Source organism: Cetorhinus maximus, chromosome 15, assembly GCF_964194155.1.
Source record: "Cetorhinus maximus chromosome 15, sCetMax3.hap1.1, whole genome shotgun sequence".
Lineage (NCBI taxonomy): Eukaryota > Metazoa > Chordata > Chondrichthyes > Lamniformes > Cetorhinidae > Cetorhinus > Cetorhinus maximus.
The window spans coordinates 83,653,196-83,901,401 of NC_135893.1; the positions used below are offsets into that span (position 1 = coordinate 83,653,196).

A 248,206-nucleotide genomic window follows, 5' to 3' on the forward strand; every position below is an offset into this window, starting at 1 on the left:
CGGCGAGAGGGAGGGGGAGACCGGTCGCTGCTGTCTGGCCTAATCGCCATTAAAGCCCCGTCAACGGTGGGGGCTTGGCTCACCGGCTTTTTATTTTATGTGTGCATTTATGCATAAAATGGCCGCGAGTGAGCCTGGGTGTTATTTATTTATATCTAATGTCTATTCACCTCTGCCAGGGACGGGCTTGCCGCCGCTGACGATGTTTCTTGCGGCGGACGCTCTCGCCTGCGTAGGTGAACGATTGTCCTCCAGCTGTTGGCGCTCGAGCTGCTTCGGCTCTTTCCGTCACCACATCGGCGGCGTTCGGGTGTTTTCGGCCGACCGGGAGTTGTCTTTTCGGGTGTGTCTGGCTCGCGCACTCCGTGGTGCATCGCGGTGTTGGGTGGGGGTGGGGAGGGAAAAGAAAGGGTTCGGCAAATTCCGGAGCGGGCAGTCCCGAGCCGATCATATGACTTTGGGGTGCGGGTGCTAATGTATGTACGTGGACTGCAACGTTCTTTCGCTTTAAGTCTCCAAAATTGCGGTGACATTCTACATTTTCAAAAATCAGTTTTATCCCACAGCCCTTTTAAAGTACAAAGGCACGGCCCCTTTTTCGTTGCTTATTTTAATGTTATTGCAGTTTAATTTTAGGAATATGATAAATTCCAATGGATTGGGGTCTGGGATAATCCCACCTTGAAATGATTATTTTTTTGCTCTGAAACTCTACTTGTGAGATATACAGCTTTATAGCTGCCCAAGCCAATAATAATCTATAATCTAGTTTTGATAATGGCAGATTTGCATTGCTGTAAGAAAATTAATTGATAGTGAAGTCATTGTCTTTTTAGAGAATCATTTTCAGTTTAGCTTTTTTTCAAATCGGGATTTGCTTGATGCTGCAATGTGGGTTCACGGGTGTAAATTCTCTACAGCAGGAACTGAAATTGGTTTGCCCAAAAACGTAGGAGGGGGCTTTCTGAGCAAGCGCTATTATAATGCCTGTTGACCTGTGTATTTCCACATTTTTTGGTTTTATTTTAGTGTCTTATTGGTTTGGTTCTTGGAGTCATGGACAATCTGCTCACTTGACTTGCTTTAATCTTTCACTATGTTGCAATAATGTAAATTCCATAAATGAGTAAATAACCTTTAAACTGGGTTGGGTTTGCACAGATCTGTAAAACATTCCTGAGAATGCCATGTTCAAATGAGAGCTAATAGAACTGGAGGGGAGGAAACTGGTACGCTTAAGGAGAGTTATAGTTTAATAGTAACTAGCTTTGAACCTGTTATCAGCAGTCTCGCCTCACTTAGGTATTTAGTCAATACTTGTTCGTGTTGCACGTGATCTGTGAATGGCATATATAAATGGCCGTTCAGTACAGAATTTGAATATTGCTAAGAGAGACATGTTGCTGAAGCTTTTCATCTTGCACTCGGGACAAATGCAAAAATGCCAAATTTCAAATGATCAGAACAGTTTATACTACAGGAGAAAAGGAGTGCTGATTGGCTGAGCATTGCCATGGAGAAAGCAATGAGGGGAAACTATAGGCTCTCCATGCTTCTGGGTAATTCAAATAAGGTGCAAGGCTTGAACATCGTTCCTTGCACTTGCAGAGACGGGGTTCCTGTGCTTCCAAGTGTAAATGAGACGCCTTATGAGCTTGACTAATGACATACCTGATCTTTAACCATATCAAAAGTACTTTAGGTGACACACAATAGAATGTTAGTGGTATGGTCCTTATCCTTTATCACTAGTTTTGTCTGTCTTCTCACTGTCAGCCCATCAGTGAAATGGTCCTCGACTTGCTGTTTTATAGCTCTACAATGTGCAGTTTAGAATATTTTGTAAATCTTGCTTTGACCTAGTTTGTTTCATTGTTCATGTGAGATTCTACATACTAATGTATGGTGCTTTTTGAAGTGGGTTTGAAATCTTCAAAGTAACCAGAAGTACAGTGGCTGTAAACATCCAGAAAGTGAAGGTTACGAATGAGCAAATGAATTCTACCTTGTTTGGCACCAAAGTTACTGCCATCTCCTCTTCCACCCCACACACAGAACAGAGGAGGAAAATCCAGATGGACTCACTAACCCAGTAAGTTATCAGGTTGCCTTTCTTTATCTTCCACTTGCTGCTGATGTCTCTCTCTCTCCCTCCTTCCCCCTCACTCACCACAAAAACACATACATGTGGTGACATAGTGGTATTGTCACTGAACTGGTAATCCAGAGACCCTGGGTTCAAATCCCGCTGCAGAGGATGGTGGAATTTTTTTAAAATCTGAAATTAAAGGTCTAATGATGACGACGAAACCATTGAGTGTCATAAAGATCCATCTGGTTCACTAATTGTTTAGGGAAGGAAATCTGTTGTCAGCTGGTCTGGCCTGCATGTGACTCCAGATCTGCAGCAATGTGATTGACTCTTAGATGCCCTCTGAAATGGTATAACAAGCCACTCAGTCAGTATGTCTGGTTTCATACCTTTTTATTGACCTAGGCACTGGAAACAACATTGGCAAACCCAGCCATGTTAATTTCTCCTTGCTAACATCTGGGGGGTGGTGTCAAAATTGGGAGACCTGTCTCAGACTAGTCAAGCAATATCCTGACATTGCCTGTGAGGTATGATTTCATGAGTGACTGTCCCAGACACCACCATTGCCATCCCTGGGTATGCCCTGTCCCACTAGCAGGACAGACCCAGCAGAGGTGGTGGCACAGTGGTATACAGTCAGGAGGGAGTCCTCAACATAGAGCCTGGCCCCAATGAAGTCTCATCGCATCAGGTCAAACGTAGGCAAGGAAACCTCCTGATTACTATGTATCCCCTGCCCTCAGCTGATGAATTGTATTCCATGTTGAACATCACTTGGAGGAAGCACTGAGTGACAAGAGCACAGAATGTACACTGGGTGGGGAACTTCAGTGTCCTTCAAGAGTGGCTCGGTCGCAACGCCACAGACTAAGCGGATGAGTCGTAAATGACATAGCTGTTGGACTGAGTCTGCAGCAGATGGCAAGGGAACCAACCAGAGGGAGAAACATACTTGACCTCATCCTCACCAACCTACCTGCCGCAGATGCATCTGTCCATGACAAGTGATGGCAGGAGTGACCTTGTGGAGATGAAGTCCTGTCTTCACATTAAGGATACCCTCCATTGTGTTTGGCACTACCACTCTGCTAAATGGTGTAGATTTTGAATGGATCTAGCTACAGCAGCAGAATTGTACTCTTAACACAATCTGTAACCTCATGGCCTGGCTCTACCAAACCAGGGGATCAACCCTGGTTCAGTGCAGGAGGGTGTGCCAGGAGCAGCATGCATACCTAAACATGAGGTGTCAACCTGGTGAAGCTACAACACAGGACTACTTGCATGCGAAGCAGCAAGTGATAGAGCTAAGCAATTCCACAACCAACGGATCAGATATAAGCTCTGCAATCCTGCCACATCCAGTTGTAAATGGTGGTGGCGATTAAACAACTCACTGGAGGAGGAGGCACCACAAATATCCCCATCCTCGATGGTGGAGTCCAGCACATCAGCGCAAAAGATAAGGCTGAAGCACTTACAGCAATCTTCAGGCAGAAGTGCCAAGTGGATGATTCACCATGGCCTCTTCGGAAGCCCCCAGCGTCATAGATGCCAATTTGACACTGATATCGAGTAATGGCTGAAGGCACGGGATACTGCAAAGGCTATGGGCCCTGGCAGTAGCACTGAAGACTTGTGCTCCAGAACTTGCAGTGCCCCTAGCCAAGCTGCTGTCAGTACAGCTACAACACTGGCATCTACTTGGCCAATTACCACCCCATCAGTCTAATCTCAATCATCAGTAAAATAATGGGAGGGTCCATCAACAGTGATATCAAGCGGCACTTGCTTAGCAATAACCTGTTCACTGCTCAGTTTGGGTTCTGCCAGGGTCACTTGGCTTCTGACCTCATTACAGCCATGGTTCAAACATGACAAAAGAGCTGAACTCGTGACGTGAGAGTGACGGCTCTTCACATCAAGGCAGCATTTAACAGTGCAGCATCAGGAGCCCTAGCAAAAAGGAATCAATAGGAATCGGGGAAATTCTCTGGTTGGAGCCATACCTAGTACAAAGGAAGGTGGTGGTTTTGGAGGTCAATCATCTCAGTTCCAGGACATCACTGCAGAGTTCCTCAAGGTAGTATCCTAGGCCCAACCATCTTCAGCAGCTTCATCAATGACCTTCCATCATAAGGTCAGAAGTGGGGATGTTTGCTGATTCGTTCACCATTTGCAACCCCTCAAATACTGAAGCAGTCCATGTCCAAATGCAGCAAGACCTGGACAATATCCAGGTTTGGGCTGACAAGTGACAAGTAACATTTGCGCCACAAGTGCCAGGCAATGATCATCTCCAACAAGAGAAACTAACCATTGGTCCCACGACGTTCAATGGCATTACCGTCACTGAATCCCCCACTATCCAACATCCTGGGGGTTCTGCCATTGACCAGAAACCTAACTGGACTAATTCTATAAATACTGTGGCTACAAGGGTAGGTCAGAGGCTAGGAATCCTGCAGCAGCTAACTCGGTTCCTGACTCCCCAAAGCCTGCCCACCATCTAAAAGGCCCAAATCAGAAGCGTGATGGAATACTCCCCACTTGCCTTGATGAGTGCAGCTCCTACAACACACGTCTGACACTGTCCAAGACACAGCATCCTGCTTGACTGGCACCCGTCAACAAACGTTCACTCCCACCACCACTGACGCACAGTGGCAGCAGTATGTACCATCTACAAGATGCACTGTAGAAACTCACCATTGCTCCTGGAGCAAACCATGGCTCCTTCCAAACCCCATGACTGCCCCTATCTAGAAGGACAAGGGCAGCAGACACATGGGAACACCACCTCCAAGCCACTCTCCATCCTAAGTTAGAAATACATTGCCATTCCTTCACTGCCACTGGGTTAAAATCCTGGCGTTCCCTCATAAGCACTAGGTGTATCTACACAAATATTGCAGCATTTCAAGATGGCACCTCGCCACTACCACCTCGAGGCCAATTGGAGATGAGCAATAAATGCTGGCTTGGTTGGCGACACCCACATCCTGTAAATGAACAAAAGTGTGCATGTGCACATGGAAGGAAGTGGAGAAAGGGGGCTTTTCCTTCTGCCCATCAGTTTCTTCTAGTGTTTGATTTTATTCTGAATGTATATTGTTACTATACTGAAATAGGTTGAACAGCCATCTTGAAACTCGTGTTTAGAATGGCACATTGCATTTGATTGAAGTACTTGCTACTGAAATCAATGCTAGCTGCTAGAAACATGTTGGTTCCAGGTAGGGAATAGATCTAATTTTTTCAAATGGAGATCAATGGTCTGTACACTTGATCCAGTCTTAAATAGTTTGTGTAGAAAGGGAGATAGCGGTCCTGAAACAAAGACAGTACTGCAGATTGTGGCAATTCCAAACAAAACCAGCACACTGAAAGAGACTCTTTCTCTTGCTGGCAAGTGAAGGTGTTTGCAAACATAGCATGCACATAAAACAAAGCCTGAATGGTTTAGACAAAAGTTGTCCATTCTGGATACTACCCCTCATGTTTAATGTAACTATACTGAAATATTAACTATCGTCAGCTTGGCCAAGGTCAATGATTCGCCAAATGCTCATTTACCAGATGTTGCAATCTTCGTAGAGACAAATAATTTCTAAAGAAACTCAAGCTTCCATTTAATAGCTGAAAAGGATGACACGTTTGTTAAGTTTTTACTGTAATGAATAACTAAAAACACTTAAACCACCTACAAAAATGGGTTTTGGTTATATTTTAAATGACAGCTATGTACCCCATATACTTATTACACATCACATTCTTCACAATACTCCCAGCTTCCAATGGGTTCACATTTTCCCTGTTTCATTTAGTAATTTTGAATTACGTCCCCCACGCCCTTTGCTCAGTTTTCAGTTTCTGAAATTTTCCACCAGCAGTAAAGCCTATCCCAATGATTCTTCCTCCTGGCCATGCCAAGACAAGTATCCCAGAGGTGCATCCTGCAGCTGTCTTTGACTAGAGACCATCTTCCTCTTGCATCCAGCTGTGGTAGCTCAAAGCTACCTTCTCTGATCATACAAAACTGTCGTCTATGATATTCATTCTTCTGTAGAGAAGTCTAATTTGATCTCAAAAATAGCTTCCTCTGCCCTCTCCCTATGAAACACACCAACCTCAAATCTAGGTAGAAATGCTGATTAGCCATTCTTGACCCCAACTCCCTTTCATCTTCGAAGTAAATAGACAGTTTACAGCAACCTGCAGCACCTTTCTGGGACTTTGGGAGATTCCATGCACATGTTGTAAATGTAGACTGCTGCCATTGTCTCCAAACACAAATACCTTGCAGCTTCTCAGTAAAACTATCTAAACCTTCCTTTGATCTCTGACAATCAAACCATCCAGGCTTACTGTCATGTGACCTGTTCTGCAGGCTCCCTGACCATTTACCCTAAATTTAAAGCTACAGTCCCAAAATGTTTTAAACCTCAATTGTAACACTGACCGTTTGAGTGCGTAGTTCTGTGATGGTTGTCTCCTGACCTTCACAAGGAAAGGTAATGTGTCCCTTGTGACTTTACCCAGTTTAGATAAACTTGCACTGTTGCTCTAAACGTCAGAATCTTGTCATAAGCTGTTTTAGCAGGCTCTATTGGTTGCAAAACTTTTATCTTTAGGTTGTGACTTGTTGAAGCAGGTTGTTTCTTCACTAAATTTGTAAGTGGAAATTTCCACCTACAACAAATTGGCATGATGTGTGCTGGATTATATTGATTGAGTAATCCCAATTGGATAAGAACTGCCTCTGTAATTGCAGTATTTTCACTAATGTCTGGATTTTGCTTATATATTGGATTTTAAGCTTGCTTACTGCAACTTATTCCTGCTCCTTTATCTCTGCTTGAAAGTAGAATTTCTAAACTTGGAAATGAATGCAAGAATCTTCAGCCAATGGCTATTTCTGGTCCTGAACAACCCTGCCTCTTGTGCATCACAGCCCTTCAGCCTTGCCACATCGCTCAATCCTTCCTCCAGGAGAGTACCAGTTTCTTGGGCCCTTTATGCCAATTGTTTTGTTGACTCTCCCTTTCCACTTATAACAATATAGGAATTGAGATGAAAATCACCAGGTCCATCTGGATCACCTTGTAGCACCCTGGTAGTTCCCTTAAAATTAATGAACCAACTGGGTTTATACTGTAATCCACCATCTTTATGGTATTCTTTTTCTAGTACCAGCTCAATTTACCAGATAGCTGTAGTGCTGGATAACAATTACATTATCACGATCCCATATGGAGCCCTTAACATAAGATCCAGGGCGCCTCCAAGGGAGAGCAAAGCACATGTAGTTTTGAAGTGTTTTTTAAATGTGGGAGGGTAGCATGCACAGGGACTTCCAGTGGGCAGGAATGACTGAAAGCTGCCCCAGTGACAGAGAAGCGGAAGGATGGAACATCCAGCAAGCTGGAATGATGACATAGCTGAGTTTGTGAACCACTTGTTTAACGTGCAAGTATAAAGAATAAAATCCTCATCCCATTTGTATTGTTCATTTGTCCTGATGGGCTGAAAAACTGCTTTGAGATTTTTATTTAAGGGGCAAAGGCAGGTAAATAGCATCATGGTGGAATGAACTCAAGGTTGAATGGTCCACTCGCATTTACAGCTTTGTTTGCATTTGCACCCATTTTCCATCTGGCAGTATACCTCTACATTATGATACTAGTCTGTCTATTTTCAAAGCTTTTTGAAAAGAGCTACATTTTCCCCCTGTCTCAAATACAACTGAATTCTGCACATCTCTCTGACTTCAGTACTTCCAATCCTATTTTTGGAGATGAACATTCAGATCAGTAGCAAAGAATATTTCTGAAACAAAGTGGTCTATGCATCTAGGTATTGAAGTTCCAACCGGGGTTTGGGTTGTCAGCTACAGGGCTACAATATCCAGGCTAGTGTGCACTTTAGTGAAAGGTGGATTTTTTAAAGAAGTCACAAGAAGATTGGCTGGAATGTAGTTGTTCAGGGGATTTCCATGATCTTGTTGAACAGCTGAGCCCTATTTGAAGTGCCAGGTAGATAACACCAGCTCCTGTTATGTTCTGGAACACAATGAATGTTATAAACATTTCCTTTTGAGTTTTTTTAAGACTCTTTTTGAATTGAATCTCAACATGACCTGTGTATTACTGTTCTTGAGGATATGGCCTTTCATATGCAATTTTCTTTCTAAGTAAAGATAGATGTGAAATATTTTGATTCCATTCTCCTTTGTATGTTCAACTGTCCTGCTAATTAGACTTCTCAAAGTCCAATCTGGCAAAGGGTTACCCCCAAGGGCATGAATTGTGCTTGATTTCATTCACTGGCTGCCAAATATCTTCTGATCAAAACAGTTCATAATGTTCTGGTCCAATGTACAGGTAGGGTATGTCAGTTTAACTGGCTGTGGAACTGGATTACCAATCCAGTGGTTGAACTCAAATCTCTCCATGGCAGGGTAGGAAATTAAATTCAATGAATCTGGTTGCTTGTGGGCTGGCACCAATAGGAGTGAGCATTAAAGCTACTGGGCTAGTTTAAAAACTAAACTAGTTGACCCCCCTTCAGGGAAAGCAAGCAATTCCATTGCAAATACAATTTGTTCAAGACAGTGGCCCATCCTATCTACCACCTCTGAAGCCACTAGTGGTGGGCAATGAATATAGTGTCACTCACGTGTTGAATGTTTTTCTAAAAACCTTAAATGTCTAGAGGAACATTGCATAGCATAATACCGTGTTAAATCAATGTGGATTTTTTTCTGCTTCCGTTAATAACTATAGAGACCAGGAAAGAGCCAGGCTTTGCTCTGCATTGATGTCTGTTAAATCTGTCCTTTCCACTGAATCAGTGATTGGGGGTAACTAGGATTCATATACTTGATTACTATGTGTTAATGTTCATTCTCTTCACCTTGGGGAAAATGTTAGTTGTCATGCAGTTTTGTTACTTGGGCAGTGTTCCCTCCAGTTGATCCTACTGCCCAAATCTAGTGTGGCCACCCCACCTATTGCCAGCCATAATATCAACATTAATTTCTGTATTGGGAGTGTTCTAATCAAAGCTAAATTCTCCTTTTTTCCTGTGCCCAATGTCTCAGTTATTTCCCCACAAGATTTGAAGGAAGTTTGTTACTTCTAGTGGAATAGAGTTTCACTGGAAACTGGTTGTCCATCTTTCAGCAAGATGCAGATATGTGATTAGTGAGCAATTGTGTAAATTGTTTCATATTGACTTTTTTCAGATTTGAGCTTTGTGTGGTAATGCTTATTTAAGTAGTCTGTGGTTTTGTTAGCACTGGCTAAAGTTTGCATAATCGTTGTATCTTGCTTTATTATGTAATCTTTGCAGGCCAAACGCAATTGTGGTTTCTCATATCGAAAAGCAGATTTTCTTTAATCATACCACAGCCACATGCATAGAATTGCTGAAACGTCACACCCAAAATAAGCTCAATCTGATTACATTGGCCATGGTGTCGCAGGTAAATTTCAGCCATGCAGCTGTTGGGCAGCAATACTCGAGGTTGGGGCTGCTGTTATTGCAGCCAACTAATTTAATAATCTTGGCTACAGTTCAAACATAAACTATTATGGGGCACAGAAGGAGGCCATTCAGCCCATTCTGTCCTGGCTGAGAGCGTTTTCCAGCTTTTGGTCTGTACCTCTGTAGGTTATGGCACCTCCAGTGCATATGCAAGTATTTAAATGCAATGAAGCTTTCTACCTCTACCACGCTTTCCGACATCTCTTTAGTGAGCCAAGTGAAAAATCCATACTTCAATGTTATCTGTTGCCTCTAGATTCTTAGAGAATTTTGGTAAAATATTTAAGAACTCCCAGGAAGTTCCAGTACTCCTGGAATAAAGAATTGTGAATTCCTAGTCTGCAAAAAGGAAAATTGTAATTGTGGGGAATTGGAAACTAGTAGATCGACACCTTAAAGTTCACTGACCTATGTTGGAGGGTTTCTCATTTTTGTGCAGAAGAGATGCAAGACTCGTTAACAGAATCAGATGGTAATTTGGAGTCAGTGACTTGCAGTAGCTGAGTGAGCTGGTAAAATCAGACCCCTATGTCACTGACAGTGCCACCTGTTTTGCTATCCCTTATTGTAGAGCTTAAGGTGTGAGCTGTACACTGACTTGATTTACAGGAGCTGAGGGCTTCACAGGTTGCTCTGCTTCCATTTTCTTGCTGTTCTCTTGACTTTTACCTAGCCGTTTACAGCTAATAAACAGTTTGATCTGTTCAAGGGTATACGTTAGAGCTCTAGATCAATTTGTACATTTGGGAGTTTAAATCAGTATCATGCAGTGTAAAGGATACTATTTCTTGGGAACAAAATAAAAATACCTGGAAAAACTCAGCAGGTCTGACAGCATCTGCGGTGAGAAATACAGTTAATGTTTCGAGTCCGTACGATTCTTCAACAGAACTAAGGAAAAACAGAAGAGGGGTGAAATATAAGCTGGTTCAAGGTGGGGTGGGACAGGTAGAGCTGGATAGAGGGCCAGTGATAGGTGGAGATTGCCAAAAGATGTCATAGACAAAAGGACAAAGAGGTGTTGACGGTGGTGATATTATCTAAGGAATGTGATAATGGTGACATTAAGGGTAGAAAGGACGACAAAGGTACAGATAGCCCTAGTGGGGGTGGGGGGGATGGGATCGAAATAGGCTAAAAGGTAGAGATAAAACAATGGATGGAAATACATTTAAAAATAATGGAAATAGGTGGGAAAAGAAAAATCTATATAAATTATTGGAAAAAAGGAGGATCAGAAAGGGGGTGGGGATGGAGGAGAGAGTTCATGATCTAAAGTTGTTGAGCTCAATATTCAGTCTGGAAGGCTGTAAAGTGCCTAGTCAGAAGATGAGGTGCTGTTCCTCCAGTTTGCGTTGAGCTTCACTGGAACATTGCAGCAGGCCAAGGACAGACATGTGGGCATGAGAGCAGGGTGGTGTGTTGAAATGGCAAGCGACAGGGAGGTCTGGGTCATGCTTGCGGACAGACCGAAGGTGTTCCGCAAAGCGGTCACCCAGTCTGCGTTTGGTCTCCAATGTAGAGGAAACCGCATTGGGAGCAGCAAATGTAGTAGTTTAAATTGAGAGAAGTGCAAGTGAAATGCTGCTTCACTTGAAAGGAGTGTTTGGGCCCTTGGATGGCGGGGGGAAGTAAAGGGGCAGGTGTTGCACCTTCTGCAGTTGCATGGGAAGGTGCCGTGGGAGGGGGTAGAGGTGTAGGGGGTGATGGAGGAGTGGACCAGGGTGTCCATTGGGAGTCAGTTCTGTAAGAGTATAATTATTTGGGTGATTTAGTGTTCTGACTTTCTGATTTCTCTTTTTAGCTCTAGGTGCTGCATATGGTACTGCTAAGAGTGGAACAGGCATTGCTGCTATGTCTGTCATGAGGCCTGAGCTAATCATGAAATCCATCATTCCTGTTGTGATGGCGGGTATCATTGCTATCTATGGACTGGTGGTGGCAGTACTAATTGCCAACTCGCTCACAGAAAAGATAACATTATTCAAGTAAGTCTCTCAACTGGGTGTTTTTGCTTTATGGTCTGATAGCTGTAAATGAGGATGGTTAACTTTTTTTTCCAGTTCATCTATTTAAAATTTTGTCTGAGAAATGTCCTTGAACAAATTAACTGCTAACATAAAGCATAGAATTGCAACCAAAAGACCTGTCGTGTCTGTATCAGTGCTCTGCAAGAGCGACTCATCTAGCCCCACTCCCTTGTCTTTTCCCTGTAACCCTTCAATTATTTCATTTTCAGATAATGATCCAATTCTCTTTTGTAGGCCTCTCTTTTAATCTGTGACTTCACACTCAGTGCCTTCCATGTCCAAACCATTCTCTACATAGAGGCTTTTCCTCCTGTCTAGCTTCTTTTGCCAATCACCTTAAATCACTATCCTCTGGTTCTTGATCCTTCCACTGGTGATAGTTTCTCCCCATCTCCTCTGATCCTATCAAATCTTTGTTCTCCTCTGGTCCCAGCTTCTCCAGTCTATCTGTGTAGCTGACATTTCTCATCCCTGGAACCATCCTCATTAATGCACCCTCTATAATGTCTTCACATTCTTCCTAAAGTGTAATGTCCAGAGCTGGACCAGTGTTCTATACAGGTTTATCGTAACTTCCTTGCTTTTGCCCAGGACCTGGTATGCTTTATTAACTGCTTTCCTCAACCCTGTCCTGCCACCTTCAATTATTTCTGCAGATATACCCACAGATCCCTCTGCTCCTGAACTGCACTCCCATTATAATTGTATCCTTTTTATATTGCCTCTCCTCCTCCCTACCAAAATATATAACTTCACATTTTTCTGCAGTAAATTTGATCATCTACTTGTTTGCCCAAGCCACTAGCCTGTTGAAGGCCTTTTGAAGCCTATCACTATTCTTTCCACAGTTCACGATACAAGTTTTGTCATCTGCAAAGTTGAGTTGTTCCCTGTACACCCAAGTCTAGGTCATTATTAATATAGATCAAGAAAAGAAACAGACTGCTGGGGAACCCCACTATATACACCCATTCCAGTCTGAAAAATGACCATTGTAAGAAATTGGGGGTAAGCAGGCATTTCCTGCATTTTATGGGATTAGCTAAGCAGCATCTTTTCTCTCTGGAAAGAGGATTTCTAAACACTGAGCTCTAAACAGTCTTAGTTCAGGCTGCCATGTTGACATACCTAAACTATTAGGATGGCACCTTGTGTGCTCCCTTGTCTATCAAGTGTTTAGAAAGGACCAAGATCCTTGGTGTGATGTGAACTATATAGCTGACCTTGAGCACTGTGATGCACAAGGTGGGGAGGGAGGGTAACTACCCTGACATTGAGTACCTGTCCTGTGTCCATTAGTCAGATAGTTTGAATGGATGACACTGGGTAAACTACCAGCCCCCAGAAAAAGGGTACGTTAACAAGTATTCAGGCAATAGCCATGTCCTGGTGGGGCTGTATACTGGTGAGGGGTCCTGATGACGTGGCAACGCTCATTGGGAAGCTGCCACCTTCAGATGAAAGATGGACCAGAGAAGGAGGTGGAAGATTGTGAGATCAAGGGAAGAGTTTCCTAACACTCAGACTAGAGAGCAGAATGCTGTTGTCATGAGCTGTTATAGGTTGTATACTTTTGTCTAGTTAGTCAATATCATATCTAAACTGTTTCTTAATAAGTCATCTTAAAATTACTTATGACTAGTCAACTGCCTATTTTGGGTATCTGTGGCCCCTGAATCCCAAAATCTTGCACCATTCATCACTACTCTCTTGCCGCTCAACCAATTTTTTATCCGTGCAGTTTCTGTCCCTTTTATTTCATGGGGGGTCTACTGGGTGATCTGTTTAGCTTGAGTAACATTGTGACATTTGCCAGAGTTATTTTAGTGCATAAGTGTAGTTGATCTGTTTTCACAACAACTACTTGGTATGTACCTAGTACTTGGGCCCTCCCTGACATGTCAAATCAAAATTGAAATTGCTTGTGTTTGGTGAACTCAGTACCGTGTTATATGCTACTCCAGTAAATGGAGGAAAGGTGATCTTGCAACAGATTTAATTTGGGTAATTATAGGCCAGATAGTTATCTGTGGCAAGAAAGTATTGTTAAAAGATGAATTTGCTAAATATTTGAATAAAATAATAAAAGCAAAACACTTTTTTCCCAGAAAAGAAAAATTGTGTTTAACAACCGATCCTTGAGAAGATGGTAGCTGTGTATATGGATTTTGTAGCTTTTGAGGTACCATGCAGGAGACTGAAGATTAAGGGTGTAGAATTGGGGGAAGAGAAGTGAGTCTAATATAAATTCAGATGAGGGTGGTTCTGGGGCTGCTTCTGTTTACCGTGTACAACAATGATTTGAATTGAGGGCTAGAATGAGCAGCATCCAAATGTGATTTTTTTTTTTAAAAAAACAAAAGGCATTGTAAATGGGGATATTGAAATACTGGAATGGCTAAAGTGTGACATTGAATTCAATGTCTTAATGTGAACATTTTTGATTCATAATTTTAAATAAGTTTGGTGGAGATGCTAGGTAATGTAGAGAGCACAGTGATTTGGAGAAGTTTCGGCATCTCAAATTGAGGCTGCAGTCAATAAAATATTGGACTTTATGATAAGTAGTATAGAACATGTCAATATTTAATGCTGAATCTTGTGTGAAATCTTGGTAAGATCTTGCTCCACAATTGGAGCACTGTAGTTTTTGGGATTTGTGCAGTAGAATAAATCTTTATTCTTCAGGGTGCTGCATGAGGAGGTAATGTGCTATGATGAGGTTTGTTCCCATCCCTTCACAACTGCAGTTGATTGACCTAAATCTTATGTTGAATGAGATTTTATTTTAATCTTATACTAAGATGCATTCCTCCTCCTCCTCCTTACTCTTTTCCCCCTGCTCCTCCTGACAAACCACCACCGAAGGAAGGCAATTGCTAACATGGCTGGCTTTGCTGATCAGCCTGCTTCTATAATTATAGGATCAAAATAATGCAGCAAAGGAGTCACTTAGCTTATCAAGCCTGTGCTGAGGTACTGAGCAAAAATTCTGGTTTTAATTTCAATTTTTGCAAGCAAGTGAAATTCTGTTTGCTTTTGTGGAGAGGTTCATTTATCACTTGTGTAACATGTGCAAGTGGTCGAGTTATTTTTTTTCTTGAGTTTGAGATTTTTCTGGCATAAACGTGCAAGGTGTCTGAACCAGTGAAGGAAGCAATGGCCCTGTAAAGGGTCAGTGCAGCCATTGTGTTCCTTATTCAGACTAATTTTGTTATAGTTAAACTTTGCAAAGTATCAGAAGTCAGGTTGTCTTGTGCTTCCAACAGTGCACAGCTTAATAGAAACAAATATACAAATAATAGTTTCTCAAAAGGGCTTGATACAAATGTAACATTGAGATTATGATCTAATATATAAAAATTGCAGCAGTTGTATAATGGTGTAGGAAAGGCCAGCAAAGGGTATAAGTTACAGGATAGGCAGAGCAGATGAAGCTTTTGGAATGTTTTTATAACTAATACTTAATGATTATGGTAAAATTCTTGTTGCTGTGTGCTCTAAATGATTGGGATGAATTAAAATTAGGACAGTTATTCCACGAAGTTCAGTTCCCTCACACTGCCATATCACAAGAGGCAAGAGGAAATGCTGAAGATAACTTGTATGTGTGGATGGGAGTGTGACTTTTTTAGGGTGGAGTATGATTATCATTGTAGCTTTTTGAGCATTGCATTCCAACTCAGTTGCTATGTGTCAAGTGTAAAGGCTAAATTCAAAACCCTAGTTTCCTGTTTGACAAGGATTCTTGCTGGGCGTTTAAGTAAAACAGCCATTATGTCACTGCTGTCACTTCACTTTAGAAACTAAAAGATAATTCATGAGGTGTTGAGTTGGTGCTAGTTAGCCATGTGATGGGTCCTTGTCTTAAAATGCATTGCAGAGATAATGTTATCCACAAAAATGTGATTGTGTTGCTATGAGGTATAGATTAAACTAACAGTTTTAAGTACCTTGTTGCTGTCAACTGCTGAAATATTGCATGGTGCTGTTTCTCCATAAATAGATTTACAGACTGAGGATCATGGTTCAATTAGACAATGTTGCTTTGAAGTTTCAGAGTTGACCTGGATGTGCTTCACACCAACTGTGCAGCTGCAGCAGCATTTTAATTTTTTTTTTTTCTGACCCACAAAAATATGGTTGAATTGCTTTTGTCAGCCATGGTATGCTCTGTGCACATAAATATTTACAAAAATACTGTAGATTAGCATGAAATGAAGTTGGCATGTTGCTCCACAATGCAAATTGGAGAAGGGAAGTGCTCAAATTATCACTGAACATTGCAGAAAGACAGGAATTTCTGCACCTACAAACATTGTCCTTCTAGATGTCAGATCTGAGGGGTTGTATACAGCAGTGTTCTCACTGGCCATTTGTTAGCTAAATACACCAATTATGCTATTGTGGTTTCAGGTTTGATCCAAATTATCCTTGTGTTGGGCAATTGGAAAATTTGAGACACCCTGAGCTTTTTGACTTGATGTTTCTACTGAAGATCTAATATTTTCTCAAACCCCAAGCATGTTGTCCAGGTTCTGATTTTGAAATGACAGAAGATATGGTTGAACTATTTCATAGGTTTTGCAGCCTGAAGTAGCTTTGACTTCTAATCACCTCTACTGTGGCTCTAATTTTACCAGAATTGGCTAAAAATGGAGCAGGGGTGATGCTTGCTGTTTTACAAACTTTTGCCTTGCACTGCCACTGCTTTTTTTGAGCTGTGTGAGTAGATGGGCCTGTTCTGTGTGGAGATTTGATAGAGGTCATGAGGGGTTTGGACAGAGTAGTTGGGGAGAAACCGTTCACATTAATGGAAGGGTTGAACCAGAGGTTCTCACTGGAGGTGAATTGCCAAAATTTTGATGGCAAAATGAGGAGAGAACTTTTTCTATGGCTAAGATTTAGAATGTGCTACCTGAGTATAGTTAGTTTCAATTGTGGCTTTCAAAAGGGGAGTTGAGTTTTTATCTGAAGAGCGTGAAATGTGGGACCACAGGAAAGGCCTGCAGAATGGAACTGGCTGAGTTGCACTTAGAACTGGCACAGACATGGCTGGCTGAATGGCCAGCTATAACAATTCTATGATTCATAAAGCAGACTTCCCCTTGTTCTCCATCTCCTTTACCACCACTGCCTTCAGTACTTCTAACCTTTTCCAGTTCTGACAAAAGGTCATCAACCTGAAACATTAACTGTTTCCCTTCAGATTTTGTCTGATCTGAATGCTTCCAGCATTTTGGTGCTGGAAATAAGTTTTTGCTTTTGTACAATATTATCTGCTGTGATGAAGCTACGTGTATTTCTGCCTTAGTTAAGTTTGAGGAAGGCTTGAACCAGATGGACAAGTGTTGGTATTGGGTAACAAATCCCTTCATTTACAGGCTACTTCCTCCATCCACATGGTATTCAATCCTTTACACGACTGTAGTGCAAGCAGGAATATTTGAACAGGAGCCAAGGCATCAATACTGGCAGGCATCAACACAAGCTAAAGATACTAACCTTTACCTCCTGAGTCAATCAATGCTGTTCATTGGAGCCTAAAGTTTATGTCCAGTATCCAAGGGTTCATCTTGGAGGAATTGTCATTGGCCTAGCTGGAACCCTGTGCATATCAATTCTGCAATATTCCAGATGATCTTCCCTATTAGGGGCTCCATTAAGCCCAAATCATCTTTTGGTGCCTTTTGATCAGTTACTATATTTTTCAAGGTGTGGTTTGTATTCAAGTGTATATTTACCCCAATATATTATTTACCATCTGGATTTGGGACTTAAGTCCCAACACTTTGCCAGGTGTGATCTTCATTCTCATTGTTACGACCGGAATGAAAGGAGCACACAGTTTATCTAGCTCCACTACTCCACGGGTCACACTCTCCACACTCACCAAGATGCCAATTCTTTACTTTCGCTGCCGTTAGACCTAGAATAAAAGAAACTTTCATTGGGCTTCTTTCAATAAACTGATCTATTATAAAACATTTTTAAAACCAGTTGCAAGAACTAGTTAACACAATTGTACTCTGGAAGTATAACTCCCTTTCTCGTTCATGCACACCACATCAATTAGTGATTGCTGTTCAAAACAAAAACAGCTGGCCTTCAAGCATCATTCTGTTCAGGTGATTTCTTGGAAAAGGCATGCTTGCTGACAGTTCAAAGAACTGCTTTTAAAAAAAAAGTCCAGCTCAGCATCCAAATGTCCAAATAATGCAATGCCTTTCCATATTAAAGAAAAATCCAGTTCACGAAGATATGGTTTTCTCAACATGTATAACAGAGTGAAGTTCTCTTTCTGACTCAGTGTGATTAAATATTAAATATTTTACTGTCTGAGCTACAATACAGACTTGGCTCTTTTTGACAAGGAAAAATATTTGATCAGGAAGTCTTGAGGATAGTATTTTCTCTAAATTAGACTGATGTTTATATGTGGAGGTTGGAAGATGATTCTAGAATAGCAATGTAGATATTTGTGAAAAACACTCAAAAGATGCCATGTTATTTTAACATCTAGATGTTTATCCACAGTTGGAGCAGTATAATGTAATTCTGCAACATTCCTTCTAGGATTTTTTGAGGGACGAGGAACTTTATTGGCATGAAAGTGTCTCAACTTGAATATAACTATTTTTTATGTTCATATTACAGGAGCTTCCTTCAGCTGGGCGCTGGTTTGAGCGTGGGTCTGAGTGGTCTTGCTGCCGGCTTTGCTATTGGCATAGTAGGTGATGCTGGTGTACGAGGAACTGCACAGCAGCCAAGGTTATTTGTTGGGATGATCCTGATCCTCATTTTTGCCGAAGTGTTGGGTCTTTATGGCCTGATTGTTGCTCTGATCCTTTCCACAAAATAAATCCTGCAAATACAGCATTTAGCCCTGTCATTCTAATGGTCTTAACTCCAGAATGTGTACAGTTGTATCACTTTGGTAGTCAATCTCTTGTAAATGCGCAATGTATGTTAGTGATTGTCTGTCCTGTGTGTATTTAGATATTGAATTGTATTGGTTTTAAGAGCCGAGTTCAGTGGCTCCTAAACATGTGCAATTTCCAATCCATATTACTGTTGAGGAGCACTCTGATTCAATTAGGATTGTAATGTTTTCATTTCTTTCACTTGATTTTATTTATAAAAGATTTAAAATATTCATACATTGTTATTATGGAGCAAGATTTCTGGAGTCCCCATGATATAGTAGATTATTGCACTGTCAGTAATTGTATTTGCTCAGATCTCCCTGGATGTAATAATTGGTTAAAGATTGGATCTGATCATAGTCCTACTTTTGTGTACTGGTATTGGAGTGAGTTCTACTTGTGTTTTTAACATCCTGAGGCACATGTAAATGTTTCCAGTAGTGAGATGTATGCCTACTCATAAAAGGTGTGCACCCAGTGTTGGGTGTCACATTTCTGATGTTTCCAAATAAAAATTTCCTCAACTAAGTTTTGAACTTGCCTACCATTTTGTCTGAACTTTCCTATGCATTCTTTCAAGACCTTCAATACTAACTTATTGTGCCTGTCTTGGGATATCCATATTACTGATTTTTTTTAAACTAGTGTACATTCATTTACTGACATACAGAAGTACTGAACATTTTGACATGGAGGGGTCCAATGATCAGGGGCTTAATGTTGAAATACTCAGATGACTGGGACATATGTGGCTCGTTATAATCCAGTTGTGGGTTTTTAAATGCTTCATCCTGACCAATCTTGTGTGATTTTGAGATTTTCCACTTGAGTTTTTCAAAAGTTATGCAAAATAATAAACAATTGTATTGCAATTCAGGTTGTTAGAAGTAATGAAATACAAAAGGGGACTATCTAATGGCAGCAAGAAATAATAGCCAAACATCTCGAGCAATTGCCTTGGTAATTCATTACTCATTTGCTAGAATTCACTCCTTAGAACCACAGAAAAGTTACAGTGCAGAAGGAGGCCATTCGGCCCATCTTGTCCATGCCAGCCCAAGGACACCCAGGTGCCATTTCTAATCCCACCTTACGGCACTTAAGGTGCAGATCCAGATACTTTTTGAAAGAGTTGAGTTTCTGCCTCTACCGCTAACTTGGGCAGTGAATTCCAGACACCCACTACCCTCTGCGTTTAAAATTAAAAAAAAATTCTTCCTCTTTTGCCCCCTACACCTTCTGCCACTTATCTTGAATCTATGTCCCCTGGTTCTAGAATCTCCTCCAAGGGAAACAATCTTATCCTGTCCATTATCTATTCCCCTCATTATTTTGAACACCTCAATCAAGTCACCTCTCAGCCACCTTTTTGTTCTAAGGAAAATAACCCCAACCTATCCAATCTCTCCTCGTAGCTACATTTTTCTAACCCTGGCAACATTCTTGTAAACCTCCTCTGCGCACTCTCCAGAGCTATTACGTCCTTCCTGTAATGTGGTGACCAGAACTGCGCGCAATACGCCGGTTATGCCCTCACCAGTGTTTTATACAATTCCAACATTATCTCCTATACCTCTGCCATTGAAGGAGAGCATTCCATATGCTGCCTTTACAACCTTATCTACTTGAACTGCTGCCTTCAGGGACCTGTGTACTTGTATGCCAAGATCTCTCACTTCATCTACCCCTCTTAGTATATTCCCACTTATTGTGTAATCCCTGTAACTGTTTGACCTCCCTAAATGTATGACCTTACACTTCTCTGTGTTAAAATCCATCTGCCCACTCCACCAACCCATCTATATCGCTTTGGAGATTATGGCTATCCTCTACACTATCCACTACTCAGCCAATCTTTGTGTCATTGCAAATTTCCCAATCGTGCCCCCCACGTTCACGTCCAAATCGTTAATATATAACACAAACAGCGAGGGTCCCAACACCGAACCCTGTGGAACACCACTCGAAACAACTTTCCATTCGCAAGGGCATCCATTGACCATTACCCTTTGTTTCCTTTACAAAGCCAACATTTTATCCAGTTTGCCGCATTACCCTGAAGCCCATGGGCTTTTACTTTCCTGACCAATCTGTCATGTGGGACCTTATCAGATGCCTTGCTAAAATCCATGTACACAACATCCACTGCACTACCTTCAACCCTTCTTGTCATTTCCTCAAAGAATTCAATCAAATTTGTGCGGCAAGACCTTCCTTTAACAAATCCATGCTGACCATCCCTGACTAGTCCATGCCTTTCCACATGACAGTTAATCCTATCTCTCAGGATTGATTCTACTAATTTGGTGTGGTGGATGCAATGCTCCAGTTGAGGCCGAACCAGTGTTTTACACAAGTTTAACGTAACCTTGCTTATCTACTCAATGCCCGCATTAATAAAGCCAAGGATACTGTATCTTTATAAACTACTTTCTCAACCTGTCCTGCCACCTTTCATGATTTCTGTACATATACACCCAGGCCCCTCTGCTCATGTACCCTCTTTAGAGTGGTACTCTTTTTATTTTATATTGTTTCCACATTCTTTCCACCAAAGTATATCGCTTTACACCTCTACATTAAATTTCATCTGCCACTTGCCCACCCATTCTGCTGACCTGTCTACGTCCTTTTGAAGTTCCATACTACCCTCCTCAGTTCACAATGCTCCCAAGGGTGTGCAAATTTTGAAATTGGGCCCTGTACACCAAAGTCTAAGTTACTATACATTAGGAAGCGCAGGGGTCCTAATGCTGAACTCTGGGAACTCCATTATAAATCTTCCTCCAGTCTGGAAGAACAAGTGTTCTTCATTACTGTTTCCTGTCACTCAGCCAAATTTGTATCCATGTTGCTACTGTCCCTTTTATTCTGTGACCTATACCTATGCCCACAAGTCTGTTGTTTGGCACTGTATCAACTGCTTTTTGGAAGTCCTATATATCACACAACAGCATTGCCCTCATCAACACCCTGTTACCTCATCAAAACATAGTTAAACACAATTTGCCCTTAACAAATCTGCTGGTTTTCCTTAATTAATCTTCATTTACCCAAGTGACTATTCATTTTGTCCCAAGTTATCATTTCTAGAGACTTCCCTACCACCAAGGTTAAACTGCAGTTGCAGAGCTTACCTTTACACCCTGTTTTGAACAAGGGTGTAATGTTTGCAGTTGTCCAGTCCTCTGGTACCACCCCTTAGTCTAAGGAAGACTGGAAAATTATGAACAGTGCCTCTGCAATTTCTACTTTCTTCCCTCAATATCCTCGGATGCATCTCATTGTGTCCTGGGGCCATATCAACTTCTAAGTACTGACGGCCTACCAAATACCTGTGTCAATTGTAAATCCTTGTGTCAAACACCCTTCTCATCTGGAAAAGGAGAGGATAAAAAAGATTTGAGGTGTTTAATTCATTTAGCACTTTGAATCCCCAAATACATTTGACTCCTGTATAGTACCTATTAGATTGAAACAAATGTTTTCATCCTTTAATTTTTTTTTTGCCAGGAACCTGTTTAGAATTTATATTAAATATATATCCAGTAGTTCTTTGGCCTGACTAACCTTTGAAGTAATATTCCTGGTTTGTCCTTATCCTTTCTAGACAATACTCAATGTCTAGTCCTTCCCCATAACTTTACTCTTAATCATTCTGTTGAATGCACACACCTTTTTTAATGTAACATTCCAATTGCAAGCTCAAAAAAATCAGCTTGTAAGTAACCCCCCTGTTGAAACTCAGTCATGATTCCCACTCCTGGTTGCTGTCCCATTGCTGCCTTTGTGTCATTCCTAAATAACCACTGAATTAGATCCTGTAATTCAGTCTCTGACATGCCTTGGTGAACCCATTGATTAGATTCCAGCTTGTAACACACTCAAACATTTGTTATTCTATATTTAAAACACCTCAACCCCTCCGTTGGTTTTCAAATTATCAGTTTAATCCTAACGTCTCCAATTCTCATGTTTAAATCCTTCCACAGCCTTGTCTCTCCATATCTGTCTAATTTCTTTCACACGCCCCATAACTCTCCATTTCTCTAACTCTGGCTGTTTGTGTATTTCTTCACCCTACCATTGCTGACGATGCCTGACGCTATCATTTTTCTTTCATGGGATGTGTGTGCCACTGGTGAAGCCAGCATTTATTGCCCATTCCTAATTGCCCTGGAACAGGGTGGTGGTGAGCCAACTTCTTGAACTGCTGTAACCCATTTGATGCAGGTACATCCAGTGCTGTTAGGGTGTTCCAGGATTTTGACTTAGTGATAGTAAAGGAATGAGAATAAAGTTCCAAGTCCGAATGGTGAGAGACTTGGGAAATTGCAGGTGGCATTCCCATGCCTGCTGTTCCTGTTCTAGGTGGTGGAGGTCATAGGTTTGGAAGGTGCTGTCGAAGAAGCCTCGGCGAGGTGCTGCAGTGCATCTTCTAGATGGTACACTGCTACCGATGCATTATTATTGGCAGGAGTGAGTGTTTAAAGTGGTGGATGGGGTGCAGATCAAGTGAGCTGTTTTGTTCTATATGGTGTCAAGCTTCTTGAGTGTTGCTGGATCGGCACTCATCCAGGCAAGGAATGTGTTCCATCATATTCCTGACTTGTGCCTTTTAGGTGGTGGACAGGTTTTGGAGAGTCAGGAGGTGAGGTGCTTGCCACAGAATTCCCAGTCTGACCTCCTCTTGTAGCCACATTATTTATATCACTGGTCCGGTTCAGTTTCTGGTCAATGGTTACTGTGCACCCAGCCCCACAACCTGCTGTTGATGGTGAGGGATTCAGCAAAATTAATGCTATTGACCGTCTAAGGGAGGTGATTAGATTATCTCTTGTTGGAGATGGTCATTGCCTGGCACTTGTGTGGAATGAATATTACTTGCCATGTATCAGCCCATGCCTGGATGTTGCCTAGGTCTTGCTGCATCTGGGCACAGCTGCTTCAATACCTGAGGAGCTGTGGTACTAAACAATATGCAATCATCAGTGAACATCCCTGCTTTTGACCTTATGCTTGAGAGAAGGTCATTGATGATGCAGCTGAAGATGGTTGGGCCCAGGACACTACCCTGAGGAACTCTTGCAGCAATGTCCCAGGACTGAGAGATTGACCTACAACAACTACAACTATCTTCCTTTGTGCTAGGTATGACTCCAACCAGTGGAGAGTTTTCCCCCTGATTCCCTTTGACTTCAATTTTGCTGAGACTCCTTGATGCCACACTTGGTCAAACACTACCGTGGGCAGAATTCGACTGTGCTGATCAATTTTGGATCAAGGCTTGAATGAGGTCTGGAGCAGAGCAGAACCCAAACTCAGCATTAGTTAGCGTTTATTGGTAAAGGCTGCTCGACAGCACTGTCAACATCTTCAATTACTTTGCTGATAACAGAGTAGACTGATCGGCAGTAATTAGCCATATTGGGTTTATTCAGCATTTTGTGAAAAGGACATTTTTGGGTGAGTTTCCACATTGTCTGGTAAATGCCAGTGTTTTAGCTGTACTGGAACAGCTTCGTTATGGGAGTAGCTAGTTCTGGAGCACGTCTTCAGTACTACAGCTGGGATGTTGTCAGGATGCATCGCCTTTGCTGTCTTCAGTTCTTTTTTTACCCATTTCTTGATGTCGCATGGAATTAATTAAATTGGCTGAAGACTGCTATCTGCAATGGTGGGGATCTCAGGAAGAGACTGAGACAGATCATCCACTCGGCATTTCTGGCTGAAGATGGTGGCAAATACTTTAGTCTTTTGCACTGACGTGCTAGGGTCTGCCATCATTGAGGGCAGAGATGTTTTTGGAGCCTCCTCTGGCTAATTATTTGATTGTCTGCCATTTACGACTGAATGCAGCAGGATGGCAGAGCTTTGATCTGCTCTGTTGGTTGTGGGATCTCTTAGCTCTGCCTACAGCATTCTGCTTCTGCTGTTTAGGAAGTGTGTAACCCTGTTTTGTAGCTTCACCATGTTGGCACCTTGCCTTTAGGTACAGTACATTTGCTGCTGTTCCTGGCTCCTCTTCTACACTCCTCATTGAAGCAGGGTTGCTCTCCTGTCTTGATGGCCATAGATTCATAATGGCACAGAATAAGGTCATTTGGCCCATCAAGTCCACGCTGGTTCTCTAGAACAATCCAATCAGTCCCATTCCCCCGGTCTATCCCCATAGCCCTGCTAGTTTATTTCCTTCAAGTGCCCATCCATTTTCCTTTTGAAATCATTGATCGCCTCTGCTTCCACCACCTTGTAGATTATTACCACTCTTTATTCTTTTTATTCATTCACGGGATGTAAGCTTTGCTGGCTGGGCCAGCATTTATTGCCCATCCCTAGGTGCCCTTGAGAAGGTGGTGGTGAGCTGCCGCCTTGAACCACTGCAGTCCATGTAGTGTAGGTACACCCAGAGTGCTGTTAGAAAGGGAGTTCCAGGATTTTGACCTAGCAACAATGAAGGAACGGCTAAATATTTCCAAGTCAAGATGGTGAGTTACTTGGAGGAGAACCTCCAGGTGGTGGTATTCCCATCTATCTGCTGCCCTTGTCCTTCTAGTTGCTGCCTGAGTCTTGATAAATTCCTTCAGTGCTTTTTGTAGATGGTGCACACTGCTGTTACTGTGTGTCGGTGGTGGAGGGAATGAATGTTTGTGGATATGGTGCTAATCAAGTGGGCTGCTTTGTCTTGGACGGTGCCAAGCTTCGAGTGTTGTGGGAGCTGCACTCATCCAGGCAAGTGGGGAGTATTCCATCACACTCCTGACTTGTACCTTATAGATCATGGACAGGCTTTGGAGAGTCAGGAGGTGAGTTACTCGTCGCAGGACTCCTAGCCTCTGACCTGCTCTGGTAGACACAGTATTTATATGGTTAGCCCAGTTCAGCTTCTGGTCAATGGTAACCCTTAGGATGTTGATAGTGGGGGATTCAGTGATGGTAATGTCAAGGGAGAATACTTAGATTCTCTCTCGTTGGAGATGGTCATTACCTGACACTTGTGTGGCACGAATAAAAAAGCTCTTCCTCGCATCCCTTTTGCCTTTTTTGATCTAAACCATAAATCTGTGTCCCCCTAGTCCTTGTACCCATCAGAAAAATGGGATCAGCTTATCTTTGGCTACCTTATCTAAACCTGTCATAATCTTGTACACCTCTTATCAATCTCCCCTCAATGTCCTTTATTGCAAAGTGAACAACCCCAGCATCTTCAACCTGATCTTGTGGAGTGTGGGACATCCATGGTTGGGTTGGGGGTAGAGAGAAAGCTGACATGGACAGAAATTCTGAAACAATAGTTTAAAAAAAAGGTTGATGCAATAATTATCTTTTTACACAGTTGATAAGCAACAGTTCAAGCTTTTCAACCAGAATGAACAGTACCTCCCTCGCTCCTGCCCCAACAACTCTTCAATAATGGGTATCAAGAATGGGCTGCCAATTTGGTTGTTTTGCCCATGATTGTAAGTTAATTCACGTTCTTAATGGAAAAGTGCATTAGATGAGTAAACAAATGAGAGGAGGCTGGTGGTGAACTTGGTGTGAGATGGGAGGTGGGAGTGAGCGTGGTTGCCATGTGTACAATGTAGAGTGAGCTAGCTGTCTTGCCCTAGGGAAGGATGTATACAGGAGCACTAAGCAGCACCAAGATTACCAGGTAGATCCACAGTTACCAAGGCTGATGGTGGGTTCTAAGTGAGTTCAGGCTTCTAAATAAGTCAATTAATCCATAAAATAAACAGAAGAACCCTGTGTTTAATGGACTGACTTTTAGAGTCTTGTTCAAGATAAGGGAGTGTTATAAAATATTAAACTCTAATAGCTGGGAGTGAGTCTCTCTGTTTACTGTTAGTTCAGGTGAAATTTGCCACGGGAATGCAAACCAATTGGTAGATTGACATTGTTTTTAAAGGAGGTCAGAGGATTTAGACATTTTAAAGTGGAGTTTCTTTTCACTAATAGTTCAACATCTTTAAACTCAAAGGGAGGCTGTCAAAATGCAAGTTTGCTCATGGCACCATTTTCCCTGAGGCTGGTCTTGAGGCTAGTGTTGAAAGAGCCTTTCCTGGATAGCCCACCCTCTTTATTCCTCCCTTTCTTCCTTTAAAATGTTGTAACCGGGAATATTGAGTTGCCAGCCCTGTCCATATATGTCAGGTCTACAGTGCGTTAATCTGCAGCTCAAATCATATTTAATTTTAATTAAATGTGATTAAAGCTAAGATTAATATTTTTAATCACAGGATTAACAGTGATTAAGTCTCTTTCTCCTCTGATACTCACTATTAATTTCAGATCAGCCTTCTGTTTCTATCCCAACAGCTTTATTACTCCTGCTCTCCCTCAAACCTCTCAATCCTGCTCTACATTAGTTTAAATCCTCCTTGTAACTCTCAATAAGGACTGTGCTCAATTTCAGTCCCTGGTGAAGACCATTCCCTATATAATTGCCTCCCCTATTTCCAGAAATAACTCTGATGCTCCAGGAATGTGAATCCTGCCTGATCTTTTTCCTCAACCTGCCAGCACACGGCATAGGCAGTAGTCTGTTTTCCTAACTGGTGTCTAACTCCTTAAACTCTCTCTGCCAAAACCCTGAACATCCTTCTCACTGCCATTGCTCCTGATCATAACTCAACCAAAAGGCCATTCGTATAGAATCTCTTCCTGTTCCCACTCTTCTATTCTTGCAGCCTATCTATTTCTCAGCATCCTGTCTCCAGAGGGCTGAAATGTTGCTGAGGCTAACTTTCTGACTTATTGTTCACCCGGTCCTTACAGCAGAGTCCACAGATCCATGGAATTTCATACCTCGCACAGAAGCTCACATCTCTTGTTGTCCTTGATTTTAATGTATTCACCAGTAAGGTGAGACAAGCCATTTGTGACACTAGCAATGCAGAGGTAAATCGCAGACCATGATTCGTATCCATTTGCTACTGCCTGGGAGAAGGCTGACAAAGGGATTGAGTAGTGTCACATTTTCCACACTGCTGAGCTACTGCTTGATGTCAGATCTGGTTACTTGAGATGTCACCATTCGCCTGCCTTCTTTAATGAGGCATGATACTGTACACAGGTACTATAGTGTGAAGGTTATGTTACTGGACTAATAATCAATACAACCTTAGTTCAAACCCCACCAGGGCAGCTTGAAAATTTTGATTTTTTAATTTATTCTTTCATGGGTTGTGGGCGTCACAGGCTAGGCCAGTATTTATCACCCATCCATAAATGCCCTCGAGAAGGTGGCGGTGAACTGCCTCCTTGAACTGCTGCCCTTCATGTGATGTGATTACGCCCACAGTGCTGTTGGAAGGGTGTTCAGCCCCTGAGCCTCTTCCGCTATTCAATGAGATTGTGGCTGATCTGCATCTTAGCTCTATCCACCCACCTTTATTCTATATTCCTTAATATCGATCAACTTGATTGATCTTGGATTTAAAATGAGTAAAGGAGTTAACATCTTCTGCATCTTTAAAATTCGCTTATGGTGTGTAAGTGTTGCTAGCAAGTCCCATATGTATTACCCATATCTAATTGCCCTTGAGAAGGTGGTGGTGTCTGGAACTGCTGCAGTCCATGTGGTGTAGGTACCCCCACAGTGCTGTTGAGAGGGTATTCCAGGACTTTGCCTCAGTGATGGGGAAGGGATGGCAATATTGTTCCAAGTCAGGATGGTGAGAGGATTGGAGGGGAATTTGCAGGTGGTGGCGTTCCCACTCAGCTGCTGCCCTTGTCCTCCTAGGTGGTAGAGGTTGTGAGTTTGGAAGCTGCTGTCAAAAGAGCCTTGGTGCATGGCTGCACTGCATCTTGTAGATGGTACACACTGCTGCCACTGTGTCAGTGGTGTAGGGAGTGAATGTTTAAGTTGATGGATGACCTATGACTTGTAGATGGTGGACAGGCTTTAGGGATTCGGGAAGCAAGTTACTCACTGCAGTATTCCTAGCCTCTGACCTGTTCTTGTAGCCACAGTATTTATATGGCTGGTCCAGTTTCTGGTGAATGGTAACCCCCCCCAGGATGTTGATAGTGGGGGATACAGGAATGGTAATGTCATTGAATGTCATGGGGGTGATGGTTAGATTCTCTCTTGTTGGAGATGGTCATTGCCTGGCACTTGCATGGCACAAATGTTACTTGCCACTTATTCGGCTAAGCCTGAATGTTATCCAGGTCTTGCTGCATTTGGACATGGACTGCTTCAGTATCTGAGGAGTCACGAATGTTGCTGACGTGGGGGTGGCAGGGGGTGGGGGGGTTGCGGTGGGGGTGGCAGGGAGGGGTTGTAGGGGGACGGGGGGCAGTGGTTGGCAGTGGGTGGGTGGGGGAAGGTGGGGGGTTGGGTGGGGGGAAGGCGAGGATGTGGGCAGCGGGGGTGGTGGGGAGGGTGGGGGGAGTGGGCAGGGGGGTGCTGTGGTGGGGGGGGATGTTGGGATGTTCTGATCTAGTTTCAGCCACTCAAGAATTGTGACTCCTTGGATAGCACTCTTGCCAGGACTCCTAAGATTGCGCATTCAAGACCCATTCCAGAGACTTGAATACATAATCCAGGCTGACACTCCCAAGTGCAGTACAGAAGGAGCACTATATTGGTGGAGATGCCATCTTTCAGGTGAGATGTTAAGTGAAAGTCCTGTCTGCCCTCAAATGGATATTAAAGATCCTAAGGCACTATTTGAAGAGCAGGGGCATTCAGTACCCTGCCCAACATTTATTCCTCAACCAACATTACTGAAACAGATCCATTTTGTCCTCAGATGGTGTTTGTGGGATCTTGCTATATGCAAATTGCTGCCACATTTCCTGGAATACAACATTAACTACATTCAAAAAGTACTTGATTAGCTGTAAAAGTGGGAAATTCTGAAAGGTGTTATGTAAATGCAACTTCTGACTTTCATTGGTATAACAGCACCTTTAAGCAGAGGATTAGCCTGTATTTACTGAACATTTTCTGTTGTAATGATTACCAAGGCTGGTAAATGATACCATTGAGCTGAATAATGATATTGCCCTTCGCTCTAATCTACTATAAAAACAATATCATATAAAGTGTGGAGGAGTCACCAAATCACTCAAGAACAGCTAGAATTAGTGTTGAGGCCAAGCATATACAATTTGTTAAGCGGCTCCAATGGCCTAATGCCAATCCAGACCAAGTTGTGACTGTAAAATGCAGAAGTTGCCATTGACTGAAGCCAGTGAAGTCCTGCAAATTAGTTTGTTGTCTCTGCAGTCTCCTGCAGCGAGCAAATATTAGAGTGGTTGGTTGGTTTTCCAGGGTTTTAATCCATTTCCCCCACCCAGTCAGTAATGCTGACCAAGAAACTTGCTAAAGGTAGGGTTGCCCAGCTACTGACTGGGCACTGGGGCAATCAGGAGTATCATGTGACTGACTGGCTCCTTCCTATCTGTAGCAATAAAGTAGAAACACTGCCTTTCACAAAATCACAACACCCCAAAACGCTTCATGGCCATTTAATTACTTTGAAGTGCAATCACTGTTGTAGCAAAAGTGGCAGCCAGTTTGTGCACAGTGAGCTCCCACAAACAGTTATATGATTGTGACCAGATAATCTGATTTTTGTGCTGTCGATTAAAGGAGAAATATTGACCAGGACCTGGGTTGAATTAATTTATTCTTCTTTGAAATGGTGGCCTTGAGCTCTTTTTACATCTCCCTGAGAGGGCAGGCAGCACTTGGGTTTGACATCTCATCTGAAAGACTGCACCTCCAGCAGTGCAGGATGCCCTCAGTACAGTACTGGTACATCAACTTGGATTGTTGTGTTCAGGTTAGGTGAGTGGGGCTTGAACACACAACCTACTTAGAGGGGAGAGTGTTACCCAGTGGGCCACGACTGATACCATTGCACATGCCTGTCCCTGTTGTATTATGCTGCTGTTTGCTGCCACTGTATATTGTATTATGGGTTCTTTAGATATCTCAATGAGGAGGTCTTGAGACTTGTATGTTTAAACATAGTCTTTAACTATTCACAGGTCACAGGTTGGTATCATGCATGGTGCTGCTCCATGCAGGTGGGTTGCTTACTTAGAGTGTTGTTCCTACACTGTTCTCTGACTCTATTACCACGTGACTCTACATCATACCATGGGCAGTACTATTCTTCAGTCCCACATTAACCCTTGTTCTACTGAGCACCTTTATATTACAGTGGAATGCAGGCACATCATACAACACCGCCCCCCCACCCCCGTTTTGCCAAAGAAAACTTTCCTCCCTTCTAATGGAGCATAAAAATACAATCTTCACTTGCTATCCCTGCTCCCCCATCAAGTCTCTGACTTTATAAATTCAGACAGTCTTGAGGCTTGACAGTTCTTCCACATCTTGGTCTGACACATTTGGAGGGATAGTAGTAGTATTCTGTGTTTCTGGTATTTGGCTATCTCCATTTGATTCACTTTGAGTTCCTTTTGAGTTGTGTTTTTCTTCATTAACAACTCATCTGCTTTTTTTGGACACTGTGGGTTTGTCCCGTTCCTTCCTAGGGGAATATGCACTCCGTTCATTCCTAGAGTGAGCTTGAATTTTCTTTTTCCGTGGTATCCACCTTGTTCTTGCTGGATGTATATGTTTCACAAATGGAACCTTCATTTCCACTTGTTTAACAATTTCAGCCAAACATTTGTTTGCTGTTTTATTTTAAAATCCTTTTGCAAGCTTATGAATCTTTTCATTCAGTTTAACTTTTTCCTCTTCTAACGCCTTGCACTTCAGTGTCAGATTTACACTTTCCGATCTTATTTCTGTCTTTTCTTTCCCTGGCCACAGTATAACTTTTTCCTTGTCCTTCATTTTGGATTCACTTGTCGGCCTGGTCTGTCTCCAGTGAAGTTTTAACTTGTTTCAGTTCTGTAATTGTGCTACTCGTAGCTTCATTATTTTCTCACAGTTTGGAAAGTTTTACGGCTTTTCCTTTCAATGTCGCCTCTTTTTCACTCAACTGCTTCATCAGCTCTTCAGTCTGTTTCTTGTAGCTTTCAGTGTCCTGGAATATTGAACATTGCTGAGTCTTCTCTGCCAGCTGGTTCCTCAGTTCGTTCAGAGTGATGTTAAATTCATTTTGTCTCTTTGGATTGCTTCAGAGGAATAAACTTTGACCTGAGGGATTCTTGTAGCCTGTGAAGGTTTGTCAACAGGTTTTCCTTTACTTTGCAAAGCTCACTTGCTTCATCTTAAGTTTTCCTGCAATTTAACAGAGTCTCTGAGTTTCTTCTGTTGTGCTTTGATTCTGCTGTTTAAAACAGTCTTCACTTCTTCATGTTGCTGAATGGTTATGCATTCCTTTTGCATTTGGTCCTGAAGGACAAGCAACTGTTGTTTCAACTGTTTATTCTTTTGTTGACCCCTTGCCAACTCACTCTGGGCTTCAGTGAATTGTTTCATTTCCACTGATAGTTCCAACGCAGCTTTTCTGAAGCAATATTCAATGTCCTTTTTAGCACCTCATGTTTTTCCATGGCTACAACCTGATTCTTCAAGGAGTCTTTCAGAGTTGCAACAACTTTGTGTGCCTTTTCTACCCACTGTTTTGCCTGGCTGTACATCTGATTGAGTTTTCCCAACTCTCTTGCTTTGATTTGCCAGTTGTGGAACTGAGGGTCATTATTTTCTTCTGATATCTTTGTGTCATCTCTGAAATTTGTTTGTTCAGATTGTGAACAGCTTGGTTCATTGAAGACTTCAGTTTATTGTGCGTTTTGAAAGGTATATATTCAGCTTGAATCTTGTGCTTTAAATCTTCCAGTTCAGCTCTGATGCAAACATTTTCCTGTAGAACAGCTCCATTTACTTTTTGCACATTTTGCCTCTTTTGAGTTACCTCACACTCTGGGGTCTCTTCTTGTCCTCCCTCTGAAGTCTTTTGTTGCTTTCTCGTTAAGGTTTTTTGTTTTAAATTCTTGAGAACAGTAGAAATTCTTTTATCTCTTTACTGAAAAACGTTCCTTTTCCTGACTGAAAGGGGTTCTCTGTCTCTGTAGGTTTTTTCCTTTTATCTCTGTGCTGCAAGTTTCTATCTTGACTCTGCCAGCTGATTTAAAAGAATATATAACTTCAGTGCAGCATGGTTATCACTGCTGCAATCTGCTGAGACCTGGCACCACCTACTATTCTATAATGTAAGTACAGCTAATTTTTTGTATTTTTGCTCATCATCTCATGCACTGTGTCACTCAGGTTCTTGCAATTTTCTGTAATGGACTTTCACTCTGGTGGATTCCTCATTCCTAAGCCTGCAGTGAAACTTTTTCAAGGTTTTGTCTCAGGTGCATGCCTCTCTAGTTGGGTTTGTTTTCATATCTTGGGATGCTGTTCTGGATTCATGCATTTAGCTGCCACCTTTCATATCACCGCGAATAATGGTACTATCGCTGATGTGATATCTTGTAGAAGTGACCACCACTGCCAACCATGTTGTATTATGGTGCGTGTGGTGTCTTAACAATGAGATCTTGAGACTTTTATATTTAAACATAAACCTTTTATTGCTAGACATTAACTATTCACAGATCCCAGGTTACAGTCATGCATGGTGCATCCATGCAGGTAGGCTGCTTACTTAGTGTTGTTTCTAGGCTGCTTTCTTGGGGCCTATTACCATGTGACTCCATACATCATACCGTGGGCAGTGCTATTCTCCAGTCCCACATTAACTCTTGCGCTGCTGAACACATTTACATTATAGTAGCATGTAGGCACATCATACAACAGTCGCTAAAGGAGAGGGACTCAGCCTCTGCAATCATCAGACAATCAGGAATTACTGCTGGAAACTCCAATTAAGAGGTGGCTCAATCCATTTAGAGCTGAGTTTCCTTCTTATGCCTGAGGTGTTAGTAGCCCAGGAATCTGCAGCCATTCGCCTAGTCCATGTCTTAGGCTGGGAGAGGTGAGGTGAGGGGCATAACTAAACCGTGGGCTTTGCCATCTTTCAAATTCCACTGCCCTCATTTAATCTTTCTCAGGCAACAAAATCACAAACTGTTTGTTGACTGAGAGGGGAAAATTAATTTTAACAATTTTCAGCTAAATCTAAACATAGATGACAAATAATCATCAATGTGAATAATTAGCGTGGACAATTTCAAATATTGTTTCAATATTCTTGTTTTTACTAACCCACAGTCTCTCTGGCCCACACTTGCCCACTTAAGAGCCATGAGAGAGAGACTCAGAGTAGAGGTTCTCTCCCAGTTGTGCACCACAGGAAGAAGTGGTGGCCTGTGTGCCCCCAGGGTTGGTACTGATACTGACCTTGATTTCGCTGTCATTCATTGATCTGAGCGCATTGGAATAGAGAGGAGTGTGATTTATAACACACACAAACTGGATCAATGACAACCAGTGCACAGTACTTGGTGCAGAGAAATTAACAGGAGTGATTCAAACCAAGCTTGCAGCAAGCGCAGCCAACCTGGCAAATAACTCCCTCAAAAAAAGCCACAGATCTGTGGTAGGGATGCAATTGAGGTCAGAATCAGCGAGGACAGAGATTGTTAATGATAGTTTATATAAACTGATCTGTGAGGGTAACAGCAACTTGCATTTATATAGCACCTTTAAAGTAGTAACGTCCTGAGGGGTTTTACACAAGCATTAGAAAATAAAACTTGATACCCAGCCACATGAGGAGATATTAGAACAGATGACCAAGAGTTTGGTCAAAGAGGTAGATTTTAAGGAGCATTGTAAAGGAGGAGAGTTAGAGGCAGGGAGTTTTAGGGAGTTCATATACTTGAGGGTTGCAGGACTGAAGGAGGTTACAGACATAAGACCGCAGCGGGATATCAAAACGAGGAAGAGAATTTTAAAATCAAGGCATTGCTGTAAGTCAGTGAGCACAGGGTGATGGAATGAGTGACACAGTGGGACAGACATCAGCATTTCCATCCTGAAACCTGGTTTCAAATCCAGGTCAGACTGATGGAATAAACATTGTCTGTCCCATGTAACATGGGTTTGGGTTCGTATCCAATGTCAGCAATTCAGAATGAATTCAAACTCAGAAGAATAATATAGGAATTGGAACAATATCACATTGGTCCAATAGGCACTACTCTTTTTATTGAGACTGAGGGGCTGGGTGCAGGGAGTGACACTCTACAATCACACCTACTGTGACCCAGAGAATGCAAGTCCAAACCTCACTGTGGCAGTTTGAGGATTTGAATTCAGTTAAAAAAAATCTGGAATTATAAAGCTGGTATCGGTAAAAGTGAATGTTGTTGAAATGTTGAAAAAACCCAACGACTGACTTGTCCCAAAGGGAAGGATACCTGTTATCCTTCCCAGTCTGAGTTTATATGTGACTCTAATCTCACACCAACATGGGTGACTTTTAAGTTGCTTGGCACGTCATTCAGTTATATCAAAATTGCTAACGTGTAATTAAAGGATGGGCAATAAATTTTATAGGCACCCACATCCCAAGAATGCATTTAAATAAAGGCCATTTTCCACTTTTATAAGTTTTCTCAAAGTGGATCATTTTAGCACCTTATTGATTCAATTTTCACACATGAAGTCTCAGTGCTTTCTCTGCATTTAGGGATAGTCTACAAGAAGCCCTTTTACATAGGATCCCCTCTTGTTAAAGTGGAGAGGAGAAAAGTGTGCAGGTCCCCAGACCCCTAAAAGAGGGGAAAGTACAGTTCACCAAATTATGAAGGTTAAAGGTTGCAGGGTAGGGATTTCCAGCAGGGCCAGGCATGCTGCTGAGTTACCGGATCAGAGTTCAAACTGTAGGGCTTACTTCAGCACCCTCCGGTTAGGGGGCTGCGCGGGTGGAATGAGTGGGGAACTATCCAGGGTATCCATTGGTGATCAGCTGCAAAGCACTCCATGGTTGACAGTCTGGGTGTGGCACTGGAGGGTAGCCAGTGGCTGTGGAACTGCATCCCAGCGAGAAGCAACTTTGGGGTTTGGGAACTGAAGAGAAAAGCCGAGAGGGCACCACAGATGCTTGTCAGGAACCCAGTACATTGCTCTTTGGCCGTCTGCCAGCTCTGCTCCTGCCCTCAGCTTCTAAAACTCATTAATGCAGCATTTAGCACCATGACAAAATTTCCTGCGCCTGGGTGTCTCGTTAATATTTCAACGTTTCACAGCCAGTAGGAACCTACTGATAACTGTTAGGCCAACAGGGGGTTGTTAAAATCCTGCTCTAGAAACTGGAAATGCAAAGACATTCATTGGCCCCTGTACCTTTCCTATGTGCAAAAGATTGAATATTATCGATTCATAATCTTCACATCCTGCATCACAAATTCAGGAGATCCCAGTCTATGCAGAGTTTATTCATCTCTTCCACATAGAAGCTCTCACTTCAATACTTAGCTCAACTTCATGGATTTGTGAGGGTGTGCATATTGGGGGGGTGTGGGGTGGGGGGGGGCTTGTTACCTGTGAAATCAGACCCCAGCGAGGAGAACATTGTAGACTATTTTGTCTAAAAGACTTTGCTGTCACCAATATTCTTAGCAAACAATATCATTCACAGGCTTAGTGTGGGTGCCAAAATATTCTGAAAACACCAAGATCCCTCTTTAAAATTCAGCGATTTCTTTTTAAACCTGAGTGAAACAGCTGCCTAGCATTCTATACCACAGTTCCATAAATAGGTAAATTATTTCCAACACCCATGTACAAAGCAACACCCCTCCGCCTACACACAGCAGCGTCTGAATCCCAACACCTAAAGCAGCCAGCACGTTTTATTCCTGAACAAATTTTACCCCCACCCCCCCGGTATATCTCTCCTTCCCCTCTACCACCCTCAATTCTACTTCTGAGGTTCCTGTCCATACACAACAGCAGAAAAGTGAACCAGGACACATGACTTCTGGTGGAAGGAAACCTGTGCCAATCCTTTACCCTGGCACTGGCTGAAATCATCGGGCCACTGGGTAATTAATTATTTTGCCAGGAAACCAGAGATTTACAGAAAAGAGGGGCAGTGTCTCCTTGCAGGGATCAAGTAAAATAGGATCTAAAAACCTGGGTAATCGACTGAGATCACAAGAAACTGCAGCTCCCTCAGTCTGAGAAAAGTTATCATTTGGAAATATTTTACTTGTAGAATCTTTTATTTCAACATATATTATTTGTGTCAACAGTGTTTGTGATTGGAGAAATTACATGGTACAAAGCACAACATCAAACACAGGCTCAGTGGGGTTGGATTGTTGGATCTTCCTTGACAGTCCTAAGACGCCACACATGCCGACCAGAGGCATTAGGGCCCGTCCCTCAATCTCTAGTGGTTTCCAGTGCTTTGGTCAGAAGCTCATTCAATCTGCTGACCATAGGTCGGGGGTCATCATTCAGCCCCGCAGCGATCATGGCGTTGTCATAAATCTGAAAGAAACAGCACAGGATCACAGTTAGATCAAAGCCCAAACAACCACTCCCCTCAACCACCAGTTTTCAAATGCGATGAGATCGAATGGCCCTGGGGAAAACCATTTGTGGCTGCTGTCCTCTGGAAGGGCTCAACCCAGTCATAGCCGAGCTACACTGAGGTCAGCCCATCACCCGGAGCAATATGAGGGGGGGAGGAACAGACAGGAATGCAAGCTGCAGGGTGACAGGGAACAGAGCAATAAACTAAAAGGCCGTGTAATGAAATAGGAACAACGTGGTGATGATCTGCCGAAGGGCAGGTCCTCTCGCAGTCCCACACTTCCCTTTTCAATTGCTCCCATTTTCAAGTTCATGAGCAATGTGACTGGGGGATAGAAAACATGAGGCGGTATCCCATCATCTTCCTCGTGTGTACTTAAAGGAAACACAAGTCCTCGCCCTGAAGGATCCTCTGCCTGTAAGCAACTGCTGTCCCTCGAGGTTCTAGCTCGTCCGCCATTACCACCGAAAATTGGCTGGTTCTGCTGTTGGCCATGGCTTGTAGCCCTGGTTCTGCTGTTGGCCATGGCTTGTAGCCCTGGTTCTGCTGTTGGCCATGGCTTGTAGCCCTGAGTGTGGGACCCTTATTCGGGACTCTCAAAAGGCAGGGACAACCATCCCGAGATCTCAACTGAGCCTGCTACCCTAATAGGAACAAGGGCATCTAGCCTGACCTACACAATTGTACATCACAATAAACAACCTGCCACCTGACCCAAACCATGCAATCTCCTGGGGTAGGCAAAAAGAGATAAAAACACAGGTCGATTCAGGGAAAATATGTGGGAAATCCCTGTCTAGGTGACTGAAATTAGTTGTTGGCATCTGGAATGCTCACCTGGAAAGCCGGTGGATTCCATAAATAATTTGAAAAGGGAGTTGGACGGGTACTTAGCCATGAGGAACTTACAGGATTTTGGACAAAACGTGGGACTAAACAACTGCTCTTATATACAGCCAGCAAAAGTCTCCTTCTGTGTTGTAAAGTTATGATGATTATAGACCAGGAGATCACTCTGTCCCTTGAATTTCCTGCAGCACCTGCCTTTTGTAAGAGGTGATGTGCTACACTGAAACAATGACATACTTTTAAAAAATTCATTCAAGGATGTGAGTGTCGCTGGCAAGGCTAGCATTTATTGCCCATCCCTAATCGCCCTCGAGAAGGGGGTGAAGAAATGGCAATTGACATTGTTCCAAGACAGGATGGTGTGTGACTTGGAGGGGATCTTGAAGATGGTGGTGTTTACATGCATCTCTGTTGTCCTTGTCCTTCCAGGTGGTAGAGGTTGTGGATTTGGAAGATGCTGCCAAGTGAGGAATACCAGACTTAGCAGCAGGAGTAGGCCATTCAGCCCTTGCGAGGCTGCTCTGCCATTCAATAAGACCATGGCTGATCTGCTTGTGGTCTTGTGTGCTCCACTTTCCTGTCTTTTCCCCATAACCCTTAATTCCCTTACTGATTAAAAATCTGTATCTCCGCCTTGAATATACTTAACGACCCAGCCTCTCCAGCCCTCTGTGGTAAAGAATTCCACAGATTGACTACCCTCAGAGAAGAAATTCCTCCTCAACTCTGTTTTAAATGGGCGCCCCCTTACTCTGAGATTATGCCCTCTGGTCCTAGACTCTCCCACAAGGGGAAACAACCTCTCAGCATCTACCCTGTCAAGCCCTCTAATAATCTTATATGTTTCAATAAGGTCACCTCTCATTCTTCTAAACTCCAATGAGTACAGGCCCAACCTACTCAACCTCTCCTCATAAGAAAATCCCTCTGTACCCAGGATCAACCCAGTGAACCCTCTCTGGACTGCCTCCAATGCCAGTATATCTTTCCTTAGATAAGGGGACCAAAACTGTTCAGTTTTCTAGGTGTTGTCTAACTAGTGCCTTGCATAGTTTTAGCAAGACTTCCCTATTTTTATACTCCATTCCCTTTGAAATAAAGGCCAACATTCCATTTGCCTTCCCTATTACCCGTTGAACTTATATGTTAGCTTTTTGGGATTCATGCACAAGAACTCTCAAATCCTTCTGTGCTGCAGCTTTCTGCAGTCTTTCTCCATTTAAATAATATTCAGCTCCTCTATTCTTCCTGCCAAAGTGCAAAACCTCATATTTTCCCACATTATATTCCATCTGCCGAGTTTTTGCCCACTCACTTAACTTATATCCCTCTGTAGACTCTTTGTGTCACCCTCACCACTCGCCTTCCCACCTATTTTTGTGTCATCTGCAAACTTGGCCATAGTACATTCATTTCCCTCATCCAAGTCATTAATATATATTGTAAATAATTGTGGCCCCAGCATTGATCCCTGTGGCACTTCACTAGTTACATCCCAAAAATGCCCCCCTTATCCCAACTCTGTCTTCTATTAGTTAGCCAGTCCTCTATCTATGCTAATACACTACCCCCAACATCATGGGCTCTTAACTTATTAAGTAGCCTAATGTGCGGTACCTTATCGAATCCCTTTTGGAAATGCAAATATATTACATCTCCTGGTTCCCCTTTATCTATCCTGCTTGTTACCTCCTCAAAGAATTCTAATACATTTGTTAGGCATGAATTCCCCTTCATGAAGCCATGTTGACTCTGATCACATTATGATTTTCTAAGTATCCTGCAATTTTCCTATGACAGATGTTCGGTGAACTGGGCTCTAGTTTCCTGCTTTCTATCTCCCACCTTTCCTGAATAAAGGTGTTTCATTAGTTGTTTTCTAATCCACTGGTACCCTTCCAGAACCTAGGGACTTCTGGAAGATTATAATCAATGCATCTACTATCTCTGCAGCCACTTCTTTTAAAGCCCTAGGACTGTGAGAGTTGCACTGTGATCCTATTATGGAAAACTATTAGGCCTAAAGACTGAGAAGTCCCCAGGAGAAGGTGAAGCCTTTAACCCAAAGCTCCTTGTGCTGCACAGAAAGAACAAATGAAATCCCAAAAATTCCAGCAACTCACTGCCCCTCTCTTCCCACCCAAACAGCATTGTTCTTCTCCTTACAGCTGGGCACCGGTCGGCTTTACTACAGAAACAGCAAGCCTTATTCCTCAAGATAAAAAACATCTGCCAATCAAAATATCTGGTCATTTATTTCCTGAAGCTTTTAGTTACTGCAGTCCCAACCTCTACCAGCAGAGGCACTGCATCACTACTTTCCTCAGCTCACTCACCACCATGTGGCAGGCAGCCAGCACTGCAGCAACTGCAACACCAAGATTTGCACCAAAATGAGACATTTTGTCACTATTCAGGGTGATGACAGTGTCAGGGGCTGCACTAATATATTGTTTTCAAACACTGCAGCAGTGTCACATGCCCCAAGTTCCGTCCTAAATTGAGGGACTTTCCATTGAAGCAAGAGAACAATTTTCTTTTCAAATTTTCAGTTTGAATACAAAGACAGGATGCATTACAGAAAGCTTAAAAGCTTAATGACGGAAGCATTGGCAGCTTAGCCTCCCCATTGCATTGATAGGTCTCCTAGGGAGCAGAGGAAGTCCTGATGCCACCTGTCCTAGGGTGCAACACCAAATTTGCTTCCTCTATTTTCCTTTCTGATCTCAGCCTTGCCACATTCCCCTGAGTCAGGTGGTCATGAGTTTGAGTCCCACTCCATAGGCCTGAGCCCCCGATTCTAGGCAGACACTCTAGTGCTGTACCAAGGGAGTGCTGCCCTGCCGGAGGGCCAGGACCGAGGGAGCGCTGCCCTGCCGGAGGGCCAGGACCGAGGGAGCGCTGTATTGTTGGAGGGCCAGGACCGAGGGAGCGCTGCCCTGCCGGAGGGCCAGGACCGAGGGAGCGCTGCCCTGCCGGAGGGCCAGGACCGAGGGAGCGCTGCCCTGCTGGAGGGCCAGGACCGAGGGAGCGCTGCCCTGCCGGAGGGCCAGGACCGAGGGAGCGCTGTATTGTTGGAGGGCCAGGACCGAGGGAGCGCTGCCCTGCCGGAGGGCCAGGACCGAGGGAGCGCTGCCCTGCTGGAGGGCCAGGACCGAGGGAGCGTTGCCCTGCTGGAGGGCTAGGACCGAGGGAGCGTTGCCCTGCTGGAGGGCCAGGACCGAGGGAGCGCTTCCCCGCCGGAGAGCCAGGACCGAGGGAGCGCTGTATTGCCGGAGGGCCAGGACTGAGGGAGCGCTGCCCCGCTGGAGGGCCAGGACCGAGGGAGCGCTGCCCCGCTGGAGGGCCAGGACCGAGGGAGCGCTGTATTGTTGGAGGGTCAGGACCAAGGGAGCGCTGCCCCGCTGGAGGGCCAGGACCGAGGGAACGCTGCCCTGCCGGAGGGCCAGGACCGAGGGAGCGCTGCCCTGCCGGAGGGCCAGGACCGAGGGAGCGCTGCCTCGCCGGAGGAGTTGACTTTCAGACAACACATTAAGCAAGGCCCAATGCACACACCTGCAAAATCCCCATAGCATACCCTCACTAAACCCCACAGCGTCCTCCTCAAACTCACTAGGTAAGATGTGCAGCTCTAGATCATGCTCATACCCCCTGTTAGATGCCCTTTAGTGCTGCGTGCTGAATACCACCAGCAGCATCACTGGCACAGGGTTGACTTGGTAGCTGAACTCAGACACTTGCTCACCTGGTCAAGCAGCAACTTAGCTAGTTCCGGATTCTTGTCTCGTAATTCATTCAGTTTCTTTATCAGTGAGTGACTGAAACAACACAAGGTATAAGTTAATTAATGAAAGTTATCTCTACAATTCCAAAATGACCATGGTCTGTATGTGCAAAAGTGACAGTGCTGCAGAGAGGGGGAGGTGGGAGGGACACAGAGAAAGAAGGGGCTCTCATGTGCACACGCCCTCTCTCTCCGCATGCTAGAGAGAGCAAGCATGCGAGATGGAGAGAGTGAGAGACAGCGCGAGCGTGCGAGAGCGCACGAGAGCGAGACAGCGCGAGCGCACGAGAGCGAGAGCGAGAGAGCGCGAGCGCACGAGAGCGAGACAGCGCGAGCGCACGAGAGCGCGAGCGGGAGAGCGCGAGCGGGAGAGCGCGAGCGGGAGAGCGCGAGCGGGAGAGCGCGAGCGGGAGAGCGCGAGCGGGAGAGCGCGAGACAGCGAGAGCGAGACAGCGAGAGCGAGACAGCGAGAGCGAGCGGGAGAGCGAGCGGGAGAGCGAGACAGCGAGCGGGAGAGCGAGACAGCGAGCGGGAGAGCGAGACAGCGAGCGGGAGAGCGAGACAGCGAGCGGGAGAGCGAGAGACAGCGAGCGGGAGAGCGAGAGACAGCGAGCGGGAGAGAGAGAGACAGCGAGCGGGAGAGAGAGACAGCGAGCGGGAGAGAGAGACAGCGAGCGGGAGAGAGAGACAGCGAGCGGGAGAGCGAGACGGAGAGCGGGAGAGAGCGAGACGGAGAGCGGGAGAGAGCGAGACGGAGAGCGGGAGAGAGCGAGACGGAGAGCGGGAGAGAGCGAGACGGAGAGCGGGAGAGAGCGAGACGGAGAGCGCGAGAGAGCGAGACGGAGAGCGCGAGAGAGCGAGACGGAGAGCGCGAGAGAGCGAGACGGAGAGCGCGAGAGAGCGAGACGGAGAGCGCGAGAGAGCGAGACGGAGAGCGCGAGAGAGCGAGACGGAGAGCGCGAGAGAGCGAGACGGAGAGCGCGAGAGAGCGAGACGGAGAGCGCGAGAGAGCGAGACGGAGAGCGCGAGAGAGCGAGACGGAGAGCGCGAGAGAGCGAGACGGAGAGCGCGAGAGAGCGAGACGGAGAGCGCGAGAGAGCGAGACGGAGAGCGCGAGAGAGCGAGACGGAGAGCGCGAGAGAGCGAGACGGAGAGCGCGAGAGAGCGAGACGGAGAGCGCGAGAGAGCGAGACGGAGAGCGCGAGAGAGCGAGACGGAGAGCGCGAGAGAGCGAGACGGAGAGCGCGAGAGAGCGAGACGGAGAGCGCGAGAGAGCGAGACGGAGAGCGCGAGAGAGCGAGACGGAGAGCGCGAGAGAGCGAGACGGAGAGCGCGAGAGAGCGAGACGGACAGAGAGCGCGAGAGAGCGAGACGGACAGAGAGCGCGAGAGAGCGAGACGGACAGAGAGCGCGAGACAGACAGAGAGCGCGAGACAGACAGAGAGCGCGAGACAGACAGAGAGCGCGAGACAGACAGAGAGCGCGAGACAGACAGAGAGCGCGAGACAGACAGAGAGCGCGAGACAGACAGAGAGCGCGAGACAGACAGAGAGCGCGAGACAGACAGAGAGCGCGAGACAGACAGAGAGCGCGAGACAGACAGAGAGCGCGAGACAGACAGAGAGCGCGAGACAGACAGAGAGCGCGAGACAGACAGAGAGCGCGAGACAGACAGAGAGCGCGAGACAGACAGAGAGCGCGAGACAGACAGAGAGCGCGAGACAGACAGAGAGCGCGAGACAGACAGAGAGCGCGAGACAGACAGAGAGCGCGAGACAGACAGAGAGCGCGAGACAGACAGAGAGCGCGAGACAGACAGAGAGCGCGAGACAGACAGAGAGCGCGAGACAGACAGAGAGCGCGAGACAGACAGAGAGCGCGAGACAGACAGAGAGCGCGAGACAGACAGAGAGCGCGAGACAGACAGAGAGCGCGAGACAGACAGAGAGCGCGAGACAGACAGAGAGCGCGAGACAGACAGAGAGCGCGAGACAGACAGAGAGCGCGAGACAGACAGAGAGCGCGAGACAGACAGAGAGCGCGAGACAGACAGAGAGCGCGAGACAGACAGAGAGCGCGAGACAGACAGAGAGCGCGAGACAGACAGAGAGCGCGAGACAGACAGAGAGCGCGAGACAGACAGAGAGCGCGAGACAGACAGAGAGCGCGAGACAGACAGAGAGCGCGAGACAGACAGAGAGCGCGAGACAGACAGAGAGCGCGAGACAGACAGAGAGCGCGAGACAGACAGAGAGCGCGAGACAGACAGAGAGCGCGAGACAGACAGAGAGCGCGAGACAGACAGAGAGCGCGAGACAGACAGAGAGCGCGAGACAGACAGAGAGCGCGAGACAGACAGAGAGCGCGAGACAGACAGAGAGCGCGAGACAGACAGAGAGCGCGAGACAGACAGAGAGCGCGAGACAGACAGAGAGCGCGAGACAGACAGAGAGCGCGAGACAGACAGAGAGCGCGAGACAGACAGAGAGCGCGAGACAGACAGAGAGCGCGAGACAGACAGAGAGCGCGAGACAGACAGAGAGCGCGAGACAGACAGAGAGCGCGAGACAGACAGAGAGCGCGAGACAGACAGAGAGCGCGAGACAGACAGAGAGCGCGAGACAGACAGAGAGCGCGAGACAGACAGAGAGCGCGAGACAGACAGAGAGCGCGAGACAGACAGAGCGCGAGACAGACAGAGCGCGAGACAGACAGAGCGCGAGACAGACAGAGCGCGCGAGAGAGACAGAGCGCGCGAGAGAGAGTGCGAGAGATAGAAAGCGCGAGAGAGACAGAGTGCGCGAGAGAGTGAGAGCGCGAGAGAGAGAGTGAGTGAGAGCGCGAGAGTGAGTGAGTGAGAGCACGAGAGTGAGTGAGAGCACGAGAGTGAGTGAGTGAGAGCACGAGAGTGAGTGAGAGTGAGTGAGAGCGCGAGAGAGAGTGAGAGCGCGAGAGAGTTAGTGAGAGCGCGTGAGTGAGTGAGAGCGCATGAGTGTGAGTGAGAGCGCGAGTGAGTGAGTGAGAGCGCGAGTGAGTGAGTGAGAGCGCGAGTGAGTGAGTGAGAGCGCGAGAGTGAGTGAGAGCGCGAGAGAGAGAGTGAGAGCGCGAGAGTGAGTGAGAGCGCGAGAGAGAGTGAGTGAGAGCGCGAGAGAGAGTGAGTGAGAGCGCGAGAGAGAGTTAGTGAGAGCGCGAGAGAGAGTTAGTGAGAGCGCGTGAGTGAGTGAGAGCGCGAGTGAGTGAGAGCGCGAGTGAGTGAGTGAGAGCGCGAGAGAGAGTGAGTGAGAGCGCGAGAGAGAGTGAGTGAGAGCGCGAGAGTGAGAGCACGAGAGAGAGTGAGTTAGAGAGCGCGAGAGAGAGTGAGAGCGCGTGAGAGTGAGTGAGCGCGCGAGACAGTGTGAGTGAGAGCGCGAGACAGAGTGAGTGAGAGTGCGAGAGAGTGAGAGCGCGGAGAGAGCGTGGAGAGAGCGCGAGAGAGAGAGAGAGAGAGAGCGCGCGAGAGAGTGAGAGCGCGCGAGAGAGTGAGAGCGCGCGAGAGAGTGAGAGCGCGCGAGAGAGTGAGAGCGCGCGAGAGAGTGAGAGCGCGCGAGAGAGTGAGAGCGCGCGAGAGAGTGAGAGCGCGCGAGAGAGTGAGAGCGCGCGAGAGAGTGAGAGCGCGCGAGAGAGTGAGAGCGCGCGAGAGAGTGAGAGCGCGCGAGAGAGTGAGAGCGCGCGAGAGAGTGAGAGCGCGCGAGAGAGTGAGAGCGCGCGAGAGAGTGAGAGCGCGCGAGAGAGTGAGAGCGCGAGAGAGTGAGAGCGCGCGAGAGAGTGAGAGCGCGCGAGAGAGTGAGAGCGCGCGAGACAGAGTGAGAGCGCGCGAGACAGAGTGAGAGCGCGAGACAGAGTGAGAGCGCGAGACAGAGTGAGAGCGCGAGACAGAGTGAGAGCGCGAGACAGAGTGAGAGCGCGAGACAGAGTGAGAGCGCGAGACAGAGTGAGAGCGCGAGACAGAGTGAGTGAGAGCGCGAGAGAGTGTGAGAGCGCGAGTGAGTGAGAGCGCGAGAGTGAGTGAGAGCGCGAGAGTGAGTGAGTGAGAACGCGAGACAGAGTGAGTTAGTGAGAGCGCGAGAGAGAGTGAGAGCGCGAGAGTGAGTGAGAGAGAGCGCGAGAGAGAGTGAGTGAGTGAGAGCGCGAGAGTGAGTGAGAGCGTGAGAGAGAGTGAGTGAGCGCGCGTGAGAGTGAGTGAGCGCGCGAGACAGAGTGAGTGAGCGCGCGAGACAGAGTGAGTGAGCGCGCGAGACAGAGTGAGTGAGCGCGCGAGACAGAGTGAGTGAGCGCGCGAGACAGAGTGAGTGAGCGCGCGAGACAGAGTGAGTGAGCGCGCGAGACAGAGTGAGTGAGCGCGCGAGACAGAGTGAGTGAGCGCGCGAGACAGAGTGAGTGAGCGCGCGAGACAGAGTGAGTGAGCGCGCGAGACAGTGAGTGAGCGCGCGAGACAGAGTGAGTGAGCGCGCGAGACAGAGTGAGTGAGCGCGCGAGACAGAGTGAGTGAGCGCGCGAGACAGAGTGAGTGAGCGCGCGAGACAGAGTGAGTGAGCGCGCGAGACAGAGTGAGTGAGCGCGCGAGACAGAGTGAGTGAGAGCGCGAGACAGAGTGAGTGAGAGCGCGAGACAGAGTGAGTGAGAGCGCGAGACAGAGTGAGTGAGAGCGCGAGACAGAGTGAGTGAGAGCGCGAGACAGAGTGAGTGAGAGCGCGAGACAGAGTGAGTGAGAGCGCGAGACAGAGTGAGTGAGAGCGCGAGACAGAGTGAGTGAGAGCGCGAGACAGAGTGAGTGAGAGCGCGAGACAGAGTGAGTGAGAGCGCGAGACAGAGTGAGTGAGAGCGCGAGACAGAGTGAGTGAGAGCGCGAGACAGAGTGAGTGAGAGCGCGAGACAGAGTGAGTGAGAGCGCGAGACAGAGTGAGTGAGAGCGCGAGACAGAGTGAGTGAGAGCGCGAGACAGAGTGAGTGAGAGCGCGAGACAGAGTGAGTGAGAGCGCGAGACAGAGTGAGTGAGAGCGCGAGACAGAGTGAGTGAGAGCGCGAGACAGAGTGAGTGAGAGCGCGAGACAGAGTGAGTGAGAGCGCGAGACAGAGTGAGTGAGAGCGCGAGACAGAGTGAGTGAGAGCGCGAGACAGAGTGAGTGAGAGCGCGAGACAGAGTGAGTGAGAGCGCGAGACAGAGTGAGTGAGAGCGCGAGACAGAGTGAGTGAGAGCGCGAGACAGAGTGAGTGAGAGCGCGAGACAGAGTGAGTGAGAGCGCGAGACAGGGTGAGTGAGAGCGCGAGACAGGGTGAGTGAGAGCGCGAGACAGGGTGAGTGAGAGCGCGAGACAGGGTGAGTGAGAGCGCGAGACAGGGTGAGTGAGAGCGCGAGACAGAGTGAGTGAGAGCGCGAGACAGAGTGAGTGAGAGCGCGAGACAGAGTGAGTGAGAGCGCGAGACAGAGTGAGAGCGCGAGACAGAGTGAGTGAGAGCGCGAGACAGAGTGAGAGCGCGAGACAGAGTGAGTGAGAGCGCGAGACAGAGTGAGAGCGCGAGAGAGAGTGAGAGCGCGCGAGACAGAGTGAGAGCGCGAGACAGAGTGAGAGCGCGAGACAGAGTGAGAGCGCGAGACAGAGTGAGAGCGCGAGACAGAGTGAGAGCGCGAGACAGAATGAGAGCGCGAGACAGAGTGAGAGCGCGAGACAGAGTGAGTGAGAGCGCGAGAGAGTGTGAGAGCGCGAGTGAGTGAGAGCGCGAGAGTGAGTGAGAGCGCGAGAGTGAGTGAGTGAGAACGCGAGACAGAGTGAGTTAGTGAGAGCGCGAGAGAGAGTGAGAGCACGAGAGTGAGTGAGAGAGAGCGCGAGAGAGAGTGAGTGAGTGAGAGCGCGAGAGTGAGTGAGAGCGCGAGACAGAGTGAGTGAGAGCGCGAGACAGGGTGAGTGAGAGCGCGAGACAGGGTGAGTGAGAGCGCGAGACAGGGTGAGTGAGAGCGCGAGACAGGGTGAGTGAGAGCGCGAGACAGAGTGAGTGAGAGCGCGAGACAGAGTGAGTGAGAGCGCGAGACAGAGTGAGAGCGCGAGACAGAGTGAGTGAGAGCGCGAGACAGAGTGAGAGCGCGAGAGAGAGTGAGAGCGCGCGAGAGAGTGAGAGCGCGCGAGACAGAGTGAGAGCGCGAGACAGAGTGAGAGCGCGAGACAGAGTGAGAGCGCGAGACAGAGTGAGAGCGCGAGACAGAGTGAGAGCGCGAGACAGAGTGAGAGCGCGAGACAGAGTGAGAGCGCGAGACAGAGTGAGTGAGAGCGCGAGAGAGTGTGAGAGCGCGAGAGAGTGTGAGAGCGCGAGTGAGTGAGAGCGCGAGAGTGAGTGAGAGCGCGAGAGTGAGTGAGTGAGAACGCGAGACAGAGTGAGTTAGTGAGAGCGCGAGAGAGAGTGAGAGCGCGAGAGTGAGTGAGAGAGAGCGCGAGAGAGAGTGAGTGAGTGAGAGCGCGAGAGTGAGTGAGAGCGTGAGAGAGAGTGAGTGAGCGCGCGTGAGAGTGAGTGAGCGCGCGAGACAGAGTGAGTGAGAGCGCGAGACAGAGTGAGTGAGCGCGCGAGACAGAGTGAGTGAGCGCGCGAGACAGAGTGAGTGAGCGCGCGAGACAGAGTGAGTGAGCGCGCGAGACAGAGTGAGTGAGAGCGCGAGACAGAGTGAGTGAGAGCGCGAGACAGAGTGAGTGAGAGCGCGAGACAGAGTGAGTGAGAGCGCGAGACAGAGTGAGTGAGAGCGCGAGACAGAGTGAGTGAGCGCGCGAGACAGAGTGAGTGAGAGCGCGAGACAGAGTGAGTGAGAGCGCGAGACAGAGTGAGTGAGAGCGCGAGACAGAGTGAGTGAGAGCGCGAGACAGAGTGAGTGAGAGCGCGAGACAGAGTGAGTGAGAGCGCGAGACAGAGTGAGTGAGAGCGCGAGACAGAGTGAGTGAGAGCGCGAGACAGAGTGAGTGAGAGCGCGAGACAGAGTGAGTGAGAGCGCGAGACAGAGTGAGTGAGAGCGCGAGACAGAGTGAGTGAGAGCGCGAGACAGAGTGAGTGAGAGCGCGAGACAGAGTGAGTGAGAGCGCGAGACAGAGTGAGTGAGAGCGCGAGACAGAGTGAGTGAGAGCGCGAGACAGAGTGAGTGAGAGCGCGAGACAGAGTGAGTGAGAGCGCGAGACAGAGTGAGTGAGAGCGCGAGACAGAGTGAGTGAGAGCGCGAGACAGAGTGAGTGAGAGCGCGAGACAGAGTGAGTGAGAGCGCGAGACAGAGTGAGTGAGAGCGCGAGAGAGAGTGAGTGAGAGCGCGAGAGAGAGTGAGTGAGAGCGCGAGAGAGAGTGAGTGAGAGCGCGAGAGAGAGTGAGTGAGAGCGCGAGAGAGAGTGAGTGAGAGCGCGAGAGAGAGTGAGTGAGAGCGCGTGAGAGAGAGTGAGTGCGAGAGTGAGAGCGCGGAGAGAGCGCGAGAGAGAGAGTGGAGAGCGCGCGGAAAGAGCGCGAGAGAGCGCGCGAGAGAGTGAGAGCGCGCGAGAGAGTGAGAGCGCGCGAGAGTGAGAGCGCGCGAGAGTGAGAGCGCGCGAGAGTGAGGGCGCGCGAGAGAGTGAGAGCGCGCGAGAGAGTGAGCGCGCGCGAGAGAGTGAGCGCGCGCGAGAGAGTGAGCGCGCGCGAGAGAGTGAGCGCGCGCGAGAGAGTGAGCGCGCGCGAGAGAGTGAGAGGTGGCGAGAGAGTGAGAGTGCGCGAGAGGGTGAGAGCGCGCGAGAGAGTGAGAGCGCCCGAGAGAGTGAGAGGTGGCGAGAGAGTGAGAGCGCGCGAGAGAGTGAGAGCACGCGAGAGAGTGAGAGCACGCGAGAGAGTGAGAGCGCCCGAGAGAGTGAGCGCGCCCGAGAGAGTGAGCGCACGCGAGAGAGTGAGAGCGCCCGAGAGAGTGAGAGGTGGCGAGAGAGTGAGAGCGCCCGAGAGAGTGAGCGCGCGCGAGAGAGTGAGAGCGCGCGAGAGCACGTGAGACGGAGAGAGAGCGCGCGAGGGAGAGAGTGTGAGAGCGCGGGAGAGTGAGTGAGCGTGAGAACAAGAAAAGGGGCTGTAAAAAAATGAAACACCAGGAAGGATTATGGGGATTGCAAGGGGGTTGGCCAAGGGTCAGAGACACAGGCAATATGGTGCCCTGGCCTACATTGCATGTATACATGGTGATATGGTGCAGTTATAGGCAGTTATCATGAATTACTGCTGTAGCAGCCGATACCACCCTGGCAGCAATGTTTTGGAGGCGTGAGTGGAGCAAGGTTACAGTCACTCAATGGCTTTAAGCAGGATGAAGGGACTGAGGAGGAGAGGAACCTGTCCCCTCACCATCTCTTTTAGAGCAATTGTGTGTGCGGGCAATGAGTGCACTCCTCCTCTTCCCCTCTCTACACCTGTACAACGTGACCTACCTGGCGCAGGCTGCACCTTACCTGGCATTGATTTCCAGTGTTGGCTGCAGGATCTGAGCCCGCTCCTCGCTGGACTTGGCAAGCTGCTGAGTGCGTAGGAAGTGTCGCGCAGCACCCATCTCCAGCACAGTAATCATGGCAGGGTGAGTGTCCAACCGCGGCGTCAACTGGTTAGCAAACGGGTGAGAAAGCAAATTGTTTGATGATGACAATCTAACACGAGAAGCCAAGGCCCTGTCAAAATATTCACACACTCACCACACTAACTGAAGAGCAAACTCTGGTGTCCCAGCCAATATTCCTGTCTTAATCAACATCACTGAAACAGAGGATCTAGTCAATTATCCCATTAGAAATGCATAACAGATTAGGCATCGGCCAATCATTTAGTATTATTCCCTGTGCCATTTTTCCATGGGATCTTACTGGCTGATGTTCACCAATCAAACAGGAACTGTATAAGAGGAGGTGAAAGAAGTGATGTGGTGCTTTACCAGTGTGTTTATGCATTGATGTCAGCTGCGGCTCAGAAGGTTGTGGATTCAAGTCCCACTCCAGAAACTTGGGCACAAGGTCTAGTCTGACACTCCCAGTGCAGTACTAAGAGAATGCTGCACTGTCAGAGGTGCCAATGTTGGATGAGGCGTTAAACTGAGGCCCCAAATGCTACTTGAGACGGATGTTAAAGATTCCATGGTACTATTTCAAAGAAAAGCACGGGAGTCTCACCAGTGTCCTTACTGATATTGCGGTGTTTGGGCATTTGGAGGCTGCCAAGAGTATTTTTAAAAATCCATGTTGAAGACCACAGGGTCGCAATGGCTAGGCAGGCAGCAGAGATGGCTGATGATCATGAGCTGGTCCATAAGAACATTAAAAATAGGAACAGGAGTAGACCATTCGGCCCTTCGAGCCTGCTCCGCCATTCAATAAGATCATGGCTGATCTGCTTGTGTTTTGAATTCCACATTCCCATCTACCCCTGATAACCTTCGATTCCCTTGCCCAACAAGAATCTACCGCTCTCTGCCTTAAAAATATTCAATGACCCCACCTCACCACCTTCTGAGGCAGAGTTCCAAAGTCTCACAACCCTCAGAAAAAAATTTCTCCTCATCTCTGTACTAAAAGGGGGCGCCCCTAATTTTAAAACAGTGCCCCCTAGTTCTGGACTCACCGAAAAGAAGGAAACATCTTTTCTACGTCCACCTTGTCAAGACCGTTCAGGATCTTGTATACTTTAATCAAATCACCCCTCACTCTTCTAAATTCTAGTGGAAACAAGCCCAGTCTGTCCAACCTTCCCTCATAAGACAATCCACTCATTCCATGTATCAATCTAGTAAACCTCCTCTGAACCGACTCCAATGCATTTACAGCCTTCCTTAAAGGAGAACAAAACTTCACATTAAAAGCCAAAGTTTTAGTCAATGGTATTGGCGGGGAGCATATGTCTGTATGTTCGTACTAGGTGCACTTGGAGTGTAACCTAATGTCTGGCAAAGTGACGGCAGGTGTTGTTGAGAAGTTATATGTAGATGTAGTTGATTTACTCCTGGGAAATGATTTAGATGGAGCAAAGGTAGTAGCTTCTCCCATAATTACAGAAAACTCAATTGAGGTTAAAGAGACGGAGCAGTTACAGGCAAAGGTTCCAGGAGTTTCGCCTTCATGTGTGATGACCCAAGCAATGGCTAAACTAAGTCCATCATCAAAGGTCAAAGTGGTACCACAGACAGATATTTGGCTGACTTAAACTTTCTTTAAAGGCTTAGATAATCCAAAAGAGGTGTTTAACAAATCTTCTTTAGTTGAGGCTCAACAAGCTGATCCAGAGTTCAGAAAGATAGCACAATCAAAGGTTACGGGGAGAAGGCGGGAGAATGGGGTTGAGAAACTTATCAGTCATGATTGAATGGCGGAGCAGACTCGATGGGCCGAATGGCCTAATTTCTGCTCCTGTTTTATGGTCTTATCAGCCCAAACTAAAGCTGGGGCTAAGGAAGTTCCAGAATGTTATTATATTGAAAGACGAATTCTAATGAGGAAGTGGAGATCTCCTTACAGACCTGAGGATGAGGAGTGGACACTTGTTCATCAGGTAGTGGTACCACCCAAATATCGTAAAGAGATATTACGGGTAGTGCGTGAAATTCCTATGGCAGGACATGTAGGGATATGGCAAACTCAAACACGGATAAACCTGCTGTTTTACTGGCCAGGTCTTCAAAAGGACATGGTGCAGTTTTGTAAAATAAGCCATAAGTGCCAGATGGCAGGAAAACCACAACATACAATCAAACCGGCACCCTTAATTCCTTCTTCCTTAACCAAGGTTTCCCACCCACGGCAGTTGACAGAGCTCTCAAATGTGTCTGACCCATCTCTCACATCTCTGCCCTCACACCTTCCTCTCCCTCCCAGAACCAGAACTCTTATCCTCACTTTTCACCCCACCAGCCTCCGCATTCAAAGGATCATCCTCCGCCATCTCCAGCATGGTGCCACCACCAAACACATCTTCTCTCTCCCCCCCCACCCCCCGCCCCCTGCCCCGGGACACCCTGGTCCACTCCTCCATCACTCCAAACACCTCAACCCCCTCCCGTGGCACCTTCCCATGCAATCGCAGTATGTGCAACACCTGCCCTTTTACTTCCCCCTCCTCACCATCCAAAGGCTCAAACGCTCCTTTCAAGTGAAGCAGCATTTCACTTGCACTTCCCTCAATTTAGTCTACTGCATTCGCTGCTCCCAATGCGGTCTCCTCTACATTGGAGAGACTAAACAAAGACTGGGTGACCACTTTGCAGAACATCTTTGGTCTGTCCGCAAGCATGACCCAGACCTTCCTGTCGCTTGCCATTTCAACACCCAATCCTGCTCTCATGCCCACATGTCTGTCCTTGGCCTGCTGCAATGTTTCAGTGAAGTTCAACGCAAACTGGAGAAACAGCACCTCAGCTTCCAATTAAGCACTTTACAGCCTTACGGACTTAACATTGAGTTCAACAACTTCAGACCATGAACTCTTTCCTCCATCCCCACTTTCCTATATTAATCTTTATTTATTACCCCTCCACTTATTTTCATTATTAAAAAAAAAATTATTTCCATTTTTATTCATTGTTTTATCCCCAGTTTTTAGCCTTTTTGATCTTTTTTCCCCACCACCGTCCCCCACCGCACTAGGGCCATCTGTCACTTTCCAGAGAGCTTATCCTGGTCCTGCCATTATCACATTCTGCTTTCCAATCTTAATGTCACCATTAGCACTCATTTAGTCAGTGCCACCACTATTAACAACCCTTTGACCTTTTGTTTATGACATCTTTCGCAATCTCTCCTTTGCCTCCACCGATCACTGGCCTTCTATCCAGCTTCACCTGCTCCACCCTCCTTAAACTGTATATATTTCACCACATTTCCACTTCCCTTTAATTTGAAGAAGTCATACGGACTCGAAACGTTAACTCTGTCTTTCTTTCCACAAATGCTGTCAGACCTGCTGAGTTTTTCCAGCATTTTTTGTTTTTGTTTCAGATTTCCAGTATCCACGGTATTTTGCCTTTACTCTTAATTCCCATACTGGTTTTTGAGGAGACATTTAGTCGAGTATTAGTAGACTTGTGAGACCGTTACCAAAAACGAAAGCAGCCACAAGTATATCCTTACTATTATGGATATGACAACTCGATTTCCAGAGGCCATCCCTCTAAGGACAATTACGGCTAAAGTAGTGGCAGAGGAGTTAACCCAATTTGTTACCCGATATGGCTTACCGGTAGAGATCCAGTCGGATCAGGGTTCCAATTTTATGTCTAGAACTTTTCAGAACATAATGAACAGTTTGGGTGTAAAACAGCTTAAGTCCACAGCATATCATCCACAAATGCTGCTTTAGAGAGGCACCATCAAACTCAAAACAATGATCAAAGCACATTGTCATGAATATCCCCATGATTGGGACAAAGGACTGGACTTTTCTTTTATTTGCAACCTGAGATTCATCAAATGAATCGACTGGTTTCAGCCTTTTTGAATTAATTTATGGACATGAGATAAGAGGTCCTCTGAAATTAATCAAAGAAAAGTTTTTAGGAGAGAAGGGCGAATCCTCTATGTTAGATTATGTGTCTGTGTTCCAGGAACAGCTCACGGGAGCCTGCAAAGTGGCTCAGGGACATCTTAAAGTTTCTCAAACAAAGAAGAAAGAATGAGCAGGTAAGCAAGCTGAGACCCAAACATTACAACCAGGGGATGAAATTAGTGTTATTGCCATTAAAGGGGGAACCTCTAAAAGCACGGTTCAGTGGTCCATACAAAGTAATTAAGAGGGTTAGTAAAGTAAATTATTTGATAGATGCCCCAGAACATAGGAAATAGGATAATAGAATCGGCTGCGTCATGTCAATATGTTAAAATGATTCCATTGTAGGTGTGTGTGTGTGTGTGTGTGTATATATGTGTTTGTGTGTGTATGGGGGTGTGGGGGTGGATAGGGAACAGCAGGTATGTCAGGTTGTAAGCATAGTGGAGGATGAAAGAAACAGTGAGAGTGAGCTAGAAGGAGACTTAGATCAGTTCACAAATTGAACCACCTACTATCCAGTTAGCTAACACTGAAATATTAGGATAGTTAGATGCTTATTTCATACCTAGAGGTCAGGCAATGAGAGGATCTAGTGAGGTTACTCAGAATTTAAAGGGATCTGTAGGGATAAACCAGGGTCTATAACTTTAGCCACACATGATGTGGATGTATGGGAATTTTCTAAAGCAACATCCTTATTGTTTAAGTCCAAAGGAACAAACTCAGGTGACAGCAGAAATTCAATATGTGTTAGAAAATCACCTAATTGAGCGGAGTCAAAGCAGTTGGTGTTCTCCAGTAGCGTTAGTGCCTAAACATGATGGGTCAACCAGGTTCTGCATAGAAAGGTTAATGTGGTAATAAAAACGGATTCCTACCCAATCCCTCGTCTAGAAGGTTATATTGAAAGGGGTGGCAGTACTACATTCCTTACTAAGATAGATTTGTTGAAAGGGTACTGGCAAGTACCTTTAACATCGCGAGCTAAGGAAATGTTGGCTTATGTCAGACCAAATGGGCTATTTCAATGCTGAGTAATGCCATTTAGATTAAAAAAATGCTCCAGGTACTTTTCAAAGACTAATGAATCAGGTGATCACTAATGTTCCTAACTGTGTGTGGTTTACTTGGATGATGTATTGGTTTATAGCAACACGTGGAAAGACCATTTAAAACAACTGGAAGCCTCATTTAAACAATTACAGTCGGCAAATCAAGTAATAAATCTTGCAAAAAGTGAGTTCACAAAAGCACAAGTAACTTATTTAGGTCATATGGTAGGGCAGAGACAAGTATTGCCAAGAACAGCAAAGGTACAGACTTTGACAGAATTCCCTGCCCCTAAAACTAAATGGGAAATCATGAGATTTTTTACGGATGTGCGTTGTCTATCATAAATTTGAGTCAAACTTCAGCTCAATAGCGGCTCCACTAATGAATTTATTGCAAAAGGAAGCAAAGGTGGTATGGTCAAGAGAGTGCCAGGCAGCTTTTGAGAAGCTGAAGGTGATTCTAACTAATGAACCTGTATTAGCCGCCCCTAATTTCACTAAATCCTTCAAGCTGGCAACTGATGCTAGTGATTTGGGGGTGGGTTGGGTGCAGTCTTATTGCAAGATGATGAATCGGGCATAGAGAAACCAGTGGGGTACTTTTCTAAAAAATTAAATTGGCATCAAAATAGATGTTCTAGAGTAGAAAAGGAAATCGTGGGATTGTTATTGCCTCTTAAGCGTTTTGAGGTATATATCTGTCATGGCTGTAAAGAAACATTAGTATATACTGACCATAACCCTATGGTCTTTGTGGAAAAATTTAAGACTCAGAATGACAGGCTGATCTGAGGAATTTGCCAATGCGACTGTATAACTTAAAGATTGTTCATATTGCTGGAAAGGGTAATATAATTGCTGATGCATTATCAAGAATGCCAATTTTCTAAAATTATCTGAAAAGCAAGGAACTCAAAACTGTACAAACTCTGTATAAGGAACGAATGATTGAATGAGTACATGTGAATTTTGTTTGTATGTTGTATACACCTTTTTCCTTGCTTTGTGATGAAACACGTTGTTGAAATGGTGTTTCATCTCTTAAGGGCGGAGACATGTCAGAATCATCTCTCTTTAAACTGGATTTTTCTTTTTCAAATATGCAAGGATATTGCATTATTTGGACATTTGGAGGCTGTCGAGTTTTTTTTAAAAAAGGGCCATAAGTTCACCTTGGAGCTGTAAACCAACAGGCCTCTTCCAAGAAATCACCTGAGCTGTATGGCACTTGAGTAGGAGCTGTTTGTTTGTTTTGAACTGCAAAGAACTTTAATTAATGAAGCTGGAAGACAAAAAGGTAATCACATGGCAGAGGCAAATCTCAAGTATGAACCTGTGGTTTTGCTTTCAGTCTTGTTGGGGAAAGGCTAAGAACATAAGGCTACCCCCTCACTAACTCTCTCTCCCTCTCTGCTTTGTGAAACCGTGTGTGGTTCTCGACCTGTAGCCAGATAATCCTCATCTGACTGTAGTTTGTCTGCATAATGTTGGACTTGCCAGCTGAGGCAGGGAGAATTGGTCCAGTTATACTCTCCTCCACCGTTGAAGCGTCATTGGTGAACTTCCCAACATCTACTGGGCCCAGCAGCACGGCTTCACCCGAGGGAACTTCAGACAGACACCATCGAACCTCCGTGAACTTTAATTTTTTTTCTTTCTAAGAAAGTTTTTTCCCCTTTTGCCCGACTCTACAGAGACTACCTGTGTCTCTTGTTTGTCTGTCTATGTGTGTGTGTGTGTGTGTGTGTGTGTGTGTACTGGGGAAGTTTAAAAGGGTTAGTTAGTTACACTTCTGGATTACAATCGTGTGTCAACCAGTTCTTGAAACTTATTTAAAAGGATTTTTGTTTTATAATAAATTAATCATTGAGTTTTTTGAAAGAAGCCCGGTCAGAGTCTCTCTTCTTCTGGATTCTAGAAGTATAGGTAAACAATTGGCCATTTCTGTTTAAATTAATGGTATGGCCTGCGGAGTAGTGGGGCTTGATAATTCGCGCACTCCTCCCATCGCGGTGGTAACACTACATTTCAGCAAGGCTTTTGATCCACATGGAAAACCGGTCAGAAAAGTAAAAGCCCATGGGGTCCAAGGGCAAGAGGTTCGGATCCAAAATTGACTCAATGGCAAGAAGCAAAGGGTTTTGTGATTGGAAGGGCGTTTCTAGTGGGGTCCCAGAAGACTCAGAGCTAGGGCATCTGCTATTTGAGGTATATATCAGTGATTCAGATTTAAATGTGATTCATGATTCAGAAGTTTTCAGATGATACAAAAATTAGCCATGTGGTTGATAGTGAAAAAGAAAGCTGTAGACTGCAGGAAGATTTCAATGGACTGGTCAGGTGAGCAGAAAAGTGGCAAATGAAATTCAATCCAGAGAAGTGTGAAGTAATGCATTTGGGAAAGGCAAACAAAGCTAGAGAATACAGAATAAATGCTAGGAGACTGGAAAGTGTACAGGAACAGAGGAACCTTGGCGTGCAGGTCCACCTGAAGTTAGAAGAAGTAGATAAATGGATTCAAAAGGCATAGGGGATACTTTCCTTTATTAGCCCAGGTACAGAATAGAAGAACAGGGAGGTTATACTAGAACTGTATAAAACACAAGTTGGGGAAGTTAGAATATTGCGTGCAGTTCTGCTCACAACATTACAGGAAGGATGTGATTGCACTAGAGAGGGTGCAGAAAGATTTATAAGGATGTTGCCAAGATGGAGAATTTTAGCAATGAGGAAACATTGGATAGGCTGGGGTTGTTTGAAGGGAGATTTAATAGGTATATAAAATTATGAAGAGCCTAGATAAAGTGGACAGGAAGAATCTAATTCTCTCAGCAGAGGGGTCAATAACCAGAGGAAATAGAGTTAAGTAACTGACAGAAGAATTAGACGGGAGTTGAGAAATTCCATCCCCCCGCTTCTCCAATGGTGATGGGGGCCTGGAACTCACTGTCTTAAAAGGGTGGTAGGGGCAGAAACCCACATCACATTACAAAGATTTTGGATATGCAACTGAATTGCCATAACCTACAGGGCTACAAAACGAAAGCTGGAAAGCAGAGTTAGGCTGAATAACTCTTTACCAGCCAGCATAGCCATAATGGGCCGAATGGTCTCCTCCTTCTGTGATGTAAATTTTCCATGTTTGGGCAGCTTGATAAACTTGCTGTCCAGACTCAGGTGAACATTAGCCACTTGATCAAGATTTCGAATGGTAATATTGCTCAAGAACAATGGCATTTACACTTATACTCGTTCTTAAAATCTGCCTCATGTTTTAGTGTTCAGACCTCGTCCCTGTGCTCAATGTTGAACTAGAGCAGTCTGCATTGATAAACTCGCTTATTAGGCTTCCTTATTGTTCTTTCACCATCACAGGAAGGTATGCTCATTACAGTTAGAGGGATGCAGTTGAACAGGTGGGTAAATGTGTACATTTTGGTGGGTGTCAGAGAATGGGAGCTGCGAAAAACCGTAGAGGAAAGTTACTTATAAGGAATACTGAGAGTATCCAGGATATAGAGAACGAGGTATGATATAAGAACAAGATTTGGACATGAAATGCTTCTACAGAAGATCCAGGAACCACTCTGACGTTTTGAACATAGGAGGTGGCCATTCAGCCCCCAAACCTATTCTGCCATTCAATAAGATTATGGCTGATCTGTATCTTAGCTCCCTCCACCTTTCTTTGCGCCATATTCCTTAATACCACTGTCTAGCAAAACTTGATCGATTTTGGATCTAAAATTAGTAACAGAACTAACATCTACTGCATTTTCTTAATCATTCATGGGATGTGAGCATTGCTAGGAAAGTCAGAATATATTGCCCATCTCTAATTGCCCTTGAGAAAGTAGTGGTGAGCCGCTTTCTGGAACTGCTGCAATCCATATGGTGTAGGTACACCCACAGTGCTGTTGGGAGGGTATCCCAGGACTTTGACCCAATGATGGGGAAGGAATGGCGATATAGTTCTAAGTGAGTGGTGAGTGACTTGGAGGGGAACTTGCAGGTGGTGGTGTTCCCATGTGTCTGCTGCCCTTGTTCTTCTAGTTGCTAGAGGTTGTGGCTTTGGAAAGTGCTGTCGAAGGAGTCTAGGCAAGCTGCTGCAGTGCAACTTGTAGATGGTACGCACTGCTTCCACTGTACGCCTGTGGCGGAGGAAGTGAATATTTAAAGTGGTGTTAATCAAGTGAGCTGCATTGTCCCAGATGGTGTCGAGTTTGTGTGTTGTTGGAACTGCACTCGTGCTGGCAAGTGCTGAGCATTCCTTTAATTTCTGACTTGTGTCTTGTAGATGGTGTTGCTTTGGGGAGTCAGGAGGTGAGTTAATTGTCACAGAATACCCAGCCTCGGACCTGCTCTTGTAGCTACAGTTTTATACGGCTTGTCCAGTTAAGTTTCTATTCAATGTAACCCTCAGAATGTTGATGATGATGCAATCAGCAATGGTAATGCCACTGGAGCTTAACTGGGAGATGATTAGATTCTCTCTTGTTGGAGATGGTCATTAACTAGCACTTGGGTGACATGAATGTTACTTGTCATTTATCAGCCCAAGCCTGAAAATGTTACCCAGGTCTTGCTGCATGTAGGCACGGATTGCTTCAGTATCTGAGGAGTCGCGAATGGTACTGAAAACTTTAATCATCAGTGAACAGCCCCACTTCCGACCTTATGATGGAGGGAAAGTCATTGATGAAGTAGCTGAAGTTGGTTAGACCTAGGACACTACCCTGAGGAACTCCTGCGGCAATGTCACAGGGCTGAGATTATTGACCAACCACCACCAGTGGAGAGTTCCACACATCTAGCACCCTTTGGGTGAAGAATTATTTCCTAACATCTCTGCTGAAAGGCCCCACTCTATTTTAAGGTTACATCTCCTTGTCCAAGACTCCCCTATCGGCAGAGAAAGTTTCCATTTACCCTGTCAATTCCTCTTAAAGTACTAAAAACTTCAATCAAGTTATCCCTTATCCTTCTATATCCCAAAGGACCAAGCCTAGTTTAGGTAATCTGTTTGGGGAAAGTTTGAAAAACAAAGAACTCTAATGCCTTCCATGGCTGTACACACAGAACAGGGCAACCAGAAAGACAAAGGAACCACTAGACAGATAATGTTAGGAGTGACCCATCACAAAGAGAGATTCACAGGGACTGAAACAAACCAACGTAGTTTAGAACAGATTGTGCAGGGAATTCAGTCGGTCCCTTTAATGCCACTGAGCAGACAGACAGGGATTGAGAGGTAGTTTTATTAATACCTTAATATTCGCCACTCGTTCTCCAAGTGCATTCCGCATCCACGCCAGGAGTGCCTCAGACTCTGACTCAGGCAGGCGTTCAGTCACTGTGAAAGGAGAAACAATTCTGATGTCAGTGGAATCACTCACAGTGACGAAGTAAAATGATTAAAGAAACATTCAATATTTTTTGCAGTTTACTGTGTTTTTTTTAAGTCACACCAATTTCTCATTGAGGTAGATTCTGCTGCTTGCTGGCAATGGGTGAGAAAAACAGACACACACAGGTAAATACACACATGTGACAGACACACACATATATACAGCAAATAGGACAGTGTCACACACAGACCCAGAGTGACAGAGACACACATGCCAACAAAATTTTGGTGTGCCCTCCCCTGGCAGTAATCACCACATGGGGGTCTGAGTCAGAGTCAGTCTGAATGTTCCTTCAGGGTACTGCACCTGGCCTGCTGTCCTCATACTTTTCCTCCTTATAATGGTCCACCACAATGTCAGTCTCCACAGAAATCAGCTTCTTCTTGTCAAACTCCCGTAGGTGTAGAAGAGTCAGTTCATCAAACTGGTCATAGCAAAAGAGAACCTACCAGAAGCAAACAGGGAGAGCAGGGGTTAGTTTAAAACCTGTCCACAAACTGTGGCATGTAAGCACAGAGACGAAATATAAAATGAAGCTCGATCCTCTGGCTGGTTCAGTGAATAAAGCCATACAGTGAGCTAATGATCCATATGGATTCCCTGATCACTCCCTGGATTAGGTGGGAGGCTGGGGGGTATCATTGACTTAAACCTATCAAAGGGATTGGAGAGGAGCAGAGGCATGAGTAAAGAAAATCATGCAGGTCCACACTCCTGACTGTTGCGTTGAGAAACCCACTTGTAGCTTAGTTAATGGAGGCACAGTGGGTGAGGATAATGTGTGAGCCTCTGCTCGCGGTGAGCACAGGTTTTCTATTTGATTTATGTTCTATTCTATTGGTGCAGCGGAACAGAATCTCAGCGTTGATGGAAAACTCAATTAGTAAAATTGATAGAAATCCAATAGACACCTGGGTACGCAACATTCCCTCCTTTGGACACAGTAAGGGAGACAGTAAAGGGTAACAATTTGGAAACACGTCCTACTCTTCCTCACCTCCATTTCCTTCTTCTTCATGGCTTCGAAGTACGGTGAATATTCTGCCAGGTGACGGTTTGGGGCACACAGGTAATAAATATTCCGACTGCCTGCTTTCATCCTGCTGCCGTACTCAGCTAGACTGGTCACCTGACCCGCTGGCAGCACAGATGATTCAAATCTCAACAGTTTTCCAATATCCTCCTAAACACACAAGGCAGTCAGTTAAAAGTAGCAGCTCAGCCTCAGTCAGGACAAAAGACATCCTCAAAGGCCTCGTTCATCACTTAGCTCAGCAACTCCAATTGCACAGCCGGACTGCAGGGTGCAGAACTGAATCACACAGGGCAGGGGACTCCAGCTTGAAGTCCTGGTCTGTGTTTTGTTAGCCAACGTGATCTCAAACAGCAGCTTGGGCACTTGAATGGGCCTCTGTACCCTGAACTGAGTTGGGTCCTGCACCTTGCGGCTATGCAGTGTCTGAGTGGGCAGAGGGTCTGGATCTGTAAAACCAGCACAGGAGACTATTCCACCCACCTTGTCTGCAATAGCTCTTTGTTAGAGCAATCCAAAACTAATTGCAACCCCTAACACCCCTCTTTCCCCACTGCACAGTATCTCCCTGCTTCAAATATATATTCAATTTTCCAATAAAATGGTCACTGCCCCAAACACTCCCTGTGGCAAACATTCCATGCTCCAATAATTGTGTAAAGAAATTTCCCCTAATAATAGAAAAGCAGAATATTTTTTAAAATTTGTAAATGTTGATGTTCAGTGGGATCACTAGCATGCTAGTACAGGAAGCAACTGGGAAGGCAAATGGCATGGTGGCCTTTGTTGCAAGGGGATTGGAGTGCAGGAATAAGGAAGTCCTGCTACAACTGTACAGTGCTTTGGTGAGGCCACACCAGGAGTACTGTATGCAGTTTGGTTTCCATATCCAAGGATATACTTGCATTGGAAGCGACGCAGTGAAGGCTCAGAACTGATGGAGAGGCTGAGTACAGTGGGCCATACTGTCTGGAGTTGAGAAGAATGTGAAGTGATCTCATTGAAATATGCAAGATTCCGAAGGGGCTTGACAGGAGGACACTGGGAAGTTGTATTCCCTGGCTGGGGGAATCTAGAACAGGGGTTGGGGGCACAGCCTCAGGATAAGGGATTGATCATTTCGGACTGAGGTGAGGAGAAATTTCTTCACTCAAAGAGTTGTGAATCTTTGGAATTCTCCATCCTAGAGGGTTCTGGATGCTCCATCATTGAATATATTTAAGGCTGGGATAGACAAGTTTTTAGTCTCAGGGAAACAAGAGATATGGGGATTGGGCAGGGAAGAGGAGTTGAGGCAGAAGGTCAGCCATGATTGCTTTAAATGGCAGAGCAGATTCAAGGGGGTGTATGGTCTATTCCTGTATGTTACATTCTTAACCCCTCTCCTCATTTTCTCTGATAAGTATTAATTGTTCACTAACTAGAGGAACCAGCCTTCCCCTGTTCACTCTATCAAAACTCCTCATTTTAAAAATCTCAATTTAATTTTTCCTTCACCATCTCTGTTCCAGTGGAAACAGTTGCAGTATTTCAAGCCTCTTCTCAGAATTACAGTTACCAGTCCTTGGTGTCAACCTGAGTCTATGGTGTACACTTTCCATGGATTTAAAGCCCTTTCTAAAACTGAGCCCAAAATAGCAGTCCTCTAATTGTAACCTCATTAATATTTTGTCCAAATTTATCATTTCATAGAATCTTACAGCACTGACAGTGACTGTGTGGTCCACTGTGCCAGCACACATAGCGCTCTCAATTAGTCCCACTCCCCCCTCTTTTTTCCTCATGGTCTGAAAACATTTCCTTTTCACACATTTATTCAATTCCTTATTGAAAGTTATAAATCTATCACCATTCTTTCAGGCTGTGCATTCCAGATTTTAACTCTCTTTTTACACCTTTAGCACCACACCCCAATTACAAAAACCCAAAACCCCATCGGCCTTCTATTCCCGTTAACTAGCTGCACTTGCACAGTGAATTGGGAATTTAAATCATCAGGTCCCTGTGCTCACCCACATCTTTCAGCATCTTTCCACTGAGTGTCCTTTTTTTTCTCCACGCAGTTAACCACTGTCTGCCCAACCCACGAGCTTGTGTGTCTTCCCTGAAGACTTTTACAGCCCTTCTCGCTGATAAATTCTGTAATTCCATGTAATCAGTGAATTTTGAGATTTCAGTCACTGCATCCAAGTGCAAATCATCCGTACACATGGAGAGTGCACGCTGCTCAGGGAGGGAGGGTTGAAAAATTGCAGAAAATCATACACATCCCTGCCCCATATAGAACCAAATCAGGAATTTCACACGTTTCGTTACTGTCTTTAAATCAAGATCCCAAACCAGCAAACCTTCACATCCTGCTCAGCAGTCGTCACAATCCCCTCACGTATGAACAATCCGTAATCCTCATAAAACTTGATGAACTTCTCCGGCTCTTTTTTCCCTTGGTCCAGGAAGAATTTAATCAGGCGTTGCTGCAGAACATCTCGCAGCTTCCTGCAGGCAGCAACAAAGATCTGTGAGTCACAGGGGAACGTCAGACCAGGAAGGGAAAGGGTTACAGCAGCCCTGGCAGAAGAGTGGCCCAGGATGTTCACTGAACTGTTGCCCCTCCCGGGTAAATGTACCGGCCAGTGTGATACTGAACCATGCAGTGAAGATACGTCTCGAGTCTGACTTCCAGCCTGGGATGATTTAGCTGAACCCAGCAGGGGGCAGCAGTGAGAGTTCTACAATGACATTTGAGTTGTGCCAGCTGATGATTGTGACTGATACTTAATCTTTCCTGCTGGAAAGTGCATGGCAGGATATCCACTGGGAACAGCACACGTAAAAGGCTTAGTTAGCTGTGATGGCCTTCCCTCTCGCATCTCTCCACCAATGGGTCTCAAAACCAGAATTGTAAATTGGGCAGGGGACTGGAAGAACATCGATATCTGCAGAACTGTCAAAATCTTAAACCGAAGATACTGGTGCAAAAGTCAGTCCCATGACTTTTGGCCTAAAAAACCATAGATTAATATCATTTCTTTAGTATTGTTGGTTTTTACTTTATTCCATTGCAACTGTCTTTATTGTTTTTCACTTGGGCTCAAATCAAGCAACCCCTTGAAAAGTTAACCCTTGTAAAAGTCGACCTCATGGCTTTTGGCTTAAACAAAATTGGTCACAAAAATTCTACTTTTACACAAGTGTGTGTGTATAAATGATACTCTGGAGTGAGTAACAGACTGGAATCCACTCAAAGGATTCACAGGTTTATACACAGACAATCAAAACCCTGGAATTAGTCACTTTAGCCTACTTGTTCTGCAGCCTATCTACTTCCTCCACCACAGATGCACAGTGGCAGCAGTGTGTACCATCTACAAGATGCACTGCAGCAACTCACTAAGGCTCCTTTGACAGCACCATCCAAAACCGTGATCACTACCACCTTGATTATCAAGGGCAGCAGACACTTTGGATCACCACTACCTGCAAGTTCCCCTCCAAGCCACACACTGTCCTGACTTGGAACGATATCACCGTTCCTTCACCGTTGCTAAGTTAAAATCCTGGAACTCCCTGCCCAAAAGCACTGTGGGTGTATCTACAACACATGGACTGCTGTGGTTCAAGGAGGAAGCTCACCACCACCTTCTCAAGGGCAATTAGGGATAGGCCTTGCCAGCAACACACACATCCTATGATTGAATAAAAAGTTACAGGCTGGAATCTAATTGAGTTGAGGGTTTTTTAAAAATTCATTTCTGGGATGTGGGAGTCGTTGACTCGTCCAGCATTTATTGCCCATCCCTAATTGCCCTTGAGAAGGTGGTAGTGAGCTGCCTTCTTGAGCCACAGTCCCTGTGATGTAGGTACACCCACAGTGCTGTCAGGGAGAGTTTTCCAGAATTTTGACCCAGTGACAGATATCCTAGAGTGAGTTACAGCCTGAAATTTAATTAAGGGGTTCAGGTGGATTATTATTTGAACAGATACCTGGTAGCAAGTGACAGACTGGAATCTAACTGAGGGATCTGGCTTATATATAGAACAACAGATTCCCAGGAGGCTGTAATCTAACTGAGGGATTTGGGGTTTCAGTCACTTAGCACCTGACTTCAGTCTCACGTTTTAACCCTGCATACCTGATGAGCACACTCTCCTGCAGTAGCTCTCTACTGAGGTTCAATGGGATATCTTCACTGTCAACAACACCTGCAACAAGCACAAAAGCAGAGGAAGTGGTATGAAGGACATATTTAGTATTATTGATCATCAGACAACACTGAATGGAGTCTAAGTTTAATCGCTGCAGTTGGGGCCTGTAGACTGTGCGGTTTACGCTGCTCACAGTCACTGTAAAATGCTCTGGACTTTTCATTTGTTGGTTTTAGGCCACAGGCTGGCACCAGGATTATTAAAAGTGCTAAGCAAGGAGAGTAGGGAAATCTGCTGCGTGGAATTTTCAGAAGGGAGGAAAAATCATCAGTGGCTGTGACACTTCTAAGAGAAAAAAAATTCAATTGGTACTCCGGGCCCCGGGGCTGGGTAAACCACCCCAGTGCGGGCCCTGGGTAAACCACTCCAGTGTGGCCCCCGGGGCTGGGTAAACCACTCCAGTGCGGGCCCCGGGGCTGGGTAAACAACCCCAGTGCGGGCCCCGGGGCTGGGTAAACCACCCCAGTGCGGGCCCCGGGGGCTGGGTAAACCACTCCAGTGTGGCCCCCGGGGCTGGGTAAACCACTCCAGTGCGGGCCCCGGGGCTGGGTAAACAACCCCAGTGCGGGCCCCGGGGCTGGGTAAACCACCCCAGTGCGGGCCCCGGGGCTGGGTAAACCACCCCAGTGCGGGCCCCGGGGGCTGGGTAAACCACTCCAGTGTGGGCCCCGGGGCTGGGTAAACAACCCCAGTGCGGGCCCCGGGGCTGGGTAAACAACCCCAGTGAGGGCCCCGGGGCTGGGTAAACAACCCCAGTGAGGGCCCTAGGATGGACGAAAGCCCCTGGAGGCCCAGAATTTATACACATTTCAGGAATCCATGCTCTGCTGTGATTCTTCTGGTACAATAGCTACCAACACTCGCTCTCCAAGACAGACACATGAAGGCCTGACTTGCAGTACTGGAGGCTTAGCCTTGAGACGATAAAGGTAGAAAACACAATGGTTGCTTAAGGGAGAAAGAGGCAGACAGACCCGAGCAGGTTATACAGTTATCCTGACTGAAATGAACAGCAGTTGAAACACTGACTCCAATAAGGGGCTAACAAGGAGTCAGATATACGATGCTCACCGCGCAGAAATCGGAGCCACTTAGGTAGGATGTCGCTGGCTTTAGTTTGAATCAACACTTTCCGGCTGTACAACGCCACACTGGACCCCATCTCTCTGCTCACATCGAACATACTCGGCTTCTACAGAGCCAAAAGGGAAGAAAAATATCTCAGAGTAAAAGATTCACACAGTGACCCCCGATTCAGCGTGACCCTGACTCGCCCCACCACCCCACCCACTGCTTCCTCCCCTATGCCACCTGACTCCAGACACTGCTCCCCCAGCCACCCCCACTACCTCTCTCTGGGGGCCAGGCAACATCCCCCCCCCACCGCATCCCCCAGACACTGAACATTGGCCCTTCCCGATCTTGGACGCCACTCCCCCTGCCACCGCTGACCATGTGAGGGGCTGGGGACTGGGTAAACCCCCAGTGAGGGGCCTGGGACAGACCCTCCCACACCCCCAACTCCATACAGTGCCCTCAGACCCCTGATCCTGGACACAGCTTACCCCAGAACCTCAACTTCGCACTAAGATAAAAGCAAACTACTGCGGATGCTGGAAATCTGAAACAAGAACAAAAAATGCTGGCAAAATCTCAGCAGGTCTAGCAGCAACTGTGGAGAGTGAAACAGAGTTAATATTTCAAGTCTGTATGATCCTTCTTTAGTGCTCTGAAGAAGGGTCATACAGACTCGAAACGTTAACTCTGTTTCTCTCTCCACAGATGCTGCTAGACCTGCTGAGATTTTCTAGCATTTTCTGTTTTTGCCCCAACTTCGCACACTGCACTCAGCCCCCCTTCCCCCAGACACATCTCCACCCCAACTCCCCCCAACCTTCCACATCCAACCCTGGATACCATTCCCCCACCCCCTGACATAGAACACCACTCCCATGCCCCTGACTCTGAACACCGCCCTCATCTCCAGACACTGGACGCCACACCCCCACCCTGGTCTGACTTCTTCACATCAATTTACTTGGGGTGGTGGAAATCTGCCATGATTATTATTCCATGTTATTTTTTCCATAAATAAGACCATTATCCAGGCTGACACTCCAGTGCAGTACAGAGGGATTGCTGCACTGTCGGAGGTACATAAGATCCCTGGCACAATTGAAAGAGGGGGAGGAATTTTCCCCAGTGTTCTAGGCAATATTTATCCTTAACCACCATCGTTTATTATCTGGTCATCATCACATTGCTGTTTGTGGGAGCTTGCTGTGAGCAAATTGGCTGCTATGTTTTCAACATTACAACAGTGATTACACTTCAGAAACACTGTCACTTCAGAAAGTACTTTATTAGCTGTAAACTACTTTGGAATGTCCTGAGGCTTTGTAAGGCACTACATAAATAGAAGGCTTTCTTTTTTCCCTTCTCCGTTTCCAAGAAACACAAAGGTGCTGTAATAAACAGGAGCCTTTCTTGGCTAACCAGCTCTGTAACAGCAGTGAAGGGTTGCAGACTGCAAGAGGTCTTTGCTACAGGCTAGTGTAGAAGTGAAGTTGTCCTGACTCTGACCAACAACACTCACCATGTCTGGCACATAGAAGATGCTGCGAATGTTGAGTGGGGCATCAGTTCGGTAATGAAGGATGTATCGTGGTTTGTCATAAGCCTTTGCAACATAGCGGTAAAATTCCTCATGTTGCCACTCGCTGATCTCCTTTGGATCCATCATCCACAGAGCCTGAATGAAAAAGCAACTCTCCCTTAAATTAGTCCACCAAGTAAATCTGTCAGTCAGGCTGACCCTCCTGAAATAGATTCCACACACAGCACCCTCCAAATTAACCCCACCAATTACTCACTGATACCAACCCATTAGCCAATCTCACCCATTGACACTGGAACTAATGGTTTCAGCCTCAATGTTACTGCCACCTTTTAACTCAATCCCCAGCATCCAATATCTTCAATAGCACAAGTCTGCTTCAAAAATCCTCACTGTTTGCAGCTGCTCAGTCTCCTTTCTATTCCAATGCGGTAGAGTGTCATTGTCACCTACTCACCTGGAGTGTGTTCAATCGGCGTCCATTCAAGTAGATTGGAAAACTGACAAAGTTGCTGTATTTGTTCACCACCTCTGGAATACAAACCGAGTGCAGAGTTAAACCTGTTCACCAGGTTGAACACGGTTAGGTAGCTGTCATTGTAACATAAGCTGGAACTCATTCACCACTTTCCTGTCCTTGTGATCACAATTCCCTCACGAGTTCCCTGGTTAGTCCATCCAGCCAGATGTTGGCCAGTGACAGGATCACACTCGACTGCAATACCCCCACGAGAGGATACCATAGAAACTTAGAATGCAGGAGGCCATTCTGCCCCTCATGCCTGTGCTGGCTCTTTGAAAGAGTTGTCATGTTCAGTCCCACATCTCTCCTTTTTTTCTGTAACCCTGTAAGTTTGTCATCCTCAAGTGACTTGTCAAATGACTTAAGAAATTGGCTTCCGTCACCTTTTCAAATTGATCGTTCGACATTCTGACAACTCTCGAGGTTCTCCGGCAATGATTTTAAAACTATGACCTCTGGTTATTGACCCACTCACCACAAAACCTCTCATTTTGAAATTCTCTATTAGATCACCTCTTAACCTTGTTATAGCCTAACAAGCTATGTCTAAATTTACTCAAAGAACAGCCATATGTGCAAATTACCCATGCAACGTCCAGGAAGTGCAACAAGGAGAGAGAAATGGTAGCAGAAATTACACCAGGTCTGACTGCAAACAGCAGCTTTGGAGTTCACCACGTTTACCTGCTGAGGTCTTGATTCACTACTCACCTCGAACCCGATCTTCACTTGCAAACTCTTTGCAATCTTCCTTCAAGTGGATGACGATTTTTGTTCCTGACCTCACCCCAGTGGCTTCAGCAATTTCATACATCCCAGAGCTGGAGACACAGAGGTCGGACAGTCAACAACACAGCATCATTACAAACCTCTCAACAAGGCCCCCCTCCTACATTCCCCTTGCAGCTATCCTCCCACAAACTCCTCACGGGGCCCTCCTTTGACACTTGTCTCACTGCCCCAAGTGCAGACCCCTACACACCCTCTGCAACCACCCCCCCGCTCCTCACCACTAGAGACCAACGCTTGGACCCACTTAAGAGATATCCATCACTAATGCTCCCTCGAAGATCAGAATCCAAATCCTGGAACTCCCTCCCTAACAGCGCTGGACTGTGAGTGTACCTACCCCACACTGACTGCAGCAGTTCAAGTTTGTGGCAGCTCACCACAGCCTTCTCAAGGACAATTCAGAAAGGGCAATAAATGCTGATATTGTCAGCAATTCTCGTGCCCTGTGAATGAATGAATGAATTTAATTTGTGCCCCCAATGCACCAGTTTCTTTCCCGACTCTAGATGGCCCCATTGTATAAACTGTGGGAGAGTGCAGTGTTCTCACCCGTCAGAAGTCCATTTATATGCTGTGCTGCTATTCTCTGCAGCCTGTGTATACACCTCCACTTTATCAGCCACCATGAACACAGAGTAGAATCCAACCCCAAACTGCCCGATGATCCCAGTGCCAGCCTCTGTCTGGCTCTGCAATGCCTCCAGGAAAGCCTAGCACCAAGGAAATGAAACAGAATCTTTCATTTAAAAGGCAAAGGAAAAAAATCAAGCAAATACATTCAAAACTTCATACCGAGAATCAAACAGACAAGCATAGCAATAACATTTACAACAGGCATACCTTAAAGAATGAAACAGCACAAAGAGGAGGCCATTTGGCCCATCGTGCTTGCACTGGGTCTTTTAAAGAGCTTAATTAGTCCCACTCCCCTGCTCTTTTCCTGTAGACCTGTTGTTCCATTTCAAGTAAATATCCAATTTTCTCTTGAATGTTATTATAGAATCACTGCCATTTTAGGTAGTGCATGCCAGATCATAACAACATGCTGCATAAACAAAGTGCCCTCAATGCCCTTATCGAATGTATAATACAAAACATGGTACAGAATAAATTCAATTCCAGTGGAAAGAAGCACAAGCTGAGGAACTCATCAGCCTGTCATGAGGTGGTTTACTATATGAAAGTTACAATGTGATGGTCAAAAGCTCAGTCATGACTAGAAAGGCCTCAGGTTCAATTAGTGGGCTCTGCTCATGCAGCTGCTCTTAGTAGCAGGGAGAGGGGCTAAACTGTCTTTTAAGCTCTGGGGCCTGGATAGTTGTTGGGGGGCAGCCTGGATTCCTGTTCCCGGTTACTACCATGTTCAAACACACTTAGGCAATACTTATGAGGCAAGACTAGGGCAGAGAGTAAAATCTCCAAGACTGAATAGCAGACACAGTCTGCCAGGCTTGCGAGTGGCCAACTGGGAATGGTTGCAGAGGTCAGCTGGAGTAATCCCCATCAATACAGAGTAGCATGGAAAGAGGTGGGGGGGGGGGGGCGCGGAAAGAGTACACCGGGGAGGAGGGGGAACAGGAGGAAGGAGATAGGCAATAGTGTGTCAGAGAGAAATGAAAATAAACCAATTCTAGGACCTTAGATCCAGAACGTGCGATGGTTCCCAGATTCAGAACGAGTTCTTCCCTGGTCATCCCTATACCAGTATCCTGTGAGGAAATATATTAACAGCACTGTTAAAACCAGGGGCTTGGGGTCAGAGTTACTTGTTTTAGGATTATTCTGTATTAGGAACTGTGTTATACAGAATCCATTAGCAAAGACTGAGTGCTACAGTCCCAGTCCCCATCACAGAAAATAGTTTCTCCATATCAACACTATCCAATCCTTTTAACAATTTAAACACCTCGATTAGATCGCTCCTCAACCTTCTAAACACAAGGGAATACTAACCAAGTTTATATGACGTGTCCTGATAATTTAGCCCTTTTAGCCCCTGGTATAATTTTGGTGAATCTGCATTGCATGTTCTCCAAGGCCAACATCTCCTTCAATAATAATAGAAAATACTCAACAGGCCTGGCAGCATCTGTGGAGAGAGAAAAACAGAGTTAACATTTCAGGTCAACGACATTTCATTTGAATTAGTCGTCAGAATTAAAAGTCCATTGACCTGAAACATTAACTCTGTTTCTTTCTCTACTGATGTTGCCAAACTTACTGAGCATGTCCAGCATTTTCTGATTTATTTTAGATTCCACAGTATTTTGATTTCCTACTAATACATTTTTCCTAAGGTTGGGTGCCCAGAGCTGAAAGCTGTACTTCAGTTGGGGGTCTCAAACTAAAGCATTATTTTAATTAAGAGAAAGCAGTGAGTGTCCTTACTTGGATCGTTAGGGTTCCCTTCTCCATATCACTCTGCAAGTGAAGTTCCAGTGGCCCCTGGTCCTGAGCGTTGCTTAGCAATTTGTGACGGAGCTTTTCAAGGGCATCACTTCCATTGGATATCAGCTCACGAATAAATACCTAAGAAAAATTAACCATTTATGCTGAGGCAATGCACTGAGACCCACAACAGGCCTGAGACCAGAGACAATCTAAAATTACAGCAATAAAACCAGCCAGGCATAGTTTGTTACTGTTTTTTTTTAAATATAAGTTATGAAACAATGGAAAATTTTAATTTATTACCTCCTTCTCAGAGTACAAAGACCGGGCAACAATATCCAGAAGCTTTTTCGTCTCTGCTTGAAACTCATACTTGGAAAAAGATCCTGCAAAAAAAAAAGACAATACTTATATATAAAAAAAAAATCGGACAACAAACGGATTACAAGTATAAGTGGATTTGTTCTTCTTAAGCAGAGGTTAAAGGGAGATTAATGGAGATGGTCAAAATGATGAGAGATTTTAATGGAGTAAATAAGGAGAAACTGTTGTTACTGTGAGGCAGATTAGTAATGGGAGGACACAGGTTTAAGGTAACTGAAAAAATAACAGGGGCAGGGGAAAACAAAGAGGATTTTAAACATAGTGAATGGTGATCTGGATTGTGCTGCCTGAAAAGGTGATGGAAGCAGATTCAATAGTAACTTTCAAATGGAATTTTCTTTCTCTATCATGGGATTTGGGTGTCACTGGCAAAACCCAGCATTTGTTGCCCATCCCTAATTGCTCCAAAGAAGGTGGTGGTGAGCTGCCTTCTTGAACTGTTGCAATCCATCTGGCGCTGCTGCACCCACAGTGCTGTTAGGGAGTTCCTGGATTTTGACCCAGTGACAGTGAAGGAATGGTGATATAGTTCCAAATCAGGATTGTGTGCGGCATGGAGGGGAACTTGCAGGTGGTGGTGTTCCCATGCAACTGCTGCCCTTCACTTTTTAGGTGGCAGAGGTCATGGGTTTGGAAGGTGCTGTTGAAGGAGCCTTGATGAGTTGCTGCAGTGCAACTTGTATATGGTATACATGGCTGTCACTGTACGTCAGTGGTGGAGGGAGTGAATGTTGAAGGTGGTGAATGGGTTGCCAATCAAGCAGGCTGTTTTGTCCTGGATAGTGCCGAGCTTCTTGAGTGTTGTTACAACTGCGCTCATCGAGGCAAGTAGAGAGTATTTCATCACGTTCTTCACTTGTGCTTTGTAGATGGTGGACAGACTTTGTACAGTCAGGAGGGGAGTTACTTGCCCCAGAATTCCCAGTGTCTGACCTGCTCTTGTAGCCACAGTATTGATATGGCTGGTTCAGTTCAGCTTCTGGTCAATGGTAACCCCCAGGAAGTTGAGAGTGGGCGATTCAGTGATGGTTATGCCATTAAATATCAAGGGGAGATGCTCAGATTCTCTCTTGTTGGAGATGGTCATTGCCTGGCAGTTGTATGGCATGAATCTTACTTGCCACTTATCAGCTCAAACCTGAATATTGTCCAGGTCTTGCTGCATGTTGGCACATACTGCTTCAGTGTCTGAAGAGTTACGAATAATGAACATTGTGCAATCATCAGTGAACATCCCTACTTCTGACCTTATGATGGAAGGAAAGCCATTGATTAAGCAACTGAAGATGGTTGAGCCTAGGACGCTACCCCAAGGAACTCCTGCAGCGGTGTCCTGGGACTGAGATGATTACTTGGGTAAATGCTTGAAAAGTAAAAGTTTACAGGATTATAGAGAGAGAGAGAAGCAGAGTGAGGCTAATTGGATAGCTCAACCTAAGATTCAGTACAAGCACAATGGGCCAAATGGTTACCTCCTCTGCCAAACAACTCTAGAAAATGACTTTATAAGCCACAGAAAGCAAACTGGTATGCTTTGTAACTCCGAGGAGATGTCTGCTCCACCTACCTTCCACATTCTCAGAGTCAGTGATGATGTTATGTAATGACTCTTCCTCCTGACTCTGTGCTGTCTGGGTGCTGTAAGAGCGCCAGGAGAAAGAAGTCGTGGTGGCAACACGGGCCTGGTGGTGATTCAAAAAGACGGAACAACGGAGCCTGGAAGTTTCTCTCTCTATATAAAGATGACCAGGCACAAGGTGTCAGCAAAAAAAAAAAAAATCTTCATTACGTTTCTCTGTTACAGAGGGAACAAATTCTAACTGATTTCTCCTCCCCTCAGTCTGAGCGATCAGCTCAGCTCCTCAATCAAGGCTGCAGCACGCAAGGTTTAAGATTAAGTAATTCTGCCTCATCCAATCTCTTACAGATCTCAGTTCAAATAATTAACGTTATCAATGCCCATTTCTCTCTCTCCCTATTCCTGCACAGCCCTCACCATCCCTCTCATCTTCCCATGTCCTCCACCACCCCCACCTCCCCTCCCCCACCACCACCACACCACCTCACCTCCCCTCACCCACCACCACCCCCACCTCCCCTCCCCCACCACCACCACACCACCTCACCTCCCCTCACCCACCACCCACCACCACCTCACCTCCCCGTGCCCTCTCACCCGGTGCTGCGCTGTTCCCCAGTCCCCGGCTGGAAGCCCAGGACCGGGTCCGGGGTCGAGGCAGCGCCCGGAGGACTGAGAAGCCTCGAACTCTGCCAATCAGCGCCATGACCGTCGCGCCTGTGACTGCAGAGCGGGCGGGGTCCTCCCTGGGCTGGAGGCGCGGCCCTGGCTGCCCCGCTTCCCGCCTGATTGCAAGTGGAAACCAGAGAGAGTAAAACCAAAAATAAACCATCACCCTCATTCTCACGGGAAGGAAAATTTAATTTAATCGGAGCAGAGAGCCCTGTACGCATTTTATAAATTAAATTTTATATTTTCAATATTTTAAATTCCTAAAACATTTCTTCAAGGTTCGACTCACCTAAAGGAAAAAGAAGCTGTGTCTCAGATGAACTGGTTGCTCACAGTAAATCCTAACGGTCACTGAGCTACAAATCCTCTTTTTATATAGTTTTAATGGCGAAACTGTCATTACATTTGAAAGGCGAATTCAGGGTGATTTGAACAAACTACTCAATTATATATATAAAAAAAAGGTAAAGGTTAGAAAAGCAGTAACTGGTATTTTAAGCTTGGTCACAGTCAATTGTTCTTAGACTTTCTTGAACAATTAAAACATTTTTAAAAAATTCCATCTCAAACTTTTCAAATTACATTTTTAAAATTCTTTTTGGAAAGTAGTCATTGAAGACAGACTTGCACGTATATAGCTCCTTTCACAACCTCAGGATTACCCAAAACGTTTTACAGCCAATTAACTACTTTTGAAGTGGAATAAATTCACTGTTTAATCTAGGAAACACAGCAATCAATTTATGCACAGCAAAATCTCACATCACCAATGAGATAATGACCAACATGCATCTCTCTACAAACACAAGTCATATGGAATACTCCCCACTTACCTGGGTGAGTCCAGCTCCAACAATACTCAAGAAGCTCAACACCATAAAGGACAAAGCAGCCTGCTTGATCAGCACCTCATCCCATCCACCACTTTAAACATTCACTTCTTCCACCACCGATTCACTATAGCAGCAGTGTTAATCTACAAGATGCACTACAGCAATTGACCAAGCCTCCTTCGACAGCACCTTCCAAATGTACAAACTCTACCACCTAGAAGGACAAGGCAGCAGACACATGGGAACAACACTACCATCAGCATCCCCCAAGACACACACCATTCTTACTTGGAACCATATTGCCGTTCCTGCACTGTTACTTGGTCAAAATCCTGGAACTCCCTAACAGCACTGTGAGTGTACCTACACCAGATGGACTGCAGCAGTTCAAGGCGGCTCACCACCTTCTCAAGGGCAGTTAGTGATGGGCAATAAATACTGGCTTTAATTGTGATGCTCACCTCATGAATGAATCATAATAATTAAATAATCTGCTCTAACGCTGGATAAGGGATAAATGTTGGTTGGGTCATTGTTTTCTTTTGTATGCAAATGTTTGGGCCATTTTTCCAAAAGTAAGAACCCCCAAACAGCAGTGACATGAATAAATGGGTTATCTATTTTTGTTGATCTTGTTTGAGAGAGGAATGTTGCCTGTGACACGGCTCCATATTTTATTATGGGATAATTAATCGCCTGAGGGTGATGTGGCTTCAGTTTGTCCCATTCGAAAGACAGCATCTCTGACAATGCAACACCCCTGGCTGGCCTCCTAGCTTCAGCCCTCCATAAACCTCAGTTCACTCAAAAATTTAGTGCATACCAAGTCCAGTTGGTATCTCAAACTAGCTTGGGTCCAATTTTTTTGTGAATAAGACTGAGTTTAAAGTTTTAGAGTGCACGTTAACAATTTAGCCTCACCCCAGTCTCTCCTGGATTCTCAGTGATTCCATCATATGGAACGTTCTTGAATCCTGAGACCTGGGATCATTTTCACATCAATCCATTAACAGCTTCATCATCTGAACCAGATGGTTCTGTGATCATTTGCTTCAGAGAATAAACAATTCTCTGGCCCCTTTGCAGACGTGTGCTGGGTTTCTGAATCCACACGTTCAAGATTATGGCTTTTAGACTTGTCAAACCTCCAGGGAGTAAAGAGCAATGCCCCACCATTGCTGTGAGTAACTAATGAGAAAAATCATAGCGGCATTAAAAAGTCTTATTTTCATTTTCTTTGAACACATTGGTTTATTATAAACATGTTGGCATTGGGCTTTTGACTGACAATTAAGATCATCCAATGAGGTGACAAAGAACATGTTCCATTTCCAATTGGTGGGGAAAGGCCAGGCAGGAGGATGTGTCTGTCAGGCAACTGTTGGCATAAATGTGGGGGTGAGAGGTTATGTGATGAAACCACATGAAATATGTCCACAGTTGGCAAAGATTACATACAAAGTAAAGCTCTCCCTAAAAACTGTATGGTTGCGTAACCATTTGAAATGTACCACGCATGCAACAAATAATCTGTGCACAACCAAGGATCCTTTTAAGATGCACATGTCTGTGGCCTCACAGCGATCTTACAGGAAGTGCTTAGTGCAGCAAACAGGCCCACACAACAAAGAAAAATTAGAACATTACACTGTCCCTTCAAACATTCCTCAGGCATGTACAGCATGGGTTAAGTACACAGGAAAGAGTGCTCCACACTGTCCCATCAAATACTCCCAAGGCAGGTAGAGCACAGGTTAGGGATAGAATAAAGCACCCTCTACACTTCCCATCAAACATTCGCAGGGCAAGTACAGCACAGGGTCTATTCTTGGAATAATATAAAGTCCCTCAGTATCTCAGGCGAGCACTCCATGTCTTAAAGACTGGGAAAATCCCTGGTTCAATTCTTGCTTTCTGCTGAGTTGGAATTTAAAAAATTTATTCCCAACATGTGGTTGTCACTTGTAAGGCCAGCATTTACTGTACATTTAAATTATCCTTGCAAAGGTGATGGTACCTTCTTGAACCATTGCAGTCTGTGTGGTGAAGATACTCCCACAAAGCTGTTAGAGAGGGTGTTACAGGATTTTGACCCCAGTGATTATGAAGGAATATGTGACTTGGAGGTGGTAGAGTTCCAATGTGCATGCTGCCCTTGAGCTTGCAGGTTTGGGAGATGCTGTCAAAGGAGCCTTGGCGAATTGCAGCAGTGCATCTTTTGGATTAAAATAAACACTTGCATCTATAGCACCTTTCACAACCACCAGAGTTCTGAAAGCACTTTACAGCCAATGAAGTGCTTCTTAAGTCTAGTTACTATTGTAATGTAGTAAATGCAGCAACAAATTTACACACAGAAAGCTCTCACAACAGCAATGTGAGGTAATAGATTGTGGTGGGAAGAATAGGAGGGTCACTTATTACTTGGAAGCTGCAAGCCTGGGTGGAGTACAGGAACAAAGGGATCTTGGAGTACAAATACCTCAATTACTAAAAGTTGTATGTTCCATAGGTTAGCAAGGCAATTTAAAAAAAACAAACCAAGCACTGGGTTTATTTCTGGAGGGATAGAATTGAAAAGTAGGGAAGTTATGATCCTGTGCAAAACCTTGGTAAAGTACTGCATGCAGTTCTGTTCACCATATTATAAAAAGGATACAGAGGCACTGGGGAGGGTGCAAAGATTTGCAAGGATGATGCCAGAAATATATGGGGGTATGCATATCAGGAAAGGATTGACAGGCTGGGTCTCTTTTCTTGAAAAAAGGCTGAGGGGTGGCCTAATAGAGGTCTTGAGAATTCTGAAAGATTTTGATAGAGAGAAGAGAGAGAGAATGCTTCCTCTTGTGGGGAGGAGTATAACTAGAGACCATCAATATAAGATAGGCATGAAGAAAGTCAATATGGAATTCAGAAGAAACTTCTCCAGAAGAGTGGTAAGAAAGTGGTACTCACTACTATAGGGAGTGGTTGAAGTAAATAAAATGGATACATTTAATGGGAAGCTAGACAAGCATATGAGGAGAGGGGAATGGATGATTACAATGGTAGATTTAGATGAGAATTGTTATGGTGTAGGAGGTGGCCATTCAGCCCATTGTCTCTGCACTGGCTCTCTTGAGCATTTTAACTTAGTGCCAATCTCCTGCCTTTACTTCGTAACCCTGCACATTGTTTCTATTTAAATAATCATCCAATGCCCCTTTGAATGCCTCAATTGAACTTGCCTCCACCACACTGCATTCCAAACCCTAACTACTTGCTGTGTGAAAAATTTTTTCTCACCTTGCATTTGCTTCTTTTGCAAAACTCTTTAAAACTGTGTCCTCTGGTTCTTGATCCATTTACAAGCGAGAGCAGTTTCTCCCTATCTACTCTGTCCAGACCCCTCATGATTTTGAAAACTTTTATCAAGTCTCCTCTTAGCTTTCTCCTCTCCAAGGAAAAAAAGTCCCAACTTCTCCAATCTTTCCTGGTAACTGAAGTGTCTCCTCCCTGCAACCATTCTCGTAAAGCTCTTCTGCACTCTCTCCAATGGGTTCATATCCTTCCTATAGTATGGCACCCAGAACTGTACACAATACTCCAGCTGAGGTCTAACCAGTGTCTTATATAAGTTCATCATAAACTCCCTGCTCTTGTACTCTATGGCCCTATTAATGAAGTATAGAATACTGTATGCTTTAGAAATGGCTCTCTCCACCTCTTCTGCCACCTTTAATGACTCATATACATATACACCCAGATCTCTCTGCTCTTGCACACACTTTAGAATAGTATCATTTATTTTATATTGTCTCTCCCTATTCTTTGTACTAAAGTGCTTCACCTCACACTTCTCCGCATCGAACTTCATCTGCCACCTGTCTGCCCACTCCACTGATGTGTCAATGTCTTCTTAAGGTTCTACACTGTCCTCCTCAGAGTTTACAATTCTCCCAAATTTTGTGTCATCTTCAAACTTTGAAATTGTTCCCTGCACACCAAGATCTCGATCATTTATATGTATCAAGAAAAGCAAAGGTCCCAATGGCGACCCCTGGGGAATACCATTACAAACCTTCCAGCCTGAAAAATACCAATTAACCATTACTCTCTGTTTCCTATCCCTCAAACAATTTTGTATCCACTTGCTACTGTCCCTTCTATTCCATGAGCTATAACTTTCCTCACAAGTCTGTTGTGTGGCACCATATCGAACACCTTTTGGAAGTCCATATACACACATCAATGGCCTTGCCCTCATCAACCATTTCTGTTACCTCTTCAAAAACTCCAACAAGTTAGTTAGACACGATTTTCCTTTAACAAATCCATATTTTTCCATGTAACTATTAATTCTATCCCGAATAATAGTTTTTATAAGTTTCCCCACAACCGAAGTTAAACTGACTGGTCTGTAATTGCAGGGCAGATCTTTGCAACCTTTTTTGAACAAGGGCATAATGTTTGCAATACTCCAGCCCTCCCACACCACCCCGAATCCAGGGAACATTGAAAGATGCAAGGAGGTTGGACTGGTTGGCCAAGTTACCTTTTTTCTGTAATAAAAACAGAAAATGTTGGAAAAACTCAGCAGTTCTGGCAGCATCTGTGGCGAGAGAAACAGAGTTAACGTTTCAAGTCTGTATGGCTCTTCTTCAGAGCCTATGTAATCATACGTGATAATGACCTGATAATCTGTTTTGCAGTCTGGACACCCCTGCTCTTCAAAATAATGCCGTGGGATCTTTCACTTCCACTATAGGGGTGGACAGGACTTTGTTTAACATCTCATCTGAAAGACAGTACATCCAGCAAATGCAGCATTCTCTCAGTTCTGGACTACAGTGTCAGTATTGATTTTTGTGCTCAAACCCTGGAGTGGGAATGAACCTGGAACCTCCTGACTCAAGACATGAACGTGCTTCCAACTGAGCCATAGCTGACACTGTGGTGTACACCGCAGCCACGATGTGCTGGTGCTGGAGGGAATGAATGTTAAGGTGTTATGTGAGGTGCCAATCAAGCAGCTGTTTTGTCCTGGATGGTGTCAAGCTTCTTGAGTGTTGTTAGAGTTGCACTCATCCAGGCAAGTGGAGAGTAATCATTACATAGTAGTGCCTTGCAGATAGTGGATAGGCTTTAGGGCTTTAGGAAGTGAGTCACTTGCCACAGACTTTCCAGTTTCTGACAATCTTTATCCACAATATTTATATGGCTTGTCCAGTTAAGTTTCAGGCCAATAGTGACCACCAGTATGTTGATAGTGGGGTGTTTGACGATGGTAATGCCACTGAATGTCAAGGGAGGTGGTTAAACTTATTCTTGTTGGAGATCGCCATTGCCTGGCACTTGTGTGACATGAATGTTACTAACCACCTGTCAGTCCAAGCCTGAATGTGGGCATGGACTGTTTCAGTATTTGAGGATTACACCGTGATCAGTACCATTTGCAACTCATCAGTGGACATCCTCAATTCTGACCTTATGATGGATGCAAGGCAGTTGATGAAGCAGCTGAAGATGATTGGGCCGAAGATACTACCCTGAGGAACCCCTGCAGCGATATCATTGTGCTGAGATATTTGGCCTCCCATCAACAACCAAATTGTTCTTCGTGCTTTGTAGGAGACCAACCTGTGGATAGATTTCCCCTGACTTCCCATTCACTTCAATTTTGCTAAGGCTCCTTGATGCAACACCTGATCAAATGTTGCCTTGGTGACAAGGTAAGTCACTCTTACACTTCACCTCTAGAATTCAGTTCTTCTGTCCATGTTTGGAACAAAGCTGTAATCAGGTGTGGAGTCAAGTGGTATTGGCAGAATCCAAACTGAGCAATAAGCAGGTAAATGTTGAGTAGGCGCTGTTTGATAGCAGTGTTGATGACACCTTCCATCACTTTGCAGATAATTGAGTAGACTGATGGGATGGTAATTGGCCGGTTTGGATTTGTCCTACTTTTCGTAGGTAGGTCATACCTGTGCAATTTTCCACTTTGTTGGTAGATGCCAGTGTTGTGGCTGTACTGGAACAGCATGGCTAGGGGTGTGGCTACTTCTGGAGCACAGATCTTCAGTACAACAGCCAGGATGTTACCAGGACCCATAGCTTTTGCTATTACCAGTGCATTTAGCTGTTTCTTGTTATCATATGGTGAATTGAATTGTCTGAAGACTAGCATCTATGATCATGGGACCTCAGGAGAGAGGTGGACTATTGGTTGCAAACATTTCAGCCTCGTCTTTGTCACTCACGTCTGGGCTTTACCATTATTTAGGATGGGATGTTCATGCAGCTTCCTCCTCCCATTAGTTAACTGTGCAGCACTATTCACAAATGGTAATGGCAAAACAGCAGAACTTTGATTTGGTCCCTTGGTTTTGCAATTGCTTAGCTCTGTCTATAGCAAAACAGCAGAAGCAGCCTGCATGTCCTCAGTCCTGTATTGTAGCTTCAACAGGTTGGCACCTCTGCCTGGTGCTCCTCTTCTATACTCCTGATTGAACCAGGCTTGAAGGTAATGATGAAGTGAGGAATATATCAGGCCACAAGGTTGCACACATTGCGTTGGAATTCAATTCTGCTGATGATGGCCCACTGCACCTCAAGGATGCCCAGTTTTGAGTTGCTAGATCTTTTCTGAATCTATCCTATTTTTGAGTCAGGAACTCTCGTAACATTTAAGAAGTATTTAGATACTCACTTGCGTTGCCATAGCCTCCAGGGCTATGGGCCAAGCGCTGGAAAACGGGATTAGTGTAGTCAGATCTTTGCTGACCGGTGTGGACATGATGGGCCGAATGGCCTCCTTCTGTGCTGTAGACGTCTATGAGTCTATAGCCTAGTGACAGTGTGACACATAAAGGAACGTATCCTCAGTAAGAAGTTGTGACTTTGTCTCCATAAGAACCGTATGGTGGTCAGTCTTACCAATACAGCCAGTGACAAATGCACCTGTGCCAGGCAGACTGATGAGGATGAAGTCAAGTAGATTTTTTCCGTGTTGGTTTTCTCACCACCTGTTATAGGCCCAGTATTCGGATATGTCCTTCAGGACTCAGCCAATTTGGTTGGTAGTGGTGCTTTTCTTGGCGATGGATATTTAAGTCCCTCACTCAGTAAATTTTGTATCCTTGCTACCCTCAGTGCTTCTTTCAAGCCATGTTCAACATGGAGGAATACTGATTCACCAGCTGAGAGGGGGAAGGAGCTTGTAATCAGGTTTCCTTGCCCCCACTTGACTTGGACAGCTAATTTTAATTAGGCTCCTTTGAAACGTTTTGCCATGTTTTATCGACATTAAAGCACTCTCTGAATGCAAATTGTTACAGATCAGTTACTTTATCTATGACAGTGGGATGGTATGATTCCCCTGTTATAAAGAGATACTATAGAATTAATGGGATGGGACTTTTTGAAGGCCATACAAGGGTTTGCACTTGACATACCTGTACACCCAAGCTGTCTCAGAACACCACAAGGTCTCGGCAGTACCACATGTTTCTCAGCTCAAGTGTGTGAAATTTTGGACCAGTTTTTAAAGTTCCGACTGCATACAAAGATCTGTGACTCATCACACTCTTCCCTGAAGTTGGGATCAGAGCTGAGAATTTTTAGGGATATCGAGGTGATTAAAAATGTCACAAAACAGAGACACTCATAATAATCACACCCCTCCTACCAGGCCATAAAACCCTACATTCCAATATATGAGGGAATCAAATGATTATAAACTAAAAAAATAGAAGACACACCCCGAACTACAGAGTGAAACATTAGATTTATATTTGCTTTCAGATGTTGGTGACACTCGCAACACTATTTAGTGCCCATCCCTTGTTGGTTTGAGGACATTAGATGTCAGCCATGTGTGTAGCATTGAGCTGTCACATGTAGACCATACAGGGATGGCAAGTTCCTGAAGAACTTGCAAATTAGCTGGCTTTTTATCATAATCCAATAGTTTTTATCATTTTTACCAAATTGAATCTCATACCTTGTCATGGTGAGATCTGAACTCACAGTCAGGCTATCTGGTATATGTGCATGGATTATATTGGTCAGTATGCTGTCAGAATGGTGGGAGGGCAGACATCTGCATTACATTTCTCCTCCACACAACCACTGGGATAGATTATATATCTTTATATTATTCCCCAATCCAGAAGGGGAGGTTCATGTGCAAGTGACTGTGTCGATCACTCCACCATTTTTATGCTGTCTTGTGTTTCCATGCAGGGGAAATAACAGTTGCAAAGCCAGGCTGTAGAAAGTCTCAAAATAAGCTTCTAAATCAAGTATATCGTATGTTGAGAAATCTTGGCTACTGTCAGTGCAGAAGGGGTAATGAGAGGACAGATGAGAATTTCAAACATTTGACCTCCCCCATCCTTCTTTTAGTCAATGTTCAATGTCCAGAATCTCTCATAAATAGCCATTTCGGCAAGGCATTTAGAGAGGCCGCACACTCGTACCTCAACATGCAGACCTGTCTTTTGGACCATCTACTGGTTGAAACAGCTTTTACATAGTATTTCCAGCACAGGCAATTCGACCTAACCGGTTCATGTCGGTGTTTGTGCTCCACTTGAGTCTCCTCCCATCCTACTGTCAGCTTTGTCAGAGTAAGCTTATCAAGACAAAGGGTAGTAGTGATGGGAATTTGTTTTTGCTTCCAAGGACATCACAGAAGTGTCCCAACTACTGTCTGAACAACATGCCTTCAACCCAAGTGCTTTTTCCATTGCAGCAGTGTCAGATTGCCATGTTCCACATCAGCCTCCTTGTTCCCTTTCTGATCAGCAATGCCAAATTACACTTTATGTTCAGTTCTGTGCCATGGGTTTCCTGCTGTGCCACATTACAACTGTGGCTACACTCAAAAAGTACTTGTCTGTAAAGCGCTTTGCAATGAGGTCACGAGACACACTGTATAAATGCACATCTTAGGATGTGATTGTGTGGTCATTTTATCTGCTGAAACAGAAGGTTATCCTATCAGTCTGGACTTAATCCATGTCCCAGAAGTGAAGAATAGAGGATTATTACTTAAGGAAAACTGACTTAAATGACAAGTCACATCCTGTGGAACTAGTTTAACATATAGGCCCCTTGAGATCAGGGTGTCAGCTCAACGGAAGACAAAAACTGCAACCACTGGCTTTCAATTCTGGAACCTGTCTCATCACATTCACTTCAAATCGATTTAACATAATTCACAAACATGGAAATCAGTATGTTTGCAGCATCAGGCAGCAGCTTCTGGTGCAACAGGGCACCAGGTCTGCTGCTGGGGCTGCACTTTGTTAGGTTTCAGACATACTTTCCGTAGCGTTCAAATCAATTGAGCACATGCAGTTTTCTTCATGTTAATTCTAAAATAAATATTTGCAGAGAACAGATACACAAGGCACAAAAAAAGAAATTAAAAGCAAAGTGAAACACTGGCAAATTGTTTAAGGTGAAGGAACTGGAATGAGGAACAATGCACATTAAACAGGCACCAATGATCGCAAACCACTTTTCAAAAACCAAAACTGTTACGGTAGTTGAGCTGGACAGCAGGGAGAAGAGGAAGAAACAAATACACAGTTGCTGCAGTATTTTATACATGTTACAATAATGCAGGTTTTATTTTAATTGATCTTAACTGTAGTCTAAATAGGTCAGATGAATGGGATCTTGTAACTTTTTTAAAGAAAAAAGGATCCCACAGAAGGTAGGTACTGTCTACCCCTCCTATGTACACAGTAACATTGCTACATAAAATTAAACAAACAGAAATACAAATTTAAAAGGAAAATAACCAAAAAAAAAACAAACAAACATACACCAACTCTCTGCAGTCTGATGTGCCCAGTGTTAGGGCATGAGGTTTTAACTTTCCACAGTTGAGTACTTAATCGATCTTGTGTAATTCATAAACATATATACACCAACACCTGCATGCAGGCAGCTCAGATTAACCTTCAAAGAATTCAAGAAATTTTCAGCAAATCCAACGAAGGCAGTGAAGGGCTGTCAGCAACTATTATTCTATTCCCTTAGCTGAAGTATACACAAGTTACACAGTTGGTGAGAGTAGATTGAGGCTGCATAGGAATCAAGTTCCCAAAACTTTACACACCAATAAAAACTGCAGCAATTCAGATTTAAATTTTCTGTTTTCTTAAAAAAAACTCCAAAATAAAAACATGACAACTTATTAAAAACTGCACAAAGGGAGAGCACAGTAGCAGGGACTGGCTCTCCCATCATGGATGCAGGTCTCTAGTTGTTACTCTTCCCTTTCCCCTGGATACTCTAACTGACAGGAGGAAGGGAGGCGTCTGTGTGTAAGCGGGCAGGGTGCAGGATGGGAATTAGCGAGGTCAGTGGCTTAAACACAGTTTCAAAGTTTAGTCCTCACTGGTTTCCATTTTAAAACACCTTTTTAACAAGTAAGCTCTTTCAATTCTGGAAAACTGAATTTTGGAGTCCTATAGCTTTAATAGGATTCACCCAGACCTTTAATAAAGGGAAGTTTTTTTTGGGGGGGGGGGGGGGGGGCGGCGGAACCTAAACACGTATTCCCTTTTATTTTTATAAACACCTCTTTAAATACTAAAGAAATACAAACCTGTTTTCTGTTGCACACAGTTTATTTAACAATATGGTATATAAGTAAGAAATGAGTTTTAACCAGTTTATACAGTGATTGAGAGTTTTGTTTCCTTATTTATAGTAATTATATAACTTGCATGATTTACACTATAATTGCTTTCTTCTCATTTCAAGTTTCACAGAGAATAAAGGAGGAAAGGAAAGGATATTTCTTCTATTAAAATCAGCACAATCTATCAGTGATCATCCTAGTTTCACTAAAACCAGTTTATCATGAAACAAAGCAACAATTTCTACATCTGCAAGACAAAGTTTGGCATTTGCCAGTACATGTGTGCAATGGTCTATTCCTATCTATACAAATTTAATACTTGAAACGCCCGCACAGACTTCACTATAGAAAAACCTTCCCAGAACACGTCAGAAAATTATTGGTATACATTATATGTTGCATTTTTAAGGAAATTTTCTTTCCTGGTTTTTAAACACAAAAATGCTGAAAGTCTGAAAAATACAAAATAAAAAATATGAATAATATAACGAACTTGCTCTGTTTCCATTTAAAAAAATTAGGCAATGAGTCATTAGCAACAAAAGCAAACAGGAAACAAAAAAGGGGAAAAAACAAAACACAACCAGAATGTGCAACCAGTCTGAACAAAAAATATATTCTTTGTGTTTTAACAGCAAGTCATCCCTCAATGTCTAAGGAAGTTGCAGTTTCTTCTAGGGATTGATCGTCCCCAGACAGCTGAAATTTTCAGTACAAAAAGTCTCAGGAAAAATTGCTCCCAAATGCTACAAGTTTTCTTCCACAAATTTTTCTAGTGTGTCACATGTAATAGTGGAGCTTGATAGGCTGGAGCTGTCAGCACCCAGTCCTAAGTCGCCAGTGGCGCTATGTATAGCACTAATGCTGGGATTAGTCAGTTGTGGAAGCATCGCACTCTGTTCTGGGGTGCTAAAGTGTCCCTGATCCATGGGGTTAGCCTGGGGTGCTGCTAGTCCTGGGTGTGGGGAGCCGGTCTGGGGAGAGACATGGTGGGGAGAAGGTTGTGGCTGTATCCTTGGTGATGGGCTGGAATGTGGAGGTTGGGACTGGGGTCGTGGTGAGGGTACCGGCTGTGGAGACCGCACCTGGTTGCTGAGGGAAGTGGCAATCTGTTGGCTCTGAAGGTGAGATGACTGCGGCTGTCCTGAGAGCATGTGCTGTTGGGGGCTCATTGGGTTGGGCTGGCCTGGTGAGCCCATTTGCTGCTTCATCTGCTGTTGCTGCAGAATCCGTTGCTGTAGCGTCTGTTGGATGGTTGGAGTCCCGTCAGCTCCCATCCCTGGCTGACTCAGCTGGTTTATCTGTCCCATCTGGGTGATTTGTCCCATAGGCCCACCTTGCATGGACATGTGCTGCTGCATGCGTTGTTGTGGCATGGTTTGTGGATAAGCTGATCCTTGTTGTTGCTGGAACTGGGTGTGCCCTGCCATTCCTCCAGCCATGCCAGTGCCTTGCTGCTGCTGCTGTTGTTGTTGTTGTTGTATGAGCTGGCGCCTGATCAGCAGCTCCCTGTACTGTGGATTAATAGTTGCCAAGTTAGGGTTGTGTCCGGGATTCATCATGTTCATGGTTTGACCCTGGGCATTCATGCTGCTCAAGCCTTGCTGTTGCGGGGATAAGGTAGGCCGCTGGGCACCTGCCTGCATGGGGTTCAGATTCTGCAGTGGATTCTGCATGCCTGCTTGAGTGTGCATGCCCGCTTGCTGCATTCTGGGCTGGGGTTGAGGTTGCATGCCAGGCTGAGGTTGCATGCCAGGTTGATTAGCCTGGTACTTAGCTGTTCGTTGCTTTATGAATGCTGCCATAAGTTGTGGGTTGGACTTCAAAATATTAAGCACCTGCTGCTGCTGCTGAGGGGAACTGGGTGATTTCAGTGTTCGTAAGAGGTCCTGGAGAGCATTTGGGGGTATGTTGCTCCGTGGAGGTTGTTGGGCTCCTGGCATCCTCTGCCCTGATGATGTCTGCGGCGATGTCATCTGCATCCCGCTTCTTGACATGGCAGTCTGCAGAGGCTGTGACTGTGATAGTGTCGTTCCTTGTGGCCACTGCCCTGGCTGCATGCCAGGAATCACCTGACCCATTGGAGGCCGAGCAACTTTCATACCCATGGCTGGCATCTGGTTGACAGGCCCAATCTGCTGCCCAATCATGTTTTGTCGTGCCATCCCTAGACCATTGTTCATGTTTGCCATTTGGTAAAGCTGCTGTTGCTGCTGGGCCTCCAGCTCAATCTGCCTGGCCACTTCCAATGCCGCAGCTGGTGGGGGTTGAGCAGGAGGGGCTTGGGGAAGTGGTGCTACCTGGTTTGTGGGCTTTCCTTGTGAGACAGTGGTGGGGGGTTGAGTCCTCGGTGGATTGGGGAAGCCACTTGGCAAGCTGTTGGATGGCGGGGTCTGAGGCGGGGGTTGAGGCTGCGGTGTCTGAGGGGTGCTGGGCTGCTGTTGTCCAGTGGGTGTAACAGGCGCAGTTGAGGTAGGAGAAGGCAAACTTTGCTGAGGCACATTTCCGCGCTGCATGGTGGCCATCCTTCTGCGAAGCATTTGCGCTTGCTGCAGTCGGTGTTGCAGCTGCTGCTGGCGTAGCTTGTGTTTTATGTTGAGGCAGAATGGCACGGGGCATTTGTTCTCTTGGCAGTGTTTTGCGTGATAACAGCAGAGGGCAATAAGCTGCTTGCAGACAGGGCAGCCTCCGTTGGTTTTGCGTTTGCAGCCCTTGGTGTGCTGGACAACTCGCTTCATCTTCTGGCAGGACGGCAACGAGCAGTTCGCATTGCGGCACTGGCATGCGTGGACCAAAGACTGGATGCAGCGCTGAATGCTGAGGCGGCGAGACTCCTGCGGGCTCTTAGAAAGTGGATCTGGCTGGTTACTGCTCTCATCATCTAGCCCCAAGCCCCATTTAACCATTTTGTGCTCATGACCTTTAATGTTGTGGCAGTTGACACACAGGTCGTAGTCCTGGACAAGAGAAAGAAGAATGAGAAATGAGAACCACTGTATTTTAACGAACAGCTGATAATTTACTAGTAGCCGACAGAAGGGTGCATTTCACAACTATTTATTACGGCACAAATATAAACTATGCATCAATTTAAATTCATAGCATTTATAATTTTGATGTTGAGGAGAAGATTGATATTCAAAACAAATTAGCTTACATGGAAAAGAAAATAATTTAATGAAAAATTTATGTGTGTCAGAAGAGATGGGTTTCGGAGATGGTTTCTGGCATTTAATGTGCCCTTCTTCTCAGCAGGGACTCACTCCTGCTGGGTTATGGGCTCAGGACACTTTTTAGTACCTCAATCCAGTGGGCATTCTCCATACCTGAACTTGGGCAGTAAGCATTAACAGGCTAAATTAACTCAGAGGGCATTATTGCCAAGTTCCCTTCCATCTCCATCCACTCACTGACACACACTTTATACTAAATGGTGATTTTCCCCTCCCATTCCAAGTGGTCCTGCAGGCAAAGGCAGTAATCCTAGTTGTAACGAAAACAGAAAATGCTAGCAAAATGCGGCTGGTCTGGCAGCATCTGTGGAGAGAGAAACAAAGTTAACATTTGGAGTCCAATGTGACTCTTCTTAAAGTTCTGAAGAGTCATATTAGATTCAAAACATTAACTCCACCTCTCTCTCCACAGATGCTGCCGAGTCTGCTGAGTTTCGTCAGCATTTTCTGTTTTTATTTCAGATTTCTAGCATCCACAGTATTTTGCTTTTAGTGATCCTTGTTGTGTTGGGTTAACTGATCTCAGCCCAGCAACTTCAGTGCTTTGAGTTCACCAACTCAAGTTGGTTAATGCTATTATCCTTCTCCAAGAGCTCTTCACAAATAGTTAATTTACAAGGGTCACTCAACTTGAAACACTTAATTAACAGAGGAATGGCAGGAGTTAGCCAATCTTACCTCACAGACTGTGCAATGCCACCGTGTCTCTACATGGTGCTTGCACTCATTGCATGTGTAGACAAATCGATCCTGGCCTTGATTGTGCAACTCCACCAGCATGCACATGGTGGACCATTTTGCACGGCGCAATGACGAAAACTCCAAATGCTTGTCCCTGGCCAGCGTCAGGAAAGCATCACGGCCATCCATCAAATCGCAGCTCAGCAAGGAGTCAGGGTCCACAACGGAAGGCAAAGTGTTCACCACTGGTCCAGCATGGAAGTGGATCACAAAAAATACCTGAGAAAAATAGTTTTATTAGAAAGGAATAGCAAAGGTTGGGGAAATTGAGGCATTTCTTGAACATTAATGTTAACTGGGAAATTCAATTCACTTTCTAAATAAATATAGCTGAACCAGAAACAGGAAAATTTGTCCACAGTTGTTTCACAGGAATGGAAAACTCCACACCTAATATTCTACTTCCTATGCTCCAATAAATCATCTCATCCCATTTGCAATTATAAATTGAGGATAAAGTGAACTTTTCCCCTTAAGAACAAGGCTGGACCTGACTAAGAGCTTTTACAGGGAGTATGGGCCCCTGAGAAAGATCCTGAAGGTCACTATAGGTCTTGGTTTGTCGAGGGCACTCGGAGTGAGGTTATGGGGAACTGGGCGTTAGTTTAATTATGGGTGTCTTGTCTTCCACTGGAGTTCTTCCACTAACTCGTCCTAAATAACAGAGTACAAGGCTCCATTTACAAAACACTTTCAAAATACCAATTAAATTTGTCAAAAGGAGGCAAGAGAGTTTTGATGGTCAAAGCTAGACACAAAATGGTTCCCCTGCTTTAGCTTATCTTAGCATTGCCAGGCTATCCACAAAAAAAGTCTGAATAACAAGTGACTCAGCATCTAACTCTTAACTTAGGTTTCAAACTCATTCTTGAACTGTGAAGCAGTATTCTTCTTTTTTGGCTGCTGTGTGCGCTCTCCTTCCCCGCTCTGCTTTGATCAGGTGGTGGAAATGGTGCAGCCCTACAAAGCTCTCTGGACCATTTTTGGCACAAGGTGGTTAGGCCGGAAGGAAGGGTCTTCTCGCTTCCACCCTGCCAGTTATTTTTTCTCTGTGTCTGTGGCCCTGACTCTCTTTCTCATGCACACACTGGAAAATTTGCAAATATAGCCAGGATACAACACTGAAGAGATTTAAACTGAAACTTAGGACTCCCAATGTTCCAAAACCTTGTTACTTGGCAATGCTACTACTTAACTGCAGCAACAAACAAAACAGCAACAATTTTACAGGTATAAAAGACCAACTAATGCCTCAAGGCATAATATGATTAAGCAGGATTATTCTGGAATCTGAAATCTATTTGTTTTTGTTCTTCCCCTTCTACCTCACTAATTTTTTCCCGATCTTTCCGGTGAATGCTGATTCTTTGCCTGACTACAGTTTTATGGGTGTGCGTTGTATTTTGTTATGCCTTTTGAGGGCATTATTCATGTTTGAGCATTGACCATGAGCATCAGTAGGCTGTTTGGCCCCTGGGGATTGTTTTCACCCCAAGCCCCATCCTGGCCTTAAACAATATTCTCACATGTACATCTGCAGTGAAGTCTGCTGCGTCACAATCAAGACAATGAATTCTCACTGATTTTTCTCCTCCTTCAACCTAAGGGATGCCAGCTTTTTTTTCAAACAAAATCTATCAATAACCATTCAGGAAAAAACAGCATATTGGGGAAAAAAATAAATTGTGCTCAGGTAGGTAGAATTTAAAAACCTTCTGCAGTACCTCTTTATGCTTTTCCATGGTGGCATAGAGCTTCTGTGACAAGTCATTAGCTACATTCGGCATTCCAGGCTTTTTCTTGTTGGCTCGGCTAATGCTGCTTTTATTCTTATTTGTTTTCTTGTTGTTCTTTTTCTTTGCGTTTTTGCTGTCTCCTTTCTTTCCCTGGAAAAGATATAAAAGGGTATTTAAACATCTTAAGATGCCTAATACTGAACAATAATTTACCATGACTGCCCTTCTAAAGGTAACTTTTACAGAACATAATAGACAAAAGTTTTCCTTACAGCTTTATTTCTATCCAATAAATATACATGCTAGGTGTTTGTGCTTGAAGTCTGGTTAACTGCAGACTCTCCTGTCACAGTAAATAGATTTAAGCACATAAGAAATAGGAGGAGTACACCACATAGCCCACTCCCGATATCCCTTGATTCCCTCAAGAGTCTCTCTTAGCCTTGAATACAGTCAATAATGGAGCATACACAATCCTCTGAGGTAGAGAATTCCAAAGATTCACAATGTTCTCAGTGTAGAAATGTCTCATCTCAATCCTAAAATGATCAACACCTTATTCTGAGACTGTGCCCCCTTGTTCTAATGAGCCAGGGAAAACAACTTCTCAGTACCTACCCTGTAAAGTCCCTTTTGAATCTTGTATGTTTCAATGAGATCACCTCTCATTCTTCTAAACTCCAGAAAGTATAATCCCAATTTACTCAGCCTCTCATCTTAAGACAATATAGGACCATCCCAGAAACCAATTTAGTCAACCTTTGCTGTACTGCCTCCAAGGCAAATATATTTTTCTTAATATGGAGACCAAAACTGCACACAGTACTTCAGGTGTGGTCTCACCAAAGCCTTACACAATTGTAGAAATACTTCCTTGACTTGTATTCCAGTCCCCTTTCAATAAAGGCCAGTTCCTAATTGCTTGCTGCACCTGCATGCTAACTTTCTGTGATCCTTGTACAAGTACACCCAAGCCTCTCTGAACATCAACATTTAAAAGCTTCATGCCTTTTAACAAATATTCTGCTTTTCTGTTCCTACTACCAAAGTGAAAAACCTCAGATATCCGGACATTAGTCTCTGTCCCCTTTTTGCCCACTCATTTAACCGGTATATACCTCTTTTCAGTCTTATGTGTCCTCCTCATAGCTTACATTCCCATCTAGTTTTGTATCATCATCAAACTTGGATACTTAACTCTCAACTTCATCTAAGACATTAATATAGATTGTAAATAATCGACGCCCCAACACTGATCCTTAAGGCACTCCACTAGTTACAGCCTGCCAACTTGAAAATGCCTGTTTGTCCCTGTCCATTAATCAACCCTCCTATCCATGCTAGTATGGTATCCTCAACTCCATAAAAAAACAATGCTTATTGTGCCCTAGTGAGAATGCTGCCCTAGTGTAGAACCATTTATGATGTCTTGATGCAGGAAATGAAAGGGCTCATAGAATTATAAAATCATAGAATGGCACAGAATGGTCTCCTTCTGTGCTGTAACCATTCTATGATTCTAGAATTCTATGAGCCCACTGCATCTCCTGCACCAAGACTTCACAAATGGTTGTACACTAAGTCAGCATTCTCACTTGGGCATAATAGGGATTTTCTTTTGTACAAACAAGAACAATACGGCACAGTCTGAGGGTCTCTCACTGGTTCTGGACCTCCGGACCCAGATACTACAACACTTGGCTGAACACTTGTTATTCCCTGATAAGGTAATCTGATCACTAGTGATTATAATCAAGGACCGCCTAATGACAATACGAGCATGACAATCAGACAAATCGTTGTTCAGGATTTCATTGTTTTTATAAATACTCTGAGGTTCTTTTGTCACTCTGACTTTGTGAAGCAGGATGTGCTCATTGGCATATCCTTCAACAATAGAACTGTATTCTCTTTGTGCCAGCTGTAATGTTGCACTTTCAACATCTTTTGCTCTGGATCTAATTAAGCAGGATCTAAATTCACATTAACCCAGTATCAAAACAGAGATTAAAATCTGAGCAACAACTTTAAATGGTCACCAGGTTTCTCAAGTGCAATCGTGACCATTTATTGAGCTTCTATGCTGATTTCATGCAAAGACTGAATTTCAAATTCCATATCACAGATTCTGCATTTTTTAAATGTGGTGAAAAAGATCAGTTTGTAAAATTATAGTTGGGTCATGTGAGGTGCAAAACTTGAAACGAGTGTTCCCATTCCTCCTTGCAAGAATTTTTCTTTGCCCACAACTACTGAATTTGAACATCAGGAACAAGGGAAAGTGCTGCTTGATCTCAAATCAATTTATCTCAACATTAAGCTGGGCATGTTACAAACCAAACATGTTTCCAAGATGCAAAATATCAGGTGGTCATGCAGGAATCAACTACAGACTGGCAGGGTCTCTCACTGGTTCCCAGCTTGTATGTGAAGACCTAAAGCAAACTTTAATTGTAGAATCATAGAATGGTTACAGCATAGAAAGAGGCCATTTAGACCATCGTGTCAGTGTTCACTCAGAGGGCAACTCGCCTAATCTTACTCCCTTGCCTTTTTCCAGCAATTTTAAAAAAAAGATAATTATCCAATTCTTGCCTAAAAGCCAGGAGTGAATTTGCCTCCAGTACGCTTTCAGGTGGTGTATCCCAGATCCTAACCGCTCACTGTGTAAAAAAAGTTTTTCTTCATGCCACTGTTGCTTTTTTTGCAATCACACTAAATTGGTGCCTTCTGGTTCTCGAGCCTTCACCAGCAGGAACGGTTTTCCCCTATCTGCCTATTCTGTTCAGACCCCTCATGATTTTGAACACCTATCTCAAATCTCCTTTTAATCTTCCCCAAACTAAATTAAAGTAACAATGATCAATAAAATGTTGAGGACAATCTCCTCACAAAACTCACATCAGGGGTTTCACTGGGTATGCTGTTCTCTTCCCTCTTGCGTTCCTCCTCTTCCTGCTCCAACTCCTTTATGCTTTCTTCCAGTACATTGGGCCAAAAGTCACCTTCAAAATAAGGCAACTCATTTGCACTGGTCAGCCGGTCCTCTGTGGCCTGTTTGAAGATATCCTGCCAGCAAAGCAAAAAGAAATAAGCGTCAAACAACATGCAATTTTTTTGTACAACAGGACTGCATGAAGCAAAGGAGCCTTTGCTTAAGTTTGTACAAGTGTGGAAAGATGGTCAAGGGATGCCAGAGTTGAACAGCATGTTATTCCAAAGAATATTGACTACAACCAAATACATACCAATTATTAAAGAGGGATTAATTGCCTCACATCTAATTAACATCATTGTTCTTTAGGAAAAAAAATCTCTGGACATGTGAAACTTACATTGATATTTAAGAAATCATTCAGTTTCTGATAAATTACAGAAAGTTTCATGTTTCAATGTATTTAGAGTAATTTGCTGAACTGCTAAGTGCTGGCTGGATAAACAAGCATTTGAATGGGTCTTGTGCTGGTTATGAACATCAATTAGATTAATTTGGCAGACTTCAAAAAAGAATTTGCACTGAAAGCTAATTGGTTTGGCTAGATAGAGAGGGAGATAAGGAGGGAGGGAGCGAGAGAGATAAATAGATAGTTTTGGAGGAACTATTCTGTAATCAAATTAAGCAGCAGGAATTGAGCAGTACATAGATCTAAGGGATTACCACATTTCTGCTGGAGAATAGCTGAGAGACCATTTAACTCCGTATTAAATGTCTGAACTTTACATTTCATTAAGGCTGTAAAACTTTGGATCTGTATGGTAAAATTCTGATTATCGAGTCTGAAGCTATCAGACAAGCCTACAGGAACTGCAGCACACATCTTACCACAGCTTAAAATAATAAAAGACGTGGGTCACTTATCAACAAACAAATACAGTCTTCCTGGTTCATGTCCTCAAGATCAACTCACAGGAAGTGATCTGAAACTGTTGGGAAAACATGTAAAATACCTGAAATCATAACATACGGTAAGACTTTAACCTGGCAGAAAACTTATCTTTTAAGCATCAGATAATAGGATTTTCCATCCTGAACATTAAATATCTTAAAGTTACCTACAAAACTGTATTATTACAAACCAAAGAGCAATCTAAGCTGTTACAGACCATGTGCAGTGCACTTTTGTTGACAGCTGATGTAGTTTGCCCTGGCCCTTGGGTAAGATGGAGAACATGCATCTGTCTGAAGGAACCAGACAGGTTATTACATATACAGATTTATTGCTGTTTAAATGGATAGTATTATCAGTTTATTCAGATAAAGTGTAATTTCCGACTTGAGGCACTTTTTGCAAGAGTCTTCCTTGTCGCAGAGACCTAGAAGGTGGAACATTTCAGCAACTGTAAGATTAACATGAAGTCAGGGGAGTGCACCTTCAAACACTACAGTTATACAAAGGTGCAGTGGTCAGCATTACAAATTAATATCAAGCTGAAGGGATTGAATTACATTAGGAATGCATAAAATCTTATTTTTAAAGCAGACATTAGGAGGATAACAGAATTTCAGAATAAACCTTATAATCATGTATGATTCGTTCTGCAAAAGCTTTATCCAGCATCTTCTTATACCATTCCTGTAATCGTTTGGGTTTGGGGATCTTCTGATCTGCTGGGTGACAGTGGAAGATGTAATCATCACCTTCACTGGGAGGGCATGCCCAGATATGGCCCTGTGTAAAGCTGTGGGAAACAGAGAACAAAGTGAAATGGATTTTTCAGATACTGTTACAGTGCAGATACGAATCACATGAGGAAATAGCAAGCAGATGTATTGATTCCAGTTGAAATGCAAACTGATCAAAAAACTTATAAATAAGACAAAAGCAAAACACCATGGACACCGGAAGTCGGAAATAAAACAGAAAATGATTCCCTTGTGTCCAAAAATCCATTCTTCTCAATCTTGAAAATACTCAATGACTGAGCACCCATAATACTCTGAGGTAGAGAATTCCAAGATTCACTACTCACTAGGTGAAGAAATTTCTTTTCAGCCTCAGTCCTTATCCTGAGACTAAGACCTATAGCTCTAGACTCTCCAGCCAGGGAAGACAGCCTCTCAGCATCTATAAACTTTCCTAAGCCAAAAACTGATTGTTGCTGCTTGTAGCTATCCCTACCAGGAGATCTGCTATCATGGTATGTCATTCTCATCTGTCTTGTGCCATCTTCACACATCGTGTAGCTCAAAAATTGATTATGATTAATATATATGTATTTGGATAAACAGGGGAAATTAACCTTAAAGCAACATTTTATTAGGTATAAAAATAGCATCTAAGAGAGTAGAAACACGTGTAAATTCAGTCGAGGGCAACTGTGGCCAGTGTTAGGAATGCTGAAAAGGCATGGAAAAAAAACACTGGGTGATTGTACTAGGAATGGAGTGGTGAAGGTTCTTTCAGTCATGTAACAAGTCAGAAAACAACTAATGATCAATAGTCACAGAATAGAATCATAGAATGGTTGCTGCACAGGAGGTGGCCATGCGGCTATATAAAACTTTGGTTACTTCAAAAATTTGTAGTCGTGTATTCAGTTTTAGTGTCCACACATGGAGAGAGCTATTGAGGCTTTAAAGTAATGGTATATGAGGGGCACTAGAATAGTGCCCAGCCTTAGCAATGTTAATTATCAGGGCATGTTGCAAATTTTAGGACAATTTAGACTAATGCAGGCTTCGAGGCGAAATGAAGGACGTGCGATTAGGAATTGTAGGGCTAGCGTACATGCGCATAAAATACTTAAGGGAATATGGTTAGATGTCAAGAAACATTTTTTTCTTAACACGTCAGCCATGGTTTGGTTGGTAGCACTCTCGCCTCTAGGTCACAAGATTCCGGGCTCAGTAATCTGGACTGACATGTCAGTGTAGTATTGATGGGATGCTGCACTGTTGGAGGTGCTATCTTTCAGATAGAATGTTAAAACTGGGGCCCCAGTTGGATGCAAAAAATCCAATGGCACTATTTTGAAGAAAAGTAGGGGAGTTATCCCCACTGTCCTGGCCAATATTTATCTCTCAATCAACTTCATAAAAACGGATTATCTGGGCATTTTCACATTGCTGTTTGTGGAAGCTTGCTCTGTCTAAATTAGCTTGCTGTGTTGTCTACATTACAAGTGACTACACTTCAAAACTACCCTATTGGCTGTGAAGTGCTTTGAGACATCTGGTGGCTATGAAATGAGCTATAGAAGTGTAAGGTTTTCTTATTTTCCCTCTTGCAGAGAGAAGAAACATATGGTTCACTACAGCCCTTTAAAAAGGAACTTGACAAGTTCCTGAATGATGAGAACATTTGCAATTGTACTAGCCAAGTTGTCAGTTAGCTTGGATTGTAGGAATTAAGGTTACCAAGTTTCCTGGAGCTTTGTTTGATTGCCTTTGGGAGTTAGTGTTTTTCTTTCCTGAATTGACTAAAGCTTTGTTGCCACACTAAGATTGAGCAATTCAGGGTGGGAAAAAGTGTTTGGTTCACCAGCAGATATAGGGGTGGGGCTTGATGACTTTATAAAATAGGAGAGGGGGCATAACGTCCATACATATTTCGCTCCCAGTTATCCATAAAGACAAATAAATTCCAAAGTTCTATTTTTATTAAAACGAAACTTACCCAAGTTTTTTCACATATTCCAGATAACCAATTAAAATTTCATGATAGACTGCAGTTCGGAGGCACCTTGGGCGGAAGAAGTGAATACTGTCGAGGTAAGATATGTACACACGCCTGCAAAGTTGTGTAAGAGAAACATAATCAACCAGCTTTTCCGACTTCATTAAACTAAACAACTGGCATTATGGGGACAAAGTAAAGTGCCTACTGCTTTAAGGTACATTTTTTTCTTACAATAAACATTCTCCATTTTTTTTCTGCCTCATTCCAGTTTCAAAGGCACTTTTCAAAAGCATAAGATTTTAACTTCTCCATTTTAAAAGCTGGCTCAAATGAATTGTTCTTCTATAAATTGAACATAAAAAAGGAACTAAAGCAGGCTACGTGTAAATAATCTAAGATATTGCATGTACGGTATGCCACTACCTTGTATTAGGAGTTGGGCAGTCGGAGCCATATTCCTGCACATGCATTCCAAAGAAACAGACATCCACACCATCAATCTCCTCAAAAGCAAAAAGTGCTTTGGTTCTATAAGGAAAGGTCTCTGACATTTCACCTGTATCCACAAACCTGAAACAAGAAAAGGGGCCACTTTTATGCATAGCCTGAAGGGCGAGTACATTAAATCACAATCCTTCCTTAGCTGCAAGTGCAAAAAAATTCTGCCTGTTAACAAATACTGTAAAACTAAGGCTGGGGAGGAATTGAGAAAATAGTATCCAAATTCTACTTTGAATTGAAGTAAACATTAGAAACTGGGACATGTTTTTAGTGTTTTATTCTCTCTTCCAAAATTTGTCACATGAACTCCATACAACACTATTAAAGCTGGATGAGTAAATGTAGGTCTCTACACATCAATGGATCTAGCTAATCTGATTTCACTAGTTAGTCTGATATATCTAAAATACCCAGCAGACACCATTGTAATGTCATAATTGCGCTTTACTTTTGACTTTATTTTACCTTCTAAGATTACCATCCCTACAACTGCCTTTTCCATTTCCTCCCCTTCCTTACACTTCCCAGGCCCATTTCTACCCACTCTAGCCTGAACCCTCAGCTTTGGCTCTTTCTGCTCACCTTCTGCCTGCTTTCTCTAATCCTTTCCACTCAACTCATGACCATTCAGCTCCCTTTCGTGGCCTCCTTGCATGCTGACATAAATATTCATTTCCCCCTCCTCTTCAAAATTGCCAGCATCATCTCCTCTCAAGAAAATCAGCCCTATCCATCAATCCTCCAACCACTGTTCCATCTTCAACCACTCTTTCCTCTAAGGTCCTCGGACATACTGTTAATTGTATATTAATTGGGTGCTCAATTGTAATTAGGTATTGGGCATTAATTGAGTACTCACCTTGCTCATACATATAGGACCAGGCTGAAATTGTGGGTTGGAGGTGCATAATATGTAATGTGTGTCTCATAATGAAAGCTTGAAAGTATATAAATATTTGGCTGCAGTATTCTAGCCTTCACCACCTGGCTATCGGAGTTCTAACATATACCACTGCACCCAGGGCAGTAACCATTCCACTCAAAATCCCATTTGACCCACTTCTGCCATGAATTAAAATGAATGAATTATTCTGGTGCATTACCCTCCTTGTCCTATCTGCTTCATTTATCTGTGGCCACCTCCTCTTCTTGATCTACATGCTGTCTCTCCACATCACCATCTGCAGGCACCAGGTTCAGCTTTCAGGAGTTTTCTCAGGCAGAAAATAATGATAAAACTTGCAAGTCACCATATCTTTCAGTGCTTCATGTACAGAGAATGTACTTAAGAACTTCCAGGTGCTTGCTTTACTTGCCTGCTTTTCATTCCTGGTTTAACTTCCACAGTTTTATCTGAGCTGGATACCACACGAACATACACTTCCCCTGCCTCTGGATGGTTCTGGCGTCGTAGAAATTTGTTCACTCTGTCTTCTAAATGATTCCCTAACCTGGTTGTTTGTAACCCTATGAACAGAAACTCAGCATTAGCAAACATATCAGAAGCAGAGTGAAATTCAGTTCACAAACTACTCACTTCTCAAGTTAGGAGAACCTCTGATTTCTTGGAAGATACATTATGATCATTAGTTGATAGAGAGCAATATGATATTTGAAGCATGGCAGCCATATTGTACAGGATCTAAAATTTATTGGTAGATATTTATGCACCAGAATCTTTTGTTTTTATTTGGGATAAAAGAAAAGGAGATGGCCATTTTAGAGGTGGGTCATATCCTCCCTCATGATTCCTATGCAATAAAGCAATGCCGTTAAAGTGGATGCAGCAACAGCATATCCCTAACAGCTCCTGCTACTCCAGTCTGGCTCGGCTCACTTCACTATTCCAGTGTCGCATCCCACAAGGAACAGCCCAGCGGGATAGATACATCTTTAAAATCAACAATGAGAGCTAGCACTGAGAATAGTTGGACAAGAGTTTGATCAAGTTGTTGAAAGAAGAAAGATTGCAGGCTCAGTAGGCATAAGAGAGAATATTGATGCGTAGCGATAATGAATAGTGATTAACTTATAACAATAATGAATCCATATAGAGTTTCTTTGGGTGAAATTCCGGCAGGTCATCTTATTTATGGTAATGGGTGACAATGCACATTGACTATTTGAGAATTTGGAATGCATATTCTTCAGCTCAAAGGCTTTCACTGAGCAGCAGTCATTAATTGTTAATCAGAATCCATTTTTAATTCAGCCAAGTGCTAATTTGATTACCGAAAAGGCAGTGTTCCACTACTGCATTGTCACATTATTTAAAATGCCAGTGTCTCTAAGTCACTTTGGCATTATGTTTTATATTTCAAAACAACTGGTTGTAGGGAACCAGGGAACAGGCACGTCATACAGAAATTGCTCTGACGTGATACCATATTCACGTACCACTGTAGTAGAAATCCATGTGTCCCTGGATATTTCAGACGCGAACCTTCAAAGTATAAAACATAGGTGCCTGAGACCTACCAATATCCTATTCTACTGCGAATTTATTGATTTAAGGCTCTTTAACTGTAGTGACAACCACAGGTTAAATGAGAAGTAGTTTCCAACCATAACTGGTTAGGGTCAACATTAGTCTGATCATAGAATGGTTACAGCATAGGAGGACATCTGACCCTTCGAGTCCTTGCTGCTCTCTGCAAGAACAACTCAGCCAGCCCCATTCCCCTGCCTTTTCCCCATAGCCCTGCAAATTTTTCTGTTCAGATAATTATCCAATTCCACCACAGCCTCAGGCAGTGCATCCCAGATCCTGAATACTCAGTGTAAAAGTTTTTTCTCATGTTAATTGCTGGAATATGGCCCAAATTCCCCCGATTATGATTTGGTTTATAATGTAGTGACTGTTTTCATCTTTGTGCAATAAGTACAACTCTATTTAACTGCTTCCAACCCAGGGTTCTAGAATCAAATGAACACTCATTTCATAGCCTTAAGGACACCTAAACATATAATACAATATAGTAACTCAGCACTGTTCTAGTCATAGATGTCAATCCTTCACCATGATGGCTGCAGCCCGCATAAAATGAAATACAGTCTCTGAAGATCTCTGGCTCAGAAGTAGTACTCACACCCGAGTCAGGAGGTTAAGGGTTCTAGACAGGTGTTAACCTTTTTAAAAAAAACTTGCATTTCAATGCTTTCCACAACCTCCAGATGTCTCAAAGTGTTATACAGCCAATGAAGTACTTTTTGAAGTGTAGTCACAGTTGTTATGTAGGAAACCTGGCAGCCAATTTGCATTCAGCAAACTCACACAAACAGCAATGTGATAATAACCAGATAATCTGATTTTTGTGATACCGATTAAGGGATAAATATTGGCCAGGAAACTACTCTGCTCTTTTTCAAAATAGTGTCATAGGATCTTTTACATCTACTTAAGCAGGCAGATGGGGCTTTGGTTTAACATTTCATCCAAAATATGGCACCTCCAAAATTGTAATGCTTCCTGCAGTGGAGCGTTAGCCTTGATTTTTGTGCTCAAGCCCTGTAGTGTGATTTGAATCCGAAACCTTGTGATTCAGAGGTGAATGTGCTACCAGCTGAGCCACAGCTGACACACTAAACAAAAAAAGCTCAGCTGCTGCACCATGACCTTCAATGGCATCCCTTTACATGTTCTGTTATAACATTTTCTCTCCTTCTTTCCCAATTTAACATAAATTGTCCTGCTTCCTACCTATTGCAACTCTTCTTTCCCATTTGTTTCAGTCTCGGTCATTAAAGTGTGCTGTAAAATTCACCTTACAAACTTACATGTATCTCAGAGGTCTTGATCGAAGACTCCACTGTTTTCATTCATCTACTCTTCAGAACCCAAAGATAACTGGTAAAAATTGGGATCCAAGGAGCAGTAGCACTATAATCATGACAGTGTTACATGCATACAAAGCACTAAACAAATAATTTTAGCTGCCAATCAAACTACCATTCTGATGAAGAGTCATACGGACTCGAAACGTTAACTGTCTTCCTCTCCACAGGTGCTGTCAGACCTGCTGGTTTTTTTTGTACCAATGATACTAGTCCACCACAGAAAGAGCTAAACTGCATATAAATACTTACTTTTAGAGCTGAATTTGTTCTCTTTCCTGGTTTTGCCTGTTTTCTTTAAGCAATTGTCACAAACAAAGCTGTAAAAAGAAATTTAATATTAAAAATGGTAACTTGCATACAAAGCACCTGTAAGGTTAAGTTCTGCAGGTAGTTATCTAAAAAGCTAAACTTTTAAATTAATTTGTAAGTGTAAGAGACAATTACTTTTAATTGGTAGTAGACCACCTGTATCACTGATTTGTAAATACCAGGTCAGTCAGAGGCAAACAGACAACTTTAATCATTCAGCAAAAGGACAGAGAGATATATTTGGAGATAGGAAAAAGAAAAATGGACACCTTAGGCCCCAAAGCAAAGTCCTCCTTCAGTTGCACCACCAAATGAGCCTGATATGAGAGCTGACTGTGGCCAATTACTCAAGAGTTACTTTAGCTTTATGGAACTGATCAATCAGCAAAACAAGCATGCAGAATAGAACAAAACAGCTTAAATGAGTTTGTCTGAATATTGCAAATCAGGAGTTTTGATGCCCTTGCATTACTAATTGCCTGGAACTTCAGACAATGATTGACAGGGAGTTGGTGGCTAAGTAGGCATCAAAATCACAATCTGTAACAACTAAGATAGTTTAACAAGCAGGTTAGAGTGGTGCGAGGGAGATCTTGTTTGACCAGCATAAATTATTTATAAGAACATAAGAACTAGGAGCAGGAGCAGGCAATTCGGCCCCTCGAGCCTGCCCCAATATTCAATACGATCATGGCTGATCTCATTTCGGTCTCAACTCCAATTTCCCGCCCTCTCCCCATAACCTTTCAACCAGTCACTAATTAAAAATCTGTCTATCTCCTCCTTAAATTTATTCAGCATCCCGGCATCCACTGCACTCTGAGGTAGTGAATTCCACAGATTCATGACCCTTTGAGAAAAGTAATTCCTCCTCATCTCTAATTTAAATCTACCACCCCTTAGCCTAAAACTATGGCCTCTCGTTCTAGAATGCCCCACAAGGGGAAACATTTGCTCCACATCTACTTTGTCTATCCCCTTTGGCATCTTATATACCTCAATTAGATCTCCCCTCATCCTTCTAAACTCTAGCGAGTATAGGCCTAAACTGCTCAATCTCTCCTCATAAGACAAGCCCTGCATCTCTAGAATCAATCTAGTGAACCTCCTCTGAACCGCCTCCAATGCAACTACATCCTTCCTCAAGTAAGGAGACCAAAACTGTGCACAGTGCTCCAGGTGCAGTCTCACCAATGCCTTGTACAGTTGCAACAACATTTCCCTATTTTTATATTCTATTCCTTTAGCAATAAATGCCAAAATTCTATTTGCCTTCCTTATTACCTGCTGTATCTGCATACTAGCTTTCAGTGATTCATGCATGAGGTCACCCAGATCCCTCTGCACTGAAGCATTCTGAAGTTTCTCTCCATTTAAATAATAAGTCACCTTTTTGTTCTTCCGACAAAAATGGATAACCTCACACTCATCCATGTTAAACTCCCAAATTTTGGCCCATTCACCTAACTGGTCCATATCCATTTGTAAATTTATTTCTTCATTGCAACTTACTTTCACCTATTTTGGTGTCATCTGCAAATTTAGCTATAGTACCTTCTATCCCTGAATCCAAGTCATTAATATAGGTTGTAAATAGTTGGGGCCCAAGGACCGAACTCTGGCACCCCACTAGTTACAGCTTGCCATCCTGATAAAGACCCATTTATCCCGACTCTCTGCTTTCTGTTGGTTAGCCAATCCTCTTTCCAAGCTAATATATTACCCCTAACTCCGTGTGATCTTATCTTGTGTATTAATCTTTTGTGCGACACCTTATCAAAGGCCTTCTGGAAGTCCAGATATACTACATCTACAGGATCCCCATTATCCACTTTGCTTGTCACAGCTTCAAAGAACTCTTGCAAATTAGTCAAACACGATTTACTCTTCATAAAACCATGCTGACTCTGATGGATTGCATTTTGACTTTCCAAATGCCCCACTACTACTTCCTTAATAATGGGTTCCAACAATTTCCCAACGACAGACGTTAAACTAACTGGTCTATAGTTTCCTACTTTCTGCCTCCTCCCACTTTTTGAATAAGGGTGTTATATTAACATTTTTCCAATCCACTGGAACCTTTACAGAATCCAGGAAATTTTGGAATATTATAGCCAATGCAACCACTATCTCTGCTGCCACTTCCTTTAAGACCCTGGGATGTAGGCCCTCAGGTCCTGGGGGCTTGTCACCCTTTAGTCCCAATAGTTTGCTCAGTACTTTTTCTCTAGTGATGGTGATTGTTCAAGTTCCTCCTTCTCTATACCCTCTGCACTACCTGTTACTATTGGGGTGGTCCTGGTATCCTCCACCGTGAAAACTGAGGCAAAATATTGATTAAGTGTCTCTGCCATTTCTGTGTTCCCCACTATTAACTCCCCAGTCTCATCCTCCAAGGGACTAACGTTCACTTTAGCTACTCTCTTTCCTTTTACATACTTGTAGATGCTTTTGCTAACAGTTTTTACATTTTGCACTAGTTTTCTTTCATAATTTACCATTGCTCTTTTTATTATTTTTTTAGTAACCCTTTGTTGATCTTTAAAAGTTTCCCAATCTTCCAGCCTGCCACTGACCATTGCAATTTGGTATGCCTTAGTTTTTGCCTATATGTTATCTTTAATGTTTATCTTTATGAGGGGCCTTCCCAAAGTGACCTTGGCTGCAGGGAGACACATGTTGAGTCGTACAATTTACCTTGAATCCCCAAATAAGATGCACCGTTACAAAGTCACACCCTTTTAAGTGGTTAAGACAAGGATCAGAACTTGGTTAAAATGAAGAAACCTGTGTGGTTGTAACAGAACCAAAGTTCAAAATGAATGTTAATTGCATATCAATCAGATAGATGTTCATTGTATTCAGGTAGTGGTATTAATTGGGGACTCACCTGTATGTATGCATGTTTTTGTTGGAGGTGCATGGTACGCAATGTGCATCTCTAAGTAAAACTTGTAAGCTAATGAAGATTAGGTTCCAGTATTCTATCCTACACCATCTGGTTATCCGAGTTTTGACAGGGATCAGGGGTATTCATTGAGGCAGCCACAATGTATTGTGGGATATACAAATATAAGTTGCTGTTTTTGACCCTTGCTGGTATACATAAAGCACTTGGAATCCATAAGAACATAATACAATAGCAGCAAGGGTAGTAGTCCATTTGGCCCCTCCAGTCTGATCCCACCATTCAATAAGATCGTGGCTGACCTGATTGTGGCCTTAACCCCACTTTTTTTTTCTGAGCTCCATAACTTTCGACTCCATTGTTGATGAAAAGTCTGTCTAAATATATTCATGGCTGAGTTAATAACCCAGTCTTCACTGGAATTCTCTACCCCAGAGGGCAAAGATTAATAATCCTCAGAAGAACTTCTTTCTCAACTCTGTCTTAAATGGAAGACCCTTATTTCAAAATTCTGCCACCTAGTTTTAGATTCCTCCATGAGGAGCTCAGCATCTACTCTGTCAAACCTCCTCAGAATCTTATGCTTCAATAATCCCAGTCACAATAAAAAGTAGATATATTCATGGATGACAGATGTTAAGGGAATTTGGTGACTTGTCACTCATCATATCTGAAGAGTGCCAGCAGAAAAAACAAAGCAAATAGGATAAGAACAAGGAGCAGGTGGCCACTCAGCCCCTTGAGCCTGCTCTGCCATTTAATATCATGGCTGATCTGATAAGTAACCCGAAATCTGCATCCCACCTACCCCCGATAACCTATCACCCGTCTTGCTTACCAAGGATCTATCCACCTCTGCCTTAAAAATATTCAAAGACTTTGCTTCCACCACCTTTTCAGGAACAGAGTTCCAATGGCTCTTGACCCTCAGTGAAAAAATTTCGCCTCATCTCTGTTTTAAATGGGCGACACCTTATTTTTAAACAGTGACCCCCTAGCCCTAGGTTCTTCCACAAGGGGAAACATCCTCTCCACATCCAATCTGTCAAGACCTCCCAGGATCTTATATGTTTCAATTAAGTCACCTCTTACTCTTCTGATCTCCAGCGGATACAAGCCTAGTCTGATCAACCTTTCCTCAAAAGACAACCTGCCCATTCCAGGTTTTAGTCTGGTAAACCTTCTCTGAACTTCTTCCAACGCATTTACATCCTTCCTTAAATAAGGTGACCAATACTGTACACAGTATCACAGACGGATGCCATTTGGCCCATCATGTCTGCACCGGCTCTCCAAATGAGCATTATGACCTAGTGCCATTGCCTTGCCTTTTCCCTGTACCCTTGCATATTAGATGATTATTTGAATAGAAACAGTGTCCTCTTGAATGCCTCAATTGAATCTGCCTCCACCGCACTTCCAGGCAGTGCATTCGAGACCCGAACCACTCATTGTGTGAAGAAGTTTTTTCTCACGTCACACTTGCGCTTCTTTTGCAAATCACTTTAAATCTGTGCCCTCTCATTCTTGATCCTTTTAGAAGTGGGAAGAGCTTCTTCCTATCTACTCTGTCCAGCCTCCTCATGATTTTGAACATCTCTATCAAATCTCCTCTTAGCCTTCTTCTCTCCAAGGGGAACAGTCCCAACCTCTCCAATCTATCCTCATAGCTGAAGTTTCTCATCCCTAGAACCATTCTTGTAAACCTCTTCTGCACTCTCTCCAAAGTGTTCACGTCCTTCCCATATGGTGCCCAGAACTATAATATCCCAGCTGAGATCTAACAAGTGTCTTATGTAAATTCAGCATAACCTCCCTACTCTATGCCCCCATTAATAAAGCCCAGGATACCAAATGCTTTATTAACTGCTCTCTCCACCTGTCCTGCCACCTTCAATGATCTACGCACATATACACCCAAGTCTTTCTGCTCCTGCACCCCCTTCAAAATTTCACCCCTTATTTTATGTTGTCTGTCCATGTTCCTCCTAGCAAAATGCATCACTTCACACTTTTCCACATTGAACTTCATCTGCCACCTTTCTGCCCACTCCAGCAACTTGTCTATGTCCTCCTGAAGTGCCACACCGTCCTCCTCGCAGTTCACAACACTCCCAAGCTTTGTATCATCCGCAAACTTTGAAATTGTCCCCTGCACACCAAGATCTAGATCACTAATATATGTCAGGAAGGGCAAGGGTCCCAATACCGACCTCTGGGGAACTCCACTACAAACCTTCCTCCAGCCCAAAAAATTTCCATTGACCATTACTCCCTGCTTCCTATTTTTCAGCCAATTTTGTATCCACGTTACTACTGTCTCTTTTATTCCATGAGCAATAACTTTTCTCACAAGTATGTTGTGTGGCATTGTGTCAAATGCCTTTTCAAAGTCCATTTACACCACATCAACAGCATTACCTTCATTGACCTTATGTTATCTCTTCTAAAAACTCCAGCAAGTTAGTTAAACAGGATTTCCCCTTTAGAAATCCATGCTGGCTCTTCCTTATTAACTCATATTTTTCGAAGTGACTACTAATTCTATCCCGAATAATTGTTTCTAGAATCTTGCCCACCACTGAAATTAAACTGATTGGTCTGTAATTGCTGGGCTATCCTTACAACCTTTTTTGAACAAGGGTGTAATGTTCGCAATTCTCCAGTCCTCTGGCACCACCCCTGAGTCTAGGGAAGACTGAAAGATTATGGCCAGTGCCCCAGCAATTTCTACTCTTACTTCCTTCAATATCCTTGGATGCATCTCATTCGCTCCTAGTGCCTTGTCAACTTTAAGTATCGACAGTCTATTCAACACTTCCTCCTCACCAATTTTGAACCCGTCTAGTGACAGAGTTTCTATCACTCGTCTGTCACCATGGCCTGGGTAGCATCTACCTCCTTGGTAAAGATGGATGCAAATTATTCATTTAATACCTCAGCCATGGCCCCTTCGTCCATGTGGTAAATTCCCTTTTAGGTCCCCAATTGGCCCTACTCCTCCTTTTACCGCCCTTTTATTATTTATATGCCATAGAAGACTTTGGGATTCCCCTTTATGTTCGCTGCCAGTCTTTTCTCGTAATCCCTCTTCACTTCTCTAATATGCTTTTTCACCTCCCCTCTGGGTTCTCAATTGTATTTTCTATCTGACACCTGCCATAAGCGCACTTTTTCTTTTCAATCTCCTTTTTCATCCAGGGAGCTCTGCATTTGTTTGTCCTACCTTTCCCTTTCAACGGAATATACCTTGACTGTGCCCGAACCAATTCTCTTTGAAGGTAGCCCATTACTCAGCTACAGTTTTTCCTGCCAATCTTTCGTTCCAGTCTATCTGGCCCAGCTCCGTTCTTGCCCCATTGAAGTTGGTTCCTCCAGTTAATTATTTTTACTCTGGATTGCCTATTGTCCTTTTCTATCATCATCCTAAAACATACAATACAATGATCACTGTCTCCTGAATATTCCCCCACTGATACTTGATCTACTTGGCCCACCTCATTTCCAAGAACCAGGTCCAACAGTGTGTCTTTTCTTACTGGTTGGACACATACTGCTGTAGAAAATTCTCTTCAACACAACCTAGGAACTTTTGCCCCTCTCCGCCCTTTACACTACCACTGCCCCAGTCTACATTCGGGTAATTAAAATCCCTCATCATAACTACCCCATAATGCAGCATCTCTCTGTAGTTTCCCTGCAGGTTTGTCCTTCCACATCCTTCTCACTATTTGGCAGTCTATAGACTACACCAAGCAATGTAATTGCACCCTTTTTGTTCCTTAGCTCTAGCCAAATTGATTCTGTCCTTGAACCCTCTGGGACATCCTCTTTCTCCAGCACTGCAATGCTCTCCTTAACCAATACCACTACTCCTCCTCCTTTCCTATTTCTTCTGAACACCTTGTACCCAGGAATATTTAACACCCAGTTCTGCCTTTCCTTGAGCTAGGTCTCTGTTATCACCACAACATCATATTTCCACATGGCAATCTGCATCTGTAACTCCCCAAACTTATTTACTATGCTCTGTGCATTCACATACATGCATAGTAACCCGGATTTAGATTTTGTTACTTTCTTTACTTTACTTTACCCTGAACTTTACCTATCAACTTATGATTCTCTATACCAGTACTATCTGTCCCTCCCAGTATTTTGTTCATCCTGATATTCCTCTCTAATATTTTTTCTTGGTTCCCACACTCCTGCAGAGTTAGGTTAAAGCCCTCTCAACAGCACTAGCAAAACTGGGAACTCATTCTCAGTTCTGTTCCGGTATAACCCGTCTGGCTTGTACATGTACCATCTCCCCCAGAGCCAGTCCCAGTGTCCCAGCAATCTAAAGCCCTCCCTCCTGCACCATCTTTCCAACCACGCATTCATTTGCCTTATCCTATTTCCGTACTCACTGGCACATGGCATTGGGAGCAATCCGGAGATTACTACATTAGAGGTCCTGCTTGCTAATTTTCTACCTAGCTCCCTAAATTCTGACTGCAGGACCACATCCCCCTTCCTACCTAAGTCATTGGTACCAATGTGGACCACGACCTCTGGTTGATCATCCTCCCCCTGAAGAATGTCCTGCAGCTGCTCCGAGACATCCTTGACCCTGGCACCAGGGAAGCAACATACCATCCCGGAGTCACGTCTACATCCACAGAAATGCCTGTCCGTTCCCCTAACCAATGAATCACCTATCACTATAGCTCTTCCTTTCTTATTCCTCCCCTCCTGTACAGCTGAGCCGCTCATGGCGCCACAAACTTGGCTCTGACTGCACTCCTGAGAAACCAGCGACTTCATCAGCTTCCAAAACGGAAAACCGATTTGTGAACGGGACCCTAGAGGACTCCTGCACTACCTGCCAACTTCTCTTGGACTGCCTGGTGGTCACCCATTCCCTCTCTGTATCCAGGCTCTTAAGCTCCAGTGTGACCACCTCTCTGAACGTGCTATCCATGTAACTCTCAGCCTCGCGGATGCACCACAGTAACTCGTCGCCCTTCAAGCTCTGAAACCCAGAGCTCAAGTTTCTGCAGCTGACAGCACTTGCTGTGCACGTGGTCAGCTAGGACACCGGTAGCTTCCATGACTTCGTACATATTACAGGACACACTTTCCACTTGACTGAGCTGCCCTGCCATTGCTTAACTCTATTCCAAATGTGGACTCACTAGTGCCCTGAAGAACTGAAGCATAACCTCCCTACTTTTGTATTCAATTTCCCTTGCAATAAATGATAATATTCTATTAGCTTTCCTAATTACTTGCTGTACTTGCACACTAGCCTTTTGTGATTCATGCGCAAGGACACCCAGATCTCTCTGCATCTCAGAGCTCCGCAATCTCTCACCTTTTAGATAATATGCTTCTCTTTTATTCTTCCTGTCAAAATGGACAATTTCACATTCTCTCACATTATACTCTATTTGCCAGATCTTTGCCCACTCACTTAACCTATCTATATCTTTTTGTAGCCTCCTTATGTCCTCTTCACAATTTACTTTCCTACCTATTTTTGTGTCATCAGCAAATTTGGCAACCAGCCCTTCATCCAAGTCATTGATATAAATTGTAAACAGTTGAGGTCCCAGCAGCGATCCCTGTGGCACACAACTTGTTACATCTTGCCAACCTGAAAAAGAACCATTTATGCCTATTCTCTGCTTCCTGCCTATCTTCTATCCATGCCAATGTGCTACCCCCTAAACCATGAGCTTTTATTTTCTGCAATAACCTTTGATGTGGCACTTTATCAAATGCCTTCTGGAAATCTAAATACAGGGCATCCACCGGTTCCCCTTTATCCACAGCACATATTACTTCCTCAAAGAACTCCAGTAAGTTGGTTAAACACTTTTTCCCTTTCACAAAACCATGTTGACTCTGCCTGATGACCTTGAGCTTATCCAAATGCCCTATAACTTCTTTCATAATAGCTTCTAACATTTTCCCTACGACAGATATTAAGCTAACTGGCCTGTAATTTCCCACTTTCTGTCTCCCTCCCTTTTTGAATAAGGGAGGGAGACATAAAACGGGAAGACATTTGCTGTCTTTCAATCTAATGGGACTTTCCCCTGAATCTAGGGAGTTTTGGAAAGTTAAAATCAATGCATCAACTATCTGACTGGACACTTCTTTTAAGACCCTAAGGTGAAGAAGTCCATCAGGACCCAGGCTCTTGTCAGCCCGCAGCTTCAATAATTTACTCAGTACCACTTCTCTGCTTACGGTAATTTTCCTGACTTCCTTCTCCACTTCCATTTCCTGGTTAATAGCTGCTTCTGGGATGTTACTTGTATCCTCTATAGTGAAAACTGATGCAAAAAAACGGTTCAATTCACCTGCCATCTCCTTGCTTTCCATTATCAATTCTCCAGACACATTTTCTACAGGACCAATGCTCACTTTGTTAACTCCTTTCTTTTTTAAATATTTATAAAAACTCTAACTATCTGTTTTTATATTTCTGGCTAGCTTTCTCTCATACTCTAATTTTTACCTCCTTATTAGTCTTTTAGTCATTCTTTGCTGTTCCTTGTATTCTGTCTAAGTCTTTGCACAATTATATGCTTTTTCTTTAAGTTTGATACTATCTTTAACCTTTCTAGTTAACCATGGATGATGTGGACTTTTTCTTACTCGTTGGAACCTACCTACTTTGTGCATTCTGAAATATCCCTTTAAATATTAGCTGCTGCATCTCTATTGACCTATTCCTTAACGTAATTTGCCAGTTCACTTTAGCCAGCTCAGCTTTCATGACCTCATAATTGCCCTTATTTAAATTTAAAAACATAATCTCAGACCCACTCCTCTCTCCCTCAAACTGAATGTAAAATTCAATCATATTATGGTTGCTGCTACCTTCACTATTAGATCATTATTTACTCCTATCTCATTACACAATACCAGGTCGAGTATAGCTTACTCCCTGGTCGGCTCCAGAACATGCTGTTCTAAGGATGTTACATTATAGTGTCAAATTAACTGAGTTCAATGTCCACCTCCCCGAGGTCACAGTGGCATTGCAGTAGCCCTGGTAGCAGTCCAGGAGTGCTATATACAGTTCTGGTTAACTCAACAAAAGGGTTTCATTCTGACCAAGGTCATGTAGAGCCACAAGAACTCAAGTTAAAAGCCACAAGAATGACTTAAGTTAGGATTCTTCAGCCTCACAAAGAGACATTACATCAGGGAACAATTTTTAGGTATGAGATACTTAATGGGATAAACTAAAACTTACTTTAGATATGCCAAGACAGCTGTCAGGAAGGATTTATCAAACAGGATGGTCAACAATTGGAATGGATTGTCAGGGAGGTTTGAAGCCAGTACACCCAACTTATTTAAGAAACAGACAGAAATTTAATGGGATGTGGGAAGGGTCAGAGTACTGGGAAATTGAGATCAAATGGGCTATTAATGAGAACCTGTCACGGTTGGAAACTTTTAACCCAAAAATCAATTCTAAAGCAGGTCACCTAGTGACTCAACAACATCACCTACCCTGAAGGCCAGATAGTTTCATTGTGGAGAACGCAGATTTGATGCATTTTACGACCACATTCTTTACATTCAACAAAGCTAAAATGAGAAAATAAAATATCAGATGTCAAGTTTTGCAATTGTAACATTATGTTTGCACATTATTAATCAAAGTTGATAAATACGCAACTCAATGTTAGAGCAAAGGAAGGGCTACAAATATACTGCATTAAACTGTTTTCATTACTGTAAGATAGGATGCAATAACTACAAACTGTTCGAATAATTAAAATTAGGATACTTGTTAGCAATCCCTGAAGGATCCTCCTGCTCATAGCTGCAATCAGAAAATTCAACTGGAACAGGAAAGCTAGAAAAGCTATTAAGCGACCAAAGTGGTGATTGGCAATCTAGGATAAAAGGGAGCAACCAATTATAGGTCAAATAATAATTCCAAGAGCTGAATGTTACGATGGAGGCAGGGTCCCCACTCCCAATGTAATAGTCAGGGGGCAGATCCCCCTCCACTTGGCCGACTGGTCCCAGAGCCATTTAATGGCCATTGGTCTTCAATTCTCTTGAGGTGGGAATTCCACCCTGTTCCAAGAGGTAGTCTCACCTCAGAATACTGCCGGCCAATCAAATGGGAATGCAATTTGGGAAGGGGGATCCTCCAATAGGTACAGGATGCAGCTCTTGCTGTGTGGCCTAGAGACTTGGTCCTGGCCTTCCTACTGCAGGAAAAATCCCAGCGACAGCAGGTGAGGCCCTTAAGTGGCCATTAATTGGGGGTGGTTGAGTAGGCGCCACTGGCATGTAGCCTAATTTTATGCCTCCCCGCCTGAGGGGAGTGTAAAATTCCAGCCAAAGTGACCGGGAGAAATGAATACCCAAGATACTTACGGTTCAGGATCTAATGTATCATTTTTCTTCTTTTCAAACTGATCTTTTGAAATGGTTCTGTCAGAAAAGAAAAATCAGTGAAGGGTTCTGATTCACAAAACAATACACTACATTTTCTCCACTCTAGATTCTTAGTACAGTGCTTATATAATATACTATATCTGCATGCTTCCCCACCCCGTCAACCCTCAATATCCTCCAGCCCTGCATACATATCCCATTTTGTTTGCAACACATGCTGCCCAGTGTACAGGCAGATTCTGAACATCCAGACCTTTACATGCAACTTCTGAAAAAGTAATTAAGGGGTTCATGACAGCAACTTGGGGTGCTACATTTAACCAACTCACTCTCATTATGGAGAAGTGACAGAAAATCTAACAGAACTACATTCAAGCAAAATCCTGCACTGAAGGGAAATAACATTCTTTCACATGCAAATCAGTAATAAGAAATCACCTAGTGTGAGTAAAAAGCAAAATTGGAACTGTGTTTATTTGGAATCTGCATAAACACACGAGGATCCTTCATGGTGCATACAAGGGCCTTGGCTGATGTTGCAACTCAACTCTTTTCAAAGAAGTTGCAGCAATGATGGGAGGCAAAATTCTGACTCAGTTTTCTGAGGAAATGAAACTTGAGGCAGACTTTTGATGAAAATTTCTGTCCTGACTTATCGGTCACTGAATATCAAGTGTGAGATGGGTGGGATCCTCCAAAGCACAAAGCTCATCAACTGTGAGCAAAAGTACATTCAAGGATTATAACGTGTAAAATAAGTCACAAAACAGCAATGACTTGAAGGAATCTAGAACAAGCATTTACTGAACAAGATACAAGCACAATCCACACCATGTCTGCAGTCAAGGAGCTATATTTTCCAGGCGCTTTTGATGAGCTCAAGCATTGAGTGTTTGTGAATTGAAGTCCCTAACTAAAGTAGGTGGCAACTTCTACCTCAATTAACAAAAGCCAGAGGTGAGATGAGGAGAACTTTTTTTTAAAATTAGTGAATTAAGATAATCTGGAATGCATCACCTGAAAGGGAAGTACAAGCACATTCAATAATAATTTTGAAAATGGAATTGGATAAGTACTTGAAGGGGAAAAATAGAAGAACAGGGCTATGGGGCTAATTGGTTAGCTCTTTTAGAGAGCCAGCACAGTCATGATGGACTGAATAGCCTCCTTCTGTGTGCAAGGTTCGATGATATGAATTGCTACATGGACCTTCTGCAAACTAGAATGTGACAACAGGTGGGACTTCACGATCAAGAAACTACAATTGTCCTGACAGCAAAGCTTTCTGATTTGCTCTGTAAAACTTTTAAATGCTGTATAAGCATTTCGAGAGGACAACTGGGTGTGCAGACATGAAGGGTGGACATACCAGGCAACTAGTATGGCCGTTTTAAGAGCAATACCATGACATGGAACTCCTGTGTGTCCAGAGGTATACCAGGTCCTCCATCTAAGACATAACAGATAGGAGTAGGAGAAGGCCACATGGCTCATTGAGCCTGTTCCGCCATTCAATATGATCATGACTGATCTTTGGTTTCAACTCCACTTTACTACCCACTCCCCATATCCCTTGATTCCCCGAGGGGCAGATTACATCTGTTTATCTCAGCTCTGAATATATTCAATAATGGTACATCCACAACCTTCTGAGGCAGAGAATTCCAAAGATTCCACAACCTTTTGAATGAAGAAATTTCTCCTAATCTTGGTCCTAAATGATCGACCCCCTCATCCTGAGACTGTGTCACTGTGCTCTATATTCTCCAGTCAGAGGAAACCTTTCACTATCTACCCTGTCAGGCCCCTTCATAATCTTGAATGTTTCAATGAAAGCATCTCGCATTCTCTTAAACTCCAAGGAGTATAGATCCAATTTACTCTGCCGCTCAACAAAGGACAACTCTCTCATTCCAGGAACCAATCTAGTGAACCTTGACTGTACTGCCTCCAATGCGAGGATATCCTTCCTTAAACATGGAGGCCAAAACTGCACACAGTATTCTAGATGTGATCTCACCAAAGCCCTGTATATTTGTAGCAAGACTTCTTTATTCTTGTACTCCAATCCCCTTGCAATAAAGACCAACATGTAATTTGTTATCCTAATTGCTTGCTCTACCTGCATGCTAATGTGTGTTCATTCTATGAGTATAGCCAAGTGTCTCTGAGAATCAGCATTTACAAACTTAATGCCTTTTAAAAAGTATTCTGCTTTTTTATTCTTACGAGCAAAGTGAATAATCTCCACTTCCCCGCATTATACTTCATCTGCCGCCTGTTGCCCACTCACTTAACCAGTATATATATTTTTTCATAAAAGCAAAATACTGCGGATGCTGGAAATCTGAAACAAAAACAAAAATTGCTGGGAAAACTCAGCAGGTCTGACTGCATCTGTGGAGAGAAAGACAGAGTTAACATTTCGAGTCCGTATGACTCTTCATCAGAACTAAAGAGAAATAGAAATGTGGTGAAATATAAGCTGTTTAAGGGGGGTTGGACAGGTGAAGCTGGATAGAGGGCCAGTGATAGGCGGAGGCAAAGGAGAGATTGTCATAAACAAAAGGTCAAAGAGGTGTTGATGGTGGTGATATTAGCTAAAGGATGTGCTAATGGTGACATTAAGGGTAGAAAGCAGGATGAGCAAGTGATCCTAGATGGCTCTAGTGGGGGTGAGGGGATCGAAATAGGCTAAAAGGTGGGGATAAAACAATGAATGAAAATAAATTTTAAAAATAATAATAGAAATAGGTGGGAAAAGAAAAATATATTAAAAAAAAATAAAAAACATATATATATTTGAAAAAAGGGGATCAAAAAGGGGTGAGGATGGAGCAGAGAGTTCATGATCTGAAGTCGTTGAGCTCAATGTTAAATGTGGAAGGTTGTAAAGTGCCTAATCGGAAGATGAGGTACTGTTCCTCCAGTTTGTGTTGAGCTTCACTGGAACATTGCAGCAGGCCAAGGACGGACATGTGGGCAAGAGAGCAGGGTGGAGTGTTGAAATGGCAAAACAACAGGGAGGTCTGGGTCATACTTGCGGACAGACCGAAGGTGTTCCGCAAAGTGGTCACCCAGTCTGCGTTTGGTCTCTCCAATGTAGAGGAGACCGCATTGGGAGCAGCAAATGCAGTAGGCTAAATTGAGGGAAGTGCAAGTTAAATGCTGCTTCACTTGAAAGGAGTGTTTGGGCTCTTGGACGGTGAGGAGGGGGGAGGTAAAGGGGCAGGTGTCGCACCTTCTGTGGTTGCAGGGGAAGGTTCTGTGGGAGGGGGTTGAGGTGTAGGGGGTGATGGAGGAGTGGACCAGGGTGTCCCGGAGGGAACGGTCTCTATGGAATGCCGATGGTTGGGGGGTGAAGGGAGGTGTGTTTGGTGGTGGCATCATGCTATCATGCTGGAGTTGGCGGAAATGGCGCAGGATGATCCTTTGAATGCGGAGGCTGGTGGAGTGATAAGTGAGGACAAGGGGGACCCTATCATGGTTCTGGGAGGGAGAGGAAGGTGTGAGGGCAGATGCGTGGAAGATGGGTTGGACACGGTTGAGGGCCCTGTCAACCACCATGGGTGGAAAACCTCGGTTAAGGAAGAAGGAAGACATGTCAGAAGAACTGTTTTGGAAAGTGTTGCATCTGTTCCGATGATGCCAGAGGTGAAGGAACTGAGAGAATGGGATGAAGTCCTTACAGGAAGCAGGGTGTGAGGAGCTGTAGTCAAGGTAGCTGGGGGAGTCGGTGGGCTTGTAATGAATATTGGTGGATAGTCTATCACCAGAAATTGAGACAGAGAGGTCAAGGAAGGGAAGGGAAGTGTCAGTGATGGACCATGTGAAAGTAATGTATATCTTTTTTCAGCCTCTTTGTGTCCTCTCCACAGCTTGCATTCCCACCTAACTTTGTACTGTCTGCATGGCATGTTAGCTGAGTGAGCTGATAATGAATTTCAACAGGTCAAAAAAGTTATGGTTGGTGCAGTTGCTGTCATTCTTGGCTGGATTTTAAGGATGATATTGAATATGAGAGAATTGTACAAACATGTAGAGAAATGTCCTTAACACAGGATATCGAAAAATCACCTCACAATATTGTTTGTCTGTCTTGATTAATTTTACAGTAGGATAGAAGGTTGCCACAAGTCTATTTCTGGGCTACATCATTTATTGAAAGTAAGATGGACTGTATCTAGGCACAAGGTCTACTCATGTGACTAGATGCCAACTCTGCTCAAAGGATTTAAACAGGAAAGATGATATTGGTTTTCAAGACTAGAACTATATCTGATGGTCCTGATTTACAGCAGCAGGAGCTGAATACTTTGAAATAAACTTGCATTTATATAGAACCGGAGAAGTTCTATACAACATTCTTTACACAATTACTTTTGAAGTGAATAAGTGTTAAAGCATTATGTAATTATGTACAGAAGGAGGGCGAGTGCTTGAAAAAAATGCTCTGAACTCAAGCTACTTAAAGTGCCTGGGCACCTACAGCTAGTTTGGGTGTTCCACAAAGTGAGCAAAAGTTAGAAAATTGTGAAAGATGCTGACATGAGGCCATGTTGGAAAAAAAGGTGATGCGAACATTGTGCCAAACTAGGCAACGGTTAAAATCAAAATATATCCTGGGTTGTTAGTATACTCGGTACATAAAGCTACAGTGGTTACAAAATAGAAAGTAAGATGAATTATACTGTACAGTCAGTAGAACGCAAGTGGGAGGTTGCTATTGTGAAATTGTACAGTGCTCTAGTCAAGATGGGTAGATCTTAAAATTGGTACCAAAGTCTGAATGAGCTGAACGTAGAAGTAGGCCACAGCTAATTTTGAATGTAAAAATCATAAGGTTTGGTTCGGAGACCAGTTGATGTTGATAACTTTGAATTGACGTTGGTGACTTTACAAAGTGAAAAATCTTGCTTAAAAAGGCAAGAACTAATTTCAAAGCTTTTAGAACTATTCAGAAAGACACAGGACTGCTTAGATAGGTTGAATACAACATTTTCTAGTATAAAAGGTTACTGCCAATGGGAGGGAAAGAAAGAATTACATTTATATAGCACTTTTCAGAACCACTGGATGTCCCAAAGTTCTTTACAGCCAATGAAGTCCTTTTGAAATGTAGTCACTGTTGTGTTGTAGGAAACGCGGCAGCCAAATTGCGCACAGCAAACTCCCACAAACAGCAATGTGATATTGACCAGATAATCCTGTTCTTTTGTGATGCTGATTCAGGATTAAGTATTGGCCAGGACACCAAGGATAACTCTCATGCTCTTTTTCAAAATAGTACCACAGGATCTTTAACATCTACCCCAAGCAGATAGTTGAGGCCTCGGTCTGATGTCTCATCCCAAATACTGCACCTCCGACGGTGCAGCACTCCCTCAGTACTGTACTGGAGTGTTAGCCTTGATTTTTGTTTCAAGCCCTAGAGTGGGACTTGAACCTGGAACCTTATGACTCAAGAGTTCTACTAACTGAGCCATGGCTGACAGAAGAACCAAGGTGGTATGCACTATTTCTTTCTTCTGTTGGGACCTTTCCAATAGAGCAAAGACACACTTCTTTGGCAAAAGGGAATTACTGTTCAAGGTGCCAAACTCTTAACTGGACAGTGTCTCAGTGGTTTTTCCCAATCTTAACAGCAGCTTATTTGGTGTGGGTGGAAGATAAATGAAAGCAAAACAAGTTAGGAAATTGGACATCTGAGCAGGTTGCAGAGTAAATGACACATCAAACTCAGGCCATTTCAAATGAGGAAAATTCTCAGCTTGGTTGTGTGCAATGTTCAAGTTCATTTCATCTGAGACAACTTGAATGTTTAACATGACAAGTTGCACTGCAGACATGACTAGCATTCCAGAGATTGACTACCTACAAGTTACAAGAGCTGCCCCATTGGTCAAAAAAGTTCTGAATTTCACATTTGGATGGAAGATGTAAAAATTCAAAAGCACCTTCCTTTGCACAGATTGGCTTAGAGGTTAGAGTCCAATGCACAATACATTTTGACTGGAGTATTTTTAACCTATAGAAGAACCACTGCTAATTTTCAGCAAATGCAATAGTGAAATAGGTAAAATAAAAGTTTCCCACCAACCTTTCAGTGTTATTCATCCTAGGCCACGTTTCCAAACATGCTCCAGTCCTGCACAGCAGGGGATATTTGGAAAAACAAGCTCTCAGGTCAGGATATATTTGTTGAAAAATGTGGACACAAAAAGGTTGAGGTGGCCAATGCTAATTCCATTTTACACAGGAAATGGCAACATATAGGAAACAAGTAAAGTTCTTACTTACGTTTGTGGTTGTGCAGGATCGTCACCCAGAGTGACACTGTCGCCTTGGATTTCATTGAAGCACTTCTCACAGAAGTGATACCTGTCAGCAAGAAGGCCATATTTGGGTGAACTGCTCGTCCACACAACACAGCCAGCCCAGCAACGGAGCCACCAATCACAGAGGAGGGCAGATCACCACGGCGAGAGGATTGGTTGATTGATGAGATTATAGGTCAGTGTTTTACCAGGTTGGGTCAGGTCAATGTGGACAATGGGGTGGGGAGGGTTAAGATAAAAAGGGGAGGAACAAACAGCACAGACAAAGTAAGACGGAACACCAAGACAACACAGAGCAGAAAGCCAAGGCAAAGCATAGATTAGCATTTGGTCTCATTGGATAGGTTAAAAAGCAACACCACTACATAATTAAATCCTTAAAATTTGATTCATGGGCATGTTGCATCATTTGGATTACTAGTGTTTTTATCAATCAATCTTTAGCATGTTCTTGGGCTTGTTTATGGTTCCTGTGCTTGCATAGCAGGGTAATAACCCATATTACAATGAGCCCCAGTAGGTTTATATTTACTTTTAATTTTTCACTTAATTGCCAATGGCTTAATAAGGACTTCCCTAAGTACATTATGATACAGTTTGCCTAGCTGAATCCTTGATTAATATTCTGAACTGCATGTTGCTGAGCAGAAATTTGATCGACAGGTTGCAAATTTTGCCCACACAAGTGGTGGCATGCAGCTTCCTTCCTGCTCATTTCTGGTGCCCGGCATGGTTTGATTGCTTAGGTGAGACGCATAATTTTGGGTTGCAAAATCATGATCATAAGAGACCTTAGAAAGTATCTTATGGCTCAGGTATTGCACTTTGTTAAGAATGCTCCTGGGCGGAATGCTTTGTTCAGCGGGAGAAACCTGGCCTCAATGGAATTAGCAGGCAGATAAGACAGAGGTCAAACACCATTGCCACAGACAGAGAAAATTTGCAATGTATAAGCGAATCATGCCCAAGTTCAGAACATTTCATGGAGTATTCGGTAACTAAATTTTTATTTAAAAAAAAAACTCCAAACTTGTTCTTTAAGTGCCCCTCCCCCAAATAAATTTAGTCACCCTCTAAAAATGGCCAGTTTCCTGCATCCAGTCATTCCACTGAATGCCTTGGCAAACACATTGCCAAAATAGGACAGACTTGCAATAGAATTATATAAAACTGACAGAAATTATAAATATACATGGCATCATTCAAATCCTCAAAATATTTGAATGTCATGTAATATATAGCATTTGGAGTTTCTGAACTATCATGAGTGCTTGTTGCTAGAGGAGTCCATTTTGGACCAACCACTGCAAATAATATTTTACTACCTATTTCTTGGGTGTGTATTTTTTCTGTAAAAAAAAATCTGCAAATAGATGAGATTTGCCAGTGCATCCCCTGCAAGGTTAAGCTCAAAGCTGATTTGCAGACTATGTGATTAAGTGGCCCTGTTTCCATCTCAACTGGTCACCCAAAGAAGACTCACTAGTGTTGAACAGAGAACAATGGCTGGGTAGGCCAAAATGAAGGTGACTACATCTTGTATCTGCCTGGCAAACATATTGAAAAACCCTAAAATGGGCATACTTTTTCAACAAAAACCTCTCTGGGTAAACCACTGCAAAGGTTGCTTGCAGTGGAAGCAGGGGCATAGCAGGAATATGGAACTTTCTCCTCTACAAGGCTGTGGATGCTGGGGATCAATTTCATAGTAAGATTGATCGAGACTTTTGTTAGATAAGGGTATCAAGGAACATGGAGCAAAGGTGGATATATGGAATTGAGGTATGAATCAGCCATCATCTAACTGAATGGCAGAACAGGGGACTGAATGACCTTTTCCTATTCCTTAGCTCCAGTCACTTGCTTTTAGTTTTCCTACTTGCAATGTAATTTTTTGTTATCCCTTTCCAGTTTTGCTTTTATTTTAAAAGTCAGGAAACTTCTCAAAAACCAAAAACTTCAATGTAAAATTTGGATCATTTACAATTCAGCTCCTTAAACTGGACGCAGCTGTTGATATCTAAATCAAAATGGGAACCACTCTGCTGTGCACTCTGGACCATTAGAAAACCCAAATGCGTGCTAAAAATTTGAGTGATAAAATAACGAAGAAGCTGGCTGGGCTGCGATAAGCTGCGTGGCCACAGAACAAAGCAAATCTGGTCACCTGTAGTAAAAGTGAGGGTAACTATGCAAGACAAAGATTCACGGGAGTTTGAAGGTGAGGGGTGAGCAAAGGGAATGTGAATGCATCCACAAAGCAGTACCAAATATTACGCAGCAGGTATATGCAAATCATTGTAAAATCTACATTAGAACCAAGGGTGCCACAATCTAAGAATCTAACATCAAAACAAATCCAGAGTTTGTGAGATTTATAAATAGGAACATGTATACATAATTAAAGATTTGCCCCTGCTCTAACAATACCTACCATGTTGGGTTATTTAAAGCAGAATTACTTTGCAGTTCTGTTTTTCATGTATTTTGTGGTTTAGTTATTAGTACCACAAGAAGAGGCTGAATTGCCTTTTCTGTGTAGTACAGGTTGGGCTGCAAGGTGTACTTGTGCACAGTTAACCCTGCATGCACATAATTCTAGGAAGGTGTCACGATATAGGGAGTTGTAGGCTGTTGACCTATAGTTTCCTGTGAATCTACTGCTTTCATGATGGAAATAAACAACACTGACTGTCATCAGCTGCGGCTGCCACCTTTTACTCGTGCTAGGTTTTCTCACAACTTAGACAAGCCTGCTGTGCCTTAGACTTGTTTGGAGTAAAACATGGTCCTCTGCAATACAGGTGTTGTCCACAGCTCTGTAATATCAGCAGCTCATAAATTTCACTAAAGAAAAACAATATTCAAAAATCAAACTATTTTTGAAAAGCCTCAAGATGGACATCAATAGAATACATTTGCTTCACAGGATAAAGTCTTGGAAAGTTTATTACTGGGGCCTTATATATTCAGGGTAACCTTTCTATGAAGAGGTTGGTTATATCGCAACATTTGCTCCAGAGTTGTAATTCTTTCCAACGTTTGTGTTGCAGCAAAATTATGACAAAGTGCAACTTCCAGAACATTTTACTGCATTAGCTAATAATCTGTAAATAGAGCAGATTCTTTATGTTAACAAGCACTCAACAGCGGCATCTAAGCTCTCTGTGATTTAACTTAGCAGTTTCAGAACTGAAACAAGTGCTGCACAACTGTTTAAGGGACATTTCAAATATCCCTACAGCTGCCGAACCCAAGTAACAATTTTACCAAAACACAAGTTAACTGCAGTTAAATAATTATTCTCACTATTGTGGCACCCTTAGGCCTAAGCAAACATTGTGTGGTTCCTGTAAAAAGTTAATTTTATAGCATATCTTATTCTTAAATAGAGTATTATGCAGATTGTGATTTACAATGATACATCATCAGAAGTTGCACGGAAAGAAAATTATTATTTGGCAACAGGATTTTAAATGCATTTGAGGTTATAAGTGATATAGCAAATTGAACTATGCAATGTCACAGAGGTTACAATGAATTTTGCTAGTGAAAAGTCACCAGTGTAATTAACACACTTAAAGTAGATGCTGTTAAGTGATCCAAGTCCTTTATTTTCTTTAGGGCTTCTACATTCAGCAACTCAAAATGCTGAGTGTTCTGAATTCACCAAATGGAAGGGTTGCAAAATCTGTCCAAATCCGTTTAATGTCTGCTTTCAAAAGACCAGGCTGTACCCTAATAAATTTGAGTACAACCCTTGATATTAAACAGATACTAAATTGTAGAGGGTTCTTATATAAAGGCAAATTCCTGTAACATTTACTGGAACCACACTTTCAAAAGGTTATTCCATTCTTAGAAAAATATTATTATCCATGGTTATAACTAGACACTGCTTTCTGGTAAAAGCTTGGCACTGCTGTGAATTCACCTGTGTCCACATGACCATAAAGAAACAAGAAACAACCAATAGGTGGATGAAGAGCGTGAGCTGACGCCCTCTTGTTGGCTCCCTCATGCACACACACCCAAGCTCCTGCCTTACTGCAAGGTTCTGAATGGCACCAGCAAGATCATTCATCTATGTGTACAACACGCAGGTATCACATACAAACACACAGTCTCACTCAAATAACAACAGTGAATTGACATGCATTCTGGAAGAAAAAGAGCATTTAATTTAGTTGCAATAGCATATGACTTAAAACTTCTCTCTTGTGTGTATACCCATTTGACACAAAACTTCTGTCAGTCAAAACTAAAATCAAGCTAGTGTGTTTTCATCTAGATTCACTTATAAAATTAATATAATTCTGAATTTTCCTTCAATCATTACCCACTAAAAAACATCAAAATGGTAGTGTGGTATCTGCTCAACTGGCAGAGTTGCTGCTCACGGGGACACACCCTGCTCAGCTGAGTCAAATTTCTAAAGAACTTTGGTTAATTTGATTAAGAACGGATGCGGATCATTTGGCTGGGTAATTGCAGAACTGTTTCTGAAAGTTTGGGTGAGATTTGGAGATGACACTGTGTACATGTGCACAGTTATATTATGGCATCTGCAACACATTAACGCCATCTTGTAACACTGCCAGTATCTGAATTGCTACAGTACTGTGCACATTTGTGGTTAATGCCCCTCGCTTGTGACTCAATATTTCCCATTTAATTTGGCAAATAAAATAGCCTCCAGCATAAGAGGTGTTAGTCATGACATTTATTACCAAAGACAATGTAAACCCTGCAAATTATTCAGTAATGTTAGAGAGTGGCTGAAGCAAATCATTCACTTACAGGCTGTACACTGCAGTCGGATAGATTTTCGGTGACAAAACGGTCCATGCACAGTGCTTACTTGAAGTACAGATATAAGTTTTAAAAGTAAAATAACAGAGAACAATATCTGGGATCCAATACACCTTGAATTCCTTGCTGGTGCCAATTAAAACCTTGCCTATGATTTTTTTTTCCCGTCCAGCAGCTCATACAGCCACAGCTCTGCACACAAAGTACTGCTCAGTTCAACATAGCAACAAAAGCAGGCTGGCATTAGACAATGCGTTTAAGGTTTGGCGACATCAATCTCAAACAGATTCTCTAACTCAAGAACTGGTAACTGGAAACCTTGGATGACAAACCATGTGCATTAACTGGCTAAATCACCTGAGTCACCACACACGATTCCCATTTTATGTGTCCCTTTAATTGCTACCATTTCATGCCATTATTGGGGGCTAAATTTAAAAATGATTTCAAATGGGTTGAAACATACACAAATACATCAAATGCTCCGCAGTCAAGATTAAAAACAAGATAGTGTCTCAACTGTCTTTGTCTTATCTATGATATTAACATAAATATACAATTTTGGACTGTGAATTAGCAACTGGAATACTGGTTGATTTAGTCAGCTCTTTGAAGGACTAATGCTCAATTCTGCCATTACCATTTTATCCATGTTTCAATCTCAAGTGATCTACTTATCTAATATGTGATGCAGCACAAGCCTGTCATTTCATTCCTCCTATAGGGCTGGGTGATTCTGGATCAGCTTCCCAGCTGATCTCAAGCGCTAGCCACCATTAAAGTGAATCAAGCTATTCCTGGACCACTGTGACCTCTCCCATAACCAACATCACATAAAGAGGCTGAGGATGGAATAGTGACCTAGGATAGAAAATCTATGCAATATTGCTACAGGAACAAGATTTTAGAACAGCTACCTCAAATATGAGACAATATTTTTTTCAGACAGAGATAGGTAGAATAATTTGAAGAGCAAACAGTGAACAAGAGTTTAAAACATTACTGACTGTAGCAATTAGAAACATTGATAATTTATATTAACAGTTGTAACCAGGGACCTGACACACTACTGACAAAAATTCTCTAATCAGACAGACACTTGATAATGGTTGAGGAAATTATCCATAAAGACAATGAAATACAACACAATTAATGCAAACAGGCAAATGCCCATCTGTTCAAATCTTCATTCTTTAACTTTCACAACCAAAATAAAAATATAAATATTGATTGCCAGAAGCACAAAGAAACAAACTGACATTTTTGACAGTAACTCAATAAATATCAATTCCTCCAACCTCAGCATGTTTCATTTCATTCAGCACTCTGCTTTCTTTCTCTGCTCTATTTGACAGGTTGCTATTTCATTTGTTAAAAATTTTAGTCCCCAAGCTATAAAACAACCCATTAACTTATCAGTGTTAATGGTACATGTACACGTGGAACAAGGATTATAAAACAGAATGCAAGCTTTTAGGATCATACTTTGGAGCTGAGCAGAAAGGGTGAGCCTGCAAATTCATTTTCAAAATGAGCTTTGGTTTCTGAAAACCAACATTCCCAGACATTGAAAACACATCTCTCAGCAGTCTGATTTCTAAAAGGCAACCATAATATGACAAAGAAAATTCATTAAGTTTCATTAAACTCTCAAGACAAAATCATAAATTTTCATTGCTCCCCCTTTGACACAGTTAAGGCAGAGAAAGTTAAATATATATCCTTGGAACTCTTGAAACAATAATTCAAATCCAAAAACACATAAAATGTATCCTACAAATAGTCAGCCGAAAAGCACTCTTTTGTGCACACTAACCTACGCAAGTACATTTAGTACAAGCTCCGAAGCATGTAGGGCAAAACAAGGACCAAGATAAATAAATCTGTCACAAATTAGAGCTTTAAACAGCTCACAATCACACCTCTCATTGGGTCCAAATTAATTGGCTTCCATCCTCTAGCTTTGATTAATCCTACATTTCTAAAGTAATTGCACATAAATGGTAAGTACAAGAAGCCTAATGAAAGCATCACACTTTCCTAAAGTTTCCCTGTAGCCAGGTAATGAACTTGGTTTGTCACTGGAAGGAGAATAATTTCTTGCCTGCATCTCTGCTGCCCTCCCTTCCCTCAACACAATATTTAGCCTCCACTTCCTTACCTGTTCTGATAACTGAAATATGTGGCATCGCGAGGGATTGTACACAGCTGTTTTCCATAGCAGCATAATGTCTGAGGAGAGAACTCATACTGTGGAGAAAAGGCAAAACAACAAATTAATGTGATCTGCACTGCAGTAATTCGGTTCCGATGCAAACATCTTAAAAGCAGGAGCTTCAGTCTTCTCATCTCTACAGCAAATATGTAGCGAGTGACATGAACCAATTGTGCTTCTTACTAGTTTTAACTGTGCTAAATTTAATGCAGAATATGGGCTGTAAAAATATGGAGAAATCCAATAAAATGAATATACGCATGGCTAGGGTGGACCATGTAGGTATTCACCATACAAAGCCTAAAGTTCACCAGGGTGAGAGTTACTGGTTATATATAACATTTTTCTACTTCAAGTATCAGGAACTGAAAATTTTTCAGGCACAGGTGGCCATTAGGCCTCACTACTCCATCTTTTTGATCATGATCTGACCTGCTCCACCCTCATGATGTTCCTCAACACCATCTCTTCTCTAGAAACGCATCTAGTTGTCCTGTAAGCAGATTTAAGCTATTAACTTCAGTTGACTTTATTGGCAATTTATTCTACACTCCTATTATCATTGACGAAGCTCCCCAATTTCCTAGTTTTAACTCATTTTTCTACTAGTATTGGAGATCTTTAGGAGGAAAAATTGCCCGAGTCAAATTCATCCCACAACTTCAATCTTTAGAGGAGGCCAGCAAATATCCAGAAGCGTCTTGTTGAAAATGTAAGAGGAAGCATGTTGGGAGAAGAGAATGGGTAAAGAGATTGCTCAAACTTTATTCAGTAGTTCCTGTTGTTGAAGAAATAATACTGGTCTCTGCATTCCTACACTCCTGTACAGCTAGAACTGGCTGACTTCACGATTGTAATGAAAAAGGTGGATAATAGCACGTGACATCATAGAAAAAGTGGTGGGAATTTTATACAAACTATATTTCTTCAATTATAGCTCAATCAACTAATTTTATTAAAAGCATGAAGTAGTTTACATGTTTTATAAATATTCTTACCTTCCGTCCACAGCAGTAGCCAAGAGATTGCATGACTGGATCAATTTCCAGTTCAAAGACCTCAGCCAATTTTGTACAGTATTTATATACACGTGAGGTCTTGCGGTTGTACAACCATGCATTGTTGAACATCAACCATACATCTTCCACATACTGCCATGGCTCCTGGTACTGCCCAGTGTCCAACTTGCGTTTTATTGTTGATAGGTCCATAGGATTCTTCACTATGTCAAAATAATCCTATGAAGAATGTGGGGTGGCGGGGGGATGGGGAGAGAAGAAGAAACATCCATTCAGTAACCAAAATCACAACGCTCTACAGTCTTCAAGGATGACACAATCTCCATTGGGAGTTTCAAATCGAAACCTGAAGCACCATATTTATTTTTCAGTTTGAGAGAAGCATGGCTGCAGATTTTGGAAACCGTGAATCTTTGTTTTAAAATCAGGATTTAAAAAATTTCTTTCACGGAGTGTGGGCGCCGCTGGCTAGGTCAGCATTGATTGCCCATCCCTAATTGAGGTGGCCGTGGTGAGCTGCCTTCTTGAATTGATGCAGTCCACACGGTGTAGGTAGACCAATGGTGCTGTTAGAAAGGGAGTTCAAGGATTTTGACCCAGCGACAGTGAAGGAACTGCAATATAGCTCCAAGTCAGGATGGTGTGTGGTTTGGAGGGGAACCTGCATGGCAGCATTCTCATGCATCTGCTGCCCTTCAAAGTGTTAGAGGTCATGGGTTTGGAAGGTGCTGTCGAAAGAGGCTTGATGAGTTGCTGCAGTGCATCTTGTAGATAGTACACACTGCTGCCACTGTGCATCTGGTGGAGGGAATGAATGTTGAAGCTGCTCGATGGGGTGCCAATGAAGCGGGCTGCTTTGTCTTGGATGATGTCAAGCTTCTTGAATGTTGTTGGAACTGCACTCATCCAGGCAAGTGGAGAGCATTCTATCACGATCCTGGTTTGTGCCTTATGTGGACAGGCATTGGGGAGTCAGGAGTTGAATTACTTGCTGCTGATTCAGTTCAGTTTCTAGTCAATGGTAACCCCCAGGATGTTGATAGAGGGGGATTCAAAGATGGCAATGCCATTGAATGTCAAGGGACAATGGTTAGATGCTGTCTTGTTGGAGATGGTCATTGCCTTGCACTTGCATGGCACAAATGTTACTTGCCACTAAATCAGCCCAAGTCTGAATGTTGTCAAGATCTTGCTGCATATGGACATGTACTGCTTCAGTATCTGAGGAGTTGCGAGTGGTGAATATTGTGCAATCATCAGTGAATGTGCAATCATCAGTGAATATCTCCACTTCTGGCCTTATGATGGAGGGAAAGTAATTGATGAAGCAGCTAAAGACGGTTGGGCCTAGGACACTACCGTGAGGAACTCCTGCAGCAATGTCCCGGGACTGAGATGATTGACTTCCAACAACCACAACCATCTTCCTTTGTGCTAGGTATGACTCCAGCCAGTGGAGAGTTTTCCCCGATTCTCACTGACTCCAGTTTTGCTAGGGCTCCTTGATGCCATATTTGGTCAAATGCTGTCTTGATGTCAAGGGCAATCACTCTCACCTCTTGAGTTCAGCTCTTTTGTCCACGTTTGGAACAAGGCTGTAATGAGGTCAGGAGCTGAGTGGCCCTTGTGGGCATATGTTCATAAGAAGCTGTAGAATGAGGAAAGTCTATTTGAGTATTGCTGAAAAAGAGAGGCTTTTTTTGTTGAAGCTTTTCATCGTGCACTCATCAGGACAATACGCAAGAAAATGCCAAATTGCGAATTGTCCTGAGTGCAAGATGTAAAGCTTAGACAAAAAAAGTCTCTTTTTTCAGTGATACTCAAGTCCTGTAGTACCAAACGACCATTTAAAGGCAACTTGATTATTGACACACAGAAAGTTGCTTACATCCAATATTCTTGATAGCCTTGATGCTCCAATCACCATCCTGCCTTTCACTTAATTTTATACACCCTGAAGCAAAAGCACCCTTTCATAAGATCATAAGATAATAATAAAAGGACCAGGAGTAGGTCATTCAGCCCATCAAGCCTGCTCTGCCATTCAATAAGGTCATGGTTGATCTGACAGTGGCCATAACTCCACTTTCCTGCCTGTCCTTCATAACCCTTGGCTCCCTTGTCAATCAAAAATCTGCCTAAGTCAGACTTGAATATAATCAATGACTTAGCTTCCACTGCTCTCTGAGGAAGAGAATTCCAAAGACTAACAATCCTCTGACAGAAGAAATTATACTTCATCTCACTCTTAAAATAGGAGAACTCTTATTTTTAATTGCACCCCCAGTTCTAGATTCCCCCACGGTAGGATACATCCTCTCAACATCTACCCTGTCAAGCCCCTTCAGAAACATATGTTTCACTGAGGTCACCTCTCATTCTTCTGAACTCCAATGAGTACAGCCCAACCTGCTCAACCTTTCCTCATTAGACAACACCTTCATGCCAAGAATCAGCATAGTGAACTTTCTCTGAACTGCTTCCATTGCAAGTATGTCATGAAGCTATTAATGTATATAATATTATTGGAAGATATTTTTCTTTTAAAATAGAGGTTTAATCTGTGGGTGTGTCTTAACTGGATTAAAGCCAGCTAGTCTGGGTGCTTTGATGTGCACTAGTTTTGATATGTAAGACAGATAGCGTGCATTTGCATTTTTTGAACAGAGCATTCAAGAAGTAGGGTGAAAACTTGACGCCTATCTGGCAGCTAACAAGCAACATGTTTATATTACTAATAAAATTGGTACTATGAAAGGGGTTTTATTGTTAGAGAGGTTTAGTTCAGAGGTTGTTGATACAATGATAATTAGCATTCAATAGGGCTGGTAGGTATAACTTCAGCAGTTTTAGAGTGTGCAGAACAGAGGCAATGTGAGATCAAAAGGCAGCTGTAAACCCTCAACTGGCTCCACAACAACCAAAGTGAAAAGAACCTCATTTTGAATTTATAAGGTGAAAATGCTTTGCTTGGTCTCTGGTTAAGTCTATGGGTTGCTGTTTCCTTAATGGAGATTAATTTGGGAATTTCTTAAAAGTTATGACAGCAGTAATTTGAAGCCATGTATATATGTATTTTAACCTGTGTAAAGTAATAAAATGTTTCATTTACTCTAATGTAAAATCTCGAGAACTGGTGGTCCGATTCCTGAATTTAGAGTCGCATCTCAACCATGACACTTAAAATCATAGGTTATGACAGTTGTTTAAGGTTTCCCTCTGGGAATTTTAAATAACTCTGCTTTACCAACTGCTTCGGTCATAACAAGTATATCCTTCCTTAAGTAAGGAGGCCAAAACTGTACACAGTACTCTAGATGCGATCTCATCAATGACCAGCAAAACTTCCCTACTTTTATACCCCCTTCCAATAAAGCCAACAGTCCACTTGCCTTCCTACTTACTTCCTGTACCTACATGCTAACGTTTTGTGATTCATGTACAAGGATGCCCAAATGCCTCAGTGCTGCAGCATTCTGCAATTTCTCTCCATACAAATAATATTCTGCTTTTCTGTTCTTCCTGCCAAGATGGACAAGCTCACAATTTCCCACATCATATTCCATCTGCCAAATTTTTGCCCACTTACTTAACCTACCGATATCCCTTTGTATCCTTCTCACAGCTTGCTTTCCTACCTACCTTTGTGTCACCAGCAAATTTGGCTACAATATAATTGGCCCCTCCATCCAAGTCATGAATATAGATTGTAAATAGTTGAGGACCTAGCACTGATTCCTGCAGCACTCCACTAGTTAGTTTGCCAACCTGAAACTGACCCATTTATCCTAACTCTGTTTCGTGTTAAGTTAGTAAATCCTCTATCCATGCTAATATATCATCCCCAACACCATGAACTCTAATCTTCTGCAGTAACCTTTTATGTGGCACCTTATCGAATGCCTTTTTGGAAATCCAAATACACTACATCTACTGGTTCCCCTTTATCTACCCTACTACCCATCCTCAAAGAACTCTAATGAATTTGCCAGACAATATTTTCCTTTCACAAAACCATGTTGACTCTGCCTAACTGTATTATGATTTTCTAAATGTCCTACCACTACCTCCTTAATAATGGATTTTAGCATATTCCCAATGACAGATGTTAGACTAACCGGCCCATAGTTAACTGCTTCCTCGCTCCCCCCTTTCTTGAATAGAGGTAGTACATTTTTGGTTTTTCAATCTGCTGGGAGGTTTCCAAAATCTAGTGAATTTTGGAAGATGACTACCAATGCACTCACTATCTCTGCAGCCACATCGTTTAAGACCCTAGGAAGTAGGCCATCAGATCCAGGGGACTTGTCAGCCTTTAGTCCCATTAGTTTTTCCTAGGACTTTTTCTCTTGTGATCATGATGTATGTTCTTCTCTCCCTTTTTGCACCCTGCTATTCTACTATTCTTGGGATGTTTTCTGTGTATTCTACTATGAAGACAGATACAAAATACTTATTCAAAGTCTGTGCCATTTTTCTTGTTGCCCATTATTAATTCCCCAGTCTCACACTCTAAAGGACCAAGCTACTCTTTTCCTTTTTATATACTTGAAGAAGCTTTTACTTTCTGTTTCTATCATTTTTTTAGTCATCCTTTGCTGGTTTCTAAAAATTTCCCAATCTTCTGCCCTACCACTGATCTTTGCAGCATTGTACATCTTTCAATCTGATACCATCCTTAACTTCCTCAGTTAGCCACGGACAGTGCATCCTTCTCAGAGTTTTTCTTTCTCAATGGAGTATACATTTTTTGAGAGTTATTAGATATCTCCTTAAATATCTGCCACTGCTCCTCTACAGTCTTACCTTTTAACCTATTTTCCCAGCCACTTTAGCCAACTCTGTCTTCATAACCTTGCAACTGTCTTTATTTAAGGCAATAGATTCAGACCTAAATTTCCCACTCTCAAGCTGAATGTGAAACTCTATCATGTTATGATCACTCTTACCTAGAGGGTCCTTTATCATGAGATAATTTATTAATCCTGTCTCATTACACATTACCAGGTTTAAAATAGCCTGCTCCCCTGGTTGGTTCCAAGACATGTTGTTCCAAGAAATTGTCCCAAATACTCTTATGAACTCGTCCTCCAGGCTACCTTTGCAAATTTGATTCATGCAGTATATATGAAAGTTAAAATCACCCATGATTATTGCAGTACCTTTTTTACAAGCCCCCATCAAGTCCTGGCTTATACTCTGTCCTACAGTGTCAGGGTGCCTACAAACCACTCCCAGTTTCTTTCCTTTGTTAATTCTTATCCCCACCCAAATTGATTCTACACTTTGATCTTCCAAACCAAGATCATTTCTCACTACTGTACTGATCTTGTCTTTGATTAACAGAGGAATCTCACCTTTTTTTCCTTTCTTCCTGCCCTTCTGAAATGTTAAATGCTCTTGAATGTTCAGGTCCCAACAGTGGTCACTTTACAACCATGTCTCTATGACTATCATATCATACTCATTTATTTCTATTTGTGCTATCATAGGAACATAAGAGGAGTAGGCCATTCAGCCCATCGAGCCTGCTCAGCCATTCAATACGATCATGGCTGATTGTCCACTTCAATGCCTTTCTCCCACACTATCCCCATATCCCTTTATATCATTGCTATTTAGAAATCTGTCAATCTCTGCTTTAAACATACCCAATGGCTGGGCTTCCACAGCCCTCAGGGGTAGAGAATTCCAAAGATTCACAACCCTCTGAGTATGAAAAATTATTTCTGTCTTAAGTGGCTTCTCCCTTATTTTGAAACTATGTCCCCTGGTTCTATATCAATGGGAAGAGGATAACCAGGGAAAGAGTGTGGCCCATAAGGGACCAAGGAGGCAATCTATGGGTGGAGCCAGAGGGCATCGCTAGAGTGTTGAATGAATACTTCACATCCGTCTTCACCCAAGAGAATTAGGATGAAGGTATCGAACTTGGGCAGAGAGACTGCGATGTTCTTAAGCAAATTGATATAGGGAGTGACAAGGTATTGGAGGTGTTGGCAGGCTTAAAAGTGGACAAATCTCCAGGTTCGGATGATTTGTGTCCCAGACTGCTGAGGGAGGCAAGGGAGCAGATCGCAGGGGCTCTGACCCAAATTTTTAATTCCTCTCTAGCCACGGGGGAGGTGCCAGAGGACTGGAGAACAGCTAATGTGGTTCCATTATTTAAGAAGGGTTGCAGAGATAAGCCAGGGAACTACAGGCCAGTGAGTCTCATGTCAGTGGTAGGGAAACTATTGGAAAATTCTGAAGGAGAGAATATATCTCCACTTGGAGAGGCAAGGTTTGATCAGGGATAGTCAGCATGGCTTTGTCAGAGGGAGGTCATGTCTAACAAATTTGATTGAATTTTTTGAGGCGGTGACCAGGTGTGTAGATGAGGGTAGTGCAGTTGATGTAGTTTATATGGATTTCAGCAAAGCCTTTGACAAGGTCCCACATGGGAGACTTATAAAGAAGGCAAATGCACATGGGATACAGGGTAATTTGATAAGGTGGATTCAAAATTGGCTTAGTTGTAGGAGACAGAGGGTGATGACAGAAGGATGCTTTAGTGACTGGAAACCAGTGTCCAGTGGCGTACCACAGTGATCTGTGCTGGGTCCCCTATTATTTGTCATTTATATAAAAGACATAGATGACTACGTGGGGGTTAGCATTAGTAAGTTTGCGGATGACACAAAGATTGGCTGAGTGGTTAACAGTGAGGTTGAGTGTCTTGGGCTACAGGAAGATAGAGACGGGATGGTCAAATGGGCAGATAAGTGGCAGATGGAATTTAACCCTGAAAAGTGTGAGGTGATACACTTTGGAAGGAGTAATTTGACAAGGAAGTATTCAATGAACGGCATGACATTAGGAAGTTCTGAGGAACAAAGGGACCTTGGCGTGTGTGTCCATAGATCTCTGAAGGCGGAGGGGCATGTTAGTGGGGTGGTGAAAAAGGCATATGGGACACTTGCCTTTATCAATCGAGGCATAGATTACAAAAGTAGGGAGGTCATGTTGGAGTTGTATAGAACTTTGGTGAAGCCACAGCTGGAGTACTGTGTGCAGTTCTGGTCGCCACATTATAGGAAGGAAGTGATTACACTGGAGGGAGTGCAGAGGAGATTCGCCAGGATGTTGCCTGGGATGAAACATTTAAGTTATGAAGAGAGGTTGGATTGACTTGGGTTGTTTTTGTTGGAGCAGAGAAGACTGAGGGGCGACCTGATCGATGTGTACAAGATTATGAGGGGCATGGACAGGGTGGATAGGGAGCAGCTTTTCCCCTTAGTTGAAGGGTCAGTCACAGGAGACATAAGTTCAAGGTGAGGAGCAGGAGGTTTAGGGGGATGTGAGGAAAAACTTTTTTATCCAGAGGGTGGTGACGGTCTGGAATGCGCTGCCTGGGAGGGTGGTGGAGGCGGGTTGCCTCACATCCTTTAAAAAGTACCTGGATGAGCACCTGGCACATCATAACATTCAAGGCTATGGGCCAAGTGCTGGTAAATGGGATTAGGTAGGTAGGTTAGGTGTTTCTCACGTGTCGGTGCAGACTCCATGGGCCGAAGGACCTCTTCTGCACTGTGATTCTAGATCTCCCAATCAGAGGAAACCATCTTACCTGCATCTACCCTGTCTATCCCTTTAAGTGTTTTGTAGGTTTCAAGATGAGATCATCTCTCAGCCTTCAAAGCTCTAGAGAATACAGGCCCAATTTCCCCAATTTCTCTTCATAGGACAGGTCCTGGGAACAAGTCTGGTGAACCTTCACTGCACCCCCCTCTATGGAAATAATATCCTCCCTAAGGTAAGGGGACCAAAACACAGTACTCCAGGTGCAATCTAACCAAGGTTCTATACAACTGAAGCAAGACTTCACTATTCCTGTACTCAAATCCTATGATAAAGGCTAACATACCATCAGCCTTCCTAATTGCTTGCTGCACCTGCATGTTAACTTTCAGTGACTTATTGATGAGGACACCCAAGTCTCTTTGTACATCCACACTTTGTAATCTCTCGCCATTTAAGAAATACTCTGCATATTGTTCCTCCTACCAAAATGGATAACCTCACATTTTTCCACATTATATTCCATCTGCCATGTTCTTACCCACTCACTAAGTCTGCCCAAATCCCCTTGAAGCCGCTTTGCATCTTTCTCACAATACATGTTCCCACCTAGCTTTGTCTCATTACAAAAGCTCTGTGCATTGAGATAAGAAGCCTTCAATTTTGTCTTTTTTAACATTTTTCCCTACAGACCTTACTTTGCTGGTGCACTCATGTTTATATGCTCTGTCCCTTCCTGGTACACACTGGTAATCATTACCTGCATCGCTACCTTGCATCTACTGCCTTGTCCTCTCTTTAACTTTTCAAATCTCCCCTCATGTGAACCCTCCCCCCACCCCACTATTCATTTAAAGCACTCTCTACAGCTGTAGTTATATGATTCATCAGTACACTGGCCCCAGCATGGTTCAGGTGAAGGCCGTCCCAACAGTACAGCTCCCTCTTTCCCCAGTACTAGTGTCCCATGAATCGAAAGCCATTTCTCCCACATTAATCTTTGAGTCATGCATTCAACTCTCTGATCTTATTTACCCTATGCCAATTTGCTCGTGGCTCAGTTAGTAATCCAAAGATTATTCAGGCAGACTTAGTGAGTGGGCAAGAACATGGCAGATGAAATATAATGTGGTTCTACTTTTTAATTTAGTCCTTACAGCTCATACTCCCTCAGCAGAATCTCTTTCTTAGTCCTGTTGTTGGTACCCATGTGGACCATGACAACTGGATCCTTTCCTTCCACTCGCAAGTTCCTCTCCAGTTCTGAGGAGATGTCCTTAATACCAGCACCGACAGGCAACATTTTTTAAAAATTCATTCACGGGATATGGGCTTCGCTGGCTGGGCCAGCATTTAATGCCCATCCCTAAATGCCCTTGAGAAGGTGGTGGTGAACTGCCTTCTTGAACTGCTGCAGTCCCTGTGGTGTCGGTACACCCACTGCGTTGTTAGGAAGGGAGTTCCAGGATTTTGACCCAATGACAGTGAAGGGATCGCAATATATTTCCAAGTCAGGACGGTGAGTGATTTGGTGGGGAACTTCCAGATGGGGGCGTTCCCACCTATCTGCTGCCCTTGTCCCTCTAGATGGTAGTGGTCATGAGTTTGGAAGGTGCTGTCTAAGAAGCCTTGGTGAATTCCTGCAGTGCATCTTGTAGATGGTACACACTGCTGCCACTGTGCGGCAGTGGTGGAGAGAGTGAATGTTTCTGGATGTGGTGCCAATCAAGCAGGCTGCTTTGTCCTGGATGGTGTCAAGCTTCTTGAGTGTCGTGGGAGCTGCACTCATCCAAGCAAGTGGGGAGTCTTCCATCACACTCCTGACTTGTGCCTCGTAGATGGAGGACAGGCTTTGGGGAGTCAGGAGGTGAGTTACTCGTCACAGGATTCCTAGCCTCTGACCTGCTCTCATAGGCGCAGCATTTATATGGCTAGTCCAGTTCAGTTTCTGGTCAATGGAAACCCCCAGGATGTTGATAGTGGGGGATTCAGAGATGGTAGTGCCATTGAATGTCATGTGGCAATGGCTAAATTCTCTCTTGGAGGTGGCCATTGCCTGGCATTTGTGTGGCACGAATGTTACTTGCCACTTCTCAGCCCAAACCTGGGTATTGTCAAGGTTTTGCTACATTTGGACATGGACTGCTTCAGTATCTGAGAAGTCACAATTGGTGAGCATTGTGCAATCACCACTGAACATCCCCATTTCTGACCTTACGACAGAAGGAAGGTCATTGATGAAGCAGCTGAAGATAGTTGGGCTGAGGACACTACCTTGATGAACTCCTGCAGTGTGGTCCTGGAGCTGGGATGACTGACCTCTAACTACCACAACCATCTTCCTTTGTGTTAGGTATGACTCCAACCAACGGAGAGTTCTCCCCAATTCCCACCGACTCCAGTTTTGCTCAGGCTCCTTGATGCAACATTTGGTCAAATGCGGCCTTGATGTCAAGGGCACTCTCACCTCACCACACCTCACTCTCACCACATAACCTTCAAGGCTCATGCTCCCAATTGCGGAAAAAGAGTGCCTATCCCTCTAACTATACTGTCTCCTGCTACAATTATATTCCTTTTTTTGTCCCCCACACTTGAATGGTCTCCTGCACCACAATGCCATGGTCAGTTTGCTCATCCTCTCTCTAGTCCCTGCAAGAACCTTGAGCCTGTTGGAAAATTGCAAGGGTTGAAGCTCCTCCATTGCTACTTTCTGGATCTGCATATCTGTCTCTTGTCTCTGACCACAGACCAAATCTGAAGTGCTTAGCCTAAGGAGGTGTGATTGTCTCCTAGGACAAAGTGTCAAGTAACTTTCCCTTCCCTGATGTATTTCAATGTCCACAGCTCAGACTCCAGCTCCAACTCCAACTCGCAGCCAAAGTTCCTCAAGCTGTAAACAATTACTGATGTGATTGCTGTGGATCACGCTAGTATCCACCAGCTCCCACATGCTATAGCTGCAACACATCACGTGTCCTGCCATCCTCACTTTGTTTTTATTTGACTAATTAGGTTTCAAGTTTTAGAGCATCACTCAACATTATATTATGGAGTTCAGTTATGCTTAAATTTAATATGAAACTTATATCTTCCCAGAATTGGTTTAAACTACTGTCCCAGTTTAGAGATTTTAAAAAAACTTAAAATGCACCATTTACCTACCTGCACATCTAATTAATGCCTCAGAGCTTCAATTCTCAGGTCTCACTTGTCTCTGACTCTCTCTTATGAATCACTCACTTTTGTAGAAGGCCAGGACAGCACCTCCTCCCTCACTGCACTGAATTCTATAGCAATTAGTCTTGCTGCACTCAGGCTGGAGTTGCCACCTTCCTGCGGCTTTCAGTGTGCGCTAAACCACTTGTATTTTTACCAGCTCAGATTCCAGTGGGACGTGTCAACCACTGCTGGCTAGGAAACCAGTTCTAAACTAGTAACTTAATTTACTATCTTGTAGGTACCTCTAGGCAGGGACCTTGTTTATCACTGACTAATTTACTGTTACAGTTAAACTAAAAGCAAACTTGACTAGATTTTAGAGAGAGATCAACCCTTAAAGCTCCCTCACTTATGCACTCAGTCACAAGCTGCCATCTTTTTGCCGCCTTCATGTTTTTGGGTTTATTATTTTTTACTCAAAATATTTTGACTCTTTTAGGCTACTCCCTAGGTGGGCCCCAAGTCCTTTTGTTCCAGAGAACATTTTCATTTGCCTCTGTATCTAGATAAACTTATAGAATGCCTTGGGATTTCAGCTATTTGTTTAACCTTAAGGAGGCAGAACACTAAACTAGATGTACGCTTTAATTGTCAACTACATTTGCTGAACAGTAGAAGAGTAAACAAATAGTAGCAGGTAATGCATTTTTTTTGTAGTCATCATTAAGCTTAGCTAGTTGAACCAATAGAAATTAGCTTGAGATTGCTGAATTTAGCTATGACATAAGCAATATGCTTACACAACGGTTCCTTTATTTTCTCACCATCTATGGAAACTATCTGGTCTGACTATTGCTCTTTGAAAGCTTCAGACCGTCTGATATGAACAAGGCAGGCCGATAAATTTAAGAACATAGGGACATAGATGCAATAGTAGGCCATTTAGCCTTTCGTGCCTGCTCCACAATTCAATAAGATCATGGCTGATCTGGTTATGGTCTCAGCTCCAATTTCGTGTCTTTCCCGCCCATAACCCTCAATTCCCTTGCCTAACTAAAATCTGTCTTAACTCTGCCTTAAATAAATTCAAAGACCCAGCCTCCACTACTTTCTGGGGAACTCCACACACCAACAACGCTTTAGGAGAAAAAGTTTCTCCTCATCTCTGTCTTGAAAGGGAGACCTCTTATTTTTAAACTGTGTCTTCTAGCTTTAGTCTCCCCACAAGGGGAAACATCCTCCAGGTATCCACCTTATAAAGTCCCCTCAGGACCTTATATATTTCAATAAGATCACCTCTTATTCTTCTAAATTCCAATGGGTATAAGCCTAAACTGTTTGACCACCTACCAGTTTCCCTTTGTCCACCTTGAATGTTACTATGTCAAAAAAACTAACAGATTAGTTAAACACGATTTCCCTTTCACAAAGCCATGTTGGCTCTGCCTGATCAAATTGTGATTATCTAAGTATCCTGCTATAACCTCCTTAATAATGGATTCTAGCACTTTATAACAGATATTAGGTTAACTGACCTACAGTTTCCAGCTTTCTGCCACACTCCTTTCTTGAATAAAGGTGTTACACTGGAAAATAGCTAATCTGCTGGACTGTTCCAGGATCTAAGGAATTTGATAAGATTATAACCAATGCATCTGCTATCTGTGCCGCCACTTCTTTTAAGACCCAAGGATAAAGGCCATCCGTCCTGGGGATTTGTCAGCTTTTAGGTCTCATATTTTTCCTAGCAACCTTTCCCTGGTGATGCTGATTGTATTAAGTTCATCCCTCTTATAGTCTCTCGATTTTCAAAAACCTTTCGGAAGTTTTCTAAGCCCTCTACCGTGAAGGCAGACACAAAATACCTGTTCAATGCCTTCACCATTTCTTTGTTTTCCATTATCAATTCCACAAACACACCCTCTAGAGGACCAACACTAGCTTTAGTCACTCTTTTCCTATTCAAATACTTGTAGAAACTTTTGCTATCTATTTTTATATCACTAGCTAGCTTTCTCTCATACTCTGCTTTTTGCCTCTTTGTTATCTTTTAAGTCATTCTTTGCTGGTTCTTAAAATCTGTCCAATCATTTGTCCTACCACGAGTCTTTGCAGACTTGTACAGTGTTTCTTTCAATCTAATACTACCCTTAACTTCCTTATTTAGCTATGGATGATGCGTCCTTCTCAAAAAGCCTTTTTTTCTCACTGGGATAAATCTTCTCTGAGCGTTATTAAATATCTCCTTAAAAGCCTCCCACTGCAACTCTACTGTGCTACCTTTTAATCTGGTTTCCCAGTTCACTTTAGCCAACTCTGCCTTTATACCCTGATAGTTAACTTTATTTAGATTTAAAATGCGAGTCATGAACACTACGGGTATGCAGGAGCAGACCAAAGGTCTGGGACCCTCAGAGACAACAGGTTTGTTAAGAGACTAAATGCTTTAAAATGGGTGTAAAGATTGTATCCATAAATGTGCGTAGCATTAAATCTACTACGTGATGTGTTGCGACCTTGGACTACCTTGCCAAGGTCAAAGCTAACCTGTTGTTTCTGCAGGTGTGTGTGGTACCGCACCTCAGCTCCTACAGGCAATTGTCACGATTAAATAAGCAGGATTAAATAATTTTCTGTTAAGCGATTTAAAAAGCAAATATTTTCAAACAAATCCCTCAAGGTGCTTATATTCAACTTAGATGGCTTGATCCCCTACCTCAGACTCCAGGCACCATCAAACTGACTAAAGTTTGCAATGGCTGTGTCAAATTAAGCTGGGGCATGATTTCTATGAGTGAAGCTGATTCTTATTCCATGATGTACTGTGATAGGATTACAGTTAACATCATGCTAAATATTAAATATTTAATTTTTATTACAATCTATTCCTTTTGTTTGCATGTTACTCATGCTCACTGATTTAGGTCTCAACTTATTCCACCATCTTAAACAAGAAGTTATTATTGCAAGCATAATATTGGAATCTTGGCCGGTTTTGGTTGTCTTGATACATAATTGATTTCAAGTACAAACACATTTATCAACTCTCCATCACTTTGATCCCTATTGTCATGTAGCGCAAAGGCAAGCAGAATTCATTGCTATTTAATATCTAACAACTGCACTACAAAACTGAACATGTTTCAATAGCCTTTCCTCAAAAAAAGCTGTATGTTTATCCCTAGAGCTACTGTAGTAAGGTGACTACCCATTAAAATTTCTGCCTATGTTTAAAAGTGGGCTTCACTGTATCATACGGATAATTATGTTTAAAATATACTTAAAAGCAATCTAGCAGGGTACCCTATTATAACATACTCTTATCAGTGGAGGGCATGCCTTTCAGGTTTAAAATATCAAGCACTGAGTTTTAAGTTTAGGTCCCTTGACTGGAACATCAAATTTTCACCCACCTGCTAAAAATGTGTGTGTATAACATACTGTGCTAAGTTATGGATCAGTGTAACGAAGAAACAGAAAATGGAAGAAATACAACAGATCTGTCTGCATCTGAAAAGAGAAAGACAGATTAACAAATCTTCCATCTAAATCATTAACCCTTTTTCCTCTTCTCAGGTGCTGATAGACCTGTCATACATTTCCAGTTTTTAGATCAGATTTCCATCATGCCCAGTTCTATTTTTATCTCCATTAGTGATCAGGATTGTTGGTTTCACGAATAACATTGAACTAAAATGTGTCCATTTGTGTGGGTAAAGGGGAACTAACTCATGACAGTTAATTTGGCAATTTTTATTTCAAGTTGGAAGGTTAAAGTGGTACAGGAATGGAGTCACATATTTGAACAACTAAAAGGTTATCATGAGAGGTTTGTTGTTTTATTCACTCTGAAACTATGACATCTCAGGGTGATGAGAAAAGACACAATCAATTTTGCTCACCCATTGTTGCTGTGTTCTCAATACTTTTAAAATAGGAAAAGTTGCAAGTCTATTCTTCCTAAAATGGTCTCGTCAGGCAGCAATGCACTACAATTGGTTAAATATTACCAGTTGCAGATGGCTATAAGCCACTGATCTGGTCAGCTTGATGAGTGGAGATATCTTAACACATTGATACTGTGCAATATCCTACTGATATATCACACATAGAAGGAAACAGGATAGTCAGAGATATGTTTTTATAAGGAATCCAGGGGAGTTTTCTTTTAATGTGCTATTGGTAATTTGGATTCAGGGGTAATCTATCAAATATCAGCATTATGTCCATAGCTGCCTATTTGATTTTGTTATTCAAACAAGGTTATCTTACTAGCTATACAAAAGTAAAGATGTTGAAGATAAGAAATTCCGAACCAAGTCTCACTTGGGTCAACAAACCTACTACAATTTACAAACCATACACAGAACAGGCGGTGTGTGGTTAACGAAGTTGCAATTTACTGATATCAAACTGATTTGGGCTGTAAGAAAAAGTGGAGGATTTTACATTTTCTCAGGCAAACCACTAGTTTCCTCCAGAACAAAGCATGAACACTAAGCTGACACTGTTTGATTTAGTATTTTGCCAAACCCAGGCAGCCTCAATTATTAAGACTTAAGGACAATGAAACATAAACCTCTACATTCTATTGGGTAAACTATGGTCACATACATTCACCAGGAAAGACATACAACTATACAGTGCACCCAGTATATCTTAGATGGAAGTATAACAGCTAAGGTTAGATGTGTGAGGAAACATCATATTTATAGAGCGTCTTTGGGAAAAAAAAATCAGATGAATTTTTTCCCCCTACCTTCATATATTTAGTTAGCATATGCAATGTCCATTGGATTGGCAAATAAAATTATATACAGAAGTAGTTACCTCCGTGTTACATATATTTATATAATGAAATGTTGCACAATCACTGCTCTGGATATAACAGCTTTTCAAAGAACTGACATTCTATCTCTGTGTACAATTTGCCATGCTGCAACGTGGCGTATTGAAATTTTACATCTCAGCCACAGTAGTCTTAGAAGGGATGTGCATTTCATCTTTTTCTTAGGCAGTCCCTTGAGGCTGAGGGTGAATTTCTTTCACTCCAGGGTGGTGGGTCCTGAGGTGACCAAGAAGTCCAATGCTAGATCTGCACACTCTGCCACAGGTGGGATGGGTGGGTGGGTTCCTCGGATTTTGGTCTCTCCTTCCGCTGTTTGTACTTGGCCTCCACCTGGGCCTGCTGGTGGCATGGTTGGCATCTTTGCGGATGCTTCTTCTTCAGTTTAGGCAGTCTCGAGCAAGGGATTCCTACAAATTGGCGGAAATGTTGTTTTTCAGGGAGGCTTTGAGGGCATCCCTGAAATGTTTCCTCTGCCTTCCTGGTAACTGCCTGCCATGAAGAAGCTCAGACAGCTTGTTTTGGGAGTCTTATGTCATGCATGCGGACAATGTGGTCCATCCAACGTAGCTAATTAACCATAACTAGTGCCTCGATGTTGGGGATGTTGGCTTGAGAGAGGACACTGATATTAGAGTGCCTTTCCTGCCATTGAATTTGTATGATTTTGTGGAGGTATTGCTGGTGATATTTTTCCATGGTTTAAGGTGTCTGCTGTACATTGTCCATGTCTCTGATGCATACAGAAGGGGAGGTAGCACTGCAGCCCTGTAGACATGAACTTGGTGCTGAGTTTGAGGTCTTTGTCATTAAATACTCTTTTCCCCAGACAGCTGAAGGCTGCTCTGGCACACTGGAGGTGATGTTGATGTTTCATCGTCAATGTCTGCCCTTGCTGAGAGGAGGCTCGAAAGGTATGAGAAATGATCAATGTTGTCCAATGGTTTGCTGTGGATCTTGATAGTCAGGGGGCAGCGTTGCGCAGTAGGAGCAGGCTGGTAGAGCATCTTTATCTTCCAGATGTTTAGCCTAAGGCCCATTCTTTCATTCGCCTCCGTGAATGCGCTGACGATAGTTTGGAGCTCGGCCTCTAAGTGTGCACATACGCGAACACGTCATCATACTGCAATTTGATGACAGAGATTCTGGAATGGAGGCATCGTTGGCTGAATAGTTTCCCATCCTGTAGAATAGATCCACTCTGGCAGCCAGCTTCATGGAGATGCGGTGGAGTGTTGTGGTGAGGAGGATGGAAAAGAGCATCGGTGCAATGACACAGCCTCGCTTGACCCCCAGTTTGCACTCGTACTGGGTCTGTTGCCGATCTGTTGGTAAGGATTATGGCTTGCGTGTCATTGTGCAGCAGAGGATGGTGACAAATTTCTGCGGCAGACAAATTTGAGGAGGATGCTCCATGGTCCCTCCCAACTAATAGAGTCAAAGGTCTTTGTGAGGTCAAAGAACTCCATGAATAGGGGTTGCTGCTGCTCTCTGCATTTTTCTTGGATTATTTTTGCTGTGAAGATCATGTCCACTGTGCCTCTTGATGGACAGAATCCACATTGTGACTCTGGTAGGATCTCTTCGACCAGAGGGAGAAGGTGGTTGAGGAGGACTCTTACAACGACCTTTCCTGTGGTGGATAGCAGAGATGCCCCTCTATAGTTACCGCAGTTGGTCTGGTCTCCTTTTTTGAAGATGGTCACAATTACGGCACCTTGGAGATCCCCTGGCATGCTCTCTTCCTTCCAGATGAGGGATGTGGAGTACAAAACAACTCTATTTTTTGGCTTACTCAAAACACTAAACTTCTGAACTGGATTCAGTGCCATAAGGAAATTCGCAGAACATTTACAACTACTGAGGGACTATGCAGAAGTCAGTAGAGATTGCTATCAGTGCATCCTACCAATTATTTTAGCCTGAATCCACTAGGAATGAAGTGATAAAGTTTGGTTGCCACCAAGTTGAAGTTTGACTAAAAGCAGTCACTTTAGTTCTGTTTTGTAGGATTTTAGATGTTGCTGGGCCAGTAGGGTTTCATTTTTGTCAAAAAAGAGGAAAAGCTGACCTTGCATTTATGTAGCATCTTATCACCTTAAAACATTCCAAAGCTCTTTAAAACGAATAAATCACTTTTGAATTGTGGTCCCATTAAGTGGGCAAATGTAGCAGCCAATCTATATAAAGTGAGGCTCACAACCAACAAATTAGTCAATGATCAATTAATCTATTTTGTGTGGTTTTGGAGAGACACATGCTGGCCAGGGTCCTGCTCTTATCTGATCAGTACCATGGAATCCTGTCCACCTGAGCTGGCAAGTATGGCTTCAGTTTATCGTCTTACCTGATAGACAGCACCGCTGGGAGTGCAGTGCTTCCTCAGTACTGCATTAAGTGTCAGCTTAGATTATGGATTTGAAGGTGGGTGTGCGACCAGTTGTGCCAGGCTAACACAACAGGTTTACTTATTTTAACACTTCAGTAAAGTTCAGCTACAGAAAACCCATTACTATTACAAAAAAGGATTTAATAACTCAAAATACGGTTTAAATTCCGTTCAGTGAAAACTGTTCTTAGTTACTTTTCCAGTTGCACTGAATAGCATAGTCAATAGTATTTAGCTACAAGTACTTACTGGAATTCCTAAAAGTGAGGGATCCACAGGTTGCCGGAATGGCAATGATTCTGGGTCTTGACGGTACAATGCTTCAAGTGTGGGCATAAGAGCTTGTCGTAGTTCCTCTGGTTTGAAAACTATCAGGAAACAACAGAAAGTTACATCAGCTTACCAAAGAACTGTACGTTTTTCCAGAGACAGTCACTCTGCCTAACCAGCAAAATTATGGCACATTGAACTGGTAGATGTAGTATATTTTGATTTCCAGAAGGCATTCGATAAGGTGCCACATAAAAGCTTATTGCACAAGATGGGAGCTCACGGTATTGGGGTAATGTATCAGCATGGATGGAAGATTGGTTAACACGCTGAAGAGAGAGTCGGGATTAATGAGTCTTTTTCAGGTTGGAAAGACGTAACTAGTGGAGTGCCACAAGGATCGGTCTTAGAGCCTTAATTATTTAATATCTATATTAATGACTTAGGGGAGGGGGCAGAATGTAATGTATCCAAATTTGCTGATGATACAAAAATAGGTGGGAGGGCATGTTGTGATGAGGACATACGGAATCAACAAGGGGATATAGATAAGTTGAGTGAGTGGGCAAAAACTTGGCAGATGGGAGTTTAATGTAGGAAATGTGAGGTCACGCACTTTGGTAGGAAGAATCAAAAGGCAGGCTATTACTTAAATGGAGGGAAATTCCAAAAATGTGCAACACAGAGGGATCTGGGTGTTCTTGTGCATGAAACACAAAAAGCATGCAGGTGCAGCAAGTAATTAAGAAGGCAAATGGAATTTTGGCCTGTATTACTAGGGGGGTGGAGTTTAAAAAAAGTAAGATAATAGCAAAAAACTGTGGATGCTGGAAATCCGAAACAAAAACAAAAATACCTGGAAAACTCAGCAGGTCTGACAGCATCTGCGGAGAGGAATACAGTTTAAAAAAAATAAGTCTTGTTACAACTGTATAGGGTTGATGAAGCCGCACCTGGAGTACTGTGTACAGTTTTGGTCCCTGTATTCAAGAAAGGATACACTGGCATTAGAGACAGTTCAAAAGAGATTCACTAGGCTGATTCCAGGGATGAAGGGGTTGACTTATCAAGAACAGCTAAACAGGTTAGACCTTTATTCATTAGAGTTTAGAAGAATGGGGAGTGATCTTATTGAAATGTACAAGATTCTGAGGGGTTTGACAGGGTAGATGTTGAGAAGATGTTTTCACTAGTGGGGGGATCTCAAACTAGGGGGAATAGTTACAGAATAAGATGACACTCATTTAAAACTGAGATGCGAAGGAATTTCTTCTCTCAAAGGGTCGTGAATGTCTGGAATTTTGTACCCCAGAGAGTTGTGGAGGCTGGATCACAAAGTATTTAAAAAGGAGGTAGATAGATTTTTGAAATATCGAGGAGTTGTGGGCTATGAGGAGCTGGCACGAAAGAGGAGTTGAAGTTTGGGGCAGATCAGCCATAATCTTATTGAATGGTGGGGCAGGCTTGAGAGGCTGATTGGCCTACTCCTCCTATTTCTTATGGTCTTATGGCTGCTCTAATGTAGTTAATTATGTGCTAATGAAAAGGTTGCAGTAGCATTTAACATTATGAATCAAATTAGGAGTGATCAACACCTTGATAATATCATCTAAATAAACACTCGGCTTAGGCTGTAACTGCCATTTATAATATGAATACCTATGAAGCTCAGATATTGTAAAACAATGTACAGCTTCACAAAGCATAAATGCACAAGTTCACATGCAGTGACAATCGTAATGTAAAACTTCCCATCCATGCCACGGTAATGTGAAGCAGCGATTTTACCAGTAGAGGACTGCACTGAATTCCTTCATATTGTATTTCTGAATGCTCCATCTCCTCACAAACAAAATAATATCCTTAAGTCCTTGTCTGCAGGATGTATTTGAATAAGTTCTTTTTGTTGACCCATAAACACCTACACTTTCTGCGTGACTGAGGTGGTGATGCCGATGACTGAGAAGATGCATTGGCGCCAGCCTCCTCCTCCTCTTTGGGCTCAGTTTTGATCTCGGGTTTCTCCTCCTCCTCCTCCATGGGCTCTTGCTTAGTCTCAAGGCTCTCATTACTCTCTTCCTTCAACTGTGCACATGAAGACACTTCATCATTCTGCAGATAGAAGAAAACCACAGATATTTTTACAAGGCAATAACTATGCAAGCACTCATGTCTAACTGGCACCTTTCAATCAATTACACTAACATTCATAAATTGCATTGTAGTTTTCTTTTAAGAGCCAGTAACAATGGACTTCACTCCCAAAAAGGCAATCTGAAGATTTTAGCAAGATTGCTCTAGTCACTAGTAAATATAATTTGGAGGTCTGTCGTCTTGGTATTTGATGTTCAGCATTCACTGTAAACAGGTTAATCAGTTCAACAACTGCTGCATCTTCCAAACCAATTAGGAATCAATTTCTTAAACAGCCTCTCAAACTTAAATTCCAGCTGCTCTGTGGCCAGAGTCATTACTTATCCTTGCCAAACGCCACTGTGTCCCAGTGAACTAACTTGAACATTGGGGTCTTCAACCCTTGCACTGCTGTGCTGCAGTGAACCTAAGTGATCTTCTCCACCTCTGTTCCAATCCATACCCTGCATTCCTCTGACTTCAAACACTTTGCTCCCTCAGACAGGCCTGGGGCTAATCCAAAACTGCTTAAGCCAGAGAAAATAAACCCACTAATGGTAGGATACTGCTGCACACATAAGAGAAAAGTGGAACTTATAGGTGGCCAAACATCAATACACCACATTGGTAGCCCATATTGCATGTACTGAGCCCAATTTAGTGCCTGTAAGATTTCTTGATACGGTAGTAAGGACTTCTCAGGTCAACTGAAACTGGTTCCCAGATTGTACTGCCTTTCTGAACAAAAATTAACAGACAAAAAAGATGAAATTGACTTGGGAAAATATCCAACTCTTTTTGGACCACCATATTTCATCAACTAACCAAGAGATAAAGTTATATCTACTACAACACTTAAAAAGGTTAAGTTGAAATCTGCTGGTCTTGGTACCTCAATTTTGACTTCCGTCTGGGTTTCCGGTACCTCTGATTCCATTTCTTCCACTTTGACCTCTGTTTTGGTTTCAGACAGTGGTGCTTCAGTTATGAGCTGCTGAGAGTTTGTGTCTGTACTAGCCACAGAGGCTGGGGTAGCTACTTTACCATCTGCGCTTGCTGCAGAGTGAGAGAGCTTTAAAATTTGGGAGAGAAATAAAAATATTCAACTGTAAAAAAATAAGCACAATGAGCAACTGTGAAAGTAACTATAACTCACCAGCTTTGTTACACGAGTTAATGAGTGCAACGCAGATCATAGTTAATAACTACTTACAGTGTACCAAGTACAGCACACAAAATAAAATGAGGCAAAATTTAATTTTAAATGTAAATGAAATTGTTGTGTAGATTTAAGGATGCTTGACACCCAATTGTACTGCAGAGGATATAAATATGTCAATGATTCAAAATGTAATTAACATCCTGGCATAATTAACACTGCACACAATTGTTTTTATATCTAATCCTTTTGCACACAGGAAACACACTTTAGAAAGTTATCAATAGGAGTGACAGCAGGTATACTAATGGCACAAGAAGTGTTTGGGAGGCAGGTTTTATAATGGTCCAATATCAGTGTGGGACAAAAAAATTGCCTTTTACCAGGCAGTTTCCCAAAAGGCAGGCAACTATTTCTACTTTTGCCTTCCAGGCCAATTTAGAAAATTAACTTAATCTTTTATGCTCATCAGGTAGAAGAGGTCAGCACCTGGGCACCTACAGCCAACAAATACACATGCCAAAAAAAGCGAAGTCATGCTCCTACTGCTTTGCCTCACCTTCAGAAAAGCACTTTTGGAAGTTTAGATTTCAATGCACCAGTGTCACAATTTCCAACCCATGGGCACACCCAATCAATGTGATAGTATAGTGCTGAATTAGCAGTCTCATGATGTGGGTCCATATTCATAGGAACCAAGTTGAGGCTAGTCAAACTCAATTTCACATCAGAACGTGTTGTTCAGCAAAAAAAGCACCTTGATATCACCCTGGGCTGAATGCAACTTTTTTTTGACAGCTCAATCAGGTGTCATTCATACATTGCTTTTATTGGACATGGGAAAACAAGGAGCATTTCCAGGTCAGCCAAAAATTATGGATTAACAGGTGAGGTCTGTAATTGTAAAAGGACATTGAAAACTTCAGGGTTCAATGTGCAACATGCATAACCTCTCCATATTTTTGATAACATTTAAGTTACTGGGGAAACAAGTCACTAACATTATGAACACTGTGATTAAATATTTACCAGGGTGGAAGAAAAAACAAATTGATTCAACAACTATCAGAGGCTACAACTCATGCTTCTATTGCTCAAACAAAACCTTTTTTGTTTCTAAGACAACTTACAGGAGTGGCAGGCTGAGGTGGCCCAGTGGCTTGTTGCATTGATTGCGGTGTTGGTACTGACTGCTGCGATTGTACTGGAGTTGGAGGCCGTGTTGGAGTTTGGGTCCGAGGTGGAGTCTGATTCGGGGTTGTGCTCCGCACTGGAGTTGGTGTCGAGGCTCGACCTGAGGAGGAAGCTGGAGTGGAGGCCTGAGACTGGGAAGTTGCTGGTTGAGGAGAACTGATGTTGGATGGCGCTGGATGCTGAATAGATGGCATACTTCCAGCAGCAGTAGCGACAACAGGGGCTGAGACAGAGGCAGGAGAAGGGGTTTGCCGGAGAGTTGGCTGAGAAACCGGTGGGCAATGCATCTGAGCACTGGGTAGTCCTATCATGCTTACGGAATTGTTCAAAGGAAGTGAAGTGCCAGGTGCCTGAGTCTGCTCCAAAAAAAAGTACAAGACATCTCACTAAGTCATTAAGTATTTGGGTTTGTTGCCACTGTACATACTTATGGTAATAACTCAGAAGTTTAAAATAGTTCAATTAACTAGGTTTTAAATGGGAGAGATTTTAAAAATGCATAAGGCACAATAATGGAGTCAGGATGCTTCATAACAGCAATAGTTAAGCACCAGCATGTTGAATAAAAAGCTTATTCTACACCACTTGTCAGCATTCAAGCCATTTTAGATAGTTAATTCAACAATGAATTCAAAGCATCTGAAAAAAATCTGGATGAAAGCCACATTGGATACTGACACTCCAGTTTGGATGCATGTTTCATGCTATATGGAACAGGCAACCTTAGCAACTACATCACCATGTTCTAAAGCTTCAAATAAATTAATCCTGGGAGGACAGAACTCATTTCTGGGCACTATTGCCAATTTAATCTTCAGACCCTCTTCGGATGTTGTACATTTTCTAAACTTATTTTGAGCTCACAAATTAAAGGAAACTGCAAAATGCATGGGTTTCATCTAAACATGAATGGTTGTTTGGTAGTACATAACTTGAGTATTGCTAAAAAAAGAGACATGTCTAAGCTTTTCATCTTGCACTCAACAGGACACTCACAAGAATACCGATATAAGGGGGAAAACAACAATTTATACTGTAAGTGAAGAGAGTGCTGATTGGTTGGCAAGTGGCACTGCCATGGAGAATACACCACTGATGGTGACTGACAATTAACTGCCAAGCGTTGTTAAAACTTAAACCAGGCAGCTTGGCCCTGATTGGTCAAGGCATTCCCTGAGGAATGAGTCAGTGAATGGCTGTCACTTATTTTGTTTAGCTGAAACAGGTACAATGTATGTACATGTTCTTTCTGTCTGCAACGAATAGGGCCCTGTGTATTAATATATGTAGCTCCCAGTACGCGGAAATGTGCCACATTGCGAGCCCGACTGACAATCTTAAATTGATTGTCAGCGTAATTCTTAGCACATTGAGGGTTATTTAGCAAATGTTGTCCAATTGCGGAATCGCATCTTTTTTCAGCAATAAACATGAACATTTGTTGGAGCTGGAATATAGCAAGAAGCAGACCAAACATTCTGCTTAACTGTACACATCTTCTATTTTGTCTACCTTCTGACGCTTTAGCTTCTGATAGTGAATTAGTCGATGTCAGTCAAGGATGGGGGAAGGAACAGAGAAATTAGTAGCTCTGAGCCAGCAAACCATATTAGAATCCTACAAAAGCAAAATATTGCAGCTGCCTGAAATATTCAGCAGGTCTGGCAGCATCTGTGGAGAAAGTAACAAAGTAATGTTTCAGGTCAATGACTGTTCTTCAAAAATATTCTGATGAAAAGTCACCAGCCTGTAAAGTTAACTCTGTTTCTCTCTAAAGATGCTGCCAGATCTGATGAGTATTACCAGCATTTTTATTTCACATATAAATACCCTCTGTTCAAGCATTTGCCTTGTCCTGACTCAGAATCACTTTCGTGTTGTAACATTCCTGCTCCTTTTGCATACAAGACACCAACAAAAAGCAAAAGTAACTTATAGCAGCATTCTGTCGAAATTTTAAGGAAAAACAACTCAAGCACATAGCATTTCACTTGCATAAGGCTCCAGGTCCTGTACCAGTGGTTTGATATTGGCCTAAGTAGTTAGCTAAAAATTAATCCATTAATTTGCCTAATTAGGAGCACATAAAACAAAGTAGGAGGTTTCCCCATTCTCTTTCAAAAGCATGGCTGTTTCTACAAAAAGATAATGCAGTTTTAAATGCACTGCATTTATTTGCAAGTACAAGTTATGACACAAGGAAACCTAAGGGAACTACACTTCCTGCCATCCCCTCAGGCCACACCAACAACACCTGAATTAATATGCTAAGTGTACCTGATTCATTCCAGGCTGATTTGCAGTTTGAGATATGCCCACATTGTTCACATTCATTCCACCAGAGGCTGCAGGGAACTGGTTCTGATTCAGAAACTGGCTCTGGGAGGGAGGCTGCCCAATGTTGTTGGCATGCACTCCCAGTATGCCCTGGGACTGTGGCAATCGGGAAGGTGGCATTCCCATCTGGAAGAAATTAAACAGTGTTACAATGCATAATAGAAAAAATACAAACTGACATCATAAATTGCATTTATATAGTATCTTTGACTAATAGAACTGGATATTTCTCTCCCTACCCCCGTCATGTAAAAGGTATGGGTTAGGTGAGATAGAACTCAATAATGAAGAATGCCAGCTTATACCACTAATACCTTCTCCAAAATGTAGCATTTTTATTAGGAAAACCAAAATTCGACAGAACAGGAGTTTAGATAATTATAATAAATTCTATCAGGATGAGAATTTTAATTTGAGGCATTTGGCGAGTAGACAACATTGATCAGCGGGGACAGGGTGATGGGCAGATGGGACAGCGTGTGGCAGATATCAGTAGCAGAATTTGGATGAGCTAAAGAACATGAAGGGTGGATGATGAGAGGTCAGCCAGGAGAGCATTGCAGTAATCAGGTTTGGTGGTGACAAAGCCATGAAGAATAGTGCCAGTGGCAAATGGGCTGAGGTAGAGAGAAAGAACCTAGGGGAAGAAGAACGGCTAAATGGGAAACACCTTATCCTGGTTTCAACTATTTTCCCTTCCTCAACCAGCATCACTTCAAAAAAAAGACTGATCACTCCCCTCACAGCTGTTTTTGATTCACTGGTGGTTCAGTGTGGTTGTTACATCTACCTGCACATCAATATACTTTGAGATGCTTCAATGTGAAAGTGCTATACAAGTACACCAATGTTACCTTTTAATGGTAAGTTTAAACATGGAGATTGAATGTTGCAGGCTGTAATGTTAGCACACATTACAAGAGGAAGGACACAGCCTATACTTAAATAATGAAGGAACTTTGACTCCAGGATTGGTACTGGTCTGGAATACCCCAACCGTTTGCAGAGGATGCCAAGTAGAAAAGACAACAACGTAGCCAGGAATCTTAAATCCATATATTAGGTGCCAAGCTTCTTTGATTACTATGACGCAGGAACTGGAACGTTTTACAATTTCCTAACTTTTAAGCTTCACTACAATGAGCAATGTCTCTTGTAAATTTGGCTCACATATTGCATTATCAAGGTCTATAGTCTTTTCCTTATTAGTAAATATGTTTGAAGTAATGGTGATTCTCTAGTCTCATCAGCAATGAAATGGTGGAACGAAAAAGTAATTACCGTTGGAATAGATCCCATGTTACTCATCTGTACAGTATGGTTCATGGGAGGTGTTCCACGTGGTCCCATGGGTCCCTGCGGCATTTGCACATTCCCCAATGACATGGAACCAAACTGGTTCATACCTGAAAAAACAAACACATCTTTCTCATTAGCTAAAATGGAGCTGTATTAATTTAATTTTCAGTTTCCCATCAATGGATTTTGGAGCAAGGTGGGAGGTTCTTTGTTGCCATGCACGCAGTACCAGGCTAATGCTTTCCACCTCACACCAAATCCAGAATTCAGGTTCATTCCACTAGTTTCCTCAGTGAACAATTTCTACCCTCCCAATTGACCGTGGTAGTATCTATGGGTGCTAGATACTCTCTGGTACCTCACTCAAGTGCTCACACACATTACCTTGTGCCTGACTCTTGCTGAGGGCCAATGATAATCCACTCTTCTCTAGCTCAGCCCACCTGCCACTGGTACCATCCTTCATGCCTTTGTCACCTCCAGGTGTGCTCACTCCAGCGTTTTCCTTGCTGGCCTCTTATGACCTACCCTTCATAGACTTCAGTGCCTCCAAAGCTCTTCTAATATCCTCCCCCACACTGTTCTACTTCCCTACCAAGCCTGTCCGCACTGATCTACATTGTCTGCTGCTCCCCAAAATTTAGAATTCTCATCCTTGTGGTTAGCTCTTTCCATGGTTCTCTAACTTTTGGTAGCTTAACTCAAACCTTCCCATCCTGACTCTAGCCTCTTATTCATCTCTGCTTCTTTCACCTCACATTTGGTGGTTATGCCTTCACCTTCCTCAGCCCCGTCAAAACTTGGACAGTAAGGGGGTGAAGACTTGACCAAAGTCAAGTCTTTCTTCACTTGTTACCTTTTGTTTGCAGAGATTACACACCGTGTACCTCCAACAGTACCGTTCTCTTTCAGCTTGATCCTATATATATATTTGATGGGCCAAATGGCCTCCGTCTGTGCCATAATGACTCCATATAAGAACTGGTGACTCCCCATTTAATACCCTCCACTTGAATATAATTAATACCAAATTGTTATACAATTAACAAGCTCCACATATAAATTCTTTCCCTAATCTCCTCCGCCTCCTCTCCTTTTAAGGCCCTCTTCAATGGAACTTCTGGTTATACCTCCCAATCTCTATTTTTGCTTCATCTTTACTTTCCTTGCACCTCTCATAAAAAACCTCCCAAAGCATTTCGATGTTAAAGGTACTCTAAGTACAAGCTGTTATTGTTGAGGGAGAATGAGGAGAGGAAAGAAAGACATTTAAGGCATTTCCAGCAGAGAACCACTGGATAGTGGTCAGGAGCAGGAACCTTATTTTACCTCTCAATAACTCCAGGGCACAGAGGCCAATTGTAGTATTGCCGTGGCCGAGATAAGCTAACTCAGCACAGACCAGGAATCAATCCTAGAACCTTAACAGCCTATATAACAGTAAGTCACTGGATAAACTCTGAGTTATTGGGGCAACTCCAATTTTTTTTTTCAAAAATAAAAGCCAGTTTGTTTCATGACAGCACTCTTTAAAAATAGGGTTCTTGGCAATATCAACTGGTTAGGGAACTGAATGTGGATCTGAGCTTCCCTCAGTTAATATAAAATAAACAAATATGTCTGTGCTGTGGTTGCAGAGCTCACTGAAATACCAACAGAATTTGCCATGTAGTGTTCGGAGGATTCACTTTGTATCCGTAATGAAAAAAGGTTTGCATTTATATATGGTGCTTTTCATGACCTCAGGACATTTCAAAGAACTTGACAGCCAATGAAGCATTTATTGAAGTGTAGTCATTGTTGTAATGTAGGAAGTGCGGCAGCCAATTTGTACACTGCAAGTTCCCAAGCACAGCAATGCGATAGTGACCAGATGGTCTGCAGCGGTTCAAGAACGCAGCTCATCACCATCTTCTCAAGGGCAATTAGGGGTGGGCAATAAATCCAAGTACATCACATCTACAGGTTCCCCTTTATCCAATTTACTTGTTAGCTCCTCAAAGAACTAATAAATTAATCAAACACGATTTCCCTTTCACAAAATCATGCTGACTCTGCCTGATTGCATTGAGATTTTCTAACTGCCTTCTATATAACCTCCTTTATAACAGATTCCAGCATTTCTCCTACAACAAATGTTAGGCTAGTTGGCCTGTAGTTTCCTTACTCTCTCCCTCCTTTCTTGAATACAGGTTTATATTTGCTATCTTCCAATCTGTTGGGATCTTTCCAGAATCTAGGGAATTTTGGAAAATTAAAACCAATGCATCTACTATCTCAGCAGCCACTTCCTGTAAGACCCTAGGATGAAGTCCATTGGGACCCAGGAACATGTCAGCCTTTAGTTCTAATAATTTTCTCAGTTCCCTTTCCCAAGAGATTGTAATTGTTTTTAAGTTCCTCTCTCCCTTTCACCTCTTGATTTTCAATTATTTCTGGGATGTTATTTGTGTCTTCTACAGTGAAGACAGACACAAAATATCTGTTCAATTCATCTGCCATTTCCTTTTTTTTCCAACAATAATTCCCCAGACTCTCTCTAGAGGACAAATGCTCACTTTAGTTGCTCTTTTCCTTTTTAAATACCTTTAGAAACTCTTACTATCTGTTTTTATACTTCTTGCTAGCTTTCTCTCACTCTAATTTCTCCCTTTTTTTGGTCATTCTTTGCTGTTTTTTTATATTCAATCTTCTGACCTGCCACTACTCTTTGTGGAATTGTACACTTTTTCTTTTAATTTGATACTCTCCTTAACTTCCTTAATTAGCCACAGATGGAGCATCCTTTCCTAGAGTCCTTCTTTCTCACTGGAACATATCTTTGCTAAGTGTTATGAAACATCTTAAATGTCTGCCACTGCACTTCTGCTGACCTGTCCTTTAACCTAATTTCCCAGATCATTTAAGCCAGCTCTGTAATTTAAATTTAAAACATTAGTCTTAGGCCACTCTTTCCTTCTAACAGTATGCAAAATTCAATCATGCTATGATCATTGCTACCTAGGAGCCCTTCAGGGTAATTCCCCTGCTCTTCTTTGATATAATACCATGGGATTTTTGATATTCACCTTAGAAAGCAGACAGGCTATAATATTTAATGTCTCATCTGAAAGAGGGCACTCTGACTAAGCAGCACTCTCGAAGTACTGCACTGGGCCACCAGTGCAGACGTTATGCTCAAGTCTCTGAAATGGGATTTGAAACCACAGCCGTGTGACTAAGAGGTGAGAGAATTATTCACCTGAGCCACAGCTCATACTATAGTGCCCTGCACAGAAGTTATTTTTAATCATAGGGAAAGGAGGGAATACCGATCCAATGGACATTGACCTTAAGCTCATACAACTTTTAAAAGGAGAGGACAGATGGGAGGTGAAAAAGATCAACTCCAAGAGTGGTTAGTGCTGGGTATTTTAAAGAAACTGCAGTCAGTAAATACTAACCAAATATTAACTTACACGGGATCCTTTAACTTCACAAGGTGTGTAAAATCTTAAACTGTAATGTAAAAAAATTACATTTAAAAGTTCCCAATCTTCCAACAACTAGTAGAAACTTAAGATTTAATTGCTTGTTGGTCACATAAGATTTTGTACCCATTGGAAATTCAGCAGGCAGGCATTTCAACTCAAAATATCAAACGCTAGATTCCCTTCCAACCATCTTTGTTGTCCTTTCACAAAGATAGTATACCATCTAGGCTCAAATCTTGAGTAAGGGTCTCCTGCATAGAGGCTCCATGATCAGATAAATCCTTCCCATAAAAGATGCATCCCAGCATGGATCACAGGAAACCAATCACAGTGGAACTGAAATTTTTCTGGGGTTGAACAATATGGAACAGATTTTTAACACTGTGAAGGCCTACAGGTACAACAGGTACTGCAGGAAAATGTTGGCACTCAAAATGTATTTTCCCAGAGACAGAGCATGACATAGGAGCTCTCAGAGTATTATGAAATGGAACATTGCGACCCATTGATTTTAACACATAAAATACTTTGCTATTTATTATACAGGAAAAACCATGAAAAATGTACTTGCCTTGAGACCCTGGCATTCTATTTATGATCTGATTTGGCACATTTGGCATAGACAAGGGTCCATCTAAAATAAAATAAAACTTTTGTCAGAATTACACATATCCAAAGCCATATATTCTAAAAGCATTGCTTACATAAAACATCTACCAGAAACAGTAAAATATTTTATGGAAAGCACTGGCTAAAAACCAGAAATAGCATCTGTGCGTAGACAAATAGTTTGGGATTTTTCTCAATTACTTTTAAGAACAAGGGAGAAATTCTGCAGAATAATTCCTTGGGTGATTCAACAGATGTAGTTAAGTCCATGCAAGGGCAGTTTGTAAATATGTGAAAGCCTAATAAAACTATCTATATGCAAGGTGTTCATATTTCACACAGGGAGGTTGTGCCTCCTTATGTGGGCAAAATCTGTCAGGGAGATCCCCAAGTCTGATATTCAGTGCTGTGTCTACAGCAGTACATTATCCTCACGACTGCATTGTCTTCAAGGATCCCAGCTCCTTCTGATTCAAAGGGGCAATTTACGTCCTTTCCCTAAAAGGGATAGTAGGATGAGAGGCCAGGGTGTGAAGAATGTCTCAATTCAAAAAACGTGAAGATGCCTATCAGTTAAATCATCTTTCATTGTTCATTTATCTGGACAATGGTGGAAATGCATTAAATAACAGAGGACATTCTTCAGAAATGATACTGGAATGGAAGTATACATCACTTACACTGAAGCTCCATAAAGATGTGCTCATTATCTTGCACAGCAGTTTGGCAGACAGTCATTTGTAAGTTCCTTCAGATCTTCCCAAAGTTAGATGTTGAGTTCAAGGTGTTTTGGTTTATTGACCCCATGTGCCAGATGATAGTGGGATTGTACTTTCACACTGTTTTGTGTTGAGTACTAGTGCAGGAGAAACTTTTTTTATAGTCTGTACTATACTTTGAATCCACTGTTCATATTTAATGATGTTCTCTGTTAACAAATCAATTTCTAGCACTTTATAGCTTTAGCCACTGTGTAATGCCATATATATTGCCTTTAGAAGCCATTTGCCAGACTGCCATTGGAAGCTGAGAGAAATCACTCACATTCACAATTACAATAGTTCTGTTTGGCCAGTGGGACTCAATACAATGACAAAGATTTTGGAGAAATAACTCAAGGTCATAGGGTTGGCTTATCTAAGACTCTAAACCCAAGAAAAATATTTGGTGCAAGCTCTCAAAAATGTATCACCCTGCCCTTAGAACAAGGGAGAAGTCAGCTATTACTAGCAAATTACTTCAACTAAGAAGTACACCATCTAGAAGTCACAAGTAAGGAGTGTGATGGAATACTCTCCACCTGACTGGATAAGTGCAGCTCCAACAACACTCTAGAAGCTTGTCACCACCCAAGACAAAGCAGCCCGCTTGATCTGCACCCTATTCTCCACAGGTGCACAGTGGCAGCAGTGTCCACCATCCACAAAATGCACTGCAACAACTTGTCATCGCTTCTTCGATAGCACCTTCCAAACCTGTGAACTCTACCACCTAGGATGAGGGCAGCATACACATGGGAACACCACCACCTGCAAGTTTCCCTCCAAGCCACACACCTTCCTGACTTGGAACTATATCGCTGTTCCTTCACTGTTGTTGGGTCAAAATCCTGAATCTCCCTCCCTAACAGCACTGTGGGTGCACTACGCCACAGGATGCAGCGATCCAGCACCAGCTTTAAGGGTAATTAGAGATGGGCAATTAATACTGGCCTTGCCAGTGACGCCCACATTTCATGAACAAATGAAAAAAAAATCAGTAGGAAATGAAGCAAGGGCAAGACTCGTAATGGCTGTGATAGCCCTCGTGGTTGAGTAGCCTAACACTTTTCAGGCTATTAAGTAAAAAACGTCAGAGGTGCCAATGAGTTGTTGGTATCTTGGAAGCACACAGTTGAGTGCGGCACTGCCCTTAGGATGGAAAGGGGAAAAAGATAAGAGATCCACTTGGGACGAGTTATTGCGGTCAAAGGGGCACCAGCAAGTGCAAATACATCCCTGAACTTACAGGTCAAAAAACTGCATGACAGTACAACTTGAGTACAAGATTTTATTGTTGTTGCTTTGCTCAGTCTTAAAAGTATTCTTCTAGCACTTATCATGGTGTCTATATTGTCTTCAATTTGGTGTTGAATTTGACTTTCAAGTCCTTTGATTGGCCAATGATCCACCGTATCAGCTATTTAAGGGAATAAGATACCTGCTAGTATCTGAAGCTAAAATAGTTAACAATACGTGTTTAAATTCAGAACAATCCCTTGTGAAAACTCCATTTATAATTCTGAATCGGCATCTTAAAATGCCACAGCCTCATTTTTATATAGACTGAGGTACATAAACAGTTTATGAGAGGTGTGTGGAAACTTCAATCAATGAAATTGGAGCTCATTGAGGAGTTGGCAAAAGTTATAGGGAAATCCTGAAAGGACATCCCAAAGGGGTCGGTTAGCTCAGTTGGCTAGATGGCTAGTGTGTGGTGCAAAATGCGAGTTCAATCGGTACTGGCTGAGGTAGTTCTTGGGGCCTGCCTCTTTGCTTTGCCCCATAGATATCATGGCGAAAGCCATGATTAGCAAGCCTCGGATGAAGAGGACACTACATGAAGAGGGAGTAAGTAGAGAGAGCGAGAGAGAGAGAAAATGCTTTACCGCTAATAACCTTTGAAGTGCAGTCATTGTTGTAACGTAGCCAAATGTGGCACCAATTTGCACACAGCAAGCTCCCACAAACAACAATGACCAGAACAAGAGCGCATAATCTTAAAATTGGAGCTCAGCCATTGAGGAGTGTAATCAGGAAGAACTTTCCCCACAAGAATAGCAGAAACCTGGAGCTCACTCCTCAAAAGGGTGTCGGTTCAATTGAACTTTTCAAGACTGGAATCAAAACTTTTTTTTGGGTATCAAGGAATATGGAGCAAAGAAGGGTAACTGGATTTGAGATATATATCAGCCATGATCTAACTGAATGGCAGATCATTCTTGAATGGTGATAGCCATCTCCAATTCCCATAACATTGATGAGGGATAGATATTGGCCAGGACACCTGGAGAACTCCCCTGATCTTCTTCAAATAATGCCTTGGAATTGTTTACATCTACCTGAAAGGACAGGCAGGGTCGGTTTAAAGTCTCATCCGAAATATGACACGCCAACAATGCAGCACTCCCTCAGTATTGCACTGAACTATGTACTCAAGTTCTGGAATGGGGCTTGAACCCACAACTTTTTGACTCTTGAGGCAAGAATGCGGCCACTGAACCAAGGCTGACAGCTAGTTTTTGATGCTTGCCTTATGAACACTGGCATTCCTTGTAAGTGAGATATTATCGTGTGTTCACCACACAGGAAATATACTTACTAGGTGGTCGAACAGGCTGGACCTGAGCCATACCTGGCGCCTGCGACATGCCAGGTGGCTGGCCACCCGGTCCTGTCAAGGTACCCTGGTTTGGCAACATTCCCTGCTGCTGTTTTTGAAGCCGAGAGCGTCTTTTTTCCTCCAGCTCTTTCTGAATCTTGTAAATCTTCTCTGCTAGTAGGTGATAGTATTCATCCTAAATGGAGGCAAATAGAACATCAAGACTTAATGTTATGTTCCTACCAGTTACTGGTTTACAATTCCAGTTGCTCTTTTTGCTTAGGCTGTTATTTTCTAGTCAGCACATTACCAGTCTGTTTAGTTTTACAAGTCATGGGGTGAGATAAGACAGAGACAAATTAAAAGGCATCAACCTCAAAGCAGCTTGGCCTCAATGCATTGGAAAACATAACACCAGCCACCAACTAGCTGTTTATCAAGATCAACATTGATCTGATTTTGGATTAAACATGGATGGGAAATCTGATTGATGTTAAATTGATAATCGGAAACACAATGGCTGCAAACCTCATGTTAGCTGAGGAAACTTTTGTGACTTTTATCAAAGAACATAATTTGCAGAAATGAAAAGTGATTAGCATATTCATGCTTGGAACCCTGGGGGAATTTTTTGGGCACATGTACACTGAGAAACAGTGCACCCACAGCCTTCGATTTTCTGCCTGTTGACATGTGCAGAAAATCATGGACCAGGGGTGCACAAATTTCCCAAACCAGAAGATCTGTTCCATACGTATGCTGCAATGCTTTACAAACATATGCTTTAAAGCTCAACAACATTGTAGAGCTTTGTGGTATTCCACAACAGAAATACTAAACGACTGACCAAATGCAAATACTGCTTGCTTCCCCCCCCACCTCCCATATACCTTTAGGTGATGAATACCACATACATATATTTTGTTGGAATATCAAAAGGATAAGCTAAAGTGTAGGATTGGAATTCTACCATCGAGTCCAGCACACTAAAACTACCATCTTAAATTATAGTTACATTGTAACATAGTGAATGAAATGTTAAAATGGAGCACAGCATCTGTAGCTTCTAATAAAATTAGAGGCCACAGATGCTGTGCTCCATTTTAACATTTCACACATTATTTGTGCACACCTCACTTATAGAGAAACCATTCAAAGCATCATATTAAATAATGGCCGTCCCTATACCCATTCATTGCTTCTCTCCCTAGGGCCATGCTCTAGAAAAATTGTGAGGTGCCCTTCATTTAACACAACTTCTAATACAACATGCAACATAACACTCCTGACTAAGAGTCTGCAAGGATTTACTGTATTTTCTGAAGACTGAATCATTTTTTCCTCCACCATTACATTATATGACAGGAAAACACCAAGAGGCATTCCAAAAGGTTCAGTAGGTAAAAGCCAAAAAGACCAGGCGTTTCTCAGGTTCAATCCCTGGCTTCTCCTGAGCTGACCTCATCCCACCTGAGACACCTGCAAAGACTTAACATTTACCATCAGTACTTCTGGGGTGGAATGGTCAAGGGGAGAGTGAAGGAAGGAGGAGTGTGCACGCATGTGGATATCAGTCCAATCAGGATTAGGCTTGGTTTTGATATTCCTTGTGGTCAATTAACCTGACATTCATAGTCCAAGCTTACAGGGGAAGAACGAGTACTTGGGTGAGCTTATGGAACCTGTGGAATTGTATCCCAAAATGAGACACCTTCTGGAAAGGAGATGCCTTTTGCAGAGGAGAGGAAAGGACAGGAGAAAACGTGATGATGGGAGGGAGAAAGAAGGAATGAGCTGGACATTAATATATGGATATTTGTTCAGAGCCACCTCATTTATTTTATGGGTAAGGGTTACCTAATGCCAGTTGATGGGAACCTGGGAAAGCTTTTTGGATTCTTTTTGCTCCAGAAGTGCATGGACCTCATCAGGTTAATCCAATTAAGTCCAGGAAAATAGTTTAACTAAATTAGGAACACAACTAGAAAATGAAGGTGATGTACAACAGGTCAGGCAGCATCTGAAAGAGAAGTATTAGTTCAGGTGGAGATTCATCAGAACTGTTCAGTAAACTGTCTCCAGTAACCATTTTCTATCTGGATTTGAGACTTCCACCAACTCTTGTCTTTAACAAAATTACATTTGTCTTTTAATCTGAAAGAAGTATTTGAGGAAAAACCAGTGAAATGTTACAGCTGTAAAATTAAGATACAACACAAGCCCTGGAACCACTAAGCCCAAGGTCGCAAATTGCAGAATTGACCAACAGTGAACTACAGGTACAATATCTCAAATGTGGCAACCTTGGGATTGATGCTGTGCCAGATTATGGATTTTGCAAGATTTTGGATCTGCCGGTTTAGGCCAAGCTGGGTCATGTGGGGTCAAGGGTTGCTTGGAGCGCTAGATAGAGCCGCATGCAAAGCAGCGAAGCTGGTAACTAGTCTGGAGCCGCATCATGTCAATGCAGCACCTAGCCAAATTGTCCAGATAAGTTTTTTTTAAATTTTACTTAATTAAAATTGATGCATGGAACAATTGTCTGATTTTCAAATAACTCCAGTTTTTGGACAGCCACATTTGAGACACTTGATCTGTGGTATCATTTAGAATTAATGTAAACTATTCCATTTGAATACAATGTGTTCTGGAGATATCTATCATAGTTTTCTCTCTTCAAGTCATTACCAAGATTTCCTCTACTCTAATTGGGCAAGGAACACTTTAAACTTTTAGAAACCACCCATCCAACATGTATTTATTCTAAATTTAATTTAAGCTTAGAGATACCCCGGCTTTGTGCTTACAATAACCATTTCTCACATTAAATTTCAAACACAGACTCTCTACATCTGAAATTATAAGAAATTGTAAAAGGTCAATTTAAAGTCTAAATTAAAATATTGGACAAACACCTACCGGGCCCAGCGTCAATGCAAAATTGCTACCAATCCCTTGACTATAATAGCACAGAGACTGCATGCCTCATAGTACAACTTTGATGCTAATATGTAAAAACATGAGCAAACCAAAGCAGAATTTGAACATTAAACAGCAAACTTCCGGAGTGTTTAAGAAAGATCATGGTGCTAAACAAGATTCCAATTTCATGGCCTGCTATATCAACACTATAAATTAAACCTGAAAAAAAAATGTTGGAACATAAGAAAATGGAGGAGTATGCCAATTGACAGTAGTCTGCACCACCAGTCTGATGGCTGACCTTTAACCTCAACTCCATCTTCCTGCACAATCCCCATATCCTTTAATTCCCTTCGTACTATCATTCTGTCTTAAATATACCCAACAACAGAGCATCCATGGCCTAGAGGGTAGAGAATTTCAAAGATTCACGTTTGTTCGAGTGAAGATACTTCTCATCTCAATCCTAAATGGCCAGGATCGGGGAGGCAGTGGCGTAGTACTTATGTCACTGGACCAGTAATCCAGAGACCAAGGGTAATGCTCTGGGGACTGGGGTTCAAATCACACCACGGCAGATAGTGAAATTTGAATTCAATAAAAATCTGGAATTAAAAGTCTAATGATGGCCATGAAACCATTGTTGATTTCATAAAAACCCATCTGGTTCACTAATGTCCTTTAGGGAAGGGAATCTACCGTCCTTACCTGGTCTGGCTTATATGTGACTCCAGACCCACAGGAAAGTGGTTTACTCTTAAATTCCCTCTGAAATGGCCTAGCAAGCCACTCAGTTGCATCAAGCCACTAAAAGGTCTAAAAAGAATGAAACTGGATAGACCACCCAGCATCAATCAAGGCACTGGAAACAACAACGGTAAACTCATACCTGTTGGCCCTGCCAAGTCCTTCTTACTAGCATCTGGGGCTTCTGCCAAAATTGGGAGCTGTCTTTCAAGCAACAGTCTGACATAGTAATACTCATGGAATCATACCTTACAGATCATGTTCCAGACACCACCATCACCATCCCTGGGTTTATCCTGTTCCACCAGTAGGACAGACCCAGCAGAGGTGGCAGTGCAGTGGTATACAGTCAGGAGGGAGTTGCCCTGGGAGATACAACATAAGCTCTGGACCCCATGAAGTCTCATGGCATCAGGTCAAACATGGGCAAGGAAACCTCCTGATTACCACGTACTGCTCCCCTACAGCTGAATCTGTACTCCTCCATGTTGAACACCACTTGGAGGAAGCAGAGAGTGGTAAGGGCACTTGGGTGGGGGTCTTCAATGTCCATCACCAAGAGTAGCTCGGTAGCACCACTACAACTGGGTCTGTGGCAGCTCGTGTGGGAACCAAAAAGAGGGGAAAACATACTTGACCTCATCCTCACCAACCTGCTTGCAGCAGGTGCATCTGTCCATGACAGTGTCAGGAGGAGTGACCACCACGCAATCCTTGTGGAGACGAAGTCCCGACTTCACATTGAGGACGGTTGTGATTGTGGTTGTTGGAGGTCAATCATCTCAGTTCCAGGACATCATGGCAGGAGTTCCTCATCGTGTCGTGTGGCACTACAACTGTGCTAAGTGGGGCAGATTTCGAACAGGTCTAGCAACTCGAGACCGGGCATCCATGAGGCACCATGGGCCATTAGCAGCAGCAGAATTGCACTCAGCAACAAACTGTAAACTCTTGGCCTGGTATATCCCCCACTCTCCCATTAACACCAAGTCAGGGGGTCAACCCTGGTTCAATGAAGTGTGCAGGAGGGCATGCCAGGAGCAGCACCAGGCATACCTAAAAATGAGCTATCAACCTGGTGAAGCTACAACATAGGACTACTTGCGTGCCAAACAGCATAAGCAGCATGCAATAGACAGAGCAAAGTGATTCCACAACCAACAGATCAGACCTAAACTTTGCAGTCCTGTCACATCCAGTCGAATGGCGGTGGACAATTAAACAACTCACTGGAGGAGGCTCCAAAATATCCCCATCCTCAATGATGGGGGAGCCCAGCACATATAAGTCTGAAGCATTTGCAACAATCTTCAGCCAGGAGTGCTGAGTAGATGATCCATCTCGGCCTCCTTTGGAGGTCCCCAGCATCATAGATGCCAGTCTTCAGCCAATTCAATTCACTCCATGTGATATCAAGAAATGGCTGAAGGCACTGGATACTGCAAAGGCTATGGGGCCTGACAATATTCTGCTAACAGTACTGAAGACTTGTGCTCCAGAACTTGCCGTGCCCCTAACCAAGCTGTTCCAGTACAGCCACAACACTGGCATCTACTCGGCTATGTGGAAAATTGCTCAGGTATGTCTTGTACACAAAAAGCAGGGCAAATCCGACCCAGCCAATTACCGCCCCATCAGTCTACTCTTAATCGTCAGTAAAGTGATGGAAGGGGTCATCAACAGTGCTATCAAGCAGCACTTGCTTAGCAATAACCTGTTCACTGACGCACAGTTTGGGTTCCGCCAGGGCTACTCAGCACCTGGCCTCATTACAACCTCGGTTCAAACATTGATAAAAGAGCTGAACTCCAGAGGTGAGGTGAGTGTGACTGCCCTTGACATCAGGGCAGCATTTGATTGAGTGTGACATTGAGGAGCCCTAGCAAAACTGGAGTCAATGCAAATCAGGGGGAAAACTCTCCGCTGGTTAGAGTCATACCTAGCACAAAAGAAGATGGTTGTGGTTATTGGAGGTCAATGATCTCAGTTCCAGGACATCACAGCAGGAGTTCCACAGGGTAGTGTCCTGGGCCCAACCACGTCCAGTTGCTTCATCAATGACCTTCCTTCCATCATAATGTTAGAAGTGGGGATGTTCGCTGATGATTGCACAATGTTCAGCACCACTTGCGACTCCTCATATACTGAAGTAGTCCATGTCCAACTGCAGCAAGACCTGGACAATATTCAGGCTTGGGCTGACAATTGGCAAGTAACATTCCTGCCACACAAGTGCCAGGCAATGATCATCTCCAACATGAGAGAATCTAATCATTGCCCCATTACCATCGCTGAATGCCCCACTCTGAACATCCTGGGGGTTACCACTGACCAGAAACTGAACTGGACTAGCCATGTAAATACTGTGGCTACAAGAGCAGGTCACAGGCTAGAAATCCTATGACAATTAACTCACCTTCTAATTCCCCATCTACAAGGCACAATTCAGGGATGTGGTAGAATATTCTCCACTGGCCTGGATGTGTGCACCTCCAACAACACTCAAGAAGCTTGACACCATCCAGGACAAAGTAGCCCTCTTGATTGGCACCCATCCACAAACATTCACTCCCCCCACCACCGACAAACAGTGGCAGCAGTGCATCTACAAGGTGCACTGCAGGAATTTACCAAGCTTCTTTAGGCAGCACCTTCCAAACTCACAACCAATAGCATCTAGAAGGACGAGGGAAGCAGACACATGAGAGCATTTATCTGGAAGTTCACCTCCACGCCACTCACCACCCTGACTTTGAAATATATTGCTGTCGCTGGGTCAAAATCCTTAAATCCCCTTCCTAATAGCACTGTGGGGTGTACCTACACCACGTGGACTGCAGCGGTTCAAGGCGGCATCTCACCACCACCTTCTCAAGGGCAATGAGGGATGGGCAATAAATGCTGGCCCAGCCAGCCATGTCCACATCCCATGAATGAATAAAAAAAAAATCAATTTTTGTGGTTGGCAAGGTGTAATGAGTGGTGTGCCACAAGGATCAGTACAGGGGTCTCAACTTTTTTATAATTTATGTAAATGACTTGGATGAAGGGACCAAAAAGGTATGGCTGCTGAATTTGTTGACGACACGATGATAGGTAGGATAGGAAGATGTGAAGAGGACAGTAGGAGGCTACAAATGGATGTAGATAGATTGAGTGGACAAAAGCCTGGCAAATGGAATATAATGTTGGCAAGTATGAAATTGTCTTTTTTGGCAGGAAAAATAATAAAGGCACATGTTATCTAAATGACTCTGAGTTGCAGATGGATCCAGGTGCCCTAGTGCACGAACCGCAAAACGTTACTATGCAGGTACAGTAATTAATTAGGTAGGCTTATAGAACGTGATCATTTATTGCGAGGGAAATTGAATACAAAAGATTATGCTTCGATTATAGAGGGCATTGGTGACACCACATCTGGAGTACTGTGTACAGTACTGGCCTTCTTATTTAAGGAAGTATGTAAATGCATTTGAAGCAATTCAGTGAAGGTTTACTAAACTGATACCTGGATAGGGTTGTCTTATGAGGAAAGGTTGGACAGGCTAGGCTTGTATCCACTGGAGTTTAGAAGAGTAAGAGGCGACTTGATTGAAACATATAAGATCCTGAGGGGTCTTGACAGGGTCGATGTGGAGGGGATGTTTCCTCTTGTAGGGGAATCTAGTACTAGGGGCCACTGGTTAAAAATAAAGGATCACCAGTTCAGGACAGAGATGAGGAAAAATTTTTTCTATCAAAGAGTTGAGAATCTTTGGAACACTCTTCCTCAAAGGGCGGTGTAAACAGAGTCTTTGACTATTTTTAAAGCAGAGCTAGATAGATTCTTGATAAGCAAGGGGCGAAAGGTTATTGGGGGTAAGTGGGAATGTGGAATTGAGGTTACGATCAGATCTGCCATGATCTTATTGAATGGCGGAGCAGGCCCGAGGTGCTGAGTGGCCTCCTCCTGCTCCTAATTCATATGTAAGTATGTTCGTATCCCTTACCCTGAGACCATACCCCTGGTTCTGGATTCTTCAGCCAGGGGAAACTTTGTCCCAGCGTCTACCCCGTGAAACCCCTCAATAAATTTTGCATTTTTCAATGAGATTATCTTTCATTTTTCTAAACTCTAGGGAATATAGGCCCATTCAACTCAACCTCTTGGAGGACAACCTTTCACCTCAGGAATCAGTCCAGTGAACCGTCATTGCACTCCCTCTAAAACAGACTCTGCTTCTTTCTCTCCAAAGATGCAGCCTGACTTGCTGAGTATTTCTAAAGCTCCTGTTTTTATTTCAGATTTTTAGTACGAGCAGTATTTGCTATAAATTCAACTGTTCACCAACTCATTTCATTTCTGAACTTCAAAATACTCGTTATCTAGAATCACACTGATATCACTTTTGCATGTTACAAAGGGAACATGTGCACATTTTGAAAATTGACAAGGGCTTTCAATGCTCCCAGTTCCATACCTGTCTGTGACTGGAATGTTATTTCCTGGAATTCTACATACCAGTGAGAGATGTGGCGTGTATTATAAAAGCAGAAATTTTGTACTTGTTACATGTGTTACAATTTTAGGATTTAGAGAAAGTTAAACTGAAATTTCAAGATTCTGCTAAGCAGTACAAAAAATTTTATTTATCTTTAACAGGATGAATCTAACTTACTCTCTGCTGCTAAACTGTGTTCATTTTGTTAGCATATTTAGGGGCGGGGTAGGGGGTTGGGAATAAAGCCAAAGTCAAACGGGTTTTCACATAAACAACCTACGCTAGTTTTAGGAAGAAGGAATTACTTCCATTCACCACAGGCAACCAAGTAGCCATGGTATCCAACCACGTTATTAATTACTGAATTTAATCAAGAAGAAAACTCAAAAAGGATGAAACATAATAAGTCTTCAGGACACAGGTAGTATAGGAGCAGTTATTTTAGATAAACTAAGAATAAACCAAGGCTCCTGTTCAATTCCATGTCCCTAACAACATCTTCAGCATGTATGTGATCCCAATGAGATTTAATTAACTCATTTACTCATAGGCTGGCCCTAGGGTCAACTACATCAATTCTTGGAATAACAGGGTCAGTTCTAATGTACCTGTAGGTATTAGCAAATATTGTCAAAAATGCAGCAGCGGATTCCACTAAGGCTGTTAATGGAGAGAAGTATTTTTGTTCAATGCAACAGTAAGCAGAGTACTGGCCACTTAACTGAAGGATGAGACCCTCAGTTCTTGGTTCTCAGACTAATTATATGCAATGCCCTTGTACACTTAATAAACTCCGCTCTTTGTTATTACAACATGATTAAATGATTTAGGTTTAATTATTTGAGGCTGTGTTCTGGGTCTCAAAGGAAGCAGCTCATTTTGAATTTAGATGGTTACCTGACCTGCAAAGAAGATTGAGTGGTCTAAGGAGTTAACATCACATCAGGTGTTTGACCAATTCACCAAGTTTCCCATGAATGGAGATTCAAAGCAGAGTGCTCACTTAGACCAACCAGAACACTATGATATTGTTCAGCCTTAGCTGGACACCTTAAAGTAGGTTAGAAACTGGAGACGTACAAAAGATCCTTCAGTATCCGATGAGTAATAAGAAGTTAATCTTTCATGCAGAACCTTTTGTCAAAATTCTCTATCTAAAACGTTTACCTCTTTCCTGATATTGATGGACCAGCAGTGCAAATATTTTGAGTTCATTTTTCCAGCATATGCAGCTTTCTTTCTTATTTCAAAATGTGGCATTTAACAGCACTGTATGCAGTTTGCACTGATGGAAAAAATGCTAAATGTCATTTTGATGAGACTACGTACCCTGCTGTTAGCAGATTCATACATATCTCCTTCCACTTTCCGAGCATATGCCACAAGGTTTTCCATGCGACGATCCTTCAGTGCTGCTGGGTCAGGGGTTGGAAATATGGCTTGCACACTGTGGAAAATAGGATATATGTAACAATAACCAACTTCCTATTCAATTTAGCCATAGAAAGAACTTAATTTCTATAGCACCTTTCACAACCTCATGACATCCCAAGCACTTTATAAAAGTGTAGTCACTAATGTAATGTAGGAAATGCAGCAGCCAATTTACACACAAGCTTCCACAAATAGCAATAAGATAATTATCACGTAAATATTTATTGATGTTGGTTGGCTGGTTAAATATTGGCGAGGACACAGGGGAGAATTCCCTTGCTCTTTTTGGACTAGTGCCAAGGGATCCTTCACCAACACCATCACCCCCACTCCAACAGGCCAGACGCTTACCATCTCTTAACCATAAACATTGAAAGTTCCACAATATTTCGATGGGAATGGTAATTGCTTGCTTGCGTAAGATCATTGCTTGTATTTAACATTCAACAGTGCTGTTGATAGAGATTTTCATACAATTTCATACACCCATTTTTAATTTATATTTTACAAGCAAGTTGCACCCAACTCAGATGTTTATTATCAATTCAGTTTGACTAGAACATTAGCCCTACAATTGGCTCTACTGTAAACAGTGTCTGCCATTTGCATGCAAACTGATGAACTCTGTTAATAGAGGAGGATTACAGAGTCATGTACGGCCTTGCATTGAGAGTGGAGATTTCTTGAACCTTTTTGACTAATGACAAATACTCACAGCTTATGAACCAGGTGATTGCGCAGATCCTGAGTTACATGTTCATGCCACGGTTTTCGTACAGCACTAGTGGAAGGTGCTGCTGTCGGCAACGTGCCAATGCTACCAACATTTGTGCCATCGCTCATCATTTGACTAAAAAATGCAAGGACACAGGTGTTATTTAAAAATAATTCAACGATACTGCTGTTCATAAGCTCAATTTTTAGAATCATAGAATGGTTACACAACATAGAAGGTGATCATTCGGCCCTCTTGAGTTCACACCAGCTCACTAGAAGAACAATTCAGCTAATCCAACTCCCCTGCCCTTTGCCTGTAATCTTACACATTTTTTATCTTCCAGTGCTTATTCAACTTCCTATCAAAAGCCACAATTGAATCAGCCTTCACCACACTCTGTGTTCCAGGTCCTAATCTTCACTGCGAAAAAATTCTCTTTGTCACCTTTGGTTCTCTTACCTATCAACTAAAATCTATGTCCCATGGATCTCAATCCTTCTGTCAATGGGAAGTTTCTTCCTATCTACTCTGTCCAGAGGAATGATTTTGAATATTTCTATCAAATCTTCTCTCAATCATTTGTCAACTGAGGAGCACACCACCAGCATCTCCAACCTATCCTCATAACTGAAGTCCTCAAGGGGGAGAGACAGAGCGTCAGGGAGTGGGAGAGCAGGCAGAGGCAGGACGCCAGAGAGCACGGGAGGGGTGAGAGGCAGGGCGTCAGAGAGCGCTGGAGGGGGGAGACGCAGAGTGCCAGAGAGCGCGGGTGGGTGGGGGGGAGGCGGGGCGCCAGAGGGGGGAGAGAGGCAGGGCGTCAGAGAGCACGGGGGAGAGGCAGAGCGCCAGAAAAGCACGGGAGAGAGAGGCAGGGCGCCAGAGGGCACGACGGGTGGCACAGGGAGACGGTGGGTAAGAATCAGAGAGATTGCTGGGGCATGGGGTGGGCAAGTGGCGAAGGGCACACTTCTATTAGAAGCAGCTTTCGAAGTGTAAAGCAGTCAAAATATGGAACTTTGCAGATCCAGTTCATGTTTTTTATGTCTATTGCGATACAGGAGTGACACAAACTAAATAACCTTATTATGCTGCTGGAAAGAATGAAAATCTCTTACTTTGGTGTACCAAGGGAAGGTGGAAGAGCAGAGTCAGACATCAAGTTTGACTGATCAGGGGTTGGAACACCCATCCCTCCTACCACATTCATCTGGTTCGTACCTGCTGTGAGAAAGGAGTAGTCAGTAAAGCAGCTCCAATTCATAACTGAAAAGCTCAACCTTCCAGATATATTCCACTGTTGTCACCCAAACAAACAGATCAAATATTTTTCAGGAACAAAATTCATAGTCAGAAACTGAAACAAAATATTCCAAGGAACAGGAAGGAACTTTTCCCCTTGGTGGAGGGATCAATAGCCAAGGGGGCATAGATTTAAGGTAAGGGGCAGGAGGTTTAGAGGGGATGTGAGGGAGAATTTTTTCACCCAGAGGGTTTTGGAAATCTGGAACTCTGCCTGAAAGGGTGGTAGAGGCAGAAACCCTCATAACATTAAGAAGTATTTGGGTGTGCACTTGTGATGCCATGGCATACAAGGCTATGGGCCTAGTGCTGGAAAATGGGATTAGAATAGTTATGTACTTGTTTGACTGGCGCAGACTCGATGGGCCGAAGGGCCTTTTTCTGTGCTGTAGACCTCTATGACTCTATGAATTCTATGCTTTTTAAAAATATGAAAATAATTCTTTCACTAAGCCCTCTGACATCATGTTGATCTACAGCCTGCTATATGCTGGCTTGTAATTTTGGGGATCTGATGGTAGTCAGGGTGGGGACAGAGGGGGGAGTTGAGGGCTTGTGGTGCTTGGGGAGAAAAATCACATAGGACAGAAAACCAGACCTTTCTCCCACCTGCAGTTATTTTAAGGCTTTTGTCTATTCTATAATTGCTGTCAAACAGTATTTTATAACTTGCCACAAAGATAGTTTTAAAAAAAACTAACTGTAGCACAGAGCCATTGGTGAGTATCCATTGGCTGCCCTCTTACACAGCCTACTGGCTGGCTGTGGAGAAGCCACTGGTAAAACCTTCTCCCCTCAGTTGGAAAATGATCACTGCATGCAAGACCAGGGAATTTTTAAATGATGTCGAAAGGAGACACTCCCTTGGATTTTGCGTTCCCTACTCTTGAATACTTTGAGCCCGTACATCTTTGCCCTAGAGAGTAAGCAGGAAATCAGTTCTGAGACCACAGCCAAAGCTGCTCTTTGGCCACTTAAAAGCTCCATTATGTTAACTCAGTAAGGATACGCAATTTATCCCCCTCCTTTTAGAAAAACCTGTAATCTCTGCTCAGGGATTGCTCATACTAGAAACTAAAACAAATAGTAGGGGATTGGTAGTGGAAAAAAATCCTCTCTTTCCTTAGTCTGTGGTTCCAATATACAGAATGATTCTGCCAAGGCCACAGGTCTCCAGCCATCATTATAGGATAGAAACATGGACAGACCAGTTGAGAAAGTGACTGCCCTTGAAATCAAGGCATCATTTGACTGCATTTGGCATCAAGGAGCCCTAGTAAGTGTTAGTAGGAGTCAGGGGATTGGGGAAAATGCTCCTCTGCCTGCAGTCATATCCAGCACAAAAGAAGATAGTTGAGGTTGTTGGCGACAAACCATCTCAGATTTGGGCCCAACAAACTTCAGCCTTTTTTAAATAAATTACTCACGCATTCACAAGATGTGAGTGTCACCATCTCCCTTTTGTGCTAGATATGACTCCAGGCAGAGGAGCGTTTTCCCCGATCCCCTGACTCCTATTAACATTTACTAGGGCTCCTTGATGCCAAATGCAACCTCTCAATGTGTAGACAGTACACACTGTTACCACTTTACGTCAACGGTGAAGGGAGTGAATGTTTAAGGTGGGGGATGGGGTGCCAATCAAGCAGGCTGCTTTGTCCTGGATGGTGTCAAGCTCCTAGATTGTTGTTGGAGCTGCACTCATCCAGACAAGTGGAGAGTATTCCATCACACTCCCCACTTGTGCCTTGTAGATGGTGGACAGGCTCTGGGGTGTCAGGACATGAGTTAGTCACCACAGAATAGCCAACTTCTGACCTGCTCTTATAGGTAATAGATTTATTGAAAAATCATCATGGAAGCGGTGCCAAACTGTGATGACGATATGAATAAAACAAGTAATCATAATTCATACCATAGTTATAGACAATCATTAAACTACAGTATTTATATGGCTGGTCCAGTTAAGTTTCTGATCAATGATAACCCTCCAGGATGTTGATGGTGGGGGATTCTGCGATGGTCATTGAATGTCAAGGGAAGATAGTTAGATTCTCTTTTCTTGGAGATGGTCATTGCCTGGCACTTGTGGCACGCATGTGACTTGCCACTTTTCAGCCCAAGCCTGAATGCTGTCCAGGTGCTGCTGTACATGGACACTGACTGCTTCAGTGTGAGGAGTCACGAATGGTGCTGAACATTGTGCTATCATCAGCAAACTTCCCCACTTCTGATCTTATGATGGAGGGAAGGTCATTGATGAAACTGTTGAAGATAGTTAGGCCCAGGACACCACATGACAAACGCCTGTAGTGATGCCTTTCGGCTCAGATAATTGGCCTCCAACAATCCCAACCATCATCTTTTGTGCAGGTATGACTCCAAGAGAGTTTTTCTCCTGATTTACACTGGCTTCAATTTTGCTAGGGATCTTTGATGTTACATTCCATCAATTCTGCCTTGATGTCAAGGGCAGTCACTCACATGTCACCTTTGGAATCCAGCTCTTTTGTCCATGTTTGGACCAAAATTAGAATGAGATCTGGAGCTGAGCGGTCCTAGCAGAACCCAAACGGAGCACTGGTGAGGAAGTTATTGGTGAGCAGATGCTGATTGATACCATTGTCTGTGAACCCTTCCATCACTTTTATGATTGAGAGCAAGCTGATGGGGCAGTAACTGGTCAGATTGAGTTTATTCTTTTTTCTTTGTAGGCGGCATACTTGGACAATTTTCTAATTTATCAGGGTAGAGGCCAGTGTTGCAATTGTACTGGAATATGTTGGCCAGAGGCATGGCTGGTTCTAGAGTTCAAGTCTTCAGTGGAGCAGCCTGGATGTTATCAGGGCCCAGAGGCTTGGATGTTTCCAGTACAATCAACCATGGCTCAGTTGGTAGCATCCTCACCTCTGAGTCACAAGGTTTCAGGTTCAAGTTGCACTCCAGGACTTGAGCACAAAAATCAAGACTGATACTTTAGTGCAGAACGAAGGGAGTATTGCACTGTCAGAGGTGTCATCTTTTGGATTGGACATTAAACCGAGGACTCATCTGCCTACTCAGGTAGATGTAAAAGATCCCACGGCACTATTCTGGATAAGAGGTGAATCATTCCTGGTGTACTGGCCACTGGTTCTCTCTCAAACAGGGCACTGTCACATTGCTGTTTGTGGATTTTGCTGTGCAAGTTGGCTGCTGTGTTTCCTATATTATAACAGTGACTATTCTTCAAAAGTACTTCCTTAGCTGTAAAGTGCTTTGAGACTCTTTTGTAATGAAAAGATTTATCTAAATGCAAGACTTTTTATTTCTTGATATCCTGTGGCGTAAATCAAATTAGCTAAAGATTGGCATCTATGATGGTGGAGGCCTCAGGCATAGGCTGAGGTAGATCATCCAATCAGCACTTCTGGCTGAAGATGGTTGCAAAACCTTTGGCCTTACCTTTGTACTCAGATGCTGGGCTCTCCTCCTCCCATTAGTTGTTTAATTGTCCAGCACCTTTGATCCGATTCGTTGGAGTGAGATCACAGTTCTGTCTATAGTATGCTGCTTCCGCTGTTTAGCATGCATATAGTCCTGTGTTATAGCTTCTTCATGTTGGTACTTCATTTTAGATCTGCCTACTCCTGACATGCTCTCCCAGATTCCTCACTGCATCAGGGGTTGATCCCCTGGCTTGAGAATAAGGGTTGAATGAAGGATATGTTATACCACAAGATTAAAGATTGTGGTGGATACAAATCCGCTACTGATGGTCCAAAACTCCTCATAGATACCTAGTTTTGAGCTCCTAGATTTGTTCTGAATCAATCCTATGTAGCATAGTGGGGGTGTCACAAAACACAAAAGGGTGTCCTCAATATGAACAAACTTTGTTTCCACAAGGATTGTGCATTGGTCACTCCTACATATTCTGTCATGGACAGATGTACTTGTGAGAGGTAGATTGGTGAGCACAAGGTCAATGATGGCGAGGTTAATTATCTTTGCTCCATCATAAGACAGAATGTTCGCTGATGATTGCAATGTTTAGTTCCACCCGCATTTCCTCAGATAATGAAGCAGTCTGTGCCCACATACGGCAATGTCTGGACACCCTTCAGGCTTGGGCTAATAAGTGGCAGGTAATATTTGCGCCATTGAAGTGCTGGGCAGTGACCATCGCCAATAAGATAGAAACAACTAACCATCTTCCCTTGACATTTAACTGCATTATTGAATCCCCTACTACCAACATCCTGAGGGGGTTACTATTGACCAGAAACTTTATTGCACAAGCAGGTAGCCCACCCACCATCTGCTCACTGTGGCTGCAGTGTGTGTATCACCTACAAGATGCAGTGCAGCAACTTGCTAAGGCTTCTGCGGCAACACCTACCAAATATATGGCCTCTACTGCCTAGAAGGAAAAATCCAGCAGGTATATATGAATTGCTCTCCACTTGCCTGGGTGAGTGTGGCTCCATCAACACTCAACGTTCAACAAAACTCAAGACAAAGCAGCCCGCTTGATCAGAACCCCATCATCCACCGGTACACAGTGGTAGCAACATGTACCATCTACAAAATGCGGCAACTCGCCAATGCTCTTTCAGCAGTACCTTCCAGGCCCACGACCTCTATCACCGAGAAGAACAAGGGTAGCAGGCACATGCGAACACCACCACTTGCAAATTCCCCTTCAAGCAACACAGCATCTTAACACAGAAATAAAATGCTGTTCCTTCATTGTTTCTGGGCCAAAATCCTGGAATTTCTTACTTAACTGTGAGAATATCTTTACCATACAGACTGCAGTGATTCAAGGTGGTGCACTACCACCTTCTCAAGGGCAATTAAGGATGGGTAATAAATACTGGCCTTGCCAGCAATGTCTACATTCCATGCATGACTAAAAAGAGAGTGCTGTGCCAGTTTTGGTATATCTGAGGACAGAAAGCAATTTAAAAATGGAGAAACAAACATGTTTCTCATTAAATATTACAAGTTGTCCCCACCTTGACAAAACTGTTAGAAGATATTAGCCAACACAAAATGCTGCTGCCTCTAATATAACTGAGGAAAAATACATTTTAGTATACAATTAATTTCATCTTTTTGTTGAAGCCATGCAACTGGTAGTCTACCACTGTTCTTACCCAATGGGTTAGGTCTCATTGACTGGTGGACTTGAGGCTGTGTTGGCTGTTGGCCTTGTACCTGAGGCTGTGGCTGCGCTTGTGGCTGATTACTATAGGGCAGTCCAAGTGCGGCATATGCTCTCTGCATTGAGCTAGGATCGATAGGGTTCGAATTAGTGGATGTGCCCTGTGGACCACTTCCAACTGCACCCACTGTATTTGGTAATCCACTCGGCAGAGAACCTAATAGGGCTGTAAAATTAGATACAGTGCATTGGTGTTAAAATTACTGACCGGTCATACACAACACCCATACAGAATATTGTCGGTTTGCAAGAACATCTTACATTTTAGTGAAATGTAATACAAGTTGATAAAGCACAAATCAATGTTTTTTCACAGTGAAGTTGTTTTTGTAGAAGAGTACATTTTACACACAAATCTTTTTCCATTAACCTAATAGACACCTAAATGATAAACACCTATGTGCTGTCACTAATCTAAGTGAAACGCAGGCATGAAAAGCTGTCTTTACATATTATCATGGTAGACAGGCCCTTTTTTAACCTTGCTATAGTCATGAATTAAAATGAACTTGCATCCTCTTGGCTGTTCCCAAGCAATGTTTTTGGCTAATTTTGGGCCTCCTGCATTCCTTTGAAGAGTGAGACAAGTAGTTTCAGAAGACAACAAAAAAAACCTGCTTCTCCTTCCTAATAGCGTCAGAGTTATATAGCACAGAAACGGGCTCTTCGGCCCATCATGTGTGCCAGCCATCAAGCACCTACCTATTCTAATCCCATTTTCCAGCACTTGGCCATTAGCCCTGTATGCTATGGCGTTTCAAGTGCTCATCTAAAAACTTCTTAAATGTTGTGATGGTTCCTGCCTCTACCACCCCCTCAGGCAATGTGTTCCAGATTCCAACCACCCTCTGGGTGAAAAAGATTTTCCTCAAATCCCCTCTAAACTTCCTGCCCCTAATCTATGCCCACTGGTTACTGACACCTTCGCTATGGGGTAAAGCTTCTTCCTATCTACCTTATCTATGCCCCTCATAATTTTGATATACCTCTATCAAGTCCCCTCTCAGCCTTCTCTGCTATGGGAAAATAACCCTAGCCCGTCCAGTCTCTCTTCACAGCTGAAATGCTCCAGCCCAGGGAACATCCTGGTGAATCTCCTCTGCACCCTCTCCAGTGCAATCACATCTTTCCTATAGTGTGGTGACCAGGACTGCACACAGTATTCCAGCTGTGGCCTAACTAGTGTTTTATACAGCACCGACATATCCTCCCTGCTCTTATATTCTATGCCTTGGCTAATAAAGGCAAGGATTCCATATGCCTTCTTAACCACCTTATCTACCTTGTGCTGCTGCCTTCAGGGATCTATGGACATTTACACCAAGGTCCCTCTGATCCTCTGTACTTCCTAGGGTCCTAACATTTATTGTGTATTCCCTTGCCACGTTAGACCTCCCAAAATGCATCACCTCACACTTCTCAGGATTAAATTCCACTTGCCACTGCTCTGCCCATCTTACCGGCCCATCTACATCGTCCATTAATCTAAGGCTTTCCTCCTCACTATTTGCGACACCACCAATTTTTGTGTCATCTGCAAACTTACTGATCATACCTCCCATATTCACATCTAAATCATTAATGTACGCTACAAACAGCAAGGGTCCCAGCACTGATCCCTGCGGTACACCACTCGTCACACGCTTCCAATCGCAAAAACAACCTTCGACCATCACCCTTTGCTCCCTGCCACTAAGCCAATTTTGGATCCAATTTGCCAAATTGCCCTGGAGCCCATGGGCTCCTATCTTCTTGACCATTCTCCAATGCAGGACCTTGTCAAAAGCCTTACTGAAATCCATATAGACTACATCAGCTGCACTACCTTCATCTACACAGCTAGTCACCTCCTCGAAAAATTCAGTCAAATTTGTTAGACATGATCTCCTCCTGACAAAGCCATGCTGGTTATCCCTGATTAATCCCTGCCTCTCCAAGTGGAGATTAATCCTGTCCCTCAGAAATTTTTTCCAATAGTTTCTCTACCACTGATGTTAGACTCACTGGCCTGTAATTACCTGGTTTATCCATACTACCCTTCTTGACTACTGGTACCACATTCGCTGTCCTCCAGTCCTCTGGCATCTCTCCTGTGGCCAGAGAGGATTTGAAAATTAGTGTCAGAGCCCCTGCAATCTTCTCCCTTGCCTCACATAGCAGCCTGGGATACATCTCATCTGGGCCTGGTGATTTATCCACTTTTAAGCCCGCTAAAACCACTAATACCTCCTCCCTTTCAATGCTAATTTGTTCTCAGGTATAACGCAGTCCCCCTCCTTGATTTCTACACCTACACTGTCCTTCTCTGTAGTGAATATAGATGAAAAGTAACTATTTAAAACCTCACTTATGTCCTCCCACTCCATGCACAGATTGCCACTTTGGTCCCTAATCGGCCCTATTCTTTCCCTGGTTATCCTCTTTCCCCTTAATATATTTATAAAATGCCTTGGGATTTTCTTTTATCTTGCCCGCCAGTGTTTCCTCATGCCCCCTTTTCGCTCTCCTAATTACTTTTTTTAAGTACCCCCCCTTACACTTTCTATACTCCTTTAGGGCTTCCGCTGTTTTCAGCCCTCTGGATCTGCCATAAGCTTCCTTTTTTTCCCCCTTATCCAATCCTCTATATCCCTTGAAATTCAGGGTTCCTTGGACTTGTTGGTCCTACCCTTCATCTTTACGGAACATGTTGGCCATGAACTCTCACTATCTCCTTTTTGAATGACACCCACTGGTCTGATGTAGACTTTTCTACAAGTAGCTGCTCCCAGTCCACTTTGGCCAAATCCTGTCTTATCATATTGAAATCGGCCTTCCCCAATTCAGAACCTAATAGTTTGACAAAAAATATTTCAACTGGTCTGCTAATGCTAAGTTTCCAAGTTAATTCTCCAGTTTTGTCAGTAAAGGATGCTGCAGCAGAGTCTGATATGGTATCAGTTTTGGATGCATATGAGTCAATGTTTGAAGGATTAAGTGCAAAAGTTGTGTAAATCAAGCGCCATTTAATCAATCATAACCCATCTGGATTAGGAATATCCAAGCTTTCTGTCTTTATGGTGCATACCATGGAGGCTTGGGGGCTGCATGTAAATTTTAAATGCATGCTCCCATTAATTTGCAGAGATCTCAAGATCTTGGTGTTCTGATTTCACTGATGGAGTACCTACGCCAAGAACAGCACTTTTCAAATGCTGAGGCTCAAAAATTTAAGCAGGATAATCCAGAAGGAAAGCATGAGAAGTGCAAAAATAAATAATAAAGGTTACCTCCACCAGGCTGCCGGAGCTTCTCTACTGCATTTGGTCCATAGGGCACAGCCTGGACACCCCTTGGTCTCTAGGTCTAGCCCAATGAAAATTCCAAGTATGCATTTTGGTAATTGATATTTTCTGCCTTAAAAGTCAAATATCAATTAGAGCTACCGCTACACTGCCAAAAGGAACATTTTTAGCCTCTCAAAAAAGTGCAATTAAAAAGATCTGTGAGATGAAATTTTCTTCAGAAATCTACTTCAGAGCCACATGCTCACTGGTCCTCAGTTCCTTACATTGGGTTCTACGGCTTTACGGGAATGTTTGCTCAGGACTGGAAATATCACACACCAAGGTGTAAATGTTACAAAAGTACTGGTAAAAATCAGGGTGTTAAAAAGAAAATCTGTAGACTATGAAATATGGCCATTTTTCTAAAACAAGTGTGATTTTTCTAGAGCAGGACTGTGATTTGAAGCTGAAGTGCATGCATATAAATAACCCCGTATAATCTACTTTTGGAAAGCTAGAAAAGAAACTAGCACACTGGGCTTCAAAGTTAGTAAGCTCCAGATTACTGTCGGTAATACACGCTAGTGAGTATAGAAATAGGAGGACAGTGCAGATGAATGAGTAGGAGGGAGGGCTTTGGATTCCTGGGACATTGGGACCAGTTCTTGGGGAGATGGGACTTGTACAGGCCAGATGAGATCCTTGCAGGATGGTTTGCTTGTGGTGTTGGGGAGGGTTTAAACTAACTTGACAAGTTGTTGGGAACCAGGAGATAACACTGGAAAGGAAAAATAAGGTGCACAACAGCAACTTATATTTATAAGAATTAGGACACAGATAGCACTAGAGGAAGGAATAGTAAGGTATTAAGTGGGGTCAGAGTAAGAGGGAATGCAGTAAGGTCTAAATTTGGATAACTTTGTGACTGCAGTGTGGTAAATAAAGTTGGTGAGCTGGAGTCACAGATGGGAATGCGATGTTGTGGCGATGTCCTGGGTACAATGTGCTCAGGAAAGACAGAAGGAAAAAAGGGCCAATGGGTGGCAGTGCTGATTAAGGATAATATTAGTGTTGGGCAGAGAGGATTCCCTAGAGGGGTGAAGGACAGAATCTATCTGGCTAGAGCTAAGAAACAGAGGTATCATTACACTACCGAGTGTATTCTATAGGCCATTAACTAATGGGAAAGATACAGAGGAACAACTTTGTAAGGAAATTAGAGAGGTGCAAAAACCAGTTATAATGGGGAATTTTAATTATTCTAATAGGGACTGGGATAGCAATAGTGTAAAGGGCAAAGAGTGTCTGAAGTATGTTCAAGGGAATTTTCTACGTCAGTAAGTTTCCAGTCTAATGAGGAAGGCGGCATTACTGGATCTGGTTCTGGGGAATGAGGTGGATGAAGAGTCAGTAGGGGAACATTAAGGAGACAGTGATCATAGTATCATAAAGTTTAGGTTAGCTATGGAAAAGGACAAGGAGCAATCCAGATTAAAAATAATTAATTAGAGGAGGGCCAACTTTAATGGGGGAAAGAATGGATCTGGCCCAGGTAAATTGGAAGCGAAGGTTGGCAGGCAAAACTGTAATGGAACAAAGGGCTGCCTTTAAAGAGGTGATCGTACGGGTACAGTCGAGGTACATTCTCACAAGGAGGAAAAGATAGGACAAACATAGCCAAAAGTTCCCTGGATGACAAAGATAGAGAGTAAGATGAAGCGGAAAAAGGTTGCGTATGACAGATGCTGGGTTGATAATACAAGTGAGAACCAAGCTACATATAGGAAATTCAGAGGGGAAATTAAAAAAGAAATGAGAAGCAAGAAGAAAATCAAAAAATCATCACAGGGAATCAAACATAAAAGGGAATCCAAAAGTCTTCTGTATAGGACCATAAGACGTAGGAGCAGAAGTAGGTCATTCGGCCCATTGAGTCTGATCCACCATTCAATAAGATCATGGCTGATCTGATAATCCTCAACTTCACTTTCCTGCCTTTTCCCAATAACCCTTGATTCCCTTACTGATTAAAAATCTGTCTATCTCAGCCTTGAATATACTAACGACCTAACCTCTACAGCCCTTTGTGGTAAAGAATTCCACAGATTGTCTACCCCCTGAGAGAAGAAATTCTTCCTCATCTGTTTTAAATGGGCATCCCCTTAATCTGAGATTATGCCCTCTGGTCCTAGACTCTCCCCCAAGGGGAAACAACCTCTCAGCATCTACCCTGTCAAGCTCCCTAAGAATCTTATATGTTTCATAAGGTCGCCTCTCATTCTTCTAAACTCCAATGAGTACAGGCCCAACCTGCTCAATCTCTCCTTATAAGAAAACCTCTCCATATCCGGAATCAACCTAGTGAATCTTCTCTGGACTGCCTCCAATGCCAGTATATCTTTCCTTAGATAAGGGGGCCAAAACTGTTCACAGTATTCTAGATGTGATCTAACTTGTGCCTTGTATAGTTTTAGCAAGACTTCCCAATTTTTATACTCCATTCTCTTTGAAATAAAGGCCAACATTCCATTTGCCTTCCCTATTATCTGCTGAACTTGTATGTTAGCTTTTTGGGATTCATGCGCAAGGACTCCCAAATCCCTCTGTGCTTTAGCTTTCTGCAGTCTTTCTCCATTTAGATAATATTCAGCTCCTCTATTCTTCCTGCCAAAGTGCATAACCTCACATTTTCCCACATTATATTCCACCTGCCACTTTTTTGCCCACTCACTTAATCTGTCTATATCCTTCTGTAGACTCCTTTTTTCATCCTCACCACTTGCCTTTCCATCTATTTTTGTATCATCCACAATTTGGCGATAGTACATTCACTTCCCTCATCTAAGTCATTAATATATATTGTAAATAACTGAGGCCCCAGCACTGATCCCTGTGGCACTCCACTGGTACAGGTTGCATCCTGAAAATTCCCCCCTTATCACAACTCTCTGTCTTCTATTAGTTCGCCAATCCTCTATCCATGCTAATATACCATCCCCCAAACCATGGCCTCTTATCTTATTAAGTAGCCTTACTTGTGGCACCTTATCGAACACCTTTTGGAAATCCAAAATACATTACATTTACTGGTTCCCCTTTACCTATTCTGCTAGTTACCTCCTCAAAGAATTCTAATAAATTCGTCAGGCATGATTTCTTCTTCATGAAGCCATGCTGACTCTGCTTGATTAGCTTATGTAATTCTAAATGCTCTGCTATTACATCCTTTATAACAGACTCTAATATTTTCCCCATGACAGATGTTAAGCTAACTGGACTATAGTTGCTTGTATTTTGTCTCCCTCCCTTTTTGAATAAGGGTGCTACATTGGCAGTTTTCAAATCTTCTGGAACTTTTCCAGAATCTAAGGATTCTTGGAAGATTACTACCAGTGCATTCACTATCTCTGTAGCTACTTCCTTTAATATCCTAGGATGCAGCCCATCAGGTCCAGGGGACTTATCGGCCTGCAGCCCCATTTGTTTCTAAAGGACTTTACATCAGTACATGAGAGAAAAGGGAATAGAAGAGATGCTGAAAGGCTCAGGTGATGAATGGGAGGAGACTCGTGTGGAATACAAAGACCAGGACAGACTAGTTGGGCTGAATGGCCTTTTTCTGTTCTGTATATTCTATGTAATTCTGTGATTTAAAGAAAAACTAGCAGTCACAATTTTATAAGTAACCTACTTGAGAAATGTGGGAATTTCTCCTTTTAAATTGTATTTAACATTTTCTGAATGGCTACTTGAACTTCATCTCCTGTCACCTACCTTTCCTGCATTTAATGTAGTACTGCCATTTTATTCCAGTCTACACTTGTGCCATTGATTGTTATGTAGCTGCGTCTGTAATTGCCTAAAGTTGTGAATTGCTCCTGCACATCTATGGGTCTTGATAAGGTACATAGTGCTTGGAGACTGTGTAAGGAATGAGGATTCTTCAAGACAGTGGAGCAGATAACTATTTTATGTTAAAAAGTCTTTCCTCTTACACGTATTACCTGTACACAAACAATATTTCTTGTTGGTCATGATCTTGCTTCATGCCTTTGTGTGACCATTTAATGTTGAAAATGCCAACAAAACAGGAAAACCTTATCTAAAGGTGTAAATATTTACTTTGCAGTCACGGTTTATTGATGAGCCAAATGAATGAGCACCAATTACTTTGCCTAGATGGACTAGGGATTGGCCAAGGCCTGGATGGACTAGAAATTGGCCGAGGCCCACTTGCAGGCCTGAAATAGGGGTGCCATGCTAGGACCATGCACCTAAAGTCCAAGGCTGACATGAAATTCAGGTCAAGGGTCTTATCAGCATATTCCAAGAGAGCTGCAGAAACCAATTAGGCATCCAGAGGCAGCTCGCTGTGCTGACGAAGATGGATGTGGACTGACAGGGGTTGTCAGGTAGGAGGAGAGGAAGGAGAATGTGGAATGACAGCAACTGTCACAAATGTTGTGGAGCTGGAGGGCCACTCCTGCTCCCCCAGTTCTACATGAAGGTTAATTTAATTCATTTTAAATTTTACCAATTCTTTTTCTGGCAGTCTTGAGTAGCTCGTTTACGGCCTCTTTACGATCTGAAAAACTGAGATGATAAGGCCAGTTATACTAAACCACGAGGAATTTTATGGAAAGATGATTAAGGAGGCAATAGGCTCCTCACTAACTTATTCAAGGGTCTAATGACTCTTTTAGGTGGCCACTAAGGCGCACCCTGAAATTGGTACTTCTTTTGACTGTTTTCTCTCCGTATTCTGGGCAGAAGGGGGACAATTTCTCCCCTTATTTTTTTTCTCTATCTCACGACAGTTTGAGAGAGCTTTCTACCCTATTGTGAATTCTGTCAATGTGCAGTTCTCAGAATTCTCCATATGCAACCTGAGTGCCAAAAGGAGTAGTAGTTTTGGGTGGCGTCTTATTCTGAGAGACTTTTTTTGCCTTTTTTTCTCCAAAGGAATAGAAGAAACTAAAAATTTAATTCTTAAAGCTTCTATTTCAGCCTTTGTGACAATATTCACATATATTAACAATTGTGCTTTTTCATTGTGAGCTTCTCATTGACAAGCAAAACCTATGAGAGGCATCATCTGTAATCATCAAAACCTGTTATTGTAGCTTCTTTGTTGCGATTAGGGAATAAAATAGATTATTTATGGGGACTAGATTGCATTAGAAAGTCATTATGAAATTTTCCAATTTTACATCCTTTGTGAGGCTGAAGGATTTTTTTAAAAAGTAATTTTATGAAGTAATATTTATTCATTAAAGACTGTACGGATCACAAAACTTACCAATATAGTGCACGAAATGGAAAATTATCCACTTCTGCACAAAAATATGGGGTTTGAAAATCTGTAGAATGTGGGACAAGTCTTATTAGAAGTGCTAGAATTGGCTGGTCTGGGATGTCCACTGTCAAAGTTCACAGGTCAGAGGGACGTCCTTTGAGTTAAAAGATAACAGCCTTGTGTCCAAGCAAACATAAGTAACTAGTCGCCAAAGAAGTTGTAAATAATGGTGGAAGTGTGCCAGCTGGCATATTATGATCCTTCTGGAAACAACTGTTAGGTATGTCTTCTTTATAAGGGTGTTTCATTTAACATTCTTTAAGAATATACACATTTTCCCTTGGTAGATCCAAGATATAGTCATTGCCTGAAACTCAAGTGGAGCCCACTGACACCATTTGGTTGATAAGTACATTTTATCTTGCAATTCACAGTCCCCCAATCCCAATCCCTTATGCAAGTCGGGGATGTGGGAACTCCTAATGTAGGGAATCAGCACCATCAGCTCCTCCACCATGCAGCGATGGTTTTATTTGGTGCAGGCGAAATATTCTCCACTAACAAGCCCAGTGGGAGTTCCTTTCGGCCAGGGCATGCCCAATTACTCGTTAGTCAACTGATCTTATCTTCTCTTCACATTTTACTGTGTAGGCATACAAATAATAATAAAATGGTAAATGAGGTTGCTGAGGCAGTGGATGGGCTAAAAATTGATAAAGAGGCGGTATTAGAAAGCTTGGAAAGGGCTAGACGAGATCCATCTGAGGATACTGAGGGAAGTAATGGTGAAAATTGCAGAGCCACAGGTCATAATATTTCAATCCTCCTTACAGATGGGGCCAGAGGACTCCAGAACTGCAAATTTTACACTCTTGCTCAAAAAAGGGTTTTAAGGATAAGGCCAGAACTACAGGCTAATCAGATTAACCTTGGTGATGGGAAAGCTTTTGAAAAGATAATCCAGAACAAAATTAATAATCACTTGGGCAAATTGTGGATTAAATAAGGAAAGCCAGCACTGATTTGTTAAGGGCAAATCGTCCTTAACTAGTTTGATTGAATTTTTTGATGAGGTAACAGAGAAGTGTTGAGGGTAATGCAGTTGATGCAGTGTACATGGACTTCCAAAAGGCATTTGATAGACTACCATACAACAGACTTGTAAGCAAAGTTATAGCTCATGGAATAAAAGGGACAGTAGCAGCATGGATATAAAGTTGGCTGAGCGACAGGAAACAGTAATGATTCACTATTGGATCTAGTAATGGGGAATGAACCAGAGCAGATAAGTAAAAGTAGGGGAACATCTAGGCAATAGTGACCATAATGTAATATGCTTTAAGATAGTGATAGGAAAAGACATAAATATGATGAAAACCAAATTAATGGATTGGAGAAAAGCTGATTTTGACGGGTTGAAAATAGATTTTGGGAAAATAAAATGGGCAATGATATTGGCAAACAACATTGTAGAATAATAATGGGCAATATACAAGAGTGTAGGAAAATATATTTTGTTAAAAGAAAACAACTAAACATTAGTGACACTCTACAGATGAATAAGGAACATTTAAGGGTTAGAAAAGAGACAGACATTAAGTATATAGACAGCAGAAGAGTGCATAAGAGAAAATATGGAGAGATTAGGAGAGAAGTCAAAAAATGACTAGGAAGGCAAAGAGGAATAATGAAATTATATTATAAAGGAACATAAAATGTGATGTGTCTAAAATAAAGGAAGGCTGTGATGTGAATAGGATCATTAAGAGATGAAGAAGATAATACAGGTAGCAATTGTCAGAAATTGGAGATGGCAGGAATATTAAATAATTATTTTGCTTTGGTATTTACCAGGGAGATAAAACAGGTGGTGAACATTGAAAGATGAAATAAGTAATGAAATAAGTGCTTTTAAAAAAGGGATGTATTGAATCAGCTAAACAAACCCTACATGCAAATAGGGCCAATGTTTTCACCAGACTTAACATCATAGAAGCAGCAATCCAAAGATAGCAGGCTACACTGTATAGATTGCATACTGGCACACACATTATCCCACCCATATTTCAACTTTGTAATTACTGCTGAACTCTATATATATTTTAAGATTAAGAATTGTAAAGTTTATTAATGCTTTATAATAATGTTTTACATGTATACGGAACTGAGAATTAATAGCACTTACTCTGCTGATTCCTCTTGTCACTAGCATTTTTCAGGGGTAGACATACGGGACAGTCATGTCGAGTGCAGTTTTTCCAGTGAGAGATGATCTGTCTTGATGATGCACAGTGAGCAACTGTGTAACAAAAACAGCCAGATTTCTGATATTAAACTAGTGGACACAGGGTCAGATCAAATTGGGTAGCTGCAAATCAACTTTTAAAATGTTCTTCTTTTATAAGACAATAATAAAAGGCTACTATGGCTGAGAATGTGTCAGCACAAGACAGAACACAAAACTAGTAAATACTATCAGCAGATCATGTCTTGCAGGCCCAACTGAGAAAAAGTATGTGGCACAAGGAAGATTTTCTTTAGAAATTATACATGATGGCCCACAGGGCCACCATGGGGGACAATTTAATTTTCCCACTCTGCTGAGCTTATGGTCTCAGCTCTAACATTGCTGTGAGAAGATGGCAGCGATGTAAGATGCTCCCCATAAGGACATGCAGAGTGGAGGGAAGACAAGAGAGGAGAGTTACCCAGCCACTCTCGCACATAGCCAGCTGAAGTGTAACAATGGTTACTCCTCGCAATCAGGAGGTTACTTACTCCAAGGAGCCAGGAGGAACAGGGGTGTACGGGGAGAAGAAATATTTTTCAGACAATACAACAGAACACGTATATCCTGAAAGTTTAATTTGTTAAAAACCAAGTTTTGCTTCTTCTTTGCCAGATTTTTTTGTGGAGTTCACACACTAACTTGAATTTATAATCAGCTGCCACTGACATGATTATAGTGATGTTTATTGCATCAACATCTTTTAGAATTATACAGAATGCCACAGTAGAAAAAGTTTGCCATTTGAGCTATTTCTGCAGTTGTCAAACAAAGACAAAAATCAGTGATTTAAACTCTTAAGGCTTGCTGTCTGAATCACTGAAGTGTTTTCATTTGGTTCTCAGAACAAGACATATTGACCTTTATGCAATAGGACACAGATCAGACTGACAAAAATGTCTAATCATTTCCTGTATTAACAGTATATAAACATGTATTCTACACACACTACTGCCAACAGAATTTCATGCTTGTTTGTGTTTTTACAATTAAGTTAAAGGCAGTATGTGCACAGGCCCACAGCAAAAGGAACATTTACATAATTAGATTTTCACAATGAAATGAAACCATTTAAGGCATTGTAAACATGGGCATAGAAGCATGCCACTCAGCCCCATCAAGACTATTCCACTTCAAATCAGATAATGCCTGATTTATATGTCAATTTCAGATCCCTTGATATCCTTACTGTACAAAAATCTATCAGTCCCAGTCTTGAAAATTTCAACTGACTTACAGCCTGAGGAGTGTGTCCCAGATTTCCACTAGTGTATGAGAAAAAATCCTCCCTGGTTTCACTCTGAATGACTTAGCAATTATTTTAAGACCATGCTCCCTTATTTTGGATTCCCCGGCCAAAGAAAATAGACTCGCTATATCTACCCTATTGAATTCATTAATTATTTTAAATACCTTGATTAGATTACTTCTAAACCTCCTAATCTTCAGCTGGGCTGAACACAACGGTGTACTCCTGAGAGACAAGATATCTCCCAGCCCGTGCTTGACGCTCTCCCGCAGCTTTCTATTATGATGAGTTGGATGAAGGGCCCTCATCTTTCGAGCTCAAGGCGGCCATAGACTGATTTGCAAAGGCACCGGGCGAGGATGGAATCCCAGCCGAACTGCTGAAGCATGGAAAGTCCCATCTATTGCTACACCTTTATGACCTTTTCCTTCTCTGCTTGAAAGTAGACTCCCTTCCACAGAGGATGCAAAAATCATCACGCTATACAAAAAAAACAAAGACGACAGAGGAGATTGCTACAATTAGAGGGGCTTCTCACTCCTTAGTGTCATGGGGAAGGCCTTTGCTAGGGTCATACTTAAAAGACTCCATCTACTTGCAGAGCAAGCACACCCGGAGGCACAATGCGGTTTCCATGCTGGCAGATCTACTGTGGACATGATCTTCTCCATATGCCAGCTGCGAAATCAATGTAGGGATGAGGGAATACCTCCTTATCTTACTTTCAAAGATCTCACTAAGACATTTGGCACGATCAGCAGAGCAAGACTCTACAAGATTTTGGGGAAAATTGGCTGTCCATCAAAGCTCCTCAGCCTCAAAAACATGAACCCCATATCCACTGTTCTACTAGCAAAAGAACACTTGTAACTCAACATCACTACAGACAATCCTTTCTTACACATATGTGGGGTTTCTTTCAAGATTACAGAGAATTGTTTGTGTGAAAAGTTTTTCTTGTTTCTGGATTGCTTAAACACAATTCAAATCATATTTATGTGGCAAATGTTGTTCCTGGATACTCTTATAACACAATGGGCCACTGCACCCCACGTTAGACTATTTCAGGACTGTGCCCAAAACAAACATATTTAATTTTGTTGAACAAGTATTTTTCTTAAACATCCTGAAGGTAGGTTCAAACAGTAATTAATGTATTTGTGCATTTATTATACTGTAGAACTGAGGACAGACCAAGCAATTGTGAAGTGGTCTCCTTTATAATTAGCTTACCCTGCCCTCAGTTCTCTGGCACAGGTGCTCCAAGCTATTGAACTATTGCTTTAGGATTGTGGGCTATAACATCCTGAATCTCACTGCGAGTACCAAGTGGAAACCTGAACAAATCACATCAACATCAATTCAAAAAAAACATAACAGCAATGAAACCTTACAGGAGTATTGCAAAGCAAAGTATGACACCGAGCCACATAAAGAGATATGTCAAGTGACCAAAAGCTTGATCAAAGAAGTAGGTTTTAAGGTGTGTCTTAAAGGAGGAAAGTGAGGTAGAGAGACAAAGAGGTGGAAGGAGGGGTATTTCAGAACTTGGGATTTTGACAGATGAAGGCAAAAGCAACCAATGGTGGAGCAATTAAAACTGGGGCTGCAAAAGAGGCCAGAATTAGAGGAACGCAGATATCTAAGGGGTGTGAGGCTGGAGAATACAGAGATAGGGAGGGCAAGGTCACGGAAGGATTTGAAATCAAGGATGAGACTTTTAAAACCAAGGTGTTGCTTGACCGTAAGCCAACGTAGATCGGCGAGCACAAGGATGATAGGGAAACAGGACTTGCTGCAAGTTAAGACATGGACAGCAGGGTTTTGGATGACCTTAAGTTTATGGAGGGTAGAATGGGGGAGACCAGCCAGAAGTGCATTGGAACCGTGGAATCTAGAGGCAATGAAAGCATGAATGAGGGTTTCAGCAGCAGCTGAGCTGTAAAAGGGGAGAAGTTGGGCAATGTTACGGAAGTGGAAATAGGCAGTGTTAGTGATGGCACAAACATAAGGTCAAATGTGTCACCAAGATTGTGAACAGACTGGCTTAAACTTAAATTGTTCCCAGAGTGAGGAATGGAGTCGGTAGCTAGGGAACAAATTTGGAGCAGGAATCGAAAACAGTGGCTTCAGTCTTCCCAATGTTTAATCGGAGGAAATTTCTGATCATCCAGCACTAGATTCCAGATGAACAATTAAATAATTTAGTAACAGTGGAGGAGTCAATAGAGATGGTGGTGAGGAAGAGGTGGGTGTTGTCAGCGTACATGTGAATACTAATGCTGTGTTTTTGGATGATGTCACTGAGTTGCAGCATGTACATGACAATTAGGGGGCATGGAGGATAAATCCTTGGGGGTACCAGAGGTAACAATGCAGGAGCAGGAAGAGAAGCCATTGCAAGTGATTCTCTGGCTATGATTAGTAGTTAAGAGTGGAACCAGGTGAGAGTAATCCTACTCAGCTGGACAAAAGTGGAGAGGCTTTGAAGAAGGGTGGTGTGGTCAGCAACGTGAAAGGGTGCAGATAGGTCAAAAAACAATGGTGGGTGGGGGAATGGGTTGGTGGTGGCTGGGAAAGAGTTTATTTTTGTTACAGTCACATAGAATGTCATTTGTAACTTTGATAAGAGCTGTTTTGCTACTGTTTTTAGAACCCGTGAACATAGGGGAGGAATAGGAATGAGGTCGCATTCCTTTAGAAACTAAACCAATTAAATAATTAAATGTTAAAGGCTTGATTTTCATACTCTCAAAAATGTAAATAGAACTGAATTTCTGTTCAGCATATGTCACCTCAAATCAGTGTTGTAGGAAGGAGTTTCACTAATGAAAACCAACCTGCATCGGTAGAAAGAAAGAGAGAATAGCCCTTCACAGCCATTTGCAGGAGCTCAAACAAAATTTGAAGTACTATACATCCTTCAAAGAAACACTAATCCTGCCTACCACCTGGGCTTTTGCAAAGTGTCCTTGAAGGATATGGATAGGTCTTGTGATCAACACAATTTTGCTGTTTAAAAAAAAAACTAAGAGAACATTTAAAAACAGGTTCCAAATGTCCATTAACATACTGAAAACAGATTTTGGTTAAATGGTCTTGTGGTCATCTGCATTTGAGCCCCTGGCTATCTGGCCCATTAAAAATGTGTAAGTAGTGCATAAAAGCTCTAATCAAGTACACTTACCCTGGCAGGATTTGCCTGCCTGACAGTGAGTCATATGATTCAGGACGTTTTTCATGGTTCGACAGTGGGGCAGCGCACAGGGTCGCACCTCACCGTTTGCCTGTTCCCTCCGCTGACATTTGTGGGCGTGAAGCAGTAGGACCAGCTGCTGCTGTATCAGTTTGCGCTTCTCGGGGTCTGCAGTCGGTGCAGATGTCATTCCTTGTGTCGGTACCTGGGATGGTACTTGTACCATCCCGACCTGCTGAACCTGGGACTGCTGTTGCGACTTGAAAACAAGAGAAAGGAACAGTGAAAAGAGGATTCAGAATCCAGCGACAATTTCTAAATTGGAGGAGGAAAGGAAAAAAAAAGCTTCTAAATGAAATCACACAGAGCGAAAACATGTCCAAAAATAGACCAGCATTCTCATACTGGCTAGAAGGCCAAATGATGCAGTCATGAAACTTACCCCAAGTTTTTTGATAAGGAGTACACTTAACAATTTTCTTTCAGGTGAGTGTGACATTATGTTACTCTTTTATCAAAAAAGTCAAACCTTGCAACTAACATGAACTACTTTCCCCTAAGCTAGTTTACTTCATGGAAACAGAGAAAAAAAATGATGAGTAGACAGAAAATGCAACACAAACTTTAGCTTCAAGTCCAATGTCAACTATCAATGTTGGCAACTAAGCTGGAAGGACATGCAACTTTCTATATAGCTGATAGACCTTCCAAGAGGATTCTCCCCAATAATCGTGCGAATTAAGCATCTTAAAAGAGGTTTTACATTTGCAACATACACTGAATTATCAGCTTTCATACAGAAGTAAAAATACTTCCTAAAGACAAAAAAACTTCTCTTTCCACAGGTTTAATTTTTGGGATATTTCAATTCTTTGTACCAACATGCTTGGAACACACAGGCTGCTTACCATGTTTGGCACATTTGTAACTTGAGTGCCTTTTAAATCAGCTGGAAATGGAGGCAGGCTATTAGAAAGATTGCTTTTGTTTTGTAATTGAGGTCCAACTCCTGCAGCGCCTATTTGTTGACCACCAGCTTGGCCATAGCCTTGTCCAAAAAGGCTTGCATTACCCGAAATCCCCATCTGCAAAAAAACAAAGAAGAAAATCTAGTTATCCCAGTTTTGCATCGCACCAAATATAATTCCTCCAACAAGTTAGCATCGACATAATTTTTCATTTTTAATTTAACAATTTTCTCCTTTCAGAATGCTAACTCTTTCGTTGGTAGAGTTCTACATTCTATAGGTACTTGCCTAATGTCCATTCTTCAAGGCAATGAACGCAATGTTATTTGACTACAGATGGCATCACAGCCAAGTCTGAGCTTGTCTGCATCTGATTTTCACATGAAAGTGGTTTTCAGCAGGATTGAATTTCCTGACTGAATTTCCTCTAGCTCCTGAATTGAAGACAATTGTAAAAACCCTGCTACAATGTACTGAGTTTGTTGATCTCGGCCAGAGCAGAAATTGAACCCAGGGTCTTCTGGTCTGTATAAACTTCCTAACACAAGTTAAAAAGAAGAAATGGAAAAGATTTCCATGAAACTGCAAAGTCTAGACCATGGCTTTAATTCAATCTCCAGATCTTTTCTTGGGAAGTGAAACATTAAATGTTATGTACCAGCACAGACACAAGATGCTGTATGTGAGGGTGGAAAGGAATGAAGTCGAGAATTAATTCCAAAAGTTAAAATCTATTCTCCTGCTGCATGTTAGAAAGGGCTTCATCAATTTGAGTGAGCTGAAATTCATTTTCTAACAAAATTATATATATTTCTACAATAAGGACGTGATCACTAACCTCATAACTGCTACAACTGAGTTTGCTAATTTCAACTAGAGAGGAAATACGGATGTTAAAGATAGTTTTAGAATCCCTGTGCTAGAGTAGGGGGAATAACCAGGATTCATTCTGCTGATCTCTATTGAGAATTCCTTGCTGAACATGCACAAAAGTTGGAGAGGAAAGATTGTGCTCAGCTATGAAGTTGATAACTGTTCAACAGATTTCCAACATTCACTACCAAGACTCATATAAGGAGAATGGGTCACTGAGGTGAGTTACTGGAAGCCACCATTTACCAGCAGAACAATATTGCAACAAAACATGTAAACAAGAGGAGAGGAGGGAAGAAATGGAAGGGGAGTGGAGGTGACAAGAGAAAATTGGCAGGGAAAAATGTATGTATTTTATTTCAAAGCCAAGGCAGTGGTGCAACTGATCAGTCATTGTACTGGGGTCAACAGGAAATGGTTAATAGTTTCCTCCCAGTATAGAGCAAGGAAAGTCAATATGAGCCAAACATTCAACAAACCACAATTTTTTCATAGAAACTAGGAGGAGTAGGCCATTCGGCCCTTCGAGCCTGCTCCGCCATTCATTATGATCATGGCTGATCATCCAACTCAATAGCCTGCTCCCACTTTCTCCCCATACCCTTTGACCCCTTTCGCCCCAAGAGCGATATCTAACTTCTTCTTGAAAACATAATGTTTTAGTCTCAACTACTTTCTGTGGTAACGAATTCCACAGGCTCACCACTCTTTGGGTGAAGAAATTTCTCCTCATCTCAGTCCTAAATGGTCTACCCCATATCCTCAGACTGTGACCCCTGGTTCTGGACTCCCCCACCATCGGGAACACTCTTCCTGCTTCTACCCTGTCTAGTCCTGTTAGAATTTTATAGGTTTCTATGAGATCCCTCCTCATTCTTCTGACCTCCAGCGAATATAATCTTAATGGACTCAATCTCTCCTCATATGTCAGTCCCACCATCCCAGGAATCAGTCGGGTAAACACCTTCGCTGCACTCCCTCTATAGCAAGTACATCCTTCCTCAGATAAGGAGACCAAAATTGCACACAATATTCCAAGTGTGGTCTCACAATTGCAGCAAGACATCCCTGTTCCTGTACTCGAATCCTCTGGCTATGAAGGCCAGTGTGAAGCAAGACAGTTTCACAGCAGTAGAATATAGAAAATAGCACACCTGGCTGATGGTCCACAACTGATTGATGATGATGATGATGATGAGGAACTGATTTCAAACACTTGATTTTTAGTTATAGCAACGTATGAGTACATTTATTGCTCAGCTGGACTGTTGTACCGCTACTTCTGGCACCCTTCAAGGATCTGCCTTGGCTCCCTCCTATTTCTCATTTACATGCTGCCCTCCCCCCACCCCGAGACATCATCTGAAAACAACATCAATTGTACACTGACAATACATTGCCAGACCTCATCCTTACCCCTCTCTCACTATCTCAAATTATCAGGCTGCTTGCCTGACATCCAGTACTGGATAAGCAGAAATTCCCTCCAATTAAATATTGCGAAGACTGAAACTATTGTCTCCGGGCTCCAGTACAAACCCTGTTCCCTAGCCAATGACTCCATCCCTCTCCCTGGCAACTGTCTGAGACTGAACTAGATTGTTTGCAACCCTGTCATACGAACATACGAAATAGGAGTAGAAGTACACCATTTGGCCACTCAAGCCTGCTCCGACATACAATAAGATCATAAAACAAAAACAGAATTACCTGGAAAAACTCAGCAGGTCTGGCAGCATCGGCGGAGAAGAAAAGAGTTGACGTTTCGAGTCCTCATGACCTTTCAACAGAACTGAGTAATATTAGGAGAGGGGTGAAATATAAGCTGGTTTAAGGTGGGGGGGGGGTGGGGGGAGAGAAGTTGGGGGGGGTGGAGGTTGTAGGGACAAGCAAGCAGTGATAGGAGCAGTTAATCAAAAGATGTCACAGACAAAGGAACAAAGAGGTGTTGAAGGTGGTGATATTATCTAAACGAATGTGCTAATTAAGAATGGATGGCAGGACACTCAAGGTACACTTCTAGTGGGGGTGGGGTGGAAAGACTAACAGGGCATTAAAGGTATAGATTTAAAAATAATGGAAATAGGTGGGAAAAGAAAATTCTATATAAATTATTGGAAAAAACAAAAGGGAGGGGGAAGAAACGGAAAGGGGGTGGGGATGGACGAGGGAATTCAATATTCAGTCCGGAAGGCTGTAAAGTGCCTAGTCGGAAGATGAGGTGCTGTTCCTCCAGTTTGCGATAGGCTTCACTGGAACAATGCAGCAAGCCAAGGACAGACATGTGGGCAAGAGAGCAGGGTGGAGTGTTAAAATGGCAAGCAACAGGGAGGTTTGGGTCTTTCTTGCGGACAGACCGCAGGTGTTCTGCAAAGCGGTCGTCCAGTTTACGTTTGGCCTCTCCAATATAGAGGAGACTGCATCGGGAGCAACGAATGCAGTAGACTAAGTTAGGGGAAATGCAAGTGAAATGCTGCTTCACTTGAAAGGAGTGTTTGGGCCCTTGGACGGTGAGGAGAGAGGAAGTGAAGGGGCAGGTGTTGCAGCTTTTGCGTGGGCATGGGGAGATGTCATAGGTGGGGGTTGAGGAGTAGGGGGTGATGGAGGAGTGGACCAGGGTGTCCCGGAGGGAACAATCCCTACGGAATGCGGCCAGGGCGGGTGAAGGGAAGATGTGTTTGGTGGTGGCATCATGCTGGAGTTGGCAGAAATGCCGGAGGTTGATCCTTTGAACGCGGAGGCTGGTGGGGTGATAAGTGAGGACAAGGGGGACCCTATCATGTTTCTGGGAGGGAGGAGAAGGCGTGAGGGCAGATGTGTGGGAGATGGGCCGGACACGGTTGAGGGCCCTGTCAACGACCGTGGGTGGAAAACCTTGGTTAAGGAAGAAGGAGGACATGTCAGAGGAACTGCTTTTGAAGGTAGCATCATCAGAACAGATGCGACGGAGGCGAAGGAACTGAGAGAATGGGATGGAGTCCTTACAGGAAGCGGGGTGTGAGGAGCTGTAGTCGAGGTAGCTGTGAGAGTCGGTAGGCTTGTAATGGATATTGGTGGACAGTCTATCATCAGAAATTGAGACAGAGAGGTCAAGGAAGGGAAGGGAAGTGTCAGTGATGAACCATGTGAAAATGATGGAGGGGTGGAGATTGGAAGCAAAATTAATAAATTTTTCCAGGTCCCGATGAGAGCATGAAGCAGCACCGAAGTAATCATCGATGTACCGGAGAAAGAGTTGTGGGAGGGGGCCGGAGTAGGACTGGAACAAGGAATGTTCCACATACCCCATAAAGAGACAGGCATAACTGGGGCCCATGCGGGTACCCATAGCCACACCTTTTATTTGGAGGAAGTGAGAGGAGTTAAAGGAGAAATTGTTCAGTGTGAGAACAAGTTCAGCCAGACGGAGGAGAGTAGTGGTGGATGGGGATTGTTCGGGCCTCTGTTCAAGGAAGAAGCTAAGGGCCCTCAGACCATCCTGGTGGAGGATGGAGGTGTAGAGGGATTGGATATCCATGGTGAAGAGGAAGCGGTTGGGGCCAGGGAACTGGAAATTGTTGATGTGATGTAAGGTGTCAGAGGAATCAAGGATGTAGGTGGGAAGGGACTGGACAAGGGGAGAGAGAAGGGAGTCAAGATAACGAGAAATGAGTTCCGTGGGGCAGGAACAGGCTGACACGATCGGTCTGCCAGGACAGTTCTGTTTGTGGATTTTGGGTAGGAGGTAGAAGCGGGCCGTCAGAGGTTGGGCGACTATCAGGTTGGAAGCTGTGGGAGGAAGATCTCCAGAGGAGATGAGGTCAGTGACAGTCCTGGAAGCAATGGCTTGATGTTCAGTGGTGGAGTCATGGTCCAGGAAGAGGTAGGAGGAAGTGTCTGCGAGTTGACGCTCAGCCTCCGCGAGGTAGAGGTCAGTGCGCCAGACAACAACAGCACCACCCTTGTCAGCGGGTTTGATGACAATGTTGGGGTTGGACCTGAGAGAACAGAGTGCAGTAAGTTCAGAGAGAGACAGATTAGAATGGGTGAGAGGAGCAGAGAAATTGAGACGACTAATGTCACGCCGACAGTTCTCAATGAAAAGATCAAGAGAAGGTAAGAATCCAGAGGGAGGGGTCCAGGTGGAGGGAGAATATTGGAGGTGGGTAAAAGGAATAGTTGAACGGGGAGAGGACTCCTGCCCAAAGAAATGAGCACGGAGACGAAGACGGCGGAAGAAGGGTTCAACATCGTGCCGAGCTCGAAATTCATTGAGATGAGGGCGTAAGGGTATGAAACTAAGTCCTTTGCTGAGCACTGAACGTTCAGCGTCGGAGAGGGGAAGGTCAGGGGGTATAGTGAATACACGGCTGGGGATAGGATTAGAAGATGGGGTGGGGACGGAGGGACAGGCAGGGGTGGAGGGTCCTAGATGGGTGTTGGTGTCGATGAGTTGTTGGAGCTTGTGTTCCTTAGCACTTGAGAGAAAGAGAAAAAGTTTCTTGTTGAGGCGTCGGATGAGACGAAGAATAAAATGAAACTGGGGGCACGCCCAGCTTTGAAAAAGGGTGCGGCGGTGCTGCTGGAGGGAGAGGTCGAGTGTGTTCATATGGCGGCGCATGGCACTGAGTGTGGATCTCAGAATGCGACGGGAACAGCAGTCCGAGAAACGTTTTATGTCCCGGAGATACCTGTAATCCTGGGTGGGTTCGAAACAAGAGGGATGGAATTTCAGTTGAAATCCACGTGGGGTAAGTCGGAGACGGAGACAGTCACTGAGAAAGGAAATATGGCTGTGAAAGCGGGTTTTAGTAAACACCTTGTCAAACACCAGGAGAGAAATGGAAAGCAATGAAGGTGAACAAGGCAGAAGAGAGATACGGAAATCCTGTTGGAGAGCAGAGCAGTACTTCTTCAAGGTAGGCATTTCTTGAAGAGGAGTGGCAGTCAATTAAACACAGAGATAAAAACAAAAAACTGTGGATGCTGGAAATCCAAAACAAAAATAGAATTACCTTGAAAAACTCAGCAGGTCTGGCAGCATCGGCGGAGAAGAAAAGAGTTGACGTTTCGAGTCCTCATGACCCTTCAACAGAACTGAGTTCAATAAGATCATGGCTGATTTGTTTGTGTTTTGAGTTCTACATTTCCATCTACCCCCGATAACACTTGATTCCCTTACCTAACAAGAATCTACCTCTGCCTTCTGAGCCAGAGAGTTCCAAAGTTGCACAACCCTCAGGGAAAAAAATTCTCCTTAACACTGTCCTATAAGGGTGACTTCTAATTTTAAAACAGTGCCTCCCTAGTTCTGGACTCACCCACAAAAGAAAAAATCCTTTCCACATCCACCTTGTCAAGGCATTCAGGATCTTACATACTTCAATCAAGTCACCCCCTTATTCTTCTAAAGTCCAGTGGAAACAAGCCCAGCCTGTCCAACCTTTCCTCATAAGACAACCCGCTCATTCCGGGTATCAATCTAGCAAGCCTCTTCTAACCACCTCCAAAGCATTTACATCCTTCCTTAAATAAGGCCACCAAAACTGCACACAGTATTCAAGGTACGGTCTCACCAATGCCCCGTGCAACTGAAGCATAACATCCTTACTTTTATGCTCAGCTCCTCTCATAATAAAGGATAGCATTCCATCAATCTTCTTGATTACATGCTGTACCTGTATACTAACTTTTTGTAACTCATGCATGAGAACATCTAGGCTTCTCTGCACTTTGGAATTCTGTTGAAGTAATACTCTGCTTTTTTATTCTTCCTGCCAAAGTGAACAACTTCACATTTTCCCACATTATACTCCACCTGCCAGATTTTTGCCCATTCACTCAACTTATCTCTATCCGTCTGCAAACTCCTTATATCTTCTTCACAACATACTTTCCTGGTTATCTTTGTGTCGTCTGCAAACTTAGCTTTCGCTGCCCTCATCTAAGTCATTGATGTAAATTGTAAAAAGTTGAGGCTCCAGCACAGACCTCTGCGGGGCTCGTCACATGCTGCCTATCAGACAAAGACCCATTTATGCATACTCTCTGTTTTCTACCAGCCAGCCAATCTTCTATCCAGGCTAATATGTTACCCTCTGCACTATGCGCTTTTACTTTCCACAATAACCTTTGATGTGGCACCTTATCAAATGCTTTCTGGAAATCCAAGTACAGTATGTCTACAGGCTCATATCAACATTTTCACTAAGACCGCCTATTTTCACCTCTATAACATTGCCTGACTACACCTCACCTCATCTGCTATTGAAACTCTTAATCATGCCTCTGCTACTATACTTTACAATTCTAATGCATTCCCGGTTGTTCACCCACATTTTACCCGCCAGAAGCTTGAGGTTATCTAAATCTCTGCTGCTTGTGTCCTCACTCGCACCAAGTCCCATTCATCCAACACCTTTCTGTTAGCTTATCTACAGTGGCTCCCGGTTAAGCAACGCCTCGATTTTAAAACTTTCATGGCTTTCAATCCTCTCCATGGCCTCACTCCTCCCTCTCTCCATAGTTTCTTCCAGCTCTGCAACTTTCCAGCATATCTGCACTCCTCCAATCCTGGCACCGTACCAAATTTTGCTTTATAATCCTGTGAAGTGCACTGGGGTGTTTTATTAGTTGGATGCTCTACATAAATACAAATTGTAGTAGATTTAGTCTAGGTGCCCTGGGTAAGAGAAAGGGAAATCAATGTTTTCCCATTTCTGATCACTAACCTTTGATCTCTGCTGGAAAGCAAGTGTGTATGAGCAAGTGTGACAGAGACCACACAAGGTGGACAGAGAGAGAGAAAGAAAAGAAAAAGGAACAAAGATTGGATAAACAAGGATGGGCCATGGGTTGAAAATACCCGTTGGCCCTCATTGCCTAGATTGACGCATGAAGAATGGTCTGGAGTGCAAGTTACTAGAAGATGATTTGCACTCATTGAACCGTGCTCCAGCAAGGAGGTGACATCTAGAGGAGCAGGTCAATGAAAATGACAGGTCATTCAGAAAAAGCAAATCTATATTTATTGCACTTTGCATGTACAACCTTAACAGCGTCAGGAGTGAAGTTAAGCAAATATGTCCAAAATGGTTACAGTTGTACTTTTAGAAATTGTGGCATTATGGGTACCAACATCACAAACTCAGGGCTCAAAAAATTAAAGACACATTCCACATTAGGGCAGACAATAAGTTGTGATGAATGTCAAGCTTATGGTCCATGTTAATATTTTAGAGATAATGTTTAGTTCTGGGAAGCTTGTTGTGAAGGTAACTAAAATGCTGGGCTTTGGAGAGTACCAGAACAGCTACAATAAAATGGTAGTTCAGAAGATTACCCATATGTGTTTAATACAGTCAGAATAGAAGAGATGGAGGCATAAAACAGGTGAGCTTACTTAGCTGGAGAATTGGAGGCGTGATGTCTGCACTGCTTGCAAAGTGGGGTCCAGAGGGATGCTTTGTTTTGGGAGTTAGAGCTAAATTATGAACAAGGAGCAGGAGTAGGCCATTCAGTCCTTCGAGCCTGCTCCTCCATTTAATAAGATCATGGCTGATCTGATAATAACCTGAAATCTGCATCCCACCTACTGCCGATAACCTATCACCCCCTTGCTTACCAACGATCTATCCACCCTGGCCTTAAAAATATTCAAAGACTCTGCTTCCACCACCTTTTCAAGAAGAGAGTTCCAAAGACTCATGGCCCTCAGTGAAAAAATTTCACCTTATCTGTTTTAAATGGGCAACCCCTTATTTTTTAAAGTGACCCCCAGTTCTAGATTCTTCCACAAAAGGAAACATCCTCTCCACGTCCACCCTGTCAAGACCCCTCAGGATCTTATATGTTTCAATCAAGTTGCCTTGATAAAAGCATTCAGCTAACCCTGAAAGGCTATGTCGTCACGGAGATGGGTGGAGCTTAAGAAGGTTCTCTGGTTTCAATTTATGTGTGTGTTTGCTGGGAGAGGGGGTTGGGTTGCAGCTTGGACCTCATGTGGTTTGCAGGTCACAGAGAAGCCCTGGCTGCCTTTTGGTACAGTTAGGGCTCAGGAGATGTTCTGCGGAGCTGAGAATGTGGCAGAAGATGACGAGTTCCATGCCAGGCAGTTAGGGCTCAGAGAAGCCTTGGGAGCCATTTATACCTTGGTACAGCCAGGAGACTGGAGTTTGGAGAAACCCAGGGGCAGTGCCAGCTTAGTAAAGCTAGCCATTTGTGAAAGAGCTGGAAGTGTGCTGGTAATTAGGGGTGGGAATGTGAACAATGGCAGCAATGTGAACGTCGTGGAACACAGTCTCAGAAGAGATTGAACCATTGGGAGGTGAGCAGTTGTTGAGGCAATCCAAGGCGGAGCAGCTTTTGAGGGAATTCAGAGGTTAGATCTTCCCAAGTCAAGAGTTGAAATTCCTCATGAGGGAGATAGAATTTTAACAATATTTTGAGACTCTGAGTGGTTACTGGTGTCTGGGTGGGTTGCTGAGAAATCCTGGGATCTGTCTTGGTCACATCTGCCATTTAATGTGCAGTGCGGTGTGTTCATCCACAGTTTGCCTGTTAATTCATATTTACGTTAATTCTGAATATCAGAGTATACATAAATATTGTAGATTGTTTTACTTTGCTGCATTTGTACAGTAAAGTTTATTTTGTTTGCTTAAACACAGAATCGTGTGGTTTTACTGTCCTAGTGGGTAACTGCGATTTAAAACTTTGTCTACTTTAAACAAAAAGCTACTGGTCCCTAATCGGATCATAACAAAATACATTTCCATCACCAATTAAGGTCCTTGGTCCACTTATAAATAAGTACACTTATGACAGCTAATAGTTGCATTGTGTTGCATTATATTAGGAAAACTGTTTTATGCCAACTGTTCTTCAAGAAAGGGTGGGGAATGAGAAAGGGTGAATTCTGCCCGAAGGAAATTCTGATTCTTGCATGAGTATTCTTCCATTGCACTGCTTAGAACTACAATAATTTGAGTGTTTCAACTACGAAATAAAAGACAAAAACTTATCAGCAACATTATTTATCTGTATTTCACAGATTTTTCTCCACTTCCCATAAGTACTCATACAAGCTATTTTGACAGTATTAATAGTTATATTCTACAATATAATTTTCTGCTATTCTCACTACAGTTGCAATGTTTAGATCCATCAACATTATTTCCATATCATAACCCAGCATTAATACTCAAATTTAAAACTGGATTTAAAAAAGCATCACACTTCTCAACTTTCTAATCCAACGAATCTGCGTAGGCAAACTAGACTTTGATTAAGTTGAAACAGTATCCACACAATTACCTGTTCTACAAGTACACAGTGCTAAACAGCATGGCTTGTAGAAAGCAGTATACGCTAGTATTTTATAGAATTACTCATGGGGTTTGGGCATTACTGGCAAGGCAAGCATTTATTGTCCATCCCTAATTCCCTTTAACAAGGTGGTGGTGAGCCTTCTTCTTGAAACACCTCGGTCCATGTGGTAAAGGTGCATTCATAATGCGGTTAGATAGGGAATAACCAAACCAAACCTGAAGCAGTAATACAAAAACAAAGTACTGTACTAGAAATACTCAGCAGGTCAGGCAGCGCCCGTGGAGACAGAGACACAGAGTGAGTATCTCAGGTCGATGACCACTGAACTGAAAAAGTTAGAACAGTTTAAAAAAAAATCCTTACCAGCATCATTAACCTGTACTCCACACATTTTTCACCACTTCCCATAAATATTCAACTGCATTTTACCCAAACCATTTGGCAGTATGACCATCCACATTCTATGATGTAATTTTCTGTCAAACTCACTTCAGTTCCATTATTACCACATCACTGAACAGCAGGAGCAGTCAAAGGAAAAACTCACAAGCAACATTAACTATTATTTGATTAATGAATGGATTATGAACACTAATTTCTCAAAGCAATGGATACTTAAAATTCAAGCTCAATTAGTAGTACAGAACTTGAGTATTCCTGAAAAAAAGAGAGACATGTCTAAGCTTTTTGTCTTGCACTCATCAGGAAACTTTGAAGGAATACCAATATAAGGGGAAAACAACAATTTATACTGTATGTGAAGAGTATGCTGATTGGTTGGCAAGTGGGCTCTGATTGGTAGAGGCATTGCCATGGAGAATGCACCAGTGATTGTGACTGACAGTTAACCGTTAAGCATTGTTTGAAATTTGAACCCGACGTGATTGCCCTGGGGAGAGAGTCAGCGAATGGCCGTCACTTATTTTGCTTAGCTGAAACAGGCGCAATATGTATACATGTTCTTTCTGTCTGCAAAGAACAAGGCCATGAGTATTAATATATGTGGCTTCCAGTACACGGAAATGCTCCACACTGTAAGCCCGGATGACAATCTTAAATTGGTCGTCAGTGTAATTCTTAGGACATTGAGGATTATTTAGCAATTGTTGCCCAACTGTGGTATCACATCTAATGTTGGACACTGTGTTGTGAGTTTTGCAAGCATGGGCTGGATGGATACAGTCTGTACCTTACCCGCTGTGAACAGCGGCTGGGACATGCTGTTTGATATGATCTGCCGGTCTTTGGGGGATGCGGCCTACATACCTAACATCACACTGGCACTGGAATTCATATACCACATTACTCATTTGTATGACAAGCAGAACATCTTTTTGGCTTGACGGCAGCATCCTGTTAGTGGCGAATACCACTCGTGTTGCTACTGCATAGCAGCAGCATGAAACAGCTAGCTTCATCTGTTGCTCACATTTTTGAGATACCTTGCCCTTTCAGGGTAATCTGAGGTAGAGTAGGCACTTTTCAGGGCCACAAGTGACAGCCTTAGGCCAATTCATGATGTTGCGTGATATATTGTGCAAAATGATCTGATCAGGTTAGCCATTATCCTGCAGGGTGCCTTCGATGCACAAAATGCACATCGTTCTTAATGAGAAGTCCAAATTCATATCCATTGGACCAGCTGCTCAACATGGCTGGACAGCCTTGCTCAAAAGTAAGCTAAAAAAGCGCTTGCTGGACTTGTGTAAGAGCATACACGGATTGCGCCTGTTTCAGTGAAATAAGTGACAACCATTCACTGATTCATTCCTCAGGACAATGCCTTGACCAATCAGGGTCAAGCTGCTTGGCTTGAATTTCAAACAATGTTTGACAGTTAACTGCAAGTCACCATCACTGGTGCACTATACAATGGCAATGCCTCTACCAATCAAATCCACTTGCCAAGCAATCAGCACTCTCTACACATACAGTATAAATTGTTGTTTTCCCCTTATATTAGCATTCTTGCGAAGTGTCCTGATGAGTGCAAGACGAAAAGTTTAGACATCTCTCTTTTTTCAACAATACTCAATTATAATACTAGCAACCAGATAAAAAATGCTGACTTGATATCTCATTTTAAGTTTGAAGCACACCTAGTGTGAAATCTTAATGTGCATCCAGAGAATTTAATTATTTTGTTTTGTCTATATTTTAAAAGGTTTGACATTTCCATGCCAAATGTCACATGCTAGTCAGGTGGTCAGTCAGCCAGTTTCTAACACACATTGTAGAACAATCAGCTTCTAAGAGTGAGCAAGCTGGACTAAGGTAACTTACCTGCCAAATTTCCCTCCTTATTTAGAAGCATTAGGTCTCCATCATTCCATGATGAAGAACTAGCCAAAATCACAAAGTCACTACGTTCTGCACCTTTCTCTGTGACACAGCACATTGGAGCATCAAACTATTCACAAAACTGCAACATTAACAAATGTAATGCTTAATGTCAAATGCTGTGGTGAAAATCTGAGAATGTTAATAACAAACGAAGCACTTTGAATCTTTTTGAGATTTTGATTCAGAATTCTTCTTACAGTGCAACTCAAAGTCTTGTACAATAGCCTAACAGCAAGGCATTTGCAGTATTCAAAGTTGCAAAGACTGCTGTGGTTTTCAATGATGAAAACTAAAGTCCAAGCAAGTGATTTGAAAGATGTCTTACATTTATAAGAACACAAGGAAGAAATATGAGGCAACCATTTGCCCGATTCCCTCTGCAAACTAACAACAATTTCCTCATCATGGACTGTATTTAATCAAACTTCCTACATGAAAACTACAGAAGGTCAAACAGTTTCCCCAACAATCACCTGCTGCACAACAAATCGCACAAAAGCAAATTAATTTAAACTCTCAACACACACTTAAAGCTGAGCTACTTTATTGCACAAATGCCTTGTCCTTAGTCCCAGCAGGACATGAATCATTGTGCTATGGATGTGATCTGCATCCAACTTTAGAATATGCAGTCTCATTTGTTAGAGCTGGATCAGGACATAATTTTATTTAAAGGAGTTACATAAAGATAGAATTAGCTACTGTTGGTTATCTGGACCCCAGGACTGAACTATTGTCTTGAAATTCAGGAAGCCATCCAAGCAAAATAGATAACACGAAGATTCTATGGGTTTAATGGATCTGACAAAGCTTTTAAATCATGGATTTTTGAAGACCCCTCAAAACCTAAGCATGTTCCCCTTCTAATCCAATTTTATACATCTACCCTCTCTTGATAACACAAGGGCAGAGGTTTTCAAAGTATTCTCTGCCTGCGATGGTCCTCCAAGTGATTCACAGGCTAGCCCAAAATGCAAGTAACTGACACACAACGTGGAGACTGACATTAGACTGAAGTTCTCCAGCTTGGAACTAGACATCATCTTGTTGGTGGAGACTGACATCAGACTGAAGTTCTCCTAGAACTAGAAGTCACCTTGTCAGTGTTTCATCAAAAGCAGCGCCATTCTTCTCATTAATTCTGATTAGTTTTTTTTGCAATAGCAAGCAAAAGTGGAGGAGGACCAGGAGGTGGTGCACAGGGTCTTTTGCCCCGCCTAAATGGTCTACAAGTGAAAAAGTTTGAGAACCACTTCTCCAGGGCATTATAGTCCAATCAGTAGACAGTGCTATATAAAAGGTGATCTAGAAATTCCACAAACCACAACTTCAAGGGATCAGATATTGGTGATGGAAATACAATTAGACACATGACAAACAGGATTAAGTCCTTTCAGACTGCTGCTTTTAGGAATTGGTTTCTGGACAAAATGATCCCCAACACTAGACAGGGTGCAAGGGTTTGGCTTAGCTTCATATTGCATTGTAAGATGTTGTTAAATGTTGAGCTGTTGATTTAACTTTACAGCCAATTGCCTTATGTCAACAAAACTACTTGTAAAAAGGTAGGAAAAGAAAGTACCACCTCAAGAGCTCTAAACATTTAGTGGTGGGTTTCCCAATTCCATGGCCGCCTTCCATCTCATGAGATGATGGTTTGCGTCTTGTGGTCAACTCTGGTGTGGCTCAAGAGTGCTACTCTGGCAGGCAATCTCTGCCATATTTGCTGCAGAGGAAGACGGTGGACTGAGAAGGTGCAGGAATCACTGGCCTCTGTTTTCTTTAGGCCCTCTTCTTGACCAGCTGGAGCTTTGTGTTTCTCCTTGCCTCCCCCAATGCCCTTCAAAACAGTCAGCCTCCAGAGGTCATGGCAGTCAGCGACTGTCTCCTACTTGACAATATTCACCATCTTCGTATCTTGCAGGTGTTTCTGTAGCAGAGGTATGGACATCCAGCAGGTCATAACCCAGTGGCCAGTTCGCTGTACAGAAAATCTTTGGATAAATGGCCATCATCCATCCAATGAACAGGGCCAAGCCAGTGCAGATGTCATTGCCTTCGCAATGAGTGTATGCTAATGGAATTAGCACACTCCAGGATCTCCGAGTTAGTGACCATGCCTTGCCAAGGGCTGTCGCGGATACGTCTGAGACAGCGAAAGTGGAAATTGTTCATCCATTTCTCCTGCCTAGTATATGCGGTCCAAGTTTCACTTTTGTAGTGGAGTGCACTGAGGGCACAGGCTTGGTAGGCTTGCAGTTTTTTGCTCCTTACTCAGCTTGACAGTTGCAGCTTTTGTAATACTCATGTTAATTTCAGCGTCAAGTGACAGATTTCTGGTGATTGTGGAACCTAGATATGTGAAGCTATCAATAATAACCTCCAGCATCACATTGCTGATTGTTGGCGGTGCGGCAACATCCTGGACCATGACATTTGTCTTCCTGATGTCGATGGTCAAACCAAATTCTCTACAGGCATGAGAGAATCTGTCCATTTACTGCTGAAGGTGTTCCTCAGTATGGAATGCCAGTGCGGCATCATCGGCGTATAGCAACTCTCTGATGGGAACTTGTACCCTTTTGTCTTGAATCTCAGGCAGAAAAGACTGAAAAATTTTCCATCAGTTCTGGTGTGTAAGTAGACACCCTCTGTAGGTGAATTGAAGGAATATGACAACAGCAAAGAGAGGAATATGCCAAAGAGTGCCTGCGCCAGAAAGCAAACCCATTTGACCCAACTGTGGACCTCAAATGGTTCTGATGTTGCCCTGTCATAGCTGACCTTATTTATCATGCTTCATGAAACAGGAGATCACACCGGGCAACTTTGGAAGCAGCCAATTTTCTTCTGCAGCTTAAATAGACTGCCACTGCTCATATGGTTGAATGCCTTGGTGAGGTCGAAGGTGGCAATATATTGTCGCCTCCTTTGTTCACGGCATTTCTCTTGCAGCTACCATACCGAGATCATTAAATTGTGGATCTTCCAGTTCTGAACTGCATTTCAGGATAGATGCGTTCCACCAAAGTTTGCAAGTTCCCCAATTACAATTCAAATATAGCAGAGCTGTCATTATTCCAAGCCATACATCAGCCTGCTTCCCAGGAAACGTACAATAGGGGATGGAGTTGGGGAAACTTAAATCTAACCAAGAATGAAAAGGCGAAGTTCCCCCTCTCTCCATTGCTCTAGGTTTGTATACGAAATGCTCATAATTCTACCCCGATTGGCATTCTTGCTCACTAACTATGAGAATAGCTCTTGTGAAAAATGGAAATGACACAGTGGTGCAAGGAACAGGGGGCTGCTCTTTTTAAGGTTGCAGTTTAGGCACTTTAAGGCTTGTAAGCAGCTAACACAATGTGTGAGAAAACTAATTTCTTAATGCTGCCAATTCCTCTAATGAGCAAAATTCACTCTGAGGAAAGAAATTCTATTTTTAGAAAAGTTACAATGCACAAATGCATTCATGGATAATTGATCTGGAATAATGGACACCTATAAAGAATTTCAGTTTCTCAAAATAATTCTGGTTTCCTGCTTTAGTGAAAGCCATCAGAAATTTGCTTTTCCTCAAAAGGCTACTTTCTATCAATTGCAGTTTAGGTGATGTTGGTGCAGTGGGAGATAAGTGACCTGAATCCTTCCAGAGAATCTGTTTCCTCGACACATTCAACTATTATTAACAGGGCTCATGCCTGGCAACACACTTCAGGCCACCTCTTCAACAAGTGCTCTGCGGTTCCAGCCTATTTGCGAATGCTGGACACTTCGGACTAAAGGTCCTGCAACATGAATGGCAACAAATACAGTGGGGGCAATTTCCCCTGATGGACTGCCAATGGACTGGAGTGGGGACACAGGGGAGTTGTGTCCCTAAGTTATTTCCATCTCTGTCTATCCCTGTTCCACCAAAATGAAATAACTGGCAGGATGGGCAAGGGATGCGGAAAGCCTGCCTAACTCAATAGTTTAACCAAACTCCAAGTGACTGCTGGCACCACCTTCTGAAGCAGTGCTTTTCTAAATCTGTCACCAGAGAACAGCTGTACTTTTTCCTGGGATTGACGACAATGCAGAAAAACTTAGAATTTTGTTACAGTACTTTAAAAGGAGATTTTGGTTAGCTAATTAGGAATTAGCCTTGCAAATCTACCCCAAGCCACCCTCATTCCCTTTGAGCTAACTTGAAATCAACTTCCAGACTCCCTGGTTACGCCTTTCATCACTTCTCACCCAAATCAAGGTGGTGGCAAAGCTCACAAATCTCATTTTGGCCAAATCAGCAAACTCTAACACCATTCCTCTTCTGTCTATGTTCAAATGATATAGCATATGGAACAGTCCAGAGCTTTCTGGGGAGGGTGGGAGTAGTTGGGTCTGATTGACAGAATATGCCTGAGATAATTTTTCCAAATCCAATTTGCCAAATTGCCTTGGATCCCATGGGATCTTACCTTCGTTATCAGTCTCTCATGCTCCTAGCATGTCCTCCTGCACTCTTCATTGAACCAGAGTTGATCCCCAGGCTTAATGGTAATGGCAGAGTGGGGAATATGCCAGACCATGAAGTTACGATTGTAGCTAACTACAATTCTGCTGCTGCTGAGGGTCCACAGCACCTCATAGATGCCTAGTTTTGAGTTGCTAGATGTGTTTGAAATCTATTCCATTTACCACGGTGGTTGTACCACACAACATGATGGAAAGTATCCTCGATGTGAAAGGAGGACTTTGTCTCCACAAGGACTGTGTGGTGGTCCTTCCTTCCAATACTATCAAGGACAGATGCATTTGCGACAAATAGATTGGCGAGGACTATGTCAATAAGGTTTTTCCCTCTTGTTGGTCCCCTCACCACCTGCTGCAGGCCCGGACTAGCAGCTACACCCTTTAGGACTTGGCAAGCTTGGTCAGTAGTGGTGCTACCGAGCCACACCATCCAGAGTACATTCTGTGCCCTAGCCATCCTTGGTGCTTCCTCCAAGTGGTGCTCAACATGGAGGAGTACTGATTCATCAGCTGAGGGGAGCAGAAGGTGGTATGCAGGTTTCCTTGCCATTATTTGGCCTAATACCATGAGACTTCATGGGGTCTGAAGTCCATGTTGAGGACTCCCTTGGCACCTCCATCTTGACTGTATACCGCTGTGCCACCACCATCACTGTGGGTCTGGAGTCACATGTAGTCTAGGCCAGGTAAGGACAGCAGATTTCCTCCCCTAAAGGACATTAGCAAACCAAATGTTTTTTTTTGACAATTGACAATAGTTTCATGGTCACCATTACTGAGACTAGCTTTCTAATTTCAGATTTATTAACTGAATTTAAATTCCACCAACTGCCATGGTTAGATTTGAACCTATGTCTCCAGAGCATTAACCTGGGCCTCTGGATTACTAGTCCAGTGACATTAACATTATGCAACCATCTTCCCCCCACCCCCAAGATAACCTCAACTCTCTTGCTGATCAAAAATATGTCTTACTCAGCCTTGAATACATTCAATGTCCCAACCTCCAATGTTCCCTGGAATAGAGAATTTCAAAGATTAACAACCAAAGATGAAATGCCTTTTCATCCCTGTCTTAAATGAAAGACCCCTTTATTCAGCAACTGTGCTCCCTAATTCTAGGTTAGAGTATAGGCCCAATCTGCTCAACATTCCCTCAGAAGACAACAACTTCACCCCAGGAATCGAGCTAGTGAACCTTCTCTGAACAGCCTGAAATGCAAGCATGGGTGGGGGGACTGCCCAAGGGCAGATTATCTGCTCATTTTTCCACACCTTGCATTCGTGTGTTTTATCTTCAGTTGCTTGTAAGGCCCTCTCATTTTCAACTTCAATGAGCAATTTGACAAGGGAAAGAATAAGAGGTGATTTCCCATTGCCTTTGTGTCTGCTTAAAGGAAATGCAAGTCCTTTTCCCAAAGGGATCCTCCATTTGTAAGCAACTACTGTTCCTCAAGGTTCTAGCTCATCTGCCATCACCACTGAAAATTTGCTGGTTCCGCCGTTGGTCATGTGTATGCCTGTGGCTGGGGCAACTTGCAAGAGGGAGTGGACAACCACTCCGAGGTCTCAAATGACCCTGCTGCTCTGAATGCAAGTATATCCCTCCTTAAATAAGGATATCAAGATTGAACACAGTACTCCAGCTGTGGTCTCATCAACACCCTGTACAGTTGTAACAACACTTCTGTCGCGAATAGCTAGTTTATAATTCATATGTTTTAGAATATAATTTTTAATTTTAGGAATCAGAGTTTTAACTGTAGTTAAATGGGGCATTTGACTGAGAAACTGATATGCAACCCTGAAGTAAATGCAATTCAAACAAGCTTGGAGTTAATTACACACAAAAGCTAACCTATCTTTATCTTCAAGGTCAGAGTTGAAAGTGTAAACACTGAACAATAGATGATCCATTTCTGACCTCTTGGATGAGCTGGAGTATCTACCTTTATGTCCATAAAAGAAGCTAATAGCTAGCAATTCTGGGAAAGGGAGTCGTAAAACTCCATCAGAGATAGAAGTTATTAATACGATTGGCAGAATTAGAGCTTTGTTGAAGGTAAAGTAATTTCTTTGCATTCTGTTTTAATCATCTAAAGCATGCCACATTGCCATAGGGATAGAGATTCAAGGTAGAGCCTTTTTTTGTTTGATTTATCTGTGTGCGTTTGCTGACAGAAGCAGGTAATTCAGTTTTGGAATAGACAGAGGCAATTGTAGCTTTGCTTTGGTGAAGACTGCATCTCACCGGATTGAGAACACCAACAGGAGGTGATAGTCAGTTAGGCCTGCATATCAAGCAGTGAAAATACTAACTTCATCGTTCACTTTGTGGAAAATGAGTGGGGCTCTCAGTTTGGATTTCGTGAGGGAAACGCAGCTGGACAATTTGCTGTAGCTTGTAGCTAATGGAAGGAATCCACAGTGGTCCTCACAAAGCCTTGTGGCAGAAAGCAGTCAGCAGAGTTAGCTTGGAAAGCTGTGGGAAGGCAACTGGATAGCTGCCAGCAACCCAAACAAGGAGCTGAGGCTTCCACAGTCGTGAGGTCTGTAAAGAAAAGTTGGAGGGTCGCATAGCCAAAAAGCAAATGGAAGAAGCCCCATAGCAGTTTTACCTCAAAGAACAGCTACCAAGGAGAAATAAAGTAAATTGCAGAGGGCTGTGGTATCACTTTTGGGTTGATCCCAGGAAAAGTGAATGAACCTTCAAGATTTCCTAAGAAGGGGGAACTCTTGGGCAGAAGGAGGGGGGGGGGGAAGGTAGATTAAAAAGTATAACTACGTTAATAGCATAAGACTTTATAAGCTATCGTTTTAAATTAGTGGTGCTTGATTTGTTTATTTCGCTTTATATATACAATAACTTTTGTTTAAAAGTGAAATTTTGTGGTGCAGCTCTGTCGGTTAATTGCTGGGTGTTTGGATTTCTTCTTTAAGTGTTAACAGTCCTTAACAGGGTCGTAACAATTGGGGGTTCTTGGCGGTATTCCAAATCCAAAGGCTGGGATGGTTACTCTGGTGTATTGGCTAAGGTTTAAGCTAACAAGATTTCATAGTGACTTTTATTCTACTTATTGAGAAACAGAATGGTATTGTCAACTGCTAATATTTTTCTGATGAGGGAAGATTTATCCTGGAGTGATTTGCAACAATTAACCCAAGTTAGGTTAATAATTAGATTGAAGCTAGGGATAAAGCAACGGCTAAAAAAAGGCAGAGATATTTGATGCAGTAGCACAGCTTTTGGAATTTAAAGAAGTAAAGATTAACCCAGATAAAACACAGTTAGAAATAGTTAAAATGCAACTGCAGATGAGAAAACTTGAATCGGAAGAAAAGAGCACAGCAAATGGAACTTAAAATACTTGAATGTGAACTCCACAGAGAAAAGTTAGCAAGGGAGGAAAGGGATAAGGAAAGAGACAGAGTTTCAAAGAGAGATGGAAGTCAGAAAATATGAACTGGCTGCAGAAAAGGTTAAATTACATTGTGAAAGAGAAACTAATTGTTTAGGTGATGAGTGGAGTCCCACTCCGAGTTTTGATTTAACAAAGAATCTTTGCTTAGTGCCTAAATTCGCTGAGGACGGGGTTGAGAGATTTTTTCTCTCGTTTGAGAAAATGTCGAGAAAGCTAGGGTGACGACTGAACACATGGACTCTTATTTTGCAAAGTGGTTTGATGGGCAAGGCGATAACCAATTCAAGTATATCAGGAGAACAATCTTCGGATTATCAGACAGTTAAAAATGTGATACTTATTGTATACGAGCTTGTCCCTGAATTGCATCAATTAAAATTCCAGACTCGGAGGAAAAGACAGATCAAAACCTTCATAGAATTTGCTACGGAAAAAGAAATATTGTTTGACCGGTGGCATCGTTCAATGAAATTAGCTGAAACTTTTGAGAATGCGAGGGAAATAATTTTAATGAAGGAAATTAAGAGCAGCTTTCCACTAGCTATTTGAAGATCATAAAGTTTCTAAAATAAGGGAAGCTGCTATTTTAGCTGATGGGTACAATACAACACAAATAGCTGGGTGACAGTAGATCTCCATTTGTAAACCTACACAGGTGCTTGAAAGGCAGATCAGATGAAAGTGAACAAAATTCAAACTATAGTGAAGGGGATAACAGAAACAAAAGTGCAGATTCTCCCAAATGGTCAAAAGGACAGTGCAGAAGATAAGGGAGAGTTGAAGAGACTGACATGTTTTCATTGTCACAAATTCAGACATTTAAAAGCAAATTGTTAGAAATTACAAAGTTAGTAAAAGATTTAGACTTTTATTCATAAAGTTTGCTGGGTAAAAATGCATGGGTAAAGGGTACTGAGGAGAAGTGTGTGCCTATCCCATTTTGTAGAGTGAATTTAAATTGTACTCTGCAAAGAAATCTGTTATTGTCAGTATTGTTTCTAAATAACCCATTAATCATGTGGATTTTATATTGGGGAATGATATAGTAGGTACTTTAGGTTTCCCACAATCTGAGATGGTGTGCCACAGTTCAGGAATAGTTTCTGTGAGCAAAAACTCTTCGCCTATTTGTGATCAGGCTGAGCAAGGGAGTGACAAGTCAAAATACCAATGTATCCATGCTAGCAGTGGACAGTACAGAGGCAAGCAAACCAACCAGAATTTCCAAATCAAAGTTCTTCACAGAGAGGAGTGAGACTTCAAAGTGATCCTGAAGGTTTAGTAACACCTAAAACAGAATACAACTGCAGAAATCCAGGCAGTAGCTCAGAGTTCAAAAGACCATTTAAAAACACAAAGTGATTGGAATAATGTGGTTGTGAATTGCATGGAAGAATCAAAGAGTCAGAAAAATAAATCAAAGTCCAAAACGAAGCTGTCGACATTGTTTGAAAGGAAAGGAATTTTTAAAAATTATTTCATGGGACATGGGTGTGACACCTAGTGACTGGCTAGGCCAACATTTCTTTCCCATCCCTAGTTCACAGAATCACAGAATTTTAACGGCGCAGAAGGAGGCCATTCAGCCTATCGTGTCTGCACCGGCTCTCCAAATAAGCACTATGACCGACTGCCATTGCCCTGCCTTTTCCCCGTAAACCTGCACATTGTTTCTACTCAAAATTATCTAAAGCTTTCTTGAATGCCTTGATTGAACCTGCCTCCGCCACGCTTCCAGGCAGTGCATTCCAGACCCGAACCACTCGTTGCATGAAGAAGTTTTTCTCATGTCACATTTGCTTATTTTGCAAATCACTTTAAACCCGTGCCCTCTCGTTCTTGATCCTTTTACGAGCAGGAACAGCTTCTCCCCATCTACTCTGTCCAGCCTCATGATTTTGAACATCTCTATCAAATCTCCTCTTAGCCTTCTTCCCTCCAAGAACAGTCCTAACCTCTCCAATCTATCCTCACAGCTGATGTTTCGCATCCCTAGAACCATTCTTGTAAACTTCTTCTGCATTCTTTCCAATGTGTTCAAATCCTTCCTACGTGGCCCCCAGAACTGTACACAATATTCCAGCTGAGGTCTAACGAATGAATGTCTTATATAAATTCAGCATAACCTCCCTGCTCTTGTACTCTATGCCCCTATTAATAGAGTTCAGGATACTATATGCTTTGTTAACTTCTCTCTCCACCTGTCCTGCCACCTTCAATGATTTATGTACATACACACTCAAGTCTTTCTGCTTCTGCACCCCCTTCAAAATTTCGCCCCATATTTTATATTGTCTGTCCATGTTCTTCCTACCAAAATGCAGCACCTCACACTTTTCTACATTGAACTTCATCTGCCACCTATCTGCCCACTCCAGCAACTTGTCTATGTCCTCCTGAAGTTCCACACCGTCTTCCTCGCAGTTCACAACACTCCCAAGCTTCGTATCATCCTATCATCCACAAACTTTGAAACTGTCCCCTGCACACCAAGATCTAGATCATTAACATATCAAGAAAAGCAAGGGTCCCAATACCGACCCCTGGGAAACTCCACTACAAACCTTCTTCCAGCCTGAAAAATATCCATTGGCCATTACTCTCTGCTTCCTATTTTTCTGCCAATTTTGTATCCACGTTGCTACTGTCCTTTTTATTCCACGAGCAATAACTTTTTTCACAGGTCTGTTGTGTGGCACTGTGTCAAATGCCTTTTCAAAGACCATGTACACCACATCAACAGCATTACCCTCATCGACCTTTTCTGTTACCTTTTCAAAAAACTCCAGCAAGTTAGTTAAACACGATTTCCTCTTTAGAAATCCATGCTGGCTCTTCCTTATCAATCCATATTTTTCCATGTGGCTACTAATTCTATCCCAAATAATTGTTTCTAGAATCTTGCCCACCGCTGAAATTAAACTGACTGGTCTGTAATTGCTGGGCTTATCCTTACAACCTTGTTTGAACAAGGGTATAATGTTTGTAATTCTCCAGTCCTCTGGCACCATCCCCGAGTCCAGGGAAGGCTGAAAGATTATGTCCAGTGCCCCTGCAATTTCTACTCTCACTTCCTTCAATATTCTTGGATGCACCTCATCCGGTCCCAGTGCCTTGTCAACTTTAAGTATCGGCAGTTTATTCAACACTTCCTCCTTGTCAATTTTGAACCCTTCTAGTAAGAGTTTCTTTGTCTGTCACCATGGCCTGGGTAGCATCTAACTCCTTGATAAAGGCAGATACAAAGTATTCATTTAATACCTCAGCCATGGCCCTTTGGTCCATGTGGAAGTTCCCTTTTAGGTCCCTAATCAGCCCTACTCCTCCTTTTACCACCCTTTTACTATTTGTATGTCTATAGAAGACTTTGGGATTCCCCTTTATGTTGGCTGCCAGTCATTTCTCATAATCCCTCTTCGCTTCTCTAATATTCTTTCTTGAGATGCCCCCAAGAAGGTGGTGGTGAGCTGCCGCCTTGAACTGCTGCAGTGCAAGTGTTGTAGAGACACCCACAGTGCTGTTCGGAAAGGAGTTCCAGGATTTTGACTCAGCGACAGTAGCGACAATGAAAGAATGGCAATATAGTTCCAAGTCAGGATGGTGTGTGGCTTGGAACGGGACCTGCAAGTGGTGTTCTTATGCATCTGCCACCCTTGTCCTTCTAGGTGGTAGAGGTCATGGGTTTGGATGGTGCTATTGAAAGAGTTTTGGTGAGTTGCTACAGTGCATCTTGTAGATGGTGCACACTGCTGCCACTGTGCATCGGCGGTCCAGGGAGTGAATGTTTAAAGTGGTGGATGGGGTGCCAGTCAAGTGGGTTGTTTTGTCCTGGGTGGTGTCAAGCTTCTTGAGTGTTGATGGAGCTGCACTCCTCCAGGCAAGTGGAGAGTATTCAATCACACTCCTGACTTGTGCCTTATACATGGTTGACTGGCTTTGGGGAGTCAGGAGGTGAGTTACTCTCTGCAGAATTCCCAGTCTCTGACCTGATCTTGTGGCCATAGTATTTATGTGGCTGGCCCAGCTCAGTTCCTGGTCAATGGCAACCCCTAGGATGTTGATAGTGAGGGATTCAGCAATGGTGATGCCACTGAATGTCAAGGGGAGATGGTTAGATTCTGTCTTGGAGATGGCCATTGCCTGGCACTTGCGTGGCGTGAATGTTGCTTTCCAAGCTGGTTTCAAATGAGATACTAGAAATGGCTTGGTCCTGGACCATGTGCAAGGGTTGTATTATCATTACTAAACTGGTAAATTTAGAAATATTGAAGTTAAAATATATAGAATCAAAGAGAAAGACCAATAGAAACAGTAAAACTGCAGTTTTAGAAACCTATGCCACTATTCTTCACGCCAAAGTACACATTCTTTCCCTTCATGACCCAGTTTATACAATGTTTAAAGTTATTTAAAAAACCTTAGTATGAAAACATAATGAACCTTATAAAACTGACTTTAGATTCCCAACCTATACCAAGTACTTTAGATTCCCAACCTATACCAAGTACTTTAGATTCCCAACCTATACCAAGTGCTTTAGATTCCCAACCTATACCAAGTACCAATTACTCTATGGATTGTAAGGCAGCTGGAAAAGCCCTGCCAGAAAGCCTAGCCAGGGTGCCATGCTGAAAATGTAACAGTAATAGAGTACGACATAAGCACTATAACTGTCAGAGCTTCCCACGAAGTGTTATTTCTGAAGTGTTTATTGTATGATAGCTCAATACAAGGAGGCGTGATGAATTTTAATGACACAAATTAAATTAGTGTGCGCCAGCTTTCAATATAAATGGTGTTAGGAGTGGTGACAGATGAAATATGCTACTGGTCTACAATGCTTCAATTTCCACAGATTTATCTTGGCAATTGCTGGTGTATTTGAAACCCACCTGACCCTTAACATGGAAAAAGTGAATTGGTGATAGCAAATATTAACTTATGTATCATTTTGAATAGTTACACTGTCACAAAGACTAGCTGCATAGATGAACAAGTAACTACTTCAGTGTGGCACACAGGTAATAGCTTTGCATTTCAATCTTTTTCGCAGTAACATAAATATGAACTTGCAAAGGCTTATACATTTTTATCATCCCCAGCCACGACAATGAAATAATAAGTACAATTCACTATATATTAATCATGGCCTGAACCCAATTTGTCATTAGTAACAATTTTGAGCTAGTATTTATAGCCGTCACCAGAAGATTCTCTTTCCTCCAAGCAATTAATTACGAATTCAGAACATTGTTGAAATAAATCCATTTCATTACATTTGAAACAGGCCTCGAATTCAGATATTTTTTGATGGTTTATTGTTGATTTGGAGTGCATGTCCACAGGTCCTCGAAGGTTGCAGGATAGGTGTATAAAGTGGTAAAGAAAGCATATGGAATGCTTCCCTTTATTGGACGAGGTACTGAATACAAAAGCAGGGATGAAATGATGGAACTGTATAAAACGCTGGTTGGGCCACAGCTGTAATTGTGTAGAAAGTTCTGGTCACCACATTACAGAAGGACATAATTGCTCTGGAAAGAGTGCAGAGGAGATCTACAAGAATGTTGCCAGGGCTGAAAAACTGCAGCTATGAGAAAAGATTGGATAGGCTAGGGTTATTTTCCTTAGAACAGAGGAGGCTAAGGGTTGACCTAATTGAGGTGTACAAAATTATGAGGGGCCTAGACAGGGTAAACAGGAAAGACTTGTTTCCCCTAGCTGCGGGGTCAATTACCAGGGGCATAGATTTAAGGTGAGTGGTAGAAGGATTAGAGAGGACATGAGGAAAATCTTTTTCACTCAGAGGATGGTGGGCATCTGGAATTCACTGCCTTAGTTGGCTGAAACACTCAACTCATTTAAAAGGTACCTGGATCTGCATCTGAAATGCTGTAACTTGTAGGGCTGTGGATCAGGTGTCGAAAAGTGGTGAGCGGCTAGTTTCTTTTTTCTCTTTCTGGCCAGCACAGACACAGTGGGCTGAATGGCCTCTTTCTACACTGTAACTTTTCTATGGTTCTATGGTCCCCACAGTTACTCAGTTGGGAGCCATCAACAACAGCTGGGGATTATGTGGGCAATCAGACATTTTTTCAGGAAGCCTTTCCATGCCTTGGGAAAACAGGAACCAAGTCTGCTCCCCAATAAACACAATCGTTTTCCTGCTAAGTCTAATAGGCTCATGTAAATGCATGTCTAGAATTCATGGTGTCCTTATACAACTACATTTTTAATAAACATGTTTCATAAGGTATATATTCCCTTCACATAAGATTTCTACCAAAGTTTTGATGCTAAACCAAATTACATAACATCTTTATCTCTGTTCCTGAGTCACAAATCGATCTACAGGCCCATTTGATTTAAGTAATTCTTTATTTTGACTTTTTCATGGAATGTGATCGTTGTTGGCAAGGCTAACATTTGCTGCCTAACCCTAGTAACCCTTGAGAATGGCAATCTTCTGATGTTTTTTCATAAATACAAGCATTTTTTCGTATATTTCTTTTCGTTTTCTCCTCTCTCCTACAACTTTCTTTCCCAGAAGGCATGGGTGCCATGGGCACAAGCAACCTTCCGATGATTCACCCAAGTGGCTATTGCTTATGCGTGAACACAATCCTGTTGGCACAAATTGTCCATTTTGCTATCCAGAATGCTCTGCTAAGAAGTGCAATTGGATGAACTAACTCAGCACAGGCAGCGAACAGAACATAGCTCTTCTAGTCTACATGTCTCAGCACCACACTGGATATTGCGTTTACCAAACTGGCTATGCCGGAAGCTTTTCTACTTGGTTTAAATTAAATTTTATGGTAGTTACTTTAATATTCCAAAGCATGATGCTAAGGGCCAATTCGAGGATTAATGTTGGAATTTCATGTACAGCAAACTCCAGATCTTGGATAAGCTATCTGATGAGGTATCATCCCTGGTGTCCAACAGATAGAGGAAAGAAACTTAAATGGATTCTTGAAAAAATATTTCACACCTTATGTGATTAAAAACTGCTATCAGCTGCTTTCCATTGAAAGTGCAGTGGACGTAACAGAAGGAAATTGAAATTTTCTATCACACATCTAACTTTTTTCATAGCTGAACAAAAGGCTGGTTGTCTACCCAAATTCTTTTGGGCAATTTTGTTTTCTTTTGAAGGGTCCAAAAATAAAATTGAAGAATGGATCCGAAATATTTTCGGAAGCACATGGGTAAGGTGGAATGACTTGTGTCCAATCAGTCTGCACAGAAAAGCAAACAAAAGAGAAAAGCACCATGGTAAATTTACAGCATTCAACATGAAAGCTAACAAAAAGCCTGAGAACTTCCACATCAGCAAACTTTTGGCATAAGAAACACTGTCCAATGGTAAAGGTTAGTCATAATAGGCTCAGCATTTAAACTATACTTGTATATAAACTAAAACCAGTCTCACCAACAGGAGCATTTTAATAAAATCAACTTGCTAAGAATTGGAACCGTCCTTTGCTTTTTCTTTGCTTAGTCAGTGATTTATTTTAGATGCAGGTGCAGAGGAGATGGGAAGGAGTATGACTTGGATTGATCCCAAGTCGGTTGCTCTATTAATTCAATTCCTATTTTTCCCATTTCCAAACAAATATATATGAAGAAGTCTGAGTTAATTATACAATCAGTAAATGATAATTTAACATTATCTTACATTGCCAAAACAAATACATCTTCCAAATCAGAATACCGCCTATGTTAGAAGCCCTTTGTGACTAACTGATTACTGTCTGATTAAACTATTGCCCGGGTTAGTTCTTCAGGGTGGTTTGATTTTAAGACTTGAATTAAGAGACCACCTGAAATCAGTTCAAAAAGCAAAAGTCCTGATAAGAAACTTGTAATGGTATAGAAATAAATTTCAGCATTTAAATTTTCAAAATGTTAAAGCAATCCCATCACATTTCACCCTGAAAAAAAATTCCAAATAATTTTCTTCCTATGCCTGAGCCAGTATAGCTGGATACAAATACTAAGTTCCTAAACATAGAACATAGAGAGACAAATAGTTGGTCAAAAGCCAGATGCCTGGCTATACGTCTTCGGGCAAAATAATCCCGGCAAAAAAGTTTCATCCCGATGAGGGTTTATTGCACTTAAACAAACCATTGACACTTCCATTAGCTGTCCTGTAATGACTGCAGAGTAAACAAGGCCAGCCACCCCATGGATGCCAACAGGATCCAAGGTAAACTGAATATTGGGACTTTGCAATTCAAGAACTAATCAGAGGCAGTATAAGTCATGCAATCAATTTATAAAGGGGTTTAATTTTTTTAATTCAAATAGATGATCCACTGCTCAAAACTGAACACGAAAGAAACATGACTGCAGTGCTCAATTACAGTACAAGAAAAGAATGTACAATGAACCTGCTCGAAGTGCACATTTGTACTCACATTTTGAACTGCAAAACTACTTTCCAAGTCCATTGCCAAGGTTAAATAAAGCTAACTATCTAAAACATTGCAGAATTTCATAGGCATCTATCTGTTTCTTCACCTGACTATTTTACCTTTACCGGTTAGGCGCTTCACAGCTGGCTACATCTGGAGAGACAATATTCAAAGACTTCAATTATACAGTGATAACTATGTTTAATGTTGCACCCTCTATTAGACTGATCCACCGATGCTAGTTTACCCTTAGCAGTACCCAATGCACCATCTGTTCAATCCATGACATTACTTAATAGGATGGTTCTGTAAAGAGAACGGATTTAAGATATACAGTAGATCCACGATTTTCAACATTTCTGGCTGAGAGAAAATAACATACAGATACTGGATATGATGGCACAGAAGATCAGCACACAGCTATTTCATCTCTACCACAACAACTTGGATGTATATAGTGTTTTTAATGTAGTAAAACATCCCAAAGCACTTCACAGAAGAATCATCAAACAAAATTTGACACTGTGCTATGTAAGGAGACATTTGAACAGGTAACCAAAAGCTTGGTCAGAGGTAGGTTTTAAGGCAGGTCTTTAGAGAGGTAGAGAGATTTAGGGAGGAAATTTCAGAGCTTAGGGCCTCAGCAGCTGAAGGCACGCCAACCAGTAGTGGAGTGATAAAAATCAGAGATGAGCATGAGGCTAAACTGGAGGATACATCGGTGCATTCTAGGAATGGAGGTGGTTAGGGATAGGGAGGTGGAGGCCATCGAGGAATTTGTAACTAAAGTTGAGAAATTTAAAATTGCAGTATTGCTCCACTAAGCAACATCAATGGTCAATGCTTATTCAGTCAATCTTAGTCCAATTTCAGTTGGGGAGCAGACTAAATTCAATATAAATCAACAATATCACTGAGGTCATAAATGTAGGGAATGAGAAAATTTGACCTACTGTAGAAATGAAGTTAGGGCACATTGCTAAGGTATAATACATGAGCTGTTCTCTATCTAGCCATGATGCAACAGGCCTGGAATTACCTGATACCGACAAAGGGGGTCAAAATTGAAGCTTATAACTTTATATAATACAACTATACTTCACTTTTGTAAGTACAAAAATTTATCCAACAAAATGCTTCCAAAGAATGCAGTTAGCTTGTAATTCACTTAACATGTATTTTACTGCAGTGAAAACGATGCTTGGTGAACTTTATTCTTCCGCAAATGTTTGTACAGCAGCCTCCTCCCAGAAAAACCAGCATTTTGACATGCATAATTTGCAGCATGCATATCTTCACAATGACCCAAGAGTTTGCTCCAGAAAGTCAATGATATACTAACAATCCCCACCAATTCCAAGACAAGACGACCACAGATACCCAATCTTCTAAAGGAAAGTCATTAATAACATTGTGAAAATGTATAAATGCTTGATTGATGCATCTGTGCTCACGAGACTGGTTTTCAAAATGGAACCATGAGCTTTACAGGTTAAAAAGCTTTATATAACTATGACAACTTGCACACTAAGTGAAATATAGCATTATTGTAAACTAAGCCACGGTTGCAGGAACAGAGGTACAAATTGAGAATAGGTGGTCAAGTCTTAAGTTAGGATGTACTTTTTCACAAAAAAAGTGTCTACAACCAGCAATAATGGGGACTGGCGACAACAACTCGAGTTATGCAGGAGAGTGTTAAATCTTATGATGAGGGGATTCTATGAGCTAGATGGGCTAACTAATCTCCCTCATTTTTTGTTTTCGAAGTTGGGCATGGAAAAGATTAATTTGTACATCTATCCAAAACCTCTGAACCAGAGAGGAAGTCACATGACAGTGTTGAGAGTAATTAGACTGCAGGAGGCAGGGTGACACATGGAGATCAGGGTCAGAAATTATTTTGTATAATTGTTCCACATATTATAACCTCAAATTAAGGATTTTTGCAGTTTATGCTGTAGTCACAAATTCTTGTGTTCCTTTTTCTGGAGTGACCACTATACATCGCAGTGAAGCTGGAAAAAGTTAGATTGAGATCTATGTTAAGATGCAAATTATGTACCAAATTACACTGCTCTTCATTTAACAATTCCCTATTTTCTCACTCCAATTTTATTCAGGGAAGGAAGAGTTTCTCTTTTCTTTGTATCTTGCCTGCATCCATTCCATGTTAAAGTTGACCACAAATTAAATAAAGTTGCAGAAATGTTTGTTTTCCAGGTGTATTCAGATATAGAATATGTTTCATATAGAATATGTTTGCTGCTGGTCGAAAACTAAACACAACACGTCCCAGGTTGGCAAGATTCTCAAGAAACGTTAACTGATTTCTTCTCCACCGATGCTGCCAGACCTGCTGAGTTTTTCCAGGTAATTCTGTTTTTGTTTAAGATTCTCTTAATATACTTTTGGCTTATTGATAGCAGCACTGTTAATGCAAGATTACCTACATTAAAAATAAAATGTGTTCAGCTGTGTAGTATGTTGACTGGTATGTAGAAACCATGTGGCCAAGGAATTGCCTGGTTGCGAGTACTCTCTTCTGGTTAGTGTTACTAAGCATGTGCTTAACAGAAACCAGTCCAACCAAAGAATCATTCCAGAATGAACATACAAGGCAGCCTTTACATTTCCATACCAAATCTGTAAAAGTTGTACCAACTATTTAGAAATTGTAACTTTAAGTTGGACTAAATCAAAGTAATTGTAAACATTTATAAATTCAAACTCAAACTAAAGTCTTTACTAAGGTGATGAGCTTGGCCTTTGATAAAAGCAGAGACTGGGTTAGCTGCCAAGATCTACTCAATTCAATCTTCTCCGCCACGGCAAAGGGTGTGCGAAGGAACATAGGAGGAGTAGGCCATTTGGCCCTTCAAGCCTGCTCCACCATTCAATTAGATCATGGCTGATCTGGTTGTGGTCTCAGCTCCACTTTCCTGTCTGCCCCCCATAAACTTTCACTCTCTTGCCTAACAAAGATCTATCTACCTTTGCCTTAAATAAATTCAAAGGCCCAGTCTCCACTACTTTCTGGGAAAGGGAATTCCACAAACCAATGACCCATTTGGGAGAAAAAGTTTCTCTTCTTCTCAGCCTTAAAAGGGGAGCTCGTATTTTTACACTATGTCCCCTAGTTTGAGTCTCCCCCATAAGAGGAAACATCCACTGGGTATCTACCCTATCAGATGCCCTCAGGGTCTTATATGTTTCCATAAGATCACCTCTCATTCTCCTATGGGTATAGACCTAACCTGTTCAACCTTTCTTCACAACCCCTTCATCCTAGGAATGAGTCCAGTGAACGCTCTCATGAATTGCTTCTAAAGCAATTATATCTTCTTTTAAATAAGGTGGCCAAAACTGCACAGTACTCCAGATATGGTCTCGCCAAGGCACTGCACAGCAGTAGTAAAACTTTCCTACTTTTATATTCCATTCCTCTTGCAATATATGCCAACATTCCATTTGCCTTCCTAATCACTTGTTGTACCTGTATCATAACTTTGTCATTCATGTACCAGGACATCTAGATCCCTCTGGAGCACCAGGTTCTGCAATCTTTCTCCATTTAAATAGTATACTGCTTTTCCATTCTTCCTGTCAAATTGAACAAGTTCACAGTTACTCACCTTGTACTCCATCTGTTAATTTTTTGCCCACTCACTTAATGTGTCTATATCTCTTTGCAGACTCTCTACCTCCTCCTGACAACTTACTTATCTACCTATCTTGGCGTCATCGGCAAATTTAGCTACCATACATTCGCTTCCTTCATCAAAGTCATTGATATAGATTGTAAGTAGTTGAGGACCCAGCACTGATCTCTGTGGTACTCCACTAGTTACAGCGTGCCAATCTGAGAAAGACACGTTTATCCTGACTCTCTGTTTCCTGTTAGCCAATCAATCCTTTATTTATGCTAATATGTTACCCTCTACACCATGTGCTCTTGTCTTGTATGAAGGCTACGACATATATCGAAACCTCCAAATGCAGCAATAAACAATTTGTAGAGGCTGGTGTAAATATTTGGCTGCGCATCATCCATGCCCATTACCTCTAGACCTGACAATTCCAACACACACCTGGCTGGTCTCCCAACTTCCACACTCCATTAAGTTAAATAATCACCAGCCCTACAACCCTTTGAGATATCTGCGCTCATCTAATTCCAGAATCTAGCACATCCCTGATTTTAATCCCTCCACCATTGGTCTTTATCTACCGAGGCCTTAACTCTGGAATTCCCTCCCTTAACTTCTTTGCCTTGCTTTCCTTCTTTTGAGATGCTCCTTAAAACTTACTTCTGACCAAAGCTTTGGTCATCGTCCCTAACAACTTCTCACATGGGCTCGGTGTCAAGGTTTTTTTGATAGCTCCCTTGTGAAGTGTCTTAGGATGTTTTATTACGTTAAAGTTGCTCCAATAACGCAAGTAGTTGTTTTTGTGGTTGTTGTAAGTATTACAACACAAGACATATCAGGAAAAATAGAGAAGAGCAAAATTCCACATAAAATTGATCTGGATTTTTACGATAGTATGACAAAACTGTCACAGCACACACTGACTATAAACACAATTTAAAAAAAAACGGAACTTTATATCATCTTAGACAAGTTTATACAGAATGGATCCCACTTGAGTGACGGCTATGGGATTATTCTCCCTTTCACTTGAGTATAATCAATAGTTTCAGAGTCTGACACTCAGCCCTAAAAAAAACTTCTCTAAATAGTACTATTTCTGGTACCTAACCATATTTTCAACTGACAATGGTGCAAGAAGGCAGCTCACCACCACCTTCTCAGGGGGAATTAGGGATGGGCAATAAATGCTGCCCTCGCCAGCAATGCCCACATCCCGAAAACGAATAAGAAAAAAAACAAAAAGGTAATTTGGTGAAAGTAAACAAGGCTTCTGCCCTAAACTCAACTTTTTTTTAAAATGCAGAAGTAAAATATTTCCAAAAGTAAGTCTGTGCTTTAATGAACATTTTTTTTTATTCATTCAAGGGATGTGGACTTTGCTGGCTAGGCCAGCATTTATTACCCAACCCTAATTGTACTTGAGATGGTGGTGGTGAGCTGCCTTCTTGAACAACTGCAGTCCCTGTTGTGTAGGTACAGCCACAGTGCTGTCAGGGAAAGAGTTCCAGAATTTTGGCCCAGCGGCAGTGAAGGAATGGCAATATTTTTCCAAGTCAGGGTTGGAGGGGAACTTCAGGTGGTGGTGTTCCCATGTATTTGCAGCCCTTGTCCTTTTAGATGGTAGTGGTCATGGGTTTGGAAGGTGCTGTCTAAGGGAGCTTGGTGTGTTGCTGCAGTGCATCTTGTAAATGGTACACATTGCTGCCACTGTGCGTCTGTGGTGGAGGGACTAAATGTTTGTGGAAGGGGTGCCAATCAAGTGGTCTGCTTTGTCCTGGACTGTGTCAAGCTTCAAGTGTTGCTGGAGCTACACTCATCGAGGCAAGCAGAGAGTATTCCATCACACTCCTAACTTATGCCTTGTAGATTGTGGACAGCCTTTGGGGAGTCAGGAGGTGAGTTACACACCGCAGGATTCCTAGCCTCTGACCTGCTCTTGCAGCCACAGTATTTATATGGTTGGTCTAGTTCAGTTTCTGGTCAATGGTAACCCCCAGGATGTTGATAGTAGGGGAATTCAGTGATGGTAATGCCAATGTACATCAATGGGCAATGGTTGGATTCTCTCTTGTTGGAGGTGGCCATTGCCTGGCATTTGTGTGGCACAAATGTTACTTGCCACTTGTCAGCCCAAGCCTGGATATTGTCCAGATCTTGCTGCATTTGGACATGCACTGCTTCTGTATCTGAAGAATCGCGAATGTTGCTGAACATTGTGCAATTATTGGCGAACATCTCCACTTCTGACCTTCTGATGGCAGGAAGGTCATTGATGAAGCAGCTGAAGACGGTTGGGCTGAGGACACTACCCTGAGGAACTCCTGCGGGGTCCTGGAGCTGAGATGACTGACCTCCAACAACCACAACTATCTTCCTTTGTGCTAGGTATGTCTCCAACCAGCGGAGAGTTTTCCCCCTGATTTGCACTGACTCCAGTTTTGCTGGGGCAAAACTCCTTGATGTCAAGGGCAGTCACTCTCACCTCACCTCTGGAGTTCAGCTCTTTTGTCCATGTTTGAACCAAGGCTGTAATGAGGTCAGGAGTTGAGTGGCCCTGGTGGAACCCAAACTGAGTGTCAGTGAACAGGTTATTGCTAAGCAAGTGCTGCTTGACAGCATTGTTGATGACCCCTTCCATCATTTTACTGATGATCGAGAGTAGACTGATGGAGAGGAAATTGGCCGGGTTGGATTTGTCCTGCTTTGTGTGTACAGGACATACCTGGGCTATTTTCCACATTGCTGGGTAGATGCCAGTATTGTAGCTTGTTAAATATATTGTCTAACATTTAATCCAGAATTTCATTTTTCCCAACATTTACTGACTGATTCAATTTCAGTCAGATCACAATGCAGTAAATACCAAAATGCACTATAATAAAAGGGACTAAGCAACAATCGCAAATTATTAGCAATTTAAGGAATTTTCAAAAGTGAGGGAGAGTTTCCAAGAAATCAACAGGTACCAAAACACAGGCCAGACAATACTTTTATTCACATTGAAACCTCCTTCGTGATTGTTCCCACCCGCGAAAGAAGTATGACTGACACCAAAATATCAGCGCCAACCTCATTCAACACTACAACTTGCATTTATATAACACCTTTAATATAGTACTATGTATCATAAAAAACATTTTAAATAAGTATGTCTGATCATAAAGTAACCACAGTAGTTCTGATATAGTTACCTCATAATTCTATTTTATTGGCACTAAGTTCTCACCTCCCTATATAATTTTTGCTGCTTAAATCAAGTTACTGGATAATTCAAATTATTTTCTCACAATAAACATCAGAATTATCAGTATACTATTTATGTTAATCAATTCAAAATGATACTGTTATTTGTATGTGTGTGCTGTACTTTTAAACAGACTTCAATGGGCTTCCCAATATTAATGGTTTTCCAAGATATCAGAGTTGAGAGCTTCACTCTTCCATGTAGAGTGATGGAAATCACCGTTGTACTGTAAATTAAGATAAAATCATACTATGATTCCATTTTAACATCTGTTGCAAATTCAATTCCATCTCTAGGGATCATAGTAACGTGTGTGTCAAATTGCTACACAACATGAGCTGCTACAAGTGTTTAACATTGCGTGGCTGGTTTTGATAATCACATTTCTGGGGTCATTTGCATTCCTGAAACTATTCGATAATATTATCCCAAAGTAGAAGTCATTACCACTGTGCTCTCCCACTCTCCAGCTTCATTCTCCCTGAATAAGCTCAAATACCCTCAGTGCTTCTCTTGGCATTCTCTAAAGGGCCCACTAAGCTGTTCTTTACTACTTGCTTATCACCAGCAACCCCATCTGGTTGACTTCCCAAGTGAGCTCACTGGGGTCTAATCTCGCCAACCTTCATTCCCTCCCTCTTACCATGCCTACCATTATTCCCCTTGGACTCTGGCAGTGGATCACTGTCCCGGTCCATAATTCCCTCCAGAATTTCCACTCATCCAAATGACAAGACCCTGTCCATTCACCGCATTATGAATGACTGCACCGACATCTTGGTTTTGACTGAAACTTGGCTTATAGGTGGTGACACCTTAGTGAAACTGTCTCTCCTGGCCTTAACTTTCACCACCTGATATAACCAAGCTCCCTCAGTCACACCTTGGTCCCTCTCCCACCCCTCTGGACATTCAACTTTGAACACCTCACCTTGGTCTACTCATCTTGCCTCTCTGTTAAATCCTTGTTCTCTGTTGCCCCATTCCAAATTTCTCATTCAGGCACCACCACTTGGCCTCACCCCAGCACTGGTTCGAACTAGGGTTGCCAATGCTACAGGATTGGCCTGGAGTCTCCAGGAATTGAAAATCAATCTCCAGGACACTTCAGTGTGCGACCCTGAAGAAAAATCATTGGGACATTAAAATATGTTTTTGTCATTTTCTTTGAACATTTCTCTTTACCAGATATAAAAATTAAAAGTGGAAAACAAATGGCTGTTGGATTGACAGTCAAGCATCATCCAATTGGGTAATGAGTCTTTTTGCTTTCCAATTGACATAGGAAGGCAGTATGTCACAAGGATGACTGTGTGTTGGCTGGCTAATGGTTGGAGCCAAGTCAGGTGATGAAACCTCCAGAAATACATTTAATGGCAACCCTAATTCCAGCCCCCTCCCAGGGTTGAACTGGATCAGGCTGCTCGCAACCACTATTTGACCCTCTGCAGCATTACAAACCCTGCATCCACTCACCACAAAGCCCTACTTCCACAACTTAACATTGTCTGCCTGTACCTCAGCCCAGCTGCTGCTCGAACTCTTATCCATGCTTTTGTTATCTCCAGATTCGACTATTCAAATGCTCTACTGGCCAGCCACCCATCCTGAATAAACTTCAACTCAAATAATACTGCCGCTTGTATCCCAACTCTCTGATTTGTGGCGACTACATATAACAAGTTCCGGGTTTACTGCATGGGATTTCATGATTTTTACTGATGCTTTGGGGATTGTGACTATGATTGTGCAAACAAAACCCTGTCATTAGTACATGGATGTGCGTGTAAAAACAAGTGAAGGCGCTTGGCTGCTTCCCATGCAAGAAGGTAGAAAAAGTGCCAACTTAGCCAAAACTTGCATCAACTCCCTTTAAAAGGGTTGTTTCTTAGAAGATTAAGTATGAATGAATTATTCCTACGAAATTCGAGGGGTATTTGGCATAGATCATTCTCTCCCTGCCCGGCAACACAAGCTATTGAATGGGAGATGATGCCTTGTTTGTGTGTGGATACACATATTAGGTCAATCAATCCATGTGCATGGTGTGACAATACCGTCTTCAGAATTAACAACCAACTGAAAGCCACAATGTAGCAGTGGAACTACACTTACCATGTCTACAAACACCTCTGAACTCAACCTAACGCGCATTCTGCAGCACCAACTGCTTACTTCCAGCCCCTCACGTCCCAACTGGTGCACAGGTATTTGGAAGCCTGCACTGCATATGCCATTGCTCTTTACCAGTCACTGCGTGAAAATCCAAAACCTAACGTCCTCCTGACCAAAGCCTAGTTCAAAATTGTATTTACAAAGAATATAAGGTGTGTCCAGCAAATGAATTTTAAAATCCATGCTGTATGAGTCAACAAGCAGACTGCAGCAAGTGGACTAAACCAGAGGCTGATTCTCATGTGTTTGTGGCTGCCCTGTTCCTAACTCCCCTCAAACACAACACTCCTACAACAAGCAGTTCTCCCACTAGCTCTTCCTCTGAACATGCAGAAATGCTGTAACCGAATTGATTTCACAAAAGTACAGAACAGAGGATTCACGCTCAAAAACAACATACACGTATGACTATAAGACAGCGATCGGGGATATTATAAATCTATAAACCGCATAAAGGCAAGAACAGAATTAAGCTGCCCAAGACAGGCAAACTTCATACGAATGGCATTGGAAGGTCAAGCGAAAATTTCTACCGTGAGATGTAACATTAACTTCTGAACTAAGTTATGATTTGGAAAAAAGATACAAGTACCTAGCATCATTACAAAGCACTGAGTAAAACATGATGAAGCCTTGCCTCAATCTATCAATCTGGTTGAGGGTAATGCAGATACTACAGACCAAAGGCAAAGATTCATCCATTTGTTTTTACAGTTAAAACTGATTAGCTTCTGTGGGAATAAGACACCTGGTTTAATCTAACTAGACCAGACAGATGTTCCCTTTGGGTCAACTGTTTCACTCTTCTTGGCCTCAAGGCACCTTGGCTGAGCATTAACAGTCATGAGAGAGCTTGCTACTCTCTGTCCCCTCAGTTCCACAATAACCCCATTGCTCTGTTCCCTGGCCCTGTGTTCCACTCCCCCCCCCCCCCCCCCCCCCCCCTCCCATTCTTAACCGCTCTGATAATTTGGAGTAGAAACAAAAAATGCTGGAAATACTCAGCAGGTCAAGCAGCATCTGTGCAGGTCCCTGAAATGTTAACTTTGTTTCTCATCACAGATACTGCATGGCCTGCTGAGTATTTCCAACATTTTTTGTTTTTATTTCAGATTTCCAGCATCTGCAGTATTTTGCTTTTGTCTGATAATCTGGGTTTCCTCCAGCTACTCCCAATGCAATCCCAGTGAGAAATTGCTACCTCCCCAGTTCAGGCCTTGCCCCCCATTACTTTGCCCCCTATTTATCCCAATCCCCACTTATTCGACAGGTTCAAATTTGTCAGATTTCAAAGAGTTTGTTAATCTAAGGAGTCACTAACTTCTGTAAAGCAAGGACATTATTGCTACTGAATGTCGTAAACATGGCTGCCCATTCACCGGCAATAGCAAAAACTAATTTTTCACAATTTATTACTCTTCAATTCAGTATGCTTTCATGAAGCCAGGGAAAAGGACAGAATGAAGCTCCAGCCAAGTACCATAAACCAGCTTTGCCCAAATATGAAGACTGTGGATTCGAACCCCACTTGAGCAAGTTAACCAAGCTAATATCTTGGTGCAATACTGAGAGTGTGTTCAAAGGTACCAACTTTTGGATGAGACATTAAACCAAAGCCCAATCAACCTAATCAGACAGGCTAGCTGGACAAAGATGATGTCTGTGAGCTACTCAAAAGTTCTCCTAGTGCTCTGGACCAATATTTCTCCCTCAACCAACATCACCAAAAACTTGTGATTCATTGTTTTGGTAGATCTTTCTGTAGGCAGATTGGCTGCCAAAACAACTGCGTCTGCACTTCAAAAGCAATTCATTGGCCATGAATCACCCAGAAGACATGAATGATGATATATAAAAATTCTGCCTCCACACTTCATTATGATCAACTCCATCTCCTTTGCTACCTTTCGTGCTTCCCCAATTCTGCCCTTGTATTAGCCAAATTACAATGGGCTGCCTTATCTTGTCAGGACCACAAGTCTTTCTTCCACCTGGTAGATTCACCTCTGTCTGTTCCACACACCATTTCACTCTATCCTTCATATGATGCAACAACGAGCTAATTACCTCTTCCCTTTCCCAGTCTCCAACATGCTGTCAGCCATTTTGCTTTTTGTTTAAAATGAGATACAAATTGGCAAAACAGTAAAAGACCATCTATGAGGAGGATACAGGTACAGTAAAACACATTGAAGATAGGAGATGGGCAAATGAGGCTTACAGTAAAGAGAACGAGCCACAGAGAATGTGTGTCCATGTGTGTGAGAGGAAAGATACATGCAAGTAAGCAAGAGACCAGGTTCCCTAGCCCAAAACATGTGGCGAAAGGACCTAACACTCTTTAATAATGGCTGAAAATGCACAGTATGTCCATGTCTCAAAATAGCGCATCCCTGAAAATTATGCTTGGCCCAAATTCCCAACCCACAGCTTGGACTCTTGTCTTTCCAAAACAGACAGAACATGGCAAGATCTGGGCAGGAGGGAGGCTGTTCCGGAGAAGCACAGAAGAATATGCTTCACCCAAATACTAAAGCCTTTAGTTTTGAATTCACAAACATTTTGGGGCAGGTAACGGCTGTATAATTAGATAGTAAATATGGAATCATACAACATTATCAATAATAAATGTTAAAGGGACTTACTTTCGTCATAGCCCCAGCTTGCTGTGTGTTTAGACCCGTGTGTGCACCCATCTGTGCCGATCCCTGGGCTAATGTCTCTGCTAACACACTGCCAGAGTTGCTTAGGCCAGAGTTTGAATACTGCATGCCCCCTCGACCCCTGCCAGCAGCCCCCAGTGATCCATTCAGCACCTGTCCCTGTCCTTGCTGCGACTGCTGCATTAGACCTTGGCTGTTGCTGCTGTTCAATAGAGCTTGATGCGTGTGACTCAGATTGGTATTGATGCCCATTCCTCCTGGCCCAGTCTGAGCAGCTGGGCTGCTGTTGGCAGCATTATGAAGTTTCTGCTCTCCATGTTTTTGTGCTTGTGTGTTCAGTGCTTGAGAGCCAGGGGTCGAAGAACTTGAACCACTAGCAGCCATTCCCAGACTGGAAGGTGAAGTGAGCCCTTGATTGTGAGGGCTTTTGCCCATGTTGCTTATATTGGAGCTGTTCTGCTGGCCCTGGCTAGGACTGTCCATTGATCTACCTGGGTTGTTGCTGGAATTCACATTGCCCAGTCCTCCAGTGAGATTGGAGCCACTGCCAGCCCGCAAGAGCTCCGAGAGCTGCTTGTGTTTAGAAGCGGCGTCTTGACCAATGCCGCTGTTCAACTGGCTCAGTTCGCCACCATTGGGCAGTCCTAAAGGGTCGGATGATCTGATCAACTCGTCGGGTAAATCATTTTCTAAATCAAATGGCGATCCAAAATCTAAAAAATAAAAATTATCCACTCTTAGTATCTGATTAGTAAAAGTGCACTTTGTACATATTGCATACATTTTGTATTAAAGATAATTTCTGCACCCAAAAATAAACACATCATAGACGCACAATTTAACACAATATATCTTTTAAAAACTCAGAAGCGATACCTTGCCAAGTACTTAACACTAGCATACACCCACCCAAACCAATCCCAAAGATAATTTTCGTTAATGAACTTCTAGTTATATTGAGATTTGTGCAGTGAGCAAAGGTCTCTGCTACTATCCACTTCCAATTGGAGTTTCTAAAACAGTCATTTTTTAAAGAAAAAATGATCATAAACAAAAACCAAATGCGTTTTCACCTTTGCACAACAGCTCGATGTCACTCATCCCAACAATGACATATTAAGTACTGGCTTCACATTAAATCAACTGTGCAACAAGCCAAAACCTTTCTTGGACAATATACTGAATCTGACTGTTGTTGGAGGCTGTTTTAGGAAGAAAACTCTATGTCACCAAATCATCAGTGCAACTTACCCAAACCCTGCAACCATGTGTATCCTTGTTGTTATAATTGTAAGCATTTCTGAAATGCATAACCATGTGTTTCAAACATGTTTCAAGTTAAAACGTTTTCTGTGATTTTTTTCCAAACGTACTTTGTAACAGTTTTGCAAACCATAATACAACTACTCTGACACTGGACATTGTTAAACAGACTTCACACAACAACAGTGGGTGCAGTTCCAGCAAAGGTAAAAGATCAGGAAATAATACCATATACAGTCAAGTTAAATCTTGGATTCACAGTGGTTGCATAGACCTTATTAGAAATCAGTTGATACAGTACAACCAATACAGCTGAATATGTGAACATACAAATTATCTACATTTCTTCAATGTGTGCTGCATCATATAAAGCAACAGCATAAGCTGCCAGTTCAAGCTTCAGAGGCAGAATGCTTTAAAGTATCCATCAGCACAGTACATGTCCACAATTATATTATTGTATTACCATGAATTGTCATAACATGGAAGCTAAGTTTAAATGTTCATTTACTCACATATATTAAAGATGTAAAAGAGTAAATAAACTTCCAAAGCTACCCTTGGAAAATGTTTCATTTTGTTTTAATTTCCACACTACAAATATTTAACATCGCCTTTGTAGAATTAACAGTCTAACACACTACGTTAAAATCTTACCCACAAGCTCAATTCTGTATAATGATTATTGTCGTCCCTATAATAGTCCAGTGCCAGTTTGGATACTCATCATTAGCCTAAAATTATATATAACGAGAAATGCATACATTATGGTTCGACATTGCGATATATTGCATGTCCAATTGCCATTTTAGCTTGTTTTGTCCCATTAAATAGTTGTATGAGATGACTGACGACAACTGTAATTATTGTTACTCGAAAATTTCGACAGTTGTATCGATTACTCGGCTCGTCAGAGTCCCCAGGACAATAACTGGGAGGTGTCGTTTTGCCACTAGACAGTATAGAATTAAATTTAAAACCTCGAGCTTCCGTCAACTAGGACTAGCCATAATGCAGTCCGCCGCTACAAGTTTCTATTTACAAAATAATGAGCAGAATACGAAGGATTGCTACTTCCGACACATGCACGTTTTACACATACCATCAGATGCATCTTTTGCATCGGATGCATCAAGCACTACAACCTTAGATGCAATACTTTTTACGCAAAGTAATTTAACAAGTTACTACTTCACTTGTCACAAAACTGTTTAAAGAAGTAGTTTAAATATCTAGACTTAAAAAATATATACGATATTCTGTTTCATTACATATTTCATTAGTTTTAACGAAATGCTTTGACATTACGAAAAGCACCAAAGGTATAATTCCTCCACTATAACTAAATACTCGAGCTGAAATATGAGTGCAAGACGAACTTCATTGAATCGCACCGAAACGATGGACAAGTTGTATTAGTATTTTGCTTGTGTTAAAATGATTGAGTAAATGTATCAATTACTGAACTTGAATTTTGTGAAATATGTAACAGGTAAATGCTAAATCACTTTAGTGATCAATAATTTATTTGCTCGCATGTAATTCACAATTCTTTTTCTTACTCGTCTTTAAATGTGCAATACCTAAAATATATATTACGACCTTAAACACGTTTTTGGGTCATTCCCCCTCCAAACCTTCCCAATTATACAATGGTACTGCAAAGACAGCTAGCTTTATTTTGGCGGGGGGGGAGAGATGGAGAGAAGGAAGGGGCAAAACAAATCCTGCCATGTTCCCCCTCACTAAATTCTGCAGCAACTCATCTCACAGCCAGCCATTCCTTAAGGTTTTTGACAAGATCCTTAATTTCAAAACACACACACACACATGCATGCTGTCCTTGTGGAACATCTGCAATCCAGAAAGAGGGGTGTTGGAAGGCTACGCAACTACCCACACTCCCAATCCCTCCCCGGTTGTCCCAGGCGATATCCCCTCCTTACCTGTACTGTCACTGGCGGAGAGCGCCGGCGAGTTGAGTTTGGGCCGCTTGGCAGACGGCGGTCCATCCAGCAGGTTCTCGGCCATTTTATTTTCTGTATATATTATATGTATGTATGGTTCCCCCCTCCCTTTTTTCGCGTTTCATATAATGAACATGGAAAGGTGAGGGGGGGAGGGATAGAGACGGACGCAGCGGCAACTCTGGCAGGCCCCGGGGCCTGAGACTAGCACCGAGAGCCCGCTCCTCCTTAGCCACAGCGCCATTCCCCCACCGCGACACCCCGCATCGCCATTCCACACTCCCCCCTCACACAGGGGAAAAAAAATTAAAATTATTCCGACCCCTTTTTTTCCTATATGTAAAAAAAAAACATAAACTGGAACCTGTCAGTCAGGCCGCATTTTCGTATATCGGGCCGGGGCCAGGCCGGGGACTGACGCCGGGCCGCTGCCGACTGAGGCGATGAAAACAATACTTCACCCAGACACTCGGTACAGCGGAGCGAAGGGGATACGGATTTTTAAAACCCCCCCTCCTCCTCCTCCTCCCCTTCCCGGTCCCTTTTCTCTTATCGCTTTCCCTCCGCTTAAAGGCGTCCGGACCAGAGCTAATTTGACGGCCCGGTGGATTTTGGAACCGAATGTGGGCTTTGAGGGGTCCTCAAGACAACGAGCGCAGCTCCCAATACCGTTCAATTCCTCCGAAATTTCGGATGAAATTTTCCACCAAAATGGCGGCTGTTGATCTTAAAGTTTTTTTTCCTCCTGACGTTCCGTCCACCGAGAGGGGGAGGGGGAGGGGAGGCAGGGAGAAGGAGGCGGGGCCACACGCACGGAGATTACCGAAGCTACCTCGGCGACTGGTCGGAAACGCCCGAACTACGCTTCGGGATGAGGCTGACTTCTCCGCGTGATCCAAGCGCCGCTTGCTGATTGGCCGGCTATGCAAGTAATGAGGGCGCAGGCAGCCGTGCATTACGTCATGATGAAAGCTGCTGATGCATTGTGGGGTTACTATCGAACACCCATGCGCGCCGGCTTGCCTGCTTTGGAACTGTGAATGAGTTGTAATATTGGAAGTATTCATTGTCATGTATTATTAAACGTGCAAAATGATTTCACGATAATTTCTGATGCAAATAACATAAACGCAATTAAATCATTCGAACCACTGACTTAAACCCTTTTTGTGTTGACCATATAGAATGTAATACCCCCCAAGCAGTTCTCAAAATAGCTATTTGCAGAAATAGTTTCTAAATAAAGTGGGCGTGAAAAGGTTTATTTAAATTTAAAGATAAATGATCCATGTCACGCTTCAGCTTTCAAATAATGCCCTAAGATCCAGAGTTAGTTACGCAAGCTTGAGCGTGTCCTCGGAGGGAGATTCTGACATATAATCACAAAGTGAGATTGCGTAACAGCTCGGACATCTTTTGACTGCTCTAGTTTGGAAGATGTACAATAGCATGCAGCACTCATCTCCATACGATTAGGTGGTCAGTCTTCTGCACCTCTTGCATGTTCTGGAGCTGAAGAGATTGTTTGTACCATTTATTATTTTTTTTCCCTTAGGTACTGAACATTGCTTCGATGGAGTAATTATTTTAAAACAACTTGCATTTATACGCTACCTTCAACGTAGAAAAAGGTCTTAAGGCCCTTTACAGAAGCGTTATCAAACAAAATATGGCACTGACCCATAGAAGGAGATATCAGGGCACATTAACAAAAGCTTGGTTAAAGATTTTAAAAGCTTCTTAGAGAAGGGAAGAGGTAGCGACGTAAAGAGGTTTAGGGAGGGAATTTCAGTTGGTCCTTAGGCAGCTGAAGGTGGAATGATTAAAATCAGGGATGCTCAAGTGGCCACAACTAGAGGAGCACCTCTTAGAATCCTAAATTTTCAAGTGGATTCAGGATTACTGATAAACCCACTGTCTTGGATTACTTCCCTCTCCAATATTTTACGAGTTACAGCTAGGTTTGAAAGCAAAAAGAAATAAGATGCAGAAAGGATCAGTTTTAGGTGATAAGTAAAAGTAGTAAACATTTTACATCATATGAACTGAAAAAGCACCACACAATGCAAACATCCAGCATCCTTCCATCTACGAATGATGGACAGGCAGCAAAACCGTTTCAGATGGGGTATCATCATATGGCACACCTTTGCTGATGGCTAAAGAAGCCAATCCTTGAGGCAGGTTCTGCCACATGTGCCACACATGAAGCTACTAAGTGTGGTTGTGGGTAGTTGTTTTCAGCATTGGCATCTGATGCCAAGTTGGTGTGGCCAATGGTTGCCCCCATGGTGCTGCACACTCACCCACAGGAGGCATCAGTTTTCTTTTGCTGTCTCCAAAGCGCAATAATCAACATCTAGGGTTTTCACATCACTCTTGCAAGCATCCTTGAAGTGGGGCTTTGAGCATCTTACTAGTCATTGGCTCCGGCTACCTCACCATACAGAAAATCCTTGGGTATGCAACTATCTTCCATCCTGCAGACCAACCAGAGCCAACAAAGCCACTCTGTTTGATAAGTACTAACAAACTTGAGAGCTCTGCCTTTGAGGGGATTGACACATTCGTGATTTTGTCCTGCCAAGATATATCCATAATGCACTGCAGACAGCAAAAAGTGAACTTTTCTTGATAGCTGTAATATGTTCATGTTTCACAGCCACATGACTGTGAAACATGAAGAACAGTGCAAACATCAGCAACTTTAGACATATGCTATTTCGGAAAGGAGTTTCATCGACTATAGGGGCAGGTGGTGTAAAACCGCTGAGTGCGCTGTCAACACCATACAAATAAGAACACCCATTTAACCAAGACGTAAGCACAATTTTAAGAAATGTGTCTTTTGTATGCACGAATACAATCACTGGACTCTGAAAAATAATTCATTGTGTGAAGTTTTGGGATATTTGACTTGAGTCAATGCAAGCCTGATAGTTAAAGATACTAAATCTGTGGTTCCTGAAGCTATGTTAAAATGAAATTGATTAGCAAAGATGATTCATTTACAATGTCCCTTCCTATGTATGGAAGATTCATGTTTATTATAGGATAAGACCCTACTGAGGGGTTTTGATAAAATAAAGAGATAATAAATGGTTCCACATTGACCAAAACCCTGCTGCCTCTATCCTAGCTTATGCTAAGGCTCATTCACCATCACTATTGTGCTTGCTGACCTACATTGGCTCCCTGTCTAGCAACATATCAATTTTAAAATTCGTATCCTGGTTTTATTATCTCTCGATGGCTTTGCCTCCCCCTATCTTTAACCTTGTCCAGTCCTATAACTTATATATTTATATATCACATTTAACATAATGAAACACCCCAAAGGATTACACAGGAGCATTGTAAGGCAAAGTACAACCCTCCAAGACCTGTGCTCCTTCAATTTTTGGCCTCTTACCCATCCCCTATTTTAATTGCACCATTGGCAACTATGCCTTCAACTTCCTTGGGCCTGAGCTCTGTAATTCCCTTCCTAAACCTCTCCACCTTTAAGATAACCCTGAAAACCTACCTCTTTGACCAAGCTTTTGGTCAACAGCCCTATTATCTCGCTTTACGATGTTAAAAGTGTTTTATAAATGAAAGTTGTTGATGGGATTGGGCATTCTTAAAACATATACATCATGCAATTCACTGCTTAACTGAGGAATCGGGTAGTATTGGAATATCTTTCAAATGAGACATATAATCAAGAGCGTCTCTGCCCTCTCAGGTGCAAATAAGAAAATACATGACCGTGAAGTGCTTTGAAATATTCTAAAGTCACGAAAGGTGCTTTATAAATGCAAATCTCTTTCAATGGCACTATTCAAAGAAGAGTAGATGAGCTTTCCCCAGTGTTCTAATCAGTATTCATTCCTCAGCCAATGCCTAAAACAATCTAATCATTTATTTTGTTACTGTTTGCGGGACCTTGCTATGCGCAAATTGGCTGCCATATTTCCTTCACTGCAATGGTGACCACATTTCATAAGTACTTAATTGACTGTAAAATGCTTTGAGATGTCCTCAGGTTGTGAAAGAAGCCAAATAAATGTTCTTCTAGAGTCCAGTACAGTTTGTTCTCCCTTGTTCCATCCAACACAAAGGAACAGTTTAGATTTTGCTGTCTTGAGGAGTTAGAGCGCGCAAGAGATCATGGAGTTTTATGTAGAACTCAGTTACATTGGTTTAATCAAATATTAAAACTCTTTGCTCATATATATCATGCTGAAGGCAGAACCTGTGGGAAGTCAAAACCAAATCTTGTATCTTATCCAGATTACATGTTCAAGCTCCAAGATCTATACAAGGGCAGAGACTAACTGGATCAATCTCTATTGAAAGTGTAATGAGGGACAGTTGTCGACCATTACCCATCCTATTCAATACCTAGTGATGTCTTGATAGGCATAAGATGTGGTCTCCTAGTATCTGTTCTGAAGGTTTTTGAAAATATTTGAGCACTCCTCATCAAATGATAGCGGTCCTGTAATAACTTGGGCCATGATCCTGGCAGTAATGTTGAGCTGATGCCCCTAATACCTAATGTTGCGGTCAATGTCCTTTAACACAGACCTTGCCAGACCGTAAAGGACCAATGAGAGGGCAGTTCATTTCAGCACACAAAAAAATAATCTAGGCTGACACTCAAGTACAGTACTAAGAATGTGTTGCACTGTCAATGGTGCTGTCATTCAGGTGAGACATTAATCTCAGGTCATTTCTGTAATCTCTTAGGAAAGGAAAAGGTTCCATGCCACTATTTTGAAGAGAAACAGGGGAGTTTTCGCCAGTGTCGTGGCCAACATTTATAAATTTATTTAAATGAGACAGCCCTAGCCTTGTCAGGTTCATTGCCCACTACTGGAGTTCCCTGCAACCATGTGGGGAAAAAAAATTCAAGGTTGATAATTCACAGTCAGCTGCAGTAGGCGTGTCCTGGTCCATTACTTGTCTGCAATGTGTTATTGAATTTTTTTGCACAACTTGGTAAGAGGCAGCTTCACAATCCAGTTAGAAAATTGCTCTTTAATAATTAACCCATATCCAGGGACTGATTTCTTACTTTCACAACAAACCTCTCACTATAAGATTGCAGAGGGAGCAATGAGATGGCCCAGTATCAAGGTGAGCAGATTTCATTTCCTGTAGACTTTATCGCAGCTACATATATTTAACAGATTATATAAAATATTACAATTAACATGTCAACGTCTAAGTTAAATGCACACTGACAGCCGTTTTAACTTGGCTACATAGAGTGCTGGGGTGGGGGTGGGGGGGAGGGGGAAGAGAGAGAGAAGAGGCAGCTGGTCTGTAGGCACTTTTTTCCTTTGTGGGCTACAAAAGGCTTTCGAGGTTTGGACCACAGAAGTTTAAACCACTGTTCCCATTTATTTACTGACATTTCAAGCTAATGAGAGAAACTGCCCTCAATTTGAAGATTTATCCACTAATAAGATAGAAAAGGTTGGAAGCAATCTGTCGGTTTGATAGGTTCTGCAGAAAAAGAGTCAACGGTTCAGGCCGTAAACTTTTCCTCAGGACAAAATGGTGGAATTTGCAATCTCAATGAGGCCAAAAAGTGATTTTACAATCGCACGTGCACATGTCTGTATGTCTGAAAAGTCTGTATGTACACATGTGTGTGACTGCTTTCCCCACGCTCCGTTCCTTTTAAAATATTGTTCATCTGTAATATCCCACAGTTTTAATAAATGGAATGTTTAACCCCTCTGATCTCAAGTGAGCAGCTGAGTGTTTCCAGCATTTTCTGATTTTCTTTGATTTCCAGTATCTGCAGTTTTTTTTTGAAGTGCTTTTTTGGACAAAAAGGATGTCTAGTATGGAAAATGCAAACAATATACTGACCGTTGTATATCAATCATTAAGAATTTTTTTCACATCTAAACTTTAGTTTACTAAGCCCACTAAAGTAGTTATAATGGGGGATGTTGATTATCAGAATATAGACCAGGAAAGTAGTACAGTGAAGTGTTTTCTAAACACTTTAGTAGTCTAAAGTGCAGAGAGGGGCAAGAGTTCCTAGAGCGTATTTAGGAAAATTTTCTACACTTTAGTAGTCTAAAGTGCAGAGAAGGGCAAGAGTTCCTAGAGCGTATTTAGGAAAATTTTCTACAGCAGTTATGTTTCCAGGAGGCACTGCTGGACCTGGTTCTCGGGAATGAGATGGGCCAAATGGATCAAGTGTCAGCAGAACATTTAGCGGACAGGTTTAGGCTGGCTGGCTGGAAAAGGACAAATAACAATCCAGAGTAACAATAATTAACTGGGGGAAAGCCAACTTCAATGGGGTAAGAATGGATCTGGGAAGAACAAATTGGAGTCAAAAGTTGGCAGGAAAAACAGTAGCTGAACAAACGACTACCTTCAAAGAAGACATAGTTCGGGCACAGTCAAGGTAAAGATAGGAGAAACAAATCCAGAGCCCCCTGGATGACATAGGAGATAGAAATTAAAGAAGAAAACGTGTGCTTATGACAGATGTCAGGTAGGAAACACAATTGAGAACCAGGCTGAATTTAGAAGATTCAGAGAGGAGGTGCAAAAGCAAATAAGAGAAACAAAGAGGGAGTATGAAAAGAGAATGGCGGCAAACATAAACGGGAATCCCAAGTCTTCTATAGGTATATCAATAGTTAAAGGGTGGTAAAAGGAGGACCACCACCAATTAGGGTCCAAAAAGGGGATTTACGCATGGAAGCACAGGGCAGAGCAGAGATACTAAATGAATACTTTGCATCTGTCTTTTATCAAGGAAGATGGTGCTACTCAGGCCATGGTGAAAGAGGGGGTAATTCAGAACTGGAAATTGATAAAGAACTGGTATTGGATAGGCTGTCTGTACTTAAAAATTCACAAGGCATTAGGACCAGATAAGATGCATCCAAGGATACTGAAAGAAGTGAGTGTGGAAATTGCGGAGGCAGTGGCCATAATTTTTCAGTCTTCCTTGGAGGCAGGGGTGGTGCCAGAGGACTGGAGAATTGCAAACATTCCTTGTTCAAAAAAGGGTGCAAGGATAAGCCCAACAACTACAAGCCAGTCAGTTCGACTTCAGTGGTGAGAAAACTTCTAGAACAATAATTCACGACAAAGTTAATAGTCACATCAGCAAATGCAAGTTAATCAAGGAAAGCCAGCATGGATTTCTAAAGGAAAATCATTTTAACTAACTTGCTGGAGTTTTACAGTGCCACACAACAGACTTGTGAGCAAAGTTACAGCTCATGGAATAAGAGAGAAAGTAGCAAAATGGATAAAAAATTGGCTGAGTGACAGGAAACAGGGCACTGGTTAATGGATGTTTTTAGAGCTGGAGAAAGGTTATTGTGGAGTTCCCCAGGGGTCAGTGTTGGGACTCTTGCTTTCCCTGATATATATTTATGACTTAGGCCTTGGTGTACAGAGCACAATTTCAACATTTGCAGACAATACAAAACTTGTAAACATTGCAAACTAAGGAAGATAGTGTAGAACTTGAAAAAGACATAGACAAGTGGTCGAATGGCCAGATAGGTGGCGGATGAAGCTCAATACGGAGAAATGTGAAGTGATTCATTTTAGTAGGAAGAACGTGAAAATGATGAGTATATCTCTAAAGGGGGTGCAGGAGCAGAGGGTGCTGGATGAATACGTGCAAAGTCATTGAGGCAGCGGTGTGCAAGGATGCTGGCCTGGCTCGCTGAGCTTACTTTGTGTAGTGAGAAGCTGAAGCTGACAACAGATTTATGAAACCAATTTTATTGCTGTATGTGGGTTTTTTTTCCTGAGTATTTATATACAGGAATCGCCTGATGGAAGAGGAATTACATGGCTAACATCTAATAAAGTTAAAAGCAGTTCCTTTCAGTATCACAAGCCCTAATCCATTAGGATGCAATAGATTCCTCAATCGTTCCCCAAAAGACTAATTTAACATTTAAACATTCACCATTAGGAATTATAGACACAATCAGGTACCACAGGAAACAGACGAGGTAGAGAGTACAGATATTTAGTAGGAAATTCAGGAGATTGTGCTCTAAGGAGTACTTTATCAGAGATTTATTCATTTAGATTTAACTAAAAGTTCCTCACAGAAACTGGAACGACATTGCTACAGATTCACAATCAGTACTGCCTGATGCTGTCTGTAGGTTTCAGCTTGCTGAACAGCTATGAAACTGGAAATGCAAGCAATAACTACACAGGATAGAAGTAAATGACTCAACATTCACAGCATAAGAAACAAACTATTAAGTAAAAATAACTCGCAGGTTCTGTTTACAGTTGGGAGGGAGGTTGCCCTAGGAGTCTTCAACATTGGCTCTGGACCCCAAGGAGTCTCATGACATCAGGTCAAACAGGCAAGGAAATCACCTGCTGGTGACCACCGACTGTCCCACCTCGGCTGATGAATCAGTACTCCTCCATGTTCAACACCACTTGGAGGAAGCACCAATGGTAAC

The 248,206-nt window shown here is 42.8% G+C and overlaps 3 protein-coding genes across 8 annotated transcripts in view; 1 reads left to right on the forward strand and 2 right to left on the reverse strand.

Annotated features, from left to right (window-relative positions):
- The window catches only part of atp6v0cb (ATPase H+ transporting V0 subunit cb), a 19,419-nt gene extending 292 nt beyond the window's left edge, over window positions 1-19,127 (forward strand). Inside the window, exons 2-3 of the mRNA XM_078558769.1 lie at window positions 11,448-11,631; window positions 18,331-19,127. Of these exons, the coding sequence (XP_078414895.1) occupies window positions 11,448-11,631; window positions 18,331-18,535 (389 nt within the window). The 3' untranslated portion in view covers window positions 18,536-19,127. The remainder of the gene's footprint in view (window positions 1-11,447; window positions 11,632-18,330) is intronic.
- A 17,570-nt stretch (window positions 19,128-36,697) lies between these two features.
- On the reverse strand, window positions 36,698-74,915 carry trap1 (TNF receptor-associated protein 1). Its single transcript, XM_078558770.1, has 18 exons — window positions 74,783-74,915; window positions 74,174-74,338; window positions 72,526-72,608; window positions 72,220-72,360; window positions 71,469-71,540; window positions 70,381-70,541; window positions 69,751-69,860; window positions 68,974-69,047; window positions 68,496-68,651; window positions 66,971-67,091; window positions 65,827-65,896; window positions 64,042-64,189; window positions 61,658-61,843; window positions 60,967-61,105; window positions 60,520-60,605; window positions 50,129-50,274; window positions 41,628-41,700; window positions 36,698-36,987 (listed from the first exon to the last, which is right to left on the reverse strand). The coding sequence occupies exons 1-18, from the start codon at window positions 74,889-74,891 to the stop codon at window positions 36,880-36,882; spliced, it is 2,148 nt and encodes a 715-aa protein (XP_078414896.1). The 5' UTR covers window positions 74,892-74,915; the 3' UTR covers window positions 36,698-36,879.
- An 11,299-nt stretch (window positions 74,916-86,214) lies between these two features.
- Window positions 86,215-240,484, reverse strand: crebbpb (CREB binding lysine acetyltransferase b). Of its 6 annotated transcripts, none has more exons than XM_078558782.1 (32): window positions 239,718-240,484; window positions 236,491-237,221; window positions 195,829-196,005; window positions 194,912-195,179; window positions 190,374-190,487; window positions 179,559-179,792; window positions 174,234-174,336; window positions 173,116-173,250; window positions 172,296-172,413; window positions 162,814-163,009; window positions 159,416-159,478; window positions 155,354-155,478; window positions 154,013-154,198; window positions 151,672-152,091; window positions 150,275-150,454; window positions 149,175-149,361; window positions 147,229-147,347; window positions 129,002-129,241; window positions 127,950-128,038; window positions 120,939-121,019; window positions 120,739-120,786; window positions 114,618-114,674; window positions 113,736-113,813; window positions 103,247-103,314; window positions 100,477-100,627; window positions 99,083-99,229; window positions 98,657-98,770; window positions 96,554-96,719; window positions 94,941-95,108; window positions 92,028-92,189; window positions 90,241-90,522; window positions 86,215-89,286 (listed from the first exon to the last, which is right to left on the reverse strand). In XM_078558782.1, exons 1-32 carry the CDS (start codon window positions 239,800-239,802, stop codon window positions 87,076-87,078), a joined length of 7,503 nt encoding a protein of 2,500 aa, XP_078414908.1. In that variant the 5' UTR covers window positions 239,803-240,484; the 3' UTR covers window positions 86,215-87,075. The 6 variants fall into 6 exon arrangements, with proteins under 6 accessions (XP_078414908.1, XP_078414907.1, XP_078414911.1 ...); XM_078558781.1 differs by having other exon boundaries at window positions 174,234-174,339; XM_078558785.1 differs by having other exon boundaries at window positions 174,234-174,339; window positions 240,103-240,189.
- Between the last annotated feature and the right edge of the window lie 7,722 nt (window positions 240,485-248,206).

What these genes read in the sequence shown, in the direction of transcription:
- crebbpb (XM_078558781.1), bottom strand. Translation starts at nt 239,802, where the DNA reads ATGGCCGAGAACCTGCTGGATGGACCGCCGTCTGCCAAGCGGCCCAAA. An exon ending in GAATATGTGAAAAAACTTGG is followed by an intron (nt 96,720 to 98,656) that starts GTAAGTTTCGTT and finishes TGTTTCCCACAG; the next exon opens with CTTTACACAGGGCCATATCT. An exon ending in CCATGGAAAAGCATAAAGAG is followed by an intron (nt 90,523 to 92,027) that starts GTACTGCAGAAG and finishes TATTTTTCTCAG; the next exon opens with GTATTTTTTGTGATCCACTT.
- trap1 (XM_078558770.1), bottom strand. Translation starts at nt 74,891, where the DNA reads ATGGCGCTGATTGGCAGAGTTCGAGGCTTCTCAGTCCTCCGGGCGCTG. An exon ending in AGGGAACCCTAACGATCCAA is followed by an intron (nt 71,541 to 72,219) that starts GTAAGGACACTC and finishes ATTTCCTCACAG; the next exon opens with GATACTGGTATAGGGATGAC. An exon ending in TCTTCTATGTGCCAGACATG is followed by an intron (nt 67,092 to 68,495) that starts GTGAGTGTTGTT and finishes TTGGCTCTGTAG; the next exon opens with AAGCCGAGTATGTTCGATGT.